General features: G+C 45.0%; 3 protein-coding genes across 4 annotated transcripts; 1 reads left to right on the top strand and 2 right to left on the bottom strand.

The window, feature by feature from the left end:
- Window positions 1-40,510: 40,510 nt before the first annotated feature.
- On the bottom strand, window positions 40,511-69,901 carry ELOVL7 (ELOVL fatty acid elongase 7). 2 transcript variants are annotated; one of them, XM_083158466.1, is made up of 8 exons: window positions 69,748-69,901; window positions 55,273-55,349; window positions 52,750-52,940; window positions 50,940-51,020; window positions 50,039-50,095; window positions 49,468-49,573; window positions 46,754-46,890; window positions 40,511-41,221 (listed from the first exon to the last, which is right to left on the bottom strand). In XM_083158466.1, the coding sequence occupies exons 2-8, from the start codon at window positions 55,334-55,336 to the stop codon at window positions 40,976-40,978; spliced, it is 882 nt and encodes a 293-aa protein (XP_083014592.1). In that variant the 5' UTR covers window positions 55,337-55,349; window positions 69,748-69,901; the 3' UTR covers window positions 40,511-40,975. The 2 variants fall into 2 exon arrangements, with proteins under 2 accessions (XP_083014592.1, XP_083014593.1); XM_083158467.1 differs by lacking the exon at window positions 69,748-69,901 and adding an exon at window positions 69,449-69,562.
- A 42,993-nt stretch (window positions 69,902-112,894) lies between these two features.
- Window positions 112,895-214,936, top strand: NDUFAF2 (NADH:ubiquinone oxidoreductase complex assembly factor 2). The gene is made up of 4 exons (XM_083153272.1): window positions 112,895-113,137; window positions 174,358-174,447; window positions 189,304-189,344; window positions 214,620-214,936. Exons 1-4 carry the CDS (start codon window positions 113,020-113,022, stop codon window positions 214,857-214,859), a joined length of 489 nt encoding a protein of 162 aa, XP_083009398.1. The 5' UTR covers window positions 112,895-113,019; the 3' UTR covers window positions 214,860-214,936.
- A 15,115-nt stretch (window positions 214,937-230,051) lies between these two features.
- On the bottom strand, window positions 230,052-238,902 carry SMIM15 (small integral membrane protein 15). Its single transcript, XM_083153261.1, has 2 exons — window positions 238,726-238,902; window positions 230,052-230,719 (listed from the first exon to the last, which is right to left on the bottom strand). Exon 2 carries the CDS (start codon window positions 230,699-230,701, stop codon window positions 230,477-230,479), a length of 225 nt encoding a protein of 74 aa, XP_083009387.1. The 5' UTR covers window positions 230,702-230,719; window positions 238,726-238,902; the 3' UTR covers window positions 230,052-230,476.
- Window positions 238,903-288,358: the final 49,456 nt, after the last annotated feature.

Raw genomic sequence — 288,358 nt, 5'->3', positions numbered from 1 at the left:
TGGTAACGTTTTCCAGCCTTTCTCTTATGAGGCTAATGAGTCTTAAGAACACAGAACCAGGACTGAGAATATGTATTATTTATTCCTAGAAATACTACAGAGCTTTAGACAAAAGTTACAAGATTTTACAGAGATTTTAAAAGTACACACGAGTTTTAAATGCAAATTTCAGAAATAAAATAAAAGGAAAAAAGACAGAACCGTATCCTACAATCCTGAAGTGGGGGGGTCCTCCACAAGAAATCTCTCGTCGCCTACAGCCTGCTTGCTCGACCCCCAGGTAGTGACACTGACTATCCCAAGGTACAGAGGTTTTATCTGCAGCCTCCCTCATCCCTCCCACCCTTGGGATTTTTAACCATTCCCTTGCTGAGCCTAGTGAAGGTCCCTAGATCTTTCCCATAAAGAATTTGTCCCTGCTTTGAAGTAGATCTTATACATTCCTCAAGTGATAAGAGGTCATTTAGTGCAGGGCCAGAGCCACTTTGGCCGGTTGGCTGGACACTATTGCTCTCCCCCCCAATCTGGTTTATGAGGGGTCTCAGATCTTATCTTACATCCTAACTCCAGAGGAGTCCACAGATGGCTACACTCCCTGGGTCACCAATAGTCCACACACATAATACATGACATGTTCTGATCTCCCACATAATTACAGGAGACATAACTATTACACCAATATCAGACATACATTCACCGGACAGATAATCATAACAGGAGGCATACGTTAATTTGATCGATCACCTGATCTGATCGTTACAGGGGGTATGGAAAAGTAAAGAGTGAATATAGTGCGCACCTTCGGACACCCCCCTGTCCATCAACGTCCCCTGCCAGACTGCCCCGTTGTACAGGGGTATTACAAAAGCACAATATGCGCTGCTGAGTGATCAGAGAGCATCCTGAGGGGGGAAAAATAGTTTTTTTCTTTATCTTCAGATTAAAGTGGCGGTATGGCATACCCCCGTATACCGCCCCACTTCGACCACTGTATACATACATATACAGGGATGTCAACAGCAGTGTAGACCCCTGGGCATAGCAATGTATTGGGGCCCCTACCGATCCTCCAGCGGTAGGGGTGGGGGAAGCTTTGATGTCCCGCGGGTGGTAGGGGGTATTATATCAACCGCTCAGCATGTAGGGCCTGGATCAGTAATTTCCACAAATTACCCCTTTACTGCACAGATGATGTGAGATGGGGTGGGCGAAGGGGGCATTGGGCTGAATGAAGGGGCCCTGACTACATAACTTCCAGGGTGGAAAGGAGGATGTTTAATATGCAGAGGAGGGGTGTATATTGGAGTGGGCTTATTATTCATAATTTTCTTTTGGGAGGACAGCTTGCTTGACTGCAGATATCTCCAGTTTCCGGAAATAGATTTTTTGGATTTTAATGGAATTAAAAATGAGAGAATCCCACCTACCAAATAGTACTAGGGACTAGGGGATCAGAGTTCGGGAGGCAGAGCAATCCGCCAACGAGAATATAAAACTACATACCAGGTGTGTGGATCTGGAGCAATAACCAGCTGCTGGAAGGCTGATATCTCTGGTTCTGGGCACAGTAGAGACAAGCTACTAATGTCCATCAAAGGGGGAAGAGTCCCAGATTTTGGAATATACCCTCAGAAAAACTCTAAGTCATACAGAACCTGAAATATCTGACTGGGAAGAGCAATTTACAGGCTTGGATGGGGACCACTGCTTTGAAGTCAGATATCTCCGGTTTCCAAGGGCCGATTTTTAAAATTCTTGTACCTATGGAAAGAGGGGACCCTCAGCTTTCAGCCCAGGGCCCTTAGACTCCTGGGGGGTTTCTGGGTACTCAGAAACCCCCCTGCGTGCGCTACTGGTGGGGATTCTGGAATATGATAAACTTGCCTGAAGAGGTGAGTTTTCAGGGAACGCTTGAAAGTTTGGAAGCTAGAGGAGAGTCTTAATGTGTGTGGAAGGGCATTCCATAAGGTGGGTGAAGCCTGACAAAAATCCTGCAAGTGTAAGTGGAAGCAAGTAATGATTGTGGATGAGAGACCGGAGAGGTCGGGTGGGGATATATTTTGAGATAAGCGAAGAGATTTAAATCGGTGTAGTCAGAGTAATGGCTTTGTATGTACCGTAAGTAGAAGTATTTTAGTTACAGAGGGGTAGATTTATTAACTGGTGAAGTGGGGCATTTGCGCTATCCCCGTGCGCTAAAGCAGGGGATAGCGCTTCCCCTCATGTATCAAACCCGCTGTGCGGGTACTTTAACAGCGGCGGTGCTGGGGCGGCAACGTAGCGCATGTACTAGTTTTAGTACAGCGCGCATTGCACATACCAAATTGATTAATCTTCTTTTCTGTGCACTTTGTCTGTGTCTTCTCTTTAACGCTACATTTGTCCGGTGCTGTTTGCTTCTCCTTTTTTTTTTATTAATTTCAACAAACTTTATTTGTTTTATCAGGGAGTAGCGGGCGTCTGAGGTCACGAGCAGTGCCGCCTTCTACTCATGGCGCCTGCTTGTCCAACTCCCCGCCGTCCGGCTGTGTAATCTGCGCATGCGCCAGGTACACATCGCGAGACAAAGGTATCCGGGGCATGCGCAGGTAACACAGGCGGACGGGAGCGCATGATACGTTATGGGAGGCAGCGTATCCCTGGCAGCAGGGAATAACGCACTCCCATAACGAAGACCACTCTGTTCATACATAAGGGCGAGTTGCAGGTGAGCTTCACCACGATAAAGTGGTGAAGCGAACCTGCGTCCATAAAGAACCTTATGCACATAATGATAAATCTACCCCATAGTTACATAGTTACATAGTTACATAGTAGGTAAGGCTGAATAAAGACTTGCGTCCATCAAGTTCAACCTAGGTTTATAATAGCTTATCCTAATGGTGTGTACACATGGGCCGATATGGCTTCCGATGTTGCCGATATAGTGAACATCGGAAGCCATATCGCATGCTGACTGTGTGCTTTTTAGGGCTTGCGAGCCTGATGTGCGCTCCCGTGTGAATGCAAATAGGCAGCGAAATAGGGAGGGCAGCCAAGACTATATAGGGCAGATCTGCACTCTATAGTCTTTGTGCCTTACATACGCAGATAGCCCCGGCGGCCAGGGGTGTGGTATGGGGCTCCGACAGTCGGGAGCCCGACGTCCGGATCCCGACTGCCTGGACTCAGACAGCATGGCGAGCGCAAAAAAGCCCCTTGCAGGCTCGCCACACTGTGGGCACGGTGGCTCGCTATGCTACGCAAGCCACCTATTCTATTCTCCCTCTATGGGGGTCATGGAGCCCCACGAGGGAAAATAGCGGGTGGCCGTCGGGTACCCGGCGTTTTGACAGTCGGGATCCAGAGGTCGGGTAAATGACTGTCGGGATCCTGACTGTCGGGAACGCGTCCGGCACTCACGGCCAGAGGGGCTTCTCCTAGGGCTGATGTGCAGTGACCCGGGGCGGTTGGGTGTGGGTGTATAAGTTATCCAACGTATAGAGGGGGGGGTCACATATACTGCTGTGTGGCCTCTGCTGTATGCATGGGGGGCGGCGGGGGGGAAGCTGTCTCTGTTACCTTGGGGAACTGGGGCATGCCATCACTACACACTGTGCCGCGGCCCCGGGTGTGCTAATGGTACTCAGCTCCCGCTGTGAGTCGTGGATAACGGGCACCATGAGAAGCAGCACCCTGCCATCTGTGCCCCTGCCCGGCACCTGCAGCGGAGGCACTGCGTGTGCGCTCTGCTACTCCTGCACGCACTCCAGTACTGCCATGTACAGCGCCGCGGGTTTGACAGTGCAGTGGCCGCCGCGCGTGTGACAGTGCAGTGGCCGCCTCGCGTGTGACAGTGCAGTGCCCGCCGCGTGTGTGTGACAGTGGATGGCGCATCTGGATGATTATTAAAGTACGATGGGGCAACATGAGGATGGTGACTAATCGCCTCTCTCGTTGCAGGTATCCAGCTGTCTACAATTCCTCCCGGTACTGTCCTTTCTCTCTCCTCCCGTCAGTGATGCATGCCGTGCGATGCGAGTCCTGATGCGATCAGATCGCATTGGGACTCGCATCGCACTGCATCTCGACCGTGTGTACACACCTTAAGACAGATTCTGTTTGTTATTTGTACCCATGGATGGTTTTATCCAAGAAATGTTTATCCAACCATATTTTAAACATATTTATTGTGTCTGGCAACACCACTCCTCCAGGAAGAGAGTTCCAAAGTTTGACTGCCCTGACCGTAAAGAAATTTTTCCTACTAAATGAACAAAATCTTTTTTCTTCTAATCTAAACTTGTGCCCTCGTGTCCTAGATTCCTGTCTAGCAGAAAAAAAGGGTGTTTGACAGTTCCTTATATTGGCCCCTGATATATTTGTACATGTTGAGCATATCACTCCTTAATTGTCACTTCTCTAATGTAAATAGTCCCAAATTGCTTAATCTCTCCTCGTAGCTTAAATTCTCCATTCCCCTAATAAGCTTTGTTTGTCTTTTTATATTGAATGCGGTAATATACATTGATTTGGATGCGGCCCTGAGTGACAAACACAACTGTGTAAATAGAACAAAACAGCAGAATAGAATTCCTCAGTATGGACTTATTCAGTTCCGTTCGTTGGCCCGTGTGCGTTTGCACCGGGACGATGTTTGCACTTTGCACACTTTTTAAGTATATAGTATATTCACATACAACCTAAAGCACTATGGCCCTTATTCACATTGACACGTTCGCATGCATCACCCAACTGCTCCCATTGCGCATGTGCAGTGTACGCAATGCGCATGTGCAAACTGCGAAATTCCTATTCGCAAGCAATCTTCCAAGCGGTTTCTGTCGTCCGAGCGAAGGTTTAGCCAGTAGGCGTGATGTGGGCGTTTGTATGGGCGCGTCCAGTATAATGAGCAAAACTGGGCGTACACATGGGCGTACACATGGGCGTTCATTTCGAGTGGTGGGTTTGCTTTCGCATGACTGCAACAGGGATTGTTCCCACACAAACTCCAAAACTTTCGCAAGCTCAAAGCAGGTTTTCAGTTTCGCACACCATACTTCTTGTGAACTGCTCATTCGTACGCTTAAAACACAGTAGCAAAATGGGGAAATCAATAGCACCTGAACACCATTGTGACCAATTATTGGTTGATTGTGACAATCATTTAACTCTGCTCCACTTCAGTTTGCATCACAAAACCAAACAAGTGTTAGCAGACAAATTTAAATTATTATGGTAAGGTGAATTGTAGGCCACAAATGCAAATGCACTTAACACATTTATTAATTGCCCTTATATAACATACCTTTATGTACATTTTCACTCTGCCATGTGTAGCATGTTTGCACTGTCAACATTAGTCGACATGTGTCAACTCACATATGCAACATAGCATATGCATGTTCGCACGCACACTGTGGTGCGTGTGCGTGTGAAAATGTGTTGGCGCGTGCGAGATCTACATTTCTGTCTGAAATCTGTGGAAATAAACAACATTCTTTAGTCAAATGACATCTGGATATCGGGACTGAGCATAATGGCTGTGCGTGCCATTTGGTTCAGATAACACATATGGAGTTGCGTTCCATGGAATTTAATGCATGCAGAAAGCCGGAGAGCACGTAAAACGAAGGAGGGCTGGCCGACTTCCGGCTTCCGGCAATAAGGAGATGTGGTTCACAGGGAACGAGTACGTGCGTTCCAAAGGCCGCGATCTCCATTCTGGACAGGCTGCGTACTTCCGGCTTCCGGGAAAATGGTGGTGCGGTCCATAGGAGCGGGTTTATGCGTTTCAAAGGCCGCGATCTTTCAATTCTGGACTTCTATGTGTTTGAAAATAAATACACTGATAGGGATAATGTAATTGACTCATCGCCCTATGGGATATGGGCACAGGATATTAAATTAGAGGTTTTAAAGAGTCTTTTAATATATGATTGTATTTGACCCCCGACCCGGAAGTGAATTGGGATCTGGGTATAAATATAACAAGAGCATCCACTCCTTCCTCACTGCCTGACGAAGGGACAAGTAGTTCCCGATACGCGTTGCAGGAGGTTGGAGTGCTGTGTATGGGAAGGAGGAATCCAGAGCTGGAGATCTGTGAAACACCTGAGACCCAGGTTTTATTCGGAGAACCGTGGGCCCTTAAAGGATTGAAAGACCTTTCCTACAGGCGTTCATAATCACCATATTCTGGTAAACCCCCACCCATATCATTGAGGTGACCTACTAATTGGTCCAATTTTATTATTGTGTGAGAATAACCACCATTTTATTGTGTTTTAATTGTTTTTGTATCAATAAATTGTTATCCCTGGCTATATTACACTATTTGCCTTTTTCCATTTTCCCTATGTCCCCAGCTCCTATATACATTTGGAGAGCCTTATTGTGAGGTGAAGACAGTTTTGATAAGGGAAGTAACACTTACATCTTTTTACCCACATATTATTTACCTTGAATACGGTCACTCTTTTATTGGGAAGGTGTTAGCGCACTTATTATTTATCTCTATCCGAGCAGTTTTAATTGCACGCAATGAAAGGCCACACCCTTTTTAGTATGGGTGCGAACGCATGAGTTTGCAAGCCCTATAGGCGTGACTCTGCAAGATGCGTACGTGCTGTTATCAAGTGTAACACTGCGTGCGTGTGTGCATGCGAACGAATGAACCTGAATAAGGGCCTATATCTTACTTGGAAAATAAAAACCTACAAGCCAATCAAGTTATATTTTTGAGGGGTCTTTGGACTTTTCTGTCAGTGCACTGAAATTTTTGTTTAAAAATTCTGTTATTTTTTCAATATTTTTTGTACCTATTTTTGTCTTGTACACATTGCTGCGTATTGTCTTAACCCAAATTTAAAAAAAAATGTTTGTAATATCATTTTATTTGAGTATTCCTTAACATAATGTGTATTAGAATAAAATGAAAATTATTTAACTAAAGTGCTCCTTGTCAGTCATCTGACTTATTTCCATTTTACATTGACCAACGCATTTCACCCCCCTCCGGGGTCTTTGTCAAGGAGAGAGTTTGTGTCTGTTTTATCTATTCTGATACTCTTTATGTTTTATAATAAATAGTATCATCTATATATATATATATATATATATATATATATATATATATATATATATATATATATATGTCTAGTGTCTGATTGTTTGTCTCCAAAACACTGCCATCTGTCGGGTCTGTGGCCGGGACCTGCAGATCTACTTTTCTGCAGTCCCAGCATTCCTCCTGGCTGGCTCCTGCTAATGAAAATCACCCTCACAAAATGACTGCCCCTAACAGCTGATCGTTTTTGAGGATGCTAGAGGAGACCGCCCCCTTCTCTAGCATTCTTTAAAAAGTGTCTGCTGTAAGGGGGCAGACATTTTGTGTGGGCTATTTTTCATTAGAAGAAGCCAGGAGGAGTGCCAAGACCGCAGAAAAGTAGATCTGCGGGTCCTGGCGGCAGCAAGCAGAGGTGTATGGCTGGTCCCGGCAGCAGTGCAGCGCATTGATAGCCTACACTTACTCAGCGCTACCATGCGACTGGGGGGTCTGCAGGGCTATTGTTACTCCACTGCTCTCACACATGCACAAACACAGAGGCAATCACAAGGTAGCAGACTAGCTTTCAAAGCATTTGTTTCAAGCGGGCTTACTAGATACACTATATTTTCCAATTTTTTTGCATTTTGCGACTATGTCGGAGTTCATCTATTGATAAAGAAAAATGTGAAATTGTGGCTTTACTTTACCTGATCTTAACATCTTAAGAGGCGGAGAAGAGGCGAAGAAGAGACTTCCATCCCCTGCCAGGGATGTATGGTATTACTCCTCTGTGAGCAACTGTGTAAGTAACACGTACCGTGTATTTATACACTACATTGTGGACAACTGTGGAAATGCAGAAGGAATGTAAACCATTTGGTCCTCTAGAAACCCTGCTGCAGGTTACACCTGGCAGGAGCCACTGCGTGCTTAATGCTCTACATTTAGTTATATACACTGTTAAATGACACACTTCGCTACTAACACAAAAGCTCAACAACAGCTGAAATATCTTCTTAACTCCTTCTGAAGCCAATGATATTTCAGCTGGAAACTTCTGTGGCAGAGTAGAACTAAAGCAACAGCAGTATGGGCCTTATTCTGCTTGGTGCGGTCCATTCTGTCTTCTTTCGGAGGGCGCTTTTTAGCTATCTGCGCATGCGTAGGCAACGCAATGCGCATGTGCAACGTAGTGTCTCCGAAGTCATTCTCACCAATACCGTCTAGAAATGTGCACCGAACTCCCTCGAGAAATATCGTAAGATGGGCGTCATGTGGGCGTACACAAGGGCGTGGTTTCAAAGTGGGCAAAACTGGGTCGTAAATCACGTGGGAGTGCACGAACAGTGGTAGGCGTGCATTCGGACAGGACACCGAGGGCAAGCGAACCAACACGCCAGAAATCTGCTGAGTCCATAAGCAGGTTTCAGTTTTCGGAGAGCACTGGTTGATGCGCTAGGCATTCGGATCGGCCAATTAGTACGGCCGCACCATAAACACTTGCAGCTGAGCACAATACAATCCACTCCTCTAGTCATTAGTAATTAATTACACTCTTTTCACAGGTTCAATTGGAAGCATAAAACATAGGTAATGGGGCAACAATGAAGTAATACCACTTAACATGATGTAATTAATCTATGTGTTATGAGGTTGGCTAATTGGATAAGCGTGTCATGTTGCAGAAGCATGACTTCCGAATAGATTACTGAGGTTTGCAGAAATACACCAACTTGGTGCGTACGTCAGCTTGCCGTCCGTTCGAACACAGTAAGACCGTGCAGAATCTTTGAGTTCCCACCGCACACGCACGTTTGGATGCAGTCTGAAGACACTCCCTCTTCTTAGCAAGTCCATCCGAACGGATGCGGATGACCTGCGGGCGTGTGTTCTTAGAATGTCCGCTGTGCGTGGCGTTCGGTCATTTCCGAAAGGAGACGGAACGGACCGCAGTAACCAAAGTAAGGCCCTGAGTGTGGTAATATGCAGTATGTCTGGAGTGTATATATATAGTGCTATGTGCTGCTATGTGGTTTATATAAAGGTTATACTCTAAGGGGGTTATTCCGGTTCACTCGCAACGGCAAATTCACTCTCTAATGAACAAAACCATATGCACTGCAGGTGGGGCAGATGTAACATGTGCAGAGAGTTAGATATGGGTGTTATATTGTTTCTGTGCAAGGTAAGTACTGGCTGCTTTATAATTACACTGCAATATAAATATCAGTTTGAAGTACAAACTCCACCCAAATCGAATTCTCTCTGCACATGTTACATCTGCCCCACCTGCAGTGCACATGAATCATGAGTGAACCAGAATCACCACCTAATAGAAAATCAATTGATGGAATTATTGCTGTTGTTTATGGAGAGTTATATCCCTTTTCCGCTGATATGAGATTTCCGGGTTATTGCACATGACCCTGGAATTTTTATCAGTGAAAACGGCACAGCCCAGATCCAGTGACCCAGGAATCCAGCCCGGCTAGTGAGCAAGGGTTTTCCTGGGAAGGACCCAGGTAAGGCTCAGTGTAAACAGGTAACCTGTCTCGATCCATCCAGGGACCTGTTTACAGCATAGAAAAGCCGGTGCTTGGAAATGATCCTCCAACCTGTGTACAGTAACATCGCCAACATGGGAATAAGCCGAGTACAGGGATCTGAAAGGGGTCTCAGCCATGTTGCTGGGCATAGACCCATGTGCAAAATCCCAGGTGCGACCTTGGTTTTTAACCTGAAAGAAGTATTGGAACTGGAAACATCTGAGTCAAATATATTACCCATTTATATAAGAGGTGGGGGGGAGGGAGGAAAGGAAAGGTATAGGGAGGTCATTCTTGTAGATTCGTCCCGTTGCGAATATGCAGGTCTTTACTGCGGATGCCCTCAGAGATGCGAACTCTAAAGAACCAAATGATTTTGTTCTCTCGCGCAAGGCTGTGAATGGATGTTTATGCCAAACATTTCTTCGCAAGTCCTGTGGGGACTTTCACCATCCAGCGGGGGGAGGGGGTTTGTGCGGGCAGTGGGCGGTGTTTAGTATGCAACCACAATGACCTTCTCATTGTGATGGAGGGAGTTAGAGATGCAGGGGGCGACAGGGAGGGAGAGGTGTATTTGTGAGAGATGGAAGGAGGGGAATAGGGGTGCTAGAGGGAAGGAAGGAGGGAGTGAGAGGTGCAGAGGTAGAGAGGGAAGGTGATATGTAGCGGTTATAGAGGGGAGGGAGGGAGAGGTTCAGGGGTAGAGGGGGAAGGAGAGGTGTAGGGGTGATAGCGGGAAGGAGAGGTGTAGGGGTGATAGAGGGAAGGAAAGGTGTAGGAGGGATATAGGGGAGGGAGAGAGGTGCAGGCAGAGAGAGAGGGAAGGAGAGGTGCAGAGGCAGAGAGGGAAGGTGATATGTAGTGGTTATAGAGGGCAGGGAGTGAGAGGTTCAGGGGTAGAGGGGGAAGGAGAGGTGTAGGGGTGATAGAGGGAAGGAGAGGAGTAGGAGGGATATAGGGGAGGGAGTGAGAGGTGCAGGCAGAGAGAGAGAGGGAAGGAGAGGTGCAGAGGCAGAGAGGGAAGGTGATATGTAGTGGTTATAGAGGGGAGGGAGTGAGAGGTTCAGGACTAGAGGAGGAAGGAGAGGTGTAGGGGTGATAGAGGGAAGGAGAGGTGTAGGGGTGATAGAGGGAAGGAGAGGTGTAGGGGTGATAGAGGGAAGGAAAGGTGTAGGAGGGATATAGGGGAGGGAGAGAGGTGCAGGCAGAGAGAGAGGGAAGGAGAGGTGCAGAGGCAGAGAGGGAAGGTGATATGTAGTGGTTATTATGGGCAGGGAGTGAGAGGTTCAGGGGTAGAGGGGGAAGGAGAGGTGTAGGGGTGATAGAGGGAAGGAGAGGAGTAGGAGGGATATAGGGGAGGGAGTGAGAGGTGCAGGCAGAGAGAGAGAGGGAAGGAGAGGTGCAGAGGCAGAGAGGGAAGGTGATATGTAGTGGTTATAGAGGGGAGGGAGTGAGAGGTTCAGGACTAGAGGAGGAAGGAGAGGTGTAGGGGTGATAGAGGGAAGAAGAGGTGTAGGGGTGATAGAGGGAAGGAGAGGTGTAGGGGTGATAGAGGGAAGAAGAGGTGTAGGGGTGATAGAGGGAAGGAGAGGTGCAGAGGTAGGGAGGGAAGGTGATATGTAGTGGTTATAGAGGGGAGGGAGTGATAGGTTCAGGGGTAGAGGGGGAAGGAGAGGTGTAGGGGTGATAGAGAGAAGGAGAGGTGTAGGGATGATAGAGGGAAGGAGAGGTGTAGGAGGGATAGAGGGAAGGAGAGGTGTAGGAGGGATAGAGGGAAGGAGAGGTGTCGGAGGGATAGAGGGAAGGAGAGGTGTAGAAGGGATAGAGGAGACGGAGTGAGAGGTGCAGGCGGAGAGAGGGAAGGAGAGATGTAGGAGTGATAGAGGGAAGGAGGAGGAGGTGTAGGGGAATGAGAGAGGGAGTGAGAAGTGCAGGGGGAGAGAGAAAGGGGCAGATATATGGGTGATAAAATTAAAAGAGGTATAGGGGGTGAAAGACGGAAGGAAAGAGGGAGGAGAGGAGAGGTGTAGGGTTTACAGATGGAAGGAGGCAGTGAGAGGTGCAGGAGTGAGAGAGAGAGAGAGGAAAGCATAGACGTGCGCACATAGAGTGTTAGGGGTGCACACTGCACAGGCACCCCTCAATGCTGTGCCCGCCCTTATAAACACCTCCCTGCCGCTAGCAACCAGCAATACCTTTTACCAAAGACTTTTGCTTTAAAGAACTGTATTCTATTAAAAGAAGAGCCCATCATTCAATTATGTGTGTTTTGCATTGTTAATTGTACTAGACCAGGGGTGTCAAACACAAGGCCCGCGGGCCAAATCCGGCCCGCCTCACCTCTTCATGTGGCCCGCGCAGCCGCCGCCAGCCTTCACCTTTTATTCTCGATTTTTTTTCATTTATTTATTTATTTTTTTAAACAAGAAAGCCGCCTCTTCAGCGCATGCGCGGCAGCCTACAAGCCAGAGAACGTCTGCCCTCTAGCGCAGTGCCGCCGGTCGTCATCCCCTCCTCCGCTCCCACCTGCTGTATAGGAGCCAGAGAGAGGAAAGAGCAGGTCCGTCGTGGTGAATGGTGCTGCTGCTGCTGTGCGTTCCAGGTCACTTACTGCTGAGTGTGCACTGCACAGTGACCGGGAGCACGCTGCCCCCCACTCCTGGTTAGATAGTGCGAGGAGCGCTACTCACAGGAGGGAGGGGGAAATGCGCCTGTGTGAGAGCACAGCTGTGTCCTTGGTGGTGGAGCAGCTCAGACTGGAGTGGACGCATCAGAGCGGGTAAGTGTCAAACTCTCTGCCTATGTGTGTGTGTGTGTGTGCACTGGCACATTGCAGTCCATCATTAATTGCTGTGTCCCATGATAATAAGCAGGACATATGCCCTAAGACTGAGTGCTGCCCCCCTGTGCAGGCAGCGTGTGCCCTAATGCACTGCAGTTCACAGCAATAGCGGGAGGGAAATGCTACTGCTGAGTTACAGTGGTATTATTTGGGACATACTTGTATGAAGGACACTATTATGATAATAAAGAGTGGACACATAGTCCTACAGATACAACCGGCCCTTTGAGGGTGACCAAACTGCTGGTGCGGCCCCCGATGAATTTGAGTTTGACACCCCTGTACTAGACCATTGTCATATCACTACATACCTGCGTCATCCATATCACTACATACCTGTGTCATCCATATATGTTTTTTACTTTATTTGCATGAACTGTTACAGAGAGTAATAAGAAGATTAAAAACTGACTGAAATAGGCAGGAGATTATGTTGTGGCTGAGAGACTTTTATATTGTAGTGAGTGCCAATAGATGACGGTAGACACGCCTGATTGGTGGTGTTAGATGCACCCAATGGGTGTTATTAGTAGAGATGTGCGGGCTCGGATTTCAGAGATCCGAGCCCCCACGGACGTCATCATTCCGAAGGAGGTTGCTCCCGAAAATTTTTGAGAAAATGATGTTTATTAAAATGAATTATCACTTATTCAATGAAGACCAGGAATTGCCTCCAGAGATTATAACTGGACCTGTGATTGTGGAGTCCAGCGGGGACGAATTGATAATCTCTGAGAATGAGGAAGTACACACTGAAGGGGGCGAGGAATCAGAGGAGGAGGAGGAGGATAATGATGAGTGACTATGACATCTTGTTGCTGTAGAGCCAGTTTATACAGGGAGATATTATGAATTGGTTTATTTTTTGTGGGGGCCCAAACAAACCAATCATTTCAGCCACAGTTTTTTAGGCCCTGTCGCTGAAATGTTTGGTTTGTTAAAGTGTGCATGTCCTATTTTTGCAACATAAGGGTGGGTGGGAGGGCCCAAGGACAATTCCATCTTGCATCACCATTCATTATTCCTACTGCTGAGAGTCATTCATATGTGGGACTTGTCTTTTTAATGCATACAACTGTTTGCATTCCACTTGATTGCTGCACCTTCATGGGTGAGAATGTGATCTCCCTGACCTGGGGGAGTCAGGGCTGGGGCAGGAAGGCTCAATTACACTTCTTTTTTTGGGCGGCTAAACTTTTTTTTACCTGTCTAGTCTGGTGCCCACTGCTGAGACTCATTTTTTAATGAGGGACTTGTCTTGAAATGCATATAACTCTTTGCATTCCACTGATTGCTGCACCTTCATGGGTGAGAATGTGATCTCCCTGACCTGGGGGAGTCAGGGCTGGGGCAGGAAGGCTCAATTACACTTCTTTTTTTGGGCTGCTAAACTTTTTTGTGGGCGGCTGCAATTACACTTCTTTTTGGACGGCTGCAATTACACTTCTTTGGGGGTGGCTAAACTTTTTTGAGGGCGGCTGCAATTACACTTCTTTGCGGGCGGCTGCAATTACACTTCTTTTTGGGCGGCTGCAATTACACTTCTTTTTGGGCGGCTGCAATTACACTTCTTTTTGGGCGGCTGCAATTACACTTCTTTGGGGGTGGCTAAACTTTTTTGAGGGCGGCTGCAATTACACTTCTTTGCGGGCGGCTGCAATTACACTTCTTTTTGGGCGGCTGCAATTACACTTCTTTTTGGGCGGCTGCAATTACACTTCTTTTTTGGCGACTGCAATTACACTTCTTTGGGGGCGGCTGCAATTACACTTCTTTGGGGGCACAGGGGCACTCCAGGGGACCAGGGGGTATCCTGTATTGGGCTGCCACACATTTTTTTAAATATGGCTATCCACAGATTGTTCAGCCTGCCATTTGAGATTGGGATCTTTTATCACAGAGACCAACTGCACATCAGGGTCAGGATCAGCCAGGTTGTTAAACGGGGTTTCGACCATGAATCAATCACATCATAAAATTAATTAATAATCAATCAATCATAACCAGAATCAAGCCAGATAGGGGTCTTGTTAAATATTAAACTGACCAAAACAGATACACGCACAACTAGTACTGCCTCATCTACCTGTCTGGTCTGGTGCCCACTGCTGAGAGTCATTTTAATGAGGGACTTGTCTTGAAATGCATACAACTCTTTGCATTCCACTGATTGCTGCACCTTCATGGGTGAAAATGTGATCTCCCTGACCTGGGGGAGTCAGGGCTGGGGCAGGAAGGCTCAATTACACTTCTTTTTTTGGGCGGCTAAACTTTTTTGTGGGCGGCTGCAATTACACTTCTTTGCGGGCGGCTGCAATTACACTTCTTTGGGGGCGGCTGCAATTACACTTCTTTTTGGGCAGCTGCAAATACACTTCTTTGCGGGCGGCTGCAATTACACTTCTTTGCGGGCGGCTGCAATTACACTTCTTTGGGGGCGGCTGCAATTACACTTCTTTTTGGGCGGCTGCAATTACACTTCTTTTTGGGCGGCTGCAATTACACTTCTTTGCGGGCGGCTGCAATTACACTTCTTTGCGGGCGGCTGCAATTACACTTCTTTGGGGGCGGCTGCAATTACACTTCTTTTTGGGCGGCTGCAATTACACTTCTTTTTGGGCGGCTGCAATTACACTTCTTTTTGGGCGGCTGCAATTACACTTCTTTGGGGGCGGCTGCAATTACACTTCTTTGGGGGCACAGGGGCACTCCAGGGGCACAGGGGGTATCCTGTAGGGGGCTGCCACACATTTTTTTTAAATATGGCTATCCACAGATTGTTCAGCCTGCCATTTGAGATTGAGATCTTTTATCACAGAGACCAACTGCACATCAGGGTCAGGATCAGCCAGGTTGTTAAACGGGGTTTCGACCATGAATCAATCACATCATAAAATTAATTAATAATCAATCAATCAATCATAACCAGAATCAAGCCAGATAGGGGTCTTGTTAAAAATTAAACTGACCAAAACAGATACACACACAACTAGTACTGCCTCATCTACCTGTCTGGTCTGGTGCCCACTGCTGAGAGTCATTTTAATGAGGGACTTGTCTTGAAATGCATACAACTCTTTGCATTCCACTGATTGCTGCACCTTCATGGGTGAGAATGTGATCTCCCTGACCTGGGGGAGTCAGGGCTGGGGCAGGAAGGCTCAATTACACTTCTTTTTTTGGGCGGTAAACTTTTTTGTGGGCGGCTGCAATTACACTTCTTTGCGGGCGGCTGCAATTACACTTCTTTGGGGGCGGCTGCAATTACACTTCTTTTTGGGCGGCTGCAATTACACTTCTTTTTGGGCGGCTGCAATTACACTTCTTTTTGGGCGGCTGCAAATACACTTCTTTGCGGGCGGCTGCAATTACACTTCTTTGGGGGCGGCTGCAATTACACTTCTTTTTGGGCGGCTGCAATTACACTTCTTTTTGGGCGGCTGCAATTACACTTCTTTTTGGGCGGCTGCAAATACACTTCTTTGCGGGCGGCTGCAATTACACTTCTTTGGGGGCGGCTGCAATTACACTTCTTTTTGGGTGGCTGCAATTACACTTCTTTTTGGGCGGCTGCAATTACACTTCTTTTTGGGCGGCTGCAATTACACTTCTTTGGGGGCGGCTGCAATTACACTTTTTTGGGGGCACAGGGGCACTCCAGGGGCACAGGGGGTATCCTGTAGTGGGCCGCCACACATTTTTTAAATATGGCTATCCACAGATTGTTCAGCCTGCCATTTGAGATTGGGATCTTTTATCACAGAGACCAACTGCACATCAGGGTCAGGATCAGCCAGGTTGTTAAACGGGGTTTCGACCATGAATCAATCACATCATAAAATTAATTAATAATCAATCAATCATAACTAGAATCAAGCCAGATAGGGGTCTTGTTAAATATTAAACTGACCAAAACAGATACACACACAACTAGTACTGCCTCATCTACCTGTCTGGTCTGGTGCCCACTGCTGAGAGGCAATTAAACTTCTTTGGGGGCGGCTGCAATTACACTTCTTTGGGGGTGGCTGCAATTACACTTCTTTTTATGTGGCTAAACTTTTCTTTACCTGTCTGGTCTGGTGCCCACTGCTGGGAGTCATTCGTATGAGGGACTTGTCTTTTAAATGCATACAACTGTTTGCATTCCACTTGATTGCTGCACCAATCGCCCACTGCTGGTTGCAGCTCTCACCCTGCATTAATTTGGGAGTCTGCCACTGCAGTCTTTTTTTTTGGAGCCTTGAAACTTTTAGGGATGCTGTACTAGCCGACACCTTTAGGTGGACTCTGGTCTGTCTTGTATCCAGCACAGTGGTCTCGTGTGCAAGAGATTGTTCTCTATCCTCTTTTGGATTTGTGTCACCATCACCATCTTCATGGGTGAGAATGTGATCTCCCTGACCTGGGGGAGTCAGGGCTGGTGCAGGAAGGCTGCAATTACACTTCTTTTTGGGCGGCTAAACTTTTTTGTGGGCGGCTGCAATGAAACTTCTTTTTGTGCGGCTGCAATTAAACTTCTTTGGGGGCGGCTAAACTTTTTTGAGGGCGGCTGCAATTAAACTTCTTTGGGGACGGCCGCAATTACACTTCTTTTTGGGCGGCTGCAATTAAACTTCTTTGGGGGCGGCTGCAATTAAACTTCTTTGGGGGCGGCTAAACTTTTTTGAGGGAGGCTGCAATGAAAATTATTTTTGTGCAGCTGCAATTAAACTTCTTTGGGGGCGGCTAAACTTTTTTGAGGGAGGCTGCAATTAAACTTCTTTGGGGACGGCTGCAATTACACTTCTTTTTGGGCGGCTAAACTTTTTTGTGGGCGGCTGCAATGAAACTTCTTTTTGTGCGGCTGCAATTAAACTTCTTTGGGGGCGGCTAAACTTTTTTGAGGGCGGCTGCAATTAAACTTCTTTGGGGACGGCTGCAATTACACTTCTTTTTGGGCGGCTGCAATTAAACTTCTTTGGGGGCGGCTGCAATTAAACTTATTTGGGGGCGGCTAAACTTTTTTGAGGGAGGCTGCAATGAAAATTCTTTTTGTGCGGCTGCAATTAAACTTCTTTGGGGGCGGCTAAACTTTTTTGAGGGCGGCTGCAATTAAACTTCTTTGGGGACGGCTGCAATTACACTTCTTTTTGGGCGGCTGCAATTAAACTTCTTTGGGGGCGGCTGCAATTACACTTCTTTTTGGGCGGCTACATTTTTTTTTACCTGTCTGGTCTGGTGCCCACTGCTGAGAGTCATTTGTATGAGGGACTTGCCTTTGAAATGCATATAACTCTTTGCATTCCACTGATTGCTGCACCAATCGCCCACTGCTCCTCGGCTGCACTGTGTAAACAGTGCACAATCAAGCCAGATAGGGGTCTTGGTGCTTGTTTTGAGGTTGTAGCAGGGGAGTGCAGCTACGAGTCGTAACACCTTGAGAGAAGATCAGTACTTCTCTACCGGCAAAGGACATCCTCCTCGACAGAGCGCGCAGCTTCACGAGGGACACATGTGAAGCAGTGAGCAAAGGGAACACCACCGCCAGATCACCTGAATCCACCCTAGCGATCAATAGAGTTACAGAAGTCGCAGCCAGATAGAACTCTTCCAGCTGCCACCTAGTCATTAATTAGCCCCCTCCCCTCCACCCATTAGGCAATGATTGACGAGACGAATGGTAATAATAAATTATAAATGAATAATATTACTAATCACCAAATTAAAAATCAGATGAAATTAATTATAAATAATCATAATCACAATCAAGACAGATAGGGGTCTTATGAAATATTAAACTGACCAAAACAGATACACACTCTGCACCATCGAGCAGGTGATCACTGACATGCCAGGTGCAACGGTCTTTAGCACCCTGAATGCCAAGTGTGGGTTTTGGCAGATCCCTCTGGACAGAGCCTCTTCCATGCTTACTGCCTTCATGACCCCTATTGGGTGCTACGTCTTCCTACGCATGCCCTATGGCATCACCATGGGCAGCGAAGTTTTCCAGCGCTGCATGGAGCAACAGTTCGCTGGCTCTCCCTTTGACATCATCGCTGTCAGCATCCTCCTTATCTGCACAGCCGGGTCCATCAGTTACTGCCACTGCTGCAACCAATGCTAGTGATGGTTACGCATGCCCTATGGCATCACCACGGGCAGCAAAGTTTTCCAGCGTTGCATGGAGCAACAGTTCGCTGGCTCTCCCTTTGACATCATCGCTGTCAGCATCCTCCTTATCTGCACAGCCGGGTCCATCTGCCACTGCTGCAACCAATGCTAGTGATGGTTTACATTACATTACATCTTCCATCTGCCACCTTAAAATTGATTAGCCCACTCCCCTACACCCATTAGGCAATGATTTAAGAGACGACTGGTAATAATAAATGAATAATAATCACAAAATTAAACAATCAGATTACATTATCACACAATCAAGCCAGATAGGGGTCTTGTTGGATGTTAAAGTGATCAAAACAGTTACACACTTGCAGACAAACTCTGTGCTGCACAAAATGCCCACCGCTCCTTGGCTGCACATGGTAAACAGTGCATGATCAAGCCAGATAGGTATCTTTTATGGGCCTATTTTTTTAAACTGCCATCATGTCTGCCGCTGCAGTGCCACTCTTACATGAGCCACGTGTTTGTGCCGCACACTTGTGTGGCTTAGCATAGTTATCCAGCTACCTCAGTGCAAACTTTGGCAATAAAAACAATATTGTGAGGTGTGATGTGTTCAGAATACACTGGAAATGAGTGTAAATGAATGTTATTGAGGTTAATATAGCGTAGGAGCAAAAAAAACCCACCAAATTCTGCGATTTTAGCTGTTTTTATGCATTTTTAACAAAAAAATCAGAACCCAAAACCCCAAAAAATCCAAACACAAAACACTTAGGAGGTGTTTTGCCAAAACCCATTAGAACCCAAAACCTCAAGGTAATCAGAAACCAAAACCCAAAACCCGAAAAGTGGCTGGTGCACATCTCTAGTTATTAGACATGCACAATAGGATTTATAGATGGAGGGAGACAGTGAGAGGTGTAGGAGTGAGAGAAGGAGAGGTGCAGGGGTATGAGGGATCAGGAGATATATAGAGATGACAAGGAGGGATAGAGGCTATGAGGAGCAGAGGTCATGTAAGGGAAGGAGGAAGTATGAGGAACATGGGTGACATTAAAAAAGGGGAAATAAGACAGATTTGGTGAAGAGGTGGATGAACCCATTATTTCTGTTGTAATAAGGATAAAGGGTATTAGACATAGTGCTAATTCTGAATCACTCTCCATCGAATAGTTTCCCCCTCTGTTTGCAGCGCGAAGTAAGTCTAGAAAAGGGCGTGGGGAGAAGGAAGTCCCTGATGATGTCTAAGGGCCGGGGAATGCCTTAATTTTTTGGCGCACTCCCAGAAAACGCTGCATTAACGCCCCCAAATGGCCACAGGGTGTCAATCCCTGGCTGTTTTCGTACGGGCGGCTCGAGCACAGCGCACAGTGTGCATGCGCGGTCATCCTATATTCACACGTGCTGCAAATTCAAAGGACTTCAAGCAGGTCTGAATGTGCTATATGGTGGTCACTGTCGTGTACTGTACCCTGCATTACATAGCGGTCACTGTGATATACGCTGCATTACATATTGGTCACTGTGATGTACCCTGCATTACATAGTGGTCACTGCATACCTCCCAACTGTCACGATTACAGCGGGACAGTCCCGATTTTCGGGTCCTGTCCCGCTGTCCCACCCGCGGCAGGCATTGTCCCGCTGCGGGGGGTGGCAGTTGGGAGACCCCCCAATCTAGTAGAATAGACGCTGTGCGCATGCGCACAGCGTCTATTCTCGTATGAAAATGAGGTTGCGGCTAATTAGCATAAGCTGCACCCTCATTTGCTAATAAGCTTCGCCGCGCAAGTGTCCCTATTTCCCCAACGCAGAAGTTGGGAGGTATGTCACTGTGATGTAGCCTGCATTACATAGCGGTCACTGTGATGTACCCTGCATTACATAGCGGTCACTGTGATGCATCCTGCATTAAATAGCGGTCACTGTGATATACGCTGCATTACATAGCGGTCACTGTGACATACCTTGCATTACATAGCGGTCACTGTGATGTACTGTATCCTGTATTACATAGCGGTCACTGTGATGTACCCTGCATTACAAAGTGGTCACTGTGATGTACCCTGAATTACATAGCGGACACTGTGACCTACCCTGAATTACATAGCGGCCACTGTGACCTACCCTGCATTACATAGCGGCCACTGTGACCTACCCTGCATTACATAGCGGTCACTGTGACGTACCCTGCATTACATAGCGGTCACTGTGACGTACCCTGAATTACATAGCGGACACTGTGACCTACCCTGAATTACATAGCGGCCACTGTGACCTACCCTGCATTACATAGCGGTCACTGTGACCTACCCTGCATTACATAGTGGTTACTGTGACGTACCCTGCATTACATAGCGGTCACTGTAACCTACCCTGCATTACATAGTGGTCACTGTGACGTACCCTGCATTACATAGCGGTCACTATGATATAATCTGCATTACATAGCGGTCACTGTGATCTACCCTGAATTACATAGCGGTCACTGTGATGTACCCTGCATTACATAACGGCCGCTGGGATGTACCCTGCATTACATAGTGGCCCCTGGGATATACCCTTCATTACATAGCGGTCACTGGAATGTACCCTGCATTAAATAGCGGTCACTGTGATGTACCCTGCATTACATAGCGGTCGATGTGACGTCCCCAACTTTACATAGCGGTCACTGTGACGTACCCTGAATTACATAGCGGCCACTGTGACCTACCCTGAATTACATAGCGGCTACTGTGACCTACCCTGCATTACATAGCGGTCACTGTGACCTACCCTGCATTACATAGTGGTCACTGTGATGTACCCTGCATTACATAGCGGTCACTATGATATAATCTGCATTACATAGCGGTCACTGTGATCTACCCTGCATTACATAGCGGTCACTGTGATGTACCCTGCATTACATAGACGTCACTCTGATGTACCCTGCATTACATAGAGGTCACTGTGATGAACCCTGCATTACATAGACGTCACTGTGATGAACCCTGCATTACATAGACGTCACTGGGATGAACCCTGCATTACATAGACGTCACTGTGATGTACCCTGCATTACATAGCGGTCACTGTGATATACGCTGCATTACATAGCGTTCACTGTGATATATGCTGCATTACATAGCGGTCACTGTAATGTACCCTGCATTACATAGGGGTCACTGTGATATAAGCTGCATTACATAGCGGTCACTGTGATATATGCTGCATTACATAGCGGTCACTGCAGTGTACTCTGCATTACATAGTGGTCACTGTGATATACGCTGCATTACATAGCGGTCACTGCAGTGTACTCTGCATTACATAGCGGTCACTGTGATGTACTGTATCCTGTATTACATAGCGGTCACTGTGATATACGCTGCATTACATAGCGGTCACTGTGATATATGCTGCATTACATAGCGGTCACTGTAATGTACCCTGCATTACATAGGGGTCACTGTGATATAAGCTGCATTACATAGCGGTCACTGTGATATATGCTGCATTACATAGCGGTCACTGCAGTGTACTCTGCATTACATAGCGGTCACTGTGATATATGCTGCATTACATAGCGGTCACTGTGATATATGCTGCATTACATAGCGGTCACTGCAGTGTACCCTGCATTACATAGCGGTCACTGTGATATATGCTGCATTACATAGCGGTCACTGTAATGTACCCTGCATTACATAGACGTCACTGTGATGTACCCTGCATTACATAGCGGTCAATGTGACGTACCCTGCATTACACAGCGGTCACTGTGATGTACCCTGCATTACATAGCGGTCACTGTGATGTACCCTGCATTACACAGCGGTCACTGTGATGTACCCTGCATTACATAGCGGTCACTGTGATGTACCCTGCATTACACAGCGGTCACTGTGATGTACCCTGCATTACACAGCGGTCACTGTGATGTACCCTGCATTACATAGACATCACTGTGATGTACCCTGCCTTACACAGCGGTCACTGGGATGTACCCTGCATTACATAGCGGTCACTGTGATGTACCCTGCATTACATAGCGGTCACTGTGATGTACCCTGCATTACACAGCGGTCACTGTGATGTACCCTGCATTACATATCGGTCAATGTGACGTACCCTGCATTACATAGCGGTCACTATGATATAATCTGCATTAGATATCGGCCACTGTGATGTACCCTGCATTACATAGCGGTCACTGTGATGTACCCTGCATTACATAGCAGTCAATGTGACGTACCCTGCATTACATAGCGGTCACTATGATATAATCTGCATTACATAGCGGCCACTGTGATATACTCTGTATTATATGGCAGTCACCGCAATGCTTTCTATAATACGACGGGCATTGCAATGCTATTTACCACACCATCTCAATCAGCTGACAAGACCTTGTTAGCTTTGCGCTGTCTCCCTTCAGTTGGATCCTACTACTGCATTCCCCCCTGCAGATCACAATCTGGGATGCTAGTATCACAATTTACCATGAATCGATTATTCATTCCTGCTTTGTTGGGTAAGTGTGCAGGATTTGGGAATATTCTCCCTCGAGAGTTTCCCATTATTTATTGGACACATTTTGCAATATACAGCAGCACCGATATCATATCAGTGGTGCGGCGGAAGGGACGATATAGCATGAATACACTGAATGACATTGTAAAATATCCTACAGTGATGACACCGGGACCCCTTTGAACATGCATGGCTATAATGTCAGATTCGACTGCATGTTCAGACAACAGAGGTTATTGTTAGCTACCCGTGGGAGCTCGCATCACTAACTATATAGTCGGAACGGTACGCATGGTAGCATCGTTAATTATATATCCATATTGTGCATAGCCTTTGCCTTTATCGCATAATTTGTACCAAGCTTTAGTAAGTTTGAGTGTTTTCTCTCACCGCTAGACCAGTCGCTGTGAAACTGAAACTGATGTTTGGAATTTCAATGACACTTGTACAAAAATGTAAATGCAAAAATGTATAACACCCCCCCATCCAAAAAAATAAATAAAATTAAAACTTTTAAATCACAATCCCACAGATTAAATGCTCGGCTCTTGATTGCTCCCAAACTGTATGTTTCAGTGAGGAAATAGTCAAAAATAGATCACAGAACCTAAATAGTAACAAATCTCCTGGCCCGGAAGAAATACACCCTAGGATACTAACGTAGTCTTTACTTAGAAGGGCGCCCATCTCGGCCATCTCGGGCATTGAATGCACTAAAAAATCAGGTGCGATGCGACAGACGAGATGCCCGAGATTTCCCATAGGGAACAATGTTAAATGTCTCAATTGACCCGATTTTCCTGTTCAATGCCTCAATTGACCCACTTTTTCCATAGGAAACAATGTTAAATGGGCCACAGAGGCCAAATAGGCACCCTGAAGTGAATAATGGCCACCCGAATTGTTAACGCCACCCCACGATCAACGTCAACCCGAAGCGTGGCGAGCGGCGGCGGTACGCGTCCTACGACCTTTTCATACCCCCACTATCCACGTCGGCGTGGAGTTGAGAATAGAAAGTGTGGCGAGCGCAGCGAGCCACCGAGCCTGAAGCGTGGCGAGCGCACGCGGATACCTTCACAGGTATCCGCGTCCCCTCGCGGGCTTCACAGCTGTCCGCGTGCGCTCGCCACGCTTCGGGCTCGGTGGCTCGCTGCGCTCGCCACACTTTCTATTCTCAACTCCACGCCGACGTGGATAGTGGGGGTATGAAAAGGTCGTAGGACGCGTACCGCCGCCGTTTGCCACGCATCGGGTTGACGTTGATCGTGGGGTGGCGTTAACAATTCGGGTGCCCATTATACACTTCAGGGTGCCTATTTGGCCTCTGTGGCCCATTTAACATTGTTTCCTATGGAAAAATCGGGTCAATTGAGGCATTGAACAGGAAAATTGGGTCAATTGAGACATTTAACATTGTTCCCTATGGGAAATCTCGGGCATCTCGTCGGTTGATCGCACCCGATTTTTTAGTGCATTCAATGCCCGAGATTTTTTACTAACGATGCCCACCATCAAAATCGTGGGCGCCCTTCTAAGTAAAGAGTACCGATACTAAAAGTATTGAGTTCTGTCATAGCACTACCATTATATCTGATATTTGAGGAATCAATAAACTCGGGGACGGTATCAAGGGACTGGCGCATAGCTAACGTCAGGGCTATTTTTCAGCAGGCTCCAGCAGGAATTGTGGTCCTTATTCTAGTTCACTCTTTCTGACAAAATATTTCTTAGATGGACAAAACCATGTGCACTGCAGGTGAGGCAGGTGTAAAACCCCACCAAAATCTAATTATCTCTGCACAAGTAACACCTGCCTCACCTGCAGTGCACATGGTTTTGTCCATCTAAGACATTTTTTGTCAGAAAGAGTGAACTAGAATAAGGGCCACAGTTCCTGCTGGAGCCTACTGAAAAATAGCCCTGGCTAATATAGTACCAATATGGAAGAAAGGTAGCAAAACTAACCCTGAAAATTATAGATCGGTCAGCCTTACATCCATTGTGGGGAAAATATTAGAAGGAATAATAAGAGATAGTATCTAAAATTTCTTAGAACAGGAGAAAGTGATAAGTAAGGCTCAGCATGGGTTCATCAAAAATAGATCAGGTCAGACTTATTTAATTAGCTTCTATGAGGAAGTGAGTAGGGGGGGGGGGGGGGGGGGGGAGAGATGTGCGATGCCCCCAGCCCCTCCACTGCTCAGCAGGTAACCGGAGGATGGGGATGACACCCAACACTCCCCCCCTCCCTGACGCAGTAGTGTCCCTAAAAAATGGAACATTCCTGTGGAAAGCGGGACAGTTGGGACGTATGACTATATGTACAGATGGTTACCCGGGATTAGCATAAATGGATTCCCATTGACTAGTTTCACAGGAGTGTGAAGGCTTAGGAGTGTGTGAAGCTAATTTCCTGGCACCCGATCCCCAGGGAAACATCCAGCACATATATTGTTGATATGTATGTGTATAAGAGTTACATGGTTTCCATCCCCGCACTACAAGGTCCGCCCTGGAATCACAGCTGAAATTCTTAAATTACTTTTTTTCTTTTTTTTTTCTTTGTTAGCTGCAGTTAGTGACAGTGGCCACAAGAGGACATACTAGACTATAAAATGACAAACTGACATAGTACAGTATAGTTGTATGTACTATAGCTGATGACAGGGGACAGTCCTGGTTACAAAAAGTGCAAGTGGCTTTATATGATTTTGTAATGCACAATACTCCATTTTCTTCACTGTTCAATTCACCTGCCAGCAATACAGATTTTTATTTTAATTCAATTGTTTTTAAATTATTTTGCTATATAATATAAATCCAGTAATGGTAGATGGGGATTTGTGCACATAAACAGGAATGAGAAGCAATAGAGTACTGTACCATCTCTAGCAATTTTTTTTTTCCATCAATAAATTTTTATTAACACAGATTTTATATGGGGTACAGAGAAGAAAAAAGAGGGAACATGGGGGGGGGGGGGGGGGAGGGACAGCATTCTGGATTATAGACGGTACAATCTTGTAATTAAAATACAGTCTTGTAAATACAATAGATGTCATACAGATAAAATAAATGAGACACAGCACGACACACCGCTACGCAGAGCGGTTTATACATAATATAGGTGATACACAGACCGAGTAAGACAACAAGGCAAGCCAAGGTGAGCCTATCTAAGTAACCCTGGCTCACTTATCCTGGCCTGATCTGACTGTTATCTAACACCTAGGGTGGAGGAGATTCTGGATCTGGAGTTTCATTCAAACTGAACATGGGTGGTTGCCCGGGGGGGTCAGTGGGGGAGAGCCTGGTCCCCGCTCCCTTTGTTATGTAGTTTTGCCACAGGGACCATCTAGAATGGGATGGAGAGGTGTTGGTCGAGTAGAGTTGGGGGCTGGTCTCCATAAGATAATGGTGGTTTATTTTTATGATAACCTGGGGGAGGGCTGGTGGGGAAGGCTGTTTCCATTGCTGGGCTAGAGTTGCCCGAGCTGCGATAAGGATGTGTCCGAGCACATATGTTTTCTAGATTAGGTATGATTTTTGCCACTGTGGTGATAGGGAGAGTAGTGATGAGAGTCGTATGGGCACGAAGGGTAGTGAGTAGTTGATCCCATACATGCAGGGTGGCAGCTGTCGCTGGGAGTAGGGCTGGGAGGGGGGGTCTGATATGCTTTGGGATCTTTAGTAGGTCGGGGAGAGGAATGTGCGGGGAATAAAATTGTTTGATTTCCACCCAGGCTCTGCGTGAGGGGCTTTCAAAGTAATGTTTGGATGGGGCCAAGAGGCAGGCGGCCTGGTACTGGGACAGGTCGGGGAGGTCAAGTCCTCCAAACGCCCTAGGAAGGGACATTTTGGAGCGGGCCATAGCTGGGGGTTTTGTCAACCATACGTATTTTGTCAGGATGGAGGTGGCCATATGCAGGTATTTTTTCGGGAATATGTAAGGAATGGTACGGAACAAGTACATGAGTTTGGGTAGGAGCGACATTTTAAATGCCGCTATCCTTCCCATCCATGAGATTTCGAATGACATCCATGATCTGGAGATTGATGTGAGGGAAGTGAGGAGGGGGGACAGGTTAACTTCAAATACATCTTTCATGTTTGGGGGGATGTGTATGCCGAGGTATTTTATAGAATTGGGTTGCCAGTTGTAGTTATACGTGGATTTCAAGGAAGGGAGAGATTCCGCAAGGTTAATCGGGAGGGCGTCGGTTTTTGATGTGTTAAGCTTGTAATAAGAGGCAGCGCTGTAGGAGGACAGCGTCGAGTGGATGTGGGGGAGTGTATTGGTTGGGTCTGTCACGAATAGTAGGACGTCATCTGCAAATAGACTCAGTTTATGGTTAGAGGAGCCTACCTGTAGACCTGGTATATTAGGGTTGTTGCGAATGGACATAGCTAGTGGTTCGATGGAAACAGGGCCGAAACTAGGGTTTCTAGTGCCCGGGGCAAGACATTCATTTAGTGCCCCCCCCCCCAAAAAAAAAATAATTATATATATGTATGTGCTTACAGACAACAGAAGGGTGATATTAAACCAACAAACAAGACAATATATCATATATTATTATATATACACTGTATTCTGAAATGAAATATATATTTATAAATTATCCCTCAACTGGTCCACTTGCATCAAGATACATATATACTAGAAACTATATGAACCGTAAAACAGGGATAGTGCGCGCCGAAGGCGCGCGCTAAAAATTTAGGGCATGTTTTTTTTTTTTTTGGGGGGGGGGGGGGGGAGAAGTGGTGTGGTCACATAGTAGTATCAATTCACATTATAGCACACACCGTAATGCCCAGTACACATTACAGCACACACCGTTATGCCCAGTACACATTCCAGCACACACCGTAATGCCCAGAGCACATTACACCACAAACCGTAATGCCCAGTACACATTATAGCACACACCGTTATGCCCCCCCAGTACACATTATAAGCAATGGTTAATTGCTGCTGCCACTGGATAGAACACTGTCCCTGAATGATACACAATATGCCACAAACATACATCCCAACTCTGGAGGCAGAGGAGAGGAGACATCTGCGCGTGCCGGAGGCACGCGCCAAAAATTAGAGGGTTCACCTACTACCGTTGAACTCCTGCGAGGCTACATCCCCCATTTTTTCCACTATGAGGGCATGGTCAGCTCTCTAAGAGCTGTAGCCACATGGGGTGCCCCCAATAGTGCAGTTACAGATACACATGACCCCAAAAGTGCAGTCCGTGATGCCCATTATACTTATGCCGCATACTGTGATGCCCATTATAAATATGATACGCACCGTGATGCTCCATTATACATATGCCCCACACCTGGATGCTCATTATACATATGCCACACATATGATGTCCATTATACATATGCCCCACAACGTGATGCTGTATTATACATATGCCGCACAACGTGATGCTCCATTATACATATGCCGCACACAGTGATGCCCATTATACATATGACGCACACTGTGATGCCCATTATACATATGACGCACACTGTGATGCCCATTATACATATGACACACACCATGATGCTCCATTAAACTTATGCCACACACATGATGCCCATTATACATATGCCCCACAGTGTGATGCTCCATTAAACATATGTCACACACATGATGCCCATTATACATATGCCCCACAATGGGCACATTGACAAACACATGGCATGGGCACACACATATATATTATAGACCAGGGGTGTGCATTCCCTCTCCCTCCCAAAGAAGAATACCTCTTTGCTGAGCTGCCGTGCCTGCCTTGTGAGTCCTAACAAGTAGCTGGACTGGGGAGCACAGGAGCAGTCAGAGGGCAAAGGAGCACTGCTTACAGTATACAGTATGATATATCTGGCACACTAAAGTTGGAGACTGTGCCTGGCTTGTGCCTGGCTTGTACCTGTAGAGTAGACATTGCTGCTTCCTTCCCCTGCCTCCTCTGGCACGTTCATCCCAGGCCACGCCCCCGCCCGCCGTCCCATTGGACAGCCCGCTCGCATTCCCTCCCTCCCATTGGACAATGTTTTTTTTTTAAGACACTGACAGACACAGTGTCATGGCCGTGCCCGCGCTGACTCGCCTGTGATCAGCGAGCGCACGGGCAGCGGCAGACGGCGGCCCTGTCACAAGTTCAACACGCAGGCAGTGTAGTGAGTGCGCCGGCCACCGGGTGGGTGCCGGCTCTCGGCGCACACGCAGCCCACGCCCCCCCCCCCCTCCAGCGCCCGGTGCGCGTGACCCCCCAGCCCCCCCCTAGTTACGGCCCTGGATGGAAAGGACAAATACCAGGGGAGAAAGTGGGCAACCCTGCCTTGTGCCGTTGGAGATTGGGAAAGGGGTGGATAGGAATCCGTTGCTGAACACCCTGGCCGACGGAGAACTATATAGAGACATAATTGAGCTCAGAATCCGGTCCTTGAAACCAAAACGCGACAGGACCTCTTGCATGTATTGCCAGTTAAGTCGGTCGAATGCCTTTTCGGCATCGAGTGAGAGGAGGAGCAGGTCCTGACTGGAGGATAATGAGTCAACCAAGTTGAAAACTCTTCTAGTGTTGTCCGGAGCCTGTCGCCCAGGGACGAACCCCGTCTGGTCCGGGTGGACCAGCCCGGGTAGGAAGCGATTAATTCAGGATGCCATTAACTTAGCGAAGATTTTAATATCAGTGTTCAGCAAGGCTATCGGGCGGTAATTTTGGCACAACGCAGGGTTTTTGCCTGGTTTCGGAATGGTCACAATCCGAGCTTCCAACAATTCTGGAGGGGCCTGACCTGTAGACGAGAGCTCATTGAATAGGTCTCTGAGGTAGGGGGACAGCATGTCACTAAAGGACTTATAGAAGTCTGTGATAAAGCCATCCGGCCCAGGGGCTTTGTTGCTGGGGAGTGACTTAACGACCAACTGGATTTCCTCCTGGGACCAAGGCGCGTTAAGGGATTCTAGTTGTTCTGGGGAGAGCGAGGGGAATTGTAGGTTGTTTAGGAAGTCACAGATAGTGGCCTCCGTGGGTTGTGGTGTGGAAGGGTCTAAGGAGAGATTGTAAAGCTTAGAGTAGTAATCTGCAAATTGATTTGCAATGGATTTAGGGTTGAGTATTTTTCTTTACTAGGGAAAATGATGTATTTGATTCTATTTGTGGCCTGTTGAGCTCTTAGTTTTCGGGCTAACATTCTGCCCGATCTATTACTGGCTAAGTAGAATCTATGTCTTATCCTGTTTAGAGCTGATTGGGTTCGGGCAAGTAGTAGTTTCTGGAGTTGGCTTCGTACTGATGCCAACTCTATCTTCAGGGAGGAGGAGGGGGATATCTTATTCTTATCATCTAGGTCGATTAGTTTGGCTTCTAGGGCTTTTTGAGTTGCAATAGTCTTGCGTTTTAATGAGGCTCCGGCTTGTATGGCTGCTCCTCTAGTGACCGCCTTAAAGGCACACCAATGATTGATCACCGAGGTATCTGTTGTGTGGTTGTTAGACATATACGCTTCCATTGCATTCAATATGGCGTCTTTGGCTGAGGGGTCTTTTAATAAGTGAGGAAATAGGCGCCAGGGTCTGGGGGGGACTTTTGAGGGGAGGAAGTTCCAATGCCATACCACAGGGGCATGGTCAGACCAGGTGATGGGGAGTATGTCAACTCGCGCGGAGTGTTGGAGGGACCATTTGTCACAAAGAATATAGTCAATTCTAGAATAGGTGTTGTGGACTTGGGAGTGGAAAGTGTATTCTCGGCCGGTCGGGTAGGTTGTTCGCCAGGTGTCATACAGATCGAATTCTAGGAGTAAATTACGAAGGGCTATCGATTGGTTATCCGAATGCGAATGGTGGGTAGGGGGGAGGCGGGATTTATCCAGGCGGGGGTCAAGGACTAAATTAAAATCACCAAGCAATATCAATGAGCCTTTTGAGGTTTTTTGTACAAGGAGAAGAAGTTTGCGGAGGAAGGCAACTTGGTTTGTGTTGGGGGCGTAAATAGATACAATAGTCGTCAGTCTGTCTTCTAGTAGACCGGTAAGGATCAGGTATCTGCCGTTCTTATCAGCCGTATGGGTATGATATGTAAAGGGAGTGTGGCGGTTAAAAAGGATAGCAACCCCATTACGCTTGAAAGGGCCATTTGCATAGTAGGCTGTAGGGTAGTTAGAATCTTTGAACTTGGGTGGGTTCAGGGCGGCGAAGTGCGTCTCCTGGAGGGCCACTATGTCCGCCCTCTGTTTGTGAAAGTAGGATAGGGCCATCCTGCGTTTATGTGGGGAATTCAGCCCCTTAACATTTAAAGATAGCAACTTAGGCATAGTATATCCTTAAAAAGTGCTGTGGGTATGCCGGCTGTGTCCATGGGGGGGGACAGTAGGTCAGGCGGATTAGCGGTAAGGAATGCAGTCCGGGGGGGGGGACATGTGACAGATAGAGAAAAAAGTAAAGGGAAAGGTAAAACAAAAGGGTCCGTCGACTAGGACCCGCATGACTACTGCAGGGGAAAGAGAAAAGTTTTTCATGCAGTAGTATCGAGGGGTTGTGGGGGTGGCGACCTGGCTTCTCTGTGAATCAGGGAAGAGAGGAGGGCCACCTCTCCGGTAACAACTTTTGACCTGTTTTTTTTTTTTTCCTTAGTAACTAAGCAACACAATATTTTTAACTAATGTACCCCCTGTGGGCCTCAGGGGAGACGGATAGGCCAACACTGTATATATGTTTCTAATATATGTACGTATATGTCTCAGCTGCTGTGAGGGTACGCTACGTACAGCCCAAAACTTTTAACAGGCTAACAACAGGTTAACAATAACTTACAACAATCATCAGTGTGTAACGTCCCAGTGCCTAACAACCTGTAACCAAACGGGAGTAATAAGACTGATACTTATCGTGTATATCTCAACCCGCAGCATGGAGGTGAGGAGGTAGGCTGGCTTGGGTGATCAAATACAAGAGAAGATGTCCATAACAGCACCAAAGTCATCAGGTATCTGCCCAATCCTGACGGAGGGGCTGGGGGCGCTTCTGCCCCTGAGGACCTGTAGTAGAAATGTCCCAATCCGACAGGAGCTTCATTCCTGCTTCCAGGGTGGGCACAGTGTAGGTGGTATCTTCGTGGGTGATAATCAGCTTCACAGGGAACCCCCAGCGGTACCGAATCTCATGAGTGCGCAGTGCCATGGTGATAGGGGCGAAGGCTCTCCTGCTGGTCAGGGTCGCAGGGGACAGATCCTGGAACAGCTGGAGGCCTCCAAGGGCATCGGATTTCTTTGCCTCTCGGGCTGCTTTCAGGATTTGCTCCTTAACAGTAAAGAAATGAACACGGAGGAGGGTGTCTTTGGGTAGGTCGGTTGGGATTGATTTGGGTCTTGGCAGGCGGTGGATGCGGTCAATGAGGAGATCTTTAGGGTCAGCAGAGGGGAGGAGCCTTGAGAACAGTGCTGTGGCGTAGCCCTCAAGCTCAGAGTTGGATACAGATTTTGGAATGCCCCTGATCTTGATATTATTCCGTCTGGATCTGTCCTCCAAGTCCGCAAGTTTGGTTTTGAATTGGGTGATTTCAGTTTGCTGACGGTCATAGGAAGATACTAGGTCATTGTGGGATGCGACCAACTCCTCCATTTTCTTCTCTAGGTGATCCGTCCTGTCTCCGATCGCCACCAGTTCAGTTTTAACCTCGCGGATGGCTAGCTTTAGGTCATTGGCTATCTCTGCCTGGAATGCAGAGAAGACCTGGCAGAGGGACTTTACTGTAACTGGTTCGTCGGATTCGGCATTTATACCCGCCAGCCCTGTAGGGGGTTTTTGCGCTCCCTGGACCTCCAGCGGGGTGTACGACTTCTGTATGGGGCTTGTCTGCAATTGTGAGGATTGGGAGGATTTCCCGGCTGGCATGCTTATTTTTGTTGGGGCTGCTTCCTTGGGTTTCTTTGGGGGCATATTTAAACACGGCACTGACTGTTGAAGTGATGAGCAGGTAGAACTAGGCACCGTGGGGGGTAATGTAACAATTCGTTACTTCATGTACATCACAAGCTGTGGTAGTCCCGGAGAGGTGGTCATGAGACGTGGGTGTTCACATTGAGACCAAAGTGAGGGATTTAGCAAGCAGGAGCTATGGAGGGAGTCCTGTATTATAGCGCCCCCTGTGATGATCGAGTCAGCCCCTGGGTGGACTGGGAGAGGGGGCTATTATTATGCCCTAGAGAGGGGGTGGTGCAGGTTCTGGGGCGCAGCGTGGTGTTTTGCTGTCCTTGAGTGCCTCCAGAGAGGATGAGAAGGGGTGGGCAGCGCTCAGGCCTCTGTAGTGCAGCAGTCGATGGTGAGGAAGGAGGGATTTGCTGGCCCTGCAGGGTGTAGCACGGTGCCTTGGTCTGTGGCAGCCCTAGAGGGGGCTATGGGTGCTGGGGTGTAGCTGCAGGGGACCGCTGGCTATGGTGGGGATGCAGGGAAAATGGCGGAGCCACGTGGTGCGTGCAGTGATGGCCGGGACCAGCCACGGCCAAGGAGGAGGTGAGTGCCGCTGGGGTGTGTTCCCCGAATGGGGATATGCTGTGGTCGGGGGGGATCTTCCCTTACCGCGGGAGAGAGAAGGACTTGCGGCTGCCGGTGTTGAGGCGGGCGGGGGTCCCCCTCTGTTCCGTCTCCGGCCTGAGGCGGGCTCCAAGCTGTCCAACGGCTGGGCGGGAGGCAGCGGTGATCGCGGGCAGGAGAGGGAGATGAAGCCGTCTCTCGGCTGCGACGTGCACGGCGCCTTCTGACGCGTCGCCGCTCCGTCCGGCTTCCAGAAATCGAGGCCCCGGCTGCTATCCCCGGACCAGGCCGCAACCCGCGGCGGCTCTGAAAAGTGCCGCCCGGCTCCGCAACCTGGACCAGGGCAGGCGGGTGATGTAGCTGGAACAAGGGGGAGGATGGGGAGGTAGACTGGGGAGGGTGAGGACTGGTTTGGTGGTGAGATTAGTTCGGGGTAGCAGGAGCTCCGGTGAAGCACGTCTTCTCGGTCAGCTCGCCAGGCCACGCCCCCATCTCTAGCAAATTTTAATAATAATTTTTTTGTTTGTATGTAAGAGGATAATTGGGTTTATTTATTAAGATGGGAGTTCTATTGAAGATAGGACGTTGCCAACAGCAACTAATCAGAATCAACTTTTTTATTCAGCACCAGGCATGTCAAAACTATGTCCCTCCAGCTGTTGTGAAACTACACATCCCAGCATGCCTTGCCATAGTCTTAGTATTCCCTAGTAGCAAAACTGTGGCAAGGCATGATGGGACTTGTAGTTTCACAACAGCTGGAGGGCCATAGTTTGGACATGCCTGATCTAGAAGATAATAGATAGAATCTAATAGGTTGCCCATAGCAACGCCCATCTTAGTAAATAAACCGCAGACTCCTCAGTGCTAGAAGCCAGGTGCTGCGTGTAACGTTACAGTGTAGGAACAGAAAAGACAGTTTCCCTACCATGAAGAAAATCGGAGGTACGCCCCTACTCTGAAAGCCACACCCCACCTGAGGAGACCACACCCCTTTTTTCTTTTGTTTTTTCTTTTTACCAGCACTCAGACCATACACTCTCCTGTAATGGGTGTCATATGAGATAGGGCCGGAACTAGCTAACAGGGAAGCAGCTGTGACTAATAGGCTAATGTAGCAGAAGGCTTCACACCTCCTGCTACTGTACATTGCTGTTCCGAGCTGCATCCTAGGATGCAGACACAATCTGTGACACAATTCCCCGGCTGCTTGACCCGTGGGGTCGCACAACCTTTCACCGCAGATCCAACAAAGAGGCCAGGAAATCTCCATCATCATCAATCCCCAAAACAACAACAACATGCCTCTATTTTGGGAAACAGAGATTGTTGCTGCCCCCTCCCTGCTCCCAAACAGCGGCAGACTGCATACCTGGGGGAAGAAAAGCACTGGCTAAGTACAATATGGGGTGGACATATCTGTAGATAAGACTTTTAGGAGATATACGATCAGGTTGGTGGAAAATCAGAGGTGATCAACAGCCCTATCCAGGGGCATACCTCTCAACATGACCCTCTCCAGGAGGGAAACAATGCTCTGCTCCTGGACTTCCCTCTTAATGTACAATTGCCATCACCTATGTTGAAGCACCACTTATGGCGAGATGTATCAAAATGAAAATGCGGTAAAACCCCCATTTTACTGCATTTTCATATGTACTATTACCTGGCCGCCCTGATTTCGCCTATGGGCTTCTTTTCACCGCCTCGCCCCAGCCCCGCCGCCCCCCCCCCTCTCCCCCTCCCTTGGGCTTACCTTCTTGCAGGTCCTCCTGGCTGCAGGGGGGAGGAGGAGGAGGTGCCGGGGACAGCCTGTTTAGCTGTCCCCGGCGTGAAGGCAGGGAGGAGATGGAGACCACAGTACAGGTATCGCGGGGGTCTCCGTTACCGCACCGCGATGCCAGCCGCATATGTTAGTACATATGCGCTGGCATCGCTGCGGGCGGGCAGCGAAGGGCGGCGATGTATATTAATACATCCCGCCCTTAACCTCGGTCCTCAGGACACCCCAACAGTGCACGTTTCCCAGTTCACCAGGCAGGTGCACTCAGTATTCAGTGACACATTTTTAAAGATCACAGGTGGAGATAATGATTTCACCTGTGATTCTGTGTGGAGACCTGGAAAACGTGCAATATTGGGGGGTCCTGAGGACCGAGGTTGAGAACCACTGTCATAACCTGTTCAACATAGGTGACGGTAATCATACATTAAGAGGGAAGTCCAGAAACAGAGCATTGTGTCCCTCCTGGAGAGGGTCATGTTGGGAGATATGATAGAGTAATACTCCATAATGGGACTTTGTAGTACCCCTCCAACAGCCAGTCCTAATTTCCACCACCCAGTCTGCTGGCCTGCCTAAGGTCGTGTTAGCCCTAGTTCAGGGCTGGGCAACACCGGCCCTCCAGATGTTAGTGAACTACACATCCCAGGATGCTTTGCATTAGTTTTGCTATGTGGCCATGCTGAAACTGATGCAAGGCATGCTGGGATGTGTAGTTCACTAACATCTGGAGGGCCGGTGTTGCCCAGCCCTGCTTAGTTGCTTACAATAGGCTCAGTTTGTGGTGAACCCTCTACAGTACCATGCATTGTGGCTGCACTATATCAATTTGCTGTCACCTATTGCATTGCTTGCAATTTTCATTTAGACTACTGCAGGAGAGCCAATTCCGGTTGTGGAGTCATTTTCAGTGGCAAATGTAGGATTTTTAGAGGGGTGTTTCCAAATGTAATCCAAAATCTCCCACTCTTTAGCACATTGCAGGAAGTATGGGATTCTGGGGGAATGGTAACAGCCTTGAAAATTGGTATTTTTATACACTGGATACTGCATGGAATACAGTATTAATATTTAACAGTACAGATGGTCTATAGTACAGGCTGTTTCAAACATTTAAATAGGATAAGTGGTCAGGAAAATATTAAACATGCCATAATAAATAAATACACAAACATAATAGAACCAGTACTGCACTTTCTAAGCTCACAATCTCCCACTTCATGGTAAGGCTTCTGTCTCTTCCTACTGGCAGCTGCTCTCTGGTCCATTGTGATGTTTAAGGACATTGATCCGCACATTCTGTAAATGTGGTAGAAGAAGCTGGTACACTGGGAATGTGAAACAGCTCTACTTTGTCCCTTACACTGATGTGGTGGCAGCTGTACTGATCGCATTATATAATATACCAGTTCTATTGTGGTCATAATTTAAGGGTGCTAAGAGGAGGGGGGAAGGGAGGGGGGGTCAGGGAAACCAGACCCAGACCCCCTTCCCCCCTGCATTTGCCTATGATTTGTATAACATTAAATGGTACTTATGTATTATCTGGGCTCCCATGTTAAATGCACCCCATTTTTTCATACCCCTACTATCCAACTACGCATGGAGTTGATTTTATATAGTGTGGCGAGCGCAGCGAGCCACCGCGCCCGAAGTGTGCGAGCGCAGCGAGCCCCGCGAAGGGACGCGGTCTCATAAGAAAAACGGGAGCCCAGATATTACATAAGTACCCATTAAATTGTACACAGCTTTCCTATTCTTTATTAACCATTTGAATGCCAACATCCCTATAAAATAAAGATATTTGTTATATTCATTCAAATAAAAAATGTGTAAAAAAAAAGAGATAACATCCCATTATTTAGTAAACTGATGGACAATAAATCAGTTTTGCAGTTTGCGTAATGTTTCGCCAAACTGTTACCCTTTATTCCTAACTACAGGTGGACCTAAACATAGCGCCGCATAGCGTTCCTTATCAGCATCCGTGACTCTATAGTTATACCCTTATGGCGGTATCTTTAGCAATAAGAACGCATTTACTCAGACCTCAATATATATCAGGGAGCGCTTCTCTATTGCTCCATCAGCTTACAGTAAATAATTTACCTGAAACTGGTATAAGTTTAGATTTAGAGTACAAAATCCCTAACCGTATGTATTTAGTCCCTAGTGGACACAAAGGGATAACAAAGTATAATATTACAAGATATACATTACATACAGATGGAGCTCCCCTGGTTCTTGGCCAGGGATCGCCAGCGCAGAGGTGCTCCATCTGACTGGGACGCGTGTGCGTCTCACACGCAGGTGCGTCCCAGTCTCCGGACGGTGCCACTGCGGGACTCTGCCCGTCTCCACTTCAGGGATAGGGGGGGATGGCGGGGCAGAGAGGTGCACAGGGGGAGGCGGCGGTAAAAGCACCGTAGCCACGGGGCACGTGTGAGCATCTTGTGCGTGCGCGCCCCTGACTAGAGCCGGCCCCTGAAAGAAAGAGGCCGGCTCCATCTGTATACAATCTTACATTATCACCTAACAAGGGAATACAAAGGTAAGTACAATCAGCTACAATACAACAACACCAATACAAAGAGTAACAGTTACCGTCATTAATTCGCAGCGCCTTTCTGGACCAGGAAACTGTATTAAAGGTTTGAGCACAGCGTACTATGTTCCTGGCCTAGAGATCAACAACTTATAGGGCAGTGGTTCCCAAACTGTTTGCCGTGGCTCCCTGGGGTGCTCCGGGACACGTGCAGGGGTGCCCTGGGTTGGTGGTCCAGGACCAACTCAAATTATTAATGGTTAATTATTTATGAGCAAAACCAGTGCTGGTGGCTGCCAATCATAAAATGTGTACAAACAGAAGCAAATCCTGCCCTTTACTACATAACTGACCCTAGGAATCATATATAAACCCAATCTAATTAATTTTGTTTTGGCATAGGGGTGCCGTGAAAAAAATCTGATACTCTAGGGCAGGCATGTCCAATGTTGGCCCTCCAGATGTTGTGAAACTACACATCCCGGCATGCTTTGCAATAGTTTTAGCATTCTCTAATAGCAAAACTGTGGCAAAGCATGCTGGGATGTGTAGTTTCACAACATCTGGAGGGCCAACGTTGGACATGCCTGTTCTAGGGTGCCGTGATTCAAAAAAGATTAGGAACCCCTGTTATAGGGTATAAACAATATGGTCCAGAAGGTCTTCCATTGGTCAAAGGGTCAGCTTTCACTTCTTCTGATTGGCTCAGTCCAGATACACAGATTTGTTCTATGCTAGTCATCATGTCCTAGGGGTCCTGCTGTGCAGCTGGTTCAAACTGGCAATGATATATGCTGCGGTTTCCAATCAAACACCGGAGCAATGCGAATGAGAAGTTAATCATACAGATACCAAACACGATGGGGAAAGAATGTTTTTTAACTATGTGAAGTGCAATTTTAAGCTAAATTACTGTCTTTTATTATTTGTGGATATGGGTATAAAACTGTGTGTATCATTATGGCTGCAATTACCAATCACATATTGTTCTGCTCTCCTCCGTACGCTCTTTACGTAAATTACACAGTCTAAATGCAGTTCAACTTCGACACCATATATAAAGGTAACCATTACAGGTCATTATGATGAATAAAGTCAGAAATGTGACTCCAGACATCACTACCACTGGTCATCCATGTGTACAGGAGCGCCAATCTAAATTTTTTCTGGTGGGTGCCCACGACACACACACACCAAAAATGTAACCACCCCCCCTCACAAAGCCCCATCTCTTCTCTGTAGCACTTTTTTGCCCCACGTGCACGGCCTGCAGCAGCAGCCTTTCCAAGAGAGACTGGAGGCAGGTAGAGGAACTTTCCTGGCTGCCAGGTACATGAATACAGTGTTCCTATAGCTGCATAAATGCACTGGCCTGGGGTGGGGAAATCAGCTAACAAATGAATTTGGACAAGACTCAGCTGCAAATAAATTAGCAGCCGCACACAACTATTCACACAGCAAACACATTAATTTGCATGGCAGGCTTTCCCTCTGGCGTGGCAACATTTATTCGATTGCTGGCCACTGCAAATGTGCTTCGGGGTGATCAGGTCTGAATCTGCTATTTTTTAACTGGATGAAGCTTACAAGCAATAACCCCATATATACAGTATGTGGTGCTCAAATGGGTCCAGCTCAGAAGAAGTCCCCAGATTTTGATGTAATCCATCTACACACTTAAAGGGCTCAACTGCATTAATCTGGGCAGTCAGTCACCAGGCTAACAGACCCCTAATAAAAGAAAAATACACACTTAGCCTATGACATCCCACATGCTTGTGGCATATGAAGGAGACTAGGTCTTTAGGCTACCCAGCTGGCGCTGTAGCACAATGTACATAAAGTAATGGTTCCATCGGTACAGCCTCTATCCGCCCGCCAGCACGACATATCCATAGTGCAGGCGGGGGCGTAGCCAGCTGATGGGGCACACAAGCTAACTCGCTCGCGTGCCCCATCAGCAAGGCGGCGAAGACCGAGTGCATTCCCTGCCCATCTCCGCCTCAGGGAAACAGGCAGGAACCGGGCAAGACTGGCAGTGGTGGAAGACTGTCGCAGGAGCTTTCGATAGAATAAGGACGTGAGTATCTTGTGCGTGCATGCCCCATTCTATCAGACTCTGGCGGAGGGGTGGGGGACGGCGCATGGCGATTCTATCGCCATGAGCCGCTCCGCTCCCATCTGTAAGTTACATTGGCACAGCCATCTGGCAGTCACTTTAAGAACATTGGATTGGGTGATAGCTCAAGTCCCGTCCCGTCCCCCCCCCCCCAAGCCCTGGCATTCTAGGATGCAGCTTTATCAGTCTATTGGTTAATCAGGCATTGTCCATCAAGTAATTGTGTATATTACGTAAGAACATAACCTCCCACCATGTGAAATGAAGCTCCAATTGGATCTTTACTCTTAAAGACAATAGCAGATCTGCGCCCCATTACAGCGGATCAGCATTTCCCAACCCTCCCTGAACTCCGCCATTCCACGTTAAATCCTTGGTCCGAATAACAACGTTCAAATAGGTCATGTGCTGTATATTACATCATTGAGGAATAATGTGCTGTATATTACATCATTGAGGAATAATAAGAGAATAAACCAGGAGCTCAAATTTTTATTTTGGCACAATTTGTACAAAATTGCACAACTGTGTGCAGCTGGTGTCACGTCTCACAGCCGGTTGCAGCTATTCATTCCGGTTGAGGTCTCCGGAATTTATAGAACATTGTTTTTGTTTTTTTTAGCTTGTGTTCATAAGGATTATCAAAGCAAATAAAACTTTTCATATATATCCATGTCTGCGATAGGACAACCGCCCCAGCTTCTTGAGTGACAGATAAATAATTTATGTACATTTTTTGAAAAAACCTAAACAAAACTGTACACTCTTCCAATCACCGCATACAATCCCAAATAAGTTATAGTAAAATACAGTACAGGTCTCTTGTTGGGAACAAAAAAGTAAAAAAAATACAGTTATTGCTGCTATAGTGTATGCTTGATTGTCAAGTAATTCACAATACCATTGGTTTGTACAGCTTTTCTTTGAGTTTGTTTTCAAGATCAATGGTGTTTGTCCTTTACACATCCATTTTGATGGACCTTTCCATTCTGATGGTCTTTCCCATTCTGGAAAGCTTTCGGAAGCCTCTTTCCCTTGACATACGCATGGAACCAAAAATTGAGGAAAAGGATTAAGAAAATGACTCCATAGGACAAAATCACATACAAGAAGACCGGGAACTGATACGGACAATCTTTCATGAAGAAGAATTGACTGATATGAAATGTGACCATCAGAAATTGTGTCTAAGGAAAGAAAGAGAAAAAAAAATATAAGAATGTATCATTGGCAAAAAAAGGTTCATTCATGTAATGTGTATAATTTACTACCCTCCAACATGACCCATTCCATTAGGAACAAGATGCTCTGTTCCTGGACTTCCCTGCCAGTGGCAGTTAGAGGTTGGACTCCAGCACAGTCCAAAAGTCAAAGAGTCCAGGACAGTGATGTTTGGAGTGGCAGTAGGTGTGGCTCCCCTTTTTGAATATTGGACTGTGCTGCAGCCTCACATCTCCAACTGCCACTGGAAGGAAGTCCAGAAACAGAGCATTTTATACCTAATGGAAGGTGCTGTGTTGGAGGGTATGTAATTTTATAGTACATCCCCATTACAGATATGATCACTTACCATTAGAAACATATTTCACACATTAAAGTGCAACGGCAAGATTCAGGACCACCATCAAGTGGTAGCAGAGTATGGGGTCCTAGACTATCCAGAGGACCCTCCCTCTTTGTTTACAATAGTGTTCTCTCTCCCCCCCCCCCCCCACCCCTCCAAAGGGAACTAAAGCCACACCCCCAAGACTGGTCATGCTCCCTGTAGCATGCAAAGCATTCCATGGTATTAACAGTAAGGCTGGCCAATGGCTGCCTTCTAGATCTTGATCTCTTTGTAATGCAATACTTACAGTATTGCCAGACTTTGGCCTGTGTCTTAAACCAATGGTACAATGAGTAGATATGGTGGGTTTGCAAGTTATTATATTTTCTGATCCTATAGCACATCAAATCACCACAGGAGCAATATTGCACTGAATGGAGCATCTGGGCACAGAATATTTTTATTTAATTTAAATCTAATCATAAATAATAAAAATAAGTTATTTATAAATTGGAAGTCTGAAAAGAGGACAGGGATTATTCTCCATATAAATGGCTGCCGAATGTTCTGATATTATTCCAAACATTCCTAATAAAAGGCTCAGCATTTCAGAGTTTCGGGGAGAGACTGCTTAAGTATTGTTTAGTTGTATAAAATATAATAATCTCTATATATAAAACAGATTCTGACATCACAGAGGATCCAACAGATTCTGACATTACATAGTTTACAACACAATTTTGAATGTAAAAACTCCCCACACCTTAATTATTCAAAGTGGTCCTGACAACCCATTCTGTAGGTTTACATGTATAAAATCACCTTAAGTCTATCCACAGTGCTATACGGCTTTATTACTGTAGGTATTATACTTTAGGTTCCGATTATGCAAAAAGCATGGAGATGCAGTGGAGTAACCACACTGCTGCAGACCCCGCGGTGGCTTGGAGTCTGCGGGGAGTGCCGAGCTGCTGGTGCCCTCTGCTGCTGCCGGATGCCGTATGTTTTTTCTGTCACTGTCTACCTAACAGGCAGCGTCAGCTTCCGTGTGTCAGCACCTGTGTTTTAGCATCTGTGTGCCAGCATGTTGGCGTCTGTGTGTCCATGTGTTAGCATCTGTCAGCATACAGTACTTCCCATCTATACCGATTTTCATGGGATAGGCATTTTTTTTGTGACTGTCCCACTGTACCACCCAAGGGCAGCAATGTCCTGCGATGGGGAGAGGGGCAGTTGGGAGACGCAGTGTTAGTTGGTGCTCTGCTTGGTAGAGCAGTGGTGAATAGCCATTTTGCGCCTACGCAAAACATCTATTTAAGGGAGACAGAGGGGCTGGGGGCATGCCAGAAGCTCACAGAGCGCTTAGCATGCCTCCATAGTGATGAAAACGGGAGGCATGCCTTGTGGGAGCATTATTCCCAGTAAGCCATGCCCCCTCTCAATGTGGTCACACCCTTTTTCTGGCGGCGGTGCGGCTTCGTCGCACAGAAGTCTTAATTCCTGCAGTGTAAGGAGAAGTATGATGTGTGGCCTATAGAGTAAGGAGCATAAGGGTGTGTGACAGTACAGGGAGGAAGGTAATGCCGCCAGAGTTCAGGGGCAGTGCGAGGTGTCCACCGAACTCTGACTTTTTTTTAAAGGGGAGTTAACTTACAAGGCAAAACCATGCCTTGTAAGTTAATTCCCCTTTAAAAACCGCCCGAGTTCGGTGGAAATCTTGCACTGCACTAAACTCGGGTGGCATTAAATTCCGCCCATAGAGTTATCTAAACATGAGAATAAACTGCTACTGCACATCAGCTGTGCAGCTAAACACCAAATTGCTAGATCTTGGAAACGGATTCAGTATTGAATCCCGGCGGTCGGGATCCCGGCGTTCAGAATCCCGACGCCGGAATCCCGACAGCCGAAATGCCGACAGGGGGGGGGGACGTGGATCGCCCCCCCTTGCGGGCTCGCTGCGCTCGCCACGCAGCGGGCCCGGTGCCTCGCTACGCTCGGCACGCTAATTTATTCTCCCTCCAGGGGTGTCGTGGATACCCCAGGAGGGAGAATGTGTCGGTATTTCGGCGTCGGGATTCTGAACGCCGGGATTTTAACTGCATCCCCTTGGAAACAACCCCCCCTCCAACTCACCAGGAACTTGTTAATCGTGTCTGGTTTGTGGCCAAAATGGAATTCATCACTAGCCTCCAGAATAGCAGAGTGGACAAGTTTAATTCTGTATGGACACCTTGGCACACGCTATATAGTGCGACCCTTCCTGGATGAGCCTAAATCCCTGGGTTTTTATCCCCCCCCCCCCAGCTTGCACCACCTCCTATACTTCCTTCCCTATCTTCCCTATCTTCTCTGCCCCACTATTTCCTACTTTAAATCCTTATTCTCCCCACTGCTCTACCCTCTTTCACCCCCTAGGAATCCTGGTCTACTAGTCCTCATGTTTGACCCCACAGACTCTTTTGGTAAACTCACTAACTCTCTTGTTATACAAGGCTACCTGCCCCGAACTCAATATACTGAATCCCATCTCCGCCTCTATATTCTATTCGTATCTAACCCCAATCTGAGCCCCCAGCTATTATCTTGCTTGGAAGGATACTGCAGGAATGTATATAAGCCTCTACATCTCTTTACATACTACTAGCCCTTCTCTACCTACCTTACTCACACACATAGCTTCCATTAAACACCACGCTCTCCAATTAATTTAATACATTGTCTATTTTGATGTTCTCCGGATTGTATTCACGTTTTATATGTATCTTTGTGGATATCTTAATAAACCTATATGATTGAAAAAAAATTCCGCCCATAGTGTAAGGTGCATTTAGGTGTGTGGAGTATAGTGTAAGGTTAACTACGGCATGTGGCATATAGTGTAACGTAATGTGTAAGGGGCATAGGGGGTGCGCCAGAAACTTTTTGGGCTGGGGGGGGGGGGGGGGGAAGCAAAAATTTATAGTTACGCCAATGGTGAGATGTATAAAACTTGCGAGCGATAAAGTGAACATAGATAAAATGCCAAAGGGCCAGCTCCTGGCATTTCTCAAACACAACCTGTAACAGCGCAGTTATGAGCCAATTGGCTGGTACATCTCCCCTAATGTCTAAATTGGTAAACACCATTTTTGACATTTACTATTATATTATGCATACAGACTTACTATACTAATAAAGTTTAATTATTTGAACACTGATCTTGTTAAACGAGTTGAATACTGCTTAAGAGAATGAGTTCATTTTAAAAGGCCATTAAGCTCGACTCTGTTGGGGTTATTTACATTACAGATTAGCACTACACTGCAACTACCTTACCATCATTGTAACCTTTTACCAAGTCCACACTTCATAAATACCAAAGAAGCAATTTTACGTTCTACCTTTTCATAATAAGGCGATATATATATATTTGCAGTACTAGATACTATTCCCATATACGTTTGATCGTAGGAAAAATTGACGACGACAGAAAGATAACATTGTTAGGAGAACAATTTCATTACATTTCAACCCAGCCTCGTATTACATAAATAAACGTGTGCTTTGTTTGACAGTCTATGATGTAATTAATGCCCTGCCATTGGTGCAGCCAGCACACTTTGGGGTAGTAAGGGCGGGCAAGAGAATAACCATATCCTAAGCACTGATCAGTACAGAAAAGGAACAGTAGTATGTCTGCAAGTATCGTATACTGTTCTGAGATCAGGATGCAGCAAAACGCAAACAACTGCTTATTATGCGTACCAATAAAATCACCCAACCACTTCAGCACAGGCACTTGGGGTCCAATTCATGTTTGTGCACAGTGCAGAGGTTCACAAAATGGAATGATTATTGTCAGACTGCACATGTGCCAAGGTGGCTTTGCTATCGCATATGCACTGAGAACTTTCATGTAGAGCAGGGGTTCTCAAACTCAGTCCCCACACAGTTCACATTTTCCAGATCACCTGGCAGGTGCACTCATTACTCATTTTAAAAGATCCACAGGTGGAGCCAATTATTTCACTTGTGATTCTGTGCGGAGACCTGCAAAACATGCACCGTGCGGGGTCCTGAGGACCGACTTTGAGAACCTGTGGTGTAGAGAAACTGACAAAAAAAAGGGACAGTTGGAATTAATGTGGAGTGGCAAAAAAAAAAAAAAAAAACAGGTGTGTCATGGCCATTTTTTGGGAAGTATCGGTCTTCAGCTGTGATCATGTACATATAGAAACATGGGGGGGGGGTTGTTCACAGGCCGAGATTGTAGAAAGAATCATGCATAAGGCCATCCTGTGATCAAATACTGTCACTAGTTTTTTTACTGGCAGTACGCAAGTTGATTAACAGAAGGCCTGCGTTTGGGGGTAGTAACCAGCCATTTTGTGGAAGCATCAGAGAAAACGCCGGTGTGCGTAGGCTTTTGAAGCAAAGTCCTTTGACGTCAGCTCCGGGCCCAATCTGCCTGGTTCTATTGCAGCTAATAGGCTCTGGGCTACACAGTCTCCACACAAAGGGAAAATCATTTGATGGCGAACTTAATGTGCTGCTGTCGCCAATAGTGTCATTTTCGCAAGCCTTGCACAGGGTGGGATTTCCCTCTGGCTGGGTGGCGATTACCTGATTGGTTCTCTGCTAATTTGCAGCTGCACAGCGAAGTATGTGTATATATTAATAAAGCCCTTTGCGGTCTGTATCCCAAGTGGATATCATTGCATTCTCAATGAATGATGTGATCAGACTGCTACCTGTTTAGCAATACTGCATTGCAGCAGTGAGGTCATGAGTCCAATTCTATACGATGTCCTATCTGTGTGGAGTTTGTATGTTCCAATTGTATCTGCCAGGGTTTCTCCCCCACAGCTCCAAAAACATACTGGGAGACTAACTGGACTTGAAGCCTAGTGTATGCGCAATTCAACAGTATGTTAGGGAACTTGAACCAAGATCTAATGGGGCAAGGACAGATATGACCAACATATACTCTTTGTACATTGGTGGCGCTTCAGAAATAATAATCATTCTTTCACTCCAGACACCGTATTTATCATCGGTTATTTGTGGTTCCTGAGTATAATGGCAGATATGTATATAGTGTCTAGAGCAGAACAATCTCAGCACAGCCAATACACAACTAACTGTATCCATGAAGTGACATAAGGGGTATGCGGAGAAGGATTATACACACCAGTTGTATAGTAGTCATGTACTTTTTCCACCACAGGTACTTCTGGTAGGCAGGACCCAGTGCTGACACGCCGTAATACGTGTACATGATCACATGCACTATGGAGTTCACCAATGCATGGAATGTGCCCAAACCACCTGGACAAGAGGAGACACAGGAACCGGTTACACGGTGCATAGTACAAGGTAATGCAAAGTCATCATCGGCTGCAGAAGGACAAGTTACTAGGATACTGCAGAATAGAGCAATGTCTGTACATACAGTTACACCTGACCAATGTGTAACTATAAATCACCCAATACCATGTAATATTTACATTTGTTGCCGAGCCTTCCGCTCTCATCCCACGTAAACTTCTCTAGAACAGAATACCTGCACCACAAATGGTCCACAGATCAGCCTCACCCACTTTCCATCATTTAAAACAGTGGTTCCCAAACGGTGTGCCTGGGCACCCTGGCGTGCCTTATGCTGGGTACACACCAGGACGACTAGGATGCTTGCAAGGGTGCCTCGGGCTGGAGGTTCATGACCAAAACAACAAATGAATTTATTCTCAAAGTGATAGGCAAATTCCAGTGCTGGTGGCTGCCAATCATAAAAAAAAGGTATGAACAATTAGCGGAGAGCTATGCAAAGCCATCCTCAAAGCCTCTCATCTGCTGGTTATACCAGCAGATGAATGGCTTCCCGGCGATAATGCGGGAGCGCGCAGCAGTGCTCAACCCCGGGGCATACACACTGGGCGGCTTTGGGCTGAAAGCCGCTCAAACCTGCTGTTTTGAGCGATTTTCACTCAAAGCCGCTCAGTTAGTATGGGCCTTTAGTACATCTAGCCCTCAGTGGGTGAAGTTTACTAAGATGTGTATTCTACTTCACATGTGATGTTGCTATTGGCAACCAATCAGAATCTACTACTTATTTATTTAGCACCCTTTAGAAGATAGTAGACAGGATCTGACAGGTTGCCCATAGCAACACCACATGTAAAGTAGCATACACATTTTAGTAAATTTCCCACAGTGAGCGTTGTGGATCCATCCTAAATCTGTGAGTGTGAAGATTGAGTTAGATATGCTAAAACTACATTCCCTGTCTGTTATGGCTCCCCAGTCTGACCCGACTGTAGGCATTCCTGCACCCACCTGACCTTTATGCACACATTAGATATATGGGGCGGTATTCAATTGTTTTTCCATCAGAATTTCAGCTCATTATCCCCAAGGGTGGCGAGCTGAGATGAGGCAAAGGCCTTGCTAAACCTGACCATAATGAGCACGGCATGTCCAAAAATTGACTATCACCCTACCAACTCCCTTAATTTTGGATGGGAGTGAGCACGATATAACAATTGAATACCACCCATGGAATTTGTCACTCCCATATTGGTCCACACCAGAGCACAATAATCTCACAATCCAGTCTTTTGGGCATGGTATAGTCTGGCTACCTTTAAGCACTGGCGCACTACTGACATCACCAGCGACTGTTTCACTCATTTTTAGAAATCTAAACGAAGTTTTCTATTACCCATAAAGTCTTTTAACAGTTTTAAGTCCAAAACTTTCAGTCAATGATAAACCAGCGATAGAGCAGACCATTGCTAAAGTTTGGCACATACATTCTATAGAATATGTAACTAGTATTCTATGGCACTCTATAAAAGACTAAAACATGGGAGCCAATATTTAATGGATATCCTATAATGGTCATCAGCTTTTGTATGTGAACAAGCTATTCCCATCCTCGGTTTCTCATCAACAAGAGTGTGTATACATCCAGCAGAGTCCACTCCCATCCTCATATTCCCTTTATTTAACCCCACCCCCTCCTTATTTTTTTGTTGTTGTTGTTACATATATAGGCAGCCACACCACTAGCCAGTGATTAATCCATACCTCCCAACTGTCACGATTTTAGAGGGACAGTCCCGATTTTCGGGTCCTGTCCCGCCCGCGGCAGGCATTGTCCCGCTGCGGCAGTTGGGAGACCCCCCAATCTAGTAGAATAGACGCTGTGCGCATGTCTATTCTCGTATGAAAATGAGGTCGCGGCGAATTAGCATAAGCCGCGCCCTCATTTGCATACACCCCGCCCCCTTTTCGGGCGCCCGCGCGAGTGTCCCTATTTCTTCAGGTCAAAAGTTGGGAGGTATGATTAATCTATAATTGGTGTAATGCACACGGACCCCTGCGGACAACACCGCACACCCTGCACCCATTGTTTCAATACTTATCCAGAAACCAGCGGCAGCAGCAGGATAGTGATTGAATACGAGGTGGTGTGGAGGTCTCCAAAAAATTGGCATAGTCACTATCTGCTAGAGAGAAGAGGGGCCCAGGTGGACACTGCTCTCTTAATAGGTCATTCTCCCTACTTTTTTCCAGTATCCTTATACTTTCCTTTCTACTGCCCAATATATACTATAAAAATTAGAAGAGGCTACTATACAATACTATACTGTTGCCTTCCCGTATAGACTTATTTGTATATTATTGAATGTTATTGCCTATGGACCACACGCCTTGTTCTTATCGTCTCTCATGCACTAAATAAAGTTTTATTTAAAAAAAAAAAAAAACTGCAGATTGTTCCTTCCCACTTGCTCTGTTGAATATTTGATACATTTCCCCTTGTGTGAGGGCAGACGGTTTGCCATTTCTGCACATAGTGAATTAAGGCACACAATGGTCAAAAGACACAGTAACAGTTACCTGCAGCAAACTTAACTCCAAACCACCAAGTCCACGGCATGATGGAGTGGTGATACACATGGAGGAAGGTGATCTGACTGTTCTTCTTACGCACAACAAAAAAGATCTGTAAAGGAAGACACTTCTTATTACCGGCATCGGTAAGAATCATTAGCCACACAAGCCAAGAGGATAGTTTTAGGTTTACTGTAACCAAACATTATTCATACAACATTCATCTTAACTAGATTACCATATTACAACGCAGAATATCGACGTAGGTGCAAAAGAAATGCGTCCATGATTGGACGGCTGTAGCGCCTCATGACGCAGGTGGCAACTGTGTACATAGTGTGGATAGAGCATGTCTCCTGTACATAGGGGAGATTGGGGGGGGGGTGTAAGGGGTATTCTCCTGCATACGTGTGCTATGGTCAGGAAACATTTTAAAAATAATAATAATTATTAAGAGGCTACTGACAAATTGGTTAAAGACTGATGGTCCAAGTGTCTAAAATACACAAAAAATCAGTGTATCATGTCTAAAGTGTATAAACGTACAGTATAGTTATGAACCAGTCCACATACTTACAGTGTCAAGTAACTCTATAAACTTGGAAAAATAATACAGCCAACATGTCCAGGCCATCTGTATAGGAGGGAAAAAGTAGATTTGTAATTTGGCACAATAGTTATTACAATGTACATAGTCCCCTCCATTTAGTCTTCATGATGGAGGTGAAATCAAATCTGTGCGATGTCCTGACAATTTCTGTCACTTTGCTCCTTATCCCTCACACTCCAAAGAGCTGCACAGGAAATGTATTGAATGCACTTGCGTCCTTGTCTGACCACTGCTGATGCACTCTATGAACCTAGTCCCCAAGAAAGTGCAACAAGCAGATGGTACAATTATACTGTGCATCAAGAAACAAAGTTATGTTGCCATCCATCCATCTATCTATCCATCCTTCAACTACCACACGGAGTAGGCAAACCCTACAGGCAGCCATTTATATAACATTTGTAAGGGAAAACCCAGTGATACCAAATGTACCAGCAGACACAGCAGATCCCTGCTCTCTACCACAAGGGGGAATGGAGTTCTTCTCCCAAAATGTATCCATTTCAAATCTCATTAATACAACAATGTAATACATGGACTTAATGTAGGTTTTATATTGTGAAGGATTTAAGGACACTGCCAGTGCTGTTAGCAATCCAGAAGGGTCACATTTAATATGTAGAATAACTGTTAATCATTTATCTTTGAATCTATTTTACCATTAATCCCTATTTTTTTTGTACATGTACTGTATATCATTGGAAAAAAAATCTGTGTGTAACCGTTCCAGCATTTTGTGCGGCAATGATTAACTAGTGAGGTCTATTTAAACTTCCGTTGAAACCTATCTGCAGTGGAACCAAGCCTCAATTGTTATTCCATTTAGAGATTTGAATGATCACAGAACTTATCAGAAATCAGTACTTACCCTTACTGCCTGCGGTGACCTAGAGTAATCCACAATGTCACACTGATAGGAATAGCCAGCAGCCCAGCCAGCCATAAGAAACTAAAACAAAAAGTTAAATAAAATTAAAAAAGTCAAAATGAAAGCTCCAGAATTATAAATTAATATGGAAAAAAACAATTGGTACTTGTGTATTATCACGGCGCCCATCGCATTGCATACCATAAGGTATACGATGGTATGCGATGCGATATCGCACAATGTTGTACAATGCCATACAATGCGATAAAAAAATTGTATAAGCACCCTAATGGGTGCTTACAATGTTAAACGCACCCCCACGCCACCCCCCACTATAAACATGAACCCGAAGCGTGGTGAGCGCAGCGAGCCCGCGAGGGGCGGCGGTACGCGACCCGCGACCTTTTCATACCCCCACTATACACGTCGGCGTGGAGTTGATTTTATAAAGTGTCCGAGCCCGAAGCGTGGCAAGCGCAGCGAGCCCCGCGAGGGGATGCGCATAACTTCACAGGTATACGCGTGCGCTCACCACGCTTCGGGCTCAGTGGCTCGCCACACTATATAAAATCAACTCCACGCCGACGTGGATAGTGGGGGTATGAAAAGGTCGTAGGACACATACCGCTGTGCTCGCCACGCTTCAGGTTCACGTTTATAGTGGGGGGTGCATTTAAAATTGTAAGCACCCATTAGGGTGCTTGTACAATTTTTAATGGAATAGGGGTCTAAAATCGCGTCACATCGCATGCCATCGCGTGTATGGCATGCGATGCGATAAAAACATTGCGCAATCAACATCGGGGGCGCCGTGAAAATACACAAGTACCAAAAAATTATCTTTCACAGAATGATCAATTTAGTTCAACAATAAGGCCTTCACCGCTAAAAATGGGTTGGACCCGGGATTTTGATCCGGGCTCTGACCCTTTCACACTGAACACTGGTCACCCAATATACATAGGGGGAACCTGGATTCAACCCTTCTTATATCCCGCAATGAATTGGCGGTTTGGTCGACCCGGGTTATTCAGTTCGGTGCTTTTACACCGCACCTCAACCCGGCAATAACCTGGGTTATAGGTTCCTAGTCCAAACACCATGTTTTTCTCCAGCAACATCTATCCACCAATGCTCTCATCACAAGTTGTTCTCTCTGTAGCACCGCTCCTGCCTGCTACACTTGCTGAATCATCTATTATAGAGGTGTTGGGGAGTGTACTTTTCCAATAGTGGATCTCTCCCATTCGGAAGGTTCAGTATACAGTTTTACAATGGTCTAGGCTGGTGGTTCTCAACTCATGTACCAACAGGACATGTTTTATGGATTTCTTTAATCATGTACAGGTGAGCTGATCTATCATAACTCTCCTTTTGCTCTATCATTTGTACGCAATCCCCCCACCCCCCCCCCCAAAAAATGGCAATTTAATCATGTAATATAAGCTGTAACCAAGTGTGCAGTCATGGATGAAACTAAGCTGGCAGTACAGTTGTACTATAGCAATGATATGCGGTCGGGTGTGGCAGAGCCGCTCCTGCCAGTCCTTTGGCTATAAAGATAAGAAAATACAAACAAATTATAATTTTAAAAACTCTAAAAATATACTGGTCTATGTCAGGTGAGGAGCCCCCCCCCCCCCCCCCCATCCCCCTGCCTACATTGTCCACACATCACTGATCAAATCTCAAATTTACAGCAGAATATACTGCTGCACCTTTGTACAATGAAATGAACTTAAAAACTCTAGCACTAAATGGATGTAAATGATTAAATAGGCTTTAAATAACAGTAGTTTGGTGAACTTACTTCATAGACCATGTACAAGGAGAAAAGAACCATTGAAAAGTTATACAACGCCATTATCCCCTTCAGATCCAATGGCTTCCTGTTCTCCATCAGCCGAGGACCCAGCGACTTGACAAAATAAATATATGCTGCGATGATAATAGTTTGGGGCATTGGGGAGGACATAAGCGGCCAATTCTCCACTCTTGGATCTATATACACACAGGAAACAAATCAAAAGCATATCATTTATATGAAATGGTATATAGATATTTAAGAAAAAACGACATCTTAAAATGATTGGATTTCTAGCACTCATCAAATGTGCCATTTTACCTTTTGTGTCGATCACAATGTATCACATGAGTTCCACCTATCAGAACTACTGTAAGAAGCAGAATCCCTTCCCTCACACTTGAACCAACCAGTCCCCACTACAGTTCAGAATTCCAGATAACGTAGGCCTTTATAATCTGATATGCCATCCTACTATTTAGATCTTCATACAATAAAACGTGCTGTATCCTCACACAGACTTGCTAAAAGCTACTTTTCACTCTCAGTCCAGATTCCTTACTTTCTAGGCTAACGTCACACTGCATAACTCGTCATTAAGTAATGCTCAATTTGGGGCTGGCAGCCATAGTGACATTTGTTTTGTGCAGCATTCTTATAACATTGCCTTAAACCCTTTAATGTTAGGCATTTAGACTGAAGTATCCTAGTAGCACTTATACTGCCGCAATGTGTTGTTATCGCCATATTGTATTGTCCATAGGAGAAGGGGTGAGATAGCTATGTAAATATATGTTCTCATTACCCAAATACAAGTGGGAAAGGAGCACAGCCGTACAATATGAAACAAGGCAATGCCAGTATGTATTCATTGAGGGACTACGCTGGACTTCAGTCACGATGTATGCATGTGTGCTGTAATTATTAATCCTTTCTGTTACTCATGCAATGAGTGGAAGAGTACTAGAGGTCTTTACCCTTAGGGTTCACCCCGTCCTCTCTCACCCAGATTGTCCCCTATGGATTTGAAGGTGGCAGACAGAACCCGGGTATAAAACATGCGGTTATCTGATAAACTAGGCGGGAAAGCTTATTTCCCAAAGAAAAATCCACAATGCAAGAGGAGCAGGGAAACAAAATAGTGATCTTTAAGTGGCCCAGTGATGAAGGGCGGAGAGCGACAAGAGAGGGGAGAGCGACAAGAGTGAGGGGAGAGCGACAAGAGAGAGGGGAGAGCGACAAGAGAGGGGAGAGAGACGAGAGAGGGGAGAGAGACGAGAGAGGGGAGAGCGACGAGAGAGGGGAGAGCGACAAGAGAGAGGAGAGCGACAAGAGAGGAGAGCGACAAGAGAGAGGAGAGCGACAAGAGGAGATGTTAACTACCCCTCAGCTAGCGTCTGTCAGCTGGTAATGTGGCAGTTAGGAGAGCAGATTGGATGGTCCTTTATCTCTCTCCGTGAGCGCTGGGATAAGCTTTAAGATCTTAGAAGTTGCTGTAAAAATCAATATTCTCCAAATAACCTGCCCCGCCTTTATTAATATCTACATACAGTATACTGTAGGCAAATCTTGCTCATCCTAAGTGTTGAAAGTGAATAGACTTTTCCAAAGAAAGTCAAAACCACCATCCATTAGAACTGTCAGAGGTGATTCAACTACTGACCAAGACACAATTTAAATGTGTAAAAAAAAAAAAAAAAAAAAAAAAAAAAAAAAAAAAGTTGCGGGATTCTTCTGAAGAGACATGCTTTTCAACGCTCGCACTATCTCCACAATTAGATTTGAGTAAAATTTTGTCATATTCTTCCTAATGCTTCTAGGAATTTGGATTTCAAATAGGAAAAAAAAATAAAAAAATGCCAGGACAGAGGGGCTGCACAGTTGTCATTATTATGCTAATCATAGTCCTAAAACAGTGTTCATGAGCCACTAATGAGTACCCAAAATGTTTATGTATGCAATGGCGGATTGCTCATCGGGAGTATGAAAAGGATTCCAGGTGGGACCCATTTGTTGTAGCCCCATCCTCCACAGGACAGACAGCCCAGCCTCATTACATTCATACACAACTTTGTCCCTATTTATCCAGGTCTATGTATTGTGTGCAGAACAGCAACTCTACCATCCACCATATTACATCAGTCAATACAAAGCAACTGTGCCTCGCATCAGTGTATATACGGCAACTGTCAACACTAACTACAAGTTTAACCACTCACTGCAAGAACTAAGAATACTATGAAGCCTGCAAGGTGGCAAAAGGCACAGAGTGGAGCAGTTGGGGGAGGAGCAGTAGAAACAGGGTTGGGCTTGTAGTGCAGGGGCAGGTCAGATGGAGGCGACCTTGGTCCTTTAACTGGCAGTCGAAAAATCTAAATATTTGCACAATACAATGTATAAAAAAATAAAATCAAAGTAGCAGATGTTGGCCTCAGTAGTTTATGTATATAAAGAAGTAGTATAGGTTTTGAAATTCATGTCACAAATTGTACAGTATTTACAAAGTAGCCCTTATGGCTGCTCACTCACCAGCATCTTTTATCCATTCATCATAAAGAACCACTGCTCTTGATGTTAGGTCCTTGAAGGCCATGGTTACTTATGTTCTGTAAAACAAACAGTACAAGATGACTATTAGTATAGTGAAAGCAGAGATGGTTTTAGTTATGACACTTCATTTACACCATTGTATCACTTATCACATACATTCTGCAAGGCTAAGGACAACTTCTTTGCATTTCAAAAGTTTGAACCGTCTCCCTCATGGACAGATTTATTGAGCATGGTGAAGTGTTTCCTTAGAACACCAGCCAATCGGATCGTAACTGTCAGGATTTGAAAGTGACAGTTGGGAGCCAACTGGCTACTGCATTATCGCTAGTCACCAAGCTTAATAAATCTGCCCCTCAATGAAAGTTCCAATACTAGCTCGCCATTACACGGAATCGCATTCTGCAGTTTCTGTCATTGACATGGAAAGAGGGAAACAAAACCAGCGCCATAGAAGTACATTCTGCCCCCCCCCCCCCCCCCACACACACACACACACTGTAAAAAAAATGGCAAAATACGGGGTAATATGTGCGGTCTGAAAGGGGCATAAGATCTACAAGAAGATTGTAGATTCATTAAATAGGACACCCTAGGTTTGCAGAGTTGCACGGAACCTGGCCTATTAAAAGCTAGTTATGGAGGACGCAGCTGTATATATGTATACACTAGACTGCAACATATTCGCAGGGGAGAATACATGAGGTCACCTTAGATCTTACACTAAACTGGTTTTGCACATTCTGCATAATGTAGTTCACAATACTGACATGTTTGACACATTCTCTGCATTCTTTAATGTAGAATCTTCCCACAGTTAAATATTTTACATTTCATCACATTCCTAAACAGTAGGGGATAAACATCAGAACAAGCCAAACACGGAATAGTTTCAGACATCAAATTAAGTGATGAGAGGGCTACTAGCCATCCCATAAAATGCATTCAATGGTATATAACCATCGATGGTTACTAGTGTCACGTACAAAAGCAGTCAGTCAGAGCCTCGTGCATGCTGAGCTGTGGACACCACTCCTGGGTGCATACAAGGCTGCCCCCATTGAATGGGCATTGGAAAACAAAGTTGGTAAACATGCAAAACACAACTTGACGTACAGTATTCATTGGACCGGGAACTTTGATGGTTGCTAGCGATTGGCTTTCGACGTCCATCCCTGCTTCACTGTGCTTCACAGGATTTAAATACAGAATATAGCATGCGCTATCATACCTCCCAACATTGTAATCCCAGGCCCGGTACTCCCCCTGTGGGCCCACCGCTTGAGTTCCCAAAGAGGGGGCATGCATTTGCAGGAATGTCTGAACCTACAAGTCCATTCCCCCGTTTCACCGATGCGGAGGCATGACCAGCACTCCATGAGCTACTGGTCATGCCCCCTGTCCCTCTGTCTCATACACCTTTCACATCGCACAAATAACCCTGGTTGGACCCGGTTTGGTGAAGAGTCGACCTCACCGAATCACCTGGGTCGACCAAGCGTTTTGACCTGGGTTATAAGGAGGGTTAAACCCTGATCACCCTCTGTATAATGGGCAACCCAGGTTTAATGTAAATGCCCAGACCCTGGACCGTGATCCCAGGTCTGACCCAGCTTTGCAAATTGAAAGGGGCTGAGCAGAGCTGCAAGTCTACATTAAAATGTCTGCCCTATTAAAGCTAAACCCCAAAAAATTTTAAATTAATAAAAAGTATGGCATTCCTAACCTACAGTACCAGCCCACGCGCATTTAGAAAATAGAGCCTCAAGTTATTGGGAGTCATAACCGGCGATTGCTACAAATTCATACATACAGTGTTATAGGTCTATAAATAATTAAAAATCCTATTTATATGTAAAGGTCTGTTCACTGCATTAACCACATAAAAAAAAAAAAAAAAAAAAAACTCATATCTGACCTCTGTACTAATAAACACATTTCCACTGTCTGACTATTGTTAAGTTATAAACATGCAGAAAAGAAGAAGGCAAAATGGGGGCAGGAAGCTCTAAACCAGAAATACGGTAAAAACCCGTTATCAGGGTTTTTACCCCTCCGGAGTGTCAGCGCTGCGGAGAGAATCTCCAGCAAAAGCTGGGATTAACTGCAGAAGCCTATGGGATTCTTACCAAAGCGCTGTGTGAGGGACCCTTCATGGATCCCTCCCAGCATGCCCCGCGGCCGTCCCCATCACTCTGTGTATGCGCAGAGGGAGTCTCGGTTCTCAGACCCGGAAGTCCAGTGCCGGAGCTGCATTGCAAGGGACAGCTCTTATCGCAAGAGCTGTCCCTTGTGTTAATAATAGGCACATCTCTAGTTAATAATCGCATATGTTAGAACAGCGGTTCTCAAACTGTGGGTCCTGACCCCAAAGTGGGTCCCGACCACCTCAGCATGGGGTCACGACTCCATGTTGCTGGCCATCAGACTAATGTGTTTGTTGAGGGGGGACAGGGGATAACTCATTAAGTAAACACCCACTGCTTCCCTCTTCTATCCCCCTACCCCCTTTTCCATCCCCTCATTACCCACTGCATCCCTGTCACAATAGCGGTCACTTCATTTCACTGACCACACATGTGGCGGCCATTCTGTGGTAACTTGCTGGGGTCCTGTAATAATATTTGTCTGATGGGGTCCCAGAGCAAATAGTTTGAGAACCCCGGTGTTAGAGCATATGTGATTATTAAGAATGCGAAACCCGGTGAAGGGGGGTGATATATCTTTTTGACATAGGGGGAGATACATCAAAGGGCGGCTAAATAAAGTACTGTACTAAACAAACCACTCCTGACATTTTTCAAACCAAGCCTGTAACAGGACAGTTATGATTTGATTGGTGAGTTACCTTATCTCTCTTCATAAAAAGGTAAAGCGAGATGATTTGCAGGACAGTAGTAAGGATACTTAAACTGCAGGATTAAACAGGCGTACAGTATATTGCAGAGTTCTTTTTGAATATCTGATGTTATCTTGTAGAAGTGAATGTGCTGTATTTTCTGTAAGGGAGTGTTCTAGTACTGGGCTGTGTCTGGCCTCTCTGTTTGCCGACTGTGCCTAAGCTCTCCATTATACTATTTATATCAATGGGCAAATAAGGGCACGGAGGAAAAAATCTTTTCAAAATGTATGTTACGCATAGAACAATTCCAGGATTCATTTAAACTATTGAAAAGCGCAACAGAATCTGCTGCACTATATAAGAAACTGTAAATAAATAATAAACAAAAAAAAAAAATCCATATTCATATAACAGATTGCTGCATACATGATCAGAATTAGACTAAAATGACATGACTAGTAAAGGTCCATACACATTGGACCCATTACACATGTGCCCAGCATGTATGGACAGTGATGATCGCCGTCATCGCTGAAAGGAAAGCCGCTCAGTGCATACACAGAGCCGCTTTCCGCCTGCCTAGCGCGGTCAGCGGACGGCTTTGCAAAGCGCAGTGCTATGCAAAGCCATCCACAAAGCCACTCATCCTCTGGTATAACCAGCAGATGAGCGTATTTCCCGGCAATCATGTGAGAGTGCGCAGCAGCGCTCATCGCCGGGCCGTACACACTGTGCAGCTTTGAGCTAAAAGCCGCTCAAACCTGCTGTTTTGAACAACTTTTAGCTCAACGTCACCCAGTGTGTATAGGCCTTAAGTATAATAAGGGATCTGGATGATCAGTCGACAGTGTCTAGACAGTTAATAGTTCGAACACCAAAATGTTGCCATACATTCAATTACCAAAAAGTCAACACAAGCAAAAAAATGTTGACATCACAATTGCCGACACAGGAGTAGGTCAGCATGCGTTTCACAATGTTTTTCCCGCTTTTTTACATGGACTACAGTTGAGAGTAGTAATGTATGCTAAGTGAAGCGAACCATTCAAGGGTATGAGTTACCCTAATTGGGGGTCCATGCTGACAGGTGTTTTTTTGAAAAACTTATGTCGACCTTACGACCACCTATCTAGACACGTAATGGACTACATTTACTAAAGTGCAGAGTTCTAGAATTGAAAATATCGTCCACAGAAGCCTGGCAAGCGGCAGAGAAACGAGGGGGCCAAGAATCCCAGCTCGCATTCTTACACGTACAGTATGGGGAACTTGCTGGGCCAGATGGACAGGATTGGCCTGTTTCTGACACGTTCTATCATTGGGGTTTGCGGTGTACATTTCTTATAAGCTTTTGTGTCAGTAGTTGTATTTATTGGTTTACAGTTTCTTATATAGCGTTTTGCAAGTGGAAATAACAGTGATAAAACCAACTGGGTAGAAACAAACCGACAGAGGTAGGAGGGCCTTGCTCGCAAGCTTACAATCTATAGGGATACATAAGGATAGGATTCCATAGCATGGCAGTCCCATTAGATTACAACACAGTCCTGATGGGATACAATTATATATGAATGCTACTGGAGGTCATGTGGGGTCATACATACTAAGGAAGATACCAATTACAAACACACAGAAACATGATTGATCTATAGAGCATGGGCAGCATTAGGCCCCAATGATTGTGTAGTCATAACGACAGACCCCATGAAAAAACAGGCCTTTGGTGTTTATCAGGGCCGCCACTAGAAAAGTTGGGGCCCGGGACTGACCTACAGTCTGGGCCCCCAGCGGCACAGCACCATACCTCCGCCCTCCCGTGTTCCACCGGAGCGCACACTGCACAGTGCAGCCTGCAGAGCACCGAGACCCTCTGTGTCCTAGGCTAGGCGCTCTGCAGGCTGCACTGTGTATTGTGCGTGGCACCAGGTGGGGGAGGCTGGGTGCGGGCAGCTGCCCAGGACAGCTGTACCGAGGGCACCCCCCTGTCGGCGGCCCAGCAGTGTGTTGGCCACTACACCCAGCCTGTAGCTGTCATTGTTGTTACACCGAGTTATAGGGTCTTCATATGAAGGGGGGGGGGGGGGTATAGTGCATCGACAGTCAGGATTCCTAAAGTCATTAGACCTCTCGCCACCTATTCTATTCTCCCTCTATGGGGGTCATGGAACCCCCACAATGTAGAATAGCTCCTGCCAGTCGGGATCCCAACTTTCAGGGTTTTAACAGTCCGGATTCTGACGTCAGTGTAATGACTGTCAGGAGGTCATCTGGCACCCCTTGATATAGGATCTGTAATAAGGAGTTGTGGTAAAATCTTGTGAGTGGCCTGTTATATTGTAATTAATTTGCAGGGTCTGTGACCGTGTCCAAAGCATGCGCACCATGCGAGGGGATGCCGTGCACTTTTTTGAGTGCCCATTTGAACTTTGTCAATATTCGGGTAAAAATAAAAAGTGAAAAACCACAGGTCAACCTTTTGACGGTCTACCTTCCCCTTGTCAGCCTAATGCTTGTAATGATGATGTTTACAAGAACGAGAAATGGAGTATCTGCGCTGTTTTTTATTATTTATTTAATAATTTGCACCATGGATGAAATCACTTCACATACACAATCTTTATCTGTTTATGAATATTTATTTTCATTTATTTGTATAAAAAAGATTTTATCACATAAAATACATTACAATTTTTATAGGCGGCCACCTACAGATATAGAAGAAGGTATTATAGCGATTGCATAAATATTGTTTGTCATGCAATCGGTATATACACGTAAATGTTTATATAAAAAACTTGATTTCACATATTAAATTAATCACATTTAAAGAAAAAAAAAAAAAAAATATATATATATATATATATATATATATATATATATATATATATATATATATATATATATATATATATTTTTTTTTTTTTCTTTAAATGTGATTAATTTAATATGTGAAATCAAGTTTTTTATATAAACATTTACGTGTATATACCGATTGCATGACAAACAATATTTATGCAATCGCTATAATACCTTCTTCTATATCTGTAGGTGGCCGCCTATAAAAATTGTAATGTATTTTATGTGATAAAATCTTTTTTATACAAATAAATGAAAATAAATATTCATAAACAGATAAAGATTGTGTATGTGAAGTGATTTCATCCATGGTGCAAATTATTAAATAAATAATAAAAAACAGCGCAGATACTCCATTTCTCGTTCTTGTAATTATCTTTATATATCTGTCTAGAACCTGTACCCTAAAAAGTCGGGTGATAAACAGATTGGGTGTATCCACACTGGTACACATGGGAGAACTGCAAGCTAAAATACAGAACAACTAGACTTCAAACTATTATAGGTCAATTATTTATCATTTGTACAATTGTTACCAATTAGCGCCTAATATTCCACTAATTTAGTGGTTCCCCCTTTCCTTTGTGTAATGATGATGTGTCTTGGAGAATAAGATGGATGGAGATGACCAACTAATCATTTTTGAAAAATAACAGTCAGGAACAGATACCCTGATACGTCATCTCTCCACTTTATAACTCTCCAAGTCTTGGTACAAGACATTATCACTCCACTGTTCCATAGACAGGTCAGGTATCGGAGGACCCGTCTATTGTTTCTAATTATAGGGCTTTCAAATGGTGGTCCTTTATAACTAACCTTGGAACTAAAGCTTGGACTTATTCTGGACAGAAACTGCCAACCAACTTAACATCTTCGTATCAAAGTGCCTCAGAAAGACAGAAAACAGCAGCAACTCAGAAAACCAAGAGACTGCTTTGAGTGAGCTCACTTCATGCTCACATCATACTACTCCTGGCTGCTTAATCTGCCTAGTCAGCTGTGATATCACCATTTCTACCTCTGCTAAAACTTTTTGAATATCACTCTTTATGCTTGTACTTGCACTGTCAGTTTTGAAAATGCCCAGCTGTACCTCTAATGACTTTACCTCTCTTGCTGTTCCATTGAGAGTAGGTGTCCAGTGAATATTTTATTCTTGGCCCTCTTCTCTATCTCTACATGTCCTCTCTGGGTGAACTTATTAAGGCGCCTATTGAATTATGTTGTTGTTAACTCATACCATTACTTAACTCTTATGCCTAGAAATAAATGACACAAACACCTTATCTAAAAATAACGACACTGACACCAACTGCGTAAGGTTAAAAGGTCATAGTTGTTTATTTAAGTGGTATGACCCCTATTTGTAGAAGGGATGGCAAAGAAAGCGCTTGAGACCAGCACCATAAACGCGGGTGTTGCCATGGTAGCGACCTCAGCGCCGCCAATGGCCACACCCCTTCTTGTGGGTACAGCCTGCGCTGTGACGGACATACCGCCCCCTTCTATTGCATGACGTGGACCTTCCATGAAGGCCAACGCCCCCAGCCGGAACTGGGGACTCGCCCGCCTTCTTGGCAAAGGGGGGGGGGGCAATACCGCACAGAGACCACCTGACACCCCACCTGCTTGCTGGTCGAGAGCGCCTTCTCGCCGATTGTTAACTAAAGCTATGGAAATAGAGAACCAAATTTGGTGGAAATGGCTTGATGCCAGGTAGCACAGAGAGAAGGGTAGGGAGGGTGGGGATCCAGAATCAAAGAGGCTCACTTCCTGTCTCTGATCACTGATATAACCCTCTCTGGCTGCCGCCCCCCTGCTACCTGATTGGCAGAACTAACTGCCACTCCACTACTATTTCCATAGGGCTTTACACAGATGCTTCTGCTGTACATTGCTTGTGGACAACAAATTCACAGGCTCTTAAATTCCCTCCAGCCTATGCGGCCCTCGCTCTGTCTTGTTCACTCGACTTCCACTATGCTGATAATACTAAAATCTACCCCTCATTTCCTGATCGCTCTCCTTCCATCTGTCTCTCTGCTGTCTACTCTTGGATGACCCAGCGCTTTTTTAGACTTAAAATATCAAACACTAAGCTGACCCCTTCCCACCCTCCTGCATAAAACCTGACCATATCTCATCCTAACCTGTTTATGCTCACCTCTCCCCCTTCTGTGTTACCCCTGTCTGACTAACCCTCCCCTTTTAGAATGTAAGCTCTCACGAGCAGGGCCCTCTCTCCTCATGTGCCTTTCTTAGAATATATAAACCACTTCCACCCTGATGCTTGCTTCAGTGTCCTGTCCCCTGATGCAACTATCCGTATTAACCATGTACTTGTCCAAAACTGTCTTGTAATGTAATTTGTTTTGTGTTTGCTCATAACTATGCTCTGTAAAGCGCTGCAGAATTTGTATGCGCTATATAAGAAACTGTTAATAAATAAATAAACTAACCGTAATAGTTAGTAATACTCAAGTAAATAATTTCTAAGGGGTCCTACGCACCTGGAGATATAGAGGCATTTCCTGAGCAACGTTACTTAATTTAACGACATTAACCAGAAAATGCCCCTACTGTACATCGCTGTGTGTGTGCAGGCGCCACAGCGATAGTGATGCGTGGCCCTATGCATCGCTATTTCCTGGTAATTAATAACCAGCATGCTGGTTATTGAAATCAGTCAGGGCCAGTGTTCTCTGTCCCTGACAGATCGTTCATCTACACCCATCGCTACGTGTGTGGGCCCCAATAGAATTAGGAATTCTGCTTTCTATTTACGTCATTTATGTTTCTAGACACACAAAATATCTGGTTTCTATTATTAATTATATTAAGCAGGGGGAATAGAGTGTAGAGTAGGTCAGGTATGTAAGGGGCGGAAGTAGCGGCATTTATCTGTTACAATAGTAACATAATGAGATACCAAACGCTAGAAAAAGTGGCTTCAGGCCATATAGTAATCCTTCACACCATGGGGGTTATTCTAGTTCACTCGCAAAGGCATTGAATACTGGCCTGAGTGGTGTGTGTATGATATATACATATTAATGAGTATGCTATAACTATATTTAAAAAAATTAGACTAGAGCCCCATCTAACACTTTTATTGATGTATTTTTGTTAGGTAGCCTGCCAAAAAACATCACTGAAGGCATTGCGAGGTTGATTAACTTCATTTTAGGTCAAAGTAATATTCAAAAATCAGCGTTAGTGGCGGCCAATAAAAACTAAACAAAACACGTGGACAGCCACAAGCACAACAACTCCACACAACTGACCATCAGGATGACATGTAAGCACAATTTGAAAAAAATGATGATATTCTAGGGTCGCCATGATTAAAAAAATAAAATAAAAACCATTGACTTAGAAATGAGTCTGTGCTTCCTCTTTTTAGGTATGTGTGGAACAATAGTAGAACTCATGTTTATAAACAGAGTGTGTAATCCAAACCCCCCCATCCCCCACCCTGTTAACGAACTCAAAGATTATCAAGATTGCAGAATATTTAAGGCCCCCCATAAATCGAGGTGGTTTGGTCCGATTTCGGACGATTGCGACCAATCGGCCTGTTAAATCGGACCAAATCGCTTCTTCCTGACATGCCGTCGGGTCCAATTCGCGGTCCTGTGCGCATCAGACCCGACCAGGTGGTCGGACCAGAAGGCCGTCGGACCACCCGTTCCTCCAGGCGTCAAGGCAGGCGGGAAGCAGGGATGCATGCGATCCATCACAACGGAACGCATGTGTCCCTGCCGCCGGGAAGGTCACACTGTCGGGTGTCCGTACACTGCTGCAAGACGTCGCAGGCAGTGTATGGGCTCCTTTAGGTATTCCATTGAGGAAATGTTATACCCCTTTCTCACCGGACCCCCGGCAATAAGCTGCTCCTCCCTAAATACCCCTTTGACATCGCACAAATAGCCCAGGTCCGACCAGGGCATTCCAACCCAGGTTAAAAGAAGGGTTCATCCCGAGTCGGACCCTGGGTTGCTGTGCAGTTTAAACGGGTAACCCGGGTTCCGTTCACACTATAGTGAGGAAGCAGTGTCAGCTCCAAGTGTTGTCTCCTCTCCCACCCCCCAATGACATGCAGAAACTCTGCCCCGCCCTCTTTCTGATGTCAGCTACCTGGCCGCTGTGGGGGACCTTGCATTGTATATGGTGGGTCACTTGTAGGACAGACCCAGGTCCAAATCCCTGGTGCCACCCGGTTTTTGTTATGTGAATGGGGCAATAATGTGAATGGGACCCAGGTTATTTGTGCAATGCGAAAGGTGTATTATACCCCTTTCACACAGAAGACCAAGTTACCAGGTGAAGCAGTACTACCTGGTAATTTGCTGAATAACATGAGTCCTTTTCCTGTATGAAAGGGTCAACACGGGTCGTAAATCACAGGTCTCCGACCATGGAATTTACCAGGGTTGAAGACCCGGAATTTACGACCCAGGTTGACCCTTTCACACACAATAAATATCAGTACTTGTTTCCTAGCACGGCGCCCATCGCATCGTATACCATAAAGCATACAATGGTATGCGTGTTGCCCGATGTCAGCCGATGTTATACAATTTTAAATTGTATACCATCGCATTGTATGCCATATACAATGGTATACGATTTAAAATTGTATAAGCACCCTAATGGGTTTTTTCAATGTTAAAAGCACCCCCACTATCAACGCCAACCCAAAGCGTGGCGAGTGCAGCGAGCCCGCGAGGGGCGGTTGTACGCGTCCTCCGACCTTTTCATACCCCCCACCATCCACATCGGCGTGGAGTTGATTTTATATAGTGTGGTGAGCGCAGCGAGCCCCGCGAGGGGACGCGGGATACATGTAAAGTAATAAGCGTCCGCTCACCACACTATATAGAATCAACTCCACGCTAACGTGGATAGTGGGGGTATGAAACTGTCGGAGGACACGTACCGCTGCGCTCGCCACGCTTCGAGTTGGCGTTGATAGTGGGGATGCATTTAACATTGTAAGCACCCATTAGGGTGCTTATACAATTAAAAATCGTATAGGGGGCATTTAACATTGAAAAAACCCATTAGGGTGCTTATACAATTAAAAATCGTATAGGGGGCATTTAACATTGAAAAAACCAATTAGGGTGCTTATACAATTTAAAATCGCATCGCATGCGGGTATATGGCATGCGATACAATGCATAAGATGCCATACGACTGAATATCGTGGGCGCCGTGCTAGGAAACAAGTACCGAAATATCCGTGTGATACCCCTTTCACACAGAAAATGAAATACCCGGGTGAAGCAGTTCCACCCAGGAATTTCATTAAATACACGGGTCTTCTTTCTGTGTGAAAGGGCACACCCTTGTTGTAAATACCCTGTTTCTGACCCTGGAATTGACCAGGGTCGAGGACACGGGATTTATGACCCGTGTTGACCCTTTCACGCAGAGGAAATACCCGTGTTATTCAGCAAATCACCGTGTAGAAATTCAACCCGGTAATTTGTTCTTCTGTGTGAAGGGGGGGGGGGGGGGGGGGTCAGGCTGCTCCTGGCAAAATTACACGGCATTTGAAATGCAGTGTATTTACCGGGATTTTCAGACTTTTCTGTCTGAAAGGGTCAGACTGCTGCTAGCAATGACTAAATGCCGGGTCATATGTCTGAAAGGGGGTATTAGAAAGCTGAGGTATTGGAAACAGTTTTCCCATAACCATTACTTTATGATTGTAGGAGAGAGGGATAAAGGGGTGTGACAATGTGCTCTATTTTCCTAAACTGATCTTTGTAGATCATTAACTGGAACAGATGATTGTAGGTGTAAATACATTGCAGGTGACACATTTCACCATTGCAAATCTACATCTAGTATCACTGCGCACACCTACAAAGTGGAAACTTCCCTCCAGATAATAGTGACTGACGTCAAAAAATCTCAACCATACTTCTCTCCTGTGTTGCTGATAAGGGATTGATTCATCTGCAGACCACGTGTGTGGAAAGGTAGTGAGCTGGGTACACAACTATAGATTTGCACTCATTACTCACTTGTACATTTTAAAAGATCCACAGGTGGAGCTAACTTGTGATTCTGTAAGGAGACCTGGAAAATGTTAACTGTTGGTAGCTCTTGAGGACTGGAGTTGGCTATCAATGGTCTAGTTGAACTGCATGTACAGGTATAGGGTCATTAACAACCCACGGACGAAGAGCCAAAAATAAGCAATATTGTTTCAAATATTGCACGGTGTGCACACACCTTAGCACTCTCACTAACTGATATCACCCACTCCTATTGTATTTAGTAAAAAATTCGGTACTTGTGAGTTATCTGGGCTGCCGATTTTTTGATTGTATGCCTTAAGTTAAGGCATACAATCAGATGCGATGCGATGCGATATCGCATCGCATCGCATGCGATCATCGGATGCGATGACCCGATTTTTCCATAGGAATCAATGTTAAAATGGACTGAGTCCATTTTAACATGGAATTCAATGGGAAAAAGGGGTCCTTTTCATACCCCTACTATCCAAGTGGGCATGGAGTTGGATATAAACCTGTGGCGAGCGTAGCGAGCCACCGAGCCCGAAGCGTGGCGAGCGAAGCGAGCCCCGCGAGGGGACGGTATTCTGTGTCCCCTCGCTACGCTCGCCTCGCTACGCTCGCCACAGGTTTATATCCAACTCCATGCCCACTTGGATAGTAGGGGTATGAAAAGGACCCCTTTTTCCCATTGAATTCCATGTTAAAATGGACTCAGTCCATTTTAACATTGATTCCTATGGAAAAATCGGGTCATCGCATCGCATCGCATCCGATGGTCGCATGCGATGCGATGCGATGTGCCCGATCCGATTTAGAAATCGGCAGCCCGGATAACTCACAAGTACCAAAAATTCACATACATTTGATTCCTCTTCACTGTAACTGGGGTATTCACGGCCCTCAGTATTATCACTGGACTTTTATTTACAAGCGTACATAAGCTAGACTTTGAAAGAACATCTGCAATGTTCTTACTTACAAATCCAGTCTTGTCAAGTACAGATAGTTACCGGAATACCTGTAACGTCTGCAAACACATTGACAGTTATCTTAAAATCCACTGAAGTTTCTATTCACACTTTATGGGAGATACAGAAAGGATGTAATTATGTTGTCCATAGCAACCTGATTCTAACTGCCAGGGAGCGATTCAATTGTATGTATACAGCACAAAGTAATGGCCCCAACAGATCAACTTGTTTTTGGATGCTTATTAAGTACCGGATTCTTCCTGGGACTAACCCGGGTTGGATTCCCAAGTCATTGACTCAGGTTAACCCCCATTTTACGCTGAGTCACAATCCAGGTTAACCTGCCACTAACCTCGGTACTGTGACTGTTATAATACAGGAGCATTGTCTGGCATAAAACACGTCACAATACAATTATAGCTTTTCTACAGTATATTAAGGAAATACATTTTCTGAAAACCATTCATGTTCTAAGTACACTAGCAGCAAAGAAAACAAAAAAACATTCTACATTCTCATGTACAATAACAGTGTTCATTCTAGCACCCGCTATCTTTGAAAACCCATGCAGTTCCTCTTCCATGCCTGGGGTGTCGCTGCCTGCTGTAGTGCTTCTAGCACAGTGTGGTCTGTATATCAGCACTGATATGCAAACCAGACCTGTGCTAGAAACACCACAGCAGACAGCGACACCCCAGGCAGGGAACAGGAACTGCATGGGTTTTCAAAGTTGGCGGGTGCTAGAATGAACACTAAATAAAATGCACAGCTTCCTTCCATACAACAATGATACACAGCTTCCTTCCATACAAAGGTTACATGTATCAGGACAGCACCATTACCTCTGCAAACCTGCCAAACCAGAGTTTTTACATACAGGGCAACGGCTTTTCCTGCTCTTTCTGCAACAACCTAATCGGCATTAATTCAAATGAAAGTAACTAACAAAACAGTGTTAAATCAGAATTGGTGGGGGAGAAAAAACACACACACACTGCTCCCAATGTGCAGGTCTAGTCTATGTAGGCAAATAAAGAGATTTATTCAAATAATAACTTCATTTAAAATTCAAACCTGTGGGTTTGAAACATCAGCTTGTTTAACTGCATAAAACCAGTACACACACTTTGCTCAGCCAGGCACATATGATGAGGGACTAACTGCACGATAAGCCTCATTCCATAACTGCTGCAATATCTGGCACACAAATACTATGTACTCCCATCAGAGTCCTGAATGCTGTGGGAGGGTGCTGCATTTTCCAAAAGAACATTCACTGTTACAATAAAGTGGGAGAAGCATGAATGGCCAGCGAGTGGCATACTGTACATTCCATTCATTCTGTGCCATTACTAGACAGCAGCAACCTGGATATGCTGGATACATGCTAGCGGGGTTACAGGTGTGGGGACTCGGTGCAAGTGCAGGAAACCTAATCTAGTACTCACACAGCAGCTAGATCCAGCCACATCCTGCTTCCATACAGGCTGGAATCATCAGCAGAGCCTAATGCACTCACGCTGAGAACTGGTTCTTGTCGCACAAACTTTATCAAGCCTTTTCTGTGTCTGCTCTTTCACAAGAGAATAAGTGCACAATTATGTGCCGCATGTTAGGTGCCGGGAAGACACACCTAGCCTGTATACCTTGAGGCCAGGTATATGTACTCTCATGGGAGTTATGTGTAAGTTAGACATTTGTGGAAAATGTAAGTAATACATGTAAATAAGCAGAATCCAGTACTTACCCCCTGGTACACACAGCACCTGTCCTGGAGAAGTCAGTGCTGGTGGAGACCACAGCCCCTACTGACTGCACCCAGGGGTGAGGGAGTCACTTACTCACTCCTCACATTACACATGTCTGTAGGGAGTGGCTCACACATCAAGAGGCATTGCCTACAGCAGGAGCTGACAAGCTGCATGTTTAATGGGGCAACAACGTTTTATTCTGTATTATGTCCATCTGAAATGACAGTAAAGAGATAATACAATGCCACATAAAGGGGGGTCACTCAGGGGGAAAGTACAACATAGTAACATATAGTCCTTTATTCTGCAAATGTAGGTTACCATTTGCTACACTTGTACTTTACATGAGTAATTTGCAACACTTATGCTGTGTACACACGGGGGAGATATATTGCTCACCCATATATGGCTGAGCAATATATGGCTGAGCCATATATTGCTCAGTTTCTACTTAACATCAGCGACCAGAGATGGTAGGAGCCCGGCAGTGGTAATCAGCTGGTCGCAGGAGCATGTTCCTGCGACCAGCGATCACCACAGGGGCAAAAACGGGAGCGCGCACCCGGCGATATATCGCCAGTGCACACTCCTATTGCGGGCAATATGGTCGCTCAGCGACCATATTTCCCGCGATTTTGCACAAAATCGCCCCTGTGTGTACGCACCATTTAAGCCCCATACACAATACGTTCATTTTTGGTACTTGTGTAGTTTCACGGCGCCACTTACGTAGTCAGCGTAGTGTCCGTGTCAGCATCAGCATAGTGTTCCCGCAGCCAGCATAGTTAGCGTAGTCAGCATCCCTGTCAGCGTAGTCAGCGTCCCTGCCAGCATCAGCGCCGTGTTCCTGTGGTCAGCGTAGTCAGCTTGTGTCTGCGACTGTGTGTACGTTCGCTCCTAACCGGAGCTTACGCAGTTAGCGGAGTCAGTCAGTGTTGTCAGCGCTTATCACATTGTGTGGGAACCATAGACCATTTTAAACCTGCCTGACATGACAGGTGTGAATGTGTTACTGAAACACCCCCACTCTCTAAGTCAGCCCGAAGCATGGCAAGCGCACGCAGTAAGCGTCCTCCCGACCTGTTCATAGCCCCACTATCCACGTCGGCACGGAGTTGAATTTATAAAGTGTGGCGAGCCTGAAGAGTGGCGAGCAGATGCGTAAAACGAGCTCGGAGCATGGCAAGCCACACTTCGGGTTCAGTGGCTCACTGCACTCGCCAGTGGCGTAACTAAGTTTTGGGCGCCCCCCCGCCGTTAGGGGGGGGCGCCCCCCGCCACCGCCACGCACCCCCAATCCCCCGCCGCCCATGCAACCCCCCCCCCCAATCCCCTGCAGCCTTACCTATCGTGCTGGTCCCGGCGGCTCCGTTCTTCTTCTGCTGAGGACCACCACAAAATGGCCTCCCCCATACAGCAGACAGTTTCAGAGAACGGTGTGCTATATGTGCTATATGGGGGCGGCCATTTTGTGGTGGTCCTCATCAGAAGAACGGAGCCGCCGGGACCAGCGAGATAGGTGTCTGCGGGGGATTGGGGGGGGGGTGTAACTATAGCACCGCAGCCCCCGGCGCCCCCACATGCACTTTGTAGAATCTACTCCACGCCGACGTGGATAGTGGGAGTATGAACAGGACACGGGCACTGTTGCCGTACCCTGCCGCACGAATTACTGAGACGCACAAGCGTATGAGACGCCTGCATGATCACTTCTCCGCCAACATCCGCCAGCGTGGGGGATCTGGCGGTTACCGGCGCTGTGTGAGATGCGCTCACTAGGCTTGCCAGGGACGCCAGGGACAGACCTGCAGCTCGCAGGGACAGTACGGTGACTACGCTGCCTGACGGGTACACTGCGCTGACTACGCTAGGCTGCCATTGGGCTATGCTGACAGCGAAGCGTTAGGTGGCGCCGTGAATCTACACAAGTACTAAATTTTTAAAAGAAATTGCTCAGAAGGGCCCTTCTGAGCGATGTTTTAAAAAAAAATAAAAAATGTGTAGTATGTATGCTTTATACACACAGTGGTTAGCATTGGTGTGGAGTTTGTATGTTCTTTATGTGTTTGCATTGGTTTGTTCAGGTTTACTCCCTCAATCCAAGTACATAGTGGTAGACAGGGGAGTATTAAGAGAGAGAAGGATGCCCCTTTCTCTCTAGCAGGTAGCTGCAGTGATTCTGAGCACTAGGTGGTGTGCAGGACAGCCACCAGGTGCACGGCAGCCATTTTCTCAGTGATTTTTTCTATTGCGCAAGTGCAAAACACTGTGAAAAGGGCTACCTACTCTGTCACTTTTACTTCCAAGAGATTCCAGAGGGGTAAAAACTGAAAATTAGGTCTGGGGTGCCATTACTAGATAGCAGCAACCTGGATATGCTGTATACATACTAGCATACTTGCCTACCTGACCCTCTCCATGCGGGAGAAACTGAATCGCGTGCTCGCAGCCGTTCACACAGGGGGAAAATCAGTAACCATCTAATGATTCTCCTCCTGCTTGCAGCGGCGTCTAGACTCACTCTGTGCTACGAGGGCCGTGGGGAGGAGGAGGCCGCTGATAACGTGAGAGGCCCTTCCTTCCAATGGCCACTGAACGCCTGAGGGCACTCCCAGAAAAAGCTGCATTAGTGCCCCCAAATGCCCCTCGCTGCCACATACATGCGATGGGTTGTAAATTCACAGCCCATTTCAATGTGTCTAGAGTGGACCCAGCTTTCAGCTCTGGAGACAAAACATTTCCCTGTTCCTCCTGGGCCATGGATCATGGGAAATGTCAGGCGGTCAGCGGTGGCGGCGCACACACTGTTAGATGTGGCCGACTGTATTGTGCGCATATTTGTTACTCTTACCAGAGGAATAGTTTGGCGCCGGATTTCAAATGGAATGATTATAAATGAACAAACATTTTATTATGCACAGTAACAAACGAGCAATATTTAACTTTTGTCTTTGTTATCACGAAATACAGATGCATCACGAAATACATTATTAACATCAGATTCCGAGGATTCCAGCCATTTGTCATCAAATGCTCGGATCAATCATATTTACAGCAGACGCCATTTTGTTGGCAGTTCCTTGGCCCTGGGAGAGACTCAAGCTCTTTGGGGTGTTATTCTGATTCACTCGGAAAACCATGTGCACTGCAGGTGGGGCTGGCGTCTAAGTGTACCTTGCTACGCTTGCCATGCTTTGGGCTTGGTGCCTCGCTGTGCTCGGCACACTATTATATTCTCTCCGCGTGCCGTAGTTGGATGGTAGGATATGAAATACCGCTTGTCGACACATATCGGCTCCAATTTTTTTATTTTTTAAACTCATGTCTGCCTTTTTAATCTCGATCTTTTGACCATGTCGACCTTTTAACTGTCGACCTAGACAATGTACAGATGAAGCCGGCTCCATTTTTGGCCGGCGCTTGCCAGATGTGTTTCACTGGCGAGCGCCGGCGATAGAGACTGGGACGTGCGTGCGTCTCATGCGCACGCGCGTCCCAGTACCATGGCGGATCACGGTGGCTGGGCAGCGCCTCCCTGCCCGTCTCCGCTTCAGGGAGATGCTGCCCAGTTCAAGGGGGGTCATGGTGGCAAGGGGGACCGGTGGCAACGGCGGGGGAAGCAGCGGGGACCCCGCCGAGCTCCGTCGCCACGGGGCGCACGCACCTCTGGCGGTAGCCGGCCGCTGGCGGTGGACGGCTCCATCTGTACATCTAATGACTGCATACCGTATCACATAGCGTAGGCCATCATAGGCATATGCTCAGTCCGAGTCCGAACACAGGCAGCCTATAGAGTACAATGGTTCACATCGTCTTCACGTGACATGACCTGCTGGTGCCAGGCTCCAAAATGCATCCCATTCCGGAGCTTGGTAAATTCAGAAAGAAAGCTGCCCCATTTGGTGTGCACAAAAATATACTGCCATTTCGTTAATGTCCAAAAATATGGTTATTTTGGAATATTTATTCAATATTGCTGCAAATATTGATATCTTATAACTTGTGATAACCTCCAAAGCAGTTGGGGGAGAGGAGATATGGGGATGGGACTTAAAATGTCCTGATGTAATATTTACAATTGAATAAAATACTGATATTGCCTGCACTAGAATACATATATGTCATGTGATCCGATGGGAGGTGCAGCTGGGAATACCTCCGCAGGTATCCAGTTAGTAATCGCATGGCTCTTGAAGAATCCGGTTATACAGCACCATAGGCTCATTGTCTTTCAGAATGCAAACATCACACGACAGTGAAGGGGGGAAAAACGACAGCTACTTTCATCCATGATTTACACAGGTTCTCTAGCAGTTTGATGCTGTGTACACACAGTGAGATTCCCTTGGTATTCGACTTTACAGTACTATGGGCTTTATTCTAGTTCACTCTTTCTGACAAAATCCTTCTGAGATGGAAAAAACCATGTGCACTGCAGGGTGGCAGATGTAACTTGTGCAGAGAGAACTAGATTTGGGTGGGGTTTTACTTCAAAGTGAAATCTATATTGCAGTGTAAAAATAAAGCAGCCAGTATTTACCCTGCACAGAAACAAAATAACTCACCCAAATCTAACTCTCTCTGCACATTTTACATCTGCCCCCCTGCAGTGCACATGGTTTTGTCCATCTAAGAAGGATTTTGTCAGAAAGAGTGAACTAGAATAAGGCCCTTTGTGCACTCCTGATTCCTGTGGCATCCAATTGTATACTATTTATTTTTAAAGCTTTGAGAAATATTGAATAAAATGGGAAAATCACATCTGTAACCTGCCAAGCAAACATATTTATTCACCATAATGACCTCTATTGTTTTACCTTGTATAGAAATATAATCTATTTTTACACAACATTTTTTATTTGAATTTATATAACAAATGTAAGCGACGCCGGCATTTTTAGTGGATATTTTGCACATCTCTCACTAAATGCTCTAGATCACAAGTTCTCAAGCGCCTCTAAAGTACCCATTGTGATACACTAATCCATGCATTTATTACGGGTTTCGTATATGTAGTTCCATTGTTTATTATTGCTACAACCATGAGGATATGGTGTAGAGCACAGGTTCTCAAAGTCGGTCCTCAGGAACCCGCACAGTTCATGTTTTGCAGGTCCCCTCACAGAATTGCAAGTGAAATAATTAGCTTCACCTGTGGATCTCTTAAAATGTGTCAATGAGTAATGAATGCACCTGTCCACCTGCCGGGTGACCTGGAAAACGTGAACTGTGTGGGGTCCTGAGGACCAAGTTTGAGAACCCCTGCCTGTGTGCCAGGCTGCTGCTCTCTCTCCCCCACTCAGCAAACGGCACTGAGCAGTGTGTGCTGTGTGGGGGAGAGAGGTTGTGCTGCTGCGGCAGCCTCTGCTCTCTTCTCACCCTGACCGGTCTCTGCAGTTTTTACCCGGCCCCTCCAACAGACTCGGGCCTGGGTAAAAAGTACCAGCACTCCCCCATCTTGACGGCACTGAATACAACACAATAAACAGACTTCCTTAAGTGGACCCTTAACCATTTGAGTGGTGGGTTTTCCTGGGGAAGGACAATAGGGGTGGGGTCAGGGTGATAGGGGCGGTGACAGGGAGGATCGACAATAGGGGGGAAATTTCTCGGGAGAGCCCGCTCCTGCAGCCCAATAAATTTTCTGCCCATACTACTGAAGCATAAACTTTTGCCCGTCAGTCGGATGGGCCTTAAGACTAGTATACTATATTGCAATTGCATCGCAGGGAGTGGGAGCCGCAACCAGCACACGAGAGAAAGCCTGTTGAAACTGAATTAGCCCCAAGTCTCAATGTTTTTACCTTAAAATATAGATTTTCCACCTGCTATGAGGCTTAAAAAAAAGTCATAGTAAATCCTATTGATATTACTTCAGCCTAAATATATTACTGTTGGGACAGTGGCTCCGACAGAGGGATTAGAATGTTGTTTTTAAAAAAATATTTAAAGCATTCAGTACAGTTACAGTCAGATGCGTAACTACTTTTTTTGCGCCCCCCCGCCGGACATTTCGGGCGCCAAACCCCCCCCCCCCCCCCCCCGAAATAATAACCCCCTCCTTACCCGTCCCCATAGCCGCCGGCGCTTCTGACTCTAACCCGACACGCAGATCTGTGTCGGGTGACGGGCGGTCCCCGGCTCCGGCTGCAGGGCTAATATAATAACAGACACTCGGAAAATGGCTGCCCCCATACAGCATTATGGGGGCAGCCATTTTCTGAGTGTCTCTTATTATATTAGCACTGCAGCCGGAGCCAGGGACCGCCCGTCACCCGACACAGATCTACGTGTCGGGTTAGAGGCAGCGGCGCCGGCGGCAATGGGGTAAGGAGGGGGAGGGCAGGAGTCGGGAGCCGGGACCAGGTGGTAACTATAGTCCCGCAGACCCCCCAGGCGCCCACACCTGCCTAGCGCCTCCCCGCCACCGTGGGGGCTGCGGGACTATAGTTACGCCACTGGTTACAGTTATTCTTATTCTGTATAGAACAGGCATATGTCCTTGGGGGTATGCTCTAACATCCGCGCCCCCTTACCGCCCCCCATCGCCGGCTACCGCATACATAATTATCGCATATGCTGTAACATATTCGATAATTTTGACAAAAGACAGCTCTTGCGTTAAGAGCTGTCCTTTGCGTTGACCCGGAGATGAGCAACGGGTCCCGGCGGCTCCCCCCTCCCTCTCTTACCCGGCTGGCCGGCTGCTGCTGCATGGGGCAGGGGGGTGGGAGGGTTGGCTGTCTCTTCTCCTCCCTGCACCCGGAAGAGGATGTAAAGTGCAGGAAGGAGGAGGTCACAGGTCCGGGCAGCACAGCTCTGTGCTACCCGGACACAGGTGAGGGGGGGTCGGTGCGGGGCGACAGGGGGCAGCGGAAGGTCAGTGCGGCGGTGGGTTTGCATTATAGAAGCCCATAGGCTTCTATGGGGCATCGCCAGATTTTTTTTTAAATTGTAAAAAGCAAGAAATAGATTATAGTGAGGTAAATACAGTATGTAATAAGAGGGACTATCTGCTTTCACAGCACCACGTGTTACATGCACAGATACACCTGTTCTGATGTTGGCAACGATGCTGTGTAGTGACGCCAGACTGGGCAGTGTTCTAGAGCAGACTCTGCCTCAATGCAGCACAGTGTTGGTTAAACACAAGATTATTTGCAAGACAAACTCAGGCAGAGTCAGGTGAACAGAACAAACAGTACTGTACTATATCTCTATGTCAACCAGATGTACTAATGACAAAGCGGCTTAGCTGCATTCACACTACATAGGGACAATAGTATTATGTTTGCATGTATGTATACGTATTTATGTAACACCAGTTTTAACACAATACTTTACAACAGTAACTCAGCAATGACCATTATTTCTTGTATAATTATCATAATTATTATTATTAATATCATCACTATTATTACTATTAACATTACTGTTGAATTTTTAGGCTCTGGCGGAACATAAATAAACAGAGACAATGGGGTTTATTTACTATCTTTACTGCAAATCGAACCTTATAACATGTGCGATTTGTGGTAAACTTGCGATTTTGGCTGGTTTTTACCCCCCAAAAAATTGCACTTACAAAAAATAGCACCCTGCACCTGGGATGTTCAACCAATCAGATTATATCTAAAGTGCTGGATTGAAAAGTAATGCCTCCCTGGCTATAAATTTTTTATTTGTGAACGCATTTGAACACTTTATCCTCTATGTAATGCACTATTCACTTTTCAACATAGTCCCCATCCCTTTCCACTTATGTGCACGAACGCTTGATGAGTCGGGCAAACCTGTCGGAGAAGAAAGCTGGCGGTTGTTGTTGACACCAGGACCGAACAGCAGCTTTCACCACATTGTCAGAGTTGATGTGTTGACCCTTAAGGTTGGGATTGTTTGGTCTACAGCAAGTTGGTCCACAGTCATTAGGTCGACACCTTAAGGTCGACATGGGGAAAGGTTGACGTGGGACAAGGTCGACATGGGTTTAGGTCGACAGGTCAACACATGCATTAGGTCGACAGTGTCGACAGGTCAACAGTCAAAAGGTCGACATGGGGTTTTTCACTGTTTTTTTACCCGAATGACACAGTCGACATGGACACCATTTACAGTGCACCGCACCGCATCCCCTCGCATTGCTCGCTTTCCTCGCAATGCTTTGGGCACGGTGCCTCGCTACACTCGGCACACTATTTTATTCTCCCACCATGCCCTAGTGGATGGTAGGGCATGAAATACCACCTGTCGGCACATGTCGGCACAAAAAACTGTGAAAAACCCCATGTCGACCTTTTGACTGTCAACCTAGACACTGTCAACTTAATGCGTGTGTCGACCTAATGACCTGTTGATCTAAACCCATGTTGACCTAACCCCATGTCGACCTAGAACCATGTCGACCTAGAACCATGTTCACCTAGAACCATGTTGACCTAACGGTGTCGACCTAATGACTGTCGACCAACTTGCTGTAGACCCAATGACCGTATCCCTGGGAGACATTACTTGTCAATCCAACCTCGTATTATCTTCTAAAAGGTGCTAAATAAATCAGAAGTACAATCTGATTGGTTGCTATGGGCAACATTCCATCTTCAATAGAACTCCCATCATAAATGTACCAATAAATCTCTGCTGTAGGATTGTCAGGTCACACAAGCCCTGATCTAGGGCTGCGGAGTAGCAGGCGCCATTGTCCGCTGTGCACATTATTGTTCTCTTTGTTTTTACTTTGTTATGCATCATTTATCATTTACATAAATCTCTAAGAATTGGGCTTAATAGTTTCTAGACTAATATTGTACAGCTGGGATGTAGCGGGGGTAAAGGCCTATAGACATTGGGCGATTTTGAGCTGAAAGCAGCTCACTTATACAGTTTGAGATGCTTTCAGCTTAAAAGCCACCCAATGTGTATTGCTGCTGCTGCTGCTCATCTGCTGATATTATACGGAGATGAGCGACGAGAGGGGGGGACATGACTTTCTATAGCGACACGTCCTGTATGTATCAATCCTTGGGCGGGCGAAAATCGCTCAGTGTGAGCGTTTTTTCAGTCCAGGGATTTTCCCAATCATCGCTCTGCATACATGCTGGGTAAAATCACCCGGTGTGTATGCACCTTAAGGATCAAGAAAAGCTACAGCAGCACTAGATGATCTTTTTGGGGAATAAAGGGGGTGGGGCAGTGGCAGAACTCTGGGAGGCAATGGAGTCAACTGCTGCCGGGGTTCCTGCTCCCAAGGGGGAACTACTCCTCCTCTTTAGGTTGGAATCAGAGGCAGAACTCTGGGAGGCAATGGAGTCATCTGCCGACGGGCTCCTGCTCCCAAGGGGGCACCTCTCCTCCCCAGAGGCGTAGGGAGGGCGGAGCCACCGGAGCTCATGCTCCGGGTGGCTATTGGTCGAATGGCGCCGCAGGCCCGCCCCCCCTCCGCAAATGATCCCTGCACTGCAAGTATCTGAAGCAAGCATGATCACAGGCAGCGTGCGCAGCGCCGGGGGCTTCCCTGCCCTGTTCGCCCAGTCCCTGCTGCCAAGCGTCACGGGCGGTGAGGCAGGGCGGCGGGCTGACAGTCACTCCGACCTATGTCCTCCTCCTCTCTCTGAAGTGCTGCTGCTGCGCGGTCCGGCTTCCGGGCAGCGCAGCGTAGCAGCAGTGACACTGTACAGACTCCTCCCAGCCAGAGTCACCTGTCTCTGACTCCCTCCCTCCTCCCTGGCTACAGCAGCGTCATCAGCCTTCCCAAGCGCTGGCTGTAGCCTGGAGGAGGAGAAGGTGTTTTGCTGCCGCCCGTGCCACCCTGTAACGTATCCTATTATTCAAGGTGGATTGATTATTATTATTTTTTACAGCTAAAGAACGTTTTCTGCTGCTGCCCTGGCCTGCTGTGCTGTATATATCTTTATATGTATAGCAAGGTTGGGTATTCCAATAAGGGCACTCACCAAAAAGTTATGAAAGGTTTATTCAGGGTACATTACCAATCAGGAAATAGTAGGTCTACGTTTCGGCCACCAGGTGGCCTTTCTCAAGACAGGTCAGCATAGACGTCCTCACAGTACAAGACTCAGGATACTTTATATGTATATATATTTATTTATTTACAGCTGTTATATAGTGCACCAGATTCCGTTACAGTGTCTTATATAGCGCAGCAGATTCTGTAGCGCAGCAGATTCCGTTATAGCGTCTTATATAGCGCAGAAGATTCCGTCACAGTGTCTTATATAGTGCAGCAAATTCCGTTACAGTGTCTTATATAGCGCAGCAGATTCCGTTACAGTGTCTTATATAGGGAAGCAGATTTCGTTACAGGGTCTTATATAGCGCAGCAGATTCCTTACAGCGTCTTATATAGCGCAGCAGATTCAGTTACAGTGTCTTATATAACGCAGCAGATTCCGTCACAGTGTCTTATATAGAGCAGCAGATTCCGTTACAGCGTCTTATATAACGCAGCAGATTCCGTTACAGTGTCTTTTATAGCGCAGCAGATTCTGTTACAGTGTCTTATATAGCGCAGCAGATTCCGTCACAGTGTCTTATATAGCGCAGCAGATTCCATTACATAGTGTTATATAGCGCAGCAGATTCTGTTACAGTGTCGTATATAACGCAGCAGATTCCGTTACAGTGTCTTATATAGAGCAGCAGATTCCGTTACAGCGTCTTATATAGCGCAGCAGATTCCGTTACAGCATCTTATATAGCGCAGCAGATTCTGTAACAGTGTCTTATATAGTGCAGCAGATTCCGTTACAGTGTCTTATATAGCGCAGCAGATTCCGTTACAGTGTCTTATATAGTGCAGCAGATTCCTTTACAGCGTCTTATATAGCGTAGCAGATTCCGTCACAGCGTCTTATATAGCGCAGCAGATTCCGTTACAGTGTCTTATATAGCTCAGCAGATTACGTCACAGCGTCTTATATAGCGCAGCAGATTACGTCACAGTGTCTTATATAGCTCAGCAGATTACGTCACAGTGTCTTATATAGCTCAGCAGATTCCTTTACAGCGTCTTATATAGCGCAGCAGGTTCCGTCACAGTGTCTTATATAGTCTTATTTTTAAAATTTTTCTTTTCAAATGTAACATGCCAACACATGTTAGCCACGCCCCCAATTCATTACCGGGGGGCACGAAATATGCCCTTGCTCCGGGCACCATGGCACCTAGCTACACCGCTGCTCCTCCCCCTGGAAGTTTAAATGAGTCATTTAAAAGCCAACGATATTGCTTCTGTGGCTGAGTTCTGAAATATTCTCTATCTATATTTCTGAACAGAAATATATATTTTATATAAGGTTATATAGGAGTGTGTGTGTGTGTGGGGGGGGGGGGGCAATATATAGGGGGGGGGGGCGCCATATATATCTTGCCTCCGGGCAACTGGAACGAACTTACGCCACTGGTTGGAATCAGTTAATTGAAAGACATTGATATAATTTCTGAGGCTGAGTTCTTAGGTATATATATAGATATATATGTAAATGTTCTCCCTCTTGCTCTATTGATAAATAGATATACAGTATAGATAGATAGAGATATATATAGATAGATAACGATGAACATAGAGAAGGGGGGGTTGCACCAGTGTATATTTTGCCTCTGGGCAACTAGGGCAAACTTACGCCACTGGTGTGTGGTGTGGGGGGGGGGGGGGGGGGTGCGAAAGTGTTCTGAATGGGTGACCTATGTCCCCTAACATTAGCTATCTGGTCTGTTTATCATGCTGCGTAACCTGTAATTTCAGTTTCTAGGAGATATTCAAACTGTGGCCAATGGCAACAACTGTAGATACTATTGTCATCCTGTATAGTGGTGGGGGGAACCACAGAATAAACTCGTTCTTCAGGTTAGCCAGAGTTATCTCGTAGTAAAGCTTCCAAGCTACAAAGACATATAAAACAGAATCTTCGCACACGGCACATAACAATTACTGGCAATAATGTTGCCATCACTGTAAATGTTATTATTGTTGTAATTTTTTTTTATTGATTTTTATTTGCAAATTCCAAGGTGTAATACAAACACCTGTTTTAAGTCAAAACTTACACGTGTATTATTCATCCAATTGCATTCTATGTATTAATGTCTATTGATATATGTATATAGGTGGCCACCTAAAAAGTATACAAACTTAATATATATTTTTATATGTACATTTGTTTCTCTAAAATAAAATACGATTTATTATATTTAGTAAAAATACAAAAAGCACCCCCATTGTGTAAGTGTATTCTTCCATGGTACTTGATATATTCATATTAGCGCAGTTTTCCACCTCTTTCTTTTTTGTATACATCACTGTAATGTGCTTAATTACCAGAGTGACTACTTAGTGGTTTTAGGTCAGGTTTCCTCCTATTGTTGATGCCTACTGAAACAGTATATACAATATAATGGGAATTTGACTTATGTTAACATAACATTTATTACATTTTTAGGGCAGTTTGAATAATATCTAAGCTTTATTAGAAAATAATAAAGTTTCTTTGTTTTATATATTACTTATGTTTAATTGCTGGCTAATGAGCATTCTTAATGTAGGCAGATTATATTTCCGGATGCATATTTCTTAATTTGGAGATTTCATTCATATTTCTATAAATACATTTTATGCAAATACTGTAGTGTAAACTAAAACCCCTTCACATCACACAAATAACCCTGGTCGGACCCGGGTTGGTGACGTGTTGACCCGGGTCAAGGTGCAGCGTGAACGCACCACACCGAATAACCTGGGTCGACCATCCCAGCATTTCTAGCCTGGTTATCAGAAGGGTTAAATTCCGGTTGCCCTCTGTATAATGGGCGACCCGGGTTTAGTCTGAAAGCGCCGTACCGGGTCGGACCCAGGTTTGCTGTGTGAAATGGGTATAAGGGTTACATTTTAAAAATCGCCTGCTGGATTTAAAGAAGCAATAAAATAAAAATGGAAACCGCCATGTTTTGTACTGAATATTGGTGCCCCTTTAAAACTAGCGAATAAAAACCCAACAAATATGTAATTTAATATTATGCGTTGTGCAGATAAGTAAATGTTGAAATAATGTTGGTTTTAATGTTCTATTTTTTTTGAATAAAGACGTTCCTATGTGATTCAGAGTTGCTATAAAATGTATAGACTGGGTGCAGGATTTTGTGCTGCAGACATGGGGTATATAAATCCATAGCCTGATTTACGGAATGGGGGTGTTGCCTAGCTGAACTCTAAAATGCAGTGTCCGGTAATAGCCCTTTCAGACCAATCCCTGGATGCAGCCCAGGTCACTGATCATGGGTTCCAAGCTGTGGCTTGAAACCCATTCCCACCGCTGGCTGTTACTGGGGTTATCTCTGCCTGCATTTTGGAGATGGTGAAATCTCCAAGTACCCTGACTGCGGCTCTCGCTATACAGGGTTGGATTCCAAGGTTACTGGACCCAGATTAAGCCATTCATACTGACACTTGACCTGGGTTGGGTATGGGTCATGAGTTTTTTATGTCAATGTCGACACCAGTGATGTCATGGTAGAGAGCAGTCATGTCGATCATGCAAACATGGGGACTACTACCTAGAGTACAAATTTGTTAGATTTGCATGTCTTCCCTAGCCCACCATTCACCCTCCATTTTTGTGTGTCTTCTCAGTATACTTTGCCCACTTTGTTTGACTTTTTCTAGTGTTTTTCTCTGTCCTCCATCTCTTCGTGTTCCTCTGTTTCTCTGCCTTTCCCTGATGCTGTACCTTTCCAGACTCTTCTCAGTCGGTGCATCATCATCTGTTGCCCACATTACCTTTGTTTAGTTTATTTTCCAGTGTTTCTCTCTCCCATGTAGTGCAGAATGTTAGTGATGTTACTGTGTACTGTAGCTGATAGAGGGGTGAATAATGTAAGGTATGGTATAGAGGGGTGGGAATGTACTGTAGGGTATAGATGGTCAGTGATGTAATATAAGGTATATAGAGATCAGTTATGTAGGGTATTTAAAGGTATGTAATGTAGTGGTTGGTATACATATACTGAGGGGGAAGGGGGTTTCAAAGGAAACTTTTGCCCTGGGTTCCATTTGGTCTAGACCCGACCCTGGATCTTACCAGTGTAAACTGCTTTTCAGTGTGTATACTGCTTCCAGCCTGGACTCCAGCTACAGTATTTCAGATCCATCAAGGATTCCAGTCATTCCGGTTCCAGCCTGGATTCCAGTCTTTCCGGTTCCAGTCTAGATTCTCTCAATTCCGGTTTCAGTCATTATCCCATCTATTATTTTAGTTACAGCCTGGATTCCAATTATTTTAATTCCGGCTTGGATTCAGTTAACTCTGGTACCAATGTGGATTCTTGTGGATTCTAGTACTAGCTTGATTATCAGTCATATTGATCCTGCCCACTTCCTAATAAATCAGGCAGGATTGTATGTTAATCACTGGCAATTGCAGGAGCAGCAAGAAGAGGGGCGGAGCGATATGGTTGTTAGGCCACACCCTATGTTGGGGGTGGGGCCTAATGATAACACCATTTGTCCCTACTCCCTAAAGTAGCATGCAGTGTCTCCTCTCCGGGCTTCTCTGAGGAGAAGAGGAGACTTATACCCCTTTCAGACATACGGCAAAATCCCAGGATTTTGCACACGCACAATCCCGGGACTAGCGTATGTCTGAAAGGCTCTACCCGAGATTTTAGTCCTCTAAAATCCCGGGTCCTGCGCACCTGCAATGGACCCGGGATTTTTAAAAACCCGGGTTTGAACCGGGTCTAAAATCCCGGGTAGTATGTCTGAATGGGGTATCACAAAGTAGGTACTGTAAGTATATGCAAATATCCAGCATGAGATACACCCTAAGGTAATTATTTAGAAGCTGCTGAGGCAATGCATGCACTGCAGTGCTAAGACATCGGGCACAAAAGCCCCTAGTATGTTCTGCTGTGGGTGGCAGGTGAAATTCCCACCACTCATGTACTCAAGGTCCATTTTTCAAACCGGGAAACACTGGGTATCACAGCTAGTAATTTTCTGTAAGGACCTGCATACCTTTTACAGCAGTTTCAGGTTGTGGGTAAAGGGAAGTGATTGGCAACAGCCAGAAGGACACTTCATCCCTATAAGCAGCCAGGACTACTGATACTGACTGGTGTCTGGACCGGCACCCAGCCGGGCTGCCTTCACAGAGCTGGGTGTTTGAGCTCTGCTGCTTTTTGGTGTGGTGGAGGTGGAGGCGCTGAGAGATGCTATGTAGGTAGAGAATGGGTGAAGCCTTTTACTGTACCTCTATTCCTAGTGTCCAAACTCAAGCGGGAGGGTTGGCATCTTCACAGTGTTTCAATGGGTGGGAAAGGCTGCAGAGATGTCTACCACAGCAGAGCAGTTACTATGGGATCCACCTGCCCTATTGCTAATCCGGGCCTGAATGCTGCACTCTAATGTCATAATGTGAATTGGGGTTCTTTGTGATATAATATGTACTGGCAGCCATAGGTGTTTATTAGGGAGGCTGACTAAGCCTTGGAGTATAGGAGACTCTATAGGAGTATAGGAGGCTGACTAAGCCTTGGCTGGCTATAGAAATCTGGCTTTAGAAATTTTGTCAGAATTCAAAGTAGCATACCTCCCAACTTTTAAAGTTGGGAGGTCGGGACGTTCGCGCGGCGAAGCCGTGCGCGCTCCCGAAAAGGGGGCGTGGCCTCAAGAAAAGGGGCGTGGTCTCACGGGGTGACGCAAACCCCGGCCACGCCCCCGTTTTCGACGCTCGTCGGCGCTGAATAGACGCTGTGCGCATGCGCACAGCGTCTATTCTCGGCAAGCTGGGGGGGCTCCCAACTGTCGCCCCCACCGCGGGACAATGGCGGCCCCGGGCGGGACGCGGGAACGTCCCCGAATATCGGGACTTTCCCGCGGAAATCGTGACAGTTGGGAGGTATGAAAGTAGGAAGATTCTAAGTAGGAATATACAACCGCACACTGTCGCCTAGACTTAGCCTGGACTTGAACTGGACAGAAACTGAAGGAAACTACAATCAACATAAGTGCAACTCTTAACTGCTAAAACTTTGAATATTACTCTTTCTGCTGCATGTGCACTGTCTGTTTTGAAAATGCACAGCTGTACCTCTAATGACTTCACCTCTCCTGCTCTTCCATTGAAAATAGGTGTCCCCCAACATTTTATTCTTGGCCCTTTTTTTCTCTATCTCTACATGTCCTCTCTGGGTGAGCTTATTTGCTCACTTAACTTCCACTATCACCTCTATGCTGATAATACTAAAATGTACCGATCCTTTCCTGATCTCTCTCCCTATATCCTCACTCATATCTCCAACTGTCTCTCTGCTGTCTACTCCTGGATGGCCCAGCGCTTTTTAGACTTAAAATATTAAAGACTAAGCTGACCTCTTCCCACCCTCCTGCATAAAACCTGACAATCTCTCAACCTAACCTGTTTAAGCTCACTTCTTCGCCTTCTGTGTCACCCCAGTCTGTCTAACCCTTCCCTTTTAGAATGTAAGCTCTCACGAGCAGGGCCCTCTCTCCTTATGTGCCTTTCTTAGAATATATAAACCTCTGCCACCCTGATAATTGCTTCAGTGTCCTGTCCCCTGGTGCAACTATCCATATTAACCATGTGCTTGTCCTAAACTGTCTTGTACTGTAATTTGTTATGTGTTTTTGATTATAACTATGCTCTGTAAAGCGCTGCGGAATCTGTGTGCGCTATATAAGAAACTGTTAATAAATAAATCAAATTAGGGGGTGCACCATCAAACGGGTGTGTCTAGCACCACTTATTGGGCGTGTCTAACACCACCCATTGGGGGGTGAAAGGGAAGAGAGAGAAGGGGGTGAGAGAGATGGTGTCAGGGATAAAGAGAAAGAGAGGGTAGGAGAGAGGGGGATGAAAGGAGAGAGTAATCAGGAGAATGGTCCGGTGGATGGAGGTGTGAGCAGCAGAGGGGAATCTGTGTAGGAGAGGGAGGAGGTGTAGCATATAAGGAGATAAGAAAGTGAAAGCTGCAAGACACTGAAATAAAGAAGTCACTGCATACAGAGCCTACCCTGATATGTAACTGCTGTAGCTCTGCTGTGCTGGACATGCTGAGTAGATGTTTCTGGGGACTGGTGGCTGAAGGAGCATCCAGTGTCAGTTCATGTACAGTAGCTGCCAGGCCAGCCAGCACGCTGCTGGAAGAGCATGCTGAGTGACATGTGATGGCGCAGGGTCACCTGCCTGGACCCCCCACCCCCATACTGAAGTGTGGCACTGCCCTACGTATTTTCCCTTCCTGTGCAGGGGGAGGTGAGCGGATTGCTATAGCAACAGCTATCCTCAGCTGCTAGGGAGGGCGGTGCTGGCGGACTTTAAGGGAAAGCAGTCAGCGTGCAGGGGGAGGAGTCAGAGATTCTGGCACTTCCTCTGTGTCTGTCCCTGCAGCAGCCAGCGACTCTTTTGTTTTTCTCAGCGCTCACCTCAGACGGTGACCCTGGTGGTTCTGGTGCCTCCGAGCCACAGCAGGGTCTGCTGCACTGTAGTTACGCCACTGACTATGGCTCAGAAAATGAAGTAGGACATATTATGGGGCATGCAATTAACTTCTGCTGCAGAGAGGTGTCTCCCTGTAAGCATTGGGACAGCGACCCCTCCAAAATGTTGCTGGGTGGCCCACAAAGTTCTGGCTACACCCTGCCCAAAATTATAGTATAGTGTATAACAATTTACCCTACTATAGCAATGAAGTTGTCCACAATTTTTGCATAAAACTTCTCTGTAGCATGTTTGGCTGATAGTGAAATTATTGTGTTTTTTTTTTTAAGTTTCTTTAGACAATATGCCTATGTAAGTACATACAGGTATATACACAATGTTCACATTACTAATATATGCAAGAGATTCTTTAGAGTTACCATAGGGGATTTATACACCATGGAAATAGAAATACCTGCTAAGGAATCCTGAAAATCCATAAAGGTGCCTGATCAATTAAACCAAGCACAGTCCAATTTGTAGCTCGGAGTCTATTGATTACAATAGAAAATCCCACAAAGTGCTTATTGCATTTCCTATATTTGTCTTTATGCCTACTACTAGTATAGTGCTGTGTAAACCTTGTGGCACCTAATAAATAACAGATAATTATATTATAGGTGTAGGTGAGAATAATAATACTCTACTACAATTATATAGGGTTCCAGATGAATGCATTTATGTTAGTACTGTAGTTCAAGTGTTGAAACTATTTCTCAAGTCTAAATACAGTTCGCGGAGAGCCGTTAAATTACTGTTGCATATAATTGCTGGCTATGAGCAGCAAGGGAGGGATTGCTAATTTGCTTTGGGACCAGTGAGATTTTAAATGCAAATCTGGGAAAGTAATTAAAAAATTAATTAATTGGACCTCGTCAGCTGCTGAAGGAAGGAACACTTAATAAATAACTAATCAGTGCTAGGATGGGTATAAAATACAATTGCAACTGTAACTAAAATACTGTATGTGACAATACATGAAAGAAAGCACTGCAATGCTGCGGTATAACCCATTTTCCAAGTCCTCATCTTAAAGTAGTTCTAAAAAGGAAAATGCATCTTTTAAAACAACGACTGATAATTTTGTTTCCTATATAATGATATTCAAGCATTTATCTGTACCTATGTGTCAGGCTGCTCAAATGTATTCACAATCCTTAGTTTGTCAGGGTACTTTATACATGCTTACGGTGGCACATCCACTGGGATTTGTGGGTGTGGGCACCACTTATGAGGAATTTACTGTGTACTACCAGTGGCAAAATTTCATAGCCTCTGAGTTAAACTGCTGTGCGTATGCCGGCTGAACTCATAGGTTTTATTAAAGGGGCAATCATTTAGCAGGCATGTTTAGCCTTGTATATGACTGCCCCTTTAAAAAAACTCAGAATTCAGTTGGCAACCCGGAGGAGGAAAAACTCGGAGGCTATGACTTTTGGCAGCATATGTCCAACCCCCAACATTGAGACATACAGTATATTTACTAAAGTGAAACCAATAAGATTCTAGCTATTATCTTGTAGAAGGGGCTAGATCAGGCATGTCCAAGCTATGGTCCTCCAGCTGTTGTGAAACTACATGTCCCATCGTGCCTTGCCAGTTTTGCTATTAGGGAATGCTGATACTATTGCAAGGCATGCTGGGATGTGTAGTCTTACAACAGCTTGAGGGCCACAGTTAGGACATGCCTGGGCTAGATAAATTAAAAGTAGAAAGTGATTGGTTGCTCCACTACTAACCTAGTACATTTTGGCTGCCCTTTTGGAACACTTTATTTGTACTCAAATGAATTCTAATTTGGTGCTTCATCCACTAGTCTTTTGCTGGACCAAATTAAACGTTGATCTTGCCTTTCATGTCTTGGAACTTGGAGCTTGATTAGCCTGTTGTTTTTAGGCCTGGACCATGCTGACAACTACCTCCAACTCTTGCATAAATCCAGTGCTTGCCAAGTCAGAATAAGCGTATTAAAGATGAGATGTCTCCTCTTGAGCCATAGCTATTTGTAACACCGGTGCTTGCTGTGAAATAGTATCTTTCACCAGGCCTCAGGCAATTACATCCCCTCCACTGCAGTGGCCCTTCAGTCTCGCTATACAGTGGTTACACACTGGAGCAGATGTATTAATCCTAAATGGAGATAAAGTGAATGGTGATAACACACCAGTCAATCAACTCCCAACTGTAATTTTTCAAACAAAGCTGATTGGCTGGTGCTTTCTCACCTTCCACTTTATCTCCACTTTATGTCTTCACCAGACTTAATACATCTGCTAGAAGAAAGGGGGTTTTGAGTTCCAAATACGGTACACAGCGCTAAATTTAAATACATAAAATGGTGTAGACTGGTGATGAACAATTCAATGTGCACAAAAACAAACAAAAAAGTACTTCCCTTCCGTGTACTCCAATAAACAAAAGATGAGTTCATCAATCCTTTTTCAAATGAATAAAAGAGTTCTTAAGGTGTGTGGTCTGTTTTTTTCACGAATGTCCCAATATGATCATAAAAATGAAAAAAAAAACATACATTTTGTGAAAAAATTTAATGAAATGAAATAACTTCATTACAAGGTGCTTTGTAATAAAGTTATTTCATTTCATTTTTTTTCACACAATGTATGCACTTTACCACAAAGGTACCACCGGTGGAGGACAAGAACTAGAGCTGTTCCCAATCAATCCGATATGTCCTCTCTAGATAATACGGCTGATATAATTAAGGCCACTGAAGGAAAGTATCTGGAGCAGCATCACCAGTTGGTCAAAGGTAGTGGAGTCCTCTAACTATTTGGAGTGGTTTAGCTCCCTCTGTACACGTCTGTCTACACTGTACACCAGTGGTTCTCAAACTCGGTCCTCAGAATCCGTCACAGTTCACGTTTTCCCGGCAGGTGCACTCTTTACTCGCTGACACATTTAAAAGATCCACAGGTGGCGCTAATTATTTCACTTGTGAGTCTGTGAGGAGACCTGAAAAACGTGAACTGTGTGTGGTCCTGAGGACCGACTTTGAGAACCTGTGCTTTACACCATATCCTCATGGTTGTAGCAATAATAAACAATGGAACTACATATACGAAACCCGTAATAAATGCATGGATTAGTGTATCACAATGGGTACTTTAGAGGCATGTAAGAATATTAATCTTGCCGTTTTGCTTTATTTGCTCAGTGTAGCTTTAACAGCCGTCTATAAAAGGTATACAGCATGTGCTGGTTATGGAGACGTAATGTACAGGCTTTTATGGCATGCTCATGATATGTTTGTGTTAAAGGTTAAACATCACTGTCAGTGCTCTGGGGTGACACATCAGAAATTAGGGTGTGTTCTCCCTGCTCACACCATGGGCTCATGGGATGTTACTAACCAGCTACAGGTGCAATAATACTCTATTTCTGCAAAAATAATATGGTAATAATAACTTAGGGCCTTATTCTAGTTCACTCTTTCTGACAAAATCCTTCTTAGATGGCCAAAACCATGTGCACTGCAGGGGGGCAGATGTAAAACGTGCAGAGAGAATTAGATTCGGGTGAGTTATTTTGTTTCTGTGCAGGGTAAATACTGGCTGCTTTATTTTTACACTGCAATATACAGATGGGGCAGGTCCCATCTTGGTGGGGGATGGCGATGGTGACGCCAGCCGCCATCCCCCCGCCAGCGCCATCTGCATAACGAGAAGGGGACGCGCGCGCACGAGAGGCGCGCGCGTCCCCTTCCGACGGCGCTTCTAGCCGCTCCCTAGGGTCACCGCCGGCTTGTTGGCGGTAACCCGTGGTCCCCGCCGCCTGCCCGCACCCCCCCTAACCCTGTCCGTCTCCCTGAGGCGGAGACGGACAGGGTTCCCGTCGCCCCGCCGACGGAGATTGAGAAGCGCGTGCGCGTGAGACGCACGCGCGTCTCAGTCAGATGGTGAGGCAAGCCGCTGGCATCCGCTGACGTTCTGGCGATTCGCCAGCGAGGAAGAGGCCTGCCCCATCTGTAGATCTCACTTTGAAGCAAAACCCCATCCCAAATCTAATTCTCTCTGCACAAGTAACATCTGCCCCACCTGCAGTGCACATGGTTTTGTCCATCTAAGAAGGATTTTGTCAGAAAGAGTGAACTAAAATAAGGCCCTTAGTAACACATTAAATGAGTAAGCAACATTACCTAGAACGCAAAGGAGCATCTTTTGGCTGAATTCATAATGGCTTGACATTAACATCGGTAAATCTGCATTAAGTGTGGATTAAATGATCAATAGTATTTAGATGGACAGTCACTGTGTACCATGTCCAATCAATACCAGATGATCGTCAGTAATAGGTTGACGATGTGAATGTTCAAATATTCTCTGAATATGCAGAATATGTGTGCGCTATATAAGAAACTGTTAATAAATAAATAAAGAAGGCCAAAAGGTCCAGAGGGTCAAAAGGTGGACAGTGAAATGGCCAACATGGCTTTAGCTCAACAGGGTCGAAAAATGGTACACATGCATATGCTTGAAAAGGTTTTGTTATTTTAACCCTAGTGACTAACCCTTCTTTATTTATTACCAGTTTCTTATATAACGCACACATATTCCGCAGCGCTGTACAGAGTATAGTTGAACATTCACATCAGTCCCTGCCGCAGTGGAGCTTACAATCTATATTCCCTGCCACATGTACACGCACACAGAGACATTTTATGGTTAATTTGTTGGGAGCCCATTAGCCTACCAGTATATTTTTGGATTGTGGGAGGAAACCGGAGTACCCGGAGGAAACCCACACAAGTACGGGGAGAATATACAAACTCTGCTCAGTTAGGGCCATGGTGGGAATGGAACCAATGACCTCAGTACTGTAAGGCAGTAATGCTAACCATTACACTATCCGTACTGCCCATTACAACATCTGTAACCCTTAATGCCAGTGCTTAACTCTAGCCCTTCCCCAAGTACCCAACGGTAACTGGTCCAATGCATGACCCTTCTCCAAGTGCCTAATCCTAACCATTCTCCCTGGCAGCTTATCTGCCCTACCCCAACGACAGCCCTAACCTCTAGCTCTAACTATAGAAATCATGAAAAATCATTAAAAAAAACCTTTGACTATGTCGACCATTTAACTGTCGAACTTTTGACCCTATCGACTGTTGACGAACTGGTGTCAACCTATTGACTGTATCTGTTTACTGCCTATCTTCCATCCAGATACTGTCTGCATTATAGTTGCCCGACAACTTTATTTGGGTTGCTTGATTATATTTCTCCACAGGCTTACAGAGTTGTGGAGCCACATACTGTATATGGAGAAAGTGAAGTTTGCTTAGGAAGATGAGTGGTAACAGTGAATGCTCTCCCAATAAGGCACACAGCAGATATACTGGTGGGGTGTGGAATACGGTCCCGACAGTCAGGATCCCGACAGTCATTAGGCCGACGTCGGGATCCCGACTGGCTGGACTCAGACAGCATGGCGAGTGCAACAAAGCCCCTTGCGGGCATGGTGGCTTGCTACGCTTGCCACCTATTCTATTCTCCCTCTATGCAGTAGCGCATGCAGGGGGGGGGGGTGGGTTCTGACTACCCAGAAACCCCCCCCCAAGGAGTCTAAGGGCCATAGGCTGAAAGCTGAGGGTCCCCTATTTCCATTGGTACAAGAATTTTAAAAATCGGTCCTTGGGAACCGGAGATATCTGACTTCAAAGCAGTGGTCCCCATCCAAGCCTGTTAATTGCTCTTCCCAGTCAGATATTTCAGGTTCTGTCTGACTTAGAGTTTTTCTGAGGGTATATTCCAAAAGCTGAGACTCTCCCCTTTGATGGACACTAGTAGCTTGTCTCTACTGTTCCCAGAACCAGAGATATCAGCCTTCCAGCAGCTGGTTACTGCTCCAGCTCCACACACCTGGTATGTAGTTTTATATTCTCGTTGGCGGATTGCTCTGCCTCCTGAACTCTGATCCCCTAGTCCCCAATACCATTTGGTAGGTGAGATTCTCTAGTTTTTAATTCCATTCAAATCTAAGAAATCTATTCTGGGAACTGGAGATATCTGCAGTCAAGCAAGCTGTCCTCCCACCAGAAAATTATGAATAATAAGCCCACTCCACTATACACCCCTCCTCTGCATATTAAACATCCTCTACCACCCTTGATCAGGGCCCCTTCATTCAGCCCAATGCCCTCTTCTCCCACCCCATCTCCCACCATCTGTGCAGTAATTTGTAAAGGGGGTATATTTTTTTTGTTATTATTATTTATATACATTTGGTCTATCTATAATACTTTAACTGACCCGGCATATACTGGGTCAACTAAGTGTCCATCTCAGTGCTTTGCTCCGCTCCTCTGGAAACCCCCTTCTGAAAATCCTGCGTTTGCCCCTGCTATGGGTGTCGTGGAGGGAGAATAGCCGGGGTAATGACTTCCGGGATCACGACTGTCGGGAAACTGTCCGGCACCCTACTGGTGTGACTAATTTGCCTAGTAGAAGAGAAATTATATTCAAATTTGCAGCGATGTAATATGCTCTATGGGGCATGGAGGGTACACTCCTATTTGCAAATGCAAAAATATAGTTGAATTTTGCAACAACTCAGACCTCGTGTACATTGGGTCTCATCCTAATATTTGACTGGGATGATTTTTCATTTCTGTTCATTTATGTGCTGCTCTTTGATGTAGAAGGTATGTTCAGCATAGTCCTTAGTATGTGAGTGTGGTTGTGTGGGCAGGTTTCAGCAACCATATCTTTAAGGTTGCATGTATGTTCAGACTCAAAGCACCGATGTGGAAAATGAAATGTGCCTAGGCATCTTCCCAGTGGCGGAACTTGTGAGTGGTTGGCCCAGGGGCAAAATTCAATTTGGGCCCCCACCTTCATTCCAACCCTAGTTCACAACATGCCACGCACCAGTGGGTGGCAGCAGTGGGCCCCTTAATCCTCAGGGGCCCCGGTGCAATGCACCTGCTGCACCAATGGTAGTTCCGCCTCTGCATCTTCCCTTATACACACATTGCCCACATTACAGATTTATCATACTGATTGAGTAATTCAGCAGTGCAATGTTGTTTAATGCTGCTTTCACACACTGGGACTTTAACAGGCAATGGCCGCCATAAGCTGCATACACAGTGGGTACACATTGGACCTTATTCAGGTCTGTACGCTCGCATGTGAGCGCAATGTTTTAGAAATGTGCATGCCGGGTGCACGCACCCAACATTGCGGCCGGTGGGCCGGGGGATTCCCATGAAAATGCTGGGCGTTCCCATGGAAATCGAATGGGGTGCGTACACTGCGCTAGAACCGAATAGATAGATTGGTAGGTGCCAATATTGGTTATGTTAAAAAATTTATTACACACAAAAATAATAATAGATAATAAATAAATATACTCAATAAAAAATTGACAGACATGCAAATACCAACAATGGGTGGCAGTGTGGAATTATTGGTAAATGGAGCTTCTGGGAGGGAATAAATTCATAAATAGTCAGTCCATACGGTACCGTATATTATTATGGAGAATTAATGGGATCCGTTCCTAGATTGCCTTCTATGATGTCCTGGGATGTACCCGTTACGTGTGTGTGTGTGGGGGGGGGGGTCCTGTTCCTTGTATGGATGGCGGTGTGTTTATGGGGTAGCACTCCCCGGCCAAGTGATGAAGTCCGTTTGGTTGGACTAAGGACCAATCCTCCAAACTTTAGGGTGGGACAAACGTAAGGCTGGTTCGGTCTCGAAGGTGATTCTCCAAATGCTGGCAGCAAATAGTATGGGACTGTGGATTCCACTCCTCCATTTGTTCCCATGGAAATCGCCTGGTGATGTGGGCGCCGGGAACGGGTAGCTGACATCACTGGTTGTTAGCTGCCCACCTTCTTCATTCTGAATGTGCTCGCACATCTAAGGTTGCGCGTGACTTCCACATCATTCGATGGTCGTCGACCATTGAATGATATGAGTGTTCCCCCACAACTGCGAATGGCGAATGGCATGCGAACACACGCTGCAAATGGGTGGCGGCCAGGCCACTATTCGCCAGGCGAGGTTTGGTGGACTCGCAAGACTGCAAATTCTCAGCCTTGCAAATCAACAAGAATAACCCCCATAATATCACCATATTATGTGCCATTTCGTAACAACGAGTAGAACATCATAGTGGCTGATCCCCTTGCCCTGAAGTGAAAGAATGGTGCCAAATTCCAGAGGTATGTGCAGCATATTTTTTATGCCAGTACAGTATATTAAGATACAGTGAAGTATAATGAAGAAAATAAGAAACTGAACAATATGATGTTTTCCCCCATTAATTCATCATATACTGTATAAAATACTGCATTAGAACCTATCACTGATATGTATGCAGCCAGTATATGGTGTGTTACTATTGTATTGGGTTGACCACATAGACAATGTTTTGAAAAAAATAAATGTCATTGCAATAGCTACTCCCCATTACACATCCCTTGTTCTAAAATCAATACATATTCTTAGCATGAAATGTTGTTTATCCATATGTGAACTGGGAAGGTTCCGTAGCTGACAATGATTATGAGCAGTGGCGGATCCAAAGGAGGGGCTGTGGCCATAGGTGTTTCTATAATGGGTGCAGTGTACACTGTGCACATGGGCCCCTCGCCCAAGTGATTCACGCCATGTTTCCAGAGACCTGCGCTTGCGCAGTAGACTATGGCATATTGCCAGAGTCTAATCACTGTCAGAAAGAAGGGGGCCCGCAGCAGAGGCTGCACACAGGTCCTCTCTTAAAACGCCCCTGACTGCAGCACAATTCAAAATTCAAATAAGGGAAGCCACACCCACTGCCAGTGAGTCAGTTTGGAATGGCAGTGGCCACCTGTTTGAATTCTGGACTGTGCTGCTGCCCCGCCCCTGGAACCGCCACTGCTCATGAGACTTCTCTTGTTATCTTTGGAGAGAACTGAAAGAGATATTCAGAAGCATTACTTAAACTTATTTTTCATTATAACTGTTTTATGAATACAAGGAAGCCAGTAATAACTGTTTTCCTATATCAGAGGAGAGAGCATATCAGCACGGACTGATTAGATAAATATACAGTATTCATCAATGTATTGATTCTCAAACTGATGACACTGTTACCTGAAAACACGAGACAGTTATTCATTGCTGTATTCTTGTAAATCAGTAAGGAATGTGGTGCTATTATACAGCCACCGTTGAGATTCAGTATCATAAACGACTGCCTTCTGTTCTTACTATAAAACTGACCTTTAACCCTGTGCCACTTTCCTCTGTAAAAGAATGTGTGCTACATATCTAATGAGGTGGGTCACAGCCAACAGCATAAAATTATTATGTTGTCCTTTAACACAAGCCTTTACTACGGGATGTGTTTAGCATGCCGACGATCGGGATGTCAACAATAACCTATCATCGATGCCGACGCTGGAATTCCAACAACCGGCATACCAATGGTAAGGATGCCGGGGTCTCTTCGTATTAGGCCACTCGGTGGAGGTGGAGGTGGAGGTGGTGGTTTCAGGGTCAGGATGCAGAGAGGAAGGGTTAAGATTAGGCTGAAAGTAGGGCGGGTGAGGGGGAAAGGGTAAGTATACTACCGAGCCCCGGTCAGGTTTCTGATTGGCAAGCGAATTGTGGTCACATATGATGAAACATACAAAATGACACCCCAAAAACCTTAAAAAGTATGTTCACCATTTGTGTGTTCAAAGTAAAAGTAGTGGAGTGAACTGTTGCGCTATACCTTCGCTGAGGGATGTACGGGAAAGTGCGGGTCACCTACCCACACCAAATAGTGGACAATATATAAAGAAGTTACCAATATATCCCCTTAGGATAGAGGGGAGCGGTCACGTCACCAGTACGTCAAATGTGTCACTTGCCCATAGAAAAGTGAAGGTACTGGATAGTGCAATACAGTTTTTATTCTATGACATGGACATAAATAAAACAAAGAATAGCAAGGTGGACTCTCACCAAGTCGTGTGGTCCACACACAAAGATGTAGACAACAGCGCAGATGTTAAGTATGGGGGATCCCAGGCGTCCCTGACAGTCTCCCAGGTTCCAGTACTGGACCACACGACTTGGTGAGAGTCCATCTTGCTATTCTTTGTTTTATTTATGTCCATGTCATAGAATAAAAACTGTATTGCACTATCCAGTACCTTCTCTTTTCTATGGGCAAGTGACACATTTGACGTACCGGTGACGTGACCGCTCCCCTGTGAAACGCTATTGTCTACAAAATAGTAGACATAAGAAAAGGGTAGGAGTCAGAAAAATCACTGTAGATTAAATTTATCAGTATTGAAAACTGTAATACACTATTGTGTTTTCTTCTATGTTTTTCTTTTGGGCAACCAATAAGAGAATAAGAACTTCATTCACAACCAGCGCTAAGGGGATATATTGGTAACTTCTTTATATATTGTCCACCATTTGTGTGTTGACCACTCACTGTCACGTCGACCATTTGACCCTTTCAACCTTTTTTGTATCTGTCAAGTTTGACCCTGTTAAACTTTTTGACCTGTCAACCTACTGCATGTCAAACCATATGGCTGTCTACCTAGACACTGTCGATCTTTTATACACCACCTGCGGGTAGTGTGAGTGACGGCATCATTACTTCTACCTTTTAAGGGCAGGGCCGGATTAACAATGGGCCTGATGGAGCTACAGCTTCAGGCCCACTCTCCAAATAAGCCAAGCATTTTGTAGCTGAGGGCCAGGGCTTTCCAACGAGCCCAGCCCTGTGTCGCTAGCCCCCTGGGAACCGGACATACTGCCAGGCAATTGTAGCCAAGAACTGAAAAATAATCTGACACACACATGTTCATCCTTTTCCTTTGATTTTAAAATTTGTACACATTTCTTTTCATTCTTTGTCACTCTTTCTATTTTTTTAATATTTCACTCTGAGACAAGGTCATGTGGTCTCCTCTGAAGTGAGAGACTTTTTTAAGTGAATAAATAAAAGTTACTTTTTATGGTAAATGATTAATTAATATCCGACTCTCAGTGCACCCTACAAAATACTTCTTTTTCTTTGTGGGTGTATAGGTCAAACTTTAAGTAGTGGGTAGCACCCCCAGATCACTTTAGGTGAAGAATTGTTCTCACCTAATTTTTGAAAATAACTGGGGGAGGAGAGTCTAACAATTACAAATACTGGTGCGGGAATTCCTTCTCTTTTGTGTTATACTGCCAGGCAAAGCTGGAAGATATTCCCCATAGGTTAACATGGGACCCACTAATTCCGACTCCCACCCAGTTCCAATGGCTGCCAGTTCCCCTCCAGCATCACAGAAGCTTGGTTGATCTCAGTCAACCCCAATCACTGGGCCTTCAATCTGATATCAGGCGCGTTCATATGGGTTCATTGGTTCTAGAGATATTGAGGGTAAACCTATTTTTTTATTTCTAAAATGTATTTTCATGGCTGTTCATGTTGTTTAAGGACAGATTTCTCTGGAACCCAACAGCACAGTTTCACGGGACAAAAATCATTCGAAGCCCACATGTAAATGGGTCAGTTGGTTCCGAAGATATAGCTGTTTGTTTAAAGGAGGGGGGGGGGGGTTCTTACCCCTCACACCAGAAAATGCAAGGACTAGGCTGGTGTAAAGGGGGAATTTTATGGTGTGAACAGGGTATTATTTCAAATAGCTGGGACCTGCAGTGCTCTGAATATAGCCGGGGAGCCCCCCGCACTCTGCCCAGCTGTCAATGGTTGTTATTTCTGCCCTGCAGCTGTCCCCCAGTCACTGCAAGCATTTATTCCCCCTTGGCAATGAGCATGTAATCCCACATGGCAATGAGCATGGAACCCCTGGCAATGAGCATGTAGGTAAGCAGCACTTATGTAGCATAATTTTTAATAGGCAATATAGTGTTTGGCATAACACGTAATGGACATTATGGTGTGTGGCTTAACATGTAATGGGCATTATGGTGTAAATTTTTAATGCGCGCCTTCGGCGTGCAATGCCCCTGTTTATGAGGCTTATTGTGCATTATTGCTCAATCTGTGAGACATAAAGTGAATTTTGACTCAATCCGTGTGCCATAGTGTGAATTTTGGCTCAGTCGGTGTGAATTTTGGCTCATTCCATGTGGCATAATGTGTAAGAGGCAAGTACAGTATAAGGGTGTTACTATCTTGTTGCATGATTTGTATAAGAGGTATATGGTGTGGTAAACTTAGGTGACCACATAAAAGGTGCTGAAATGTTGTCTACCAAGTTTCGGCTTTCAGTATTTTTTTTATGACTGGAGTGCCGCCTGATCCCACAAGTATCTTAGGACATCGTCATCCTGCGGGTGCATATTTAGAGGGCACCCGCCAATATATCTCCCTGCATTTTTCCTATTCCAGCCCCCTGCCTTTTCCAGGCATATATAATTAGTTGAAAGTATTTACACAAATAGAGGCACACCCATGAGCAGACCACCCAAATAGAACACTGATCACACCCCCCACATTATTAGGTGCTGGCCACCACCCCTATTATTGTGCATAACAGGCCCTTGATAATTTTCTGCTCCATTTAGACCATAATCTGGCACTGTTTAAGGGTCATGCTTCCTGACATCCATGTCTGTCCAGCTGTGATCAGCTTCCATTTTTTTTTTTTTCGGAACTGTAATGTCCACCCGACATTAGTGTGCCATCGGCTTTCATCCATGTAGTTCTAGCAAAGCCATTCTGCCGGTACTAGCCTATACAGGTACTAGCACTTCCGCCCTTAATTGTTTTAAATACGGTCCTTATCACTTTATTCATGTTGCAGTTTACAACTAGAATCAATATTGCGAGAATTTTTTTTGGGGGGGGGAAAGTATTATAAATATTAATAGACTAGTAAGCCCGCTGGAAGCAAAAGCTTTGAAAGCTAGTCTGCTACCTTCTGTGTTTGCGCATATGTGAGCAAGGGGATGCAGTCAAAATCCCGACGGTCAAAATACCGACAACCATTGACCGACGGTCAAAATCTCGACAAGGTCAAAATACCAACATTTAAAATCCCGACAAGGTCAAAATACCGACATATAGAATGTAGACAGGTGAAAAAGTCAACATGACTTTCGATCGACAGGTCGCGAGGTCGACATGGGTTTTTTCACTGTTTTTTGACCCGACATGAGCCGACAGGCAGTATTTCATGCCCTACCATCAACTAGGGCATGGTGGGAGAATAAAATAGTGTGCCAAGCGCAGGAAGATTAGCCTTACAGCTATTATTATGATGGATTAGTATGAGTCTGTATTAGGGGAAGACCAGTAAGGAGACAATACTCTGCCGACTTTCTCGGCTCCTGATTGGCCGCTAGGCGGCCAATAGAATCATCCGGAGGAAAGGCGCGGAGGATGAAACATCTCTGCGCCTCTCCAGTCCGTGAGCGGGTACCAGCCGTGAGCAGCGCGTCTGCCGGAGAAGATGCCGGGGTCGTCCCCGGGGACCAGGTGAGTAGGATTTCCTTCCTTAGGTACCCCTTTTGGAATACTTCGGATCCTGGACCCCGGAGACATCAGCCCTGGAGCCCAGGACCCCGGACCAGCCCCGGAACCAGGACCAAGGACCCGGAACCGAACTCTTCAGCCCTGGAGCCCCGGACCAGCCCCGGAACCAGGACCAAGGCCCCGGAACCGGACTCTTCAGCCCTGGAGCCCCGGACCCCGGACCAGCCACGGAACCAGGACCAAGGCCCCAGAACCGGACTCTTCCGCCCTGGAGCCCCGGACCCCGGACCCAGGATCCAGGGACCGACCTACGGGCTCAAGATAGGTAAGTATCAGTATGTGTGGGCTGTGGATGTATTAAACTTTTATTTTTCAGGGTGTCAGTGTGTTTTATTTAACTATTTTTTGTACTGTGGAACTACAAGTGCCAGTGGGCCCTTTAATGCCCCGCATGCTGGGACTTGTGGTTCTCCAAGTCCCAGCATGCGGGGTAGGTTTGCTGGGACTCATAGTTCTACAGTATAAGACAATATTTTTTTATTCTTTTTTTTACACTTTTCATCAGCCCGATGCCCACCGCCCAGGGGCATCGGGGACAGCCCCGGACTTTCAGCATGGGCTGGTAAGTCCTGGAGGGGGGGGAGACCCCTTCATTGGGGGGGTCCCCACTTCCCCAGGACCCCTGCCCATGCTGACCAGCCACGGCGATAATGCTTTGGCCACGGGACCTTATATAATAAGTGTCCCCCGGCTGTGGCATTACCCTGCTGGCTGGTTGGGTCTGGTGCTGGTTCTTAAAATACGGGGGACCCCTAGTCATTTTGTCGCCCGTATTTTGGGAACCAGCGCTGGACCTTGAGCCTGGTGCTGGTTTCATTAAATCAAGGGAACCCCTATTTGTTTGTCCCTCTGATTTTATGATACCAGCACCGGATTTTTGAGCCCGGGGCTGGTTATGCTTAGGAGGGGGACCGCACAGCGTTTTTTTTTTTTTTTTTAACACACCGCACAATACTGAAAATGTGCCGATTTTCATGACTGAAAATCGCAAATTTTCAGGACTTAAAAATTGCCTGAAATCGCACCATATCGCACTTTTTTGCCGCAAATTCGCATCTCATTACATATGCGAATTCGTGGCAAAAAACGCGATTTTTAAAGGTGCGATTTGGTGCGATTTTTTTCTTACGAAAAAAATCGCACCCTATTACATTTCGCCCCTCATCTTTTTTAATTTATTCGAATAGACTTATGTCTGTCTATTATCTCTTTTTTCTGGCTTTACTCTTGTGATTTGTGTGTTACACAGGTTTTTTTATGTAAATTTGTAAGATCAATTCTTAAGTTGTTTCACTTTTGTTAGAGCAGTTTTATCTTAATGTTCTCAGTTGTCCCTCCTGGAATGTTGGAAATCCAGTTCCTATGGTGGTTGCTAGAGGCATGTAGGAAGCTATTGCAGTCAACTTATAGAGTGGGTGGAGTGAGCGCTGCCTTGCTTGTGTTGAATGTGGGGGGAATAGAGTGTAAGAAATAAGGTAGGGAAAACTAAGTAAATGTTAAAATCTAATTTATTAAAGAATGCAAATGTAGTACTAAAGAAGCCGGTGTCGTCTAATGTTCATCAGGGTTGGAAGCTGGGGATGGTGATTGGTAACTGGCGGGTGGGTACCTTGCACGGTATTAATTGGTGTTTGGGTTACACCTCAATGGGGTCCCCACTTAGGGCCTTATTCTGATCGGTGCGGCCGGATCCGAATATGCGGCCAGGACCGTGCGTGCGAAACCCCGCCTTCCATACGGATCGCCAACTCCGTCCGTACGCGGTAAGAAGCTGGCCGAACGGACCGCACGTGTATTTTTCATGGAATACGCCTCCTCCATCTCAGGGAACCTCCCCCATCATTCGATGGTCGCAGACCATCGAATGCAGGACCGAGTGGTCCACCAGCTCCCGCAACCTCAGACCACACGGACATTTTTCCGTGCAAAAGCAGGGATCTGGGCGGGCAGCTGACATCCGGCGATGTAATATGTCCGCCCCATACACGTGCGTCACGGCCGCATTACCATACGTACGCCCAGCGTTTGCATGGGAACGCCCATGAAACGCGGGGCGTATGCATATGGAAATGAGCCCAAATAGCCCTTCACGCCCCTCTCCACCCCCGGTTCGTAGTGTTAACATTTCATGCAGGATTTGGCCGTACGCCCCACTCGCACATGCGCAGAGACGCCTCTGCACATGCGCAGACAAAAAACATCGGCGGCACGAACGCACGCGGATATTACCGCACCAACCAGAATAAGGGCCTTAGTGAGAATGTTCCTGAACAAGTTTTACCAGGGGAGATTCCCAAACAGGTTTCAGAGTATCTATACTAGACCTCTTTAAGCTCCCGTGGGTCCTGAGGACCTACGCGTCGTTACTACCAACAATTCTACACACACTCAAATTGACTCTGAGAACCACTTCTCCTCCAACAGGATGGAGAAGTATTGAGCGCGGGCTACGAGCACTGACTGACAGCGGCACCCCGTAATCTCGTGAGATCCCGAGACCCGGAAGTGCCGCAGAAGCCGGGACACACGGACGGGGAGAGGACGCGGCTAGCACTCAGGAAGCCGCCGCGGGGAGAACAGCTGACGCCAGGATCCTAACGTTTGGGAATCTCCCCTGTTGACACTTGTTCAGGAACATTCTCACTAAGTGGGGACCCCATTGAGGTGTAACCCAAACACCATTTAATACCGTGCAAGGTACCCACCCACCAGTCACCAATCACCATCCCCAGCTTCCAACCCTGATGAACATTAGTCGACACCTGCTTCTTTAGTACTACATTTGCATTCTTTAATAAATTAGATTTTAACATTTACTTAGTTTTCCCTACCTTATTTCGTACACTCTATTCCCCCCACATTCAACACAAGCAAGGCAGCGCTCACTCCACCCACTCTATAATACTTGAACTATAAGGGACCGGGATACCCTTAAGAGTGAGCACCTGCGAATAGAGTATATACAAGGTGAGCGCAGTGTATCATCACCAAACAGTGCAGTCAACTTGTTTACTAGAGGTTTTTGTTTTTAGTTTGTTCTCATCCACAGTCAGATTGAGGTCGTTGGTGTTTGTTGCATTTATCGGACTTGTAAATTCCAGATGTACTTTGATGTTGTTGTTGTTTAATAATTTATTTATGCATTCATGGTTTTACCCATAAAACTTTGTAGATTCAATCTGAACTTGATGCTTTAAGCTGTATTAATTGGATAAAAGATTACTAAGATAACTACTCTTCTATTATGGCAGTCTTCATATTTGTTCAATTTATAGTCAGGGCCGGCGCCACCACTAGGCAAATCTAGGCATTTGCCCAGGGCGCCGGCCACTGGAGGGCGGCATTTCGCCCCCCCCCCCCCCCTGTGCCGCGGGGGTACCTGTCCTGCGGCTGTGTATATAAAGCTTGCGGCAGCGGTGGGTCCCTGCAGTCAAGAAATAACGAGCGCTATCCGCCTGGCTACGCGTAAGCGCTTCTGTTGTGGAAACACTGGCCGCACGCTGATTGGCTGAGATTCAGCTAATCAGTGTGCGCCGTGCGGCCAGTGTTTTCCACCAAGGGCCGCCCACACATGAGCTGTGCATGGGAACTGCGAAGCAGAAACTACAAGCATTTGCCATTAATATCCCTCATACAGTACAATAGCGATGGATGTCTGCTATTTTCCAATTCCACAACCCGGCGACATTTTTAAACATGTTTAAAAACATCCAGAATCAGCCAATGTGGGATTTATCAAATTTCCCTGATGCTCAATATATCATGATCATAAGTTGGGGCAATGGTAGTCAGATGTATGGGGGGTTTTAGAAGGCAGAGGCAGGCTTGCTGTCTGCCACACTGATGCAGCAGCCACAGGAGTCATTCATTTCTTGACCTTCAAGATTCTTTGAGTATTTTGAGTTACTTTCGGGTACAGTGTGCTGCGTGCATAACAGTCTTAAACCCTGGCAGAGATTAGGATATGAAAAAGCGGTACTTATGTATTATCTGGGCTCCCATGTTAAATGCACCCCATTTTTTCATACCCCTACTATCCAACTATGCATGGAGTTGATTTTATATAGTGTGGCGAGCGCAGCGAGCCACCGTGCCCGAAGCGTGGTGAGCGCAGCGAGCCCCGCGAGGGGACGCGGTCTCATAAGAAAAACGGGAGTCCAGATATTACATAAGTACCGAAAAAGCTAATCCAATCCTTAGGCACAGTTAGTGGGGCCTACACACGGTGCGATTTTGGGGCATTTTGTAAGCGAACTGACTTAATTTGTCTAGATCACATATAAAATGTCCCTACATCACCCCGTGTGCAGGGACCATAGCGATAGTGATTAAGAGCCAGCATGCTGGATAAATCTAGTTAGATCACCAGTCAGGGACATCAAAGTTGCTCAAAATAAAATAGTTGTCTCTGACAGCTTATAAAGGGTTGCTGGTGATGAAGGGAAACAATTTTTTTTTATTTCTTATTTGTTTTATTTAATTACTCAATATGATGTCAGCATTTGTGTTGCTTTGCATTGCCAATTTTTGGCACATGCTTAGTGGCTTGCAACATGTGGAGCTGCCTGGAGGGTCCTAGCTCCACCCCCAACCCAACCCACTAGGTGTGATGTCACTACGTCACAGGCGTAGATGACAGGCCCTGCCCAGGCCAAGTGCTGCCCTATTAGGGCACTGGCAGCAGTCTACCATGCCATGATGTTTATAACCTGAGGCAAGCATTCCTACTTAACAAGTATGAGGAAGGATTAATGCCGGAGGGATTGCTGTTGTGTACATGCAACTGTACATCATTTTTCAAATGCCTGTTTGCAATGTTTCACCTACAATACCTGTTGTGTATATTTATTAACATCTTGAAAAAGTGTGCCTTGACGCATGAAACGCGTTGATCCTGCTGCCCGTGGAGGAGAAAGTGCCTGCCCGCTTTGCCCCGTCACCCGGACCAAGTCACAGCTGCCCAGTGACGTTTCCATCTACTAGCGCACACACGCGCCAAAGTGCTAAGGAAGATGGAGTGGAGATAGATGCGGATTTTCTATACCAGCTGCTGCCAGCTCCCAACAGTCACTGCCAGTACTCCCCACAGACTTTGCAAATACTCCTATTAAGGAGCGTAACCCTTTTTTCTTACAGGTGCTTTCTGTTTTCTTTTCTGTTTCCTGCCATTTCTCACCCCTTTCTTTTAGGTACATATTTTAACGCTCATCTTGCATTATATATTTATTAAATGCCCTTTTATTTTGTCCTTTTTTAACATGCGACTGTAACTTCTGACTATCACAGGCTCCTCACCACATCAAAAATAATTTGGCCCCCCCAATCCGCTAGATGCTTCATATAACAAACATTTGTGCTCTAGACCAGGGTCAGACAGCCAGGGTAAGTACACATGGATAGATTTGGCAAAAGATCTGGCCGTTCCGACCAATTGAAACGACCAGTTGCTCAAACAGTTCCGTGTGTATGAATGATATCGATGCCGATGCGCGTACCCACCAGTCGTTGGTAGAGGTCTATGTTTTTTCCTACATGCAGAAAGATCATGGACCAATCTTTAGCGATGTTTGCCAATTGTTTCATGTGTATGCACGATGAACGATTTAGTAAAGCTGATTGACTGGCTCACACTCCCCTAAACCAAAAGTTAAACATGAATCATTGATGTGTAATCGTTTGTACAATCGTTCACTATTTGACACCAAGGGTGACATTCTATGGGATGAGATTTGCGTTTTTTGGCGTTAATTAGTCAACAAAATGGCGACATCGCATTTTTCCGTCAAATCGCCTATTTAATAGGGTGCGCTAAGGGACTGAAATCGCATATTATGTGCGTTAACGCATGCGGACCAAAAGTGCGAAATGAATTTGCATTTTTATCGCATCCAGATGTTTTCGTATAGAAAAGTATACAACTCGCTTATTTAATGCAATGCGCTTTCGCAAATCGCACTTTTTAGGTGTCTAATAATCGCACTTATTTCAGACCAGGTTCTGTTTGGCGATTTGGGCCAGAACTCATTTTGGTCAAGTGCACACATGGTTAATTTCAGCACAGGTGCCCTCATTTTCACTCACAAACACCCCTACATAAACCCCAACATCATTAAGGACACCTGTGAGGGTTTGAGACATGGAGATTTTGCAGAGTGGTTTGGAGTTGCTTATCTGTGATGTGGCCCATTTGGAGGAGCTGCGCAGGAGGGAGGAAGCTGCGCGCCAGATCCAGGTAGCCCCCCGACAACTACGTACCCCACGTATGTATCGTGCTCGGCTGTACCTGGACTCCCTCTCGGATCAACAGGTTGTGGGGATGTTTAGGCTGAACCGCATTAACCTGTTGGACTTATATGAGCAGGTGAGAGATGATTTGGACCCTTTTGGGGGAGGCAACTATGCAGTGTCTGGGCTGCACAAATTAATGTGTGCCCTCTACTATTTGGCCACAGGCTCCACTCAGTCTGTGACCTCATTGGCCTTGGGGGTATCACAGGCCACTTTCTCTAAGCATTTTACTCAAGTGTTACTTGCTTTAAAGAAGTTGTGCCGGACATACATCATCAGCCGTTACTTTTCTGGTAAGTACATGTGCCCTGTACTCCAAAATGTACCTGTGCTGTAAGTGTACTCATAAACAAATTATTGACCAATACCATCTGTTTCCACCCACATTTAGCCTAATACACAGTGCCCAACGGATGCAGATGGTGGTGCTGACCTATCCCATGTTGGTATCTAGCTTGTAAGTACATTTGATACATGTATGAATGAAGTTTGCAGTCAAACATGGCTCACTGGTGTTGTGGAACTACATGTGCCAGCATGCCCTGACACACTACAACCATTACAGTCCAAACCATAAGTGTCAGAGCCTGCTGGAATATGTAGATCCACAACCTTTGCCGCCCAAGGAGTTACCCCACACTACTTTAGTGCAATCCCATTGTCATATACCATTACAATATGTTATAATTCACACAATAATTGGTTTTAATAAAAATACATGGTACTTGTTTCCTAGCACGGCCACATATCGCGGCCATCGGGGGTAATTTTAGTGGCCTGCGACGCGACCGACGCGATGCCCCCGATTTTTCCATTGAAATGCATTGAAAACAGTGAAAAATCGGGTCGGTCGCGTCGTGTGCGCCTAAAAATGCTTAAATGGTCCACCCGCGATGGCCGCGATTTCCCCATAGGGAACAATGTTAAATGCCTCAATTTACCCGCGATGACCCCGATTTCCCATAGGAAACAATGTTAAATGGGTCAATTTACCCAAATCAGCATAGGGAAGAATGGTAAATGGGCCAGAAACCCCCAAAAAACCCCCTGAGCAGTGAAATGTCCCCCCAAAAGTAGTTAACGCCACCCCGCGATCAACGTGAACCCGAAAAGTGGCGAGTGCAGCGAGCCCGCGAGGGGCGGCAGTACGCGTCCTCCGACCTTTTCATACCCCCACTATCCACGTCGGCGTGGAGTTGAGAATAGAATAGTGTGGCGAGCGCAGCGAGCCACCGAGCCCGAAGCGTGGCGAGCGGACGCGGATACCTTCACAGGTAAACGCGTCCCTTCGCGGGCTTCACAGGTGTCCGCGTCGCCATGGACACCTGGGAAGCCTGCGAGGGGACGCATATAACTGTGAAGGTATCCGCGTCCGCTCGCCACGCTTCGGGCTCGGTGGCTCGCTGCGCTCGCCACACTATTCTATTCTAAACTCCACGCTGACGTGGATAGTGGGGGTATGAAAAGGTCGGAGGACGCGTACCGCCGCCCCTCGCGGGCTCGCTGCGCTCGCCACGCTTCGGGTTCACGTTGATCGCGGGGTGGCGTAAAGTACTTTTGGGGGGACATTTTAATGTTTCCGACCGCCGAAATCCCGACGTGGATTGCCCCCCCTTGCGGGCTCGCTGCGCTCGCCACGCAGCGGGCCCGGTGCCTCGCTATGCTCGGCACGCTAATTTATTCTCCCTCCAGGGGTGTCGTGGACACCCACGGAGGGAGAAAGTGTCGGGATTTCGGCGGTCGGGATTCAGAACGCCGGGATCCCGACCGCCGGGATTTTAACTGCATCCCATTGTAACTACTGCAAACGAGATCTCAGTTGCAAGCCATAACATTCACCAAATATGGATGCGACCTGGCTGCATTACCACTCCCGTTACATTCCTTCAAACAGCCCCTCACATTCAATCATTTTGAAAATGTATCCTCTCTGTGACCTCCATCGCAAGACCATTATGGCACCTGCCCTGCGCGACTAATGTATGGCCAGCATTAGTCACACACGCCGCAGACTACCAATAATAACTCCACTAAATAAAAATCAGATTTGCGTACACCACTGAATAAGTCCCACTGTGTAAGATATAGGTACTATATAAATAATGATCTTATAAATGAAGGTAGTCTTTGCATTCTTATGCATAAGCGCCATCTAGTGGACATATTGTATCCCACATACATACAATAAAGCAATGTCGTTGGCCTGATTCTGAGGTGATCACAAAATACCAAATGAAAAATCTTTCTCAAATGGACAAAACCATAATGCACTGAGGGTGGGACAAATGTAACATGTGCAGATAGAGTTATTGGGAATACAAACGGCATGATTTAACTCATAATTTAGCACAGATTGCTCTGTGTGTATGCCCCCAAGTGATGTCAATGTGTGGTCCCGCACATCGCCATCACCTGCTCAGATCTTGAACACATTTGGTCAAGATCTAGTCAGATTGAGCTGCATATGGTTCAAGAAACTGAGTTAGCACACATGTGTTAGCACATATGTGCATAGCATGTGTGTCAGCTTTGTTTGCTGATCGATCGGTGCTAAACTACGTCACTCAGCACAAGGCTGAGGTCACCCTGTGTAAGGGGCTTTAGATTTGGGTGAGGCTTAGTCAACATAAAACCTAAATTACAATATCAAAACAAAGCAGCCAGTATTTACCCTGTGCAGAAACATGTTACAAATGCCCCATCTAGTCTAGCATGGATTTGTCAACTTACTGAATACGGCCATGTAATAGTACAAAATGTAACAAAGGAAGTGTATGGGAACTTTTTCTCTGTAGACTTGCCTTTCCGTTGAGTGACGGTCATACAGATCTTGTGCAGTGCTCTTACGTCCAACAAGAGATCTGAGCAGATCTTGACATTTAACTCAATAAAATAAGACTTATTTTGTACTGCACAGTCCCTGCGATTAGGGATGCCAATTGAAAAATGCTCAATCCCCGGATTCCCAGGATCGGCATTCCTAAAAGAAACCCCACTCCCCCCATTTACTTACTTGGGGGAGTGGGAATCAGCGCAGGTGGTGTGGCGCTTTGCGGCGGGAGCGAGCACTGAGAGATTTCCAGCGGCGGCAGGAGCAGGCAGGGAGAGATTTCCAACAATGGGGGTACAGCAGTGTGGCCTGTGCAGCGTGACCTATGTCCTAGTCAAGCTGGGGTTGGGAACAGTGGGGCAGCGTCTGAGCAGGTGCTCAGATGCTGCCTGGCATTAGAAATACAAAAGATAATGAGCGCTGATTAGGATATTCTACACTGCAGCTGTACCAAAAGGGGAAATTACCTAAACCCCTTAAAATAGATCAAGCAAAAAAGAAAAAAAGAATATGGTACAGCGCTGTGTTGAATATAAATGTAATTTATTTAAAAAGTATACAATTGTATACTTTTTAAATAAATTACATTTATATTCAACACAGCGCTGTACCATATTCTTTTTTTTTTGCTGCCTGGCATTAGACTGCGCAATCTAATCCTGAAATCCCGGGATTGGAAACTACAATCCCGCGATTGAAATCCTGGACATTTTGGGGCCAATCCCAATCCCAGGATTGGCCATCCAACCTGCGATCTACCCATTTGGAGTCCCTCCAGTCTCTGATAGCCCCCACTTACACATGTACAGCCTGTACTCCTTCATTACTCCTTCATTACTTGCTTTTGATACATAACTGAATTATCAAAATAAGATACATTTGAGTTTTGTTAGGTTGCCATTAAACTTATTTGAAAACCTAAAATAATAGTGTGCACTAATATAAGTCCAAAAGTTTCCTTAAATGAAATACCTTTTAAACATGATAATTGCATCTTCCATAGCTTGAATCTGACCATTGCAACATCGATCTCTATAGAAACACCAGCCATTTTTATGTAGGGTATGTCTACGGGGTTCTCAAGATTCCATGACTTATAAGATGTTGACTATTGGTCAGTTGTTACTTCCTCATTTTTGCGGCCACCGCCTATGCCACGGAAGTTACGTAGTGTACGGCGAGCCACGAGGATGGGTCCACGCCAACATCTATTACCTTGCAGGCTCGCTTCAGAAGCGTGACGAGTGAAGCGATCCCGCAAGGGGACAATGTACTAAGCCTTGGAGAGCGATCACATAGGAGCTGATTGGCTGGCACTTTACCTCTCTCCACTTTATCACTCAAGGCTTTGTACTTATGTCCCAACATTGATGTTGTGTTTCATGCTGACCAGTGCCATTTCCCTTTACAACAGGGGTACGGCACGTCCCTTGCTATCCTATTTTAGCACCCTTCTGCAACAGCTGGGTGTGGTATATTTGCCCGACAGTCGGGATTCCGACAGTCATTACTCAGACGTCGGAATCCCGACTGCACAGCGGGGGGAGCGCAATGAAGCCCCTTGCGGGCTCGCTGCGCTCGCCACGCTGTGGGCACGGTGGTGAGCTGCGCTCGCCACCTATTTTATTCTCCCTCTATGGGGGTCGTGGACCCCCACGAGGGAGCAGTCGGGATTCTGACGTCGGAGGAATGACTTCGGAATCCCGACTGTCAGGGAGCCGTCTGGCGCCCCAACAGCTCCATATGTAACTGTTCCACTGTATCAAGGAACTCATGGAAGTATAGTTTATATCAGGCTTGCCTACCCTCTCGCAATGGCCGGGAGGCTCCCGAAATTTGGGTCCCCCTCCCGGAGCCCCCCGGGAAGGTTGGCAAGTCTCCCGCATTGGACACACTGTCCCCAGCACCCCCCTTCCCCGCTACACTACATACCGATTTTCGTGAGTCTGCGGTGAGGGGCGGGGCTAAAATGATGCAAATTGCGCCATTTTGCATCATTTTAGCCCCTGCCCCAGCTATGAGGGCAAGGCTTGGTGATGTCCATCTCCAACCCGCCCCCTGACATGCTGCTGCGTGGTCTCCTCTCCAGGCTTCTCCCGAAGTTAAAAGTCGGCAAGTATGGCATACTTGCCGACTTTTGAGCTGCCCTCTCTGGGAGAGGGCAGCCAGCTCTGTTAGTCAGGGGGCGGGGCCATATCCAGGAGTGGAAAAAGAGGCGGTTAGGGGGCGTGGTCACACAGATGATGCCATGTGGGGGGGGGGCATGCCTACAGCGTCGCGTCATTTTAGCCCCGCCCCCCGCCATGCAATGCTGGTATTTCAGGCATTGCGCTGCGGGGGGCGGAGCTAAAATGCCGCAATCACTGCATTTTACCTGCGGACCCCCCCATCGAGGGACACATCACGGGAGCTGGGGGGATATGCGGGAGGATTGCCACCCTTTCCGGGGGGCCGGGAGGGGGACCCGATTTCCGGGACCCTCCCGGCCATTCCGGGAGGGTAGGCAACCCTGAAGTATGGTTTATATTTATCTTGGAAAACTTCAGTTCTCAGTCATACAAGTTCTCGCAGTGTCTCTCTTCAATATTGTTGGTGCATGACTGAATTGAAAGTTAAAGATTGTCTTTAAATGTACAAAATTAAAAAAATTAAAGAAACGAATTTCCCTAAAGATGTAACAAACAAACATAATTAATAGGATTATAAAACATAAAAGCCTTGTAAATCTGGTGATGATGATGCAGCCTCTCAGTCACTGACATATAATAAACCCACAAGGTGTATCTTCATTATTAGCCTTGGAAGTAACTGAAAGCAAAAGCACTGCTATATGATACAGCTTTGCAGACGGCCATGTTTGCAGGCTGCAAAGCTGCAAGGCTTCGACAAAATGGCCGGTGCTCCTATTTGCCACACACATACACGTACAGCATTTTCCCACCCGTGCTCCCCTAGTGTTAGTGAGTGTGATAACGTCTGAAGGAGGCAGGAAGGAAGCTGTTGCGGAAACCAGACCTGTGGGTAGTGAGTGCAGACAGGAGACCGCTGTATTACTTAGATTTTGCTATTCCCCTACTTTATATTCCTCAGCAGAGTCCAAACACACACTCAGAGGTCTGAGAAGCGGCATGATGAGCAGGGTGTTCTCTTTTCTGCAGAGGGCGCTGGGGACGTTGAAGCACCATGTAGGCACTGACCAGTTTGGGAATAAATACTATGTCATCCCTGAGCAGAGAACATGGACAGGTAATCAGCAGTGTCCAGCTATATGCATTTGCTGCCTTACTGCTTGTATTACAGCATATATATATAATTATTATAATCTGTGCATAGTTACTATCTGCATATTAATAACACACAAAATCCAGACAGATGAGACCTCCTCGCACATACAGAGAATAAAGCTGGCTATTCACTGGGAAGACTTCTCTGCGATCCCCCATTGAGCCATCTGAGAGGGATAGACCTTTTCCTAAGCGACAGGATTGCATGCAATATATCGTATGCAATCCTTTTGCACATAGTATATTGCATGCAATCCCATCTTGCCTGGCTGGGCTCAGGTCTGATACTGTATATCTCTTCTGCTGGCAGTGTGACTCACAGGGGTGTATTCAAGGTGGATGCGGTCATATATTAGAATGAACTTAGGTCTACAGTCATTAGGTCGACTGGCAGGAAGGTCGACCTGACTTAAGGTCAAATTTGCATAAAGGTCGACATGAGGTTTTTCACTGTTTTTTGAGCCGACATGTGCCGACAGGCGGTATTTCATGCCCTACCATCCACTAGGGCGTGGAGGAGGTTATTGAAGCTGTGGCGAGCGAAGCGAGCCTCCGTGCCCGAAGCATTGCGAGCGTCCGATTTCCATTGCCAACTGTGTAGCAAAACCGGACGGTTCGGACCACCCGGGAAGGTTGTAATCTCCCCTCCCCCATGTCCCTGGTGATAGCTATCACAGGGACCCCCCCCCCGGACAGGACACCCCCCGGACCGGACCCTACAAGCTCCGGACTGCAGATTTTGATGTCCTGTCCGGCAGTCCGGAGTCTAGTCCGGGTCCGGTTTTTACATATTTCCTGTATTCACTGTCGTAAGCGGGACCATTTGTCTACAGCAAAAAGATAGACAACCATTAGGTAGACACCATTAGTTAGACATGCAAAAAGGTCGACATGCCAAAAGGTCAACACTGCCATTAGGTCCACAGTGTCTAGGTCGACAGTCAAAAGGTCGACATGGGGTTTTTCATTTTTTTTTTACCCAAATGTCGACACATTCGACATGGACACAGTTTAAAGTGAACTGCACACTATTTTATTCTCACACCACGCCCTAGTGGATGGTAGGGCATGAAATACTGCCTGCCAGCACAAAAAACAGTGAAAAACCCCATGTCGACCTAATGGCAGTGTCGACCTTTTGGCATGTCGACCTTTTTGCTTGTCTAACTAATGGTGTCTACCTAATGGTTGTCTATCTTTTTGCTGTAGACAAATAGTCCGGATAGCATTGAATAAATGCCCACAGGCTCATTGTGATGCACACGGGATGGTGCATCGGACCTGCAGTTGTATGCAAGCGATTTTGACCACTTTTTACGCGATTAATCGCCACAATCGTTTAAAAATTTACCGAATTGCATATTTATCATCCCAGTGTATCGGCACCTTTAGATTATGGGGAATCCCCTCCACCACCAATGTCAAGAGCCCATAACTTGGAGTTGTTGCCCAGAGCAACCGATCATCTAGCTATCCTTTATCTAGCCCAGTCTATAAAATGAAAGAAAATAATTGGTTGCTACAGGCAACTTCACTTTTGGGTTTGTGTCTTTTTCTTTTCGATAATATACCACTGCAATCCTGTACGTTGCGCTACTGTAATAGCACCCCTCTCTGGCATCCTCCCATTGGGCCAGATAACCATTGGACATCTGCAATGTAAAATAAAAATAATGAGCTCACGGGCCCATTTATCAACGAGTCTTACTATATGCAGCGAGTTTTAAAACTTTTTGTGTGTGAAAAATGGTGCTCCAGCCAATTGGCTCCCAACTGTCATTTTTTAAAGTCCGGTCTGTCTACTCTGGGGGATAACAGAACATGTGTTGGCCCCTTGTGTCAGTTAATTGGGGCACCCTTTATATGTTGGACTGGATCGAAAAACCTGATCCTATAGCTCAGGGGTCTTCAACCTTTAAGACAGCGTGGGCCACCTAAAAAAATCCAGTGAAGCCCGAGGGCCACTAAAATCGCCTACAGAACTTCGGACAGCCCCATAGAATCACAGCTCCCCTATAACGTCAGCACAGTCCTTCATAGATAGTTGGCACAGCCGCCCATACTCAGCACATAACCCCCCCCCCCACACACACACACACCCTAATAGTTATCAGCAGCCAATTTGGGTTCTAGTGCAAACAGTAAAATATGTGGCCCCCCCATATTTAATTTGATATTGAATAAATTGCACGCGCCGTAGGCGCGCTCCCAAAAACGGGTGTGACCTAATTATAAGGGGCGTGGTCTAATTATGACGAGTGTGAACTAGCAGGAAAACAATTACCTGACACCTCTTTTGCAACCTGCATGACCAGACATTGGTTACCGCAGGAATGGTCCTTGTCCTCACACGCTTAGTTGACTGAAGGCTGCACAATGACATATAAACATGAAGGCCCACACAGTGAAATAGTATGCCTCACAGATCAAACCCAAACAATGAAAGGCTACTTAAATCAATATACACTGTTACACTGTTTATCCGTAATGCCCATTACACATTGTGCATCACACCATAGTGTCCATTAGACATTATGCCACACACCGTAATACCTGTTGTACATTATGTCATACACCATAATGCCCATTACACATTATGCCGCACCGTGATGCCCATTACACATTAATCCACACAAAATTATGCCCATTGCACATTATGCCCCACACTGATGCCCATTATGCCACAGACCATAATGCCAGCAGTACTCCTGCTTATACACATGATGCCCCAGCAGTGCCCCTCACCTAATGCCCCAGCAGTGCCCCTCACACAATGCCCCAGCAGTGCCCCTCACACAATGCCCCAGCAGTGCCCCTCACACACAATGCCCCAGCAGTGCCCCTCACACACAATGCCCCAGCAGTGCCCCTCACACACAATTCCCCAGCAGTGCCCCTCACACACAATACCCCAGCAGTGCCCCTCACACACAATACCCCAGCAGTGCCCCTCACACACAATGCCCCAGCAGTGCCCCTCACACACAATGCCCCAGCAGTGCCCCTCACACACAATGCCCCAGCAGTGCCCCTCACACACAATGCCCCAGCAGTGCCCCTCACACACAATGCCCCAGCAGTGCCCCTCACACACAATGCCCGAGCAGTGCCCCTCACACAATGCCCCAGCAGTGCCCCTCACACACAATGCCCCAGCAGTGCCCCTCACACACAATGCCCCAGCAGTGCCCCTCACACACAATGCCCCAGCAGTGCCCCTCACACACAATGCCCCAGCAGTGCCCCTCACACACAATGCCCCAGCAGTGCCCCTCACACACAATGCCCCCAGTAATGCCCCACACACAATGACCCCAGTAATGCCTGCAGCTTTGCCAGGTCCCCTGCTCCCGCCAGATGTACCTCCTCATCCTGCAGCTTTGACGGGTCACCTGCTTCCACCATCCATGCCTCCTCCTGCAGTTTCGCCGGCTCCCCTCCGCCAGCTGTGCCTCCTCCTCCTGCAGTTCCAGTGCCGGGTCCCCCCTCCGCCAGCTGCGTCTCCTCCTCCCGCAGCTTCGCCGGGTCCCAACTCCCCAGCTCGTGACCAGACGTGCCTCCTCCTCCCTCAGCCGCGTTGGATCCACTCCTCTGCCCTGCCTGCAGCCAATGGAAATCGGGTAGGCGGCACCCAAGGGGACTCCATTACACTGCCTCCCTCGGCAGCATTTTCTTTTACTTAAAAAAAAAAATCCTGTGCATGGCGGGCAGGGGGCCACTGAGATCAGCTCCGCGGGCCACGAGCATGGGTAGAAGACCCCTGCTATAGCTGCTGTACCCCCTGTATAAACTTAATTGGATGCTGCAAAACTGGTCCCCTTTTTGAAATAAAGGGAATATGTTGCAGCAGTTCAGATGAGCCACACAGGCTCATGGCCACACTCCGCTCCCTGCAGGCGGAAGAATGTTGGGAGGTCCCATGTTTGGGATCGCATACAATACATCATATGCAAAAAGGACCGCATACGGGGTCACTTGGGAAGCTTCCGAGCAGCTTAAGGGGTATAGTGTGCGACTTCTCCCCTCAGAAAAGTCATACAAGCGTATGGCCAGCTTTTGATGTTTCTTGTAATGTATTTAGCCATATGCCAAATAGCAAAATAATTTATAGAATGTGCTGGTTAAATGATAGGTGGAAATGTATTGGTTGCAATGGATCGTTTCTCTGCTTGTGTGCTTTTCCACTCTTTAGAAGGTTTGATACATTTCCCCCTCAGTTGTAATTTTTGTTTAGCCAAGACCAAGATGACTGAGGAGCCTATGGTAACAATGTAACCACAATACTTTGTAAGAAATACATTATTACATGCATAAACCGGTTTTCTATGTAATGTTATATGTTTTAGTGTAAGTGATGCTTTAAATGACTTGCTGATTACATCAACATACCTAGTGCTTTCCAGAACAATTCCCAAATAATTTTATCAAACACTTGTAGAGCAATGTAATAATGATTACGTGGACCCCAAATTAGTGCTCCCTAATTCTATGTTTTCTCAGTGTTGACCTTTGGTATTGACCTAGAAGTTGCCAGTCAGCCATCCTGGTACTGAGCAGGAAGTATTTTGAATGTTCTATTAGCAATGCTTTAATTTTGCCACAAGAGGGCAGCATTGGTTGACAAAATGCAAAGTAGTATTTGAGGGGAATTTTAAATGAAGCTGCACCTGTCACCATGAATTAAAGTTGTGATTTTGACATGAATTTGTCTAGGCATATACTTAATACATTTGTTTGGGGGAGGGGATCTGTCAAACAAGCAATTTTGTGGTAGCCCATGTGTTATGCATCTGTCTAATTCTGGGTACACACTAGTGTATGTATATATATATATATATATATATATATATATATATATATATATATATATATATATAGATATATAGATATATAGATATATAGATATATATATATATATATATATATATATATATATATATATATATATATATATACTATATATATATATATATATATATATATATATATCTGCAGATCAAATGATTGTCCATCTGGCAAATTCCAGAGGGGCCAATTTGTCCAATCAGGGTGTAAGCAATGCTTCCCAAACGGCACACAGAGAGAGCCGCTGGACTTACAGTGGGTCTGGCGGCTCTCTGTGCGCCAGTATGGTCCAGGAGAGATGGGGCCTCCTGCACACCGGGATCAGCAGTGTACACATGCACAGCATGCACAAATGCCAGGGCCAAATCTGGTGCCCAGTCCGTCCCTGCTCCCAAGTGAGCAATTTGGTTAAAAATTATTATTGGGTAAAATCTGTAAAATCAAGCAGCTTTAACCAATTTCACTGATTAACTATTGTCTGGTTTCCATCATTCAGAGCAAATGGTTGATTGTCCTTTGCTCCCATACTTTACCATTTTTTTGTTTCTACCAGACAGATTGGACAGGTAAATGTTTAGGTGTGTAACCAGCCTAAAGCTGGGTACACTCTATATGACCTGCATGAACGATATGCACGATAACAATATCCTACATATCAATACTATGTCATTAACTATGCACGCGCCTGCGGATCGTTAACAATATTATCAATCGTCTGAACATGCCGTCACTGATGATATCGTCAGATTGGACTGCATGCTTGGCGGGGGTTCCCGGTGACGGCACTGAACGATATTGTTAATGAAGAACCCTCTGCTAAACACTGAACAATATTGTTAACTATATCGCTGTGTTTAACGCTGGGTCATTCGTTTTCGCGGCACAGGCGATATCTAATGATCCCTACAGGACGGCAGGGCGCTGGGAGAAAGGGGGCACTTAAAATGTGGGCGTCAGTTAGGCGGGCAGGGGGGCGCTCCCACCCGGAGATATCATTACCCCCACTTGGAGATGCCACTACCCCCAACTTGGTGATGTCACCATTATGGGCAGGCCTACATGCCAACGTCCCTGTTGGGGGTGTGCCGTGCTTCCTTTGAGAGCTACGGACAGCAAAGGCAGGCAACTTCCCAATCTTAAGCTGGCCCTACACCTACAGATTTTTTATCAGATCCGGCTGGTTAGAACAAACATCTCGTAATATCTGAATGACCCTTTTTGGCAGTTTTCCAGCATTTCGAAGCAAATGGTCAACTGTCATTTGCTCTCATCCATTACCAGGTTTTTGTTCCAATCAGCCAGACCGGACAATCAATCTGTAGGTGTATGGCCAGCTATACACTACAGGTATTTACCAATGATTTGCAGATTTTTTGGATCTTCAAAGAAAATGCCCATACAGCACCTCATTTTATTCCCTATAGCAGTTATTTTCGGCAGAGGAGGAGTTGTATGATTGTCAAAATTTTTGCACAAAAAAGTCCAACCTATTGCTGATTGTTCATCATGTTGATTAGCATTAGTGATTGAGACCACTTTTTTGCGATCATCACCTGTCAGAGCACTTTAATGCTTCACATTCTACTTGTCTCTTATGTTTTTTCACCTGCCTTTCTCTCCCCTCCTTCCTATTACTGCCAATATCATTAGATTGGACTGCATGTTCAGACCATAGAGGTTATTGTTAACAATATGCAGGAGCAGGCAACACACACACTGAACGATATGCATGATTATATAGTTAATGATATCGTTATCGTGCATGTAGGTAACGCAAATCATATAAATCACCTTAAGCCTGAGGTAATTTTCTTCCCCCCTTCCATTGACAATAACCCCATATCTAGGTAATTTTCTTTGCCATCCAGGAAAAAAACCCTCCTAGACATGATAACTTCCCGTCTAGATTATTGCAACCATGTGCCGACTGTACCTCTGAGCTCCAGCCTTGGCCCTTCCAGTGTGTCTAAAGACGTATTTCCCTCGCTTGTTGCAAATTCAATTTGTGATCTTGTCTAATTTGGTTAATTTGTGCCTATGTTATCTTGTTACATGATCTATCGTCTATGCATGGTGCTATGTAATCCTTGTGGTACCAGCTGAATACAAGATAATGATGATGATGATGCTATAATAATAATCTGTACAGTCAATCTTTATTCAAATGAGGCCTCCAGCATATGTACATAGGGCAGTGGTTCCCAAACTGTGTGCCGTGGCACCCTGGGGTGCCACAGAGCACTTGCAGGGGTGCCCTGGGATGGTGGTCCAGGAACATTTAATTTTATTTATGGTCAATGTAATAGGGAAAATCAGTGCTTGTGTCTTCCAATCATACAATATGTGAACAAACCAAAGTGAATCCTGTCCCTCACCACATAACTGGACCTAAGGATCACATATAAAAACTATTTATTTAATGTAATATATATTTGTTTAAAGAACTCAATAAGAAACTTTTGGCCTGGGGTGCCATGAAAAAAATTCTGATACTCCAGAGCGCTGTGATTCCAAAAAGTTTGGGAACCTCTGACATAGGGCCTTATTCTAGTTCACTCTTATAGGCAAATTCCTTCTCAGATGGACAAAACCATGTGCACTGCAGGGGGGCAGATGTAACAGGCACAGATAGAATTAGATTTGGGTGAGTTATTTTGTTTCTGTGCAGGGAAAATACTGGCTGCTTTATTTGTACACTGCAATATAGATCTCACTTTGAAGCAAAACCCCACCCAAATCTAACTCTCTGCACATGTTATCTCTGCCCCACCTGCAGTGCACATGGTTTTGTCCATTTGAGAAGGAATTTGCCTCTAAGAGTGAACTAGAATAAGGCCCCAGGTCCCAGGCCCGGTTTTGCTTTATGGACAAGATGCAGACTCTGGACTTTGGGATGTCTCTTTATGAGACATGATGTGACAAATTCATTACATGGTACAATATGTTGCTGCTTCCAACATTTTTTAGAAAATGATGATTTGTAACATAGATTTTATTTTTTATAATTATTTTTTTTTGGGGAAAGGGTTAATTAGGATATATATATATATATATATATATATATATATATATATATATATATATATATATATATATATATATATATATATATAGCTTTGCAAGCTAGTCACAAGGTTGCAAATGCTTTGCAACCTTGTGATTGCCTCTGTGTTTGTGCATGTGTGAGAGAAAAAGATATGCAGTTTCACTCTCTGCCAACAAACGGACACTAGACATAGATAGATAGATAGATAGATATATAGATGATGTTTCCACCCAGTTAAGATGAGTATTGTCTTCTATGTACTGGCCGAATGATTTAATCGTTACTCCCTTTTCCCTGCGATTGGATGTGTCACAACCAGTGATGTACAGCACAGAGCAGTTCTCATTGTGTAAGCTTTCCCAGCCGAATGCTGCAGATCCCAGAGGCCGTACGTGTATGCGAGCCCTTTAATCTGCACGGAGGCCTTACTTTTATTACCAGCCAAAGGTTATAATCAAAGATTTTCCAGCAAAAGCTTTAATTCCAGTTTTGCAAAAGCTAGAACAAAACATTTCCCTTCAAATAATCATTTCTAACCTGAAAATACTCAGACGGTGTCAGACACATTTTTAGTGCAGTCCTTAACTAGCAGCCTGGAGCATCGGATCATCCTGCCTGTGCCAAGCTGACAGCGACATTGGAGAGCTGTCACTATTGAGCCCTGCCTCTGACTGACTGCAATCATTAGTGTATTACAAGTTCTCTTTGTGCTAAATATCGAGTCTCTGTTCATACAGGATTTCCTGTTTGCATTCAATCTTGCCCATTGCTGACCAGGAACTCAGAGGATGATGTTTCTCAGCCTAGGCTGTATATAATAGTTCCTCTTAGGTTTCCCTTCTAGTGGAGCTACGTGTTGTTCTCTGCTGCCAGTAAGGATGTTTAGTAGCACAGCACTATGGTACCAGTAACTTATAAATGATCTACTTGGTTAACCAAACTATTCGTTGTAGGTTTGGTTAATGAGACTGAATTTGATGTTATCGGAACAGTTGCAATGTTGAAAGCCATTATTATTCTAGCACCTTTCTCCTGGCTCAGCACTGAGATACAGACCATAGTGTGCTAGAGAAACCAGTGCAGAGAGGCAGGAAAGAGGAACTGCATGTGTTGCGGCAGTTGCAGGATGCTAGACTGAATACTATAATACCGTTAATATTGTCTGCTACATCTAGATATTTGGCAGGTGTTGACGTTTACCATGTGGCACTCAACATTATGGTGCAAGCTTTTTGACTGTTGCCATGGTGACTACAGCCAATGAATTTACAGTGAGGTGTGAGATACTCTTCTATATTCTCTTCAAGTCACTGCGGACACCTTGCGGTGTTGTATACCTAAAACAATAAGTTCTGTCAATATATATAATAAGCGGGGATGGGAATAAATATCTAGTTTATCAGGCTACTTATCTTGTTTTCTAACGGTTTTGTCAATGGATCTGTTTGGGGTGAGTCCTATAAGCAGAGAGCTGTGTGTTAGCATCTTCTGGGTGTATGTGAGCTTTGCAGACCACAGAGCACACATCTGCTGCTTGGTGCAGTAAGTGCCGGCTGACTGCAGCCTGTGTGCGTTGTACTAGAGCACTTTCTAACTTGTCAGTCACAATCCTGTCACCTGGTGTAATGAGCGCCACACTTGCATAGTAAGTTGTTATGAAATATTAAGCTATGTTCTATTCTGCTCATTCCCACCCGACTTACTTTGAATTATAATTTAGTTAGATGGGTAAAAGGGCAAAGATAGATACTCAGCCCCTGTATTGTTTTGTCTGTTTTTTTTTTTAAGTTCTTTTTTTTATTAATATATTCTGCTTTTTCATTTCGTTAGCAGCACAGGGGTCTGATGGCTTGTATGTCCTTATGGCTGCTGTGTAAGTGGTAAGGGATTGGGGGGGGAGGGGGGGCACATGCATCGCACTGTTCTCTGTCTTGCTTATCCTTCTCTGTATCGTACTATTGTCCTTTCTGCTGTTTCTGGAGCTGGCACAATGACAATGGTAACTACAGTCTGATCATAATTTTTTTCCTCCAATGGGTCATAAATAAACATTAGTTAAAACAAGGGAATAACACATACACATAATGAAAGGAGTAGCACAAAGGGACACCCAGTGCAAGCCACCTCCACCATTATTCCTGATCTGTTAGACCAGTAGTTCTCACTCTCAAACCCCAAATTTACTATTTTGTTTTAGGGTTTTGTCTGTGGAAGCGCCTGGGATCATTACTGACCCATCCAAATAGATGATTTCACCTGTGTATGATTTAAAGACCATCGCAAAGCATGACCTGTTTGGGGTACTTGAGGACTGGAGTTAAAAATGTCTGTATAAGATGATCATAGACTGTATAGACTGGCTGCCGATAAGATGCGAGTAACAGGTCTTCTCCTGTGTTGGTCGTTGTCTTGTGTTGTCCAAGAGAACCAAGCAGAAGAAGTTTGAACTTCATGTTAAGAATATTGATCCCAGACTCTGAAGCTTTATAAGCCAGCTCTTCCAGATGAATAACATATCCCCAATGTTATCACAAACTCTGAAAACACTATGTATGTATGTCTGGATGACATTTATGGAATCAGATAAGTCACACCTCATCATGGTTTTATCAAAAGTTTCTTTGATAATGGCCCATCTGGAAACATTCTTATTGGCCTGGTTGTTATCCCAAGTGTTGTCAGATGAAAGCTTTGAGCCTCAATAATGCTATGGTAGAATTGGGTGCGGAGAAATAAGACCTTTTTCTCTGAAGTTGGGGGCGGGACATGACATATGTTGTTTTTGATTGGAGGGAAAGTTCCTCTGGAGAACTTAATCACATGTGGTCCCTCTGTGTAATTGGCTCAACCTAGAAACAAGTCTTCCTCCATTGGTCATCCATCTTCCTACTTAACTTTAGGCAGCTTGTAGACTGGGATATACCTGTATATGAGAGATGACATAGATGGGCTTTACTGATTTACTGATTTTGGCTTTAAAGACCATGGAGGATATGTATGAAGCAGTGATGGGAGTGTGGAAGTGTGCTATGGTAACCAGTCAGCTTTGAAGTAACAATTATCAAGTGTATGCTATAATATTATAAGTAGCAGCTGATTGGAGAAGAGTGCCATGGCAACCAAACCCATCGCTGCCATTCTGTACCGATTCACAGACTTCTTGAGACCCCTCACTATTGGTGATCACTTCTATGTGTATGTAGATGTATAGACGTATGGATAGCTGATTATTAGAGATTAATGAGGGCGATCTTTCTTTGTCCGGAGAGAAGGGACAGCTGGCTGCAATGTGCATTTTACTGGCCTAACAGTAATTGTTGTTCTTATTATGATTGATTGTAATCTTTGTGGCTGGAATTCCTTTTTTTTCACTCTTTCAACTTGGTGTCAGTTCATCAATTTTCACCAACGCAAATATACGACCAATAGGACAGAAAATCTCTCCATGCCGGCAAGGTGATGTATAGAATGCTTGCAGAGAAATGAATGACTGTCTCTTGCAGGTGGGAAGGGTTGATGCATGGCTTGCTGCTCGGAGATTTGCCATGCTATCTCCACAGACATCCCCCCCCCCCCCCCCCCCTGTATATATAGCATTTACATCTCTAATACCAAATATTGGCCAGCATCACTCGCAGCAGCATATTTGCATTGCCCTTCCTGTATGAGGGTATGTACTATGTAGTGATTGATAGAAATATAATGGGCAAACAAATTGACAGGACGCCTCTTTTTATTTATTTATTTTCTCGGTATATATACTCTGTCATTGTCGCTTTCAATTACTTTTCATAGCTTGCAAGCAAAGGTGTTTTTTCCATAGATTGTAGGTCAGCCAAAGCATTTTCTCTGACCTTCCCCGTCAGTGCTGTGCCTGCGAGCTGCACAGATACGATGTCCACCAGCAGGAATGGAATACCAGCACATATTGGCAGATTTCTGGATGCATAAGGACAGTGCTGTGATAGGGATAAACGCGGCAGGGTGACCTTCCTGGAATACTGGCTCTGTGGGTTTATTGATGCTTGGCCAGTCTGCAGTTTTTAGAAACCGAGTTAAAAGGCACAGTCGTATACAGTCTTATACAACAAAATTCTGCGCTTTTGGGGGCATGTGTAGTCATTGTGGGCCTGATTCTTAGCCGCAGGTAATGCAATCGTTATTCTGCCCACCCACTGTGAACGGAATGCAAATATAATGCTATTGTGCACAAATTCATAGTCATCTGTATGACATCACAGCCCTAATAACGGCCATCAGCACTTACAGCTAGCCCTATGCTACGTGCGGGAGATCAGTCTGTATCAGTAATTCTGGCTACACACCCCCAACACCAACACAAATCGTTTTCTGACCAGCTTTCGCCCAGTTATTACCCAAAAAGGCATGTTTGGTGGCCAGAGACATAGACCAGATTCATATGGCTCTGAATCACGCGTACATTTACAAGGGAGCGACCCAATTCCTGACCTTTCACTACTCCTCCGCTCCTCCTTAATATAAGGATACGCATATCGCTCACTTCCACTCCACTCATAAGTAGTGTTCATTCTAGCACCCGCCACCTTTGAAAACCCATGCACTTCCTGTTCCCTGCCTGAGGTGTCGCTGTCTTCTGTAGTGCTTCTAGCACAGTGTGGTCTGTATATCAGCACTGATATGTAAACCAGACCTGTGCTAGAAACACCACAGCAGACAGCAACACCCCAGGCAGGGAAGAGGAACTGCATGGGCTTTCAAAGATGGCGGGTGCTAGAATGAACAGTAGTGAACGGGATCCGCATGATGAGTTGCCTGTTGTTGGGCAACATGCATTGAGTCAATATGTAAGGTGTGGACGGTGCTTGGGATTGATGGGTTCGGGTCGGTGAGATGGAAATAGTCAACACAAGTTTTAAAAAAAAAAAGACCAGCCACATGGATTAAGATTGGGAATAGTAGCATTTCTTGAGGCTTACTTAGCAAAGTGTCACACTGATTGGGGCCACATGGACACCTTTCGCTCATCACCTTCGCTCATCATGTCAACCTTTTGTTCACGTTGTCCTGTGCATGTGTCTGCCTTCTACCCTATTGACCGTGTTGACCTCTTGCATGTGTCAACCCAATGATCCTCATCTAGTGTTCATTCTAGCACCTGCCATCTTATAAAACCGATGCAGTTCCTGTTCTCTGCCTGGGGTGTCGCCGTCTGCTGTGGTGTTTCTAACTCCGGCCTGGTTTGCATATCAGTGCTGATGTACAGACCACACTGTGCTAGAAGCACTACAGCAGACGGCGACACCCCAGGCAGGGAAGAGTAACTACATGGGTTTTCAAAGATGGCGGGTGCTAGAATGAACACTAATAAGTACTGTAGATATTTCAAATTGAGAGGAGGGGGGAACTCATAAATGAAAAGCCTAATGAAGGGGTACGGGAGAGTAAAAAGTTTGGGAACTGCTGCTCTATATAATTTATTTCTAGTGTTTACATATTTTTTCTCTACCGTCCAATGGGATACTGGGCTTCACTACTATGGGGATTGAGACCTCCGCAGGAGAGACAGGCACATAAAAGAACTTTCAGTGTGGGTGCACTGGCTCCTCCCCTCAATCTCCCTCCACTAGTCAGTTTTGAAAAATGTGCCTCAGGAGAGGCAGTGCTTCTGGATGCTCCAGAGTTTTTCTACATTTATTTTCAAGTTTGTTATTTTGGGGCGCTGTGGTGACCACACAGCTGTCCTGCTTCGTGGGTGTCAGGGGAAGGGTCAGTCCCCGACCTCTTCAGGTGCAGAGCTGACCCTGCTACAGGACATTTCGGTCCTGCGTGGGACTTGTCACCGCACAGCATTGCGCTGTGGCGAGCAAGTCCCCTAGCCGCCGCACACCCCTGACAGGTCAGAAGACTTCAGTGGTGAGTACAGGCTGGGGGTCCCACAAGGGGTCCCCGCAGCCATTTCTGGTGCGGCAAGACGACGGCTAGTAATGGCGGCCCTCCAGCAGGGACTGCGTGAACACCGCGTCTGGTAACTGGCATAGGGGTGCTGCCGCTGGACCACCAGGGACACCCCTCAGGTTAAAATGTATGATACATATATATATATATATATTTTTACACCTAATGTCAGTATAAATATATAGAAGCGCCAGCTCCGTGTACAGGGGGCGGGGCTTCACTCAGAGCGGGACCAAGCTCTGCTGGGCGCGCGCGCTGTCACTTCCTGCTTCTTCACACGCTGCCAGACTCCATTACAGAGGGCTCCTCACTGGCGTGGTGGATCCGGGTACTTGCAGCACGGCAGAGACAGCAGGTTTTTTATAGCTTTTTAGCGCTGCTGCGCTATCTGGCTGATTCAGACACTGTGTTGTTCATATCACTGTGTTTAGCGTTACCAGCTCACCCAGATCTGTGAGTTCAGGTTAAGGGTGCACTTGGCTCCCCAATCGCTCTGTTTATTCCCCACTGATTAGTTACAGCACAGCATAAAACAAACACATAGTCTGTTTTTTCACATCCAGCAGTGTGGTGTGTGCACGTGGGTGACTGCGTGGGGGTTGTGTTGTATTGCAGACATTGTAGTACTCATCATGGTGAAAAAGTTCACTTGTATGGTGTGTAGCACCAAGTTTGTGCCAAAGTCACAGTCCCAGGTTACTTGTGAGGCTTGTATGTCACCACAGCCCAGTAGTGCTGACACCCAGATCAGTGGGGTTCCCCCACAGCTTGCGGGGCAGTCGCAGGCAGACGAGCAGGAGCCTGCGTGGGCCTCCAACATAAAGACCTTGTTGGATTCTGTGGCTTCACAGCTGTCCACTAACACTCAGCAAACGCAGAGGGTTCAGAGGGAATTGTCCATGTTAGCTGCCAGGGTGGATATTCTTCATACCCAAAATGTACCTCCTCCTCCCGCACAGCCTCAAAAGAGGCAGGCTACTGCTATGGATCCTGACACAGATGAGGACGATGAGGACATATTGGAGGAGGGTGAGGAGCAGGGTCTGCAGGAACCAGCTCCTGAGGCGGCAGTGCATGGTCCCGAGCCCCTTATCAGGGCCATTAGGGATGTTTTAGATCTCCCAGTAGAGGCATCCACAGAAGGAGATCCTTTCTTCATGACTCAGAAGAAACAGCCAGTGTACTTCCCTGAGCAGGCAGAGTTAGAAACTGCTTTCAGGGCTGCATGGCAAAACCCTGATAAGAGGTTTACTCTTTCAAAAAGGTTCACAAATGCATATCCTTTTGAACCTTTGGGCAGAAAGAAATGGGAGGAGCCACCGGTAGTGGACTCCTCTGTTTCCCGCCTCTCTAAGAAGGTGTTGTTACCAGTCCCAGGGGTATCCACCCTTAAGGACGGGGCGGACAGAAGGCTGGAAGCTACCCTCAAGTCCATATATACGGCTAGTGGGGCATCCCAGCGTCCAGTTTTAGCCAGCTGCTGGATGGCCAAGGCTATTCATACCTGGTCAACCCAGATTCAGGAAGGGTTGTTGGGTGACATGACTGTGGCCCAGATAGGGGACAGCCTGCGTCACATTCAGGATACCGCAAAAATCCTGTGCGAGGCACAAAAGGAATTGGGCGCAATAAACGCGCGCAATTCAGCCATGGCGGTTTCAGCCAGACGGGCCTTGTGGCTGCGTCAGTGGTCTGCAGATGTAGACTCAAAGAAGAGTGTGGAGGGTATTCCCTTTACAGGAGAATGGCTGTTTGGCAGTGAATTAGACGGTTGGATTTCCAAAGCCACGGCAGGAAAATCTACCTTCCTTCCATCAGCCCCCACGGTTGCAAAGCGTACCTTCACAGGTGCTTCCCAGCAGTCCTTTCATGGGAACAGGTTTCGCCCCAAGGCTAGGGGCGCCTCCAATGCCAGCAGGGGCACGAGAGGCAAGTTTAGGAAGCCTAACACCTCCAACACCCAGGACCGTCCAAATGCCGCGACTTCCTCTAAGCCTGCAGCATGACGGGGTTTTCCCGCCACGAGACTCTCTCGCGGTGGGAGCGCGATTGTTGCACTTCAGCCATGTGTGGGACGCCTCGGGTCTGGATTCCTGGGCCAGAGGTCTCATTTCTCTAGGTTACAGGCTGGAATTCGACAAACCCCCTCCCAGACGATACTTCAGGTCGGCACTTCCAGCATCCCAGGAAGATCAGGTGCTACTTCAGGGGGCCATTACCAGGCTGCTTCAGTCTCAGGTAATTGTACCGGTGCCAGACACGGAGCAGGGCCAGGGATATTATTCCAACTTATTCCTGGTACCGAAGCCAGACGGCTCAGTAAGACCCATCCTGAATCTAAAGTCACTGAACCCCTTCCTGCGCGTGTTCAAGTTCAGGATGGAGTCCTTGCGCTCTGTGATCGCCAGCCTAGAAAGAGGGGAGTTCCTGGCCTCTATAGACGTCAAAGACGCCTACCTACACATTCCTATCTGGCCCCCACACCAAATCTATCTCAGGTTTGCCTTGGGGAACGACCATTACCAATTCCGGGCGTTACCTTTCGGCCTGTCGACAGCCCCGCGGGTTTTCACAAAGGTAATGGCGGAAATGATGTCACTACTCAGGCTCCGAAGGGTGAATGTAGTGCCATACCTGGACGACCTGCTAATAAAAGCAGGGTCGGCGGAGGCTTTAAGCAGTGCTCTCAATCTGTCCATACAGGTTCTAAGAGACCACGGGTGGATCCTGAACATGCCCAAATCATCGCTGGTTCCAACCCAGAGGATGGTTTTCTTGGGCATGATCCTGGATACATCGGAACAAAAAGTCTTTCTGCCGATGGAAAAGGTCACTGCAATACAACAGCTGGTCAGGGAGGTCCTACAGTCACCTCTGGTACAGATCCATCTTTGCCTCCGGCTTCTAGGCAAGATGGTGGCTTTATTCGAAGCAATACAATTTGGCCGCTTCCATTCCAGGACTTTTCAATTGGATATTCTGACAAAATGGTCCGGCTCCCCCCTGCAGATGCGCAGAAGGATTGGCCTTGCAACAAGAACCAGGATCTCGCTACAGTGGTGGCTAGATTCATCCAATTTGTTGGCAGGCAGACGGTTCCAGATCCAGGACTGGATTCTGGTAACCACGGACGCCAGCCTGAGGGGCTGGGGAGCTGTGACACAGGGAGTCCGCCTACAGGGTCGATGGTCTCCACTGGAGTCAGGCCTTCATATCAACAAGCTGGAGTTGAGGGCGGTCTACTATGCCCTGTTACAGGCAGCTCCATTGTTACAGGGAAAGGCGATCCAGGTCCAGTCGGACAATGCCACCACTGTGGCCTATATAAATCGGCAGGGTGGTACCAAGAGCATGCCTTGCATGAGAGAAGCGTCAAAAATTCTGTCCTGGGCGGAACAGAATGTCCAGGCCCTGTCTGCCATTTTTATCCCGGGGGTCGACAATTGGGAGGCGGACTTCCTGAGTCGTCACGATCTTCACCCGGGAGAGTGGGGCCTTCACACTCAAGTGTTCAATGCCATAGTGGATCTGTGGGGGCTCCCTCAGATCGACCTGATGGCTTCACGATTGAACCACAAGGTAGCAATGTACTGTGCACGGACCAGAGACCCAGGGGCGATAGCGGTGGACGCTCTCACCTGGACCTGGGATTTCCAATTGGTGTACCTCTTCCCACCTCTCCCATTGTTGGCTCGGGTGCTAAAGCGGCTCCGGCATCAGGGGACGGAGGCCATACTGGTGGCACCAGACTGGCCAAGAAGGGCCTGGTACGGGGACATTCAGGCCATGCTAGTGGAAGACCCGTGGCGTCTGCCCCTAAGAGAAGACCTGCTCCTCCAGGGCCCGTTCGTCTTCCAGGACTTACAGCGGCTACGTTTAACGGCCTGGAGGTTGAGCGGCAGATCTTAGTCCACAAGGGTCTCCATCCCTCTGTCGTCACTACAATGATAAAAGCCAGGAAGCCGGTGACGGCTGCTCATTATCATGTAATATGGCGCAGATATATTGCCTGGTGTGAGAAGAATGACTTGCCTCCGGCCAGTTTTCGATTAAACAGTCTGCTACGTTTCCTTCAGGCTGGCCTGGATAAGGGACTCAGATTGGGTTCCTTAAAGGTCCAAATCTCCGCACTATCTGTGTTTTTCCAGAAAAAGATTGCGGCCTTGCCGGAAGTGCAAACCTTCTTACAGGGGGTGCTGAGGATTCAGCCCCCCTTTGTGCCTCCCACTGCACGAATTAGACTGCCCTAGGGCAGTCAGAGGGCGCTGTTATGGGATGTCGGTCAAATGCAGCAGCTACTTCATAGGGACTGAGTGGGTCCCCAAAAGTAGATACAAACAAGACAAAAAGAAGGTAGCGCTTGCCAATGAGGAAAATCAATATAAAAATTTATTACACAATAATGACAATGAATAAATCAATATAGTAAGAAAATACACAATAAAAATATAAGTAAAATGCTCAAGCCCTCAGTGGATGCCACTATTTGTGGGATGTTAATAGGATCCGTCCTATGTATGCCGCAGGGTGGGTAAATGAATGGGGACCCACCAAAGTTCTTTTTTGAACTGAAACAATATATAAGGTCTCCAATTGGGAATAAAAGTCAGCGAATTTTTAGAAGATGGAAATAATTACCACTGATTGTCCCTTGGGAGTCTTGTGTCCATGTAGGACTGCTGAAGAAGCTATGATCTCCGTGTGGGGTTTGTGGACAAATCTTCTCCGCTTGGTGAAAGCAAATATGGAGCCAGATGGTGGGTCTCAAGGATGAAAGGTTGTTTTCCCAAAATATGAAGGTGGTCAACGGCTGGTTGGATCCAAGTAGCGTGGTGTGGCAAAAACAGTGAGGGGCCAGTGTGAGCAAGCAGCTTCCAACGCGTTTCATTGTCTCTAGGGACAGCTTTGTCAAGGATATGCTGCTAACAGTCCTTTGTGGGTATTTATACCTGTGTCTGATAATCAAACACAGTGCACCTGTGTGCTAAAGAACATTTCATCTACTTTAATACATAAAATTTCAATGATTAAAAAACAATAGAAGGCAACAGTAAAATAAATAGCATCTCGAATGAACTTTCATATTAATATAACGAAAGACTAGGTTTTAAGCAAGAAAAAACATGTGTAACAGAGGCGCGCTATTGGACGGGGATCAGGTGTCCAATAGATTATTTCCTCAAACATCAAACGTTTGTCATGGTAACGGGTCATGTGTTTGTAGTACAGCCTATACTAGGCGTGGGGCGGGATGAATTTAGGTAGAAGAGGCTGGCGCGATGTTCGCGTGCGTTCCAAGCCTCTATTTAGGAAGCGTACTTCCTGTTTCATTCATTTGGCCTGGACGCCTCGTGGTAGGCTTGCGTCCCAGACCTCGTTTTGAAGATGGTACTCCGGAAATTCCGGTTTTCTCTAACGTGTAGTCTGGTTGCCTAGTGATAGGCTTGCGTTCCAGACCTCTTTCAGAAGTATATTGTTACAAAAGTGACGAAGGAAAGTTAGACTAAAATTGTATATCTGTTACGCATCAATCTAAACACACATCATTATTATAGAAAGAAGCATAATTCAAGAAAGGACATAACCTTTTTAAATGGTCACGTAACTCAGTGTTGGTGTGTTTAACTTTTGTATAGACATGAAAATATCATGTGTCCATTTCTAATAATCACATATAGATTAGAGGGAGCTTTTTGGAGTTTAGAGGAGAGGGTCTCATTCAGTAAGTAAGAACATTTATAATTAGCTAAAAATGCTAAACCATAATTGCAAAATAACAATGATCAAGAAGTAGCGCCATCTTGTGGCCACTTTTGATTTATACACTAGTACATTATACACATTTGGCCTATATAGTTGGTCAATGAAGGAGGGAATTACAATATATAGCAAACAATAGTATGGCATCACTTAATTCTTCTTTTGATAGAAGAATAGATGAGAAGGTAACCAAAGGATATTACACAGATGAAAAAATAAAAAATTAATAATAATAATGATAATTATATTTAATAATACAGGTACAGAAAAAATATATATATATACACAAAAATATTGTAAAAAAATATATAATAATAATAATAACAAAAAATAATAAATAATAAAATAAAATAAAAATTGAAATTGAGGATTAGACCGGTAGGGCAGGGAGGACTCATTATAAAAATGAAAATATTTTAGTGTGTAACTCACTGGTTTCAAATCACACTATTTAATTCTACTGCTTCGTTTAGACCATTAGGGTGGATGCAGTTCATCTGATACATCCAGTAAACTTCTCTCCTACATAACTTTTTGAACTGATCTCCACCTCTAATGGTCTTAGCGATATGTTCAACCCCTATCAATTTAAGACTCTTAGGGTCACTGGAATGTTTCTCAAAAAAATGTTTAGATACACTATGCAAGATGACTTTGTTAATGACATTTCTACGGTGCTCTAAAAAACGCTGTTTAAGGGGGCGAGTGGTGCGCCCAACATATTTCAGGTTGCAATCGCATGTAAGTACATAAATAACAAAACTGGTGTTACAATTAATAAAACTGTCGATTTCATGAGTCGACCCATCATCTACAGTGACTTTCAGTGTCCTTCTGTCTACATGTTGACAAGTGAGACAGCGGTTAGACCCACACTGAAAAAAACCCTTAGGTTTAGTGGGTAACCAGGAGGTGGGCTTCTCGTTTGTACACGTAACAATTGGTTTTAAAAAACTGGGGGCTAATAGATTCTTTAAGGATTTATTTTTGCGGAATATAAAGACAGGTTGGTCTGGAATAAGATTGCAGAGTACATTGTCACCTTTAAGAATATTGTAGTTCTTCTTAATTATATTACGGATTTTGGGACAGTAATCATTATATTTAGAGATAAAAGCCATCTCTCTCTTATTGTCATAGGGTTCTTTATCATTTTTATTTTTATTCTTTTTGGAAGTGGCTGTAATATTTGTGAAAAGATCTTTTCTTTCGATCTGTGAAACGTCAGATAGTGCCTTTTTTAGGATATTTTCTGGGTAATTGTTTTGTTCAAAGGCTTCTATCAAGATATGGGATTGTTTTTGATATGTTACTTCGTCCGAGCAGTTTCTCTTTAAGCGGAGTAGTTGGCCTTTTGGTATATTCTTTTTCCAGATAGGAAGATGTGAACTATGATAATTGAGGTAGTTGTTAGTACTTACCTCCTTAAAATAAGTGCTAGTAGCAATCTTGTTGTCTTTGATCTCTAATGTGAGATCTAAATAATTAATTTTTTGCTTATCATAAGCATGGGTAAATTTCAAATTAAATTGATTATTGTTTAAGTGCTCAACGAAAGAATTTGCAGAAAAGTGATCCCCATCCCAAATAATAAAAAGATCATCAATGTAACGACCATAGAGGACCAGGTTCGCACCGAATGGACCACCCCATATCAGAGTGTCCTCCGCCTCCCCCATAAAGAGGTTGGCGTAACTCGGCGCGAACCTGGTCCCCATGGCCGTCCCATTCACCTGTAAATAAAAAGTGTCCAAAAATAAAAAATAGTTGTGCTGTAAAATATATAAAATAGAACGTGTCAAAAACAGTCTGTGATCCTCCCCCAGGTCTCCATCTCTTAGAAGTTTGTTGTTGATTGCTTGTACTCCTAGTAAATGGGGGATGTTTGTATACAAGCTTTGCACATCCAGTGTAAGGAAAGCATAAGATGGTTTCCATACTACAGTTTGAATTAGTTGTAAAAAATGTCCTGAATCCTTGATGTGAGACCTGAGGGAGGGTACACGAGGCTGTAGAAAGGAGTCAACATAAAAGGAAAGATTAGAGGAGAGAGAATTAATACCTGAAATAATAGGGCGCCCAGGGGGTGAGGTGAGGGACTTGTGGATTTTGGGTAAATGATAATAAATGGGTGTGAGGGGGTGTTCATTATAAAGAAAATGAAATTCTTCCTTCGAGATGATTCCGTTGTTTTTGGCCTCATCCAATAAGAGAAAAAGCTCGGATTGGTATAACAATGAGGGGTCTTTGGGCAGAGTTATATAGAAGTCTGTATCGTTAAGTTGTCTTTTAGCTTCTAATATATAATCTTTTGTGTCCTGAATCACCAGGCCCCCCCCCTTTGTCTGCCTCTTTGATGATTATAGAGGAATCCTTCATAAGATTTTTTAAAGCTCTTTTTTCCCATTTATTTAGATTGGTGTGCCGTCTTGGGTGTTCATTGACCTGTTTACAAAGATCTTTAAAGTCTTTTAAGGTGGTCTTGTAAAAGCTTTCCACACTGCCTCCCACTGCACCATGGGATTTGGAAGTAGTTCTTACTTTCTTAAAATCAGCCCGGTTTGTTCCACTGGAGGAGTCTGAGCTGCGACACCTCACTTGGAAGACTGTTGTTCTGCTGGCTCTATCTTCGGCCAGGAGGGTGTCCGAGCTCGGGGCCTTATCTTGTCGGAGCCCTTACCTTGTGTTCCACAACGACAGGGCGGAACTCAGGACTAGACCACAATTCCTTCCAAAGGTGGTGTCAGGGTTCCACCTAAACCAACCTATTGTGGTTCCTTCTAGCGCGACACACCCAGATATACCAGATACCTTGGATGTGGTCCTCACCCTTAAGGGGTATGTCAAGCGCACAGCTAGGATCCGTAAGACGGACAGCCTGTTTGTGCTTTATGATGCGCAGAAGAAGGGTTTACCTGCTTCAACGCGTACCATTGCCAGGTGGATAAGATGTACTATCCAGCAGGCTTATGCATCAGCTGGTTTGTCGCTTCCTTTTTCAGTAAAGGCTCATTCAACCAGGTCTGTAGGTACCTCTTGGGCGGCTGCTCGAGGGGTGTCGGCAATGCAGCTATGCAGGGCCGCAACTTGGTCAGGGCAACACACATTTGTGAAGTTCTACAAGTTTGACACCCTGGCCAGGGAGGATTCCCAGTTCGGGAATGCGGTTCTACAGCAGAATCCGCACGTTCCCACCCGTTCTGGTAGCTTTGGGACCTCCCCATAGTAGTGAAGCCCAGTATCCCATTGGACGGTAGAGAAAATAGGATTTTGAGTACCTACCGGTAAATCCTTTTCTCGTAGTCCATATGGGATACTGGGAGCCCGCCTCAGTGCGGCTTTTTCTGCTGTCAGACCTACTTCATTGTTAGGCTTATTGCCTTGTTTTCTATAGGATAAATATGACTATAGATTTGTTCTAGTTACAGGTATCCTCTTAAGTTGTTAGGATTCACCTCTTTTATATGTTTTTTGTTCGTTTGGGTGTGCTGGATGAATCTCACCACAATACATTATCACATACTCCTCACATGCTCTCCTTCGGCACAGTTTTTGCATTAACTGACTAGTGGAGGGAGATTGAGGGGAGGAGCCAGTGCACCCACACTGAAAGTTCTTTTATGTGCCTGTCTCTCCTGCGGAGGTCTCAATCCCCATAGTAGTGAAGCCCAGTATCCCATATGGACTACGAGAAAAGGATTTACCGGTAGGTACTCAAAATCCTATTTTTATGTATTTGCTTTTTATACTTATTTTTTTAATGACCTATTCATAATATTACAAATGTTCTGATATCTATGCAGTTAAACAATATATCCTTGGCACGAGAACGTGGGGGGGAGTAACAGATAAGGTACAGAAAACCCGGAGATTCCACACGAATAGCATGCCCTCTGTTTCCTACCTCACCCATCGATATGCATGTCCTGCTGTTGTGGATATTCTAAAGATCTGATTGGCTGCCCTTGGTTCTATTTCATTTGCTTCATAGCTGAGAACATCCTGAATGAGCAGAAGCTGAACACTAAGAGGGAAATTCAGAGATGCGCTGAGGTTTTACAGATGCAACTTTTGTGTTATGGCACTGCAGATGTTCCGTAGCCAAGTACACTCCTCTGTGGACAACATTGTCATACCGCAGACACGGTCACATCTCGGTTGCAGTTGAGAAGGTGAACTTGGGTCATAACAGAGCATTCGCACATAGACGAGGACCAATGCATGGTAGCACGAGCGCAAAGTTGCGTCGGTTTTCAGACCGATTTCTTGCACCAGTATTGCAGTCAACACAGTGTGCACCAGCCTAGATGATCGTGAACACAGAGAAACTGAGCCTATGGATAGTCCTGGAGTGTATAGGGAATATCCGCATTTATATCAGGTGTAATTACCTCTGATGTACCTACAGCTCTGCTTATAAATGAGGAAATATGGTGAAAAGTTAATTTTAGAATTATTTCCAGTAATTGCCTGAAACCTAAAAGCATGATGTCTTTTTCTCGTTAGAATTACTTTTTTTTACCCATGCGCCGTTGAAGGAACTGCAATTTTCCCAGGTCAGTGCTTTTCAGGCAGCCCTTTCCAGATTGCAGATGTTTCCGGTTCATACGTGCCCTTGATCGTAATTAAACGGTATTAACCAGCCTGCTAGCGTATCTTTGATAACGAGTACAGAGAATATTACCCTAATTGAAGGGGGGATGGGGGGGGGGGGGGTGTGGAGACATTCTTGATTCTAATTTAGGGGATTGTCACACTGTAAATCTTTGGAAAGTGTACCACGGATAACGAGGAGAAATTACTCGCCTCAAATTGATAGACAGGATGTCTAGGTTTGCACTATTTTCCCGCAGCTGAAATTCAAACGTGAGGGAAATTGCAGAAATTTACAATTCAATGTGTGTTTCATCGGGTAGAAATCCGCGGATTGTTTTGACACGCAGTTAGAAATTCAGCATGAAGATGGACGTCTCATAAAATTTGCAGCTGCTGATTGAATTTAGATTTCCATAAAGGCCATCAACAATAGCAGCCTTGGGGCACAACGAAAATATGACAAAAATCGTGAGGGTAGCATATTTTTCCCCCCAGCCTTATAGATGCAAATTATTTTTAATAAGGACTCCGACCAGCCAGGAGTTGCTGAAATGAAGCCAGTCAAAGGGAAATCAAGGTTTTTTTTGTTCTCCTCTTAATTGAATAGATCCAAAAATGTCCATGCTTGACATCTAAATATATTAAGACGGTGTCTTTAAAATGTGGATGAATTCTGTTTAAAATAAACCTCAGCTTGTAGTCAAATCAGACAAGACATCTTTTTGTGAAATTGTTTATTTTTTTTCTTTTATATATGTTTTTATGATTTTCATAATCTCTATATAAATGGAAATGTTATTTTACCCTGTGGGGGAAAAAAAAGATCAGTTTTATCCTAGAAGACTTCTTTTGTGGTATTTAAATTCTGTTTCACAAAGGATTCAATTGTGATTTTATTATTATTATAAATTGTGTTTTTATTTTATAATTATGCTGTAAAGGTACTTTGCTGTTCTTACCTTTTTTATATACCTCAAACATATTAGAAATCATAAATTGGTTACCAATTGATAGGCTTCTATGCTTTAGAATTAGCTTCTAAATGTCTGAGTGCCTGTTTTTGCATTGATGTAGAGACCTAACAAGTTTGTTCACTCTTAAATCCAAGTGTATTTTAATCCTATTGTAATCTGAACACATCAGTCTTTATTGTGCCCAGTAGGTGTCTGTACAGGAACGTGACATCGACTGCTTTAGCTGACTAATGTTACTGATGTATCAGCGATCGCTGTATTCTAATGACCTGGCAAGAACTTGTACAAAAACAGTGATGCTAGCTGTAAGTCCTGTTATATCGTTCTTTAGGCTACTCTTTTGCGCTTCATAGCACAGCAATCCTTTTTTTTTTGTTTTGCCAGTTTATAATATTGGATGTAACTGACAATGTAGCAGATGTATTAAGCCTTAACAAGAGATAGATGCAAGGGTGATAAAGAGAGATAAGAGTCCAGCCAATCTGCTCCTTACTGAGTTTGTTTCAAACTACGGGGCAGATGTATTAAGCCTGGAGAAGAGATACAGTGAAGATAAAGTGGAAGGATATAAGGCACCAGCCAATCAGCTGCGTTTGAAATATGACAGCTGGGAGTTGATTGGCTGGTGCATTATCTCCTTCCACTTTATCTCCAGTTTATCTCTTCACCAGGCTTAATACATCTGCCCCACAGCCTGAAACATGGCAGTTAAGAGGTGATTGGCTGGACCTTTATCTCTCTTTATCACCCTTGATTTATCTCTTGTTAAGGATTAATGCATCTGCCCCATTGTTCTATAAGATGCAAAGTTAATTAGCATTTTATATTTGGTTTGTTGCTATTTCTGTAGCACGGTGTGCTGACGTTGCTTCTTTATTTAGTTTTTCGTTGACTTTAAAGGGTGTGTAATGACTGGGAGAGTCTTGTGCCTATTACATTTTATAACAAAGACCATAGTCAGACAAAATTTAGTTATCAAGATTAAGTTATCTATATAATTTGTGATAGGTGATTCCCATTATAGATCGAGAAATTGGTGCAAAAAATAGGAAAAATGTGGTGCATAGATCTACTATAGATTCCCCAATTCCCCTTTCTGTCAGGATCAGGGAAATACAACATGTTGGAAATAATCCATTTGCCAATCCTGACCAAATAATTATTAGGTTCGCCGAGTCAGGATTTTTTAAAATTTTATTTTCCTCCATCCGCAGATGGGATGCCAATTACTGATGACCATGAATCAGATCACAGGTCAGGGTAGGGGAATGGGGACTTGGGCCCATTTAGGTGTATGGCTCGCATTAGTTGACAGAATGGTTTAAGGTTTGCTTTCGGCATGTATGTTTAGCCTAAACCATTTAAATAAGCCACATGTGATGACAATCACAACCTTTAATCCCCAACTTGATCTGTGGCCAAAACATAGATAGGAGACCCAATACTAATTGGGATGGACATTAAAGCTGATGCTGTTAAATTCTATACTGATCGTAATAAAGGGTCGGATGCAATGAAGTCCAAGTTCCACGGCCGTACGAGATGCTTGAAGACATTTTTAAAGGGGCAATCATTTAAAAGTCAATACCATGCTTAGTAAATGATCTCCTCTTTAAAAAAAAAAGAACGCCGTTACATCTGGCCCATAGTGGTAGAATAAATCCTGAGCTAAACATATATATATATATACTAGGTGATTCATCGCGCCCTACGGGCGCTCTTCACACCGTCGTAAGGGGCGGCGCCCCCTTAATTTGTGAACGTTTGTATATGAGAAATATGGTTAGAATTGTATGAAAGATGCCCTGTATTGCAACTTAGGTGTCCGCGAATCGCGGGAGGGGGGGTCGCGGAGGGTGCCGCGAATTGCAGGAGGGGGGGGGTCGCGGGGGGTGCCGCGAATTGCAGGAGGGGGGGTTGTGGGGGGGTGGATGCTGCGAATCGCGGGAGGGATTGCAGAGAATCGCGGGAGGGCGGTCGCGGGGTGTGTTGCCGCAAATCGCGGGAGGGGGGTTACGGGGGCGGGGGTTGCGGCGAATCATGGTAGGGGGGGTCGCGGGGGGTGTGCCGTGAATCACGGGAGGGGGGGTCACGGGGTGGGGTGCCGAGAATCGCGGGGGAGGTGTGTGTGTGTGTGCCGTGAATCGCGGGAGTGGGGGTTGTGGGGGGGGGGGGGGGGTGTGACGCGAATCGCCACAAGAAAAAATCAACACAGAAAGGTCAACACATGTAAATGTTGACATAAGTGTGGCACTTCATTGGTGTCCATGTCGACACATGAGAATGAATATGAAAACATTCAAAAAATGAAAAAAAAAACTTCAAAAACTCATGTCAACCTTTTTCATTGTCGACCATAGCCATGTCAGTGTTTTCCATGTGCAATTAAATTCTGGAGCTGCCGCGAATCGCGGGGGGGTGCCGCGAATTGCGGGAGAGGGGGTCGCGGGGGTGGGTGCCGCGAATCGCGGGAGGGGGGGTTACGGGGCGGGGGTTGCGGCGAATCATGGGAGGGGGGTCGCGGGGGTGTGCCGTGAATCACGGGAGGGGGGGTCACGGGGTGGGGTGCCGAGAATCGCGGGGGAGGTGTGTGTGTGTGTGTGTGCCGTGAATCGCGGGAGTGGGGGTTGTGGGGGGGGGGGTGACGCAAATCGCCACAAGAAAAAATCAACACAGAAAGGTCAACACATGTAAATGTTGACATAAGTGTGGCACTTCATTGGTGTCCATGTCGACACATGAGAATGAATATGAAAATATTCAAAAAATGAAAAAAAAACTTCAAAAACTCATGTCAACCTTTTTCATTGTCGACCATAGCCATGTCAGTGTTTTCCATGTGCAATTTAATTCTGGAGCTGCCGCGAATCACGGGGGGGTGCCGCGAATTGCGGGAGGGGGGGTCGCGGGGTTGGGTGCCGCGAATCGCGGGAGGGCGGGGTTCACAGGGGTTCCGGTGGGGGGTTGCCGCGAATTGCGGGAGGTGGGGGGTCACGGGGGGTGCCGCGAATCGCGGGGGGGTTGCGGGGGGGTGTGACGCGAATCGCCAAAAGAAAAAATCAACACAGAAAGGTCAACACATGTAAATGTTGACATAAGTGTGCCACTTCATTGGTGTCCATGTTGACACATGACAATGAATATGAAAACATTCAAAAAATGAAATAAATCTTCAAAAACTCATGTCAACCTTTTTCATTGTCGACCATAGCCGTGCCAGTGTTTTGCATGTGCCATTTAATCCTGGGGCTGCCGCGAATTGCGGGGGGTGCCGCGATTTGCGGGAGGGGGGGGGGGGTTGCGGGGGGTGGGTGCCGCGAATCGCGGGGTTCATGGGGGTTCCGGTGGGGGGTTGCCGCGAATTGCGGGAGGGGGGGGGGTCGCAGGGGGGTGCAGGGGTGCCGCGAATCGCCGGAGGGGGGGTTGCGGGGGGTGTGACGCGAATCGCCACAAGAAAAAAATCAACACAGAAAGGTCAACACATGTAAATGTTGACATAAGTGTGCCACTTCATTGGTGTCCATGTCACATGACAATGAATATGAAAAAATTAAAAAAATTCAAAATAAATCTTCAAAAACTCATGTCAACCTTTTTCATTGTCGACCATAGCCATGTCAGTGTTTTTTGCATGTGCCATTTAATCCTGGGGCTGCTGCGAATTGCGGGGGGGGGGTCGCAGGGGGGGTGCCGCCAATCGTGCAAGGGGGGGTCGCGGGGGGTTCTTTTTGCCGCGAATCGCGGGAGGGAGGTCGCGGGGGGGGTGTTTTTTCCGCGAATCGGGGGGGTGTGTCACGGGGGAGGGTTTGCCGCGATTCGCGGGAGGGGGGGGTCGCGGGGTGGTGGTTATGCCGCGAATTGCGGGAGGGGTCGTGGGGGGTTCTTTTTGCAGCGAATCGCGGGAGGGGGGGTCGCGGGGGGTGTTTTTGCTGCGAATCGCGGTAGGGGGGGTCGCGGGGGAGCGGGTGTTTTTGCCGCGAATCGCGGGAGGGGGGGGCGCGCGGGGGGGGGAAGGTTTTGCCGCAAATCGCGGGAGGGGGGCGCTCACCTGGTGGCTGTGGAGTAGCAGTGCTGGGCAACATGGGAAGGCAGTGGGTGTCTGGCACTGTCTGTGGGCTCACTGGGCTGGTTCTCTGTCACATACCTCCTAACACGACCCTCTCCAGGAGGGACACAATGCTCTGTTTCTAGACTTCCCCTTAATGTATGATTGCCATTACCTGTTTTAAACAGGTTAATTTCTCAGAAAGGTGTTCAGCACAGATGAAGGCAATCACACATTAAGAGGAAAGTCCAGGAACAGAGCGTTATAGACACAGACACCCACTTTGAGTGACAGATGTAGCCAAATATATAGGAGATATATATATATTCTGGGTATATGTCAAGCACAGAGTTCAGGGTATGTACATCTTTCAATACAGAGCAAATGGGGTTTTGCATTCACAGGCAAACACCTCAAGTCTTCAGCAATCACGTCATCAGGTTAGTTCATTCAGCACATTTACAATACAATTTTTGGGATCAGCGATCCTATTATGACTATCCTGTATGATATTAACTGCGACAGGTTGCTGCAGACTTGCAAAACTAGATTCTTATGCGGAAAGCTGTCCACAGTTGCTACTGGTGTCCTCTAGTTGCAAGTAGCAATGTGAAGAATTGAATCACATGTCAAAAAATGTCAGTCTTCTAGGCGGACTGGTCCATCTGAACTACACAAGCATTCTAGCCATTAAAATGCTGATGATGTGTCAACAGCTGCTGAAGATGGTATACCCAGACTGAGCTTTGTTAGAATACTATAACTGGGGGGTGGAAATAGCCAGCATCGTTCATTGGGCAGCATGCAGTGCTATGCCTGTTGGTGACTTCCTCCTCATGTCACCATACTGCAGCTCTGTGAAGGCTGAAGGTGCCCATACACGGTTGTATGATGTGTTGTAGGTGCCATTTGAACTATTCAATCAGTGCTGTACAATTTAAACCTAAGGGCCTTATTCTAGTTCACTCTTTCTGACAAAATCCTTCTTAGATGGACAAAACCATGTGCACTGCATGTGGGGCAGATGTCACTTGTGCAGAGAGAATTAGATTTGGGTGGGGTTTTACTTCAAAGTGAGATCTATATTGCAGTGTAAAAATAAAGCAGTTCGTATTTACCCTGCACAGAAACAAAAAAACTCACCCAAATCTAATTCTCTCTGCACATGTTACATCTGCCCCACCTGCAGTGCACATGGTTTTGTCCATCTAAGAAGGATTTTGTCAGAAAGAGTGAACTAGAATAAGGCCCTATGTGCTTTGTGATCAGTGCCTATGCAATGCTATGGGAATTTAGTTGTATGCCATTTGTACTGCATACAATTTGGACTCCACTACATTACGCAAATAGTTCATATGGGGGTTATTCTGGTTGATTGATGAAAGATGTGGGAGGTTCCCCCGCCCTGCGAATGGATGTTATTGTGTAACAGCATATGGGCATTCCCATATGCTATTGGGGCCGCCCCATGCCCCTTTCCGTTCCCCACTGCTGTCCTGGATGCGTGCAGTCTGTTCGCCATGGGTGCACGCACTCTGTATATGCACATGCATAAAAGCACGCAGCGCCACCATTGGTCCCCGTGTGAACGCATTCTGGTTCCGAAGCAGCCAGAGTAAAGCCCATTGTATATAATGTGCTGCAACATTGATGTGATGTAGTACAAACAGTATTGCCTGCACATACTGCTTGTACTATGCATTATAAAGTATGCAGGAGCGCGCATCGCAAGCCCCACAGAAACACAATGTGGTTTGAACTACATGCGATGTGTTTTGAACTTAAAAGCTCAAAATGCAGACTATAATCGCACTGTGTAAGGGCCCCGTTACAGGAGTCCGATGCAAGCAGGTACAGATGGAGCACCTGTCAGCCAGCCTGCAGGATCGCCATATCTCCTGAGCTGGGGCAGGCCGGCGGCAGGGGCTCCATCTAACGGGAACGCATTAGCCTCTTGCACGCTCGTGCATCCCCGTCAGAAAGGCGGTGGGGAGCAGCTTCCTTGGCCGTCTTCGCTTCAGGGCCGGCAGGGAGCGGGGGCTGTGGGGAGCTGTTGGAGGGCTCTGACAGAACGGGGCGTGCGAGCGTCTCGTGCACACGTGCGCTCCCTTCTGTCGAAAGGTGGCGATTGGCAATTCTATTGCCAGGAGCAGCTCCATTGAGAGCTGCTCCGTCTGTATCTCCATAAAATGGAATTACATGGACCCAGGATAATTCCTTGATAGTGCAAAAGGCACACTCTATAAGAAGGTATTTTCTAAAACTAGGGCCCCCCGCTTTGCTGTATGATATATTCTCATTCATATATTAAGGTTCCCATACCTTTTCTGTTATCTGTATCTATTATACCCCGTTCACATCACACATGCCGGGGAGCAAGCCGGCGTTTGTGATACAAGGTCTCCCACAACAGCTGGCATCATCAGGGGGCGGGGCGGCTGTGAGTCATCAGGAGGGCGGGGGAGGAGGCAGCGCTTGGAGCTGACACTGCCTCCTCCCTATATTGTAAACGGGACAACCCGAGCTACCCGTTCACACTGCACAGAAACCCGGATCCGACCCAGGGTTAATCCTGCATTTAACCCGGGTCGGAATGTCGGGTTGCTGGACCTGGGTATTTTCAGAAGACCCTTTCACACCGCACGTCGACCCAGCAACAACCTGGTCAGACCCTGTTTTTTTGTGTGATGAAAGGGGTATGAATCACCTTCTTGTTATAGATGGACATGAATATAGTTCAGATGTGTGTATTCTATAGAGTTCTTTCATTTTGCTGCATCTGCAAAGTATGTAAGGTGGGGTTTGCTTTTACAAAGAGCTAACCATTTACACTTGTAGCTGGTGTCCCTGGGTTGACATCGATGATCTGGATCAACTTTATTATGAATATTAATAGCCCTTAGTTATAGGCGAGGCGGGGAACGTAAAAAGTGTCTATTACAGGTGAGATGCATCATATGTTATATGAGTCTATATTTAATTTTCTATTTTACATTTCTCCTCATTTATTTGGGGGGAGAGACATTGTGAAGTCACCTATTTAAATCAGCCTGGTACATTTCAGACTTGCTGTCGCATTGTGTTATGTTAATTAATTGATGCTGTGTGCAGCTGTGTCTTTATTCTCATTCTGAATTCGCAGAATTAGCTGTCATTTTTCCTTTGCCAATTGCAGCCAGACTGGTTCCTCCGATATTTGCAGAATATGTTCCCCTAATAAAAGTACAAAGTGCATTATTTTCTTCAGTAGCTTACACTGCAGATCGTGTAGCCCAAAGTTCAATATTACTTTTTTTTTTTATAACACCAACAAGTCATTCTTTATATAACTTAATAAGTTTTACCATGTTCCGTTTTCTATTGTAGCTTTTAAGTGCTCTCATAAGACGAAGTCGTTGCTGATATGTTTAGATTTTGTTTAGTTTGTGGACTTTGTGTATTTAATGCACTTTTGCATATGGTTAATCTGGCGTGGTGTTTTTCTAAAGGCCCCCATACACTATGAGATTTTGGCACGATTTCACCTGATTCGGATGCACTTGTAGACATCCCGTCCGACCCGTTGCGCGGTCCCGTGCGCATCGGATAGGAGTCAAGAGGTCGGACGGGCTGCACATAAGATTTGCTAAATCTTATGTGCAGCCCGACGCCGTGCGGGGGGGGGGGGGGGGGGTGTGCCGGCTAATAGACAGTCGGGCGGAGGGAACAGGGGGAGGCTGCGTAGGGAGCCGAGCAGGGGAGGAAGCTGTTGCCCTCAGACTCAAAGTGCCAGTGGGAGCAGGGCGCCCGGCACCAGGCAGGAGAAGACGCTGGCTGCCAGCAGTGGGAGGAGCAGAGCACTTGAAAAAAAAAAAAAAAGCCCATACAGATGAATAGTTAGCCATTGATTGGCTGAGACCTCTCTCAGCCAATCAACGTTTGGGGCCTTAAGTCTGTAAATGGTTTGTTTTGCATTTAAAAAAAATAATTATTATATAATGCAGTACATTTACATCTCTGATTTGTATTCCTTTTAAAATAACATTCTATAAATTATCTCAATTTGTACAATGCTGCATTTTATATTGGGACTATATGTATATATAAAAACAAGGGAGTAACTACCATAGGTGCAAGGGGTGCAGCTGCTATGGGCCAGAGCTGAATGGGGGCCATCTTTGCTGTCTAATACCCCTTTTACAACGCCGCAAAAACCCGGGTCAGAGGCGGTGTAAATGGGTCATCCCATGTCCATTTACACGCTTCTACCTAGGTTAAACACGGCTAGGACCTGGGTAGATGGCAGTGTAAATCTGACCCGGTTCCCATTTACATCAATGGGGAAGCCCAACCTCTGAACCGCAGAGCCCTGCGGTCAACATGGAGGTTGGGCTGGGGGCGCACACAGCCTCTGCTGCAGTCTGCTGTACTGTGCAGACAGCAGCGGAGGCAGGGAGGAGATGGATGCCTGCGCACGGCATCCATTCACCTTGCGGACAGGGGGTGCACGGGGGGCTGGGAGTAGTCCAGCAGCTTACTTTAGTGCTGGGCTTACCCCCAGCGCGGTGGTCCAACGGGAGTGATTGTGGTCCCTGGAGATGATGTCATCTCCAAGCGCCACCTCCGTCTACACTGCGGGTAGGCACCGCAGTGTAAACGGTGAAAATCCTGTATTCGAGCTAGCTTTGATCCATGATCCAAATGCCGGGTCAGATCCGGGATTTTTGGTGTAAAAGGGGTATAAGTAATATATTTTACATTCATTTATCACCATCAGTAGCTAAATAGTGGGCCCTTACAAACTTTTGCTATCGGCCCACGAATATCTAGGTACGGCTCTGTATAAAAAAAAAAAATTGTAGCTGTATAACGATTTCATTTAGTATGTGTAAATGATCTGTAAACATTAAACGGAATGCCTAGTATAGGTAACAAACGCTAGTAGGTCATAGTCGCATAGGGATTTGCTTAAACTAAATTTTGTGTTCGGTTTAAAAAAGTGGAAAGTCTTGAATAAAACTAGCAAGATATTTTTACATTTAAAGTTAAAATGAATATGTGCAAATGAATTCTAAGTTATGCAGCAGCAGTTTGCCTTGTGATACAGTGATGCTAATGTAGTCTAGAACTTCAAGCTGTTACCAAGTGATGGCAGCAATAACGAGTTCCTTACGTAACCATTGGGTATAATTAAGTTGTATGCTAAAATGCTACTTTAAACTTATCGTGCATAGTAGCAGAGTACATCTGCAAACATTAAAACTAGAAGTCTCAGACAAACCTACCAGCAGTGCCACACACTGGATGGAACCCTGCAGTTTAGTGGATGGTGGAGCTCCTTGCACAGCTACCTCTGCTAGGAGACGCCAATCCTACACACTGATTGACCCCAGTCATTCAGAGTTCAGCATAGCCTATACTGTATCTACATTGGTAGAAGCTTCCTGGTCTTAACACCTTGTTATGTAAGTATGAAGGTTGCCCTCTGTCAGTATGCAGGGTCTAGGAGCACAAGAATAGCAGAGATCACGTTTTTATGGATAATGGGCCTTATTCAGATCTGATCGCAGTACAAAATTGTTTGGAAAGTGGGCAAAACCACGTGCACTGCAGGTGGGGCAGATGTAACGTATAGAGAGAGTTAGATTTGTGCGAGTTATTTTGCTTCTGTGCAGGGTAAATAGATTTAGATTTCAGTTTCAGCACACCCCACCCAAATCTAACTCTCTTTGCACATGTTACATCTGCCTCACCTGCAGTGCACATGGTTTTGCCCATTTTCCAAACAAATTTGTACTGAGCTCAGATCTGAATAAGGCCCTTTGTATGGTAGTTTGATGGGGCTGTATATCATGAGATGTTTGGCTGTAATAACAATTATAATAATATTCTTTATTCAGAAACGTTTCCCAATAGGACTCAATAAGCATTACTGATCCCACATACATAAAACAGAAGTTTAGATTTGTATTTAATACAGGCACCATGTACATAATACAGAGGTTTAGATTTGGAGACAATAGTGAAACCATGAATATGATAAAAAGGCACGGCAGCCATTTCCAAGGATTATTCATCCTACTCAGGCAGGATCCTTGCACAATCATCTGAACCATACAATGTTCATTCTGCACAAGAGAGTACCAGGTAAGGCAGCCGTACATAGGGCAGTATTCAATGAGAATTTTAACGATGTGCAGCGAATCCTGTTTAGGATTCGCTGCACATTTGCCACTGCCCGCCACGTTCCGGAGCCTCGCCGGCTCCAGTATTCAATGAGTCAGGGGCTCACTGCCCTTGACCGGCGAATTTTAACTCCTGCGGCGATGCAGGGAGCCTAAGGATGGCGGCAGGCAGGGAGATGGAAGTCTCCTTGTCTGCCCCAGAACGTTTGTGGGGGGGAGGTGAGCTCCCCGGGAGCCAGGCAGCACAGGCTGCCCCCCAGGATAGCCAACAGGGGACCGGGTATTCACTACACCCGATTGTGCATATGTAATGATCGGGTGCAGTGAATATATGAATATCTAATGAGTGGCTCCCGGCCCCCTGCTGGCTGCTCTGTGTAAAAAAAAAAATATATATATATATTTTTTTGGTACTTGTGAGTTATCTGGACGCCCGATTTTTTGATTGTATGCCTTAAGTTAAGGCATACAATCAGATGCGATGCGATGCGATATCGCATCGCATGCGACCATCGGATGCGATGACCCGATTTTTCCATAGGAATCAATGTTAAAATGATTCCTATGGAAAAAGGGGTCCTTTTCATACCCCTACTATCCAAGTGGGCATGGAGTTGGATATAAACCTGTGGCGAGCGTAGCGAGCCACCGAGCCCGAAGCGTGGCGAGCGAAGCGAGCCCCGCGAGGGGGCGGTATTCCGTGTCCCCTCGCGGGGCTCGCTACGCTCGCCACGCTTCGGGCTCGGTGGCTCGCTACGCTCGCCACAGGTTTATATCCAACTCCATGCCCACTTGGATAGTAGGGGTATGAAAAGGACCCCTTTTTCCCATTGAATTCCATGTTAAAATGGACTCAGTCCATTTTAACATTGATTCCTATGGAAAAATCGGGTCATCGCATCGCATCGCATCCGATGGTCGCATGCGATGCGATGTGCCCGATCCGACCCGATTTAGAAATCGGGCGTCCGGATAACTCACAAGTACCATTTTTTTAAATTAAATATATATTCATGTGCTTACAGCACATGAATAAAAATAGCATGTCCCTCCTTAGAATAAAATTCCTGATTTTTTTGACACCAAATGTAAAAAACAAAACACTTTATTTTAAAAGTTCACATTCCACTTCACCATAAAAAGATAGCGATTGCTACTCAGTGAATCATGGCGATAAAAACCTTGAAATGTATTCGCCATCTGGTCATTGAATAGGGTGATTCACCGTTTTAGTCAAAAAAATCGCCTTACAGCACGAAAATAGCACAAAATCGCCATAAAACATTGCGAATCAGCCTCATTGAATACTGCCCATTGTCTGAGATCAGCAATACATGGAAATCAAGATATACAGAGTGATATATGTATATGTAACAATTACATTTATGTGTATTGGCCGTAGGAATGTGCTTTACAGTATTCACATTTATTCCTTACAGTTTGTGCACAATTATTACCAAAAGGTACAAACTGATTTCGGTTTTTCTTTGTTTATGCAGGCTGCCTTTTTTCATAATACACAGTATACTGTGGCCAGTATTCAATGGTTTTTTATAGCGATGTGCAGCGATTCCTGTTACCTTCGCAGGTAACTGGTGAATGAAGGTTTCGGTTTATTAAAAACCTTTGTCAGGATTTGTGACACACATGTGAACACCTCTCACCCACGTGCAGCCCCCGCCAGTATACTTTCCCAGGAAGGCACCCGGCAGAAGCAACTACGAATTTACATCAGTAGTGTTGAGTTCATCTCCAAAAATCACTAGGCTGGAAACGATCAGTGCATACACATGGAGCAATTTTTACCCGTCTAAGCAATTTTCCCGGGGGTGAATGGCTTTGCATAGCAGGGCGCTATGGAAAGCCGCCCCAAACCTTCGCTCATCAACTAGTAATACCTGCAGATGAGTGGCAGTGGCCAGCAATGATGCAGGAGCGTGCTTCTACAAACACCGCTCATCACCGGGCCGTACACAGTAGCCAGCGATGATGCAGGAGCGTGCATCTACAATCACCGCTTATCACCGGGCTGTACATAGTGGGCAGCGATGATGCAGGAGCGTGCGTCTACAATCACCGCTCATCACCGGGCTGTACACTGTGGGCAGCGATGATGCAGGAGCGTGCATCTACAAACACCGCTCATCACCGGGCCGTACACAGTGGCCAGCGATGATGCAGGAGCGTGCATCTACAATCACCGCTTATCACCGGGCTGTACATAGTGGGCAGCGATGATGCAGGAGCGTGCGTCTACAATCACCGCTCATCACCGGGCTGTACATAGTGGGCAGCGATGATGCAGGAGCGTGCGTCTACAATCACCACTAATCACCGGGCTGTACACTGTGGCCAGCGATGATGCAGGAGCGTGCATCTACAATCACCGCTCATCACCAGGCTGTACACAGTGGCCAGCGATGATGCAGGAGCGTGCGTCTACAATCACCGCTCATAACCGGGCTGTACATAGTGGGCAGCGATGATGCAGGAGCGTGCGTCTACAATCACCACTAATCACCGGGCTGTACAAAGTGGGCAGCGATGATGCAGGAGCGTGCGTCTACAATCACCGCTCATCACCGGGCTGTACACTGTGGCCAGCGATGATGCAGGAGCGTGCGCCTACAATCACCGCTCATCACCGGGCCGCACACAGTGGCCAGCGATGATGCAGGAGCGTGCGTCTACAATCACCGCTCATCACCGGGCTGTACATAGTGGGCAGCGATGATGCAGGAGCGTGCGTCTACAATCAGCGCTCATCACCGGGCTGTACATAGTGGGCAGCGATGATGCAGGAGCGTGCATCTACAATCAGCGCTCATCACCGGGCTGTACACTGTGGGCAGCGATGATGCAGGAGCGTGCGTCTACAATCACCGCTCATCACCGGGCTGTACATAGTGGGCAGCGATGATGCAGGAGCGTGCATCTACAATCACCGCTCATCACCGGGCTGTACATAGTGGGCAGCGATGATGCAGGAGCGTGCGTCTACAATCACCGCTCATCACCGGGCTGTACATAGTGGGCAGCGATGATGCAGGAGCGTGCGTCTACAATCACCGCTCATCACCGGGCTGTACATAGTGGGCAGCGATGATGCAGGAGCGTGCGTCTACAATCACCACTAATCACCGGGCTGTACACTGTGGCCAGCGATGATGCAGGAGCGTGCATCTACAATCACCGCTCATCACCAGGCTGTACACAGTGGCCAGCGATGATGCAGGAGCGTGCGTCTACAATCACCGCTCATAACCGGGCTGTACATAGTGGGCAGCGATGATGCAGGAGCGTGCGTCTACAATCACCACTAATCACCGGGCTGTACAAAGTGGGCAGCGATGATGCAGGAGCGTGCGTCTACAATCACCGCTCATCACCGGGCTGTACACTGTGGCCAGCGATGATGCAGGAGCGTGCGCCTACAATCACCGCTCATCACCGGGCCGCACACAGTGGCCAGCGATGATGCAGGAGCGTGCGTCTACAATCACCGCTCATCACCGGGCTGTACATAGTGGGCAGCGATGATGCAGGAGCGTGCGTCTACAATCAGCGCTCATCACCGGGCTGTACATAGTGGGCAGCGATGATGCAGGAGCGTGCATCTACAATCAGCGCTCATCACCGGGCTGTACACTGTGGGCAGCGATGATGCAGGAGCGTGCGTCTACAATCACCGCTCATCACCGGGCTGTACATAGTGGGCAGCGATGATGCAGGAGCGTGCGTCTACAATCACCGCTCATCACCGGGCTGTACATAGTGGGCAGCGATGATGCAGGAGCGTGCGTCTACAATCACCGCTCATCACCGAGCTGTACACTGTGGCCAGCGATGATGCAGGAGCGTGCGTCTACAATCACCGCTCATCACCGGACCATACATAGTGGGCAGCGATGATGCAGGAGCGTGCGTCTACAATCACCGTTCATCACCGGGCTGTACACTGTGGGCAGCGATGATGCAGGAGCGTGCATCTACAATCACCGTTCATCACCGGGCTGTACACTGTGGGCAGCGATGATGCAGGAGCGTGCATGCATCTACAATCACCGTTCATCACCGGGCCGTACACAGTGGCCAGCGATGATGCAGGAGCGTGCGTCTACAATCACCGCTCATCACCGGGCCGTACACTGTGGGCAGCTTTTGAGCTAAAGACCCAAGAACCTTTTTGCTATATATATGAACGGCGGTTATTGGAACTGTAAGCCCATTCAAAAAACTGTTGTGTAAAAGTAATTGTGCATAAACCTTTTTTAATATATAATTAATTTTAACTGATAATGTAAAGCAAGTTGAATATTCATTACTTTTCTATCTCATATTATGGTCATGTGGCCAGTTATGCTTCATGCTTAACCAGATCTTGTAGTCAGTGAGGTGACGGTAAGAGACGGACACTGACTCTGACAGAGGAATGGACTTAATGAATGCTTTTACTTCTTGCATGGTAGGGCAATGTATTTTTGGCCCCTTTCGACCTAGTTAATTATTTAATGTATAATATATCTTAGCAGGAAAGATGCAGAGGTGGGTCCATCTCATTTTCTGCTGTGACCTCTGCAATTAGAGCACATCTCTCGCACTGTACATACACAGTATATTGAAGAGCATCTTTGTGATTGTAACTGCTAAAAAAAAAAACTGAACTTTTATTTAAACTATTGTATTTAGAAATGTATTTCAGATTTTTTCTTTCGGTTAGGCGTGTGTAAAAACACGTGTTCCATAATATGTTACAGCCCCATGCAAAAGTAATTAGTCTCTTTGTAATGCTGGCTACACACCCTGTACTATTGTGGTATGAAGCCTCTGTCTACAATGTCCCGTTCTCAGAATGTCAGTACTGACATGGGAGGGTTAGTGGGGTGGTTAGTGTTAGGAGAAGAATAGCCATCTGGACCATATGTCGACATTTCATCAGTGTCTACATGATGAATGTTGGCATTGATATTCTCATGTCAATATTAGGACTATTGACAAATGCAAGCCCTCAATGGGAAATTGAAGAATTTGCGGCAAACAAGAAAGTGGACATAATTTAATATGCCAATAATCAGGCTCCAGAATCCTACGCTGTCATTGGTAGAAAGTACAACCAAAGTCAGGCCCTGCTCTTCATTCCAGCATGCACCCAGTAACTGCAATCTATTACGTTACTGTTGGTTCTCCTTAAGGTGCCCATACAATGAGTCCATTTCTGTCGATTCTGGCTCAGTTTGATGACCCCTCAGGTCCATTGAACGGTCTCGTTCGCATCGGACTTGCTGGCCGTCCGACCACCCGACCTGGGACCTCCCTCCCTGTGTGGAGGGGCGCGGCAGCGGAGTCCGGCCAGGTGGTGGCAGGGAGCGGGCAGCTCGTAGTGGCGGGAAACAGGGTCTGTCAGAGCGGCGGCGGCTGGAATCTTGTAGCCGCATTTTGCCGGGCGGCGGGATACGGCTGCTGAATATTTTGAAATGACTGGCCGGACGTTGATTGGCTGAGAGAATTCTCTCAGCCAATCATCGGCCTCCCATCTGAAAAACTCCCACGTGAAAAACTCATGTCGACCTTTTGACTGTCGACCTAATGCTTGTGTCGACCTTAGCCACCTCAACCTATTCCATGTGTCGACATAAGCCCTGTCAACCTAATGTATGTCGACCTTTATGGTGTTGACCCTATGACCCATACCCTTTCAGATTATCCATAAATCTGCTTTCAGTATCGCTACTATGTCATTGCTGAAACTACACCCAACCTATTGATCTGAATAAACTATTGGAATGTTTTGCGCGGCCCACAATTGGTGACATTGTACATCGCAGAACGCGAGGGTTCCCTGTGTTATGCAGGAGTGGCATTGAGTGATGAAATTGCTCTGGGTAGATTTATTAAGCTCAGTGAAGTGATAAACTGTCTGGTTTTTATCACTGGCCAATCAGCTCCAACCTGTGAAGTTACAGGCTTGGTTTGAAAAATTACAAGTAGGAGCTGATTGGCCAGTGATAAAAAAACAGACAATTTATCACTTCACCGAGCTTAATAAATCTACCCCTCAATCTCTGCTTTTCCTGTTACACAGATTTGTATTTGGCTTAGGAATATGAAATGCTCCCAGCGAGCAAACTGTACAACCGGCTAAACGGCTTCTTAGGCGCAACCGCAGCCATTAGATACATGCAGAAAAATAAGAGATATATTCTTCGTGAAGTGATTTTCTGGTTAGTTTCCCTCCCCGATGACATAAAGATCATTTTAATTTATTTGCGGGGGCTTCAACAAACACAAACATTTTTAATTGTATCTGTAGAGCGCATTGGAAGCAAAGGTTTGTTCACTAATCTCTCTAAATGAGCATGTTACAGTATAAAGCTATGATCGTCCTTACTTCATTATTTCTATTGTCAGAAGCCCAGTTTATTTCCAGTGAAGACCATAATATATTATACTTGTCTCTTGGAAATCATTACATCTGCCATTTCTTACAGCTCACATGTGTTTGTGTATGCGCTTATATATATAATCTTTGATTCCCATTTGTTAAACATATCAACCGTAAAGAAACAAAGGCAGCGCTACCGCTGAAGGAGTATCAGTAGAACAGTCAGCCAGAATAATCGGTAGTGGCATCGGGAAGGGGGGGGGGGGGGGGTTTGCGATGTGGCATCGGGAGCCAGATAGTTTTTGTGATGGTTTGTGGCATCTGCTTCACAATGCGCTCAGCTGATGTGAGCCAGGAAAAGCCCTATGTCTTCAGTCACAGCCAGGCTGCGCAGGCAAGGTTCTACAAATGCGATTGCATCATGGGGAGGGACTTTGCATGTGGGCGGCCCCCAGCATGTGGGAGTCTGTAGTTGCAGTTTTGCTTTTTACCCCTTTGAGTGCCAAGTGAATTTGTCAAAATTGGTGTGAAAATTGCCAGGCAAACATTTTTATTTGCAATGAAAAAGAAAAAGAGGGAATGGGGGACAATGGGTTTTTGTAATGTAGTGTGGTGATAAGATCCCTGTGAGTGACTGAGTGGACCCTCAAGATAGGGTGTATATGTCCTGAAGCACTCTCAACTTATACGGGTCACGTGGTGCCGTTTTGTAGGACCGTGACCGGCTCTTCTCAGGCAGGGACAGATGTAGGAGCCAGCTTAGCAAGAGGCAGCGAGGACGGCGGCACACTCCAGTGCGGCTTTCTCAACACAAGCCGGCTCGGCTCTAAAGGTAACCAAAAGGTTATGATTCAATCCTCCTTACTAATACCCATATTTTGGTTGTAATCAAGGATATATGAGGATCATATCATATCTTAATACCAATTAAATTGTGACATCTCCCAGACTAGCCTGTTAGGCAATTATTGACTAAATTATCAAGAGGCAATAATTGCGTGCATATAGCATGTCTGATGACGGAGCCGCCGAGCTCCGAAACGTTACTCCTTATCAAGCACATGGATTAAAATTAATCCACTTGTTTCCCCCCCAGCAATAAGTCTCCGAGTGCCGCCTTATTTCTTTTGTCTACATTGGAGGCACCAACACCTCAATTGATGGCACCGGAGCCAGCTAAAGTCAGCTTCCACTGTAAGTCCTGAGTGCCGGTCCTTCCTCTATCTAAATTATCAATATAAATATTTTTTTTAAAATTTTGTTATAACTAGGGATAAACCCATCAATTTTAAAATATACCTAATAAAGGTATTTATTTTAATACTGTATTTATACACATTACCTGTGATATAAGGGTGCCCCCCCACCCAGAGTTCTCTTTTCTCTCCTCCTCTCTTGGCAATTTAAAACATTTTTATTTATCATAATGACCTGTAATATTTTCCTTATACAGGTGAAGTCTCCCATATCCGGAGATCTCTTATCCAAAATATTAAAAAAAAAGTCCCCCGATGTCCACGGCAGCCTTCAGGATCTTCTTCAGCGGTCCCAGGAGTGCATTTTGCGGTTGCGTGGGCGCACCGACAAACTTGCGCAATGCACACCTGGGACCGCTGAAGAAGATCCTGAAGGCTGCTGTGGATGCCGGGGGACCAGGTAAGTATGTTACTCAACCTGTATAGGAAATATGATCTGTTTTTACACCGCGTTTGTTATTTGAATTTATATAACAAATGTGAGCAACACTGGCATTCTTAGTGGATAATTTGAACATCTCTCACAGATGTTGACACTCAAAGGGTAAGCAAAACTGCGTGTGATGCTGAATTAGGCCGGTATTTGGTTTGCTGCGGTAATGACACTTTTCGGCAATTATGTTTTGGGTGCCTCAGACACACAAAGCATAATCCCAGCTAGGCAGCCCTCAGAACTGAGATAACACGTGGGTTTGGATACTTATCCCAGATCCTATGTGTTATCGTATGAAAATGGGCACCCCCCCCTCTCCCCCCCCCCCCCCCCCAAAAAAAAAAAAAACGACCATTTATTTTGGAAAATGTGTTATGTCTAAAGGCCCCCATACATTAGTCCGACTTGTCCTAAGGACAAGTCGGATCTGATTCCCCCCTGCAGCTCCCCGGGAGGGGGACACACGATTTGGCACTTGATGTGCCAAGTTTTGCAAATAATTCATCGCATGCGATGTATCATTTGCAACTCCAGGGGAGCTGCAATGTGAAGGGAGCAGGGGGCAGGGGGACATTGAGGCGGCTGGGGGGACGGACGCTGCGGGGGACACAGCTGCGGCAATTACTTACAGCTGAGCCGGGCAGGGGGAGCCGGGAGCTGTCTGTACCGAAGGAAAAAAAAAGCCCATACAATGAATGGGCAGCCTGTGATTGGCTGCTGAGCGCTCTCTCAGCCAATTGCTGACTGGCTGAGAGAGCGCTCAGCCAATCACAGGCTGCCCATTCATTGTATGGGCTTTTTTTTCTTTTCCTTCCGTACTGACAGCTCCCGCCGGCTCCCCCTGCCTGGATCTATGCCGCCTGTGTCCCCCGCAGCGTCCCCAGCCCCCCCTGCTCCCTCTACCGCCGCGCCGCCCCAATAGGTCCCAAGTCGGGTGGTCGGACGTGCAGCAGGTCCGACCACCCGACGCAGATCCGATGCGCACGGGACCGCGCATCGGATCTGAGGGGACATCAAAACTAGCCGATTTTGGTCCGAATTTGGCCAGATCCGACTGATCTGGCTGAAATCTGACCAAAATCGGCTAGTGTATGGGGGCCTTTATATTGTACCATCACATGCACATACAACCTGATCTTCAGAAGAAACCAGTTTTCTTTTCTTAAAGCGTGGTTGGAGGCGCGCACACACACACACACACACACACACACACACACACACACACTCTGTTGAGATACAGATGTGACCTCATACACTGAGCCTCAGTAAGCGATACGGTGTTAGTGAGCCACAGCAAACCGCTTCACAAGACTGCACTATCAAATTTGATCTGTGACACTTGTATATCTGTGTGCAAGGCATGTCGCACTGGAGCTAATAAAGGATATTGAGAATTGAAACAATGGCCCGACAATTGTACAGGTGCGCACCCAGCTTAAGATCTCGTTCACATATTAAAAGTAAATTTGGTACATTTTATCATTTATAAATCTCGACTTTATCTGTAATTGATCCCTATTACTCTAATAAGGTGCTGCTTATGTTCAAAATGTGCTTTGTTTATGATCTTCATGTTTATTAAATATGTAATTACATTTTTCAATTAAACTTTAATTACACATACATTTCATAAAAAAAAAAAAAAAAAGGTTGTATCTGCCTTTTTGCCTGTAGGTGTCACTGTTGCAAAAGCTGTCTATATACAGCACTAGGTCCCCCCTCTCCTTGCTGGTTATATTCGTATTTTTCTAAAAAGCTGTTAATATTTGAATAATGCATCACACAACTGTGGTTAGGACCTTGTTTTTCCCAGTGCTTGGGAAAGTGTCAGCAGTTACAACTTATGTCACTGTTTAAGTAGCGAGGTTGTATGGAAACCTCAGTCACTTAAACGTTGGCCCTGTGTCGCACTGGTAGCAACGCGGCATCTCTTGACTCCCGAATCGGCTGACAATGCAAACTCCTCGAGTCTTTGATCTTCTGCTTTCCTTCATATGACCTCTGCTGACGGATAATTTATTTCTTTCTAATCCATTCGAGAATATTAAATCCTTAAGGGTCAATGTTACTCTTTCTTGTTCAAAGCCATGCTAATTTGCAGTGCAATTTTCATTGTAAATATTATACAGCAAAGCCATCTTGTCTTCTTAAAATCTGCTCTTTTCCAAAGAACAAAGATCTAGTTTCCTGCAGCAGTGGAAGAGCTGATTTTCTGTATTTTCCCTCTTCTATAAAAAACATTAAGCTTGAGAATATACAGAGCTGGTCAGTGCTGTATTCACCGTACAGCCGCTAAGGTCAGGGGAAAGTGAGCGAACACATTGGTTAATAGATAGAAGATACATAGATGTAACATTATAAGAGATAAATGTAACATTGTAAGTCAATATATAAACCTTTATTACAATCCTATACAGCACCATCCTATGTGCAGTGTTTATTGTTCACGGGATCATAGGTATGCCAATCACGGGGCATTTTTAAAAATGCCCGATCCGGGGATTGGCTACCCTAATATAAAAAACCCGCCTCGGCCGCCCCGCATATTTACTTACAGATGCGTGGTGAGGCCGGGCGGGTGGGCGAGCCGGGGTTATGGAGCCCGGGCTGGTCCGCGGGTGGGCGGGCTGGTCCGCTGCTGGGTGGGTGGGCAGTCTGGTGGATTGGCCACCCTAATCATGATACAAATATACAAAATTATAAAAGACCAGTTCAAAGTCTAACAAACAATGTATAAAATAAACTAGCGGCCCGCACTCATTGCCATGCAGATTTTTGTATTACTGTTGATCCCTATTCATATTGGCTGCTTGTGTACCGTAACGCGTCTGAAAATCAGATGAGTTTACTTCATAGGTACGTTGGTTTCTCAGGTAGGTGCCCATACACGGTACAATCACTGGGTGTGATGAGATGCGTGCTCCCATCACACATCTCATCGCACAGCTCAAAAAGTATGTGCTGCACCTACTTTTTGTACTAGATCTCATCTCATTGCATTGCAAAACCTATGCGATGCGATCTAGTCCAAATTATATACAATAATTGTGCCATGTATGGGCACCTTAAGACGCGTTAGAAAGTAAATACCAAGATAAAAGTAATTCTGGGTAAACACCAGAACGATTTGGACTCAATTCCCCCAATTTCGATACAATATTGATCGATTGTATGTAAATTGGGCATATTTTTAGATCCGATCTGATGCGCGTTCCCGCTGGTCTTTTGGACGTTTCTCAGATCCTACCTGCTGCAGTCAGGATTTGAAAAGGACCCCCTTCAACTGGGTACCAATCGGAATCGGATTGGATGCAGATCGTGAGCAGATTGTGTGCTCCAGCAGATCGTGCGACCATGGTATGGTCGTCTCACAATCTGCTCACGATCATGGTCGTTCTTGTGTGTACCCAGCATTACTCTGCATGGCCAGGATTATGGAAATAGGATGTTTAACATTTCCTTCACTTACATTAAATTCCGCAAAGCGTACTTGAAAACATCTAATAATACATATGCTAAGATGGTGAACTTGCCTCGCACGTCCTGTGATATTTTTCTCTGACCTTTGTTGCAGAGTTGGCAACCCAGGATCATGCTATAACATGTATTTTGGTACTTGTTACCTAGAACGGCGCCCATCGCGGGCATCGCATGTACATCATATGCCATTATAATGGCATGCGATGCGACCAATGCGATGCCCGCAATTTCACATAGAAATGAATGTTAAAAGGTAAATCGCGTCGAAAAAACGCATGCGATGCGACCGACACGATTACCGCGATTTACATAGGGAACAATGTTAAATGGCCCAATTGACCCGATTTTACATAGGGAACAATGTTAAATGGCCCACAGACCCCAAATAGCCACCCTGAAGTCTGAAATGGCCCCCCCAATTGTTAACGCCACCCCACGATCAACGTCAACCCGAAACGTGGCGAGGGGCGGCGGTACGCGTCCTCCGACCTTTTCATACCCCCACTATCCACGTCGGCGTGGAGTTGAGAATAGAAAGTGTGGCGAGCGCAGCGAGCCACAGATCCCGAAGCGTGGCGAGCGCACGCGGATACCTGTGAAGCCCGCGAGGGGACGCGGATACCTGTGAAGGTATCCGCATCCCCTCGCGGGGCTCGCTGCGCTCGCCACGCTTCGGGCTCGGTGGCTCGCTGCCCTCGCCACACTTTCTATTCTCAACTCCACACCGACGTGGATAGTGGGGGTATGAAAAGGTCGGAGGACGTGTAACGCCGCCCCTCGCGGGCTCACTGTGCTCGCCACGCTTCGGGTTGACGTTGATCGTGGGGTGGCGTTAACAATTGGGGGGGCCATTTCACACTTCAGGGTGGGTATTTGGGGTCTGTGGGACATTTAACATTGTTCCCTATGTGAAATCGGGTCAATTGGGCCATTTAACATTGTTCCCTATGTAAAATCGCGGTAATCGCGTCGGTCGCATCGCATGCGATTTTTTGGCCGCATGCGATGTGACCGACACGATTTTTTTTCCTTTCAATGCCTAAGATCAATATCGTGGGTGCCGTTCTAGGTAACAAGTACCTGTATTTTAGTATCCCATGTGGGCATGTGACATACAGAATGTACGGGGTATCTACAGTATACTGCAGCCTATGTAAATGGTAGGTGGAAGTTTTGGCCAAAACAATCCATCATATGCTAGCAGTCATTTATCTTGTTACAGAACATCGTAGAAAGTGATTGCTAGAGTCTCCTTGGTTACATGACCAACGCCTACACTTTCCCCTTAAATGTCACATTTAGTCTATTAGACAACTGATTATATTCTAGAAATAAGATCAGACCATCACTTTTATGTACCACCCATCCTACAGGCACATAAAAATAGGTTTGAAAAATGACAACTGGGAGCTGATTGGCTGCTGCGTTGACACCAGCCACTTTAATCACTTCGCCAGGCTGAATAAATCTGTCCCTAAAGGCCCATACACACTGGGCGACTTTGAGCTGAAAGCCACTCAAGACAGCAAGTTTGAGCGGCTTTCAGCTCAAAGCCGCCCAGTGTGTATGCCCCGGCAATGAGCGGTGAGCACTGCTGTGCGCTCCTGCGTCATCACCGGGAAAGCTGCTCATCTGCTGGTATCACCAGCAGATGAGTGGCTTTGAGGACAGTTTTGCATTGCGCTGTACAAAGCTGTCCTCCCCCTGCTGATGGCACCGTGCAGGGGGAAAGCAGCACAATGTGTATGCACTGAGTGGTTTCCCCCCCAGCGATGATAGCCATCATCGCTGTCCATACACGCCGGGCATAGTCGCCCAGTGTGTATGGACCTTATGTTTGCTAGTTACTGTGCTTTTTCCCATCAGTATTGAGTAGTACATTATTCCTCTGTATACCGTCTGTTTAAACATTCAAGGAGCTAGTTTAATATAGATGAGGCCTATAATGGAATAAATGTATTGCTTTTTGCCTTTAACCCCTTCCTGACAGAGCCAGTTTTTGCGTTCCTGACAGAGCCCTTTTTTTCAAATCTGACATGTCTCACTTAAGTGGGGATAACTTTTTTTTGCTTTTACTTATCCCAGTGATTTTGAGATTGTTTTTTCGTGACACATTGTACTTCAAATTAGTGGTAAATTTGGGTCGATACAGTCTGTGTTTTTTTGTGAAAAATACCAAAATGTCGTGAAAAAATGGAAAATTTAGCAATTTGCAAAATGTTAAATTTTCTGCTTGTGAGACAAATAATCATACCACTCAAAATAGTTAATAACTAACATAGACCATATGTCTACTTTATGTTGACATCATTATTTCAACTTCCTTTTCATTTTTTTGGACACTAGGAGGCTTACAATATGAATAGCAAATTCTCAAGAAAATTTCAAACACTGATTTTTTTAGGGACCAGTTCAGTTCTGATGTGACTTTGAGGGACTTGTATGTGAGACACCCCCATAAATGATACCATTTCAAAAACTGCACCCCTCACAGTATTCAAAACAGCATTTTGGAAGTTTGTTAACCCTTTAGGTGTTTCACAGGAATTAAAACAAAGTGTAGGTGAAATTTCAAAATTTCATTTTTTTTGCAGATTTGCAATTTTAATACATTTTTCTAAGGAACACAGTACATTTTACTAGAGAAATGTGACAAAAAATTGATTCCCCCAATTCTTTTGTTTTCATAAATATCCTATATGTGGCCCTAGTGTGCACGTTGACCAAACCACAGGCTTCATAATAGAAGGAGCACCTACTTGATTTTGGAGCCTCCTTTTTATGAGATTATTTTTTAGGCACCATGTAGGTTTCTAGGCACCATAAGATGCTAAAAGTTAGGAACCCCCCCAAAGCACCCCAAACTCTGTGCCCCAATTTCTCCCGAGTACGGCAATGCCTCACATGTGACCAAAAAATACCATTTGGGTGCATGGCAGGACTCAGAAAGGAAGGAGTGATTTTTGGATTTTGCAGCTCAGATTCTGGTGGAATGTTGGTGGGTGCTATGTTGCATTAGCAAGACCCCCCAAGCACCAATACAGTGGAACCCCCCCACAAGTGACCCCATTTTGCAAACTACACCCCTCAGGGAATTCATCTAGGGGTATAGTGTACATTTCAAACCCCCAGGGGTTTCACCAATTTTGATACAACTGGGCAGTGAAAATGAAAAATTACATTTTTTTACACAAAAATGCAGTTCTGGCTCAAAATTTTTCATTTTCACAAGGAATGAAGGAGACAAAGCACCCCAAAATCTGTGCCCCAATTTCTCCCGAGTATGGCAATGCCTCATATGTGACCAAAAAATACCAGTTGGGTGCATGGCAGGACTCAGAAGGGAAGGAGTGATTTTTGGTGGTGAAATGTTGGTGGGTGCTATGTCGCATTAGCAAGACCCCCAAAGCACCAATACAGTGGAACCCCCCCACAAGTGACCCCATTTTGCAAACTACACCCCTCAGGGAATTCATCTAGGGGTATAGTGTACATTTCAAACCCCCAGGGGTTTCACCAATTTTGATACAACTGGGCAGTGAAAATGAAAAATTACATTTTTTTACACAAAAATGCAGTTCTGGCTCAAAATTTTTCATTTTCAGAAGGTATGAAGGAGAAAAAGCACCCCAAAATCTGTGCCCCAATTTCTCCCGAGTACGGCAATGCCTCACATGTGACCAAAAAATACCATTTGGGCGCATGGCAGGACTCAGAAGGGAAGGAGTGATTTTTGGATTTTGCAGCTCAGATTCTGGTGGAATTTTGGTGGGTGCTATGTCGCATTAGCAAGACCCCCCAAGCACCAATACAGTGGAACCCCCCCACAAGTGACCCCATTTTGCAAACTACACCCCTCAGGGAATTCATCTAGGGGTATAGTGTACATTTCAAACCCCCAGGGGTTTCACCAATTTTGATACAACTGGGCTGTGCAAATGCAAAATTACATTTTTTACACAAAAATGCAGTTCTGGCTCAAAATTTTTCATTTTCACAAGGAATGAAGGAGACAAAGCACCCCAAAATCTGTGCCCCAATTTCTCCCGAGTACGGCAATGCCTCACATGTGACCAAAAAATACCATTTGGGTGCATGGCAGGACTCAGAAAGGAAGGAGTGATTTTTGGATTTTGCAGCTCAGATTCTGGTGGAATGTTGGTGGGTGCTATGTTGCATTAGCAAGACCCCCCAAGCACCAATACAGTGGAACCCCCCCACAAGTGACCCCATTTTGCAAACTACACCCCTCAGGGAATTCATCTAGGGGTATAGTGTACATTTCAAACCCCCAGGGGTTTCACCAATTTTGATACAACTGGGCAGTGAAAATGAAAAATTACATTTTTTTACACAAAAATGCAGTTCTGGCTCAAAATTTTTCATTTTCACAAGGAATGAAGGAGACAAAGCACCCCAAAATCTGTGCCCCAATTTCTCCCGAGTATGGCAATGCCTCATATGTGACCAAAAAATACCAGTTGGGTGCATGGCAGGACTCAGAAGGGAAGGAGTGATTTTTGGTGGTGGAATGTTGGTGGGTGCTATGTCGCATTAGCAAGACCCCCAAAGCACCAATACAGTGGAACCCCCCCACAAGTGACCCCATTTTGCAAACTACACCCCTCAGGGAATTCATCTATGGGTATAGTGTACATTTCAAACCCCCAGGGGTTTCACCAATTTTGATACAACTGGGCAGTGAAAATGAAAAATTAAATTTTTTTACACAAAAATGCAGTTCTGGCTCAAAATTTTTCATTTTCAGAAGGCATGAAGGAGAAAAAGCACCCCAAAATCTGTGCCCCAATTTCTCCCGAGTACGGCAATGCCTCACATGTGACCAAAAAATACCAGTTGGGTGCATGGCAGGACTCAGAAGGGAAGGAGTGATTTTTGGATTTTGCAGCTCAGATTCTGGTGGAATTTTGGTGGGTGCTATGTCGCATTAGCAAGACCCCCCAAGCACCAATACAGTGGAACCCCCCCACAAGTGACCCCATTTTGCAAACTACACCCCTCAGGGAATTCATCTAGGGGTATAGTGTACATTTCAAACCCCCAGGGGTTTCACCAATTTTGATACAACTGGTGAGTGAAAATGAAAAATTACATTTTTTACACAAAAATGCAGTTCTGGCTCAAAATTTTTCATTTTCACAAGGAATGAAGGAGACAAAGCACCCCAAAATCTGTGCCCCAATTTCTCCCGAGTACGGCAATGCCTCACATGTGACCAAAAAATACCATTTGGGTGCATGGCAGGACTCAGAAAGGAAGGAGTGATTTTTGGATTTTGCAGCTCAGATTCTGGTGGAATGTTGGTGGGTGCTATGTTGCATTAGCAAGACCCCCCAAGCACCAATACAGTGGAACCCCCCCACAAGTGACCCCATTTTGCAAACTACACCCCTCAGGGAATTCATCTAGGGGTATAGTGTACATTTCAAACCCCCAGGGGTTTCACCAATTTTGATACAACTGGGCAGTGAAAATGAAAAATTACATTTTTTTACACAAAAATGCAGTTCTTGCTCAAAATTTTTCATTTTCAGAAGGTATGAAGGAGAAAAAGCACCCCAAAATCTGTGCCCCAATTTCTCCCGAGTACGGCAATGCCTCATGTGTGACCAAAAAGTGTCAGGACTCAGAAGGGAAGGAGTGATATTTGGATTTTGCAGCACAAATTCTGGTGGAATGTTGGTGGGTGCTTTGTCGCATTAGCAAGACCCCCAAAGCACCAATACAGTGGAACCCCCCCACAAGTGACCCCATTTTGCAAACTACACCCCTCAGGGAATTCATCTAGGGGTATAGTGTACATTTCAAACCCCCAGGGGTTTCACCAATTTTGATACAACTGGTGAGTGAAAATGAAAAATTACATTTTTTTACACAAAAATGCAGTTCTGGCTCAAAATTTTTCATTTTCAGAAGGTATGAAGGAGAAAAAGCACCCCAAAATCTGTGCCCCAATTTCTCCCGAGTACGGCAATGCCTCATGTGTGACCAAAAAGTGGCAGGACTCAGAAGGGAAGGAGTGATATTTGGATTTTGCAGCACAAATTCTGGTGGAATGTTGGTGGGTGCTATGTCGCATTAGCAAGACCCCCAAAGCACCAATACAGTGGAACCCCCCCACAAGTGACCCCATTTTGCAAACTACACCCCTCAGGGAATTCATCTAGGGGTATAGTGTACATTTCAAACCCCCAGGGGTTTCACCAATTTTGATACAACTGGGCAGTGAAAATGAAAAATTACATTTTTTTACACAAAAATGCAGTTCTGGCTCAAAATTTTTCATTTTCAGAAGGTATGAAGGAGAAAAAGCACCCTAAAATCTGTGCCCCAATTTCTCCCGAGTACGGCAATGCCACACATGTGACCAAAAAATACCAGTTGGGTGCATGGCAGGACTCAGAAGGGAAGGAGTGATTTTTGGATTTTGCGGCTCAGATTCTGGTGGAATGAATGGTGGGTGCTATGTGGCATTAGCAAGACCCCCGAAGCACGGTGAAATGATGAACCTAAAAATCCATAGATGTGTGGTATATTTTAAAACACTCCTTTATACATAGGCCGGGTTTGTCGGGGCAAGTGTCACACTGGAAAATAGTTTGCTTTCTTATTCCCTTTTTATAGCAAACTTTGCACCTTTTTTGTGTCCTGCCCTTTTTTCCAGTGGAGGGGATTTCATCAGGAAAATGCTGCCCTGGTACAATATGGGGGCCAGTACTAGAAGTACTGGGGCCCTCTGCCTGCTGGTTCCCAAATACTAGGCCCTTTATGACTTCCTCTTGAAAGTGCATAAATGTCCCCCTCTGGCCGGTAGAACGGAATAGCACGTAAGCGTTATACAGTGCCATCTGGATGATATACACGGCCAGCTTCTTGTACCAGATTTTTGTTTTCCGCAGGGCACTGTACGGCTTCAGTACCTGATCTGAAAGATCCACTCCGCCCATGTACCTATTGTAATCCAGGATACAATTAGGTTTGGAGGTGTGGGTACTGGTACCTCGTACAGGGACGGAGGTGGTACTGTCTCCGTGAATTGTTGTCAGTATAAGGACATCCCTCTTGTCCTTATATTTGACCAACAACATATTTTCGGTGCATATTCCCCTGCTTTCACCCCTTCTCATTACTTGGGCAATGTGCGTTTTTGGGAGGCCTCTTTGGTTCTTGCGCACAGTACCGCAAGCTGCTGTACCTCTTGAACCAAGGGCCTTAAACAGGGGGATGCTGGTGTAAAAGTTATCCACATAGAGGTGATAACCTTTATCCAGGAAGGGGTGCACTAAATCCCAGACAATTTTTCCACTAACACCTACGAGGGAGGGGGGGCATTCTGGCGGTTCAATTCTTGAATCCTTCCCTTCATATACCCTAAACCTGTGGGTGTACCCTGAGGTGCTTTCACACAGCTTATACATTTTTATGCCATACCTTGCCCTCTTACTGGGAAGGTACTGGCGGAATTTAACCCTTCCTTTAAAATGTATAAGGGACTCGTCTATGCAAATGAATTTATCTGGGATGTACATCTCTTCAAATTTGGCACTGAAATGATCAATGACCGGCCTGACTTTGAATAGCCGGTCAAAGGTGGGATCATCTCTGGGTGGGCACTGTGCATTATTGTTGTAATGCAAAAATTTAAGGATCGTCTCAAATCGAGCCCGGGGCATGGCCATACGGTAAAATGGGGTGCTGTACAGAACATCTGTACTCCAATATTGCCTAATTTCTGGCTTTTTTACTATGCCCATATGAAGCACCAGACCCCAAAACGTCATCATCTCTACTGCATCTACAGGGGTCCACCTAGCAAATGATGACGTGGGGTTTTGAGCAATAAACTGCTGGGCATATAAATTAGTTTGGTCCACAATTAAATTTATAAAATCATCAGAGAAAAATAATTTGAAAAAGTCAATTTCTCTGAGACCTGTGGAATCAAATTGGATTCCTGGCATGGCCAAAAACTCAGGAACCTGGGGCTCAAAATTGTCTGGTGGTGGGGTCCATACGAGATCAATTATTGGGGGGGGGGTCTCAGCTGCTCTACGGGGGCGTCTTTGAGGGGGTCCCTCATCACTAGAGGAGGAAGATGAGGTTAAGATGAATCCTTCAAATTCCCCGCTTGCCTCACTGGCTGTGTCAGAATCAGAGGCAAGCATGGCATATGCCTCCTCCGCTGAATACATTCTTCTGGATGACTGGGATGACATTTGGGATGACATTTGGGATGCCATTTTTATTTTTGTGTTACTGGTAGTAAAATGTTTCAACACGTGTATAGTGTAGGGGGGGTACAAACTTTATTTCAACCCGGGGGGTATGTAGTGTGTAGTGTGTATGTAGTGCAGAAAAAAAAAAAATACTTTATACAGGAATTTGAACCCAATTAAAAAAAAAAAAAAATTGAAGGGGTTAAAAAAAAAAAAAAAAGGTCCTGCGCCAAAAATTGAGCACAGATGTTGGTCAGTAACGTCCGTCACTGAACAGCGCTCAAAGGCAACAGGAATTTGATCAAAAAAAAAAAAAAAATAGATCAACCCTGTGCCGAAAAAGCTGATCAGTGATGTACGTCACTGATCAGCGCACAGTGGCCACAGGACACCCACAAAATCACAGTGTGTGTAAAAAAAAAATTAAAAAAAGACCCACAGCAGCCTCAAAAAAAAAAAAGGTGATCAGTGATGCAACACTGATTACCAGTGAGGGGCAGCAGGTGCACAACCTTTGGTGCAACTGACAGTGCAACTGGCAGCAACTGACAGGTATATATAAAAAAAAAAAACCTCTGCGCCCCCAAAAAGTTGCTGATCACCTCAGATATAGTGATCAGCACAAAAGGCGGGGGTAGCAGACACAAAATATACACTCTCTATCACTCTCTGTCACTATCTCTCTCTATCTCTCCCTATCTCTCACTATCTATCACTCTAGGACACTGCAGCAGCAGCACTGACAGTTATATATGTATAAAAAAAAACCTGCACCCCCAAAAAGGGGGGGTAGCAGACACAAAATATACACTCTCTATCACTCTCTGTCACTATCTCTCTCTATCTCTCTATCTCTCACTATCTATCACTATCTATCACTCTATGACACTGCAGCAGCAGCACTGACAGTTATATATATATAAAAAAAAAACCTGCACCCCCAAAAAGGGGGGGGGGGGGTAGCAGAGACAAATCTCTCTATCTCTCACTATCTATCACTATCTATCACTATCTATCACTATCTATCACTCTATGACACTGCAGCAGCAGCACTGACAGTTATTTATATATAAAAAAACCCTGCACCCCCAAAAAGGGGAGGTAGCAGACACAAAATATAGCTCTCTCTGTCACTATCTCTCTATCTCTCTCTATCTCTCTCTCTATCTCTCTATCACACTGCAGCAGCAGCAGGAAGTCCCAAGAAGTCAGATCCAGGAAGCGTCCAGCACGCTACAAGCAGTGATCAAGTGATCAGGTAAGGTATTTGCAAGGATCAGGTAAGTATTAGCAAGGATCAGGTCAGTATCACGGCAGATAGGCACGGTGACCGCTCTGCACGCTATTCCAGACCGGAATGGCGTCTGCAGCGCAGTCACCGGTAGTTTAAATGTCGTGCCTTGGCTGTGATTGGTCCGTGGGTCCCACGGACCAATCACAGCCTTGGGGGCAGGTGGGGTGAGGGTGGGGTGAGGTGTCATCGTCACCGATGACCCCCTCATGCCCCCTGACGCCCGGCGGTGATTGACACCTGTGTTACCGAGCGTCCGATTCGCTGGTAACACAGGAAAACGCTGTGAATGGCTGTTCACACTGAACAGCCAATCACAGCGATCGCCGACGGGGGGGCGACATCGCAGCCCCCCCTGGGCATGCAGGGACATGTCTGCTGTCAGGGACAGCAGACATCGTCCCTCTGTCACTGCGTCTCGAGACGCAGTGACAGTTTAAAGTCATGACGTACATTTATGCCATGTGTCGGGAAGTACATCCCGGCCATGACGTAAATGTACGTCAAATGTCGGGAAGGGGTTAAGGTATTGGGTTGTATGCACTTGTGATATGTAGGTGGCACACGTGAGACCTTTAGCCATTGGTGGAGAGGTATGTTTATTTTACTTTGGAGATGAAATCAGCGATTACAAAGAGGAAGTGAATTGGCTAATTATCAAGTTCACGTAAAGTCTGCCTTGGGTTATGTGTAGTTCTAGAAGACGTGGTTGAAACCATGCAAAAGGAACATTATTATGTACGAATTCTTCCTCCTTGTTTTAATCAAGCAAATGCAAAGGGGAAATTAAAGAAATTTGAGTAATTTTAGAGGCTCTAGTGACATGCCGAGATTGCTGAGCGCCTGGTTTAATACATTGTACAGCTTGTTCTTTCCTACTGGAACAACTTGTTTATTATAATTTCACTGAGAAGTAATACGTACTACGCACAATCTAGAATGTATTTAAATGCCTGTGAGAAAGATGGTTAGGATAGGATGGATAGATATCCCATAATGTTCTTCAGCAGCTGTCCTCGTTGGAAAACACCATTTCCGGTATATGCTAAAACAGCAATGACTCAAAGGTGGTTGGTGTGTTTCTCTCTCATTAAATAACAAGAATGTATAGGGATGGACATCGAAAGTCCACTATCAAATGGTTCCAGGGCTTCAGACATTGAACCATGAGAAGCGATGTCCACTAGCCATCGCATCAAACCTTTTAAATAAAATTTGGTGGTTTTCAGGGACAGCACCAGAATAGGGGCTGCAGCACAGCTCAAAATTCAAATAGGGGAAACACACCCACTGCCAGGGAGTCAGTTTGGAATGGCAGTGGGTGTGGCTCCACTATTTGAATTTTGAACTTTGCTGCAGCCCCGCCCTCTGGAGCCGCGACTGGATACTGTGCTCATGTGCAGAAGCAGCCATAACCTTGTGCATGAGCATGGGTTGGAATCAGTAAGAATAACATATGATAAGCTGCGGCGCTACTTAACGATGCATATGATGGAGGAGGTGCAAACCACCTCCTGTCTGCATTTGCGATTCCATAAGACTGCGATGCGACCATCGGCTGTGGTGTCCCTCTACGGCTGCTGTCTGGGTAAGTCTAACCTTGCTCAGGCCACCTGACACAAGGCTGCTTGCGAGGCCAAGGAAGCTCCTAGAAAATGGGAACAACACACCCCTATTTGTGGAAACGTTGACCGCACCCACTCTACCCGAGTGCCTGACAGTCAGACGGCTTCTGCGCATGTGCAATGCACCATGTGTGCTGTGCTCTGGAAACTATATCTCGGTGAATGCAAACAGTCATGGTCATCAGAAAGCATGATGGAAAACCTGCTATTTTATGATAAAAGCCAACCATTGGTTTCTAATGTTCATTCCTAGCAACTGATGTGCATGGTTCTTATCTATCGTCATACACTTGGGAGGAGCAACGTTGGTAGCTATTTACAGTATGGGGGCACAGGCTGGTAGATGCTGGGTGTCATATGTTCCTTTAAATATTGTCATTAATTAGTGTCATTATTTGACTTTTGTTTATACAAATATATTTATTACCAATTATTTATATAGCTCCCACATATTCCGCAGCGCTTTACAGAGGAGCTTACAATCTACATTGCCTACCACATGTACACGTACACACATTCATTCTAGGGTTAATTTTTGTTGGGAGCCAATTGATCTACCAGTATATTTTAGGATTGTGTGAGGAAACTGGAGTACCCGGAGGAAACCCACGCAAGCAAGGGGAGAATATAAAAACTCCATACAATTTGGGCCATAGTGGGAATCGAACCCATGACCTCAGTGCTGTGAGGCAGTAATGTTAATTATGCCATCCGTGCTGCCCCAAACAAAATGCAAATGCCACCCAGAAAAGGTTTTGAATGGCGCTTTTACAAATGTGTGTAGTTGCTCCCCTCCCTTTGGTTTCTAGTCTTGTTTACAAATTTACCGAGGCTCCTAATTTATGATATTCCTCATATGACGCTGTGTTACCATTGTATCTTGAAATGGTTTTTCATGCAAACTTTAACACACCCCCCCCCCCCCCCCCCCCCCATGTAGCAAACTCTTTTGCCTTCAGGCTTCATATTGATTTATTTACAGTTTCTTATATAGCGCAGCAGATTCCGTTGCGCTTTACATTTAGTAGACAGTGATAGAACAAACTGGGTAACAACAGACAGACTTGGGCAGGTATTCAATTACATAATTCACCATGTGCAGCAAATCCTGTTTTGGATTCGCTGCACAATCGCCGGGTTCCGGTGGGCTGGTGCATTCGCTGCCAGCCCTCCCTCTCACCCTATTCAACGTCTCAGGAGCTCGCTGCCCCGGTGGTGAATTTTAACCCCCCTGACGAATGCCGCAGGCAGGGAGATGGAAGCCTCCCTGCCTGCGCCGGACACTGTGGGGGTGAAGGAGGGCTGGCAGGGACACAGGGAGAGCCCCGAGAGAGCTGGCAGGGGACTGGGATAGGGAGCCCTCAGCCGCTGTACTCACTGGTCCCGTTCCTGCATATTTAATGATCGGGACCAGTGTGCAGTGAATATATGAATATTAATGAGCGTCTCCCTGCTCCCGGCCCCCTGCTGGCGGATGTGTAAAAAAATAAAAATATATATATATATATATGTCACCTGACGCCACATTTTGCATGTCTCCCCTACGGCAGTACACAGTGCTCGTCATCTGACGCATTATACGCACGTCCGCTCCGGCCCTCTCTAGTCGTCCACTCAAGATAGAGCGCGCCATGTGACGCGGATACTCTATGCGCCCTTTGACGCGGCACCTGACGTATCCAACGTCATTTGACGCGATGCGCGTCACCTGACACGACACGCGCGCGTCTTCCCGGTGGTCGTGTCCAGTGCGCGTCATTTGACGCTTTACACTCACGCTTTACACCCATAGCCGTCCATTCACGGCCGGACGCGTCATATGACGCGTCTTGCCTGTCTCACTTCCATTGTTCTAACCTGGCTCTCCGTCATTGGAGGGACGTACACCACGCATAGCGTGTGTACGCCCATCACAGAACGGCATCCAATGCCGCCAATGGATGGGTTGATTGATCCATTACTTCATCCCTATTTAAACCAGTTGAGGGTTCGTAGTAGCCACGCCCTCTGACGTAGTCTATGTGACGAAACGTGTCAGGCCTACGACGCTCCCTCTCTCCTCACATCAGCTGTTTGGTCCGTGGATACCCCCTCCATACCTCCCTGCAAGCCAGCATAGCGGTGTTTACAGTGGATCCTTGGTCCTGCACAGACGTGTGAGCAGCTTAGCCTGTGGCTATTGTTTTAAACCGTGTGGTACCCAGTCCACAGTGCTTTTACTTGTGGTACGAGTCTCTATTTGCTTGTGCCTGGATTTGTTACTCGTCCAAATAAATCTTTTAAAGCTATATTGCACCATGAAGCGCCTTCTCTCTGCCCTCTTCTAGATATATATATATATATTCATGTGCTGCAAGCACATGAATAAAAATAGCATGCCCCTTCACAGAAAAAAAAAATCTGATTTTTTAACACCAAAAAAAAATAAAAAATTATTTTAAAAGATCACATTCCAGTTCACCTTAAAAAGATAACGAATGCAAAATGGTGAATCATGGCGAAAATCACTGGAGAAAGCAGTTCTCCATTTGAGCATTGAATACACTCTCTGCGAATTTGAGTAAAAACCGGCAGACATTCTCTGTTCACTTGCAGCGAATTGTCTCCATTGAATAGGGAGATTCGTTTTTTCAGAGGAAAAATTTGCCGTTAGCCCGGATAAATGCCAGATTCGCTGTAAACTATGGCGAATCTAAAGCATTGAATACTGGCCTTGGAGGTAGGAGGGCCCTGCTGCAAGCTTACAATCTATAGGGACATATCTACTGATGATTTATAATGGCCTATAGGGAATTTATAATTCAGTGACCTCAATGTGACAATTCTTCTACATATTTATACTGGGACCTTGATTTATTATCAACTGAAGGATTCTGAAGAATCCTGCCCTAAAGGAATAGGAAAGTATTTATACAAATATGCCCCTGTGTTTCAGGGCTTCCATTCTGTTAGCTTTCAGTGTGCTTTTGTTACATTTTGTTTTGCTTTCCTAGCATCTTTGAATATTCTGAGTCCTCATGCTTGGCCGAGACCTTGACATTGTTACACACCACAATACAAACCATCACTTGTATGTATGTTTTATACATCGTCCTGCTTTTCTGTTTTTAGGCCAATCAATTAGAGCAAGAAGAACAGTGGAAGCCGTCCAGTCGGATGCGTACAAATATGAACTCGGACACATTCCCACTGAATGGGAAGGTAACTCATTCATTTTCTCTCTCTTGTCTAGAAACAGCACTGAGGGCCACATGTATCAAGCTGAAAAAAAGTGATAAAGTGGACAGTGATAAACAACCAGCCAATCAGCTCCTACCTGTCTATTTCAAACCCAGCCTGATCATGGCAGTTAAGCCCCCCCCCCATACATTAGGCGGACTTTTCCTAATGACAAGTCAGACCCAATCCTCCTGTGATCTGCCCGGCAAATCCCCGGAGGCTCACATACAATTTGGCACTTGATGTGCCATTTTTTAAACCAGGGAGCTGAAAGGCAGTGAGGAGCAGCGGGCTGGGTGCAGTGAGGAGCAGTTGTGCGGGTGCAGCGGCGGAGAGGAGCAGTGGGGGGGGGGCGGTGATCAGTGCAGTGGGCAGGCAGGGCAGCTATTAGAATTTTAAAATAATGTGTCAAATGACTGGCCGGCCTCTGATCGGCTGAGAGAGAGCACTCTCAGCCAATCAGTGGCCGGCCAGTCAATTGACACATTATTTTAAAATGCTAATAACCGCTGCTGGAGGTCGGACGTCATCGTACATTGTGCATGTCTTACCTCCTCATCCGGTCCGATGCACATGGGACCGCGTATCGGATTGAATCAAATGTCACACACATGCAATTTCGGCCCAAACTCGCATAGTGTATGGGCACCTTTAGAAGCTGGTTAGCTGGCTGTTGATCACTCTCCATTTTATCACTTTTTGAAACTTCATACATTTGGCCTAAATTAGGTGATTTGATGGGTATGGTATGGGGCTCCAACAGCGGGGATCCTGACAGTCAGTATCCCGACTGCCGGTTCTCAGACAGGGGGGCGAGTGCAAAGAAGCCACTTGCGGACTCGCTGCGCTCGCCACAGATTATATTCTCCCTCTACGGAGGTCGTGGACCCCCACAAGGGCGAATAGCCCCTGTGAGTTGGGATCCCCCTTGTCAGAGCACCGGCAGTCGTGATCTCAACATCAGGATCCCCACTGTCGGGATCCCCACTGTCGGAGTGCCATCCGGCATCCGATTTGATTCTATATGTGGCTGTGTACATGTATAATCAGTGATATTTTTCTGCAGGAACTAGCAGGAACTCAGTTCCTGAACCTCTTATTAAATATGACATCATCAGGAACTGGGTTCCTGAACCTGTTCTGGCCCAGAATGTACTTTCCATAACAGAAGTTTTATTTTAAAGTCCCCTGTGAATGCTTTTGTTTCTAAATACAATATCTCTCTATCTCTCTCTCTCTCTCTATGTCTCTCTCTCTATGTCTCTCTCTCTGTCTCTCTCTCTGTCTGTCTCTCTCTATTTTTATTTCATCGACCCACCCCCAGACCCAGAGTTCCCGAACCTATTTTTCTAGAAAAATAGTACTGTGTATAATTGTTTTATAAATAGTAAATAGTTGTGTCACAACACTAGGTTGAGGTTTGGGTCAGGTTCCCTGGGTCTAACTGCGCATACTGGTGTATTGGAGAAGGTGTTTGGCCTAATAATGCTATTCATGTGGACAGCCCAGTAAGGAGGCAGCTGCTGCACAGACAACCACAGCTGGACTGCTCATAATTGGTGCAGCAATTTCAGGGTTACCAGTAGTGTAGGCACTGCCACAGAATACAGGTTTGCAAGGGGCAATGGACTGGTGCAGTCTTGGCTAGATGCACAGCTATGTGCAGGTTTACAGGATTGCCCATATGCTGGAACCTGAGGGCAGGTAATTTTCCAGATGTTCTATATAACAACACTCATGTGGATTTTCAGGATTTCCAGTGTAGAAACACTTGTGCAGGTTTTTAGGACCTCCAGTGTAGAACTCTTGCGCAGGATTTCAGGGTGTCCAGTACAGGAACACTTGTGCAGGTTTTCACAGTGTCCAGTTAAGTCGCTGCTAGAACACCGGGGATGAATTGTCAACATCAAAAAATGTTGATAAAATATTTAGGTACTTGTGTATTATCAGGGCGCCCAAAGTAATGTTAATCGTATACAATATCGCATCCGATTTATCGGCCGATTTGCAGCCGATATTTGACCGATTCCATCTGCGATGCGATTTAGCGGCCGATTTGCATGCTATTCCATCCTTGCACACCCCCAGGTACTATGCAATGCGATTTTCAGGAAAATGCCACTGATTGTACAATTAAATATCGCATAGCATACCCCCACTATCCACGTCAGCGTGGAGTGGATTTTAGATAGTGTGGCAAGCCCGAAGCGTGGCGAGCAGACGCAGAGTACTTTACATGTATTTGCGGCCGATTTTCGGCCGATTTCGCGGGCGCCCTGATAATACACAAGTACCATTATTTATGATATATTCTGCTTATTTATGTGCGCAGATAAAGTTAGGGTAAGGCTGAGTAGTGATTCCACCTGCATGCTGACATTTCTGGGCTTTTCCATTCAAATTTGATGCATTACTTATAAAATGAAGATAGATAAATAGTCACCATGGTGATTACACAATTCCATCCTCTGCCCACCTACAGTCTGTTACTCCGTAAAGGAGCCATGTATGACATGTTAATGTCTTGCAGGTTTTTAGGTATGGAATTTCTGTTGGCAGAACCTACTTTGTGATTGGTGTCAGCTGATGTGTAATAGATGTTAAAGATGTTAGTCCACACGGTGAATGTCTTATCCAGGGTTGAAGGTTTATTAACGGTCAGGTGCAGTAGGCAGGTTAACATGGGGTTAATGCAGGTACACGTGTATGACCAGTATTCAGGAAGGAATACACAGAGTTAATGCAGGGCAGCCACACTATACACTAGGTGCCAGGGGCGTATACACTACACCGCTGGTGGTGCACTGTGTTGGCAGACTCTTCCACCTTTACACCATCTCTGGTATGGAGGAGACGCTGGGAAACAATCCTCTCATTATGGAGGAGTATGGAGCCGTACATGTACAAGTAGAGCACTCGGTTCCGAAGTGGTGAGGCAACCTCAGCGGTGCCCGGAATGTAGACCGTGGAGCGCTCTTCTCTCAACATTCCTGACACATTTGCAGAGGCTCCAAACTTTCCAGACTCAAACTTGACTTCTATTATTTAGGTCACATACTACAGAAATATTCTATTCCTGTAGTTAAGGTAAAAATCTATAGAGCTTGGTAGAATAATCAGAGCACCATAAGTAACCCAATGTAAGTGGAGCCCCCTGTACTTGCTTTCTTTCTGAAAAGATCTCTGATGGCCCGCTTACTTCTACATTGTGCCAAATGGACATTAAAGCCCTGGTCCAAGGCCTGTGCTCAAACTTTTCTGCCTCATTGTGAAAAAGGATACACTGCGAGGAGCCCACAAGTCACACGTGAGGGCGTGTCTTTGCAGATCTATTATGACACCTTGCCGATTGCCAAGAGCTCCAGCCAGTGAATCCATTTCCCGATACTACATACAACGAACGAGGCAGCGTACGAGTAGATGGTTAAAAAAGGCCCCTACCCCACTCCCCATCTTGACTCGGATATTGCCAATATGCTGGTTGGACATAGATCTAATTGTAACCAGCAATGCATGCTGAGAAACCATGCTTGCGTGCGAGCTTCGTCGACCTGTTATGCAACGTTTCTCTGCCCAAGCCGCACATTGCCTCTTGAATATGAGGAAGGAATCTGTGTGACAACCTGTCGCAGTAACATAAGCGAAGCACAACACTGACAAATAACCCTCCAATTAGGGTTCCCTCATACCCCAATCATACTTCAGAACAAACGATCGGCTTAGTGTAACCTAGGTTGTAGATATGAGACAAAGGTCAAACAGTGCTAGGCTAGCTACGTGGCACTATTGGCTAAACTCTGTATTGGTCACATACCCACAATGCCCTGCTGATGTGTCGCTCGGGTGGAACTGTCTGATTGGAGCCATCAGAGTGCCAGATGGTATATAAAAGGAGCCCGTAAAATTGATCCTGGGGAGAACAATGTATGCATATGAAACATTTTCTATAATTTTTTTGTATACAGTTATTGTTTTTTTATATGGAGCCAAAAGGGTTCCTCAGTGCATAACAATATATAAATGAGCGAAAACGATGACTTAAGGACAAGTACATGGTAAACAAAGATTAGGGTGGCAGAGACCAAGGGTTAGGTGCCGTTGATGGAAGTAAAAAAAATATACATATATGCATTAGGAAAGTATTCAAATCACTTCACCTTTTCCGCATTTTGTTATGTTAAAGCCTTATTCCAGAATAAAATAAATTCATTGGTACTTGTATACTATCACAGCTCCCATCGCATGCCATATGTAATGGCATGCGATGCGATTTTACCGGGATTTTAATGCACTTGTGAAAAAAATCGCATGCGATGCCATTTTTCACAAAAATCATGGACATGTGTTCAAATCATGTAAAATGCACCCCAAATGGCATTTTTCACACTGTATCACCCCCACTATCAACGCCAACCCGAAGCGTGGCGAGCGCAGCGGTACGCGTCCTACGACCTTTTCATACCCCACTATTCACGTCGGCGTGGAGTTGAGAATAGAAAGTGTGGCGAGCGCAGCGAGACACCGTGCCCGAAGCCTGGCGAGCGGACGCGGATACCTTCACAGGTATCGCGGGCTTCACAGGTATCCGCGTCCGCTCGCCACGCTTTCTATCCTCAACTCCACGCCGATGTGGATAGTGGGGGTATGAAAAGGTCGTAGGATGCGTACCGCTGCCCCTTGCGGGCTCGCCACGCTTCGGGTTGGCGTTGATAGTGGGGGCGATACAGTGTGAAAAATGACATTTAGGGTGCATTTTACATGATTTGAACACATGTCCATGATTTTTGTGAAAAATGGCATTGCATCGCATCGGATCGCATGCGATGCGATTTTTCCCAGTACGATGCCCATAGTGGGAGCCGTGATAGTATACAAGTACCAATTCATTTTTTCCATCAAAATTCTACACACAATACCCCATAATGACAATGTGAAAAAGTTTTTGGGAGATTTTTGCAAATTTATTAAAAATAAAAACTAATAATAAATCACATCTACATAAGTATTCACAGCCTTTGCCATGAAGCTCAAAATTGAGCTCAGGTGCATCCTATTTCCACTGATTATCCTTGAGATGTTCCTACAGGTTATTTGGAGTCCACCTGTGATACAGATGGGGCCGGGCTCTTCTTTGCTGGCGAATCGCCAGAACGTCACAGCTGGCGATCCACACGCGCGTCTCAGTTTCCGTTGGCGAGGCGACGGGAACTCTGTCCGTCTCCGCTTCAGGAAGACGGACAGGGTTAGGGGGGGTGCGGGGAGGCGGTGGGGATCCCGGGTGACCGCCGACAAGCCGGTGGTGACCCGGGGGATGCGCACGCATCTCGTGCGAGCGCGTTCCCTTTCGCTGTACAGATGGCGGGGGCTGGCGTCGCCATCGCCATCCCTCTGCAATGATGAGACCTGCCCCATCTGTAATTTTAGTTGATTGGACATGATTTGGAAAGGCACACACCTGTCTATATAAGGTCCCACACCTGACAGTGCATGTCAGAGCACTAACCAAGCATGAAGCCAAAGGAATTGTCTGTAGACCTCTGAGACAGGATTGTCTCGAGGCACAAAACTGGGAAAGGGTACAGAAAAAGATCTGCATTGAAGGTCCGAATTAGCACAATGGCCATCTGTTAATGGAAGAAGTTGGAATCTCTAGGACTGATCCTAGAGCTGGCCGGCCGTCTAAACTGAGTGATCGTGGGAGAAGAGCCCTAGTCAGGGAGGTGACCAAGAACCTGATGGTCACTCTTTTAGAACTCACAGAAGGGGCCGCCCCGAAGGCTGTGCACTGCCGGGGAACCACCGGGCATCGCTATCTACAGCGGCGCCGGGCTTCCCCGGTCTCACTTGCAGGGAGGAAGGCAGGCTGTTTTAGCAGTGCGCTGCCAGAGAGGCAGGGCGCATTTTGCCCTTTAAAAATCGGGCAGGGCGCAGCGCCCTGCTAAAACAGCCTAACGGGAACACTATGAATAGCCTTGTGTATGGGGGCCTTAATTTGATTGGCAGTCATTGTTTTGTGTTCTGTTTACTGTATAGCATGTGGTTCTTTTTCAACTTTGAAGAGCTAACAGAGTTTTTTTTTTTTCCCTTTCTGTTTATTGCGTTCTCTCTAAGAAGCACTCTGCAAATTACTCTTCTACAATTTTCATGCTGAATGGTCACCTACTGTCTATGCTGATAGAATATTTTATTTACCTCCTTGTGTCAGCAGCGCTCCTGAAAGCCTATCCGTCATTGCCAAGGCCTATGGAGATTTGGAGAGTGCATGCCTCTTGCAGCATCTCGCTGCCTGCTCGTTCCATCCTCCCAATTTCCTGTAGCATTTAGTGATTAATGGCAGCTTTAATTTGCATGCTCACTTTTCTGCTCATTAAAGTGTATTATGTGCCAGTAGGAGTAGGAAAGTTCAATGGAAATCTCATGCATACTAATCAAAATGCAAATAAGCACAGATGAAAGAATGCTGGGGTCTCAATAGGTATGAAATGTCCAGTTATCTTTTGTGAGCCCTTCTCAGCCGTGGACAGCGCTGTTTAGTACAGCCAGCAACGCGAGCGGCCCGCGCTGCCATCGCTGACAGCACAGAGTGTAATTAAACTTCCGAAACATGGGCACAGAGGTGTTGACTCCAATCTAAATCTCCTAAGTGTGCAGACAAAGCGCCTGAATATTTTATGCTTTGCTATATTTACTATAACAGTCCCCTGTTTTGCCAGTTTAGCAGAAGGTATTTGTACTTACAGTTTGTACATTGCTGTTTATTGGTTCTTTTGTAAGTACGGGGTGAGGCCAAAAACTCCCAGATTTTTAACAAAAAAGGCATGGTAAATCTAAAAGTGTATGAATACAGTTTTTTTTTTCCCATTTGCTTTGATCAAGATATCATCCAAATGGTGGCCGTCGTTTGCGATACACATTTGTAGTGGATTTCTGAAGGTTTGCATCACCTGGGTAATTTCTGGCGTTATCGCTGCAGTTTCTGGACGAAGATTGCTGTGATTTGTCTGGCTATGTTAGCAGAGTCTTCGTTACTGGGTAGAACACAAACCTCATCGGCTTCATGAAAGGTCTTTAACACAGTCAACCCTGGCTTCCAATCCCCCACTCTGCCACGATCGGAGCACTGGGGGACTCTCCGAACAGAGAGTTCTGAGAGTCACGAGCACTCTCTGCATTTGATGAATTCCACAGACACCAGCAGAGGGAGCTAATAAGCACACAGCAGCAGCTCCAATCTCAATAGGACTTCAGCTGTGACAAAGTCTCCTGATGAGGAAACGCGTTGGGTGTGGCCTTCTTCAACGCTGTCCATGACGCTCCTGGTCCACTGAGAAGTACCGACGGCTGTGGCTGGTCCCGGTCTCCACGACAGCTTGGTGCGAACGTGGCTTCTATTGTTTGGCAAGCGTATTGCTCTAAACCAGTGGTTCCCAACCTGGGGTACTAGTACCCCTGGGGGTACTCTGCAGACCAGTTGGGGGTACTTGAAAATAATATTGGTAATGGTGGAAGAAGAAGAAGTCTCCAGGATAAGTCTCCCATTGCCATGGAGACGAATCACGTTACATCACTTCCGGTTCTGTCTGCATCGTCATTAGCATCTTCTCATGTTTTTGCCCGATCAGCAATGCACTGGGAGCTACCTGCGCTGCCACAGGTGGAGGAAGCAGTGTCATTAATCTTACAGGCGTTAGCAGGAACCCTGGTGAAAGTGCACAGCCAGCGGCCAGACACAGATCGACTCAATTCCAGACCACACACTACTCCTCAGCTACTCCTTAATATAAGGACACGCATAAGGACACACATACCGCTCACTTCCACTCCACTTGTAAGTACTGTGGATAGTTCAAATTGAGAGGAGGGGGTACTTATAAATGAAAAGCTTAATCAAGGGGTATGGGAGAGAAAAAAGGTTGGGAACCACTGCTCTAAACTATATGTATATGAGCTTGATACTTTTAGTAAATACATTTTTACTTGATTGCTCATTGTTGCGCTCCCTCTCCTTTCTTTTGCATGCTACGGTGGGATATTTGAGCCATGGTCTGGCTCTCTGGAGACAGCTGCAGATACACCAGCAAAAAGGACACGCTTTAACTGAAGTAACTGTGCGTGGTTGGACTTCCCATATGTATATATATATATATATATATATATAGATAGATAGATAGATAGATATAGATGGAGCAGATCTCAGTGGAGCTGCTCCTGACGATAGAATTGCACCATCCAACGGGAAGGGGGCGAGCGCACACCCCATTCCGTTGGAGCCGACCGCCGCCGGTCCCCTGCACCTTCCCGCAGCCCCCACTGGCTGCCATCACTCCCTCAAAGGGTTAATACATCTGCCCGTGTTTGAAAAATGACAGGATCTGATTGGTTGGCACTGTATCACTCTCCAATGTATGATAAATCACCTCCAGTATGAGAATTGGGGATTCCTAATCTCTACAAAGGATGTTTGGATAATGCAATGTACATCCCCCTATCATTTAATGCTTCACCCACTGGCTTATTAGGACATGACATATGCTTGGTATGAGATGTTAATTTCCATATACCTCTGGCCCTCTTTGTCCTACCTAAACACTGTGTCAAATGCGCATATACTGTAGTCTCGCTCACTCGTGTCCTGTTATAGATTATTACCAAACTAAAACTTGTTCATATTTACATGTCCGCTGTTCATGGTCACACAGTGCTTTGCAGAAAGTTGGTATAATCCTTATCATTGCTTAATATGCAACGTCAAACAGCGTCTTAAGTGACACGATCTTTGCTTCTGATATTTATCCGATGTTTACACCTGTGTGGTAATGGGTACAGTCGGGACAGAAGAACCTGCCTTAGAAGGAACATTGTCTCCAGCAAACAGCGCTTCAAGTGAGCCAGAAAGCAATTATAGAGGTGTTAATCTGCTTGGAATTTCATAAATTCCGTTTCCAAGAGCCAAATTGAGATAATTTATCTTATTTAAATCGTATTCAAACATCCAGAGAAAAGGGATTAGTTAGCAAGTCTAGAGTTTTGTCTAAGCCAATACTATTAATTTGAAACACTAATGAAACAAACCTTTATTTTAACTACTGCATATTTGGGCTATGCATCTTTATTAGCAATGCCTTTTCCAATATACTATAACAATGTACATTAGCATACCTACTTGTCTTTACTAGGCAAAAACTCTAGAAAAATACATCAAAGATTTGAGGGATTTAATTGCATCACTGAAAGCTCTACAAAAGTTTGCTAAAAGTTATAAGGCGTGATAAAATATATAATATCCACCATTTTGCAGCAAACCAATTATATCCCTTTCAGATATACGGCAAAATCCCAGGATTTTTCACGCGCACACGCACTATCCCGGCATTAGCGTATGTCTGAATGGCTCTACCTGGGATTTTAGTACAGTACTGTATGTCTAAAAGGGGTATTACATTGTAAATGAACATTACAAATTTTATTGTATGCTTTTGTGTGAAACAAAAATACTTTTGCGCGGCGGACTGAATGCCGGCATCCCGATAGAGGTCATTTTGACAGGGGTCTGGTAAGAATGCTTGACTTCCCTCTAACACCCCTCAACAGTAAGTGGGGGGTCTGGACTGCACACCATATTTTTAAACATATGAGAGGTGCTACCAAGTTAAGGCTTCTAGTACCATACAGGAAAAAAAGAACAATACTGATGCACATTCTAGGTGCTAAGAGCACTGATAGTAAAAATAATTTTGATAAACTCTTAAGGTGGCCATACATACACAGATTTATCTGCAGATCTGTCTGGTTGGAACAAAAACATGGTTATGGATGAGAGCAAATGTCAGTTGACCATTTGCTTGGAAATGCTGGAAAACTGACAAACTGTCACTCATCTATAACCATGTTTTTGTTCAAACCAGCCAGATCTGAAGATAAATCTTACTAGTGTATGGGCACCTTTACAATTAACTTGGAGTATAATTGAAGTTCTTAGCACACATTTGCGTAAATACATCCGCTGCGTCCAGGTGAACTTCATTAGATGGGTCCCTAACATTTCTAATACTAACACATTATATAAGTCACCCCTCAACAGTAACCTGTCCTCCCTACTAGTGCTCAACCCTTCCTCCTTGCAACCTAACATTATACTCCTCCCTGTATCCTAATCCTAACTCCTGCATACTTCTGGGAAGCCGGCAGATGGGGTTTCAGCATCTGCCTCCTCATCGATGTCTGGATTCTGGCACCGGTCTTGTTGCTGCAAGTCAGGAACTGGCGTTGGTACATTTCATATGCTGGGATGTTAACTTCACGCTGTAGGCAGCACATTGGTGTAGTGCTGTAGTAGAGAGGAACCCTTTCCCAAAAGCCCCAGCTGCATCTCCACTTAAGGATTCTCTCTGAAGTATTAATTAATAAGCAATTGTGGTAGAACGGTTAGGCCTCACAGCACTGAGGACTTGAAGTTCCAGGCATGACCCATTCAGTTGGAGTTTGTGTGCTCTCCCTGTGTTTGGGAGGGTTTTCCCTGACACGCCATACTGGTAGATCAAGTGGAATTCAGGGAGAGATGTATCAAGCCTTCGAGAGAGTGGGGTTGCCTATAGCAACCAATCAGCTTTTATAATTTTATAGAATATACCTGATAAATGGTATCTAGAAGCTAATTGATTGCTGTAGGCTCTTTAGAAGGCTTAATATGTACATTACCCCCTTCAGAATGTAAAGCTGGCCATACACTTGTTCGATTTGGCCACTTTTCACCTGATTCCGACGGTTCAGGACGAGAAATCGTGTGACTAGTGTTAAAATTGGATTTATACGACTTCTGATCTGATGCACGGTCCCGTGTGCATCGGATCTGAGTCAGATATCAGACCTGCTTGTTCGCCCGACCTCTGACATGAGCAACCTCCCAGCAGCGGGGAATGGGATCGCATGTAAAAGGGCTGCATGGAATCCTGCCGCCCAGGAAGCTCCCGGGTGGTTAAAGGGAATATTTATGCGACTTCTCCCTCCGAGAAGTCACAAAAGCATACGGGGGCCTTCAGCTACAGTAGGACAGGGACTGATGTGAATGACGCACATTCTCTGTACAGTGCTAGGTAAATTTCATCCAGCCCAACAGTAATTTTATAATGCCGGTGCCATCGATGAAGATAACGTGAGATTGTTGCTAGATTTGGAACGGGCATTTTTTCTTTGGTTAGATTCTGCAATAAACCTGGTCTATCATTTAATTTAATTTTGGTCCCTACATTCTGTTTCCTTTCAGCTTTAAAAGAGTTAAATGGCATTAAAAATACCTTAAGCAAATGAATGCAAACTTGACCTTTTTGAGATGACTTAACCATTTCTGTTAAATTGTTTTGAGAAACCGGAGCCGAAATGGGCTTGTGAGAAATAGATATGAGCCTGCCATCAATCAGATTGACAAACTACCAGATTTACTTTGACTCGTAAGCGATGGCCTTCCTAATGCCGGTTTATGGTGTGGTTGCTCTTTGGCAGAAAGGTTATGCTATCTAGAAAATATCTTGAACTTTCCTCTTGCCATGCTATGGGAAAATCTGATCCAGTGCTGTTTTATATTAGCCAGAGTTAATTTAATTGTCTGACATTTCTGTGGCTTTTAAGAAGCCCTGTACAGTTTTGTAACTGATCAGATATTTCCTCTTTTATGGGTGAGACAAACTCGATTGCGTTTGTAGTATATCTTCATGTCTGTCCAGGTGGCCTGCTGTAGCTTCTCCCCTTTGACCCGTTATCCTTTTGAGAACTTATATTTATTCTACAGAAGTTACGACACCTGGTGAGATGAAAGAATGCCATTGGCTGCTGTGTTAGATTTAAACCAACTGGTTGAAAAATCTGGCAATAATTGAATACCCCCCTAAACGTCCATTGTAACAACATTTTACATGGGTTTTAATGAATCAAGGATGACCTTTTCCAACCTTCTAAAAAGAAGTAGAGGAGGTCATGCCCGATTTTTAGCTAACATTATTGCAGTCTAGAAAATTATAGCTATAATCTGGTTGATTGCTAAGGGCAACATACCCACTTTCCCCCTTTTTTAGAAGGTTTGATAAATCTCCCCCTTATACCCTAAAGCTTTGACTAAAAACTTGGGATAATGAACATGGACCGGAGCCAGAGTTTCAGTGCAACTTACTTACCCCCTTTACACTGCTACTGTGACCCAGGTATCTCTAGATATCTCCAAATTCTCCTAAACCAGCCATTCAAGCTAGTGTTTTATGCACCCAGGTCATCAATAACTGGACCTGCCTTTTACATTGAGGCCTCACATGGTTGGACCCAGGTCATGGACCTGGAAAGCAAGACCAGGCACTACCCTTTCACACCAAGCCTGGACCCATGTTTTGCTGGCTTGTACGGCAATAACTAGGGTCCTCGGCTCTGTGTGAATGCGGTATTTGCCACAGCAGCCATTTTTTTAAAATATATCTTTGTTTTATTATGCACTAATGTGTTATGAATTGTATATGTGTATTTTGTATGTCTGTTTTTTATTTTATTTCAAGTTTTATGTATATCTATTATAGCCACATAGACAGATCTAAACTGCTAACTTTTTATTAATTAATACTAATAGGCTAGATTCATTAATCAATCAATGTGCAGTTTTGTACCTTTTGTCTTCTCTAATGTACAGTATAGCTCCGGAGTTCTGATTTTCCCCTTCCCTTCCCCCACAACCTATTGAAATATTTCCCTATATGCTGCTATATATGCGTTGCATTTGGGCAATTTTATGGTCATTGAATATTTTGTGCTTTGACAATGACGTGTTATGTCGTAACTTGATCTCTGCTCATGGTGCAAGCCAGACTTGGAGCAGTTACTTTCTGCTTGCCATACATTATTTATGAAGCTCACCCTCTTCACAAATAAAATTATAAACGATATACACTGATTCTCTGCGATAAATGCTCTTTTGCTATACAAAATACTATAAGAGAACGTTTCCATGCTTGAATTTATAGAATATAACGTTTGTATGATTTCACAGCTGTTCAAAGAATGATCAGATTTTATATTTTGTTTTAATGCACCTTCTAGGCTGTTAATCATATCTCCAGCCTTAAAGTATGTCGAGGAGGCGTTATAAATAATATAGTCTATGTAATTGCTTAGGAACTATTGGCTTCAAGAGGAATTCTCCTCTGTCCACCCCTTAGCTCTTTTGGGGTTCCTTGTTCCAAGTCTCTACTCTCCTGTAAGCAACCACTTTGGGCTGTTGAGGTGGTTTGATTTATCAGAGATTCGGCTTGTCTGTTAGGACTATTGATGGGTGGGATTATTAATAATAATAATTATTCCCAAAGGGGGAAATTTACTAAAATGGGATTTCTATTTCACATGGGATGTTTCTATGGTCAACCGATCAAATACCATCTATGATCTTTACGGGGGTGCTATTGGGACCCCATTAGACAATAAAAATAATTCCAGGACCCCGGCAAGTTACTGCAGAAGGTCATCACATCACCGGTGTAGGCAGCAGACAGCACATACATGGCAGCATTGTGGAGGCACAGAGTGATGGGAGGAGTCTAATATACCATAACCCATCACATCACCTGTGTAGTCAGCAGACAGCACATACATGGCAGCATTGTGGAGGCACAGAGTGATGGGAGGAGTCTAATATACCATAACCTATCACATCACATGTGTAGTCAGCAGACAGCACATACATGGCAGCATTGTGGAGGCACAGAGTGATGGGAGGAGTCTAATATAACAGACAATTCAACCGATTTTTCAGACTCTTTGAATCACTGACTTGAGATTAGAAAAGTCATCAGCTTGGTGGTCAGCAACATGGAGTCGTGACCCTGTGCTGAGACTCTGGGGTCAGGACCCATAGTTTGAGAACCACTGATCTATTAGAAGGTATTAAATAAAAAAAAAGTAGATTCTAATTGGTTGCCAATATCAACTTCCCTAGTGTTCATTCTAGCACCCGCTATCTTTGAAAACTCATGCAATTCCTATTTCCTGCCTGGGGTGTCACTGTCTGCTGTAGTGCTTCTAGCTTAGTGTGGTCTGTGTATCAGCACTGATATGCAAACCAGACCTGTGCTAGAAACACCACAGCAGACAGCGACACCTCAGGCAGGGAAGAGGAACTGCATGGGTTTTCAAAGATAGCGGGTGCTAGAATGAACACTATTCCCATGTGCAATAGTACTCCCATCTTAGTAAATTTCACCCAAACAATAGCGAATCCCAGGTAAGCGTTCTGTCTGAATAGATTAGAAAATGCAAAATAATAAAATAGAATAATAAACTGTTATAATCTGCAGCTGATATATACACAGTAGATACATATAGATATATATTCTGTATTTTGTTACAGTGAGTTGCAGGGTATATGCTTTTATGTGCAGTTATGCAGGAAGAAATAGCTTGTTATAGGCCAGTATATAATGGATAATTACTGACATTATGCACTCATTTTTTTAATAAGTTGAAAATGTGCTGCATTGTTTCCAAAAACCCATTGCAAGGATTGGCATATTCCTGGTGTATGATTTATACTCTTCCCTAACGCTCCCATAGCCTCAGCAAGCACACAAGCCAGCAACGAGCAGGTAATGGGAGCTTTTAGCGGAGATGACTCCTACATGCGCTGGGGATTTCTCTGAAACATTTATTTATTTTTAAAGATGTTAAAATATTCATTAGCAAATCATTTGTAGAAGGCTGAGGATCTGGAATGTTTTCAGAATTATTTTGTTTGTTCCATGAAGGTTCGACCAACCTTTGTGTTCCTTGCTGAGAGTCCTGTCTCATGTAGTCTGTTGTCTTCTATTGTAGCATGGATCAGAGGCAGAAGGAAAGACCCTCCGACAATCGAGGTGAGGTTCCAGATACATATGCATTGTCTACATTGATCCGAGACACTGGAAGACTTTATATGATGGTCATTTGAAAGGCAAATGCATTTGTTTATATATGAAGTATTGTAGGACTGGAAAGTATGTGCAATAATAGAATGAATTACCCAATGTTTTCACCCCCCCCCCCCCCGACACTGTTTTTGGGTTTCTACGTTGACATGGCCACCGTATAAGTGTACCTTGTCCCCTCATTTCGCTCGCCATAATCTATCTCTATGTCCACTTGGATGTTAAAGTATCAAAAAACACCATTTAAAAAAATAAATACGACTTTTTTTTTTGACGACCTATTGCTTGTATCGATCTCCTGACATGTTGATCGAAGGTATGTCGACCTTTTTCATGTGTCTATGGCCTGTCGACTAATAGTGGTCAACCGATTGACTTTCGACCTGCTGACCACATCCCTTCCCCATGACATCACTACAGAAGTTGACATGGCTGGGGGTGTGGTTGCTCTCAAAGCCTTCAAATGGTCTTCTGTGTAAATCACCTGGGAACCGAGGTGGGGAGGCTGCTGTCTGATGGACTAATAGGGAGTGTATCTAACCAATAAAACATTTCAGCATTACAATATCCAAAATGTGACGACCTGGTAACATATCACTTTGGATCAAAATGACTGTTCTTGCCACATTGTTATTGTTATTGTTGCCGGTCTGTCTCCTCCGTCTTACGGTGTGCCTTACGAAAACAATATAAAACTGTACAATTTGGTAGGAGGTAAATGTTAAAGAAAATATAGTTCTTTTTGCTCCTTCCTTCCCTCATAATCTTTATGTTCTGTTATCACGGTAACTGCTGTTTTGACAGGTGCTGTTTTAAGGATGTGAAGTAGAAAAGTACTTATGATAATCAAGGAAAGTTTTAAACAATTGTTAATACCTAGCTGAGAGAGAGTGTGCAATTGTAAAAAAATGGAAAAGTCTCTGCTTTCTGTTCTATATACCTGTCAATAGATCTTCACTGTAACTTACTAAGAAGACTCGATAGCAGTGGCATAACTATAGCTCCGCAGCCCTCGCGGTGGCGGGGGGGCGCAGAGAAATTGGGGGCGCCGCCGGGGGGGCTGCGGGGCTATAGTTACCCGCGGTCTGCGTCTCGCCCGGCTCTCTGTCGGGACCTTCCTGACGTCACGGTCCCGGCCGGCTCCTGCTGCAATGAAAACTGACAATTAGAAAATGGCTGCCCCCATACTGCAGACAGTTTTCTGTCTGCAGTATGGGGGCAGCCATTTTCTAAGAGTCCGTTTTCATTGTAGCAGCAGGAGCCGGCCGGGACCGTGACGTCAGGAAGGTCCCGACAGAGAGCCGGGCAAGACGCAGACCGCGGGTAAGAAGCGGGGGCAGGTTAGGTGTGTGTGAGGGGGGGGGGGCGCTGAATAAACGTGCGGCGGGGGGGGCGCTAAATAGTTAGTTACGCCCCTGCTCGATAGGCCCTGCGATATGATTACAGCAGCCCCGCCAGAGTGAATCCCACCCTGTGCAAGGCTTGTGAAAATTTTGCAGATTGGTGATTAGCTGCAAATCCATTCACATCTCATCCACCATTGAATGATTTTTCTAGTCTGTGCGAAACCCAGGACCTATTTAGGCAGTGCGATTGAAACATGCTGATCAGGGCCGGAGATGACGTCATAAACCCCCGTGCTCGGGCACGCATGCATTTTCCCTGCCGCTCACAGAAAACGATTGCCACCCACAAATGACAGTTTCCTGTCAGTCATCTTATGAATGGGGCGCCATTACAAAAGACACTGGAATTTATTGCAGGACGATCTGTGTTATCTCATTTAATGATTACATTGCTTATTGCAGTAGTCTCCTTATTGGTCTTCCCAAATACAGACACCACTACAAGAAATCATGATACTAGCTGCACTAAAAATTCAAAGAGTGCAAGTGTAGAACATGTAAAAATACATTTCCTCTACCTCCCCATGGCAGCCACATATGGGTTTTCCTCCAATTAGGTAGATATCTGGAAAGGGAAACACAACAGCCAAAAAACCTCCCCTAGACACGGCCTCCTATATAAGGTCCGCCCCTTTAGTGCTCTGTGTCTTTTTTTCCCTTTCCGGGTAGATGGTGGCTTATCCTGTGAAGAGCCTTCTCTGCTGCCTAGTGCAGTTAGGGGTTGGGCAAGGAGTATGGCTCTCCCGCTACCTAGTGTAGTGGGGAGACTGAGCTTGGCGCCCGCTGCTTCATGCAGTCAGGGATATGCGCGTACCTGGGTACGGTCCCCCTCCGGCAGTAGTGGTGTCAGGAGCCAGCTGGAGCTGGTGCAGCTCGCGCGAGGCACAGGCGCGTGCGGACGCTGTGAAGTATAGCGGCGTCTGACGGAGGCACGCTGGCGCGTGCATGTAAGGCGGCGTCTGACGTCAGCGGAGCTGGCGCAAGGTGATGACGCGGTAGCCAGCGCGGGAAATGGCGCGCTACATAACAGGGACGCTGACAGGGAGACAGCGCCGAGTACTCACTGCCATCAGGAGGGGGATTGCGCAGGACCTTGTGACGGAAGTGTGTAGGTCCAGACTGCCAGCTGACCAGGTAAGGCCCCTACAAGCAGCAGCGCTGCTGGGGCGCTGGCTTACCTCCTCCACTTACATGAAATGACAGTACATTGTCTTTTTTCTTCCTGCATAGAGGGTGCAGTGGTTGCTATGGAGGAGGAAAAGAAACAAACTCCTAAGGCAGGGTAAGCCAGGGGATGTATAGTTTTTTTTTTTTTTTCTCTTCTCAAGTTTTTTTTGTGTCATAGTTTGGAGTGGATTAGATGGAACTTAGTGTTGTCTCCATACCTTTCAGAGAATCAAGCAAAGCGGAGGCAAAAACAAAACATAAGAAACTGCACACGGGGAAATGTTCAGTCTGTGATAAAGTACTACCTGACAAAACAATTGGATCAGTCTGTGACAAATGCAAAGGGGTGCAATTTCTGGCACCAGAGCAAATGAGTGACTTGGTGTCTATGCTTAGATCAGCATTAGCTGATACGTTTGTATCAAAGGGTGATTTGGAAAAAATGTCCAAAAAGAGACCCAGAGAGCCTCCATCAGAGGACTCAGAAGGTTCTGAACCGGCAGAAGGCATAGCTGCAGGAGAAGAAATAGAGGAAGGTGAGCTTCCTTCTGATAAAGCTGATCTGGAATTCAACCCAGATTTATTGAATAATCTGTTGGGACTGATTAACAAATCCTTAGAGATTGAGGACCCTCAGGAAGAGGGAAAATTGCAAGATCTTCTATTCAGGGATAAGAAGAAGAAATGTAAAACCTTTCCCTTGTCTAAACCATTGAAGGACATTGTGGAAGAGGAATGGAATAGTCCAGATAAAAAGGTGGCGGTACCTTTAAGGATTACGAAGATGTACCCGTTTGAGGATCAGCAAGTTAAAAAATGGGAGACAGTACCCAAGGTCGATGCAGCCATTGCCCGTATCTCTAGAAAAACCACCCTTCCACTGGAAGACGTAAACGTGTTTAGAGATTCAATGGAAAGAAAACTAGAGATGTGCCTACGGAAGCAATATATGACTTCAGGGGCAGCCATAAAAGCCTCCTCTGCGGTGGCAGTAACATCCAGAGTTCTGAGGTCGTGGTGCCAAGACCTGGAGTCGGACCTACTAGACGGGATTAAGAGGTCAGAACTGCTGAAAGTAATCCAAAATATGCAGGTAGCTATTGAATTTATATGTGATGCCTCCCTGGACAATGTGCGGCTAGCAGCAAGGAGTAATGCGGCAACAATTGTAGCCAGAAGGGCGCTCTGGCTGAAGCCATGGGTGGCAGACGCCCAATCCAAAAATAAATTAGTGTCCCTGCCCTTTCAGGGCCACTACCTATTTGGGAAAAATCTAGACGACATAATATCTAAAACATCAGGAGGGAAGTCATCATGGCTCCCGCAGGAGAAGTCTACAAGGAGGCCGTTTGTCAGACAACAAAAGTTTCAGACAACGGACTTCAAGGAAGCAAGAGCATACAGGCCAGGAAGGGGGTACAGAAGACCCTGGTTTAGTAATAGGGGCTCCTTTCGTGGCCAAAGGGGCAAAGAAGGAAGATTCGGATTCAGAAACATGTCGCAATGACGCCAAGCTAAAGGTTGGGGGCAGACTAAGAGAATTTCATCTTGTCTGGGACCAATCAGTAGAAGACAACTGGGTGAGAGAAGTTATCTCATCAGGTTACAAAATAGAATTCATAAAGACACCAGGATGCTGGAAGGAGGAATCGCCGGTTCCGAAAAATCCAGAAGAAAGAAAGGCACTGATAGAAAGCCTCAAAAATATGATAGATCAAGGAGTGGTAGTGGTGGTACCACAAGACCAAGAAAACGTAGGATGGCAGTCCAGGTTCTTCGTGGTGAGGAAAGCCACGGGGGGCTTCAGGACAATATTAGACTTAAGAAGGCTAAATACTTTTGTAAAAACACAAAGGTTCAAGATGGAGTCAGTACGCACAATACTCCCGGATATAAAAGAGAAGGCGTTTCTAACAACGATAGATTTAAAGGACGCTTATCTGCATATTCCAATAAATCGGTCGCATCAGAAGTACCTAAGATTTCGCCTAAAAGGAGTAACTTATCAATTCACAGCATTACCCTTCGGCCTTTGTACTTCGCCAAGAACCTTCACAAAGGTGCTAATAGTATTGATAGCAAATTTAAGAAAGGAAGGCATTCCAGTATGGGCATACCTGGACGACTTACTTGTCATGGCGAGGTCTGCAGAACAGTCAAGAGAGTATACAGACAGAGTGATAAGCTACCTGCAAGAACACGGATGGATCGTGAACCAAAAGAAAAGCCAACTAGAACCAGACAACACAGTGAAATATCTGGGGTTTGTAATAGATTCAGTCAAAATGACAGTGCGCCTGACGGAAGAAAGAAGCTACAAACTGAGAAGCGAGATTGCGGGGCTTCTGAAGAAAAAGGTGGTCTGCACTGGAGACTGTGTAAGGATACTAGGTCTTATGTCGGCTGCACTAGAAGCCATAAGTTGGGCAAGATTCCACATGCGGGCCTTTCAGAATTGCCTGTTAGCACAATGGGACGGCGACGGAAAAAATCTGTTACAAAAAGTGCAGATATCAAAGAAGGCAAAAGAGGATCTGCGGTGGTGGTTGAGTCCAAGAAGAATATCAAAAGGCAGGTCATTCATAACAGGCGAACAGGTCGTAGTGACAACCGATGCCAGCCAATCAGGTTGGGGAGCGGTTTGCCAAGGGCAAGCAACGCAAGGAGAATGGAACAAGCATTACAGCCAGCTTCACTCCAACCTAAGAGAAATGTATGCAGTGTATCTAGCATGTCAGAACTTCAGCGACCGGTTATACAAAAAAGAAGTAATAATCAGGTCAGACAACAAGTCGGTGGTAGCATATATCTGCAAGCAAGGAGGAACGAGGAGCAGGAGTATGATGAAGGCCGTGGAGGAATTGCTGCTATGGGCAGAACTACACGTAAAGAGCATCACGGCAGTATTCATAGCAGGAGAACAAAATCAGGCAGCGGACGCTTTGAGCAGAAGGGCAATAAAAGCAGGAGAATGGGAGCTGTCCCAGGAAGTGTTTCAACTCATAGTGCAAAGATGGGGATGTCCAGCTATAGACCTCATGGCCACAAGAGCCAATGCCAAGGTACCCACCTTCATGTCAAGGCACTGGGAGGCAGGAGCAAGTCAGGTGGATGCTCTGACGGCGCAGTGGAACACAGGCCTAGAGTATGTTTTCCCTCCGTTTCCGGTAATATCGAGGTTGCTCAACAAAATACAAAAAGAGGAGGCAACGGTGATAACAATATTACCTTTTTGGCCGAGGAGAGCGTGGTTTCAGAAGGTAGTGAGAATGGCGGTGGACGTTCCTTGGAAGATTCCAGACAGAGAAGACCTGTTAAGACAGGGGAACTACACGAGACCACAACCAGACAACTGGGGTCTGATGGCATGGCTACTGAGACCAGAACACTGGTAGAAAAGGGCTTTTCTCAGAAAGTAATAAATACACTGCTTAAGGCAAGGAAGATGAATACATCAGCTACATACTATAAGATTTGGAAAACTTACATTCAGTTTTGCGAGGTAGGGCATAGAAACCCTAGGTCGATACCCACAATTCTGGACTTCCTGCAGACAGGGCTAGAAAAAAAGCTGTCAGCCAGCTCATTAAGAGTGCAGATTTCAGCACTAGGAGCCATGCTGGATACAAAAATATCAGAAGACAAATATGTAAGGAGGTTCGTGCAAGCGCTAAGAAGGATAAGGCCGCAATTTCATAACCCCATGGCTCCGTGGGACTTGAATCTAGTACTGAACGTACTAACGGAAGAGCCTTTTGAGCCACTGCAGGAAATACCTATAAAAAAGTTAACGATGAAGGTTGTTTTTCTGGTCGCAATTACATCGGCCAGGAGAGTATCAGAGCTGCAGGCGCTTTGGGCAGAGGAACCATTTCTCAACTTCTTTCAGGATAAGGTGGTGTTGAGAACTAACCCTAATTTCCTCCCGAAAGTAGTGTCCCAGTTTCATATCAACCAAGAAATAGTGCTGCCAGCTTTCTGTGCTAACCCAGGGAATGAGAAAGAAAGAAGGCTACATACGCTGGACGTAAAGAGAGCATTGATAATTTATCTTCAAAGAGTGGAAGGTTGGAGAAAGTCAAAGAGGCTCTTCTTAGTAACAGAAGGAAAAAATAAAGGATTAGGTGCATCGAAGGCTACACTAGCAAGGTGGCTGAAAGAGTGCATAGCTGAAGCGTATAAAATAAGGAAGATAGAGGTGCCTAAAGGAATTAAGGCCCATTCGACAAGAGCCGTAGCAGCATCATGGGCAGAAAAAGGTGCGGCCTCAATTGAGGAGCTTTGTAAAGCAGCATGCTGGGCTTCGGCGCACACGTTTTCAAAACATTACAGAGTAGACGTAGGAGCCTCCAGTGATGCGAAACTGGGCAGGAAAATCCTGAGTGCTGTAATATAAAAAAAAAAAAAAGAGAAAGAAGGAGAATAAAGGGGTGAAGACAACCTCGTATCCTTTGAAGTGCTAATTATTATTTCTGTTTTTCTTTTTTCCCTCCCTACTGTGTTATTGCTATGGTATTACCCATATGTGGCTGCCATGGGGAGGTAGAGGAAAGTACGGATTATTACCTGTTAGTACGCTTTCCTCTACTCCACCATGGCAGCAGTTTCCCACCCTTAATATTATTTAAAAAATGATCGGAAGCTATATAATCGAGACACAGAGCACTAAAGGGGCGGACCTTATATAGGAGGCCGTGTCTAGGGGAGGTTTTTTGGCTGTTGTGTTTCCCTTTCCAGATATCTACCTAATTGGAGGAAAACCCATATGTGGCTGCCATGGTGGAGTAGAGGAAAGCGTACTAACAGGTAATAATCCGTACTTTATTATTAAAGATAACTGTAAAAAATGGCTTGCTAGCCCCTAGAATTAAGATAGATACTGGAAGGGATGATGGGAGTTTTCAAACGTGATTAATAGTCATCTCTGTAGAGCAGTGTCCTTTTCCTATGGGGCCCAGATATGGGGCCTGGTTTTGGTTCACTTGCAAAAGCAAATTCTCTCTCTTATTGGACAAAACCATGCGGCACTGCAGAGGCGTCACTAGGGTTGGTGTCAGCCGGTGTAGTAACTCATGGTGTCTTACACACACACCTCCATGAAACTCCATCTATATCACACCACAGGGAAACCTTAGTAATGTTTTTGTACTAGTCACTGGTCTAACTTGTAAATGATAGTTCCTGTATATCATATAGGGTCATTTCTAGGAAGTCAAACAATGCATAGCACTGTATTTTCTTTCCTGATTAATACCCCTTGATAAGTCCCACTCTTAGTGTACATCAGTCCCATGTCACACTGCAAGAACAATGCATGGTTACATGACTTCAAGCCACACTGCTTCGGGGCCAGTTTGTGGCTATATTAACATAGATAATAACACATAGGCGTCCCTCCCCAGATAATAATACATTGCATAGGCGTTCCCCTTCCAAGATAATAAAACATATAGGTGGTGTCATCCCCCAAATATAATAACACAGCACATAAGTCAGCGTCCCCCCCGATAATACAGCACATAAGTCCCCCACCCCGATCTTAATACAGCACATACAGTAGGTCCCCCCACAGATAGTAATACAGAAAATAGACCCCACAGATAATAATACAGCGCATAAGTCCCCTACCCCTATAATAATACAGCAAATAACCCCCTCCCCTGATAATACAGCACATAGGTACCCTCCACAGAAATTATACAGCACATAGATCCCCCCCCACATATAATACAGCACATAGGTCCCCCCCACCCAGATAATAGTACGGCACATAGGTCCCCCCCCCACATATAATACAGCACATGATACGTCCCCACCCAGATAATAATACAGCACATAACCCCCCCATCCCCCACAAAAAAAATACAAACAAATAATACAGCAAATGGTCAGTCACCCACCAGTTTGCAGAAAAGAGGCCAAGGGGTGGAGTAAATTTGTTCCTGCACAAGGGACCAGACCACCAGCTGAGAAAATCCCAGCACAGCAGCAACTGGATGTTCAAAGCAGCAGCAGGCAGCCAACCAGGAAAGCAGCGAGAGAGACTTAAGCCACGAAGAGCCGGTCACTGCCTGACCTGTTGCTGCTCAGTACTGTTGTAGCAAGATTGTTGGTGCGGTTAATGTCCCAGTTCCCCTTTTCCAGGCTGTTTAGAAAGGTGACATTCCTCCACAGAGATGCTGGCGGTGGTAAGTTGATGAGGGATCCTTAAGATGTGGGCGTTGTGCAATTCTAGCCCTGGAGTAGGTTCCGCAATGAAGGGCTGGTGAGGTCTCTTCACAAGATCTACATCTCATTATTTGCTCCCATTCACTTTCTTTCACTTCACTATTCACTTTCTTCGAGCTCCACCTAGTCTGTGGCATACCCATACATGCCTATGCACCGTCTCGCCAGGGGATCAAGGATGTTATACTTGTAAAAATCCTGATTCCCCCAACCCGGCGGTTGAGTACTTTTTTACATGCTTAATGCCCGCTATGCGCTGCATACAGTTGGCAGAACGAGAGATTGAGCTCGCAGATGTATGGGCCTCTTAAGTCTCCAAACCTTCAAGCATTCTCTGAAAAATCCCCTATTCGGGGAAGGTTATCAAATACCATTTACTTTACCATACAACCATCATAATCTTCCCTGTCCAATTACATCCCCACTGAACAGACCAAACATATCCTCATTTATTTTCTCTTTCTTCACTTTCCCATCATTCTGGCCCCAGGTCAACATTGCTGTGAGACCATGTTGTAAAGCTCACCAAGAACCTTTTGTAATTTGGTGGACCATTATGCAATATCCTTGTGTATAAATATATACTGTATTCCCCTATAGATTGTAAATATGGGAGCAGGGCCTTCCTACCTCTATGTCTGTCTGTTATTACCCACTTTTGTATGATCACTGTTGTTTCGAATCGAGTTGTTACTGTATTTGCTGCTCTATATAGAAACTGTTAATAAATAATAATCCTAGGCGGGCTTATGGAGCCGGGCACGAGGGGGGCTGATGGAACCAGGAGCTGGGTGGGCGGGCTGATGGAGCTGGGCGGGTGGACCCAGGATGAGGCGACCTGTGCAGCGTGACCTCTAACCTTGGCGCAGTGCGCAGAGAAGCTGGGCAGCGTCTGAGCACCCAGCGTTTTGGGGGCCAGATCCCGCTGATCCCGATCCTGGGATCGGCCACCCTAGTGTAGATGTTAAATACAAAGTCTCTCATCGATGGTTGTTGATGAAAATGCTGGGGGGGGGGGGTGCTGGGGGGGGGTCCCGACAGTCATTTACCCGACGTCGGGATCCCGACTGTTAAAACACCAGCAGACGGGTTCCCGACGGACACCGGCTATTCTCCCTCGTGGGGGTCCACGACCCCCATAGAGGGAGAATAGAATAGGTGGCGAGCGTAGCGAGCCACCGTGCCCGCAGCGTTGCGAGCCTGCAAGGGGCTTTGTTGCGCTCGCCATGCTGTCTGAGTCCTGATCCAGACGTCGGGCTAATGACTGTCGGAACCCTATACCACACCCGCTGGAGGCAGCCGCTAGTCACCACTACATGGCTGATCGCAGGCGCAAGATCCTGGCAACAGTCGCCCTGTGCACACGGGGATATGGTCGCTCAGAATCACCCTGTGTGTACAGGGCTTAAGCGATCTAGTGAGATTGCTTAGAAAATTCCCTGAAATCGTCCAGTGTGTGGGCCCCAAAACTCTTTTAGAAAGGTAGAGTGAAAGTCTGCATTAATTACTCTACTATTTTAATCCTGGCGCCAAGTTTTGCTCCTATAGCAGCTGATCACATAGGACATTTCCATAATTGCTTCAAAAAGTTTCTAAAACAAACTTTATCTTTCAGCTGCCAGGTTTTTTCCAGACGGAAGAAACCAATCATAATAAATAATCCATCCACTAATAATAATATACTAATCAAACACGTAACGAAGTGCTGATTAATTTGTCAGAACATTTAAGTGACCAGCTTGTGACATGTAAGAAAAACATTCCACTGGAAAAAGTTGGATAAACCCAAGCCCAAACCATTCTGTCATTGCCTAGTAGTTTTTTTTATATAAAATAATAGCAGATTTCTGGCTTCCCTAGGTAAGTTTTCCCTGCGCCACTCAGCGTGTTACATTTCTAGAACTCACATAAATTTGGACTAGGTTCATTTTTTCCTCCATTCTACCACAGCAGGGGTTTTGTTTCCCACATTTTCACCTGAATTAAAACTGTTAAAGAGAATATCAGTAGAGGCTGTTTACTATGTGTTCTACAGGATAAGTCCTTCTGCCTAGAGAAACTCAATCTGTTTCAAGTTTGCACTAATTAACGTCAGTGGAAGCTTCAAGAACTTCTTCCTCATTTACAGTAAAATAAAATATTAGTCTTAGGTCGGTTCTACACTTACCAAAATACTATACTATGTGTCCTTACACATTTGCATTCCATTTTTCTTGGAAGCTGCTTATTCCGTTTCAGTACTATTAAAGCTTGTCACTGCCCCAGACAAAGTCAATTAATACCGACGGGAACAGATTGCATACATAGGCACTAAAGGTGAAAGTGTGGTTCCAGCAGTACTGTGCTGTACTTTTCCTCAGCAGGTCAATGGTCCATTGTGCTATATGTTGAAACCCCATTGAAATGAATGGGTCGATGGAAGGGATGACGCTGCATAGCATCTGTTGTCTTTGTTCTTTTTCGTTGTCACATATTGGGCCAGATTTAACAATGATATTTTAGTTCTTTCTTATTTCGAATGTTACATTGTGTTTCAGCCAATCAGCTGCTAAAAACATGACAGAAGCTGATTGGCTAGAGGACCATTTATCATATGCAACGAGCACGAACTAGGATATCACTTGTTATTAAATCTGCTTCATAGAGATAAGGGGCCTACACATAAGGAGATGTGCAAGATCGCTCAGCACACACTGGGGTATATTCAATGTTTTTTGCGAGCTGTGATGCGAGCAGTGCTGACTGCTCGCTGTCACAGCTCGCACGGTCAGTATTCAACTGACCCCCTGCACACACCATGTCCACCTGACAGCGAGGATTCCCCCTGAACGTAGAATAGGGTGAGCGGCCGATGCGGGGGTTAAACGGTGAGGGTCGCTTGTTTTTGGTGATCCCCGCTGTTTAACACACTCGCCGGCTGCATTGAATACGGCCCACTGCCTGCTGATCGAACTGGAACACTGGCCCTGACATCGGCGGCTATAGATTTATTCAGCATGCTATTGCTATGGCCTCTACACACGGAGCGATGTAGGAACAATCACCTGAAATCGCCCGTCTGTAGGCCCCATTATAATCTCTACTGGTTTGTGATCAAATCAGGGAATCGGCTCACTGACAGCCAATTTTACCGCTACCACGGGAAACCTAATTGATGATTATTTTGCTTTGTGGAGAGCTCGGAGAAAAGCTTCTTTTCCTCCACTGGATGGGAAAATATTGATTATACCATGGATTACAAGATGTTTTTCCTGATGGTCACATGGGTTGGTATGTAAGAAAAAAACTGATTGTGTGCGTGCAGATATTGTGCGTACACTCTGATATTATTCAGTGATGTCATAGGGACCCGCTGAATGTGCAGGTCGTTTGATTATATAGCCAAATGGACCTGCATGTTCAGTAGGCCTCAATCATTTTAACCCCTTCATGACAGAGCCAGTTTTTGCCTTCCTGACAGAGCCCTTTTTTTCAAATCTGGCATGTATCACTTAAGTGGGGATAACTTTTTTTTGCTTTTACTTATCCCAGTGATTTTGAGATTGTTTTCTCGTGACACATTGTACTTCAAGTTAGTGGTAAATTTTCGTTGATACAGTCTGTGTTTTTTTGTGAAAAATACCAAAATGTCGTGAAAAAATGGAAAATTTTGCGATTTGCAAAATGTCACATTTTCTGCTTGTGAGACAAATAAACATACCACTCAAAATAGTTAATAACTAACAAAGACCATATGTCTTCTTTATGTTGCCATCATTATTTCAACCTCCTTTTCATTTTTTTGGACACTAGGAGGCTTCAAATATGAATAGCAAATTCTCAAATTTTCAAGAAAATTTCAAACTCTGATTTTTTTAGGGACCAGGTCAGTTATGATGTGACTTTGAGTGACTTGTATGTGAGACACCCCCATAAATGATGCCATTTCAAAAACTGCACCCCTCACAGTATTCAAAACAGCATTTTGGAAGTTTGTTAACCCTTTAGGTGTTTCACAGGAATTAAAAGAAAGTGTAGGTGAAATTTCAAAATTTCATTTTTTTTGCAGATTTGCAATTTTAATACATTTTTCTAAGGAACACAGTAGATTTTACTAGAGAAATGTGACTAAAAATTGATTCCCCCAATTCTTTGGTTTTCATAAATATCCTATATGTGGCCCTAGTGTGCACGGTGACCAAACCACAGGCTTCATAATAGAAGGAGCACCTACTTGATTTTGGAGCCTCCTTTTTATGAGATTATTTTTTAGGCACAATGTAGGTTTCTAGGCACCATAAGATGCTAAAAGTTAGGTACCCCCCCACAAGTGACCCCATTTTGCAAACTACACCCTTCAGGGAGTTCATCTAGGGGTATAGTGTACATTTCAAACCCCCAGGGGTTTCACCAATTGTGGTACAACTGGGCAGTGAAAATGAAAAAAAAAAAAATTTTCATTTTCACAGCTCAGTTGTATCAAAATTGGTGAAACCCCGGGGGGTTTGAAATGTACACTATACCCCTTGATGAATTCCCTGAAGGGTGTAGTTTGCAAAATGGGGTCACTTGTGGGGGGGTTCCACTGTATAGGTGTTTCGGGGGTCATTCAACCAGAATCTGTGCTGCAAAAATCACTCCTTCCCTTCTGAGTCTTGCCATGCACCCAACTGGTATTTTTGGTCACACATGAGGCATTGCCGTACTCGGGAGAAATTGGGGCACAGATTTTGGGGTGCTTTGTCTCCTTCATTCCTTGTGAAAATTAAAAATTTTGAGCCAGATCTGCATTTTTGTGTAAAAAAATGTAATTTTTTACAGAAAAATGCAGTTCTGGCTCAAAATTTTTTATTTTCACAAGGAATGAAGGAGACAAAGCACCCCAAAATCTGTGCCCCAATTTCTCCCGAGTACGGCAATGCCTCACGTGTGACCAAAAAATACCAGTTGGGTGCATGGCAGGACTCAGAAGGGAAGGAGTGATTTTTGGTGGTGGAATGAATGGTGGGTGCTATGTCGCATTAGCAAGACCCCCGAAGCACCAATACAGTGGAACCCCCCCACAAGTGACCCCATTTTAGTCACCAGCTTTGGGAGGGGGGCTGGCGCTGCGGCTGGCGGGGGGGTGGGAGGGGTGCTGGCGCTGCGGCAGCCGGGTGGGTGGGAGGGAGGGGGGCTGCCGGGTGGGAGGGGGGGGGGGGGCTGGCGATCGGTGCTAATCGGTGCGGTATATACACACACACACACACACATATATATATATATATATGTGTGTATATATATATATATATACATATATATACACACACATATATATATATATATATGTGTGTGTGTGTATATATATATATATATATATATTTTTTCAGTGCATATATTTTTTAACTTTTTCTGCAGCTTGATGCTGCTGCTGCGGGGGGGAGGGGGGAGGAGGGCAGCGCTCCAGACGCTCCGGGGGAGCCGGGGGAGCTGCTGCTGCTGCCGGGTGAGTGCCCGGCGGGTGCGAGGGGGGGGCTGCACATCGGTGGTGATCGGTGCTGTACTTGACAGCACCGATCACCACCGATCCCTGTGTTACCGAGCGGCTTAGCCGCCGGTAACACAGGAAACGCTGTGAATGGCTGTTCAGATTTGAACAGCCAATCACAGCGATCGCCGACCGGGGGGGGGCACCCCTGCCCCCCCTGGGCGGCGAGGGGGGATGTCTGCTGTCAGGGACAGCAGACATCACCTAACTGTCACTGCGTCTCTAGACGCAGTGACAGTTAGAAGTCATGACGTATATATACGTCATGTGTCGGGAAGTACTTCCCGACCATGACGTATATATACGTCAAATGTCGTGAAGGGGTTAAGGGTGTGCGGGAGCACGTATCGTTAATTATATTTAGTGTGCACACTAGGTGATCTAGTGAACGATCTTGTTCAGAAAGCCTATTCCAAATGACATCTTTCTCTATATTCTTTAGTGTGTATGGGGCTTTATTTGCAGTTTTACAAAATTTAGCAAAACTGCAAGTGGCAGCACTAGACTGCCATGGGAGGGGGCTATGGAGTATCTACTGCTTCTTGTGGTGGCAGAACGGATAGCATTTCTGCCTCATAGATTTGAGGTCTTGTGTTTGAATCTGATCAGGACCCTGATCAGCGTAGCGTTTGTATGCTCTTGTGTTTGTGCGAGTTACCACTAACAGTTCAAACGCACACAAAGGTGGCCAAACAATTATACGGTTTGGGCCCTTTTCACCTGATTCCAACAAATCGGGCAGAGAAATCGGGTGAAAAGGGCCCATATTTGCCTAACCTTCGATTCTGCTCTTCTGTGCTTATCGGATACTGAGATTGCAAGTGCTGCATGTAAGATTTATCGGATCCTGGAGGTTCCGACAGCACTTGCTAGTGGTCGCATACGATACATCGAACAATACGATATTTGAATTTAGCGAGTGCTCCAAGGAGGTTGCTTCTTGGTAATACTGAAGATTCTGACCCTTCTGACTCGAGAGAGAACTGTATATAGGGGTAGTATACCTAGGTGGGCGCTTCCCTTGTATATGACACCAAAATTATGGGACTATGCAAAATTATGCACTTGGGACTCAAAAACCCAAAGGCTCAATATAGTATCAAGGGTACTATAATGGAAACTACTGAGGAGGAAAGAGATCTAGCAGTCACTATTTCAAGTGACTTAAAGGTAGGAAAGCAATGAGGAAGGCTAGTCAGATGCTTGGTTGCATAGGGAGAGGAATCCGTAGCAGAAAAAAAGACGTAATAATGCCACTTTATAGGTCATTGGTACGACCATATCTTCAGAAGGATATAAATACATCACAAAACTTACCTGGATAGACTAAAAGATCTTAATATGTATAGTTTGGAGCAGAGAAGGGAAAGGGGGGACATGATAGAAATCTTCAAATATATCAAGGGTTTTAACATAGTACAGGAGGGAAATTTTCTTCAAAGGAAAAGTAATAGAACACGAGGACGTGCACTGAAATTGGAGGGAGGTAGGTTCAGGGGAAATGTTAGAAAGGATTACTTCACAGAAAGGGTAGTGGATAAGTGGAATAGCCTCCCATCAGAGGTGGTAGAGGCTAAGACAGTAGAACAATTTAAACATGCTTGGGATAAGCATATGAATATCCTTACAAAGAAATAAGGATTAAAAAGGGTTGAGATTCCCTGAAGGGTAAAAAAAGGGGCAGACTAGATGGGCCAAATGGTTCTGATCTGCCGTCAAATTCTATGTTTCTATGTTTCAAAAAGCTGATCAATACCTCTAGTTTGTAAAGCGTACCTATCTAACATATGACCATGTGAGTTAGGTACGCTTTACTCCCTAGACCAGGGGTCTTCAACCCATGGCCCGCAGGCCACGAGTGGCCCGCGGAGCTGATCTCAGTGGCCCCCTGCCCGCCGGCCCGCCATGCACAGGATTTATTTATTTTTTAAGTAAAAGAAAATGCTGCCGAGGGAGGCAGTGTAATGGAGTCCCCTTGGGTGCCGCCTACCCGATTTCCATTGGCTGCAGGCAGGGCAGAGGAGTGGATCCAGCGCGGCTGAGGGAGGAGGAGGCACGTCTGGTCACGAGCTGGGAAGTTGGGACCCGGCGAAGCTGCGGGAGGAGGAGACGCAGCTGGCGGGAGCAGGGGACCCGGCACTGGAACTGCAGGAGGAGGAGGCACAGCTGGCGGAGGGGACCCGGCGAAACTGCAGGAGGAGGCATGGATGGTGGAAGCAAGTGACCCGTCAAAGCTGCAGGATGAGGAGGTACATCTGGCCGGGAGCAGGGGACCTGGCAAAGCTGCAGGCATTACTGGGGGCATTGTGTGTGGGGCATTACTGGGGGCATTGTGTGTGAGGGGCACTGATGGGGCATTGTGCGTGATGGGCACTGCTGGGGCATTGTGTGAGGTGCACTGCTGGACCATTGTGTGTGAGGGGCACTGCTGGGGCATTGTGTGTGAGGGGCACTGCTGGGGCATTGTGTGTGAGGGGCACTGCTGGGGCATTGTGTGTGAGGGGCACTGCTGGGGCATCATATGTATAAGCAGGAGTACTGCTGGCATTATGGTCTGTGGCATAATGGGCATCAGTGTGGGGCATAATGTGCAATGGGCATAATTTTGTGTGGATTAATGTGTAATGGGCATCACGGTGCGGCATAATGTGTAATGGGCATTATGGTGTATGACATAATGTACAACAGGTATTACGGTGTGTGGCATAATGTCTAATGGACACTATGGTGTGATGCACAATGTGTAATGGGCATTACGGATAAACAGTGTAACAGTGTATATTGATTTAAGTAGCCTTTCATTGTTTGGGTTTGATCTGTGAGGCATATTATTTCACTGTGTGGGCCTTCATGTTTATATGTCATTGTGCAGCCTTCAGTCAACTTAAGCGTGTCAGGACAACGACCATTCCTGCGGTAACCAATGTCTGGTCATGCAGGTTGCAAAAGAGGTGTCAGGTAATTGTTTTCCTGCTAGTTCACACTCGTTATAATTAGACCACGCCCCTTATAATTAGGTCACACCCGTTTTTGGAAGCGCGCCTACGGCGCGTGCAATTTATTTAATATCACATTATATATGGGGGGTGGGCACATATTTTACTGTTTGCACTGGAACCCAAATTGGCTGCTGATAACTATATAACTATTAGGGTGTGTGTGTGTGTGTGTGTGGGGGGGGGGGGGGTGTTATGTGCTGAGTATGGGCGGCTGTGCCAACTATCTATGAAGGACTGTGCTGACGTTATAGGGGAGCTGTGATTCTATGGAGCTGTCCGAAATTCCGTAGGCGATTTTAGTGGCCCTCGGGCTTCACTGGATTTTTTTAGGTGGCCCACGCTGTCTTAAAGGTTGAAGACCCCTGCCCTAGACGTACCCAGCTACAGATGAGAGGAGTTGTAGCGCTTATTTTTCAGGTTTCTCCACATTTATGTATGAAAAACAGCACCCTAAGTGTGAGACCATCCTGAGATCGCCAGAGGAGAGTGGATCCTACAGTGTCTGCCAAAAAGAAGATACTATAAAGGAAGTACTTCTATATATTCTTTCTTCACTTTATTGACCAGCTTTTATCCACTTTCTACATTGCATTCTTATTTTGGTGTCCTAATGGGAAGCGCCCACTTTGGTATACTACCCCCTTTGCATACGATACATTGTATGGTAAAGGTTCGCATGCGATACTTCCTCGTTGGGCGGTTAGCGAGGTATCACATACGATACCTCGGAGTAGTGGATGACCAAGACTTTACCTTTATTTGAATTTGAAGAGAATGTAGTAATTTTATTCTTATAATTCTTAGAATTATTATTATTATTAGTGTTTGTTTCCTTATAATTGTTTGATTAGTCACCATACAGCTATCGAATGCTACTTCAGGACCCCCGCGTGGCCTTAATGGAGTCTGACCTGTTCACGTCTCAATAAGTTGAAAAGAGTAATTGAGAATTAGCCTTCATCCATTGTAAATCTAGTTACTTGCATCTAACAAAGTGAAATAGATAACAGGAGCCAACTGTTCACTCGGCATATGCCAGGATACTTTGATGCTGATGCCAAAGAAATGAAACAGCGATGTAGCTGGATATTGCCTGGCATAATTATGTGCTTGCGGAAATGTTCTATGTGTCAGATGTGATTTTGTCCAGAACTAGTGATACGGTGTTCCTTCCAGGACCAGGCCGGCTTTCTGAATAATTACATGCAAGTGAACATTTGCACTGGATCTCATTTTTTATATTACAACCTACGGTATGGTCACTAAAATCCCTGAGACAGAGGAAACCTACATAGGACTCTTAGCTAGCTGAGAGGTGTGGGTCCCACTATTGATAAGAATGAGTGCCAAAGACTGATGTCCTGTATATTTGTGCTGCAGATGAAATTGACATACAAGCATTGTTCAACCTCCCCCTTACTGGTTTTTGGCTTTAAATAATTAGTTGTTAAAATTGGTACACACATCCATTTCTTACCTGAACAGATAAAGGGTGGCATATGTAATGGGGTTCGAGTTTGCTGGAGGTGTGGAATGCCAGGCGTTTTTTAAAGCACCAATAATTTACAAGAAAATAAAAACATGCCTTGTAAATGATTGCCGCTTTAAGAAAAAGACCGCCCGGCATCCCACACATCTGGCAAACTTTGACCTGGGATTTTCTGAGACGACTGGGTAGAATTCTGCCCACTCCCCCATTATAATAAGTTGTCTAATCACTCATTATTCCATTAATGTCATAGGTGTATGGCCCACAAACACCTATATGTGCAGATAAACTGGCTACTGAAATTGGTGTTGGGTCTGGTATTACATGTTTCATACATTTATATTGTGACCATCCTTGTAAATAAACACAGTATTTTATAATAAATCATTTACTACAAATGACAAAAGCTACTGTACACCCCTGTTATGCAGAACTTTAATTCATTACACCTAATAACGGCAGTGGATACTTATGTGCGGCTCTCCCATCTATTTGAACTGTGACCTCTGGATCAGTCCATGGTACACCGTTTATTTAATACACATATACACACACATTATTTTCCCACATTTGTTTTGAGCGTTGGTATTGTATTCTAATGCATTTTCATGAAAGCCTATGGCTATAGTTCAATTAGGGTAATTAAGTTTTTAAGTAACATCTGAATTAGTTCTGCCAGTTCTGGACTAATTACTATGTTGAGACTTTTAGTTATCACTGTAAAGGAAAAGTGACCCGATGTGCACTTTGAAATGATGTACAAGTTGAGTATCCCTTTTCCGAAATGCTCGGGACCACAAGCATTTTGGATAAGGGTTCTTTCTGGTTTTTGGAAAAAAAAATTACATTTTTTTTTTAACATACTGACCTGGTCCCCCGGCATCCACGGTGTCCCCTGGTGTCCACGGCAACCTTCAGATACCTCTTCAGCGGTCCCAGGGGTGCATTGCGCGAGTGAATCGGCACGCCCACGCACTCACGCAATATGCCCCTGGGACCGGAGATGCAAATATAGAGGATTCTGAAGGCCGGCGTAGAAGTCGGGGGACATGGTAAGTATGAAATTAAAAAAAGGGGGGGGGGGGGAGACAAAAAAACCCGAAATATTATGAAAAACCACGGTTTTTGGAATATTTCAATTTTTTTATATACAGATAAGGGATACTCAACCTTTATATTAATACTGCAGTCTGTGTAAAAGACGAGGGGTGAAATTTAATAGGGTTAAGAATTCAGAAAGTGAGAGATTTGGTAACTAACCTTCATTTTTTTTAAAGCGCCAATCAGTTATACCAGTTTGATTTTAAAGTGTAAATGATTGCCGCTTCAAAAAAAACTAGAGATTTCTTACGAAATCTCTCTCTTTCTGAATCTCTCATCCTATTAAATGTCACCCTAGTAGTGCATTAGTATATGCACTAAATACCACGTGTAACATTCTTGAGAAAATTCCATTATAACATTGTACAATTTTCTTTATGTGACAATACCTACCTAAATGGTTAATATTTATTTTAAAAAATACTTAGAAATTTTCCGTTTTTTTATGATTGATTTAGGTTAAGAACAGTTGTTTAAAAACTATTCAATACGATTTTCAATTATCAGAACTATCATGATTATGTAAGGGGCTTCTCTCTGCTGCCATGGGTTTTTCTGGCTGGTCACATCAGGTGTGACCATATCAGGGAAAGCCCAGTCTGGTGTAGTCACATGTGATATGACCATGCCAGCTAAGTGGTCAATGCCCTTGCTAGTCACATGTGGTCTGAGAGATACATGACTTTTACATAGGGAACAATGTTAAATTCCCTTCCAATCAACCAGATCAACCCAATGGCCCCGATTTTACATAGGGAACAATGTTAAATTCCCTTCCAATCAACCAGATCAACCCAATGGACACGATTTTACATAGGGAACAATGTTAAATAGCCCCCAGACCACAAATTGAATAGAATAACCACCCTGAAGTGTGAAATGCCCCCCCCCCCCCATTGTTAACGTCACCCCACGGTCAACGTCATCCCAAAGCGTGGCGAGCGGCGGCGGTACGCGTCCTCCGACCTTTTCATACCCCCACTATCTACGTCGGCGTAGAGTTAAGAATAGAAAGTGTGGCGAGCGCAGTGAGCGTGGCGAGGGGATGCGTAATACATGCTTCGGGCTCGTTATTCGCGTGCGCTCGCCACGCTTCGGGCTCGGTGGCTCGCTGCTTTTGCCACACTTTCTGTTCTCAACTCCACGCCGACGTGGATAGTGGGGGTATGAAAAGGTCGGAGGACGCGTACCGCCGCCGCTTGCCACGCTTCGGGATGATGTTGACCGCGGGGTGACGTTAACAATGGGGGGGGGGGATTTCACACTTCAGGGTAGTTTATTCAATTCAATTTGTGGTCTGGGGGCTATTTAACATTGTTCCCTATGTAAAATCGTGTCCATTGGGTTGATCTGGTTGATTGGAAGGGAATTTAACATAGTTCCCTATGTAAAACCGTGTCCATTGGGTTGATCTGGTTGATTGGAAGGGAATTTAACATTGTTCCCTATGTAAAATCGTGTCCATTGGGTTGATCTGGTTGATTGGAAGGGAATTTAACATTGTTTCCTATGTAAAATCGTGTCCATTGGGTTGATCTGGTTGATTGGAAGGGAATTGAACATTACAAACACATAAGATGCATGCGATGCCTGCGATTTGCGGCAAGATATAGATTGTGGGCGCCGTTCTAGGTAAACAGTACCAACTTTTTTTTAGTTTTAGTACATGTGAGGAAGGCAACGGAGTGTTTAATGACATTGGTGCAAGCACATAAGATGTTCACACTTCAATACTTGTGAAATGATGACTATGTTGGAAAATGTGCAGCTGTATCACTTTAAGTATGACCCATTTAATATTGTTTTGTGTAGATTGTTTGAACATAGTACTAACATCCACAAACTTGTGTTTATTCATTTTAAGTGTTGCTTACTTCTAAGAAATAACCTCCTAGTTGTCCCCTGGCCCCAAGGACTTAGTATACTGTAAAATATGTTTTCAAAGAATCCAAACGCAGTTCACTTTTTAATTATTATAATTGATGAAAGGATGTTTGCTCTAAAACTGAATTTGAGTAAATTAGGGCTGACATGGATTTGGCAACGCATTACATCTCAGCTGGCAGACACACAAAGAAAATGCTGCTTTTATGAGAGTGTTCCTTGGACGGCCGTTGTTTTGCTGAGAAGATTCCCCACAGCGGCCTTAGTGTACCTCGCTGGCTTCAGATAGGGTTAGGGCTATCTTTGGTTCTTCAGCAGCTAGGAACAGCAAAGGATTTGGCTCTGGTGGTGGTTCCGGAGACCATGGTGAGCCAACCTTGTGCCAATGTACGTAAGACAGCGGTTTCCCTTGGAAGCGGAGGGTGGCACTGCAGATTGTTTATTCTGAAATAATATAAAGGTGCGGTGATCCGTTCAAACTTTTATACTCCCAATTGTATAGCAATGTCTAAATACATTGCATATTGACACTTAACTAAAAATGTAATCTCATCTGTAGTTCATTAACACAGTTTTGTAGCACAACATACAATATGTCACAATTGTTTATTATTTCACTTATACATCTTTAGATGAAAGGTGCCAGGATCAAACTGTTAAGACTTGTACACGCTGGTCGATATACTGTATATAGTGTGCATATTGTCCAGTGTGTACGTTCAACATCATTAACCACTTTAGTAATGGTAATTTTCCGGGCTCAGCTGAGCTGCCGCAGTGGGCTGTCCCAGAAAATGTATGGGCATACCACCAATATCAAGGTGTGTGCCAGTGGTGCCTGCAGCTGTGCACCACTGGCGCATCACCTGTCTGGGCACCCCCCACCTCCCCTCCCGTCGCTCTCCCTCAGCTCCAGCGATCATACACCGGAGCCCCCCGCCATTAGTTTCAGGGAGCAGGTGGCAGGCTCGGGGGGACTCGGGAGTTTGGGCGGAGATGAGGGGGAGCCACCACTGATGGGGTTAACAATGCGTGTAGCTCGCAGGTCATTAACAACCCCTTGTAAATGCAGCTCAGTCTGACAATATTGTCAGTAACTGCATGTATGAAGCAGGGCGGTTGACGTCAAAGTATGCACTATATCGTTTTCCCACGGCACCGCCTATATAATACCATTGTTGGCCGCAGGGATCGGCTAGTGTGTACCCATCTTTAAACCGACCCAAGCATTCCATTGTTCCCGAAATCCTGGCGTAAGAGTCGTCTTTTTGAAGTGATATAGAAAAACAATTGCCTTTTAAGGAATAATGAAGATATGGGATTCATAATCTGAAATGCTGTCAAGATGGAAAGACTTCTTCCACTGAGTATTTCAAGTAGCATTTATTTATGAATTTATTACTATGATTAATTGGAAGCGGCAATGTGTCACCGAGGACGATACATCAGCTAAGTCAGCCAGGAATACTGTTAGGCATGGGAGTGTTGTATGTTTGTCCCAGTTGCCCAGAGGTAAGATAAATATTGGTGCCCTTCCCCCTCCCCCACACACATGCACACACACACTTATATAAATACAATTTTTATAAAGAACACAGTATACAGTATATTTAAAGAACACAGTCTATATATATATAGATATATATATATCTATATATATATATCTGTGTGTGTGTGTGTATTGTAACCATTTTGAGCAATAGTGTTAGGAACTGCAGAAAAGTGGGGTCCTGTGAAGGGGGCTGCAGGCTTAAATGCATTGATCAATTCATGAACTAAATCTCCACTATTTATTAATATCAGTCAATTTAGTGAGTGCAGAGCCCCCTACAATTTCTGTTTAAACAATGTTAAACAGATCATTTATTTTGCATTGCAAATAGCTGATCCAGTAAGGTATCTGCTTTTAGTAGAACTGGTCATGGATTCAAATACAGGGTGAGATGTCTATGATCCTGCTAGAAGGCTGAGTCAGCCACAGAAAGGATATTGATGGCTTTCAATTAATCGATTCAAACTCAGAGGTGAGAAGAGGTGCCCCCTGGTGAGCAGGAGACCGGTGACAGATGACTCCATTGCCTCCCAGAGTTCTGCCTCTGGCATGTGGTGACACGCTAGCAACTAATGTGGACATAGCAAAATGTTTTCACCTGTTCCTATAAGTATACAAGTCCCTTATACGCATTTATAAAAACACATCATTAGCTAAAAATACAGTGTTTTGTCCTGGCTGAGATTACGCATCAGTGGGTATGTATTAGATAGACAGCAACTAGGTCGACAAGCATTAGGTTGACACCACTAGGTCAACATGCATGAAGGTTGACATGGGGTTAGGTAGACATAGGGAAGGTCGACAGTCAAAAGGCCGACATGGGGTTTTTCAAATAATTTTGTCCCGAATGTCAATACAGTCGACATGGACACTAAAAAAGTGCACCGCATGCACTGGCCATGCTTCAGGCACGGTGCCTCACTACGCTCGGAACACTATTTTATTCGGTACTTGTTTCCTAGCACGGCGCCCACTATGTTAATTGCGTAGAGGGCTATTCTGCGTAAAAAAAATCGCATCGCTTTTATGTCCCCAGTGCATCGCATCGTACCTCCCACAAAATCGCATGCGATCGCCTACGATTTTCTGGGGTGCTATGCCATGACATTAGGTATATAATAATATGATTGTATGTCCCAAAAATAGGTTTAACGCACCCCCCACTATCCACGCCACCCCGAAGCGTGGCGAGTGGCGGCAGAACGCGTCCTCCGAATTTTTCATTACCCCACTATCCACGTCAGCGTGGAGTTGATTTTATATATTGTGGCGAGCCCCGCAAGGGGATGCAGAATACATGTAAAGTAATCTGCGTCCGCTCGCCACACTATATAAAATCAACTCCATGCCGACGTGGGGTAGTGGAAAAGTCGGAGGACGCGTTCCGCCGCCCCTCGCCACGCTTCGAGGTGGCGTGGATAGTGGGGTGTGCGTTGAACCTATTTTTGGGACATACAATCATATTATTGCATACCAAATGTCATGGCATGGCACACCCTATAAAATCGCATGCGATTTTGCGGGACATGCGATGCTATATAGTGGGGTACAATGGCATAGAAAAATTACATTTAAAAAAAAAAATCGCTGCGATGCGATTTCCCTACGGCGCTGTGCTAGGAAACAAGTACCTTTTATTCTACCACCATGCCCTAGTGGATGGTAGGGCATGAAATACCGCCTGTCGGCTCAAAAAAAGTGAAAAACCCCATGTCGACCTAGTGATGTTGAACTAATGTTTGTCTATCTAGTTGTTGTAGACCAAGTGGCTGTATACCACTTCAAACATGAACCTTACAATTAAAATAAGTGTATAAATTGTCTTGTTAATGATCTACATATTTGGGCAATGTGACATTATTTATTAGCTTTTCTTTTCTGCATTTCAGGAAATACTGAAGAATGAACACCTAAGACAGGAAATGAGTGTCAAAGGGAGGGAATTTTTGGAGAGAGACAAATGTACACAGAATGTAGAACACATAGATGGACTTGTTGATGAGCCAATGAAAACGCAGATCAAAGGACACGCCTCTGCTCCAGGTTATGGCAAACACACCCCTACTGAAGAACCAACAAGCACTGCAAATACATTTGTACCTGGCTCCTGGAACCCCAAAAAGAAGTAGCTTGACATCTATTACAGTTATAAATCATTATATTGATTGGTTGTTCAAAGTAAAATAAATTATGTCTGTACACATTACCAGCATCCTCTTGTGGCTGTGCACTAAAGATCCAAAATAAAGTATTCTGTTGGTTGTAACTACCAATAACATTTTCTCCATTGCGATTGAATGGTTGTATAATGTAATGTACATAGTAGTTTGTTATAGGGGGCAATTTTATATTACAGCTCATTACTGTAAGTAAGTAGTGCCTTTTAGTGGAGGAGCTGACACACTGTCCTAAGAGTCATTGCCTCACAGCACTGAGGTCATCGGTTCGATTCCCTCTACGGCCCTAACTGTGCGGAGTTTGTATATTCTCCTCGTGCTTGCGTGGGTTTCCTCCGGGTACCCCGTTTTCCTCCCACAATCCAAAAATATACTGGTGGGTTACTTGGCTCCCAACAAATTAACCTTAGAATATGTGTGTGTACATGTGGTAGGGAATATAGACTGTAAGCTCCACTGGGGCAGTGACTGATGTGAGTGTTCGACTATTCTCTATAAAGCGCTGCAGAATATGTGTGCGCTATATAAATAACTGGTAATAAATTATCAGGGATCAAAGACTTTTCAATTGCCTCACTAATTTGGCCAATCATCAGATAGTGACAGGTATTCAATGCGGCCGGTGAGGGGGTTAAACAGCGAGGATTGCAGAAAACCAGCGATCCTCGGTTTAACTACCGCGCCGGCCGCTCGCTCTATTCAATGTTCGGGGGAAATGCTCACCGTCACAGGACGGCGAGAATTTCCCAAAACAGCGAGACCCGCGGCTAATGCAGAAAATTCGCTGTATTTAGCCGCAAGTTTTGCTGGTTCTGGAGCCACATACGCCAATTCCCCCTCGCTCAAAAAATGGAGCGAGGGGGGATTGGTGTATGCGGGGGCTGCGTTGAATACTGACAGGGTTAGTGGTGACAGCGAGCAGGAAGCTCTGCTCGCTGTCACAGCTCGCCCACAGCATTGACTGCATTATCCCACAATGCTTGATATTGTCCCACATGCTTGGTGTTTGGCCAAACTAAGCCATATAATACGTCTCCTATAGAAGAAGCTTTGAGCTGGATTACGCTCTTTCTTCTCCTGTCGGGCAGCCGTGAATAAGAAATTCTCCTGCAGTTAGCTGGATCATTCCATAAATTCACCAGCAATAATTGGGTCCCCATCATGTCCACTTTCCAACTAGACCTCAGGAAGTGACAGTATGACAAGGATGTCCTCATATCTATTAACTGTACCTTCAGAATGTATTTCGGGGGAGAGTAAGGTCTTCCTGTGACACACTTACAAAATCGTAGTGTGGTACACCCATTCGACTTCTGTGGCCAAAGCACTGCTTACTGTATACACAAATATAACAACATCTTAGGAACTGACAGCTTACCTGTTATATAGGCAGAGTGTACTGTTTTAAGTTACTTGGATGCTCTCTTGTACATTGGTCACAATTATGCTCTCTGTATTGCATGGGATATTCTATGTACTTGATATCAGTCAACTAGATGCGGTCACTAAGATCATCTTTGTGTTGCATATTGGTCTATAGCACAGGTTCTCAAAGTCAGTCCTCAGGACCCCACACAGTGCATGTTTTGCTGGTCTCCTCACATAATCAAGTGAAATAATTAGCTTCACCTGTGCATATTTTAAAATGTGTCAATGAATAATGATTTATATTGGGCAATCTGCTTATTCGATACACACTTTTGACATGGAACTTAGCGTGTTGGTGACAAGAGTCTTTCTTGGAAAGACTCCAAAAGAAGATTGGTTTGAAGGTGAGGTGCATATACTGTGTGACGACATATTAAAGCAAGTGTCCTAAAATTGAGGAACATATTTTTCTACTCACATTTAAAATATGTTTGTGTGAATCGATGTGATTTAGAATATGACTGGAATGTGTGTGTGGTGCCTCAGATTTTCTAATGCTGTGATTACGCAGAAATGCAATTGTTCATTCGGAAACAAATCCGGCTTGCATGTGTTTCTTGCTTAAATGAAGCCTGATTGTTAACCAAAGTATTCAACCATAATTGTACAATGGAAAAAGGTACCTCATTGTGTTGTAATGTATTTACTTTGCATTTAGGCTTCTCTGCTACATTACAAACCCAGAAAACAATCTGCGAACTGTGCAACAACGCGCAAGAGGCAAAATGACAAAACATGAAAAAAAAATCTAAACAACTGTAAGCAAAAAGTTGCCTCTAATAAGTTATAGGACATATATATTTTATCATAATAGAAATGATCTATTGCTGCCATATAAAGATTAGATTGACCACATAAACATATACTGTAGACATTTCTGCCAGAAGTACATCTTAAATGTCTGAAACAGTATTTATAATATTTATGAAGAAGCCGTTCCAGGTGAATTGATAGCCGGCCTGCTAATGAAATTGGATACAATCCAAAATGGCTTCCCCCTCACAGTGTAGGAACAGGTGATTGTTAAAGCTCTCTGCACATTAAGCCCATATGTTTTCCTGTCCATTTATAAAATAATGAAATTTTATTCATCACTGTGTGCAATATCTTCAAGATCGGCTTTGTCTTTGCAAGTTCATATAAATTGACGAATTCCCATAAATCTTCCTAATTCTAATAAAATGATAATTGTGAGTATTGTAATTAACCAAAGCATTCTTAGCTAACCCAGTTAAGGAATAAACGTGTATATATAATCTGCACTCACTATATTAACTAACAATTATATAACTGCTATGAGCCTTTAGACCAGATGCATACCTGGAGTCTTAAGGAGCATACACACGGAGCGATTTTGTGCTCTTTTCTAAGCAATCTGACTAGATTCCTATAGAAAGGAAGCACAGATCTCCCCGTGTGTATGCCCCGAGCGATTACGATGTGCGGTATCGCACATCGCTATCGTCTGCTGCATATAGACAAAATCTAGTCAAGTTGCTTAGCAAGTGACTGCAAATCTCTCTGCGTGTACAGAATGAGAGATATTGATCGAGGTCTTTCCTTGTGAACCACTACCCGGCCTTTTTTTTTTTTGCTTAGCACAAATCACTTAATGTGTATGTGCTCCCCACGGGTGAACTGGACACCGGAAAATCGCCTATCCAAAATAGCTTAGCGCACATCACTGCATGTGTATGTGCTCTCCATGGGTGATCTGGACACAGGGAACTCGCCTTCCATAATTAGCTTAGCACACATCTCTACATGTATATGCCCCTTTACACTATTATGATAGCTATGTTTATGGTAATTATTTTGAGCAATAGTGTAGGAATCTGCAGAAAAGTGGGGACCCGTGCTAGGGGCTGCAGGCTTAATATGCATTAATTGACACATGCACTATTTATTATTGTTAGTTATTGTAGCGAGTGCAGAGCCCCTGTGATTTGTGGAGAACAATAGTACTGAGCCTGGAGCCGCTATAAAGGATTCTGACCAAAGTAAGAAGCCATTTCTCACAAATAACAACAAATGAAAAAACTCCCTATCAGAGCTCACAACTAAAAAAGAACGCAAAGTGGATAAGTAATGATGCTCTACTTCTGAAAATCATGATAATAAATTTGGTAAACACCATGTAAAAAAAAAAAAGTCCACAAAATGTTCTTCTTGGCAACTGCATTTTTTGTGTTTTTCTCATATATATATATAAAAAAGAGAAAATATTACAAATATAGAAATCTAGTTTCTGAGTGGAGTTGAAAGTAATCCCACGGATATGTTTTGTCCAAATGGGGAAGAAGTGAATGATATTCTAAAGGGTTACTGATGCTTACATTCATTAAAATGTTGGAAAACATATAAAGATACCTTCATAGCGATTCTTTTGAACATACTTCTGCCAATCAATAGGCTCACATGTATGCTTACACTGAAATGCTGTGTGTCCTCACGCAGCAGTTTCTTATTCCATGGTATATCAGCAAACCATATAGTGTGAGTGGTGGTCAAAAATCATTTAAATGAACACATCAGATGTTAAACATATACAGATACTGGTAATGGGATGATGGACAAATAAACCTGGGTATGGCCCTTAACCAATGCGTTTCAACAACTGGTATCTTTACCAATGCAGACCAGATCATATGTAAGATCATAGGGTCCATCTCAGGAAGCACAGGCCTGCAAATCAGATCCTAATCGTACTGAAATAAAATGCAACATAAAAGCCACTGAAATTGTACCTCAAATCATCCTAATATATTGTCAGAAAAAGAATAGGGACAGTGGCATATTTATAATGAGTGCACATGGTCACCTACGGTCTGAGGAAGCTGCCGATGCTCACAGCAGGCGGGGAAATGTGTAAGTGCTGACATGTTTTATGCACCTAGGAGTTTACATCCATATTTCACCTTCAGTGCATACAAATACTGTTTACTGTGGACTTTGGAGAAAGCTGCACCACAGATTATCAAGCACCAGCAGCTGGGAGACACAGAACCACTGATGTCCTGGGAGGGTTTGTGAGACTCCGTAAGGTCTTTACTGTATGGCCAGACCCAACATTGAACATTATATATATATATATATATATATACACACATATACACATACACACCTCAATACTAACTTCTATTAATAAGGCATGAACCCTCTAATGAGCACTAAAGCCATGTACACACGGCTGCGATAGGGGCTGATATCGCTGGGGACCATATTGACAGAGTGACGGGTGCGCGCTCCGGTTTTCAGCCCCGTTCTAATCACTGGTCGCAGGAGGTAACAGTACAATCAGAGGTGACAGAATCCAATCAATCTGAAACACCACATCTATCTAAAGCCAGGCTGGGCAACATCGGCCCTCCAGATGTTAATGAACTACACATCCCAGGATGCTTTGCATTAGTTTTGCTATGTGGCCATGCTGAAACTGATGCAAGGCATGCTGGGATGTGTAGTTCATCAACATCTGGAGGGCCGGTGTTGCCCAGCCCTGATCTAAAGGGTGTACATTCAGTGTGATTTTGGCAGGCAATTTTGACTAGATGGGTTAACCTAGTTAGCCAAAAACAGTTTTAAACATGCAGCCAATCCTGATACGTATCCCTGCTAAGGCAAAATCTCCCATCAAAATAGACTGTGCAGGCAAGGTGATTTTGACTAGATCACAGAATATCAGTGAACAGACAAAATTTCCAGCGAATTTCAAAATTGGCCACTAGCAGTGTATACGCTTTTAGTACATACAGGAGACCGTCCCGCCAGAATATGCTGAACGGAACGTGCACTCTACTCAGAACACCTCTGCCATGCAAACAGCTGATCTTACATATTCACAGCAATTTAAACACTTTACAGCATAACAAATCAGTAAATGCTTGTATGGACAAACCTTGAGATTTTATTACGTACATACAAAAAAAAAAAAAAAGTGACAAGAGTTTACTTTTCCGTAACTAGCAGAAGTAAAGAAGATCCTATAAGACATAGATTATGTTGAATATTAAAAAAATTAACTAAAAAAATCTTTTATACATATGCTCTGTGTCTCATAGCAACCAGTCCATTATTTGAATTACCCGAACTGTTAGAACACTCATTAAAAAAGCTCTAAATAAAATGAAGTAGACTTTAGTTATGTTATGTATCTCTTGTTAACCCCTTCCTGACAGAGCTAGTTTTTGCGTTCCTGACAGAGCCCTTTTTTTCAAATCTGACATGTATCACTTAAGTGGGGATAACTTTTTTTTGCTTTTACTTATCCCAGTGATTTTGAGATTGTTTTTTCGTGACACATTGTACTTCAAATTAGTGGTAAATTTGGGTCGATACAGTCTGTGTTTTTTTGTGAAAAATACCAAAATGTCGTGAAAAAATGGAAAATTTAGCGATTTGCAAAATGTTAAATTTTCTGCTTGTGAGACAAATAATCTTACCACTCAAAATAGTTAATAACTAACATAGACCATATGTCTACTTTATGTTTCCATCATTATTTCAACTTCCTTTTAATTTTTTTGGACACTAGGAGGCTTACAATATGAATAGCAAATTCTCAAATTTTCAAGAAAATTTCAAACACTGATTTTTTTAGGGACCAGTTCAGTTCTGATGTGACTTTGAGGGACTTGTATGTGAGACACCCCCATAAATGATGCCATTTCAAAAACTGCACCCCTCACAGTATTCAAAACAGCATTTTGGAAGTTTGTTAACCCTTTAGGTGTTTCACAGGAATTAAAACAAAGTGTAGGTGAAATTTCAAAATTTCATTTTTTTTGCAGATTTGCAATTTTAATACATTTTTCTAAGGAACACAGTACATTTTACTAGAGAAATGTGACTAAAAATTGATTCCCCCAATTCTTTTGTTTTCATAAATATCCTATATGTGGCCCTAGTGTGCACGTTGACCAAACCACAGGCTTCATAATAGAAGGAGCAACTACTTGATTTTGGAGCCTCCTTTTTATGAGATTATTTTTTAGGCACCATGTAGGTTTCTAGGCACCATAAGATGCTAAAATTTAGGAACCCCCCCACAAGTGACCCCATTTTGCAAACTACACCCCTCAGGGAATTCATCTAGGGGTATAGTGTACATTTCAAACCCCCAGGGGTTTCACCAATTGTGGTACAACTGGGCAGTGAAAATGAAAAATTAAATTTTTTACACAAAAATGCAGTTCTGGCTCAAAATTTTTCATTTTCACAAGGAATGAAGGAGACAAAGCCCCCCAAAATCTGTGCCCCAATTTCTACCGAGTACGGCAATGCCTCACATGTGACCAAAAAATACCAGTTGGGTGCATGGCAGGACTCAGAAGGGAAGGAGTGATTTTTGGATTTTGCAGCTCAGATTCTGGTGGAATTTTGGTGGGTGCTATGTCGCATTAGCAAGACCCCCCAAGCACCAAGACAGTGGAACCCCCCCACAAGTGACCCCATTTTGCAAACTACACCCCTCAGGGAATTCATCTAGGGGTATAGTGTACATTTTAAACCCCCAGGGGTTTCACCAATTTTGATACAAGTGGGCAGTGAAAATGAAAAATTACATTTTTTTACACAAAAATGCAGTTCTGGCTCAAAATTTTTCATTTTCAGAAGGTATGAAGGAGAAAAAGCACCCCAAAATCTGTGCCCCAATTTCTCCCGAGTACGGCAATGCCTCACATGTGACCAAAAAGTACCAGTTGGGTGCATGGCAGGACTCAGAAGGGAAGGAGTGCTTTTTGGATTTTGCAGCACAGATTTTGGTGGAATGAATGGTGGGTGCTATGTTGCACCAATACAGTGGAACCCCCCCACAAGTCACCCCATTTTGCAAAGTACACCCATCAGGGAATTCATCTAGGGGTATAGTGTACATTTCAAACCCCCAGGGGTTTCACCAATTTTGATACAAGTGGGCAGTGAAAATGAAAAATTACATTTTTTTACACAAAAATGCAGTTCTGGCTCAAAATTTTTAATTTTCACAAGGAATGAAGGAGAAAAAGCACCCCAAAATATGTGCCCCAATTTCTCCCGAGTACGGCAATGCCTCACATGTGACCAAAAAATTCCAGTTGGGTGCATGGCAGGACTCAGAAGGGAAGGAGTGATTTTTGGATTTTGCAGCTCAGATTCTGGTGGAATTTTGGTGGGTGCTATGTCGCATTAGCAAGACCCCCCAAGCACCAATACAGTGGAACCCCCCCACAAGTGACCCCATTTTGCAAACTACACCCCTCAGGGAATTCATCTAGGGGTATAGTGTACATTTCAAACCCCCAGGGGTTTCACCAATTTTGATACAAGTGGGCAGTGAACATGAAAAATTACATTTTTTTACACAAAAATGCAGTTCTGGCTCAAAATTTTTCATTTTCACAAGGAATGAAGGAGACAAAGCCCCCCAAAATCTGTGCCCCAATTTCTCCCGAGTACGGCAATGCCTCACATGTGACCAAAAAATACCAGTTGGGTGCATGGCAGGACTCAGAAGGGAAGGAGTGATTTTTGGATTTTGCAGCTCAGATTCTGGTGGAATTTTGGTGGGTGCTATGTCGCATTAGCAAGACCCCCCAAGCACCAAGACAGTGGAACCCCCCCACAAGTGACCCCATTTTGCAAACTACACCCCTCAGGGAATTCATCTAGGGGTATAGTGTACATTTCAAACCCCCAGGGGTTTCACCAATTTTGATACAAGTGGGCAGTGAAAATGAAAAATTACATTTTTTTACACAAAAATGCAGTTCTGGCTCAAAATTTTTCATTTTCAGAAGGTATGAAGGAGAAAAAGCACCCCAAAATCTGTGCCCCAATTACTCCCGAGTACGGCAATGCCTCACATGTGACCAAAAAGTACCAGTTGGGTGCATGGCAGGACTCAGAAGGGAAGGAGTGATTTTTGGATTTTGCAGCACAGATTTTGGTGGAATGAATGGTGGGTGCTATGTTGCACCAATACAGTGGAACCCCCCCACAAGTCACCCCATTTTGCAAAGTACACCCCTCAGGGAATTCATCTAGGGGTATAGTGTACATTTCAAACCCCCAGGGGTTTCACCAATTTTGATACAAGTGGGCAGTGAACATGAAAAATTACATTTTTTTACACAAAAATGCAGTTCTGGCTCAAAATTTTTCATTTTCACAAGGAATGAAGGAGAAAAAGCACCCCAAAATCTGTGCCCCAATTTCTCCCGAGTACGGCAATGCCTCACATGTGACCAAAAAATTCCAGTTGGGTGCATGGCAGGACTCAGAAGGGAAGGAGTGATTTTTGGATTTTGCAGCTCAGATTCTGGTGGAATTTTGGTGGGTGCTATGTCGCATTAGCAAGACCCCCCAAGCACCAATACAGTGGAACCCCCCCACAAGTGACCCCATTTTGCAAACTACACCCCTCAGGGAATTCATCTAGGGGTATAGTGTACATTTAAAACCCCCAGGGGTTTCACCAATTTTGATACAAATGGGCAGTGAACATGAAAAATTACATTTTTTTACACAAAAATGCAGTTCTGGCTCAAAATTTTTCATTTTCACAAGGAATGAAGGAGAAAAAGCACCCCAAAATCTGTGCCCCAATTTCTCCCGAGTACGGCAATGCCTCACATGTGACCAAAAAATACCAGTTGGGTGCATGGCAGGACTCAGAAGGGAAGGAGTGATTTTTGGATTTTGCAGCTCAGATTCTGGTGGAATTTTGGTGGGTGCTATGTCGCATTAGCAAGACCCCCCAAGCACCAAGACAGTGGAACCCCCCCACAAGTGACCCCATTTTGCAAACTACACCCCTCAGGGAATTCATCTAGGGGTATAGTGTACATTTCAAACCCCCAGCGGTTTCACCAATTTTGATACAAGTGGGCAGTGAACATGAAAAATTACATTTTTTTACACAAAAATGCAGTTCTGGCTCAAAATTTTTCATTTTCAGAAGGTATGAAGGAGAAAAAGCACCCCAAAATCTGTGCCCCAATTTCTCCCGAGTACGGCAATGCCTCACATGTGACCAAAAAGTACCAGTTGGGTGCATGGCAGGACTCAGAAGGGAAGGAGTGATTTTTGGATTTTGCAGCACAGATTTTGGTGGAATGAATGGTGGGTGCTATGTTGCACCAATACAGTGGAACCCCCCCACAAGTCACCCCATTTTGCAAAGTACACCCCTCAGGGAATTCATCTAGGGGTATAGTGTACATTTCAAACCCCCAGGGGTTTCACCAATTTTGATACAAGTGGGCAGTGAAAATGAAAAATTACATTTTTTTACACAAAAATGCAGTTCTGGCTCAAAATTTTTCATTTTCAGAAGGTATGAAGGAGACAAAGCACCCCAAAATCTGTGCCCCAATTTCTCCCGAGTACGGCAATGCCTCATGTGTGACCAAAAAGTGGCAGGACTCAGAAGGGAAGGAGTGATATTTGGATTTTGCAGCACAAATTCTGGTGGAATGATGGTGGGTGCTATGTCGCATTAGCAAGACCCCCAAAGCACCAATACAGTGGAACCCCCCCACAAGTGACCCCATTTTGCAAACTACACCCCTCAGGGAATTCATCTAGGGGTATAGTGTACATTTCAAACCCCCAGGGGTTTCACCAATTTTGATACAAGTGGGCAGTGAACATGAAAAATTACATTTTTTTACACAAAAATGCAGTTCTGGCTCAAAATTTTTAATTTTCACAAGGTATGAAGGAGACAAAGCACCCCAAAATCTGTGCCCCAATTTCTCCCAAGTACGGCAATGCCTCACATGTGACCAAAAAGTACCAGTTGGGTGCATGGCAGGACTCAGAAGGGAAGGAGTGATTTTTGGATTTTGCAGCACAGATTTTGGTGGAATGAATGGTGGGTGCTATGTTGCACCAATACAGTGGAACCCCCCCACAAGTCACCCCATTTTGCAAAGTACACCCCTCAGGGAATTCATCTAGGGGTATAGTGTACATTTCAAACCCCCAGGGGTTTCACCAATTTTGATACAAGTGGGCAGTGAACATGAAAAATTACATTTTTTTACACAAAAATGCAGTTCTGGCTCAAAATTTTTCATTTTCACAAGGTATGAAGGAGAAAAAGCACCCCAAAATCTGTGCCCCAATTTCTCCCAAGTACGGCAATGCCTCACATGTGACCAAAAAATACCAGTTGGGTGCATGGCAGGACTCAGAAGGGAAGGAGTGATTTTTGGATTTTGCGGCTCAGATTCTGGTGGAATGAATGGTGGGTGCTATGTGGCATTAGCAAGACCCCCGAAGCACGGTGAAATTATGAACCTAATATTCCATAGATGTGTGGTATATTTTAAAACACTCCTTTATACATAGGCCGGGTTTGTCGGGGCAAGTGTCACACTGGAAAATAGTTTGCTTTCTTATTCCCTTTTTATAGCAAACTTTGCACCTTTTTTGTGTCCTGCCCTTTTTTCCAGTGGAGGGGATTTCATCAGGAAAATGCTGCCCTGGTACAATACGGGGACCAGTACTAGAAGTACTGGGGCCCTCTGCCTGCTGGTTCCCAAATATTAGGCCCTTTATGACTTCCTCTTGAAAGTGCATAAATGTCCCCCTCTGGCCGGTAGAACGGAATAGCACGTAAGCGTTATACAGTGCCATCTGGATGATATACACGGCCACCTTCTTGTACCAGATTTTTGTTTTCCGCAGGGCACTGTACGGCTTCAGTACCTGATCTGAAAGATCCACTCCGCCCATGTACCTATTGTAATCCAGGATACAATTAGGTTTGGAGGTGTGGGTACTGGTACCTCGTACAGGGATGGAGGTGGTACTGTCTCCGTGAATTGTTGTCAGTATAAGGACATCCCTCTTGTCCTTATATTTGACCAACAACATATTTTCGTTGCATATTCCCCTGCTTTCACCCCTTCTCATTACTTGGGCAATGTGCGTTTTTGGGAGGCCTCTTTGGTTCTTGCGCACAGTACCGCAAGCTGCTGTACCTCTTGAACCAAGGGCCTTAAACAGGGGGATGCTGGTGTAAAAGTTATCCACATAGAGGTGATAACCTTTATCCAGGAAGGGGTGCACTAAATCCCAGACAATTTTCCCACTAACACCTACGAGGGAGGGGGGGCATTCTGGCGGTTCAATTCTTGAATCCTTCCCTTCATAAACCCTAAACCTGTGGGTGTACCCTGAGGTGCTTTCACACAGTTTATACATTTTTATGCCATACCTTGCCCTCTTACTGGGAAGGTACTGGCGGAATTTAACCCTTCCTTTAAAATGTATAAGGGACTCGTCGATACAAATAAATTTTTCAGGGATGTACACCTCTTCAAATTTGGCACTGAAATGATCAATGACCGGCCTGACTTTGAATAGCCGGTCAAAGGTGGGATCATCTCTGGGTGGGCACTGTGCATTATCGGTGTAATGTATAAATTTAAGAATTGTCTCAAATCGAGTCCGGGTCATGGCCATACGGTAAAATGGAGTACTGTACAGAACATCTGTACTCCAATATTGCCTAATTTCTGGCTTTTTTACTATGCCCATATGAAACACCAGACCCCAAAACGTCATCATCTCTACTGCATCTACAGGGGTCCACCTAGCAAATGATGACGTGGGGTTTTGAGCAATAAACTGCTGGGCATATAAATTAGTTTGGTCCACCATTAAATTTATAAAATCATCAGAGAAAAATAATTTGAAAAAGTCAATTTCTCTGAGACCTGTGGAATCAAATTGGATTCCTGGCATGGCCAAAAACTCAGGAACCTGGGGCTCAAAATTGTCTGGTGGTGGGGTCCATACGAGATCAATTATTGGGGGGGGGGGTCTCAGCTGCTCTACGGGGGAGTCTTTGAGGGGGTCCCTCATCACCAGAGGAGGAAGAGGAGCTTAAGGCAAATCCTTCAAATTCCCCGCTTGCATCACTGGCTGTGTCAGAGTCAGAAGCAAGCATGGCATATGCCTCCTCCACTGAATACATTCTCCTGGATGACTGGGAGGACATTTGGGAGGACATTTGGGATGCCATTTTTATTTTTGTGTTACTGGTAGTGAAATGTTTCAACACGTGTATAGTGTAGGGGGGGGTACAAACTTTATTTCAATCCGGGGGGTATGTAGTGTGTATGTAGTGCAGAAAAAAAAAAAAATACTTTATACCAATAAAAAAAAAAAAAATGAAGGGGTTAAAAATAAAAAATTTAAGGGGTTAAAAAAAAAAAAAAAAAAAAGGTCCTGCGCCAAAAATTGAGCACAGATGTTGGTCAGTAACGTCTGTCACTGAACAGCGCTCAAAGGCAACAGGAAATTGATCAAAAAAAAAAGATGATCAGTGATGTACGTCACTGATCAGCGCACAGCGGCCACAGGACACCCACAAAATCACAGTGTGTGTAAAAAAAAAATTAAAAAAAGACCCCACAGCACACACACAAAAAAAAAGGTGATCAGTGATGCGACACTGATTACCAGTGAGGTGCAGCAGGTGCACAACCTTTGGTGCAACTGACAGGTATATATAAAAAAAAAAAAACCTCTGTACCCCCAAAAAAGTTGCTGATCACCTCAGATATAGTGATCAGCACAAAAGGCGGGGGCAGCAGACACAAAATTTAGCACTCTCTATCACTCTCTGTCACTATCTCTCTCTATCTCTCTATCTCTCACTATCTATCACTCTATGACACTGCAGCAGCAGCACTGACAGGTATATCTATATATAAAAAAAAACCTGCGCCCCCAAAAAGTTGCTGATCAGTTAATTTATACTGATCAGCACAAAAGGAGGGGGCAGCAGTCAGTTATATAAAAAATATATAGCACAATCTGTCACTATCTCTCTCTATCTCTCTCTCTCTATCTCTCTATAACTATCACACTGCAGCAGCACAAAATATAGCACTCTGTCACTAGGCCTCTCTATCTATCTCTCTCTCTCTCTCTCTCTCTCTCTATCTATAACTATATCACACTGCAGCAGCACAAAATATAGCACTCTCTGACTCTATCTCTATCTCTCTCTCTCTATCTCTCTCTCTCTATCTCTCTCTCTCTATCTCTCTCTCTCTATCTCTCTCTCTCTATCTAGCTATTACACTGCAGCAGCACAATTTCACAGCACAGGAAGGCACAAGTAGCAACAGGATCCAGGAAGCAGTGATGAAGCAGTGATCAGGTAAGTATGGAGCAAGGTTCTGGTCAGTATGGCGGCAGGGGGGTACGGTGACCGCACTGCACGCTATTCCAGACCGGAATGGCGTCTGCAGTGCAGTCACCGTTAGTTTAAATCCCCCTCCTTGGCTGTGATTGGTCCGTCGGTCCGACGGACCAATCACGGCCTTTGGGGGCGGGCGGGGTGAGGTGGGGTGACACCAGTGTCACCCTTACACCCCGCGGTGATTGGTGCTGTACTTTACAGCACCAATCACCTCTGATCCCGTGTCACCGGCGAACGTTATTCGCCGGTGACACAGGAAAACGCTGTGAATGGCTGTTCACACTGAACAGCCAATCACAGCGATCGCCGACGGGGGGGCGGCATCGCAGCCCCCCCTGGGCATGCACGGACATGTCTGCTGTCAGGGACAGCAGACATGTTGAAACTGTCACCGCGTCTATAGACGCGGTGACAGTTTAAATCCATGACGTACATTTACGCCATGTGTCGGGAAGTGCTTCCCGACCATGACGTAAATGTACGTCAAATGTCGGGAAGGGGTTAAAAGCACATGTCCTCCCTTTTGCTGTGGATTAGTAATTGTTTCCCAAAACCAACGTTCTTCTGAGAACGATAATACAGTGCTGTGGAATTAATGCTGCCTAAATCACATGAGCTGTATAAAAAAGGTCTAGACCAGGCCTGGCCAACCTGCGACACTCCAGCTGTTGTGGAACTACACATCCCAGCATGCCCTGCCAAAGTTTTAGTATTCCATTATGGTAAAAACTGTGGCAGTGCTGAGACTTGTAGTTCCACAACAGCTGGAGAGCCACTGGTTGTCCAGGCCTGGACTAGACCGTGGGCAGAGACAGTTGTTCACGTAACAAGACACCTCACAAACTTTTATTGTCATTGTGATCTCACCTAGGATCTGAACTGCTTCCTCTTTCTAACAGGGCCTATACATGTAAGCGATAGGGGGAGAGGAGCATTCGCTCAGCACAATTATGTGCCACTGAGCGATTGGTTGTGGCTTTGAGAGAACCCTGACACTGACGATTATAGATGTATCCAGCATTCTGGATATTAATCACCGGCAGATAGCACAAGACTATGGCCCCTACACACACAGCGATGTAGGGCCATTTTCTGAGCGATGTAGATAAATTAAGTAACACTGTTCAGAAAATGGCCTGAAATTGCTACGTGTGTAGGCCTCAAAAGACTTATGTCTAGAGAGGTTTTATAGGTTTGTTATTTTTTTACACTCTCATAAATATATGCTGGTTGTATTGTGCTCAAGTCCTCCATACATCCAAACTTTGTTCTACAACAACCACCACCTGTTGACACCAACCATGTGTAACATCCAAGAGACCTTCTGTATACCATAAGAACCTACTTACATAGAGCAGGTACATAGTCCTAAAACCTTTACTTTCTTCAACGCAACAGAAGCCTTGCATTGGTTTCAAGATGACAGAACCCTTCCCCTCACTTAAAAACTAGCACTTATGCATGTGGTTGTATTTCCACAATGTTTCTTAAAAAAACCAAACTCCATACTATACTGTAGTAGGCTTTTTATTTACAGATCCGGCCAGCGACGTGGGGCAAACTTTCAAAGACATATGGCATTAGGCAAGGAGCAACTGCCACATTTTTCAGGACTGGTTTAATTTTAAAAGCTCATACAGTGGGGTACAAATGGCTACCCGTGCTTAAAAAGAAAAAACCTTACATGTTCCAAATACAGAAAAAGGGACATGGATGAGCATTAGATGTACATTTTAAGAAATTATCCAACACAGCGTAAAAAACAAAATCCTAGAAAGTCGATTCACAAGTTTTCGGTATACAGAAGAACACATCGTTGTAGTGACAAGTGTTTAGAGCACCGATAACTATATCCAGTTAGGTCAAACATTCTAGAATGGTTAGAAAATATGAAGCATATAAAGAGCGTCTTTAGTAGGGAGTAGTTGGAGTTCCTTCAGTCCTTCTTCGCCCTTTTCGCCTTTGCAATGTTTTCCTGTCGCTTCTGCTTCTTTTTCTGATCCCGTTCTTTGGCCTCAATCATTTTAGCCAATTTCCACGAGAGTACTGCACTTGCAATAAACAGGGGTGTGAGGGCCAGGATCACAGTCGTTAAAAAACCATATGGGTCCTTGGCAGCCCATTCTACTACGTACTCGGCCCAGGCTTTTATATCAATCATGTCTTCAAAAACTTGTCACTGAGGGGAAAAAAAAGCAACACTGTAATTAAATAACCAAATGGCAAGAGGCAATGTTGTACGAAGTTCTGTAGGATTCATGTTTTGATGCCTCTATGATAAAGATATACAACTGTTAGGCCCAAAGGCAGAGTTATTTTTTAAATAAACGTTCAGATGGTTCATAGTTGTATAAATAGAAAGACAGACTAATTAATGAACTCTAAATGTCTGTCCCCAGAGAGCTAGCATGCTCTGGAACCTAGAATAAAAAAAGTCAGAACAAAGCTCTCCCACTAGGTATATTTAATCCACAACGTCATCGGAATTTTTTATCTTGATCATGGGAGTGCTTTGTTCTGACTTTTTTTATTCTTTGTACCATATTTGGATAGTTGGTGACTATTCCCTAGATCAGAGCTGCACCCTTTGTTTGGAGCGTAGGTGTTCCATTCTTCTGTGTTTGTGCTCTAGAACCTACCCCATACCAGTATGAACCGGGTACAGTGCATAATGCCCTCTCCTCCTGTGATTACAGTAAAGCGCAACGAGAATTACAGTACATCCTTTGTGATGTGTTACCTGGCATAGCTGTGCACATTTTAGCCAATTACAGTAGTGCCAACATCTCAGGTTTACCCGAACGCCACAATGAGGTGCCAGCAGATATACTCTTCTAGAACAGCACATAACATTGATGTCTGTACTTTTTATTACTTTGGGGGCAATAAAATTCAATCATGTAACATTAATACCCAATAGTATTTTGTTCAAAACAGGAACCAGAGTTTGGTTATGTGATGGCCTGAATCAGTTTATGTTTATTTATATAGCCTGCATAGAATCAATCAGGCTGTAGTTATGTGCGAACAGCTCCATACAAACTGCAAAGAGAGTAGCAGAAAGCACAACAAAAAGATGAATGAATGAGTCGGTTAAAAGAGCAGGACAAAAACAAACTGTCACTATGTTGTGGCCTTATTTCAGCAGTAGTCCCTCTGTCTGGTGCGCCATATGGCATGTGATCATAGCTGAGCCATCTTTTCCTGTATGTAGCAGAGATGTAACTAGATATACACACACTCCACCTCCCCTAATTAAGTAGCTATTCAAGTGCTAAGTGTAGTAACTCTACAATGAGAAACAAGAGTTCCCAAGCCCTTTAACACTCCATAAAGTGGTTTTCATGAGACATTCTCTAGGTTCAATTGACAACAATTTGAAATTGCATTTCTCATGCCACGTAAAACATCTTAATTAAGCCAGTGGGGAGGGGGAGGGGGAGGAGGAATGCATTCCCAAAATATATTTGAGGCACAGTGGCCACAAAATAGAGATATTGGGACTAGGGGAAATAATTTGTTTATGGGTTAAAAATGGACTGCTTTACAGGGAACAGAGTGGATATAAACAGTTCCTTTTCAAACTGGGTACCGATTTCGTCCGATAAAACCTCCTCAAGTCAGATACTGCGATAAGGACCATCAGTCATAAATCACAATAGTAGAATGTTTTTAATGGCCGAAAATAAATTGAGGCTAACAGGATTCCACCCAGGGGGTATGGGTCATTGGATGGACAGTCAGACAGTCGAGCTAGGAAATCGGTCAGCCTAAGCATTAGGTGAACATGGGGTTTTTCTGTTGTCTATGTCGACATAGACACCATATAAGTGTGCCGCGTCCCCTTGTTATGGTCGGCACATTATATTCTCTCTATGCCCATTTGGATAGTGTGTCGGCCTAGTATCTACATCCCCACCCCAGGTGTGCTGGAACAATCTGTGTTGTGTAATATACAGACTGACTACCAGCTTTTAGAGCACTGGCCCAACAAGCGCATTATTATTTATCAGACATTCCATAGAATACGCACTTATATGCATAACTACAATGGAGGTAGCTTTATGAATGTGATTGAGACTGGCATATGTAGTCCTACTTAGTATAAGGAGGAACCACTGAAGCACATGAAGAGCACAAGGGAGAACAAAAAAACAAAAAAAAAGTCTTTCTGTAAAAGCAACAGCATGTAGAAGCCGGACACTAATAGCATTCCTCCACACAATAATAATAATAATTATAATAGTAATAATAAATGAAACATTAGTAGATGCGAGAGTCTATCCAAAGCACATTCTGGCGTTGGATAACTGCAAGCATAGACCTTTTCCAACATAAATACTGCTCTGTCCTCACAAGACAATGTGATCCCACACAGTGTAATGTTATTGCGGCAAGACAGCGGACTTAAGAGATCATCCCTCCTTCACTACTGTGTAATAACTTGTACATACAAACTACATACCATGCTGATGCATAAACATTTCCCCACTCAGAACTTACACGTGGAACCTTACATGGGCTATGTGCATTTCCCTCCCATCTGCCCTTGAACAAGGCCTCTTGTCCTGGGCTATGTAAAATTAGAGTTGATCCTCCTAAATTTTGTCCTATACAAGTCAACTACACTCCAAAGCGACAGCTACATCACCTTTGGAAGCAACTACATAAAGTCATTTGGTTGGTTGGTGGAAATATCAAGGAACGTGCATGGAATAAATGGCCTACATTTAAAATGGAGAACTATCACAAGCATTTTTTTTTTCCCTGCTGCCCAATCATTATCAAGCTAACAGCATTGTGCTGGTAGCTCAAATCACGGCCTGCCTCCGTCAGTGCAGAGTGCAAATGGAGTCCATCTCAGTTGGGCCCCATTTTGCCATGGTCTCCAGCAGCACAGAATAGGGACCGTCACACAAGATAATGGAAAATTTAAAAATAGAGTGGATTATATTTTTTGTTTGCTGACTCGAGTATATTATTTCCTAGATTAGTTATTCTATTGCATTGTGGTTTTTTTGCATATAATAGATCAGAGTTTGACCTGTGGAGAAGCTACAAACCATGTTTCATTTACATATGAAACAAACCAACATTAGGTTTTTGTATTGTGCGAAATACATACTAAAATATTATCCATCATTAAAGCAATTACCAATGCAGACCGTGCAAGATGCACATGTTTTAAATAACCATCGTGGGATAAAAGGTTAATGCACTCTCAGCCTTAAACCCTCTCTCCTACAAAATCTAATATGTTCTGTTTGGTTTAGAAGCACTGAGCCAATGAAGATAAGCAGCAACTGCCAAAGAAAACTTGACATTGCTGATTCTGTGCTCTGCACATGGTCCCGTCTCCCTCCGTACACAACGTAACGTGTCACACACAAATTCTGTATTACTACTCCAATTATGTGAAGAACGGTTTCTTTAATACTCAAATAATCCCTTCTAATAAATTCGGAAGAGACGCTTTTTCCATTAACTTGTGTGGTGTTTAATATTAACATCACCAGGACCTGTATTATTAGTGTTCATTCTAGCACCCGCCATCTTTGAAAACTCATGCAGTTCCTCTTCCCTGCCTGGAGCGTCGTTGTCTGCTGTAGTGCTTCTAGCACAGTGTGGTCTGTATATCAGCACTGATATGAAAACCAGACCTGTGCTAGAAACACCACAACAGACAGCGACACCCCAGGCAGGGAACAGGAACTGCGTGGGTTTTCAAAGATGGCGGGTGCTAGAATGAACACTAATTATTATGGATTACTGCGTGCGTCCCTATTAACAACATTTCTATATCAAACTAGATTTCTAGATGAAAAGAATGTGAAACAGCCATTTGCAGGCCCTGCAAGTGAATCGCCCTTGTGAATGGGTGGCGGCCAGGCCACCAGTCGCAAGGCGGGGTTTGGTGGGATCGCAAGGCAACTAGAATAACCCCCTAAATTTCTAGATAAAAACAATGTGTAAGCATAGCTTTGAAGTGAACATTGCTATTGGCCAGTCCAAGCGGAACCAACATTTTTTTTAATTATCTGCATTTACATTTGAAACTAAAATCTGTTCTGTATTATTTAACCAAGACAGGTCCTTCAAGCATGCAAACCCATAGAAGAAAAGTACTGCGATATTAACCAGAGGGTTGTAAACAATAATATATATATATATATATTTTTTTTTTTAATAGGATACATATAGCATTTGATCATTTGAGATTAAGACGTACCACTGCAAATGTTAGAAGGCAGATTCCTCAGCAATCATATATACATATAAGCCTGGGTGTTTAGGAGCTCACTGTGAAATCATACCAAGTTAAGGGCCTTATAATGTGGTTCTCCAGCTGGGTGCTAAGGGTTGATGGTCCAAAATCACATGGTTTGGGCTGGCATCTTTATAGGTTGGACCTTAAGCTGGGTACACACTGGACAACATTCATAAAATGATTGTGCTGATTCCTACGGGTTGGATGGTAAAATCTAAATACGGACCAGTGTGTACGCACAAACTTGCAGACGATTCACGCAGGTCATCAACGTCCTTCCCGGTCATCTGTATATGCAGGACAACTAAGGTTATCGCTTGAGAGAACCATGCTGCAGAATATCACTCGCAGGAACCCCCTTTTGCAGCTGTCATCTGCATTTGCTGATGACGACAGCCCTCCGGACTCCAATCCTCGCGAGCTACCAACAATCAGCTTTTTCCAGGTCTCCTCACAAATTCACAAGCAAAGTAATTAGCTTCACCTGCGGATCTTTAAAAATGTGTCAGTGAGTAACGAGTGCACCAGCTAGGTAGTCTGGAAAACATGAACTGTTGGTAGCTCTCAAGGACCAGAGTTAGCTACCCCTACCTTAGGGGGTGATTCCTCTATGCGGATGACACCCAAATCTATCTCTCCTCTCCTGATCTGTCCCCCACTGTTTTCTCTCAAGTTTTCAACTGCCTCTCTGCCATCTCCACCTGGATGTCTGAGCGATTTCTGAAGCTGAATATGGACAAAACCGAACTTATTATCTTTCCCCCACCCAGAGCTATGCCCCCTACTAATATCTCTATCACTGTTAACAACACCATCATCTCCCCCGTTCCCCAACTCCGCTGCCTGGGTGTCACTCTTGACTCCTCCCTCTCCTTTGCACCCCACATCCAAGCCCTGGCCCCTTCTTGCCGGTTCCAGTTACGCAACATTTCTCGCATCAGGCCCTTTCTCTCACAGAGTGCAACTAAGCTGATCATCCACTCACTGGTCATCTCACGGCTCGACTACTGCAATATTCTCCTCACCGGCCTCGCTCAATCCCAACTGGCTCCTCTCCAATCTGTCCTCAATGCTGCAGCCAGGCTTATCTTCCTCTCCCGCCGCTCTAATTCTGCCACTCCCCTTCAACAAAATCTGCACTGGCTTCCATTCCCCTACAGAATCCTCTTCAAACACCTCACACTCACATACAGGGCCATCTCTAATTCCATTGCTCCATATATCTCTAACCTCATCTCCATTCATACACCCTCCCGCCCTCTACGGTCGGCTGACGACTGTCGTCTCTCCTCCACCCTGATCACTGCTTCCCATGCTAGAGTACAGGACTTTGCCCGTGCTGCACCCCTTCAGTGGAACGCACTCCCTCGCTCCATTAGACTCTCCCCGACCTTCCAAAGCTTTAAACGGGCACTGAAAACTCACCTATTCATCAAAGCATACCCTTCCACTGCATAAACCAGCTGGTTCTCCGACCCCTTGCCTTTTTACATCCTGCTATCCAACCACCACCCACTCGCGTGCACCTCTTGTAATCTGTCTGTCTCCCCTTCCTACTAGATTGTAAGCTCCTCTGAGCAGGGCCCTCTTCCCTTCTGTTGTCAAAGCCCACTTCTCTTCACATTTCACTCACAGCTCTCCTATACTCCAACACTCAGTGACCATCTTTGTCCGCATACTCATCTCCATCATTGGCATCTAGCCTCTAGTTTTATGTTGATTGAGTCCTCACTACTTATATTTAAGCTGTAATGTGTATTGATCTGTGGCGCTCTTTATTTGTACTGTATTTTTGTTATTTATTTAATGTTATGCCAAGCTTTGTCTCCCTGTATTGTTCCTTTGTACGGCGCTGCGAAACACTTGTGGCGCCTTATAAATAAAATTATAATAATAATTCAACTGCGGCTTTACATAACTTGCACCTGATGGAGCAACTGTTGCTCCATTTAAGTGTTCAATTTATGGAACCCATTTGGCAAAATCTATTTGCAGCTTAGCCAAGGAAAACACAAGTTTTTAGGGGGTAACTTCCGCCACAACCCTCATAGGTTCTACAGGGGATGCAATGTGTCTAAAAATGGCATTAGCCCAATGTAGACTACTCGCTACACGTCGCAAAAACCACAGTGAGAGGTGCTTTGTACTCACTGGGCAATTTCCAGCGCTGCTGATATTGTTAACTATATCGGCAGTGCAACAATATAGTGCATACACACTGACCGATATTCTAATGATGTTGGTCAGTGATGTCACAGGGGCCCTGCTCCGTACTTGCGCTGCGTGTTCAAACAGGGAGGGCCTTAACAACACACGTATTTAGGGTCCGATTCAGACCTACTTACTAGGCAGCATAAATGTGCAGACTAGCGAGCAGGTAAACGCCACCTGGCTGAGTGGATCCCCGCAGTCTATACTTACTTTTATACTGGACGGAGATGGCCAAAATGGGGGTGGGCGCTGAAGTCATGTGCCACACCTACATTTGCAGGGGTACACCCATAAAACGCTGTCCAGTCCCCTGCGTCTGCCACCTTCCCATCAGTGAGCGAATGCCCTGCCGAGTTTCAAACTCACCGAAGGCATGCGCAAACCCCTACAATCGGCTGGGGTAGACAGATTGTGCGGGTTCACTTTCTTAGAGTACACACTAGACCAGGCATGTCAAACTCATGGCCCGCAGGCCGCATGTGGCCCCAAAGGCTAACAGTGCGCTGACAGTACTTTTGTACCTGCGAAAATGGTGCTGGGAATGGGCTTCAAGGGCTGCTGATAGGGCTTGAAGTTTCTTCTGAAGCCTGTTCCCAGCAGTCCTTTGCGGAGGTGCACGGGTGACGTCACCGCGCACCGGCGTACGGCGCATACACATCAGATCAGACGCCAAAGGAGTCGGTGGAGGCAGTCGGCCATAGGGAGGGAAGGATATCTGGCAGCAGAGGGGGCGGACGGTGCTGGTTTGTTGATGCTGAAGGGGGAGGGGCAGACGGCGCTGGTGACTTGCTGCTGCAGGCGGAGGGCTGGACTGCGCTGGTGTGTTGCTGCTGAAGGCAGGAGGGGTAGACGGCAGTGCACTGCAAAAAAATTAAGACTTGCTACAGGAGGGGGGGGGGGGGGGGGGGTGAAGAAGAGTAACAGGGTCTGTTGATCCCACCTGACCCTGTGGGCAAGCTATGCCCACGTGTTTTCTATGAATAATTACACCGTGGGGGCATGTGTGTTATCTGGCACCGTGGGGGCATGTGTGTTATCTGGCACCGTGGGGGCATGTGTGTTATCTGGCACCGTGGGGGCATGTGTGTTATCTGGCACCCTGAGTCAGAATGTGAATTTTGGCGTATTCTCCGTGTCAGAATGTGAATTTTGGCTTATTTTGTGTCAGAATGTGAATTTTGGAGTATTCTCTGTGTCAGGACGTGAATTTCGGCTTATTCTCTGTGTCAGGATGTGAATTTGAATGCTAAATAGACACTGATGTATAATATAATATAGAGAAGGTGACTGTACAATGCTGACAATGGGTATATAGAACAATTGTATATAGGACTCTTTCTTGCGGCCCACACAAGACTCAGACCTTGATTATTCGGGCCAGTTGGGATGATGAGTTTGACATGCCTGCACTAGACATTTTGCTCTATACATCTTTAAGATCACTAAAGACAGTGTGTCCACAGAAGAGACACCGACAACTTTCTGGGATGCAAGACCTATTGTACTCAGGGTGCTGTACCAACACTATATAATCCCATCACTTGAATGTGATAAAAGTTATAATAGTATCCCCCACCCTCCCCTAGGAGTGTAACAGCAGCTGTGTACCGTGACTGCTTCGCCCACCGCCGCCGTGTAAGAGCCAGGGCACCCCGGCCACAGAAGAGCTGAGCCCCCAGTGAGGCCAGCAGAGTGGGAGTACATACCAGCCAGCTCATGAATGCTGCTCACACACAGCCAGGAGGAAGCAGGAACTCGCACAGGAGGACAGCAGCACTCACACCCCGCCTTCCTGCCAGCACCTCTCATTCACATTCAGGCACTTCCTGGAGGCAGCATGAAAGAGCCACTGCGAATGGGCGCCCCCTGCTGCCGCTGGTTGGACAGGATAAGAGGCGGCACCTGATTGGTCAAAATGTTTAAAGGCTTCGCCGGCTTTGACGTCTCTTCCCTTACTGACATATGACGCCACATGACTCACGTGTGTTACGTACTACGTGAATGTCTGAGAGAGTGACGGCACCCTCTGCAGGGAGTGTCGGGAGCGTTACCTGGCCTGAGTACTATGTGCCGGCAGTCACGGGGAAAGCGTGGCCATAGTACGGGCTGCTGTGGATGCAATGAGTGGTTACTATATATATATAGAAAAGGGAAAATCTGTGGTAGGAATGAACATCGCACCGTGATGCTTCACAAGTATCTTATGTATTTGTTCCGATGGTATTGGTTTTCCTATTCGATGCTGCGATGGTCATGCTCAAAGTCCTATCCCCAGCCGGCCATGTTGCGGATGTGATGCCATGATGAAATTGTTAGCTACTATCGCATCGAAAGATTCAATGGTGATTGCCCATTAATAGCGGGCTTCCTATGTTCATCCGGGATGCGGTCATTTGGTCTACTGCATTATGGTAGAAAGTCATTAGGTCGAATCCATTAGGTCGACATGCTAAAAGGTCGACATGACTCTAGGTCGACATGGGAAAAGGTCGACATGATTCTAGTTCGAAAGGTCATTAGTTCGACAGGTCATTAGTTCGACAAGGTCATTAGTTCGACATTGTCTATGTCGACATTCACAAGGTCGACATGGAGTTTTTCACTGTTTTTTGAGCCAACATGTGCCGACAGGCGGTATTTCATGCCCTACCATCCACTAGGGCGTGGTGGGAGAATAAAATAGTGTGCCGAGCGTAGCGAGGCACCGTGCCCGACGCATTGCGAGCGCAGCGAGCGATGCGAGGGGATGCAGTGCACTTTAAACTGTGTCCATGTCGACTGTGTTGACATTCAGGTAAAAAATCAGTGAAAAACCCCATGTCGACCTTGTGAATGTCGACATAGACAATGTTGAACTAATGACCTTGTCGAACTAATGACCTGTTGAACTAATGACCTTTCGACCTAGAATCATGTCGACCTTTTCCCATGTCGACCTAGAATCATGTCGACCTTTTAGCATGTCGACCTAATGGATTCGACCTAATGACTTTCTACCATAATGCAATAGACCAAATGATTCCAACCCGTTCATCCCTAGAGTGTGTCATACAATGGGTCAAATACATAGTAATGTAGGTCAGTCCACAAAATAACCTTGCTGCTCACATTGGTACATATATATATTTTTTAGGGTGGCTCAGCACCTCCAAGCCACTGGGGGGGTGCCTAAGGGGACATGGCACACACCCTATATTTTGTCTTTGTTGCACAGTAGGGTGACCAATCCCAGGATTTGGCCTCAAAATTGCCAGGATTGGAGTTTCCAATCCCGAGATTTGGGAATTACAATGCACATGCGCAGTTTAATGCCGGGCAGCGTCTGAGCACTCAGAGGCTGCTCCCATATCGGCTGTGCGGTTAGCAGTTACGCTGCACAGCCCGCTGGCTGCACTCTCTGGTAAAGGAGGCCACACACGCACCGATGCGGGCGGTGCGATGCTGTCCGATGGGGTGCGCGCTCCCGCGGCACCTCATCATACAGTACAAAAAGTATGTGCTGCACATACTTTTTGTACTAGCTTTTTCTAGCATCGCATCGCATGCACATCGTATGCACAAGGCATACGATGTGACGCTATGTGTGCTAGTTAAGCCCACAACGCACGCCGGGATCGGAACTGGAGAGCAGCAGTAACTGGAGAGTGCGGTTGGCGGGCTGTGCAGCGTGCCCTCTGATTGGGCAGCATCTGAATGCTAAGACGCTGTTTGGCATTATACTGCACATGTACAGCTGCTCCTTGCTGCATCACCCAGGCAAGTACATGTGCAGGGTGGGTGCATTTTTTTATAGGGGAAAAAAATGCCTCGGTATTGACATCCCTATTGCACAGTAGCTGCATGTGGGCCATTTCAAAGTTACATAGGGGACATCTGTAAAAGTTTTAAAATTCATTTTTTTTAAACTTCACAAAAGGAAGTTATTTAAAAAAATATATATGAATGTAATGTGAAAATGCATCAGTAGGCTTATTATGTAGGTAAACAAAAAAATTCTCACTATACCCAACACACTATAACAAAATGTAGTCGTCATGTAAGGGACAAACTAAGTCCACCACTATTTGGTAAAGGTAGACTTACCATACCTTTATGGTTTGTTGGAGGGGACCAGGGCAGCTACGTTATGTGGGACCCTACTGATAAATTGTCAAGAAGATACACAAGTAATGTAATTATAAACTATACAATGTAAATCCTCCTAGTTCCACTAATGTGCTCCACACACACTAGTGGCCTCAGTTTACATAACACAGGAACCCCCAGTTATTATGTACCACAGTGCCCCCATTATCTATGTGTTTGTTCTGATGGCATTGGTTTTACTATTCTATGCTGCCGTGGTCCTGCTCAAAGTCCTATCTCCAGCCGGCCATGTTGCAGAGGTTTTGCCATGATGAAATAAGTTTCCCCATTGTATGATGGGTCCCAAGGCTGTCCTGTTGTCAATCTAGCTATCTAGTGATATCACACTCCATGACTTGAGCTGGAGCACCTATGTTTCCACCAATGTGCAGGCAATTGCAAACCTGCTTGTAGAATAACACCGTTTGGTGGTGATTCTTGTTCACTCGCAAGATAGCAAGTTCGGCCCTGTCCCGATGTTTTGGGGACTGCGCATGGTCTATTATGCGCATGTGCAGCCCTCCTCGGCGAGTGGCTTGGGCGACTTGGATAGTCGCCGAGCTATTCGCAAGCATCGGGGTGGACGGGGGTGCAGGCGCTTGAGGACACCTAGAGTTTCCTGGGCGTGCTGACAAAACTGGGGGTGTGCCCATGAAAACTGTGGGCCTCCCTATGCGAACCCAGAAAGGGTTGGTGCCTGCCAGGCGCGGTCGTCTGACATCACAGGAGAAATCGTCAATGGTCGCAACCATCAAATGTTTTCTCCTGCAGTTTTCTCCTGTTTCATCCCCTCACATGTTATCGAGGGAAATCGGCGGGGTTTGGACAAAATGATCGTTTGCTTCCCCAGCAAGCTCTGAAACTATTTGGCAATGTGTGAATTCCGCACTTCAGCAAATGGGTCTGAATTAGGCCCTTTGGGGCAGATGTATTAAGTTAAGCCTTAACAAGAGATAAGTGCAAGGCTGATAAGGAGAGATAAACGTCCAGCCAATCAGCTCCTTACTGACTTTTTTCAAACACAGGCTGTAACATGGCAGTTAGCAGGTGATTGGCTGGACGTTTATCTCTCCGTATCACCCTTGGATTTATCTCTTGTTAAGGCTTAATACATCTGCCCCTTTGTTGGTAAGTTCGATGATCCATGCATAAAGACCGCTTCCATCGTACAACCTCATCCCAAAATTTCCCCTGAAGGCCCTTATTCTGGTTCACTTGTAAAGGCAAATTCCTTCTCAAATGGACAAAACTGGGGGGGGGGGGGGGATGTAACGTGCAGAGTGAGTAACATTTGTGTGAGGTATTTTGTTTCTGTGCAGCGAAAATACTGACTGCTTTATTTTTACACTGCAATATAGATCTCACTTTGAAGTAAAACCCCACCCAAATCTGACTCTTTCTGCATGTTACGTCTGCCCCCCCCCCCCCTGCAGTGCATATGGTTTTGTCCATTTGAGAATGAATTTGTCTTTGCGAGTGAACCAGAATAAGGGCCCTAGTGTCAGAAATATCTTTGCTTTCACTTGATCAGGACGCTCGTCTGTCTATTGCTAGCTGCTTGCACATCTGCTGGAACTTGCTCAAGGACAGACAATAGCGAGTGCACTTTAATCATGCTTTAGTGTGAAAGTGCAAGTAGGAGACTGCGGGCAGCACGACTTGAATGGATCTTTCATCCTGTTTTTTTGGCAAACTATTTTAAACGCATCCAACTCAAATCCATCTACTTGACCTAGAGGCCGACCAGATGTACACCGAATATAAGCAAAAGCAGACAGAAGATTTGAAAGCACTGAGTCACCTTTATTCATATAATACCAATATGCCATTACGTTTTCTTAAGGAAATGAAAAAGGATCTTTCATTAATCTTGTATTTTATTTTACACTTCATATGTTTTCTGCCCTCTGACGCTTTTACTGTTCAAGTTGTTGCTACCGATAGGAGAAAGGCTTGAAGGTCACTGAGACATTACAGGTATTTATCAGTGTCTGCAAATGGGGAATTGAATGAGGGAGGTGAGAGGTTATAGTGGAAGGATTGATGGTAGGGTTACAGGGAACGTTATAATTAACAGTAGAAGAAAATGGAGTAAATGCAGGATCAGTTGGGCATCTGGGTCCTGGTAGCAGAGTGTATCAGCTGTAATTGACTTTGGCATAATAGTCCAAAATAGGCTGCGATGGTCCATCTTCTTTATTTTTTATCTTACAGAGTTCCGCTGAGAATGTCAACAGGTTCTAAATGTTGAAAGTATATTTTGGTTTATTGTTAGATTACGGTGTGGTTAGGTTGGGTAGGCTAAAGAAAGCATAATAATAATAAACAATCTTGTGTTGACATGGTAATCATCACCATTCTGAGCATGTTGACATTTCTGAATGTCGACCCAATGTCCAAATCGACATTCTGTTTAAATTCAGAATGTCGGAACTGGGACTTTGGGCTTAATTCAGTAAGGATCTCCTATGAAAAGATGCTCACAGCAGCTTAACATATGTGACCCTTAAGCAATGAAAATATTGGAGGAGGTGCATACCACCCTCTGCCACCATCGCAGCTTCAGTCGTGGTGTCCGCCTGTGGCTGCTGCCTGAGTAAGTTAAGCTTTACTCAGGCTGCCTGTCACAGCCTAGTTTACAAGGCCAAGGAAACTGCACCTCACGGCACAGTCCTTGGCCTGGCCACTCTTGGAAAATAACACGTCCCCAGTTCTGGAAAATGGAAAAGCTGTCCCTCCACGTGAATGACACACACACACACACACACACACAAGCTGTGGCACCAATACATACAGAATGCGGCAAATAGAAAGAACAATAGGAAGAGATAAGACTGCGCTAAATATTATTATAAATATTTCAAAAACTTTTTAAGCAAGAGGTGATCTGGTGTGTGAATTAAAAACACATAATATAAGATAAACCAGACATATAAGTATTAATAGTCACCCTTAATTTGCCAGAGGTCAGTCTGTGTGGAAATGGGCCAAATGGTAATCCACTTTTGTAAATGCAGAAGGCCTTGAAAGTTGGTAGATCCGTGGGGATAGACTATATTTGTAATCCACCTGTTTGGAACTCTGGGGAACAGGATCTCCAGGTAATAGATTTGTATCCTCATCCACTGGTAGTATTCAGGTTTTTAGGGAGGTAGCGTGCCTCCAGGAAGTTGCCTCAAAGTGGAGCAGGAGGTAGATGGCGTCGTAGGAGTTCAATAACCCAGATTTGAAGAAAGATGAAAATCGGGGAAGAAAAGGTGGACTCTCCCAGGATTTTAGTGACTCAATCCTCTGGAGGGGTGCAAAATCATGGAGGGTGTCCGGTTGCAAGTAAACACCTTATGCGTTTCGCTGCTATCTGCAGCTTTTTCAGGCATATTTCGCAGTTTTAGCCTATAAATAATAAAAGGTATATTTTATGACTTATTTCTTGTAACTGGTGCACCACTAAAAGACAAACCATTTCCTTTCCTAGTAATCCACTAGTCGCGGTGTGGCTGCAGGCTGGACAGCAGGAAGAGAATGTTGCTGGCTGCTCTGATAGTCTCCTGTCTCCCAAGAGGCCCAGGTGGCAGATGATCACAACCCAATCTGCATCTGCTTAAAAGCCCCTAAAATTGGGGGACCATTAGGCAGCTGCCCAATAAGCCCATACAGTACATTAAGATGCCTCTGGGGCCTTCCTGCTGTGGGAGCCTTCTCCTGAATCTTTCTTGGAGGCAGTTGTGAGGTCTCCTCCTGCTGCTTATCCCTCACCTCTCCTGGATTCTTTACAATTCTGTGAGGGTGATTTCTGTATGACACCAAGACTGTCGAGGATGATTCATCATCCTCTTTACATTCCTTTGGCTGCTGCTGATTTTACAATATACCCAGTAATTGTCATCATTGCCAAGCTTTCCCTGACTTGTTCTGTAGCCTGATGTTCAGACACTGCCTCTAAGACAGGCATGTCCAAAATGTGGACCTCCAGCTGTTGTGAAACTACACATCCCAGCATGCTTTGCCATAGTTTTAGCATTCCCTAATAGCAAAATTGTGGCAAGGCATGATGGGACTTGTAGTTTCACAACAGCGGGAGGGCCACAGTTTAGCCATATCTGCTCTAGGATCATGTGAGGTTCAGTCCCACCCTGTGGTGCCCGCCTAGCCACTATACTGTATATGTTGTATATCCTGCAGTATGCTCTGTTTGAAACTATCCCTTATTGCTGCCTGCTTACAGAAATTGTATAACCTGTGACCCCAAATTCCAGGAGAAGATAGCCTCCTTTCCCTCTGGTAGCTGACTATCTTCCTCATGTGGGTTTCCATACTGTTTTCAAAGAGGATCAGACTTGGTTGGGCTCTCCCTTTGCCTAACTGAGCTAGAGAAGGCTCTCACATTGACTGCCGTTAAGAAACGCTAGGGCCTTGATCCCTTATTTTATGCATTTTATAAACATTTTGGGCTCAGCTTCTCTCTGTGACCACTATTTCAAAACACAATCCCTTGAAACTCACATGACCTTATAAAGCAGGTAAGTACCAAATCCAGTGTTCCAGCTACTGGCCAAGTTGTTACCTAATATAGACATTAAACTATTCTCTAAACTCATACAGTTGGACCAGGAGGAATTTGGCCCTGGGATGGAAGCCTTGACCAATACCCATTTTGGACCTTATCCAACTTGCTTCTGATAGCTCTGCCCCAAGAAATTCTGCGTTTAATTGATGCTGAGAAGGCTTTTGATAGGATTGTTGGTTGTTTATGAAGGGGGCCCTTCGCTCCTAGCCTAGGTCCTTAAAGCCTCCATAGGATTTTGGGCCTTATCACTTCACCTTAGTGCGGGTATTTGTTTGGGGGAGGGGGAAGATAACCTTGTTTCAAACATGCTATCCTGTTCAGATGTAAGCACATGTGGGACGTCAGTTCCCACATTCCACATATTACAACGCAGTCATGTTTAGCCGAATAATGGATTAGAGTAGGTCTGGGGATGCCGAAGAGTGGGTTTAGTAGGAGGCCCGCTCTTTCAATATACCTATGGAGATCCAGCGTTGCTCACCCTACTTTCGTTAGGTGTTAAAAACTGAGTAGGCATCCCAGGATTTCTTTGCCTCTTTCACATCTTCTTCCTCAAATTCAATCTGTCTCTAAATCGTGTTGCATGCATCTAAAAAACATATTCAAAATTTGTCCATACCTTACACAAGACACTGCAAAAACTGTAATCCATGCACTCATTATATCTATTGCAATAGCCTCCTTACTGGTATTCCTAAGAAAAGAATCTCACCGCTACAGTCCATTTTGAATGCAGCTGCGAGGCTGATCTTCCTGGCTAGTCGTTTATCATCTTCTGATCCGCTCTGTCAGTCCCTCCATTGGTTGCCTGTATATTACCGCATTTAATATAAAATACTTCTACTTACATACAAAGCCATTACTCTGACTACACCGACTTAAGGTGGCCATACACACGCAGATTTATCTTCAGATCTGTCTGGTTGGAACAAAAACATGGGTATGGATGAGAGCAAATGACAGTTGACCATTTGCTTGGAAATCCTGGAAAACTGACAAACTGTTTTTGTTCCAACCAGCCAGATCTGAAGATAAATCTTACTAGTGTATGGGCATCTTTACTGTATAACTCTTTGCTTGTCTCTAAAAATATCCCCACTCGACCTCTGCACAAGATCTGCATCTCTCATCCACATTCATTACTTGCTCCCACTTATACTAGCAGGATTTTTGTCGGGCAGCACGCACCTTATGGAATGCCCTTCCACACACACTAAAGGTGCCCACACACTACAACGATTTTTGGGCCGATTGGCCGATTTTCGATAAATCGGCCGATATATCGGCCGATAATTACCGATAATCGGTCAAAAATCGGTCGAAAATCGGCCGATGCTCGCTCCCGTGGATCTTTTGCTAAATCTTCTGATCTTACGTGCTGCACAAAAGATCAGAAGATTTAACAAAAGATCCATAGGAACGCACAGGGGGTCTTAAGGAAAATCTTTGGTAAAGATGTGCTCTTGCCTGAAATCTTTTGTCCAGATTGGACAAAAGATTTGAAGGCTAATTTATGCGCACATCTTAAGATCGCAGATCTTTCTAGTGTGTGGGCACCTTAAAGGTGCCCACACACTAGAAAGATCTGCGATCTTAAGATGTGCGCATAAATTAGCCTTCAAATCTTTTGTCCGATCTGGACAAAAGATTTCAGGCAAGCACACATCTTTACCAAAGATTTTTCTTAAGATCCCGTGTGCGTTCCTATGGATCTTTTGTTAAATCTTCTGATCTTTTGTGCAGCACGTAAGATCAGAAGATTTAGCAAAAGATCCACGGGAGCGAGCATCGGCCGATTTTCGACCGATTTTTGACCGATTATCGGTAAATATCGGCCGATATATCGTCCGATTTATCGAAAATCGGCCAATCGGCCCAAAAATCGTTCTAGTGTGTGGGCACCTTAAGACTCTCCTCTAGCCTCCAAACTTTCAAGCGTTCCCTGAAAACTCACCTCTTCAGACAAGCTTATCATATTCGGGACCCCCACACAACTTCCAGTAGCATTCATATCTAACTGCATCCCATTAGGACTGTCTTGTAATCTGATGGGACTGCCATGCTATGAAATTCTATCCTTATGTGTCCCTCCTATTGGGCCTTATTCTGGTTGGTGCGGCCGGGCCGTACGCGTACGTTCCGGGGTTTTTCATGATCTGCGCATGTGCAGATTCGCTAATGCGCAGGCGCGACCACTGAACAACGCTTACGGACGGGTCTCAACGTGCGAAAAAACCTGTACGCAAGTGTACGGGCATTGGGGGCGGCATAGGGGCGTGTTGAGGGGAGCGGCCGAAATAATGAGGGAAAATGGGCGTAAATATGGGCGTACAAGGGGGTGTGCACCAAAAATGAGCGGTGCTACTACCGCACGATCGACTAAAGCACCGTTCATTTCGGACACCAGACAAGCGCCCGCCAACCGCCAGCTCAGACCACCCCTACAGATACCGCATGCCAGTGTGCGGCTGAGTTTGCTAATTAACTCTGATTACTACTCAAACACATACACCTGAATGTAATAAGCAATGCTGCAGTCTATTAAGTCCAAACCATTATTTCACTGCCTGCAAGCCACACACACAGCACGCAAACACATTGGAAGCTTATGTTTCTATACTTCTCCACATTTAAAGGTTTGTTTAATTTAAGGTAAGAATCTTTTTAAGACCTGCTTATATACGCTAAGGTAGGTATTTGCTAAACAGTTAGACACATTCACTACGTGCTTTCATAGACTTTACGCAGTAGCACACTCAATCTACACAAGTCGACATGTGTCAACGTGTTCACTCTAATACTAACATAGGTTTTGTATTTAGGATACAATAACATAAACCACATCTAACACCTACAAAGGATGTTTCAGCAATGTTTGAAGCCCATGACCACTATTTTGCACACAATCTTTGTATAGTACCCAAAATAATGACCTGTACCACTATCTCATCTGCTATGATTTGGATTTGACTACACTCTGGATGTAAGATGCCACCAATCACATTATTGCACTCTCATCTCTCTAACAAAGGATTCCTACATCTGCTTATGACACTGTAAAATCATATATATTTAAAAAGTTATGCATGTTTGTTCACAAGCTAATTTATCATGTTTGGCCCATTCACACATCTTTTTTTAGGGAGGACACATATGCATTCCTACACAAATGTACCTTTTCACCCTTGTTTGTCTGCCTCACCCACTCCATGAGGAAAGCATTGTTCTGGACCTGCTTTTACCTACTACTGTAGGAGCTACCTCACCTGCACACAAAAAACTGCTTTCTCACCTATTAAGTTGCTCTGCACATGTGCTGACACAAACTAATTAGCAGGGAAAAGTTGGATAGGAACATGGGAATGGCCATGGAGAGGGTTACACATGGGAAACTTCTACCACACTTCCACAAATGTTCAAAAATACCCTGGTCAGTAAGTACACATAAATCTAGTATTTGTTTCACACAAGAAATGACACATACCACAATTTTGATTTAATTTGTAAAATAAATTTATTTGCTGTTCAGCATCACAGCTTATTTCACACTTTAATGTGAGAAATCAAATAAACAAATAAAATAGACACACAAATAATAAAACAGCCAGAACAAGAGGTTGCATATCTCCAAACATGTGTTACCCTGCAAATGCAATGGTGAAAGAAATGGGGACACCAGAATACGTACTGCAACAACCAGGGTGAATACTAAGCAAGATACACACCACCACAAATTGATCCTGCATTTGTAGAGGTCAAAATACGAACTTTCATGCCCATGGCACGCAAATGGATAGATGGCCAACTCAGGAAGCGGATGTCCAGTGCAATTTAAACATTTGGGGTCCAACCACAGAGAAAGTGAACCAGGTCTCATTATTTGGGCCCTTTTTTCCCCCTTTTAGATGGGGCCTTGGGGACAGGGGCCTTTGGGTCAGCTGCCTTGCGGCGTCTTCCCCTAGTCGACACAGGAGGGTCAGCAGAGGTGGAAGGTTGGGGAGCAGCTTGGGGTGGGGCAGCAGATGGGGGATTGTCCCTTAGGGACCTGGCGGTGGACAGCTGCTCCGCAAGAAGTTCATTCTGGCGGCTGAGGTGTTGGCCAATGCTTACTATGCCAGCCGCCAGAGTGTCGTTAATGCGGGTCAAGGCCTCACACTGCAGCCTGTTTGTGGCCTTCCACTCCGCCAGAAATTCCGCCACCTGCTGCTGACGGATCGCAGCATCCACCCCTTGCTGCTCGATCCTCTCCAGCGTCACCATCATGCTCTCTTCCCATGTCTCCTGGGGCTGGGGGTGTCTTCTTGGTGGAGGCTGGACCACTTGCTCCACCTGTGGCTCTGCAGAGGAAGATGCTGCCGGTACATCCTGGGTTTCTGCTTCTTCTAGGATAAGAATTGAAAACAATGTCACCATCACATACGCAATAAAAAATATCTTTCTAAATACAATGCATTACTGTGACTTACCATCAAAAGCAGCAGCAAAGACCTCCGCCGGGAGCTCACTGTCCATATTGGAGATCCCCCTGACCTCCCCCACATCAATCACGTCCAAGGAGTCCTGCTCCAGGGGGGTATACTCCAAATGGTCAGGCATAGGACCTCTCCCGGTGGACATGCTGTGGTTGTACCGGTCAGTCATCTTCCTCTTCATTGCCGTTTTGAAGTCAGTCCACCTACAAGTTTAAAAATACAAATATCACCATGAGATATGTGCACCACTGTGCTACGTGTAGGGTTACCACCTAGTCCCTTAAATTCCGGACACATGTTAATTACACAGGTTCTGTGGCAGTTTAAAATTAGGTGAAGTGGAGTCTTGAAGTCAGCCAGCCACAGAACCAGTGTAATTAATATGTGTCCGGAATTAAAGGGACTATGTGGTACCCCTAGCTACGTGACATTTCCTTGTGTGGGTGATCTAATTTTTTTTGCCATATGTGTCCCACACACACATTCATGTCTTAATTAGGAGGCATTTCAGTGTCTCATCTCATTCATTAGGCCACTAACTGCACATACATACATCACTATGCAGAAATGACATCATCCATGGCCAAATTATGCACCTCCACCTGGTGTGAAACTACACATTCCACCATAGCTTGACAATGTGGTTCTTATGGAGTAATTTAACTGGAATGGCATACTGGGATGTGTAGTTTCTCAGCAGCTACATGTGCACAGTTTGGTCATTGTTGTTTCAGTAGCATCATATGGAACATGTTACAACAACTCTTTCAAAAACACACTTTCTCTTGTCCCATCACATACTTCACATGAGCAGAACTGTGCCCATAACCTCACATCACACCAATGGTGCATGTTTCATATATCAATGTGGGTTATTAGACATGGTTGTGTTCACATGTGACATTGAAGTGTAGCACTATCTACAAACACACCTTTCTATTAGTCTCAAAACATACATGTAACATATGTACACACATATGACATCAGGGGGACAAAGACCAGGGCAATTTTTCAGCAGTCTCCAGCAGGAACTGAGGCCCTTATTATAGTTCACTGTTTCTGCCAAAATATTTATTTGATGGACAAAACCATGTGCACTGCAGGTGAGGCAGGTGTAAAACCCCACCCAAATCTGATTATCTCTGCACAAGTAACACCTGCCTCACCTGCAGTGCACATGGTTTTGTCCATCTAAGAAATATTTGGCCAGAAAGAGTGAACTAGAATAAGGGCCTCAGTTCCTGCTGGAGCCTGCTGAAAAATAGCCCAGACAAACACACTAACCTTTTCTTCACCGCGTCCCATTTTCTGACCACTGGTGCCACCTGGTTCACTTTCTCTGTGATCTTCTCCCAAAGGTTTCTCCTTGCACTGGCACTAGGCTTCCTGGTTGCCAATTCAATCCATTCGCGTGCCCTGGGCACTAGAATTCGCATTTCGGCCTCTACAAATGCAGGGTTTCTCTTTTTGGTGGTGGTATCCTGCTCAGTCCTCACCCTCGATGTTGCAGCTCGTTTTCTGGTGGCCCCAGTTCTCTCACCATGCACCTGCTGGGTCACACCTGTTTTGAGAGATGCAACCTCTTGTTCTGGCTGGTTGCTTGGCCCTTGTGGAGCTGGTGGAGGTTCAACAGGGCCTGTTACTGAGGGGCCCGCTTGGTCTTGCAGGCTACTCCTCTCTTGGGCCCTCCTTCTCCGCTCCTGTTCCCTCTTGTTCAGTGCATCAAGCAGGGATTGTGCTGTAGCTCTCTGCAGAGCGTCCTCAGCTGCGGAATCGTCTGAGTCAGACATGTTTGCAGCAATTGTGGGCTGCATCTGACTGAATATTTATATGTTAATCTCCCGCCATGAACAAGGGGGCGTATATTTTTCCACGCAATGTAGATGCAAATTTACGCCGATATTTCCCGCCGATAATTCCCGCTTAAATTACGCAGGTCTCAACGCACCTGATCAAACACCTGTATATGCACATACACAGGTTGTGGAGCATTGTGTGCTACATCGTGAAATGTGGGCACCTGTCATTCCAATGACGAGTGTTGTCAGCTGGTATCTGTTGGAGTTCGTGTATGCTTTGTGAGTCACATTTCAAAACATCACGTTATAATGCTTTCCTTACATATGTAATGTGTATGAAATTGTCATACAGCAACATGTTGCATTGTGGCCCTTTAGGCAGCGTAGTTATAAGTTGATGGTTGCGTGTATTATTTTCCGCCTACTGTATATACAGTACTTCTCTCTTCATGGAAATCGGTGTATTGAGCCCCCTTTAAGCAGCGTAGTTATAAGTTGATGGTTGCGTGTATTATTTTCCGCCTACTGTATATACAGTACTTCTCTCTTCATGGAAATCGGTGTATTGAGCCCCCTTTAAGCAGCGTAGTTATAAGTTGATGGTTGCGTGTATTATTTTCCGCCTACTGTATATACAGTACTTCTCTCTTCATGGAAATCGGTGTATTGAGCCCCCTTTAAGCAGCGTAGTTATAAGTTGATGGTTGCGTGTATTATTTTCCGCCTACTGTATATACAGTACTTCTCTCTTCATGGAAATCGGTGTATTGAGCCCCCTTTAAGCAGCGTAGTTATAAGTAGAGGGTTGCGTGTATTATTTTCCACACACTGTAAATACAGTACTCCTCTCCACGGATATCGGTGTATCGTGCCTACTTTAAGCAGCGTAGTTATAAGTAGAGGGTTGCGTGTATTATTTTCCGCACACTGTAAATACAGTACTTCTCTCTTCATTGAATGCATGCTGTTGGTTGTGGTGTGTGTATATCGGAACGGTCCGCGTAAGTTTCTATTCGCATCCAGTTTGTTAATGTAAGAGGGATTAATAAAGTTAATACCAAACAAAATTTTTTTCGACCAATCAGCAAGCACCAAAAGTGATATATGTACCTGCAATTATTAACTGCGCCATAGCCAATATGACTTGTAACAGAGCTAGGCCGTTTTCCACCCCTGAGCTGTTGGCCCTGGTTGACGTAATGGACCGTCACCTGGGGCCCAGGGGCCCATATGTTAGCAATGCAGACAAGCGGCGGGCGTATACTGCTGCCCGCCGCCTGATATTCTCGACGACCGGCGTCCGCAGAAGCCTGGGGCAGGTTGAGCGGCGCTGGTCAGACCTGCGCCGGCGGCAGCCCGTTTTTCTCAGCAGCCTTCGCCGCCATATTGCCCGATGTAAGTTTTGATTACTAGTATGTCAGCGTTTTTTAGCAATGTTTTGTGTACTTTTTATAAATATGTTCCTGAGTATGGGGGTGTATATGGGGGTGTATATGGGGGTATATGGGGGGGATATGGGGGGTATATGGGTGTATAGGGGGGGGTTTAAGTAGTTGCTCAGTTTTTGGGTGTAGGATATCAATTAGTTTGCATGATAAATGTCTGAAATATCACAGCAATGATAATTTTGAAGGTTATGAGCATGACTAATGTGAATTTTTCTTTCCCCCTTTTTTATGAAACCCAATCTTCGATTTCTATGCCATCAACATGAACATTTCAGCACGGGCAAGAGCCCGCAGAGAAGCCCGGGAGCAGGCACGCCGGGACCAGGCAGCCCAGGAGCAGCCGGAAGAGGAGGAGGAGGAAGAGGAGGAGGAAGAGGAGAAGGAAGAGGAGAAGGAAGAGGAGGAGGAAGAGGAGAAGGAAGAGGAGGAGGAAGAGGAGAAGGAGGAGGAAGAAGAAGAGGAGGAGGAGGAGGAAGAAGAGGAGGAGGAAGAAGAGGAGACGCTGGCTGTAGCTGGGGCCCACACCATTTCTCCATCCCCTTCCCCCTCCCCAACCCCCACCCCCTCCCCAACCCCCACCCCCTCCCCAACCCCCACCCCCTCCTCAACCCCCACCCCCTCCCCAACACTGGAGACACTGGCTGTAGCTGGGGCCCACACCATTTCTCCATCCCCTTTGAGTGTGGCCATGCCTCACCCCTTGAATAATTGACATAACAGTACATCCAATGAGATATCCGACATTAGTGGTGTGGTAGTTATGTGGCTCCAGGTGTTGGGTAACTCCAGTTCCCAGCATGATGTGCAACACAGGGCCGGATTATAATGGAGGCACAAGGGGTCAGTGCCCCTGGGCCCCCCTCTAGTTAGGGGCCCCCTGTGGTTGGCATGTATTTAAAAAAAAAAAAATTGATTTGTTTTGTATTTTTTGTTTTTAGCTAAAGGTTTTGTCCATGGGTGGGGTAGTGCTGCAGCTTCACCTATCTGCCAATGTGACAATGATTTATGGTGCTGAACATCGGGAGCCAAGGCACACTGATTGCACAAGTGTGCAGTGCATTTCTGGGACTTGACTAAGTCCCCTGACACTTTGCAACAGAGGACAGAGGCTGAGAAGTTTGTTCTGAGCTCTGATTGGTGGAGCTCATTACATGCTTCTCAGGTCCATGGAGAACAGCAGCAGCAGCTTAGTCATGGGAGGGTTTTTAATCAGAGGCAGCAATAGGACTGTGAGGTCTCCTCCAGAGTAAGGGGCAGAGGGACAAACACAGGCTTTTCATGTGGTGTGTGTGTGTGTGTGTGTGTATATGTGTATATATATATATATATATATATCCCCTGCAGTTAACCATTAACCAAGTTTACTCTGTGTTTTGACAGTATAATTTTCTCCCATGCAGTGTGCGGCCAGTAATGACAAGTGCAAGGGGGCCCCCCGGTCTAAAGTACCCCGGGCCCCCCAAAGGCTTAATCTGGCACTGGTGCAACATAAATGTAGAGATTGTTTGGGTAATAGTGTGTGAGGCCATGCGGATGCATGCTTTACAAACATAGCTGTAGGCCTATAATTTGTACAGCAATGTCCTAAATTTAAAATAGTAAGGAGTGCTTAAGCCACAACAATCTCATAACCCTTAAATAGCACAGGCTAATTGTGAGGTTAGAGGACAGTCCCCCAAAACCAAAGTACCAATTGGGATACAGCATACATTCATCCATGAAGGAGTAATTTAATTAATGTTATTTACTATGTACAGTATGTGTGTGTTAACATATTATTTTTTAGTACTGTGTTGACAGCAGACCCATCTTCAATGTAGTTTAAAAATGTATGTGGCCTTCACACATAACTCTGAACTTTTTATTATGTACAAATACAACAAACATTTGTGTATGTTATATATTAATTTTTTTTTTTTATCCCTTCACTACAGACACTGAACAGCAGCAGGAGGAGGTGGCAGCCCTAATGAGGGAGATAGTACTGACCCTCCTGTACCTCCAGATACTGTTTAGACTGTTGGAGGCCCGGATTTAATTTTTTTTTATCCCCCCCCCCCTTATTATTTTTGCCCAAAATAAACGTTTATGTACAGTTCGAAATTGCCTGTGTTTTTACTAATAAATATGTTAGAGGGCTTGTAAGGGTAGGTACATACAGATGTGTACTGTACGTTATACTTGTAATTTGAGGTGAGGGGTAATGATTGATGTGTGAATGTGTGTGTTTTTGAGTAAAATAACACATAGTGAAAATGCATGCATGTTTAATGTTGTTAGATTAAAACATCACACATAACATCAGGGTAGGTATACATGTTACACATTGTGGACAAAGTAATTATGGACATAATTTAGTACATATACAGAAACACCAACATAACTTGATGTAAAAGTAACAGCAATATGGGGACACATAGATAGTGATTAAAATGCCACATTAGAACATAACAAATATACATGTAATGAGGGTTCAAATGTAGTTTTATTAGGTCTTTATTAAGGTAGACAATTGAGTTAATAGAAAACAATAATTGAATAACAAATAGATTAATTAATCAATTGTCAGATTAGTAGTTGAGAGGCAAGATTTGCAGGTCCATATATGTGAAGGGTATGGCAGCGTACACGGACGTACGCTCACTCTCACGAGCGGTGACATAACCTGTGTTTTCCATTGAAAACAATAGGGACCCGTCCATGCAAACTGGCGTACGCTCAGATCTCCGCAAGAAGTCGGTGGGGAGACGGAGGAAAGACGTCCGTAAACGGCGCCGTACGCTCAGTTGTACGCCTGTTGTCGGAGTGCAAGGGCTGGGCCGTCCGCGTACGTTGCCGTATGCTCATTTGTACGCCACTCCCCTTCTACGGTATTTCTGCCCGTACGTAAGCGGCTGATTTGTGGGTGGACCTAACCCTAACGGCCGCGTACGGCTAGCGTACGTTAATGGCGAACGTACGCACGTTTGGCCGCTCCGATCAGAATAACCTCCATTATCCCTATATATTGTAAGCTTGCGAGCCGGGCCCTCCTACCTCCGTGTCGGTTTGTTTCTACCCAGTTTGTTTAATCACTGTTCTTTCCAATTGTAAAGCGCAACGGAATATGCTGTGCTATATAAGAATCTATAAATAATAAATAAATCCCAATTTTCAACAACCCCGACTCCCCCTCCAGGTACCTCTAGCTCTGTATACCTGTTGGACTCTTTAGAGTTAAAGACATGGACACTGGCAAGTTTCTAAAGGTGAGTGTGACTTTTTATTTTCAACAGACACAAACTAACTGTTGGTCTTTTACAGCTACTCAAATGCTCTGGCCCTTCAGACCTGCACAGATCTCCTAACACTTATGCTGGCCACACATCAGACCAACTTTCCTAGTTGCTTGGATGGGATAAAAATCTGGTACTGGGTGGGAGCAAAGGACAATCAGAAATGTGCTCACAAGCCAAGGAAAATGGACAAAAACATTCAGTCAAATTGTTTAAATCAAACAGGTTCAACTACAGTATGATGTCTTAGCGACAGTTTTTGAACTTTTCCAGATTTTGGGAGCAAAATATTACATTTGCTCCCATCCATTACCATATTTTTATTCCATCCAAGCAACTAGTTGGATGGTTGGAGGAAAGTTGGTCTGATGTGTGGCCAGCCTAACTCGATTCTTACAGCCCTGACTATCACCAGACCACCTGGTAACAATTTCTTTCTTGGCTAAATAAGAAGTCACTTCCTGGAGTGCCTGAGGTGGAGCCCATACCGTGCTCCCTGGAAAACCCAGATTCCGGACTACACCCAAGTTGTAAGCCTAAAACAATTTGTTCTCGAAGGATCAAAGCCACTTTTTAACTCCTTGATTTGTGGCACCCGAGTCTCTCTGCCACACTAGATACGTGTGGTGAAACTGAACTTTTGTCTAATGTTAGGTTGATCTTTGCTTCAAAATGAATAAACATATATTGCAAAAAATAAAAATCATTTGGTAGGACCAGCATACATGTGACAAATGATCCCGCTCTTCTTCTCTTGCAGCTCTAGTGTTACTGTAAGTTTAGTACAAAGCTGTTCTGAAGCACTGGTTATTAACTGTGACACTAATTGTAATTTTTTTTAATCTAATTGAATGTAAGGGGAGATTAGTTTTAATTTTGTGGAGTTGTATTAATTTAAAATGTGTTAATTTGGTAAAATGGTCAAACTAATTATTCAAATGAGTTAATATTAATCTTCAGTATATTAATGGGCAGCTTACTTTACATTATTTATTTATATATATTGTAGTTTTCTAATTCTGTTATTATGGATTGCAAATTGTTTGTTATGCTGTTGTATCCCAAAATCAAACATTTCAAAGACAGGAGAACACTTTGGTTGGTACGTCCCCAGATTTCAGTGAGAATGGCGGTGCCTAGAACTGTCTTTATCCTGGGACCAGCATATTGTCATTTCATTATTATTGTTATCCAAAGGACACATGTTGGTAAGTTTAAGTACAGTCTCATTAATCAGTTTAAGGTCAAACGGAAAAGGACAATTCACAAATAAAGCATTCAATTATGACAAATCTGCCCTTAAAAGCCATATTAATAGCTATTGGGGAGAAGAAAATATATGTGTATTCTCCAGGGATAGAGAAATTCTGTGAAGTGGTAAACATATACCACCCAGACTTTTTAAGGGCTGGCACTTTCTGCCCAATTATACTGTATGAGTTTATTGTAGCATGACTATCAGCTCTCAGTTTCCAATTAAAAAAACAATGCTTGCTTTAATTTGCCTTCATATCCTCAGACATTACATGTGTACTGTAGCTTTATCCAAAAGCAAATGTACCCATATAAACTGCAGATTAACTGTATTAATGTCAGTGTGAAATTCTGTGAGGCTTATTAACTACTAATACACCGTGTTGAGATGACCTTGATGTCTAGATTAATAGCTTTAGACCTTACAGATTGTTCTAACCTACAGTTGCCTAAAAAAGTATATTGTCTAGGGCACCATCAGATATTCATCTGGCACAACCCGTGTGCCCTCATAAGTCTGTCTCCAGCCTTGCCTACACTGTGATAAAGTCCCACCTACAAGACTTTTCCCACCCATGGACTTTACTGATCCATGAAATGAAGATCTGTCTGGTCAATGGCCTTCATGTCTTTAAGTATCCTCTGAACACCACTTTGAATACAGTGCACTCAAGTCATAAAGCAAGATGAAGATTCAGGAGAAACTCTGCAGTTATGATTATTGAAATGGTAACATTTTAAGATGTCCACATCTGCAGAATATTCACAATGTTGACATGAAACGTGGATATTCTGCAGGTACCGAAGGGCTAGAACTAGGCTAAAGGAAGGGAGGGTTAGGGTTGGGCTGCAGTATGGTAGAGTTAGGCACTAGGGGAATGGTTATGCTGTAGCAGAAGAGGACTATGCACTAAGGAGATGGTTAGAGTTAGGCCATGGGGCAGAGGGTTAGTTAGGTGGCATAAGAGGACGGTTGAGTACTAGGGAGAAGGATAGGTAGCAGGAGGGGGGGGGGTTAATCTCTGGGGGGTTAGGCTACGCAGGGTTAGGGTTAGGCAGGAGGATAACATTAAGCTGCATGAAGGAAGGTTAGGAGTAGGCACTAGTGGTAAAGTTTGGGATGTACAATACCACAGAACTGCCACAGGAACACCCTGAAGTCAGGGTCAGCTCTCTATAATAACCAAAAGACACAGCTGGAGCTGCTAGTTCTGCCTTATAAAGTAAGTCACCACTGGACCACCAGGGATGTTTTGTTGACATTCTAACTGTTGACATTTAATTGGTGACAGCATGATGAATTTTGACACGATCAATGTCAACATGATACATTTTAACAAAATCTAGTGCATCATTGGATACTTACATGGGTATACCCTCATTGCTTTCCCAAGCCAATAAGCCACACTTGCTTCGCTTGTCTCAGCTTTGACATATTCCCACCCAGCAGTGTGGACCAATATTGCCGGGCCTTCCCCTTCAATTTTTGCTATGGAACCCGGCAATGCCTCGTTCTGCCCTCCCATTAACAGATTTGTCAAAACCCAGTGCTGCAGAAGCTGTGTAAGGGTATGTGGCTTCCCAGGAGGCTGTGCGCACAGCATCAGTGTGGATTATGCAGCCTGGTTGAGCTGTGACTGCACATTCCATTTAAATTTGAATTGCTCACTCACTTTCACCTATTGTTTGGCACAGATGGGGCTACAGCCACCTGCCACCACTTTAATATGCCACCACCTGGTCCCCAATGGAAGTCACTGTGCTGTTTACCGCTCTGTTTGAAGGCCACAGCTCAGCCAGGCCAGATTAAAAAGTGTCCCTAACGCACAAAGCATACTAGGACAAATACATACATGCACCCAGATAATATCATTTTTCTGTGTCATATTTTACATTTAAAGGTGAAAAATACTTCACAATGAAATGCAACTTCAATGAAGCAAAGAATCAAATAGCTGATGAATAAATTAACCAAATACACCATACAGACAGCAGCTGGCCTCATGGTTGGTCATAAATCCTAAGTATTACAATTGCATTCCTATTTATAACATTTATGCCATTTTTGTTCTTTTAAATACTTAAGAAGACATTGGGGGTTTATAGGGTATAAGTTCTACATGCCTACAGGGCATTGGTCTGACCTCCATTTCTCATAATAGGCATTTGAACATTCTCAGCTCCAGGTCCTTTCGGCCCTTAATCTGGCCCTGGCTGAGAGAAGTGACGGCTGCCCCAAAGACCAGTGGCATAACTGTAAATTTTGCTCCCCCCCTGCCAAAAAGTTTGTGGTCCCCCCCCCCTTGGGCTCCTCTCCAGCGTGTTGCCCCAGCATGTAACATGATGATGTCACATGCATCAGCACGCCCATCCTGTACACAGTAGCCAATAGCCGGCTCTGTGTACAGTCAATTGAATCAGTGGGGGGGATTTGTCGTCTCTGCCATAGCCGCACCCGCGCTGCAGCTGACTCGCCTCCGGTGCTCAGCCAGTGGCAGGCAGCAGCATGTCAGTGCGTCCAGCAGGTGGTGGCGCCCACATAGACCCCACTGTGACTTGCTCCCCCAAGCGGCAGCTGGGGCTGCCTTACAGTAGTTACGCCACTGCCAAAGACGTCAGCACAGCTGTAATAACACTGGTTCCGAGTAGACTCTGTCTTCATCCATTGGCAATACTAGAACAACCATTGCTGAATATCTCAGACAGTAGATAAACCCAGCAAATTCATGTGGTGGGACTTTGTTTAAATGAACAGTCAACATACTGTTCATATACAAATACCAGTTCTAATAAACAGAAGACTGAATGAATATTCCGATTTTGCAAATTCAGCCGGTACTTTAGATGCTGGTTTAATATATACACCTGTGACAAGCTGGAAGACAGTGGTGTAAAAATAGCAGAGGTCACAGTATATGCAGATTTTGTGGAGAAATGGCCGTAAACCAAGCCCCAAGTGGAAAAACCTCCTAAAGTGCTTATATAAGCAAAAGGTCATTGCTTGGACTCATTTTCCTTGCTTTAGAACAAGTAAAACACGAATGTCATTTTAATATTTGTCCATCTATCCAAATATTTGCATAGTTTTGACAGAGACAGATAATGTTTTAATTTAACATTGCCAAGTTCTCCTCCCCGTGCAGACTTCTTTGTCTGAGAAACCATGGTGATCTCTGTAGTTAAAGGCACTTATTTGTGACTAAATTATTCATACCAATTCTGCTGTAAAAAAAAGGAAAGAAAATCGACTATTAAACAGTTTTCCAGTTTGGAAATATTCTTGCTATTTTAGACGCAGCGTTGGGTTCTAAATGTAACTCATGACATCCATTTCCTCAAAAGACTTGGCCTCTGGCCCTATTCCTCCCCAATGTACTCACTTACTTCACACCAACCCCTCCTTCTGTCCTTATCCTTAATTATACTTATATATCTTCTTCCCCGTTTACACATACGCTCAGGCTATAATTACGAAATGACAGGACCAACCCAAGGTGCTCTAGAAAGAATAATTAAGTGATGTACAAATACTGGGCACAGGGTGACTGCTGCCCCCCAGTGAGCCTGCCATTTTCTAGATATTTAGCATGCATTAGCTAAAGGGCAGACATTATTAGCCAGCCGTGCTGATAATTTTTCCTTTTTTTTTTTCTTTAAGAAAAGCGCTTTAGATTTTATACCTTGTAGAGAAACATTTTACTGCAGAAAGTGATATTATACTTTTTAATCTGCCTTTAGTTTTTTTCATTGCCGAATAAAATGTAGCAATATGTAACTTAACTGACCTGTGACCCTCTTTTCTGCCGCATCATAGTTGCCATGTTTGTGACATCAGGTTTTTGGTGCAAGGGAAGTCTGTATACTATAATGTTATGTATTTGAGGCTGCGAATATTGCTCTGATATTTTGTTCTATTTTTACATTACTTTTTAATGTCTGTATTTCTCCTCTTACTTTTTCTCAGAGGATTTAGATGAGAGGGATGTGGGGGGAAGTGGAGGAGGGTGAAATTATCACTGCCCTACCACCATGTAAAAATTCTAAGCGAATCATGTCATGAAACTGCCCACTTCCCAATTGGCAGTGAGCAGCATTCAGGAGAATGTCCTTCTCTTGCCGGAGTCCAAAATATATAACATTTAGGGAGAGCAGGTTAATATGATGTAATTGCATTTTGTTCCTTGTTGTTGAACTTTTGCTCACCTGCATAGTGACCCCAGCCACTATCTTGAACACAGCTTGTGACCTTGAATTTCACCTTGTCCAATCATTGATCTCAACCAGTTTGCCATTCTACTGTGTGGAATTACTTAATAGGTCTTTGGGCAGGATACAGCCCCCAGGTCATTGTCAGTTATTTTATTTTCTACATATGCCAAGTGGTCCTTCGCCTGTCTGATACAAGCTACAGTATGTATAGCTGGAGAGTCTGCAAAATTATATTCAATGTTGTCTACTGCCATCCAATGTGGAGTCACCAGTAGTTTAGTTGATATATCTCTTTACCCAACCTCTGCATGTACTTTAAGTGATCATATGCAAGATGGCCTGCAGCACATCACAGGAAATCCCTGGATCTCATCCCACTCCAGCCACAAATTTTTAAAGGCCTAAACTTTTTGACAATCAAGATGGGCGTTGTTCCTTCAATTTAGTCAATGGGGCATATGCACTTATACTTGATAAAGTGGAGAGTGTTAAAGTATTAGCCAATTAGCTCCTAACTTCCATGTTACAGGCTGTGTTTGAAAACCGACAGGAGCTGATTGGTTGATAGTTTATCTCTCTCTGGTGTTGTCATTTTACAAGGCTTAGTACATCTGCTCCTATACTATCTTTGTCTGAGAATTCCAGCTTCCACTGAACTCTAATATCTGGTTCACTCTTGTGACTTATCCCAATGATCTTTACACCACTCCTGCCACTGGAATATTAGAGTTTAAATATCTACTTCCATGCTGCCACAGATATGACAGAGTACTGATAAGACATCCCTAGATGGTAAATACCATTTATTACTATTGTTTCCAATGTTACAATGTATCATTCAATAGCAAACATATAACAAACATGAATCGAAATGGTGCATATAAAAAGCCATCCAACAATTATTTATGATATTCTTATATCTTACATTATATACAATATATACATATGTATTCGTCAATAGTACAGTTTGGAATATGGCATTGTTCGTACATTAATCGGGGTACTGCATCTGTTGCCTGTGTGAGTCAGGTTATAATGATTGTAGTCATAAAATACTAGCACAAAGGAAAATTATAATTGATACAAGACTATTCAATATTATATTTACTTTGGGTAATAAGTTTGCATATAATCAACTTTAACTGTAGGGATCCTAGTTGTACCAACAGTCCTGCAGGTATAACACACATCGCTTTTAGGCATATGTAATCTTCAAATTGTACGGACAGGGGCAAAATGTCTCGGTACTTATGTAATATCTGGGCTCCCGTTTTTCTTATGAGACCGCATCCCCTTGCGGGGCTCGCTGCGCTCGCCACGCTTCGGGCACGGTGGCTCGCTGCGCTCGCCACACTATATAAAATCAACTCCATGCGTAGTTGGATAGTAGGGGTATGAAAAAATGGGGTGCATTTAACATGGGAGCCCAGATAATACATAAGTACCAATGTCTCTTCTTCCACAGAGATTGCAATAAACTTTTCACCTCGCTATTTTATATAGCTTCTTAATTACCATAAGAGACATTAAGATACTAACGTTAGAAAGTAGAGTAGTATTAATCTAGTATTTTATTAGTGTTTTTTTTTTATTTCTACGAAATCTGAAAGCTTTCACTTAGCTCTATATTGTATTTAATGTTTGCACAAAAGTTCTCTCCAGGATCTTTCAACAATTTACATTTACTAAAGGGCCATACACACTATCACTAGACGATATTGGTCACAATATTGTTCATAAAGGGCTTTCTGAGCAATATTGTGAACAATATAGTGCAGTGTGTGCGCTGTGCATCGTTCCCAATGCGCGCTCCCGCACATTGTCAATGTCTGCCGCCCTTCTCCAAGCACGTTTGGATGAGTGAGCACATTGTCAACGACGGTCTTTCCCCCTGCCGCCACCCACCTTCGGCTTCCTCGTGTGGCATCATCATCAACGGGATCATCCTAATGTGTATGGGGCTTAAGACTCCTGTTTGGTCCGAGTTTAAATGTGATGAGTATCGTTGGGCTTCAAGAGTTTTTTTAAGGATCAAATACCCAAATCTGCTAAAGATCTTGTTTGACAGAACCGTGTCTCCATCAGTCTATGCATTTAACAGTGAGCAGCATGTTTGGAGAACGCTGCACAGATTAGTTTGATGTTTGCAGTGTTTCTCCTTGCGTATAAATAAATAGTTAAAAATCAGAGTAGAAAGTGGATGTTTATTGTTCTATATAAAATAGAAAGTTTGGTGAAATTTAAACCTTTTGCAGTCCTAATTTTTTTTCTCAATTCAATATTGTCTGGTTTAAATGCTTAAATTAATTGTAATTTATTTATTTTAATAAAAAATGGTCTACATTGAATGTTGAACGATGTTAATGTTCTTATTTTGAAGTGGCTCAACATTGGATATGCTACTGTACCTAGCACTAGGGCTGTTGAGCCTGACTAGACGTTGGACTTGAAAGGGTTAAAACATAAGGAGGGATATATATATATATATATATATATATATATATATATATAGAAGGTAGAAAACAAACAGCAGCACTCATAGGATTTTTCAAACTGTATTAAAAAAAACGTGACGATAAACCAACGTTTCGGGGATTAGCCCCTTTGTCAAGGTGTAGGTAAAAACCTACACCTTGACAAAGGGGCTAGTTTGAAAAATCCTATGAGTGTCGCTGTTTGTTTTCTACCTTCTACTAACATTTATCCGGAAGGCACCAAGGTGATTGAACCACTGGAGCTGGAGTGCCAGGCCGCAACCACAGTTTTATATATATATATATATATATATCTGTTTGCGCTGGCCGGCACTCTGAGCGCTGTGCTGCGTTACTTGCCCGGTGCCTTCCGAAATTTCCCCTCAAGCAAGGGGGGAGAGAATACAGTGTGGTGTAGTCGGCGGCACTCCCGGACTGGGAAATAAGGAACAACAATTGCCCAAATGTGGATCAACGTTTCAGTGCCCGTGCACTTTTATCAAGATCAGCAGAGTGAATAAAAAACAGTGAGACTTACCACTCTAAATAGACAGTGAATACATCAAGGGGAGTCAGCTGCTTCCGGACGCCTTCACAAGATCCGGCGCTCGGTTACTGCGTCATCGCCAATACAAACACACGTTGCTAAGCAACCACATCATAGTAATTTATAGCACATCTAAAGGGAAAAGATACAAAAAAATATAAAATATGCAATGATACAAATACGATCTCATACATAGAATATTCAATGAGACATGTGAGAGAAAGACAAATATATGCGGTATGTGAGATTGTGAGGGATATCATCTCCCTTGGCGCAACCTTCTCAGCTAAGTCCCCAAGTCAGTAAACCCACTTAAAGTACGTATCAGGAAAACAGTATTATGGTTATATGTCTGAATCCACTAGCCTGTTATTGCCTCATGGCTTATAAGTCAGCGTTTTCAACAAAAAGCATGCAAACCCAGTGATTCATTTAACCCACGGGGTGCCAAAGTCCCCAATCTCTCAATCCACCGGGTCTCAAGTTGTAATAGCTTGGTCTGTCTATCACCTCCTCTTTTAAGAGGTGGAACCTGATCAATGATCATATATCTTATGGCCGTGACACTGTGCTTTGCCTTAGCAAAGTGTCTGGCCACCGGTTGCTCACTGTTGCCCTTGGCGACTGCTGCCTTAATGGCCGACCTATGGTTGGCCATTCTTTCTTTGAACATGGTTTCAGTTTTACCCACATAGAAGAGGGAACAGGGACAAGTGATAAGATAAATTACGAACCTTGAGGTACATGTCAACCGATAATGTATGTCGATTTTTTTGCCGGTAAATGGGTGATTAAAACTTGAACCAGTTTGTAAGAAACCGCATGTGGTGCAATTTGGACATCTCACACATCCCGCCCGCGGTTTACCCAGAAATGTATTAGTTGGATTTTTAACCATTTCTGTGATATCATTATGTACCAAATAATTTTTAAGATTTTTATTTCTTCTGTAAGCGGGCATGAGCTTTTTGTTAGAGAGGTGGAGGTCTGTGTCGGATTGTACGATGGGCCACAGTTTTTTTGCTTTTTTAATCAGATTAGGTGTTTGGTGATTGTAGGTATTTGTCCATACCATTGTCTCATTAGTTGTTTTTTTGGAATTTCGTGTGGGGTTTTTTAATTCACTGAGGGGGATTGCCAATGCTTTCTGTTTCATTTGTTGTATCGTTTTTTTATCATAACCTCTCATGAGGAATTTATTGGCCATAATGTCCAATTCTATCAGGGCCTGGCTACGTTCACTGTTGATACGTAGTACCCGTAAGAATTGACTATAGGGTAAAGCTTTTTTAAGGCTGGTAGGATGAGCACTTGATGATAGGAGTATGTTATTCCTATCTGTAGGCTTATGGTATAAGGATGTTATGATCTTATTATTGGCCAGTGTCAGGGTGACGTCTAGAAAATTAGTCGATTGGTCACTGATGGAATAAGTATATTTTACCGGACTTGAGGTGGAATTATGGTTTTCAATAATTTGAGAGAATGTCTCTCTCGTACCACTCCAGAATATTAAGACGTCATCAATAAACCTAAAATAGGCAAATACATGTTTAGCAATTTCAGGATCTGCAAAGAAGGTTTCATTTTCAATCATTATCATAAAAGCATTAGAATATGATGGAGCTACACATGATCCCATTGCTACCCCAGCTGTTTGCAGGTAGTAATTACCATTAAAATAAAAATAATTTTTGGTAAGGATAGTCTCCAATAGGGTCATGTATAGGTTAAGGTCAGGACCGTTGTAAAGGGGATTATTCGTTAATAGCATTCTTGTGGCTTGTAACCCCAAATTATGTGGTATGCAAGTGTATAGGTTACATACATCAACGGTACACAACAAGCAATTTTCAGGCAGAGATGTAAAAGCATTAATAGCTGTTAATAAAGCTGCTGTATCCTTCAGACAAGTGGGTTTGGCCTGAATTATCGGCTGGAGATATCCATCAAGGTACACCGAAATTGGTGAAAAGATGGATCCCCTCGCCGATATTATCGGCCTGCCCGGTGGTTTATCAAGATTTTTATGAATCTTAGGTAATGAATATAAAAGGGGCCTTACTGGGTGTTCAGTCGTCAGGCAACTCTTGATGGCTGATGAAATGAGTCCTTCTTTGTAAGCATGTGAGATCAGACAGTCCAATTCTTTTTTAAAAGTCATAGTAGGATCCCCATTGAGTAGACGATAAGTGTTTGTGTCGGCAAGTTGCCGGTCAAGTTCCAGTTGGTAATCGGTTAAATTCTGGACCACAATCGATCCACCTTTGTCCGATTGTCGGATGATTATATCCTTGTAATCCGAAAGAGCACGGAGTGCTGTTCCTTCCTGGATGGATAAATTCCAATGTGACGGTATCAAACTCTCAGTTGTTTTCGGTGTCTCCTTCTCCAGTAATCGACTGAACGTTTTCAAGGAGGCATTCGTGCTTACTGGATCAAAGTTGGACTTGTGTTTCAGGGGGAGGAGATGTTTAGGCAGTGGTTCTGAGATGGGGATAATGGGATTTTTCCCATAATGTTCTTGTCGACGGATTGATCTATTTAGTTTATATGTGTCGACTCTCCATTGTAGGGGATCAAATGCAGCCGTCGGTACAAATGACAGTCCTTTTTGGAGGATAGACATCTCAATGGTAGATAAGGTTCTAGAGGATAAATTAAAAACAAGGCTCTGATCATCTCTTATTTGCCCCGCTTTCTCCTTCCTCCTTTTGTTTTGCCCGCCGCGGCGGGTGGCGTTGTGTCGGCACTTGCTAGTTGGGCTCTGGTCCGTACCCCTAAAGGGCGGGAACCAGGGCCAGATCTTACGTCACTGTCGCTGCCAGTGGAATATTGGTCTGTATGGACAGGTTGTTTAAGTTTTCTCCGAAATAAAGGTCGCCTTTCCTCTCTGGGATATGCGCCCGTCAGCCATGGGTAGATCCGCAGTTGTTCATAATCCTGATCAACTTTGATTTTCTTCTCCTTTTTGAACTTTATAAGTTCTTGGGAATATTTGTCCATGTCGGTGGTCAGCTGAGTTAGCCAGTTGGTACCTGTGTCATCAGTGAGCTGTTTCATATTTGTCGACTCAAACGCGTTGATTTTAGCTTTGTATTTGTCCATTTCTTTCCTGGATTCTTCGATCACCAGTAGAAGGAGATCGAATGAACATTTGTTCAATATGGAAGTCCATTTGATACAAAAGTCCCCATTATAGCGTCCAATCGTGGGCGTGTTTTTAACGCGAAATCCGCGTGGAATTTTTTTCTCTCTATAATAGTTGGAAAGGGTTAATCCATGTTGGTAAAAATCCAGTTCTTTCTTTTTCAACCGGAGTAGTTCTTTGTAAATATCAGGACAGGTATCATTGTTTTGTGGTGTATCTGGTTCATCGGAGAACAATATAATTTCTGCCTCGGATTCAGAATAGCTGTGTGAGGCTCCTGGAATTAGGGTAACACGTTCTTGCGTCTTTTCCACTGGGGTCACTTTGGGTTGAGACATGGGGCTGGTAGCCGGTGCGGTAAGGGGGAGTGAGGTTCAGAGGGAATGATCCCAGTTATAAGGGCTGATGCCCGGTGCGGTGTCAGTGATGATTCACTGCTGTTCCGACGTGGTTCAGATAGACCAATAGCTTTGGTGCCTTGCCAGAAATCCTTCACTCAGTACTCACAGTTTGCCGTGTCTACATGAGCGAGGGTCCATATATCTGTTTGCGCTGGCCGGCACTCTGAGCGCTGTGCTGCGTTACTTGCCCGGTGCCTTCCGAAATTTCCCCTCAAGCAAGGGGGGAGAGAATACAGTGTGGTGTAGTCGGCGGCACTCCCAGACTGGGAAATAAGGAACAACAATTGCCCAAATGTGGATCAACGTTTCAGTGCCCGTGCACTTTTATCAAGATCAGCAGAGTGAATAAAAAACAGTGAGACTTACCACTCTAAATAGACAGTGAATACATCAAGGGGAGTCAGCTGCTTCCGGACGCCTTCACAAGATCCGGCGCTCGGTTATCGCCAATACAAACACACGTTGCTAAGCAACCACATCATAGTAATTTATAGCACATCTAAAGGGAAAAGATACAAAAAAATATAAAATATGCAATGATACAAATACGATCTCATACATAGAATATTCAATGAGACATGTGAGAGAAAGACAAATATATGCGGTATGTGAGATTGTGAGGGATATCATCTCCCTTGGCGCAACCTTCTCAGCTAAGTCCCCAAGTCAGTAAACCCACTTAAAGTACGTGTCAGGAAAACAGTATTATGGTTATATGTCTGAATCCACTAGCCTGTTATTGCCTCATGGCTTATAAGTCAGCGTTTTCAACAAAAAGCATGCAAACCCAGTGATTCATTTAACCCACGGGGTGCCAAAGTCCCCAATCTCTCAATCCACCGGGTCTCAAGTTGTAATAGCTTGGTCTGTCTATCACCTCCTCTTTTAAGAGGTGGAACCTGATCAATGATCATATATCTTATGGCCGTGACACTGTGCTTTGCCTTAGCAAAGTGTCTGGCCACCGGTTGCTCACTGTTGCCCTTGGCGACTGCTGCCTTAATGGCCGACCTATGGTTGGCCATTCTTTCTTTGAACATGGTTTCAGTTTTACCCACATAGAAGAGGGAACAGGGACAAGTGATAAGATAAATTACGAACCTTGAGGTACATGTCAACCGATAATGTATGTCGATTTTTTTGCCGGTAAATGGGTGATTAAAACTTGAACCATTTTGTAAGAAACTGCATGTGGTGCAATTTGGACATCTCACACATCCCGCCCGCGGTTTACCCAGAAATGTATTAGTTGGATTTTTAACCATTTCTGTGATATCATTATGTACCAAATAATTTTTAAGATTTTTATTTCTTCTGTAAGCGGGCATGAGCTTTTTGTGGGTTTACTGACTTGGGGACTTAGCTGAGAAGGTTGCGCCAAGGGAGATGATATCCCTCACAATCTCACATACCGCATATATTTGTCTTTCTCTCACATGTCTCATTGAATATTCTATGTATGAGATCGTATTTGTATCATTGCATATTTTATATTTTTTTGTATCTTTTCCCTTTAGATGTGCTATAAATTACTATGATGTGGTTGCTTAGCAACGTGTGTTTGTATTGGCGATGACGCAGTAACCGAGCGCCGGATCTTGTGAAGGCGTCCGGAAGCAGCTGACTCCCCTTGATGTATTCACTGTCTATTTAGAGTGGTAAGTCTCACTGTTTTTTATTCACTCTGCTGATCTTGATAAAAGTGCACGGGCACTGAAACGTTGATCCACATTTGGGCAATTGTTGTTCCTTATTTCCCAGTCTGGGAGTGCCGCCGACTACACCACACTGTATTCTCTCCCCCCTTGCTTGAGGGGAAATTTCGGAAGGCACCGGGCAAGTAACGCAGCACAGCGCTCAGAGTGCCGGCCAGCGCAAACAGATATATGGACCCTCGCTCATGTAGACACGGCAAACTGTGAGTACTGAGTGAAGGATTTCTGGCAAGGCACCAAAGCTATTGGTCTATCTGAACCACGTCGGAACAGCAGTGAATCATCACTGACACCGCACCGGGCATCAGCCCTTATAACTGGGATCATTCCCTCTGAACCTCACTCCCCCTTACCGCACCGGCTACCAGCCCCATGTCTCAACCCAAAGTGACCCCAGTGGAAAAGACGCAAGAACGTGTTACCCTAATTCCAGGAGCCTCACACAGCTATTCTGAATCCGAGGCAGAAATTATATTGTTCTCCGATGAACCAGATACACCACAAAACAATGATACCTGTCCTGATATTTACAAAGAACTACTCCGGTTGAAAAAGAAAGAACTGGATTTTTACCAACATGGATTAACCCTTTCCAACTATTATAGAGAGAAAAAAATTCCACGCGGATTTCGCGTTAAAAACACGCCCACGATTGGACGCTATAATGGGGACTTTTGTATCAAATGGACTTCCATATTGAACAAATGTTCATTCGATCTCCTTCTACTGGTGATCGAAGAATCCAGGAAAGAAATGGACAAATACAAAGCTAAAATCAACGCGTTTGAGTCGACAAATATGAAACAGCTCACTGATGACACAGGTACCAACTGGCTAACTCAGCTGACCACCGACATGGACAAATATTCCCAAGAACTTATAAAGTTCAAAAAGGAGAAGAAAATCAAAGTTGATCAGGATTATGAACAACTGCGGATCTACCCATGGCTGACGGGCGCATATCCCAGAGAGGAAAGGCGACCTTTATTTCGGAGAAAACTTAAACAACCTGTCCATACAGACCAATATTCCACTGGCAGCGACAGTGACGTAAGATCTGGCCCTGGTTCCCGCCCTTTAGGGGTACGGACCAGAGCCCAACTAGCAAGTGCCGACACAACGCCACCCGCCGCGGCGGGCAAAACAAAAGGAGGAAGGAGAAAGCGGGGCAAATAAGAGATGATCAGAGCCTTGTTTTTAATTTATCCTCTAGAACCTTATCTACCATTGAGATGTCTATCCTCCAAAAAGGACTGTCATTTGTACCGACGGCTGCATTTGATCCCCTACAATGGAGAGTCGACACATATAAACTAAATAGATCAATCCGTCGACAAGAACATTATGGGAAAAATCCCATTATCCCCATCTCAGAACCACTGCCTAAACATCTCCTCCCCCTGAAACACAAGTCCAACTTTGATCCAGTAAGCACGAATGCCTCCTTGAAAACGTTCAGTCGATTACTGGAGAAGGAGACACCGAAAACAACTGAGAGTTTGATACCGTCACATTGGAATTTATCCATCCAGGAAAGAACAGCACTCCGTGCTCTTTCGGATTACAAGGATATAATCATCCGACAATCGGACAAAGGTGGATCGATTGTGGTCCAGAATTTAACCGATTACCAACTGGAACTTGACCGGCAACTTGCCGACACAAACACTTATCGTCTACTCAATGGGGATCCTACTATGACTTTTAAAAAAGAATTGGACTGTCTGATCTCACATGCTTACAAAGAAGGACTCATTTCATCAGCCATCAAGAGTTGCCTGACGACTGAACACCCAGTAAGGCCCCTTTTATATTCATTACCTAAGATTCATAAAAATCTTGATAAACCACCGGGCAGGCCGATAATATCGGCGAGGGGATCCATCTTTTCACCAATTTCGGTGTACCTTGATGGATATCTCCAGCCGATAATTCAGGCCAAACCCACTTGTCTGAAGGATACAGCAGCTTTATTAACAGCTATTAATGCTTTTACATCTCTGCCTGAAAATTGCTTGTTGTGTACCGTTGATGTATGTAACCTATACACTTGCATACCACATAATTTGGGGTTACAAGCCACAAGAATGCTATTAACGAATAATCCCCTTTACAACGGTCCTGACCTTAACCTATACATGACCCTATTGGAGACTATCCTTACCAAAAATTATTTTTATTTTAATGGTAATTACTACCTGCAAACAGCTGGGGTAGCAATGGGATCATGTGTAGCTCCGTCATATTCTAATGCTTTTATGATAATGATTGAAAATGAAACCTTCTTTGCAGATCCTGAAATTGCTAAACATGTATTTGCCTATTTTAGGTTTATTGATGACGTCTTAATATTCTGGAGTGGTACGAGAGAGACATTCTCTCAAATTATTGAAAACCATAATTCCACCTCAAGTCCGGTAAAATATACTTATTCCATCAGTGACCAATCGACTAATTTTCTAGACGTCACCCTGACACTGGCCAATAATAAGATCATAACATCCTTATACCATAAGCCTACAGATAGGAATAACATACTCCTATCATCAAGTGCTCATCCTACCAGCCTTAAAAAAGCTTTACCCTATAGTCAATTCTTACGGGTACTACGTATCAACAGTGAACGTAGCCAGGCCCTGATAGAATTGGACATTATGGCCAATAAATTCCTCATGAGAGGTTATGATAAAAAAACGATACAACAAATGAAACAGAAAGCATTGGCAATCCCCCTCAGTGAATTAAAAAACCCCACACGAAATTCCAAAAAAACAACTAATGAGACAATGGTATGGACAAATACCTACAATCACCAAACACCTAATCTGATTAAAAAAGCAAAAAAACTGTGGCCCATCGTACAATCCGACACAGACCTCCACCTCTCTAACAAAAAGCTCATGCCCGCTTACAGAAGAAATAAAAAGCTTAAAAATTATTTGGTACATAATGATATCACAGAAATGGTTAAAAATCCAACTAATACATTTCTGGGTAAACCGCGGGCGGGATGTGTGAGATGTCCAAATTGCACCACATGCGGTTTCTTACAAACTGGTTCAAGTTTTAATCACCCATTTACCGGCAAAAAAATCGACATACATTATCGGTTGACATGTACCTCAAGGTTCGTAATTTATCTTATCACTTGTCCCTGTTCCCTCTTCTATGTGGGTAAAACTGAAACCATGTTCAAAGAAAGAATGGCCAACCATAGGTCGGCCATTAAGGCAGCAGTCGCCAAGGGCAACAGTGAGCAACCGGTGGCCAGACACTTTGCTAAGGCAAAGCACAGTGTCACGGCCATAAGATATATGATCATTGATCAGGTTCCACCTCTTAAAAGAGGAGGTGATAGACAGACCAAGCTATTACAACTTGAGACCCGGTGGATTGAGAGATTGGGGACTTTGGCACCCCGTGGGTTAAATGAATCACTGGGTTTGCATGCTTTTTGTTGAAAACGCTGACTTATAAGCCATGAGGCAATAACAGGCTAGTGGATTCAGACATATAACCATAATACTGTTTTCCTGATACGTACTTTAAGTGGGTTTACTGACTTGGGGACTTAGCTGAGAAGGTTGCACCAAGGGAGATGATATCCCTCACAATCTCACATACCGCATATATTTGTCTTTCTCTCACATGTCTCATTGAATATTCTATGTATGAGATCGTATTTGTATCATTGCATATTTTATATTTTTTTGTATCTTTTCCCTTTAGATGTGCTATAAATTACTATGATGTGGTTGCTTAGCAACGTGTGTTTGTATTGGCGATGACGCAGTAACCGAGCGCCGGATCTTGTGAAGGCGTCCGGAAGCAGCTGACTCCCCTTGATGTATTCACTGTCTATTTAGAGTGGTAAGTCTCACTGTTTTTTATTCACTCTGCTGATCTTGATAAAAGTGCACGGGCACTGAAACGTTGATCCACATTTGGGCAATTGTTGTTCCTTATTTCCCAGTCTGGGAGTGCCGCCGACTACACCACACTATATATATATATATATATATATATATATATATATATATATATATATATATTAGAAAAACTCACGGCGCTCCAGGGAAACTGTTCAAACCTATGTATTCAAAAAAGAAACAAACCAATGTTTCGGAGCACTGACGCTCCTTTGTCAAGGTGAAATAGTGTAACAAGGTTTGAAAAAGGTACCGGAGTTGAGGGAGGACACTCATCTTGATAGAATGAATCTTCCTATCCAAGAAATTAAAAAATTACACCACTCACAGAGATCAGTTTTAACGTTGTCTAAAAAGCCAATTAACTTTGCACTGTTTTTTTTTTTTAAATAATTTTTAATGATTCTAAAAGAAGCTTGATTCGTTTATGCAGCTTTTGTTGCCACACCCAGTTAAGCTCCGCCCATATTACACGTGGTCCATGGCTCCACCCACATCTGACCACCCGAAGGGTTCCTGAACCTATTTTTCATCAAATATAGTACTATATATATTTGTCTATTTGTTGATACCATGGTTACCATCATTTCTTTAATACAATACATTTGTCAATTCACATGGACAGTATATGCCCCAATGACAGTATTGTAATAATATTGAAACATTGTTAATTACGGTGAAATGGGAATTACCTATCTATCCTTCCATCATTTGAATGGAAGGTTTACGATAGATAGACATTTCTGTGCAGATACCCTTTAAAGGCAATTTCACAAGGTTGTTTCCCTCATTACAGTTATTTTTTAGACTTTTCATTTCTAATTTTACATTTTTAAGAAATAATGTGATATTAGCCTGGCACATATGTAGTCGCATTGTGGGGTTCTCAGTCAGAGTAATGGTTCCTGTGGTGATAATCAAGTTTGGTAAAGAACAGTCCACTCATTCTTGTTGATTTAACACTATTTTCAGGCTGTTGTGTTATTAGACTAGAAAATCAATGCTGGAAAGAGCGGGGCCTTTCCTCAAGTTAATTGCAAATGTGAAGGCTTATTCTGAGGACTTTATAAAGCCTTGTGAAGTGTATTCCTCATGCTGAGTTTCAGGAATGAATGCATTGTATTTAATGCTAATTGATATTGACAGCAGGATATGCTTGTAAAAAACATAACATTTAACCTCAATGTGTTTACATTGCAAGAAAAAAACCCTTTAGCAATTAGCAAATGTTACAGTGTCGCTCAGTGTATTACTACGGCGAGGGGAAAACGAGATGGTGTAACTGAAAGGTGTCAGGGGGCAAAAGTGAAAGAAGCCTTATGAGATAATCTATTTGTAAATAAGGAACAAATGTATGTATTGTTTATATGTTATGTCTAGGTTTTCAGTTCCAAATGGACATCTAACTCACACTTGCCTACTTGTGAAAACTGGAATCAGGGAGATTACAGTAGGACGTGCAATACGAAGGAGCCATTGAGGGGGGGGGGGGCGTGTCAAATTCTGGCCAAAAAGCGTGTATAGATGGGTGTGTCTATGACTAATGCTTTTTGTAGCAAGATATTTCTATATAACATCAGTAACATTGGGGCAGATGTATTGCACCTTAACAAGATATAAAGTACAGGGTGATAAATTAGGAAAATGACAGTTAAGAGCTGATTGGCTGGTCCTTTATAATTCTTTACCACCCTCCACGGAATCGGGACATCTGTCAGAATGAACTTAGGTCTACAGTCATTAGGTCGACCCCACTAGGTCGACTGGCAGGAAGGTCGACCTGACTTAAGGTCGACATGAACCAAGGTCGACATGACTCGAATTTGCATAAAGGTCGACATGAGGAAGGTCGACTAGTCATAAGGTCGACATGGGTTTTTCACTGTTTTTTGATCCGAGTGTCGACACAGTCGACATGGACACAGTTGGCAATGAGAATCGGACCCTCGCATCGCTCGCTTCGCTCGCAATGCTTCGGGCACGGTGCCTCGCTGCGCTCGGCACACTATTTTATTCTCCCACCACGCCCTAGTGGATGGTAGGGCATGAAATACCGCCTGTCGGCACATGTCGGCTCAAAAAACAGTGAAAAACCCATGTCGACCTTATGACCAGTCGACCTTCCTCATGTCGACCTTTATGCAAATTTGACCTTAAGTCATGTCGACCTTGGCCCATGTCGACCTTAAGTCAGGTCGACCTTCCTGCCAGTCGACCTAGTGGGGTCTACCTAATGACTGTAGACCTAAATTCATTCTAATAGATGACCGCTTCCCCTGCAATATGGGATTTCCTGTTTGCAACTATAAATACACTGCCATATTTCTGTTGTTCTCACTCAGCACAGTAAACATGATTATTTGTGATGTGGTCAGCATCCCAGCAGTCAGGATACTGGTGTTCAGTATACCAACGCAAGCATCCTGGCTGCCTTCAGAAGAGCGGTAACGGAACCTCAAAAAGGATCAGGATGCCGACACCGGTATACCGACAGCCAGCATCCCGATCAGTGAGTATGTGGAGCAGAATAGAATGCGGATGGGGAAGGGGGGATAAGATGTATGCGCCAGTGGGACTTAGGGTTAGGCTGCGGGAAGGTGGGGGGTAGATTTTGGCACTTAGATGGGAGGATTAGTGTTAGGCTGCGGTGTGCGGGTTCATTTTATGAGCAGGGTACAGGTGTAAGGGTTAGGGTAAAGAAGGGTAAAGGTGCATACACACTAGACGTTTATGCCGAGCGATGATGGGGAAAATTGCTGGGCTGAAAATTGCTCAGTGCATTCACACTAGGGATGAGCGGGTTCGGATCCTAGAGATCCGAACCCCCACGAACTTACCTTATCCAAGGACAGATCCGAGGAGTTCGCCGGGTCCCGCCATTTCCAAATCGAGGCCAAAACGTCATCATCCTGCATCGGAGGTCCGGCTCCGGCGCCATCTTCATTCTGCATGTAGAAGTCAGACAGCACGGATGTTGCCGTGCTGTCTGCACAGAAGAAAAACCTATGGGGGACAAAAAAAAACACTGTGGGGGGATATACTAAGGAGGGGCAACTAATGGGGGACCAAATAGAGGCTGCATAAAATAATTGGGGCTGCTCAAGGGGGACAACTGTAAAAGTCGGGAATCTAAAGGTACATTTACTAAGGGGGAACTAATGGTGCAGGAACTACTAAAGGGGAACTACTAAGTGGAAAACTATTCAGGTTACAGCTACTAAGGGGGCATTACTAAGGCTACTACTAAAGGGGGGCTGTTATATGGGACTACTGTGGGGGACATTTAAGGGGGGCTCTCTGAAAAAAAAGTTTTTAGTTTTTTATTTAAATAAAAAAAGGTGTTTTAACCTGCAAGGGGTGTTAAGTGTGCCATATCAGTGCAGCTGTGCTGCCCAGTGTCCCGTATCAGTCCAGGGGTGCCCGCATGTGTGCCGTATAATTCCAGGGGTGCCCAGTGTCCCATATCAGTCCAGGGGTGCCCACATGTGTGCCTTATAATTATATAGGTGCCCCCATGTGTCCTGTATCAGTCCAGGGGTGCCCCCATGTGTCCTGTATCAGACCAGGGGAGCTGCCCTTTTTTATGAAAATAAAAAAGGTTTTTTTTTTTTTTTTTTACTCCAAGGGCTGTTAAATGTGCTGTATCAGTCCAGGGGTGAGCCAAGAGTGCCGTATAATTCAAGTGGTGTTACTAAAGTCTGCCGTATTATTCCAGGTGTGCTGCTCTTTTTTTAAAATTAAAATAATAAAAGTTTTTCTTTTTTTTTACTGCAGGAGTGTCGCCATGTCTGCCGTATAATTCCATGCCTGCCGCCATGTGTGCCGTATCAGTCTAGGGTTGCCGCCATCTGTGCCGTATAATTCCATGTGTGCTGTATCAGGTCAGGGGTGCCCGCATGTGTGACGTGTAGTTTCTGGGGTGAGCCAAATGTGTCATATAATACATGGGTTGCTGCCAAGTCTTCTGTATAATTCATGGGGTGCTGCCAAGTGTGCTGTATTAGTCCAGGGGTGATGCTGTGTGCCATATCAGTCCAGGGGTGATGCTGTGTGCCATATCAGTCTAGGGGTGATGCTGTGTGCCGTATCAGTCCAGGGGTGCTATTAAGTGTGCCGTATCAGTCCAGGGGCGATGCTAAATGTGCCGTATCAGTCCAAGGGTGATGCTACCTGTGCCATATCAGTCCAGGGGTAATTCTAGGTGTGCAGTATCAGCCTAGAGGGGATGCTAAGTGTGCCATATCAGTCTAGTGTTTGTGCCGCACACTTGTGTGGCTTATCATAGTTATCCAGCTACCTTGGTGCAACCTTTTGCCCTAAAAACAATATTGTAAGGTGTGAGCTGTTCAGAATTGACTGGAAATGAGTGGAAATGAATGTTATTGAGGTAAATATAACGTAGGAGCAAAAAATAAAAAACAAAATTCTGCGATTTTAGCCGTTTTTATGCTTTTTTAACAAAAAATCAGAACCCAAAACCCCCAAAATCCAAACACAAAACACGGTACTTATGTAATATCTGGACTCCCGTTTTTCTTATGAGACCGCGTCCCCTCGCGGGGCTCGCTGCGCTCACCACGCTTCGGGCACGGTGGCTCGCTGCGCTCGCCACACTATATAAAATCAACTCCATGCGTAGTTGGATAGTAGGGGTATGAAAAAATGGGGTGCATTTAACATGGGAGTTCAGATAATACATAAGTACCCAAAACACTTAGGAGGTGTTTTGCCAAAACCCATTAGAACCCAAAACCTCAAGGTAATCAGAACCCAAAACCCGAAAAGTGGCCGGTGCACATCCCTAATTCACACTGAGCGATTTTCACCCCTCCGATCGATTTTGCCAAGGGTGGACGACTTTCCATAGCAGGACGCTATGGAAAGCTGTCCATCCCTTTGTTCATTTACTGATAATACCATCAGACAGTGGCCGGCGATGATGCGGGAGCTCGCATCAGTGTTCACCGCTCAGTGTTGGGCAGTAGATATTGTGCAGCTTTTGAGCTGAAAGCAGCTCGAATGGCAAAGCTGAGCTGCTTTCAGCTCAAAATTGCTCAGTGTGTATGGTCCTTTAGGCTTAAACAGTTAGGCTACAGCAATGGAGGGTTAGGGTAAGGGGGGTGGGAAGAAGGTTAGCTTACTAACAGAGCTCCTGTCAGGATTCTGTTAGTGCCCCTTACTCATAATACCTACAGTAGAGCCCCTTATACACTTTATACCCACAGTAATAGTGCCATGTATACACATAATGCCCACAGTAGTATTGCTGCTTATACACATAATGCCCACAGCAGTGCCCCTTATACAAATATCTGCCTCTGTCACTCTAGCATCTCACCGCTTATATTCCATGGGCAACTCCAGCCCTCTCTCACCTTGTCTTCAGCAAGCATAGAGCCTGCTCACCTAACGGCTCTACTTCACTACAGCAGTAGTGCTGGCATTACATACGCCATGCCAGAAAAGGAGGCTACTGGGACAGACTTTTCTGTTGGAATTACTGTGCAGGGTTGTGGTGGAGGTGGAACTAGGTCCTCCGTCCCCCCTTCACCTCACTTGAACCAGACACAGATATTCTAATTAAACAAATACTATGGATGAGTACACACTGATTCAATCAGCAAAACCATGCTATGGATGAGTACACACCAGCACAGATAAGGCTGCCTCTCCTGTCATGGGTTCCCACAAGGGTGGTGGTGGTGGTGGTGGTGGGGGGGGGGGGGGGGTAATAAGAATTGTCAGCAGAGACTTTTGAGCAAATCATAATGATTAAGGCAAATCACTGTCCTTACACAGAAACTAAGAATCTGGGAGATGGGACTGTCAATGCAGGAGCAGGGAAGCAGGAGATTTATGAATGAAACTGGAGTCTTCCGAAGGTAGGCAACTATTATCTATCTATCATTACTATTATTATTATTAACAGTTATTTATATGGCGCACACATATTCCGCAGCGCTTTACAGAAAATATCCTGCCATTCACTTCAGTCCCTGCCACAGTGGAGCTTACAATCTATATTCCCTACCACATGTACACGCACACACAGACATTCTAGGGTTAATTTTGTTGGGAGCCAATTAACCACCAGTATATTTTAGGGTTGTGAGAGAAAACTGTACCCGGAGGAAATCCACACAAACACAGGGAGAATATACAAACTCTGCACAGTTAGGGCCTTGGTGGGAATAGAACCCATGACCTCAGCGCTGTGAGGCAGTAATGCTAACCATTAAATCTATCTATCTACCTACAGATGTGCAGACTGTAGCTTGACCACAATGGGAACACAGAATGGCATGCCACGCTCATTAGCATTGCTGGGTCCTATTGAAGTGAATGGAGGAGGGTGCATACGCATGTCAGCACCCGTTCACTTCAATAGCATAGCGGTAACATGCAAACACCTGCACCCCACTATGCTGCAACATCCTTACAAAAGGACACATCTGTATCTATCTATCTATCTATCTATCTATCTATCTATCTATCTCTTTACTATTGAAAATATAGGTATAATATAGTTCCCCATACACCGCAGGGACATGCTGGCACCCACCCGCTGCCCGTCCTGCTGCCTGGCACCCACCGCCACCACCGCAGCAGTGAGTTGGCGGGGTGAGGGCCCTAGAATGTGTGGGGGCCCCGGGGCGACCGCCCCGTGGGTAATCCGCCTATGAAGCCATGGTGGGAATCGAACCCATGACCTCAATGCTGTGAGGCAATAATGCTAACCATTACACCATCTGTAATAGAAAAATAGACCAAATCTAACCGTGTGTACACCGCATAACCATCATAAATAGTACCTGAACTTATACACAGGGTTGGACCCAGAGGGAAGGGGGAGCAATAGGGGGCGATCAGTGCACCCCCGCCCCCCCCCCCCTGTAACACTTCTCACTTGCCCACTGTGGCTGTACAGCAGCGCAGTCTCCTCTCTCTCCCTGCATGATCTGACCCATAAAAAAATGTATGCTTTGATTTTCCAAGACCGCACTTTAGTAAATCCCCCCCCCCCCCTCCTCCCACTACACTTGTGTTTAATGCCTTAGTAAAGAACAAATGCTAAACTCTGGATTACTATTATTTCTGTCCCTTATTGTTCTGTTTCCATTCCGAAAAAAAGATTTCAGTATATACTGTTCTCCATTTATTCCGCTGCGTTATGTTGTTTACTAAGCAGTGTGGTTTCTCCTGTAAGAGAACAGGTGCAGGGTATAGCTTGCACAGCCTGAATTGAAAAGATTCTGTATTAATGTAGCATATCTTTGAACATAAGAGCCAGTGTTCCTGGTATTCGGAGTAGCTAATCCCAGCACATGTTTATTCCAACAAACAGCGGGACAACGGTTTTCATCCATACAGGAAAACACACCAGTGAATTGTAGAACTATTTGCCTATAAATAGTTTTTTGTCTCCGTGAATGCCCTATTCTTTATACTTGCTGTGAAATGTTTTTCTTTTTTAAAGTAATAACAGTGATATTTAATCTACCTCATTTACACCTTAATTACACTTTGAACATTGCGGGCGGAAAATTGTCCTTTGCTCGTCTGTGTGATGGTGTCTATTTAGCTGGAATAATTAAATATGATCGGTGTGCGTGGATATAAGCTGTTACATTTGCAGTTTGCCAATATCGCAGTAAGGCGTTTCATGATTGCACTAGATACAGACGTGGCGGCTTGAGATTTGCAGTGTATGGTACATAAACCTCTCTTACCTTGTGGTAGCAGGCCAAATAGAGTTCATTGTACTGGTTCTTTAGATGTAGAATGTTTGTAGGCTCAGCATGGGTCACCACCTGCCACCCTGAGGAACGATCCCCCCCCCCCCCGCGCCACCACCGCCACCCACATGGAATGGTTTCTCTCCCCTTCGTAAAAATAAGTCAGTGAAAACTGACATATATTTCCTACGCTGTTCGCCGACCCCAGTCCACTCTCCTTGCGGAGTTCGAGTCTAGCTGCGGTAGTATCTTCTGACGTAACGCCATGTCTCTGACGTTATGCTCATGTTATATAAACCCTTTGATGCATGCTTGGTTGCAAAAAAATTTGTTTCCTAGAAATGGTTTACCAACGTATTAATGTGAAAACTGGTCAGGTCATGAGGGCATTAAATATATTTGGTCAGAAATTGGTTATTACTTCAATAGCTGCTTGGAACGGTTGAATGGTTTAATGCATCATTGCATCCAATGATGAAGAACCAAGAATTACAGAAGTTCAATGTACTGATGTTGCAATGAATTCTGGTCGAAGGAACGAGTTAACCAGGGGCCAGCAAATACCAGGAGGGTATTTGTATAAATCATTTTTGTGTTATTTTTTTTTAAATTAATTATATACTTTTTTATTTTCTCTTACACCTTTGTCTCCCCTTCTTTGTCAGTTTCACTTTTTGGGTTTATCCTTGTCTTTTACTATACAACAGCAGTCTGATCACTTTATAGTGTGCAGTGTTGAACAAGTGTATGAAGGGCCTATTGGAGGAATGCATCGGTTGAATGCTTTAGGGGTGTGGTCAGCCACCAGAGGGAGTGTAGCCAGTCACAGAGGCTTTGCTTATCATGATTAGAGAGTACTTGGCCTGCCGCCTGGGCCCCTTTTTAAATATATATATATATATATAGCGGGAGATCGGCGGCGGCACTCGGTAAATAAATGCAGACAACACAATGCCATGTTGGGCGTCTACATGGCGTTGTGTTGTCTGCATTTATTTACCGAGTGCCGCCGCCGATCTCCCGCTATCTAATAGTATGTATGTACATACTGCGGAGGGCAACGGAACAGTTATCTACAGTATGCAGTGAGTGCCGGAGCTATTACAAACTCTATATATATATATATATTTATATATATATATATATATATATATATATATATATATATAGAGATATATAGATATAGTATATACTGATAGTGTATACATTATACAGTTGGGAGTCCCCCAACTCTCATCGCTCTTCTGATAAGCAGAGCAGCAGTCAATAGACATTGTGCGCATGCATAGAATGCCACCCGCCCTGTCTTTGTCCTGTCGGCCTCAAATATAAGTCTGTCTCAACTGACTTATATTTGCAAAGGCAGGAGAAATCCTTCGAATGATATCTCCTGCAGCGGTGGTATGTAAGGGGATGTGTCTTTGTAACACATTCCCTCGCATGGGGGCGGCAGTTCGGCAGGGTGGGCTTTCTGGTGCTTGGTGTCTGCAATTGCGACTGAGCTTGGGATGGGTTCAGTGGGTATTTCTTTAAATTCCTGCTGGCATTCACAGCCGCTTCACTCGCTAACATTATCAGCTCCGTAGCCTAGAAAATCACAATTGCATTTGCTTACTGACATGAATTAGGCCCTTTATTCCGTATATTTTCCCTACCTGCCTGTACTTTTTTTTCTTTTGTTGAACTATGAGAAAGAAGCCGAACAATATCACACAGTACTTCACACCGGGAGTTCTAGGAGGTGTCATCAAGCAATGACTTATAGTAAGCCAACACAAAGTCGAGTCAGGTAACCCCAGGCAATCTATAAACAATACCCACATACAATGCAATCTCCATTATGGAATTGAACACGGAACACTGAAATGGCTCCAAAATAACGAAACATCCAGAAAGTAAGAGCTATTCCACAAAGTCAATGTGTAATGTGAAACTCTGACCCGCAAGTTCATCTAGATTATTAACTTCGTAGTTACACAAGGCCCTTGTCATTTATCCATACTAACATATAGTAGTTTCCTGAAAAGATATTGAAGTCTATTCATTTTCTACCACTGCCTTTCAAATCTCATTTTATTTCTACTATAAAAGGAGACCAAAGGGGCACGAACTTCAAAGCAGGTAATACATTTCCAGAGACAAACATTAGAAAACTTGTGCATTCGGTAGCAGTAAACACTGTGTTTAGCAGAGTTGTATAATATACTGAGAATTTTAGCTTTCCAATAATTGCAAATAATAATTCTGAATATGAGAGAACAACGTCACCACAGCAATGCTCAGCATAATTATACCGCATGAACATTGGAAGCGGAAATTGCTTATTTTGTTGTCCTGCAGGAGCAGAGTCATGGACTTGAGTAACTCAAATGAAGATGTTGGTTATGTTGTTTCCCCCCCCCTCATGTTGATTATGTTGTTTTTTCCCCCCTCATACCGTTTTTTTTTTCCCCCCTCATACCTTTTTTTTTTCCCCCTCATACCGGTTGCTTGTACATGGCTACCGGAACAGTCTGCGACCTCAGAAAACTGTACTGCAGATGGAAACACATGACTGTAAAATGTGGACTGTTCATACTGTATATCAGATTTCTCCACGATAAAACATTTCTAGTTTCGCAATGGAACAATTGTTCGAATCCTACTTCTACCACCAGAGTTATGGCAATATTAAACAGGAAGATATTTTGGGTGCAAGAGATCACAAAAAAATCCTTTAGCCTTTAACAAGATAAGTTAAGGCCCCCATACACTACGCAATTTGGTCCCGATTTCACCCAATTCTGAAGGATCGGGCTGAGAAATCGGGTGAAATAGGGCCAAATTGCGTGGTCCCGTGTGCATCGGATCGGATCTCGAGGTCGGATGGTCTGCACATAAGATAAATCTTATGTGCAGCCATCAATGCGACAGGGAGCAAGGTACGGGGGAGCAGGGCCCTTGTGCTGAGAGCTCAGGCAATCAGCAGCCGCCCAGTATTTTGTAAAAAAACTAAATCAAGTGCCAAATCATATCAAGCTCTCCCAGGGAGCTGCCAGAGGAGCTCGGGGGAAGTTGGGGCTTATAGTATGTGGGCCTTTCGACATGCATCAGTGGAAGATACATGATGATTTGAAATAGGACATTACGAAAATATTTTCCACACAAATACAATGTTTATATGTCATCCAATTTGTAATTGGTAGAAGTCATCTACTGTATATTAAATGAGAATATTTGTATAATTTCACCTCATCATAGCCTGGGCATTTTACAATACAGCAAACAGTGATTTTGTGCTGCCCATCCCTCCTATCCCTGCTCACAGCCGCTCAGTGTAATGAGTGCATGCCCCCACTGCAGGGCCGGCGCCACCACTAGGCAGCTCTAGGCGTTTGCCTAGGGCGCCGGCCACTGGAGGGCGGTAGTCCGGAGCTGAGAACCCCCCTGGATGTAGGTGAGCGGCTAAGCGGCTCCCCCGCCACCCCCAGCAACCTAGTCGGCTGCCGATGCATCTCCCCCTGACAACCCACCCACCCAACGCCGCTGTGGAGAGACGCGGCACCCGGCAGGTGAGCAGCTTCCCCCCCACCCCCATCAAACTCAGCGGCTGCCGCATCACTACCCAGCCCCTGCCAGACGCCGCTGTGGATCGACGTGGCAGGCACCCGGCAGGGGAATGTACTAAAAGGAATGACAGTGGAATGACAATGGAATGACACTGCTGATAAGGAATGCCAATTGACTATAATGGGAGAAAATGACTTTTATATTAATATTTCTGAAATTATTGCACATATCAACTATATTTTAGGTATACTTCTTGCTAAGACCATTACACATATTTTACATGCAGAATGACGCGGAATGACGGCTTCCTCCTATGGAATGACTTGAAGCCAAAATAGCATTAAAATAGCTCCATTATGCGATATTAAGACCCCGATGTTACGGTGATCCCCATAGCGCACGCGCTCATCCTTTTCCAAATATGTCCGCCTACACTCCTACTCTCGTAAACATGTCACCTGACGTGGAATGACGGCTTCCTCCTATGGAATGACGGCCTTTTAATTCGCCATTCTGAAGCATTAAATTAGCACAGTGGAATGACAGTGTTGTCTGCAGATAAGGAATGCCAATTGACTATAATGGGAGAAAATGACTTTTATATTAATATTTCTGAAATTATTGCACATATCAACTATATTTTAGGTATACTTCTTGCTAAGACCATTACACATATTTTACATGCAGAATGACGTGGAATGACGGCTTCCTCCTATGGAATGACGGCCTTTTAATTCGCCATCCTGAAGCCAAAATAGCATTAAAATAGCTCCATTATGCGATATTAAGACCCCGATGTTACGGTGATCCCCATAGTGCACGCGCTCATCCTTTTCCAAATATGCCCGCCTACACCCCTACTCTCGTAAACATGTCACGTGACGCGGAATGACGGCTGCCTCCTATGGAATGACAGCCTTTTAATTCGCCATCCTGAAGCCAAAATAGCATTAAAATAGCTCCATTATGCGATATTAAGACCCCGATGTTACAGTGATCCCCATAGCGCACGCGCTCATCCTTTTCCAAATATGTCCGCCTACACTCCTACTCTCGTAAACATGTCACCTGACGTGGAATGACGGCTTCCTCCTATGGAATGACGGCCTTTTAATTCGCCATCCTGAAGCCAAAATAGCATTAAAGCAGCTCCATTATGCGATATTAAGACCCCGATGTTACGGTGATCCCCATAGCGCACGCGCTCATCCTTTTCCAAATATGCCCGCCTACACCCCTACTCTCGTAAACATGTCACCTGACGTGGAATGACGGCTTCCTCCTATGGAATGACGGCCTTTTAATTTGCCATCCTGAAGCCAAAATAGCATTAAAGCAGCTCCATTATGCGATATTAAGACCCCGATGTTACGGTGATCCCCATAGCGCACGCGCTCATCCTTTTCCAAATATGCCCGCCTACACCCCTACTCTCGTAAACATGTCACGTAACGCGGAATGACGGCTGCCTCCTATGGAATGACGGCCTTTTAATTCGCCATCTTGAAGCCAAAATAGCATTAAAGCAGCTCCATTATGCGATATTAAGACCCCGATGTTACGGTGATCCCCATAGCGCATGCGCTCATCCTTTTCCAAATATGTCCGCCTACACTCCTACTCTCGTAAACATGTCACCTGACGTGGAATGACGGCTTCCTCCTATGGAATGACGGCCTTTTAATTCGCCATCCTGAAGCCAAAATAGCATTAAAATAGCACAGTGGAATGACAGTGGAATGACAGTGTTGTCTGCAGATAAGGAATGCCAATTGACTATAATGGGAGAAAATGACTTTTATATTAATATTTCTGAAATTATTCCACATATCAACTATATTTTAGGTATACTTCTTGCTAAGACCATTACACATATTTTACATGCAGAATGACGCGGAATGACGGCTTCCTCCTATGGAATGACGGCCTTTTAATTCGCCATCCTGAAGCCAAAATAGCATTAAAATAGCTCCATTATGCGATATTAAGACCCCGATGTTACGGTGATCCCCATAGCGCACGCGCTCATCCTTTTCCAAATATGTCCGCCTACACCCCTACTCTCGTAAACATGTCACCTGACGCGGAATGACGGCTGCACCCTATGGAATGACGGCCTTTTAATTCGCCATCCTGAAGCCAAAATAGCATTAAAGCAGCTCTATTATGCGATATTAAGACCCCGATGTTACGGTGATCCCCATAGCGCACGCGCTCATCCTTTTCCAAATATGCCCGCCTACACCCCTGCTCTCGTAAACATGTCACGTGACGCGGAATGACGGCTGCCTCCTATGGAATGACAGCCTTTTAATTCGCCATCTTGAAGCCAAAATAGCATTAAAATAGCTCCATTATGCGATATTAAGACCCCGATGTTACGGTGATCCCCATAGCGCACGCGCTCATCCTTTTCCAAATATGTCCGCCTACACTTCTACTCTCGTAAACATGTCACCTGACGTGGAATGACGGCTTCCTCCTATGGAATGACGGCCTTTTAATTCGCCATCCTGAAGCCAAAATAGCATTAAAATAGCACAGTGGAATGACAGTGGAATGACAGTATTGTCTGCAGATAAGGAATGACAATTGACTATAATGGGAGAAAATGACTTTTATATTAATATTTCTGAAATTATTGCACATATCAACTATATTTTAGGTATACTTCTTGCTAAGACCATT

Source organism: Crinia signifera, chromosome 1, assembly GCF_055691185.1.
Source record: "Crinia signifera chromosome 1, ASM5569118v1, whole genome shotgun sequence".
Classification (NCBI taxonomy): Eukaryota; Metazoa; Chordata; class Amphibia; order Anura; family Myobatrachidae; genus Crinia; species Crinia signifera.
The sequence above is the reverse complement of the archived record's forward strand: the minus strand, read 5'-3'. Positions and strand labels throughout refer to the sequence as shown.

Excerpts from the sequence above, each read along its gene's own strand:
- ELOVL7 (XM_083158466.1), bottom strand. The coding sequence starts at position 55,336 with ATGGCCTTCAAGGACCTAACATCAAGAGCAGTGGTTCTTTATGATGAA. Across the intron at positions 50,096-50,939 it reads GGTCACCGCAGGCAGTAAGG|ATGGCCTGGACATGTTGGCT; the intron begins GTAAGTACTGAT and ends CCTCCTATACAG. Across the intron at positions 46,891-49,467 it reads TGGAGTTAAGTTTGCTGCAG|GTGGTTTGGGCACATTCCAT; the intron begins GTAACTGTTACT and ends CCTCTTGTCCAG.
- NDUFAF2 (XM_083153272.1), top strand. The coding sequence starts at position 113,020 with ATGATGAGCAGGGTGTTCTCTTTTCTGCAGAGGGCGCTGGGGACGTTG. Across the intron at positions 113,138-174,357 it reads TGAGCAGAGAACATGGACAG|GCCAATCAATTAGAGCAAGA; the intron begins GTAATCAGCAGT and ends TTCTGTTTTTAG. Across the intron at positions 174,448-189,303 it reads CATTCCCACTGAATGGGAAG|CATGGATCAGAGGCAGAAGG; the intron begins GTAACTCATTCA and ends CTTCTATTGTAG.
- SMIM15 (XM_083153261.1), bottom strand. The coding sequence starts at position 230,701 with ATGATTGATATAAAAGCCTGGGCCGAGTACGTAGTAGAATGGGCTGCC.